This window comes from Cnephaeus nilssonii (genome assembly GCF_951640355.1).
Source record: "Cnephaeus nilssonii genome assembly, chromosome: 1".
Taxonomy (NCBI): Eukaryota; Metazoa; Chordata; class Mammalia; order Chiroptera; family Vespertilionidae; genus Cnephaeus; species Cnephaeus nilssonii.
In genome coordinates, this window is record NC_137072.1 from 113,928,543 (window position 1) to 114,190,798 (window position 262,256).

Consider the following 262,256-nt stretch of genomic DNA (forward strand, 5'->3'; position numbering starts at 1 on the left):
CATTTCATGCTCATTCTTCCATTCCCCCAGTGCTTAGTACCACACCTCATATACGATAATTACAGTCGGTCTCAATCATTACTGTTTGAATGCGAGATAAGATAGACAAGTGAATGAAATGTTTATAAAGGAATGAACATATGAGCATATAAATGAGTGGATGAATTGACTGCAGGGATGAATAAATAAATAAACAAATGTGTCTATTTCCACCCTATCGATGCCTTTTCCTTCAGGGAATGCAGACTTTTACTGCACTTACCATATTCTCTCTACATTTCTTTCAGCCTCTTTCCCCCATAACACAATCCAGAAGTAGGCCATATTCCTGGGGAGAGGAGTATGTCAATGTGTTCTTTTTATTTTTTAATTAAATTTTTTAATTTGAGATTACTGTAGAATCACATGCAGTTCTAAAAACAAGAAACAAAACAAAACAAAAAAAAGATCTATAGTGTGTCCTCTACTCAGTTTCTGCCAGTGCTAATATCTGTGAAAACTATAGTAAAACCTCACAATGAGGACATGGACATTGACAGAGTCAAGACAGAGAACATTCCCATCACTGCGGGGATCCTTCCTGTTGCCCTTTTATAGAGAAACCCCCTCCCTCTAGCCCCACCCTCCTCACCCCGGCAATCACCTCCAGGTTCTCCCTTTCTATTTTTTTGTCATTTCAAAAATGTTAAGTAACTGGAATCATACAGTAAGTAAACTTTTGGAATTGTTTTTCTTACTAAACATTATTCTCTGGCGATTCCTCCAACTTGCTGTGCATATCAATAATGGGTTCCTTTTCCTTGCTGAGTAGTGTTTGCATGGAGGTACTACAGATGGTTTCATCAGTCAGCTATCGAAGGACATTGGAGTTGTTTCCAGTTTGTTTTTTTTAACTTTTACAAATAATAACCTGTATTTGTGTATACATTTTTATGTAAACAGTTTTTATTTCTCTGGGATAAATGCCCAGGAGTGCAATTGTTAGATGTTAGTGTTTTAAGAAACTGAAAAACTGTTTGCCAAACACCAGTACCATTTACGTTCTCATGCATGAGTGCCGGAAATAATATGGAGAAGCCGATCACTCACACATTGCGGTGGGAATGTAGAATCTCACAGGTCCATGTACTGTCGCTACGTTGTAAGTTAGCCTTGCCAATAGGTGTGTAGTGATATACTGAGGTGTGTTTTTTTCTTTCTTGATTAATTAAGGTATTACATATGTGTCCTTATCCCCCCATTGCCCACTCCCACTCATGCCCTCACCCCTTTGGTTAGGCTTATATGCCTGCATACAAGTCCTTTGGTTGATCTCTTCCCTGTAACGCCCCCCCCCCCCCCGTCTCCCCTACCTTCCCTTTGAGGTTTGAGCATGTGATCGATGCTTCTCTGTCTCTGGATCTATTTTTGTCCATCACTTTATGTTGTTCATTATATTCCACAAATGAGTGAGATCATGTGATATTTATCTTTCTCTGACTGGCTTATTTTGCTTAGCATAATGCTCTCCAGGACCATCCATGCTGTTGCAAATGGTAGGAGTTCCTTCCTTTTTACTGCAGCGTAGTATTCCATTGTGTAGATGTACCACAGTTTTTTAATCCATTCATCTGCTGATGGGTACTTAAGCTGTTTCCAAATCTTAGCTATGGTGAATTGTGCTGCTATGAACATAGGGGTGCATATATCCTTTCTGACTGGTGTTTCTAGTTTCTTGGGATATATTCCTAGAAGTGGGATCACTGGGTCAAATGGGAGCTCCATTTTTAGTTTTTTGAGGAAACTCCACACTGTTCTCCACAGTGGCTGCACCAGTCTGCATTCCCACCAGCAGTGCACGAGGGTTGCTTTTTCTCCGCATCCTCGCCAGCACTTGTTGTTTGTTGATTTGTTCATGATAGAATTGACATCTTCACTAACATTCTGACAGGTGTGTGATGGTACCTCATTGTCATTTTGATTTGCATCTCTCGGATGATTAGTGACTTTGAGCATGTTTTCATATGTCTCTTGGCCTTCCTTATGTCGTATTGAGGTTTTGACTTGCATTTTCCCACCAGCTAATGTTACTGAACATCTTTCTACACACTTACTTGCCATCTGTGTATCCTCATCTGTGAAATGCCTGTTCCTGTTGTTTGCCTATTTTCTACTTGAATTTCTTTTCCTGTTGAGATTTGTGAGTCCTTTAAATAGTTTAGATATTAGTGCTTTGTCAGATATGTGGTTTGGTTTGCAAGTATTTCCGCCCAGTCTATAGTTTGTCTTTCATCCTCTTCATAGTCCTCACAGAGCAAAGGTTTTCATTGTGATGAAGTCCAATTTATCAATTTCCTCCTCATTAATTATTTTTTTGTTTTGTTTTGTCTTTTAAATGTTTTTCAATTACAATTTACATTTAATATTATTTTGTAATAGTTTCAAGTATACAACATAGTGTTTAGACACCATATACCTTACAGAGTGTTCCCCCAGATATTTCTAGTACCCACCTGGTACCATACATAGTTATGACAATTTTATTGACAATATTACAGTAAATAGTATTTCCTATGCTGTACTTTATATCCCCATGACTATTTTGTAACTGCCAATTTGTATTTCTTAATCCCTTCACCTTTTTCACCCAGTCCCCCAAGCACCCCTACTCTGGTAACCATCAGTCTATTCTCTGTATCGATGAGTCTTTCTGTTTCATTTGTTCATTTATATGTTCTTTAGATTCCACATATAAGTGAAATTATATGGTATCTGTCTTTCTCTGACTGACTTATTTCACTTAGCATAATACCTTCTAGTCCATCCATGCTGTTCCAAATGGTTAAGATTTTGTTCCTTTTATGGCTGAGTTATATTCTATTATATATATTTTCCCATAGTTTTTTAATCCACTCCTCTATTTATGGACACTTGAGTTGCTTCCATAGCTTGACTACTACAAGTGACCCTTTGGTGTAAATCTAAGAAAGTGTGTACAGAATGTGTATACTAAAAGCCACAAAATGCTGATGAAAAAAAAATCAAAGACTATCAAAATAAATGTAGAGACATATTTTGTCCATGGATTGGGAGACTCAATGTAGTGAAGATGTCAATTCTCTTCCATTTCCTTAATATTTACAGGGCAATTCAAATGATCTATGTTACATTGGGTGAGTGGTGGTGTTTTGTACTTTTAGAGAAAATGGTCCATTTTATCTAGCTTGTCAAATCTATGTGTGTACAATACTATGTACAACTCTACAAATACTATGTAGAGTTGTACATAGTATTGCCTAATTATCCTTTTGATGTCTTCAGGGTCTGTATAATATTCCCTCTCTCCTTCTTGGTAATTTACTACTTCTCTCTTTCTTTGTCAGTCTTTCTAGAAGTTTGTAAATTTTATTGAATCTTCTAAAAGAAACAGTTCTTTATATCATTGATTATTGCTAATATGTCTATTTTTTATTTCATTGATTTCTGCTTTTCTCTATTATTTCTTTCCTTCTGCTTCCATTGGGCTTATTTTGTTCTTTTTTAGGTCCTTAAGGTTGGTGCTTAGGGTATTGATTTGAAATGTTCCTTTCTAATACGTGTAGTTAGTGCTGTCAATTTCTCTCTCCGCACTGTTTTAGCAATGTCCCACAAAGTTTAGATAGCATGTTGTCATTTTCATTCAATTCAATGCATTTCTTTTATTTCCCCTGAGACATTTTTTTTATGCATGGATTATTTAGAAGTATGCTGTTGAGTTTTTCAAGTGTTTGGTGATACTCCTATTATCTTGTTAGTAATTTCCAGTTGACTTCAAAAAGGTCAGAGAACACATGATACATGATTAAAACTCTTAAACATGTTGCGGTTCGTTTTAAGGCCCAGGAAGTGGTCTGTTTTGATATATGTTTCATGGGCACTTGAAAAGAATGTACATTCTGCTACTGCTGAGTGGAGTATTTTATAAATGTTGATTCAGTCCTTTTAATTGATGGTGTTTTCAAGTTCTTCTATATCCTTGATGATTTCCTGTCTTGTTGCTGTTTTAGCTGTCAAGAGAGGATGTTGAAGTTTCCAACTATAATTATGGACTTCCCTTGTCTCCTCCCTCCGTTCTATCACTGCGGCTCACATAGTTGGCAGCTCTGATTTTTTGTACATACACATTTGGTTCATCACTATGTCTTCTTGGTGGGTTGGCCCTCTTATCTATGTTCCTTTCTGCCTGGCAATATTCTTTATCTGATAGTACTACAGTCACATCTGGTCTTCTTTGATTAATATTTGCAAATTAATTAAAACTTTAAAATTAATATTTTCTCCATCATTTTACTTTCAACTTGCCTATCTTGTTATATTTGAAGTGAGTTTCTTGTGGACAGCATGTAGTTGAGCCATATTTATGAAATGAGCTTTGCCATCTGCCCTGCGAATGTCTGTCTATATTAAATGTAAATTTGACCAAAGAGCTTTATGCATATATGCACAACCCATAGACACAGACAACAGTGTGGTGAAGGCCTGGGGTGGGGAGTGGGGCAGACTAGAAGAAGTCAATGAGGGGGAGAAGGGGACATCTGTAATACTTTCAACAATAAAGATAATTTTTCAAAATGTAAATTTGACCATTTCTATAATGCAATAATTTGTACATTAGGGTTTTTATTTTTGTTTTCTGTTTGTTCTATTTGCATTTGTTTTCTCTTTCCTACCTTCTTGTGTGTTATTTGAACATTTTTCTTAGAATTACATTTTGGTTTATCTAGAGTGTATTTGAGTGATCTTTCGAATAGCTTTTTTAGTGGTTGCTCTGGTATTAACATTATGTCTAAAAAACTCACTATAGTTCACTGGTGTCATTTTACCAGTTCAAGGAAATTGTAGAAACCGTTCCTCCTTTTTCATTTCTCAAACCAACCTCATTTATAACTTTCTTTAATATTTCCCCCACATACATGTAGAACACAGAGTGCTACCATTTTTGCTACAACGATCAAACATAATTTAGAAAAGTTAAGAGGAAAAGGGAAGTCTATTTTGCTTAGGTGCATTTTAGCTTATTGTCCTTCATGGTGTTCCAAGGTTACTTCTTTTAACATTTCCTTTCTGTTAAAAAAAAAAAAAAGATTGTTTTAGTCATTTGTTACAGGAGGTATACTAATGAAAAATCTGTTTTTCTTCCCCTTAAGATGTCTTAATTTCCCCTGCATTCCTAAAGGGTATTTTTACTATATATAATATTTTGGTTTTATAGTTCTTTTTAATTCTTTTTCAGCAATTGAAAAATATGCCAATTTCTTCGTGGTTGGCATATTTTCTGATGAGTAATCCACTACCATTCAAATTATCTTTCCCCCATAAGTAAACTAATAAGTAATTTCTTTCTTACTACTTTCTATATATTTTCTTTACTTTTAGTTTTCAGAAGTTTGAACATGTTGTGTCTTGGTGTGTCTTTCTTTGGGCTTACCCTGTTTGGGATTCACTCAGCTTCTTGAGTATGTAGGTTTATGTTTTTTACATAATTGAGAAGTTGTCAGAAAAAAAATTTTTTTACTATTTTTTTCAGCCCTGTCCTCTTTTTCCTCTCTTTCTGGTGGCTCTGACCTGAGAGTTGGATCTTTTGTTACAGTCTCCCAGGTCTCTGAGACACCCTTTGTTTGTTTTTTGCTTGCTTGTGTTTTAGTTTATTTTTTTTCGTGTTGTTCAGATTGGATAATTTCCATTATCTGCTCCCAGTTCATTGATTCTTCCCTCTTCCCCTTCTACTCTGCTGTTGAGCCCACCCACTCAGGTTTTTGTTACAGTTATTGTATTTTCAGTTCTAAAATTTCCATTTGGTTCTTCTTCTTTAACATTGTCCATTTCTTTGTTAAAACTTTGCATTTCTTTGCTAAGATTCACATCATTTTCCTTTGTTTCAAGCATCTTCTTAATTGCTCACTGAAGCATTTTTGTGATGGCTCTTTAAATTCTTTGTCAGGTGATTCTAATATCTCTGTTATCTTGCTGTTGGCATTCATTGATTGTCTTTTCCTCATTGACAAGAACTTCCTGCTTCCTGGTATGATGAGTGATTTTTAAATTTAAAATTTACATTCTGGGAATTAGAATGCTCTGGATCTTACGTAAAACTGGTGTTTTAACTGGCTTCCTCTGACACCATCTGACAAGGGTGAGGGAGATGCTACCTCAGCACTCCCAGGGTAGTGGGTGTAGGTGACTACATTCCTTACTCGGCCTCCGTGGTACTCAGTGTGGGGTGCTTCTTGTTATTGTAGGCAGGGATGGGAATTCTCCTCCCCACTGAGCCTCACTCACACTTCTCTGATTGGGAGAGGGTAGGAGTGTCTCTTTACAGCTCCCCAATAAGCCTCCTGTCACAGGACCCCTAAACCCCTATGTGGGGTGGGGAGAAACACCTCATTACTGTCCAATAGAGTTGGAAGTCTGTGAGGGAAGGAGCTCATTACTGCCTGGCATGGATAAAAGTTCCAACTTAATGCTCCACCTCCTCTGACCCAATCCAGCAGGGGTTTGGGGACCCTTATTATACCTGGGAGGGTGAAAGTGTAGGCTCTCCACTCAGCCTTTGCTGGCGTGGGTGGGCCACAGCTTCTTCTGTGGTGTTCAGCTTCAATAAAGCATTTCTTTTCTAGAAATTTCTGTCCTGCTAGACTTTCCCTCCCTGTTCCTCTAGGCCGAGAGGGCGGGCGTTTGTAGGGGCATTTTTATTGGTGCCTGTTGGCATTTCTGTGTGGCTGGCTTCTTCAGCTCCAAGTTTGGGACATATGAAGCAGAACAAGTAAACTCAGGGAATGCATTACCTTATTGTTCCTTGGGTCTGCCATCTTCTTTCCACATTGCAGTTTCCTTATGTTTTCTCGATGTAATGTCTAGGGTGTTGAGTTGGACATAGTGGAAAAAAATAGATTACAGTGAATCTCCATTTTTCCCTGAAGCAGAAGTCTCAAGGTGTTCTGTGTGATTCTCCTGTGGAAATAGTAAATTGCTCGCACTCTAAACCTCAACTGAGATATTGCAGTGTTTTTATTAACCTATTTACTTAACTTCACCAGAATTCTAAACCTCAAAGCCAAAAAAAAAGTGGGGCAAAAAACAAAAATCATAAAAATTTACCTGAGCCAGAGAGTGTTAATGCTGCCAACCGATAAAGACTAAATCTCCTGAGAATGAATTCAGATAGAAACTGCTTATTTTTAATGTTGCTGAAACCTCGATTCTACAGCACTCACTCAAAATTCCCATTTTAAAAATAATCTTGCATGCTCAACTTTCAGTTGGACACCATTAAAAACCGCCCCACCTTTTCAAACAGTAAGTAGAGACTCAGAAAAAGGATTCACTTCTTCTTGATGACTCAGGCCCTAATGCTAAGCTGCTGGGGCAGCTCTCTGTCTGCCAGGCAACTTCGGGTTCTTCACCCACTTTTCCACGCCGCCTCTCCCCATCCCCTATTCCTGCTCCTCCTGTCTGGAGGTTGGAAAAGAGATAGATCAGCATGCCTAGCCCAGCGGTGGTAGAGTGAGCAGATGCTCGTGCTGAGGACACGGCGGGGCGGGGGGGGGGGGGTGGGTGGCCTACCATGCAACAGGCAGGAAATTTGACCCACAGTGGTCTTGACAATAATTTTAGTGCCAGTAAAGTAACGTAAACTTAATGTAGTATTCTTAGTTACACTCTGGGTGGCTGACATTGCCAAACAAGTAGAAGTTAAAGAAAAAGAAAAAAAAAAAAGATGGATGAAGAAAAGAAAAAAGAAAGAGGAATTAAATGCTACTTGGCAATGGTGGGTATACTGTTACCTTGTTGGAAATCAATTTGTGAAGCATTGGTATGAACCCGACCGTGCACTGGATTCATTATAAATAACATCATTTTGAATGTGTCCTACTTTGCAGAGTCGGAGTAAAGAATATGATCCACAGTTTTAAAATGAGAGGCCTGAGCTGGGAAGCCAAGTGTATTGCCTGAGGCCACACACACTGCAAGCCCTGTCGTTGGACTCCACTTGGTCTGCTCTTCTTTGCATTCAGATGCTGTGGGCACGCAGGGCCACACGGTTAGGGAAGCATACAGATAAGAAACCCCATGCTGATGTGGCATGGCCATCTAAGAGCACTCCTCAAATCCTGCTGGGCACACAGCTGCCAATTCAGCAGGTCTGAGAATGGGCTGTGGTTCTGTATTTCTAACCAGGCCCCTCATTTTTCTGATATTACTGGTCCATCGACTACATTAACTGATGAACAAAAATAGACCCAGAGACATAGAAGAATGGTACAGACTGTAGACCCTCAGAGGGAAGGCAGAGGGGGATGGGTGGGAAGAGATCAACCAATGAACTTGTGTGCATATATGCATACCTGTGGACAGAGACAATGGGGTGGTGAGGGTCTGAGTGATAGGAGCGGGGGCAAGCTGGAAGAGGTCAAGTATTACTAATGTAATACTTTAAACAATAAATATTTTTAAAAAAAATCTAAAAGATTCATTTTGATAATATGCACAGGGAGAAATATGAACTTGATCTTCCATTGAAGGTATTTCAGACAACTTGTTATTTTTTTCTTTTAAAAAATGTAATATAGTCATAAAAGTTACTTGGCTGCTTCATCACTGATAATGAAACCAAATGGAAATGTTGCTTTAAGGAGGGGGGAGGGTGGGTAGATAATTTAATTCATAAATATATCAAAAGGAAGATGTCTGAATATAAAAAGAAAAACTACTTATAACTAGTAGTTTTAATATTATTTAGCTGCATTGACCATATTTCCTATATCAAAAGTCAGAATATAAGATTTGATGGTTTGACAAAGGATTAAAAAAAATAAAATTAGGCTTTTGTTAATTTGGGTGACTTTTCCATTGAGATCTGGAATATCTCACTGTTAAAATCATGGAATAAATATTGTAATAAACCCCACACATGCTCAACTGTGAACATGTTATCTAAACTACTTCAGAGTGAAAGAGATCTAAGGACCCACGGATGTTTATTTATATACCCGCTGCTGTCCTGATTTCTGAATCTATAATTTGTATAAACAGTAGTCCTCTGCATAGTGATCTAAAAGAAAATATTTAGCTGTTTGAACAACACATACATAAGTGTGCTCCAAGTGATTCTATTTTCCTTGATCCTGCCTCTAGTCTCTCTTAACCAAAAATGTATCAGTCAATTTAACTCACAATCCTTTTTTTTTTTTTTTAAGGGAAAGCAAAGTTTATTGAGAGTTAACAGACTTCCTCTAGCAGGGAGGGCACCCAAGTAGGTTTCCGAGGAATCTGTCTATGGGTAGATATATGTCCTGCTGGCTTCTGATTGGCTCTTTCAAAAAATGTTGCTTTAGGATAATCCTTGGGTTTGGTTATTTCATACACCTCACTGCCTTGTGATTGGTTATGTGCAAGCTGCCTGCCCTAGCAACATCCATACATTTTAAAGCTCAAGTTCCCTCTGGCAGGGTGGACCTGATTGAGGACTGCCATGTCAGGTCCGAAGTGACCTCACTGTCTTTTCCTGCTCAACTGGGTTCGTATCTAGGTCACTTTGTGTCTGTGGTTGGGTTTGGCTCTAGGTCACTTTGTTTGTTTCTGGGGCTGAGCTCAGCTCTTTATTCTACTTTCCCTCCCATGGTCCCATCCCTAACTACCTAGCCCTCTTCAACCATTTGTCTCAGTTTTTCTCATTCTTAACTCATGATCTTGCTTTATTATTTAAAAAGTGTGTGTTTATTTAAAAAGCAAATTTTCTACCCTGATTCTGAGTCTCGGCTCCTCCTCTCTCATAGTCTGTGGACCCCAATCCAGGACAGGCTCTAGTGGCCTTTGCCCTTTATCCTCCCTGGCACTAGTGCCCACCACACCCCAGGTCTAGAGCAGGTGAGGGAAAAAGAAAAGGAGAGGGGGCAGGAAAGTTCTTGTTCGGCCTATGATATGTGAGCTGGGGGTCTAGGTCTGATGTCATAAAAAGGGCCATGAAATATCCAAAAGAGGGTCAACTGCAGAGACCCCGCCTCCCCCTGCCCCATTGTTGGGGTCTCTTCCTGCAGCTCTCTGATGTGGGAGATGCCCTCCTCCTTCAGCCCTTCTCCACCTTGTCTTTACCCTGATGGGTGCTATGATGATCCCCATCAGCTCTCTCTTGCCCATGGCACTCATTTTCCATGGGAAACACTCACTCATCCACCTTTCTCTTGGAGTTCAGGACATCCAACCCAGCTAACACCCTCTCTCGCCCCTTCACCCAGCAGCTGATTGGTGCATCCATACTCTTTCCATCTGTCAAAGACTCGGGTTTCAGAATGCTGGGACCACCCAGACCCAACACGATGGGCGGTGGGAGGCAGGCTCCTCCTCTCCTCCCTCTTTGGGAGGTGTAAGGGTCTCACAGCCCAGCAATATATTTTCCAAAAATACATGTTCAAAAAAATTCTCCTCTCGCTCTACTCTGCTGACCCTTTTGATACTCAGACTGCAGGCAAGACATCTAACTAGCTTTTATCACCTACTTTGAACTTTCTGCATGTGATCCAGCAGCTCCTTTAAAGCTGGACGCCCATTGTCTCCTGGTGCCTGGGCCAGCGTGCTGTTAAATATGCTCATGGACCTCCCGGGATCCCCCAGAGAGTTTCTGAAATTTCATACAACTTCAGATCTTCCTTTCATGGATCACAGGACTAGTTTGGAATGCACCTTGTAAACACAGAAAGTTGGCATGGAAGGGGCTTCAGAAATAGGCCATTTCCATTTTTTCTCTTAGTAAAGGAGATAATCTGGGCCCAGAAAGTCTCATCTGAGTCAAGGAGCTGGCCCGAAGCCAGTGGCCTGACTGGCAGGCTCCTCGACTGTTCAAGGGCCAGGACAGAGACAAAGGTTTCAATATTTAAATTTTTTTTAAAGTCTAATGAAAATAAAAAATATCTTTTCTTTTCTAAGTGAAACTAAACCAGTCTTTCAAACAAAAAGACTTGCTGACGAAAATCCAAGCAGTATGTGTTTCCCAAGTCCCTCTGTTCCAATATTCTCTGCAACGTTGTGTTTTATGGGTTAATATATACTTTTTATATTTCAAATGCTTTGGCAGCTCTTCTTTGGGAAAGAATGCCCTGGGGCTCAGCAGTCTTAGGCTGAAAGGTCTGTGAGATTTCAGGCTCGAGTCAGAGAGCACTTGTTTTTGCCAAGAGAAACCGATGGGTCATGCTTGTGTTGGATGCCAAGTTCTGCAGTGTCGTAAAGAAGCAGCTCAGTGCCCTCTATGACCCTAAGGCCCTCATCCATGCCACAAAGCAGTTAATAGCAGGGATGCTTTAGTGTTCAAGATACAGGTTTGAACACTAGTTCACACCTTTAGAGAAAGAAGGGTATGTTGCCCAAAGTTTTGAACTTTCTCTTTGATTAAAGCCTAAGACCTTGAGTGGGAAAACCATCCTTGAGGCCAAGTCAGACCGTTGAGCTATAAGCATCAGTCATCCTATACTCAGGGTCAAAGACCTCAAGCCCAGGGGAGACATTCTCACATAATCTGGCTTCACATTCAAAGCAATAGGCTCTCCTACCTATCTATTCTCTGCTGCTCTCTCATTGACTCATTCATTTGGCTTTGATAGAGAAGGGACTACATGAAGAGACCACACACAAAGTTAATAAGGCAGGTTTTGAGTTTATCGTGTGACACAGACATAACCAAGAGTAGCAGCAGGCCCCTCTCACTGTAATTATCCTAAGTGTCCGGGAGGCACCAAGGAGGTTCAGGAGAGAGACAAGGACTCTAACTTTGGGAGTGAACACATTACAAAGAGGCTGTGACCTTGCAATGGGGACAAGGACAGCAAGGGCCTCCAGTTAGTCCTTCAGATTAGCTAGAACAGTGCCAGACACACAGTTAGTGCCAGGCATAGTCAGTGCCTGACAAACATTAGCTCTTATTATTAGAAAGGACTATGATAGGAAACATGTGCCAAAGAATAAATCCACAGAAAAGGCTGGTGCCCATTCATTCCTTTATGATTGTTTCCTTAGCTTACTCTATTCCCTCTACATTTTCATTGTGATCAGCCTCACATGCACCCTCCTCCTAGGAAGCTGGATGACCACCCCAGCTCTGGCCAGTCTCTCTGACTCCTGTCCCTCGTGGTCACTCATCACCTCAGATGGGTGAGCACAGAGAACCAACCAGTCCACAGGCCATATTACTGCCTAGAGCCTAGATCCGTGCACTTTCCTGAGCTATAATTCCCAGATGGAGGGAGACCTGAGGTAGCTCTTCTTTGCTTATTTGCTTGTTGTACTTATTAATAGAGCCCCCTTCCCTTTCAGAACTCTCCAGTGTAAATAACAAGTCAAATGGTTATTACATTGGTTATCAGTTACTAAAACTGTGTAGGTTACTAAAACTATACTCAGTGCTGCTTTGTATGGTCATTCAAATTCATGTGTTAGGCCAGGCTTTTCAATAGCCCTGTACATTTTTTATTTTTTTAATCCTCACCCGAGGATATTTTTTCCATTGATTTTTAGAGAGAGTGAAGGGAGAGGGAGAGGGAAAGAGAAACAACAATGTGAGAGAAATGCATCGATTGGTTGCCAGGGCCAAGAGCCTGCAATGGAGGTACGTACCCTGGACCAGAATCAAACCCGGGACCCTTCAGTCCGCAGGCCAACATTCTAGCCATTGAGCCAAACCAGCTAGGGCAGCACTGTCCATTTTATAGAGAAGCCCTATAAAAACAGTTCTATTACATAATCATAGAGGTAATCTCAATGGCATTGGTGAAGTTCCAAGTGGAATCTTGCTCTATCTTCCTTCACAACCTGATCTCTTTCCGTGACAGTGTAAAAACTAAGAAGGAAGTCTCTTGCATCTCTTTCAACAAACTTAAAAGGTCCTCCAATATCCTAAAAAGACACCACTGCTTATCTCTTATCCCACTCCAGGCCTTCCTGCACAGGGCCACCAGAGAAATCATCCTAAAATGAACATCCGACCATGTCATGCCCAACCTTCCTGGGCTCTCTATGGCCTGTGGGATAATAGACAAGCAGAGGCCTTCACACTCAGGCCTCTTCCCAAGTCTACTGCCCAACACATCCGCCCCCACAGTGCTCATCGTGTGTGGGTGCCCCGTATACACTACTTACACACACTGGTTAAGAATATGACAGGGTCTGAATTCAAACTCTGATACTATTAGATTGTGACCTGGGAAAGCTACTTGTTTTTCTGTGTTTAGAATATGGGTAGTGTCTAACACAAAGACTTGAGAAGATTAAACATTAACAGCATAAAGCACTTAGTGTTTGGAAATAATGAATATTATGTTAGCTATCTTACTATTAGCCAATGTAGCCATCATAAAATGATGTAGAATCATATTTCCACTTGCAGATGTAAAAGCTTGGTGCACAGAAAGGTTAAATAGTGGCAGTAAGTGACACAGATGGGATTTGAGCCCTGGTCTCTCTGACATCAGCATTGAATGTTGTCCACTGTGCCTCCTGCTACCCCTCCCCTCCGAGGGACTCACCTTCTCTTCTCTGAACATGCCAGGCTTCTCTCTACTCTGTCCTATCACCTAGAAACCCTGGGTCCCATCTTGAAACAATGAAGGCCTACTTTGCCTCCAGCATTTAGCACAAGCATCATTTTCTCCCTGGAAAACTTCTAACCCTCTTGGCTCAGGTGACTTCGTTGAGTATCAAAATACCCTGAACTTTTCTCCATCTTGAACCATGTTGAACTGTATTCTCATCCCTTCCCTATCTCTATGCTGTGCGATGCTTGAGGGTGGCATCCACGTCTTATTTACTTTCTGCCCCAAGAATGAGTGAATGAATGGATGAACCTTAGTTGTGTCCTAAGGAAGCCTCTGATCCCAGGCACTAAAGAGGTAGCTCAGAGTCCTCATGTAGGGAAAGGAGATGCATGATGCCTGGGCCAGTCAATGGCCATCTGGTTAATGTGGGCTTCACTTGCTTGACCTGTGCAAGATGAGAAGAAAACCACTCCTGTGTAAAGGTTGGGAGGAGGGACTGAATGACTCTAGTGAGTGGAATAGCCCATAACATCCATAGGATATGTACACAAATGACATATATTCTCTTGTCCTCCTAATGTCGGCATCAGACTCTGAACATTTTCAGAGCTGCCTCAAGGAAGATTGAAATGAAGTCTGTGCCTTGCCCAATGAAACCCTGGTATTTCTGTTGGCATCTCTACCCATACACCAGGGAACCCTGGCACGTGGTCCTTGGCTGAGTACTTTTATATAGTCAGTTCAACACAGAAGCAAATCCTGGGACTGTCCCTAAGTTTCCCTCCAAATGGGCCCCTTTAGCTTTGAATGGCAAGGGGTTCAGACCTTACATGAAGAGATGGGAGTGATTTGTCCAAAGATACACTTGGCCTGGAACTCTAAGGTTCAGAGACAGTGGGCTTTCCACTATACCTGCCTCCTAACATCTGTAGTATAACGTCTGAAACATATTTGTAAATGTGCAAGCATGTTACCCCAGCTAGAGACAGAGCAAGGCAGTTCCAGACCCACCCATTCCTACTTCGTCCTCTTCCCATGGTCACTCTGTCTCCAGACAGGGCTGCCGGTCCACAGGGAACCATTGAATAAAACATCCAATCATCCAGCTCATGACCAATGACGCTAGAACCAGAGCCGTGGCTTCTGAAACTCATCCAGGGCCTTATACTTAAAACAGCACATTGGATGCTGTGTGATGGTGCCAACAGAGGGCAGAAAAACAGCCCCGAGATGTTTACATCCCAATTCTGGAGCCCATAAATGTGTTAGAGTCTTGGCAAGGGACAGTGAGGTTGCAGATGGAATGAAAGCAGAAAGTGGTTGACCTTAAAAGAGGGAGATTATCTGGGGGCCCAACGTCCTTATAGGGGTCCCTACATGTGGAAGAGGGAGGCAGGAGAGAGGTCAGAGGGATTCAGCATTGCTGAATGTGAAGGTGGAGGAAGGGGCCATGAGTCAGGAAGTGTGGGCAACCTCTAGGAAAGGCAAGGAAATTAATTTTCCCCCAGAGCCTCGATGGGAATGCAGCTCTGCCCACACTTAAACTTGAGCCCGTGAAACTCATTTTGGACTTCTGGCCACAGAAATCTAAGATAAAAAAATGGTACTGTTTAAGCCACAGATTTTTCTGGCAGTTTGTTATAACAGCAAAGAGAAAGTAATGTGGGGGTCTAAGTGTAACTAGTATTTCCCAAGGTCACGCCAACTGAGGAAGGACAAATGGGTCCTAACAGTGGAAACGTGTGTCTTGTTCATTCTTTCTCTCCACCTCCAGACTCCATTCCTTCCGCCGCGTAACTACTGGGGTTCCAGGGAGTGTTTGCCATAGCTGATATGGAAATGCTTATCACAAGACCCAGCCAAATCCTTCTTACTGTCTTCTTCCCTTTACTCATGTCTACGCCAAGGCCGCTCTGACTTCTTTGCTCCATGATGGCACTTCCCTTGTGCCCACTCGCTGCACCTGGGCCAAACCGCCCTGCTCTCTGTGCACATAGATGCCACACGGGCCTCGTTGGTCCCACTGGGGCACTGGAGCCTGTAGTGCACCCAAGAGGAAGGTTGTCCTCCCTAAGCTACTCCCCCAGCCTGCAAGGGACTCAAGTCGCTCTGCTTCCTGAAGAAACATGTCCATAGATGAAGCCTGGCCCCCGCTTCCATCTGGAGGAGTTTGCTAGAAGTGCCTGCCATTCTGCATGGGTCTCAGAGGGTCTCAGGTGTAGAGGGAAACATTTAGAGCTAAATTGAAGAAAAGTAAGAGACAAAGCCGGCATGGACCAGGTCGGCTCTGATTTATATGAGCTGCAGACCTACTGTGTGCCAGGCATTGTACCAGACACTTTTAGATCACTGTACCATTTATTTTTCCCAGTTCAAGGCTCTGAGCTTCAGGGAGTTACATCCTCCCAATCGTACAGCCAAGAAGCAGCGTGCCTGGGCCATTAGGCACAGGGAGGCTCGATCCCATAGGCCCAGAGGCTCCTCCTGACCAGCTGCCCTGGGCAAAGATGCCACGTCGTAGAGGCAGGGGCCAGTGTGCTGTCCTAGCAGGACCCCTGGCCCCACCTGGGAGGGGGCACGTCCCTCCTCCTGCATATGGTTGATGAAGGGGGAGGGAGGGAGAGGAATGAAGGCAGCACCACCCCCAGGGGCTCAGGGTAGGCAGCTGACATCAGCCAGCAAGAAAAATTCACTTTTAAAATGGCCTAAGAAAAAGTAAACTTGCAGTTCTATCATCTCACATAAAAAAATCAAGCATGAAAATAAAAATGATTCCAAGTTATTTTATTCTGAATTTATTTTTAGTGGCAATAAAAACAAAATAGGCCTTTTATGTAAGTCATTTTACATAGTTGAAACAGGACTTCCTGAAATGGCATGCTACAGAAGCTTAAAGGAAACCGCTGTCTGACGTGAGAAAGACGGTGCAGCTAAGTTGGGGTCTCCCCGCCACCCCAGAACTTCCTCCCTCCCTTTCCTCTAGCTAACCCCCTGTCCTTCCCGCAAATCTTATTCAAACTGTTCCTTCCTCAGAGAGGTTTTTCTCTGGCCATTCCCTCATATTTTGTATTGATTTTGGGGAGAGAAAGAGAGAAAGAAAGAGAAAAACATCAATTTTTTGTTCCAATTATTTATGCATTCATTACTTCCTGTATGCATCCTGACCAGGGATTGAACCCGCAATCTTGGTGTATTGAGACAAATCTCTAACCAACTGAGCTACCTGGCCACGGCATCCCTCGTTTGAAATGAGATCCCCTATTATACATTCTCCAAGAATATTGTACTGTTTCTTCATTGCACTTCCTAAAACTGTACTAATTATTCTATATGTGTTCATGTACCAAGCACTTAGGACACAATGAAGTGTAGACCCTCCTCACTGGGAACTAACTGTCTAACGGGGGGAGTCAGATAGTTTCTGTGTGACTCTCTCAACCCATTTTACTCAGAAATGAAGAGTTCCAGAAAGCGAACAACCTTAAGGCAGGAACCGTGGGCGCACACAGCAGGGGATGCAAGCAAATTGTGCTTGGACGTTAAACAAACACCTGAGCACACCTATCTCCCACCGGTCATCATTTGTTTTGTTCACCCTATTTTCACTCTATGTATGTCCCCATTCGTTGACCCAGTGTTGGGTACAGAGTAGGTGCTCAATAAATTATCATTGAAACACTTACTACAACGAAAAGTAGCCACTTCTGGCATGTGAACTAATGGTGCAGTTAATGTCTGTGGCTACTGGTACAAAGCTAAATGCAACAGATCGCAGGAGATAAACAATTGGACGCTATCACTAATAATCCTGCAGAACATAGGCCACTATCATCCTTGAGATGGGCTCCAAATATAATGGGTCATTTTCTATCTTTTACATCAAGCATGTCAAACCCAAAGGCTAACACGGGCCAAATAAACAAGGTTTAAGTTTATGTGACTGCAAAAAAACAAAAGCTTCAATTTTCATAGAAACGTAGGTTTATTTTGATAGAGACATTCTAATTACAAAGGGCTGAAATAAATGAGTAATCATTAACATAAAATAATAGAACATTTTAATAAAAATTAATATTTTTTCTTGAACATTAACTTACCAGACACTGAATAACTGCACAAATTAATAAGCAGAACACAAGTAAACCTATTTTTCTTGTTCTCCGAAAGCGAAATATTTCCTGTTGCACACACCAAACAAGTCAGTGCAAGACTAATGACATGGCAATCGGCTGCTAAAATATTCGCTGCTAGTATTAGTGGAGAGAAATGGTGCGCCTGTGCATAAAGCGTGTAAGGGAAATGAATGCAACATGATTATAGTAATCAGTCATTAGCGTACTTTGTAGTTTGTTGTTAATAACTAGACAACCGGTGCACAGATTCGTGCACTGGTGGGGGTGTGGCCTGCAGGGATAAGCCCACTGTGGGAGCACTGCTCATCCCAGTCAGCCAAGTGTCTGTGGACCTGCCCTGTGAGTGGCTGCTGAATGAGGAAATTAGTCTGAGCTGATATTTCAGGGTAATGTCTTGGGTAAAGGCGTGTTCTGTGCCCTGGAGGAACCTGGCAGAGAGCTTTGCACCCCAAAGCCACTCAGTGAATGTCCTTGATGTGTGATGCCAGGTTGGTGACACCATCGGGGATGTTCAGGGCAGCCATGCTCCAGGATCCTCAGCCATCAGGACAGCCTCCCTGGGGGGTCCACAGTCACATCCCTTCTTACCATCCGCCTATGCCAGATCCCTGCACTCTTTCTAGAACACACCTTAGAGGGCCTGCATCAGCTGGTGGGGTCAGGCCAGAGCCTGGATTGTCTCAGGTATTTGATAGGTACAGAGACTCAGCCTCACCCTGGACCTGCTAGCGGCTGCTCCCGCTGTAGGATCAACTGCTCATCCTTGTCAGCCGAGTGGTGCTCCCACTGTGGGAGCATACTGACCACCAGGGGACAACTCCTACATTGAGCGTCATAGTGACTGGTAGACTGGTCGTTCTGGTCGTTCTGCCATTCAGTAGCTGGGCTTATATATATATAGATTATGTATAACAGGATATTGTAAAAATTAAGTTATGAAATTTTTATTGAAACGTTTCTTACCATTATATTGGCTGGGCTGGAAAAATATTCATTGTGGGCCACATGCAGCCCACAGGCGGCGAGTTTGACATGCTTGTTTAAAGTCATTGTTCTCTGGACTGGATTGGGTCCTGTTGGCACTACTTCTGTGTGAAGTGTGCTTCCCTCTTCCTCTAGCTGGTTAACCACTCCCCATCCCACTGACCACTAGCAAAGATGGTGCAGAACAGCTAAGGGTATGTACTGGAGAGCCAAGCTCCCTGAATTCAAGTCTCAGGTCAACTTATAGGGTGACCTCATGCTACTCACCTCTATGTGCCTCAGTTTCCTCACCTATAAAACAGGGATGAGCCCTAACCAGTCTTGCTCAGTGGATAGAGCGTTAGCTTGAGGACTGAAGGGTCCCAGGTTCGATTCCCGTCAAGGGAATGTACCTTGGTTGCGGGCACCTCCCAGTATGGGGTGTGTAGGAGGCAGCTGATTGATGTTTCTCTCTCATCAATGTTTCTAACTCTCTATCCCTCTCCCTTCTTCTCTGTAAAAAAATCAATAAAATATATTTAACAAAAAAACAAAACAGGGATGATAGTGACCTCGCACTTGCAGAGCTGCTGAAAGAATCAAATGAGCTAATACATGTGAAGCCTTCATTACAATGGCCCTTGGCAAGCAGCATGTGAATTTTTATTATGGTCAACTCCTGAAATTACTAAGTGCATCCTCAAACCCTTCCATATACTATCTCCACTTTTCACTCACCAAGCAACCTGTCTATGTGTTGGTCTCCCACCTCCCAGAAAGCTCCTGGAGAGGAGGGTTTTGTTTGTCCTCCTGGCACTGACCACAGGCATGGCACAAACCAGATGTTCAGTGAAGGTTTTCAGTAGCGGCAAAATATGCTGGTTTTCAGCTATGACTCACCTCCTGGTCCCAGGGGACCAGGACATACATGCTTAATGCAGGACTTCAACCACACTGGTAGGAGAGAGGTGGGCTAGGAGTCATTTTAAGGAGATTTTGGGTTCTATCCACAGGCAATACATGCAACTGAGCCTGACATATACAAGGTCTGCTTGCAACATTTCTGGCATGTGTTAAGCACTTCCTTGTCAAAGTATTGACAAAGAAATGAAACAAATATATCTTACTCATGGCCAGGAAAATTAGACAGTGATAGCCCTATGGATGTCTTTATAGAAGGAATGAAATGGAGGGCTTGGAGGAATTTTGACAAGGCAAAGTTCAGAGCTGGTGAAACCTTTTACAGAAGCAGAAGGTGATCACCATTTTCTAGCAAGTGGAAACCATCCACATTTGCTGAAGTGTTTGAAGCAGTAACACAGTTGAAAGATTTAATTTCCAAATACAAAGCATGTAGTTATACATACATCATCATACACCGTCTGCAATGGCACCTGAATATTCCTATTTGCCATCGTTTACACAAAGCACTGTTTCTTTTACTTTAAGAACACCAGAGATTTTTTTGTAGGTAATTTTCCTCATCCATGTTTGGTGCCTTCCCAGCTCATGTAAGAACCTAAACTCCGTTAAGAGCCAACGCCACTGAGTGAAGGACAGGACCCATGCCTCGGCGTCAGGAGGCCCAAGCTCCAGCATGCGCACTGCACTCAAGCCTCATGATTAACACCCCTCTTCACCTCTCTGAGTCTCCAGCTTCCTTACTTGTAAAATTAAAAATAGTACCTCCATCACAAGGCAGACTCCAAGGTTTGAATGAGGTAATGAGTGCTAAATTTTTATAGACTCTGAAGCACTATGGGAACCCATCTAAGTCTCTAGTGCAAAATAATGGAAAATGCCAGGTCTCTGTAAAGTCACCATGGACATCTATTTGGCTTTGGAGTTAGACAGGCTTAGAGTGAGACAGGCTTGGAGTGAGACAGGTGTGGTCCTATTCAGGCTCCTCACGTTAGAAATCCTGTTTAACCACAACAACCTCAGTTTCCTGCAGCAGCATCACATCACTATCACAGCATTTACTGAATAGTTGTGATGTCGAATGCATCACATAGACCATCCCATTTAATCATTATTGCGATTCTCATTTTTCCTCCCCCAAAGGTAGTACCTTTGCCTCCTTCTCATGCCTTAAATTTCATAACTAGACACCTTCTCTTTGCCAAACCTATTTCTTCTCTAATCCCTATTGCAATTCAAATACTTTCTACATGAGTATATTAGTCAAGGTTCTTCCAAGATAGATAGATGACACATGGAAGGAAGGAAGGAAGGAAGGAAGGAAGGAAAGAAGGAAGGAAGGAAGGAAGGAAGGAAGGAAGGAAGGAAGGAAGGAAGGAAGGAAGGAAGGAAGGAAGGGAGGGAGGGAGGAAGGAAGGAAGGGAGGGAGGGAGGAAGGAAGATAATGAATTAGCTCACATGATTAGGAAGGCTAAGAAAAACCCCAAAGTCATCTGTCAGGTAGAAGGAGACCCAGAGAGTCAATGTTTCATTCCAAATGAGTCTAAAGGCCTGGGGAACAGGAGAGCATTTGAAGGATAAAGAACCAATTGGCCAGGACAGGTGCCTGAAGAGTAGAGATCCAAGTGTGTTCTTGCTCAGTGATCCATCAGCTGCGGATCAGACAAGACCTGAAACTTGACTTGTATGAGTCTCAACAATTATGCTGAGAGGTTGGTACATTACAGACTCAGAGCAAATGAAGAAAAATAAAGATCAGGAAAAGAGTCTGAAAATTAAGTGGCTCTACCTATACTATTATTATTCCTATTTGCCTTAAAGGGGGTGAAAATCATTTTGGTTCCTTCTTCCTCCTTGAAAATAAAAAATTAAAAAGAGAAAGAGAAAGAGAGAATGAAAGAGAGAAGTTTAAAGGCAAGGCCCTGTTCCATTTTAGGTGCTAAACTTGGTTTCCCTCCTCTCTCTTCTGTTCTGAGTCCTGCCTGTCCCACTCTCTCCCTCCCTGATTACTTGTTAATCAGGGAATCCTTAGTGCTGTTGGTGCTGGATGTGTTTTTCCTTGATCTGATTTTCACTTCAAGACCTACATTCCACCCACGTGAGGACAGATGATGTGGGGTCCTTTGCCCTGCCAATTTAGCGACCCTGGCAAGGATTCAGCCCTTGCATTGAGAGGGAGTGATTTTGTCCGCATGGTTTAAAAATATTACACAGTGTTCTTAACCTCCGGGAAAAATGGTTGGCAAACAACTGATAGCAGATTTGTGTGTGTGTGTGTGTGTGCGCGCGTGTGTGTGTGTGTGTGTGTGTGTGTGTGTGTGTGTGTGTGTGTGTGATGTCACATTTCTGGCCAGATTTGTCTAAACAAGGCTCTGCTCAAGAGAAATGGCTAACGACAGCTGCCATTTAAACGCAGAATCCAGAGATGTAGCCATGCTGGTCTGAAAGAGGTCTGGCTAAGAGCCTGGAACTTGGGCCACAGACTTGGTTCTTCCCTCAACTCAGCATGGTGGTCGCTCACTTCACTTTAGGCTGCAGCCAATGCAGCCTACCTATTGTTGGGTGCTGCACCATGTATTCTTGTGATCGCAATGAATTCCAAATTGAGAAATAACTCCAGCCACCCTCAAGGAATCTGTACTTTATTAAGGTCTATATGCCCCCAAAGTCCATCCCTTCCTCAGGACCCTCTCATGAGATTACCACTACCCAGCATCCTCTTCCTCCAGACATGCACCTGGCTGGGTCCTTCTCATCTATCACCAGTGTGGTGAGAGCCTGGTGACCCTGAGACTCTGCTTTCTCCAATGGGCAATAGTAATAATGACACCAGCTTGGAAGCCTATGTGGTGATTAGATCATGCACTCACGCAAAGTGCCTAGAATAATGTCTAGCATACACTGAGAATTTAATTTATGTTAATCTCCAAGCCCCTTCTGGGGAAAAAGTGTGAGCAAAGCAGTAAACTCATGTTTAAGGGATATGCATTCATTGGTAAACCAGCTATCATTTCTGTGAATAAAGAATTAAAGGAGTCCAAGCATGCTGAGCAGAAATCGTAGGGGAAAACTCTGCCTGCATTTACCTATCACCTCCACCTCTGTGATTCCCAAAGAACTTAGCAGGAATGCAACAAAGCTCGGCCAGGACATATGCCCACAATCAGGAGCCATGCTAGGCTCAGGATGGCACCTTACCTCTGCCCTATGAGCTGTACACTGAGTCCTGGGCTAACCCATGTTGGGGTCGGGCTTGCTGTAGGGTGTATTAGGGGAGTTGGGTCAGGAAGTGAGAGGCCCTTGAAGATCCTTCCTGGAGAGAATGGACCTCTATGGGAACAGCCCCACCTGCTATCGTTCCCCATATATGACCAGGTGTGTTTGAATGTCCATCTTTTCTGTATGAATGTTACTCAGCAACATATGTTAGATTTGTCCAGGAGGCTACTTCTCAGCAGGCATGAATGTGTCCAAGGCACAGCAGGCACCCAGCTGAAATTGAGCACATCTGAAACCCAGCAGAGGATACAACTTCAACTCATGCCAAGATTCCCCTTTCAGAAGGAAAAGTGCTGGCATGATGCAGGAGACCACAGCTGACTGGGGAGGCTCAGATGTGTTTCCTGAAGGAGATGTGAGACAAAAGGAGAAGGAAAAGGCAATTAGTGTAAGGTGAGCCCCTCTCAGGGGGCTGGAACCACCCTGCCCTGGGCACCAATAGGAACAGGTGCTAAACTATAATAAATCAGAAAGGCTAGTGCTAAAACAGACAACTGGGATGTGGACAGTATTGCTTGTTTTGGGGGGGGTGAACATGTGTACGTTGACCAGTGCAACCCCAGGTCTTGACACCGTTCCAAGACCAGCTGTGTGATGGGAGCCTGAACTTGGTCATCACCACCCACTGAAAGGATGAATCCAAACACCACACCCTGTCACAATGCTTCCTAAGAGCGGCAATTTTATTACCTGCATTTGTTTTGTTTTAAAAATTGCAAAAGAAAACTGAAGCAAGAGCAAGAATAGCAGGAAAGTGGTGAAGTTGGGTCAGGCTTTGCCATCTCTCTTTCTCTCTCTCTCTCTCTCTCTCTCTCTCTCTCTCTCTCTCTATCCTCCAACACATTGTCTCAGTTTTAGAGAGAGGAGTTGAATTAAAAAATAAATCTGTTTCTGCCTAGAAAGTTTATTCATGAGACATCAGTTTCTCTGGGGGACCTCTCTAGACTGTTTTGGCCATTTCTTGTGAGTCTATAATTATTTCAAAATAAAATGTTTAAAAATAAGAAGATAATTTTTAAAGGATGGATAAAAACTTCAGTTTCTCCTTCTGTGCATTAAATTCATGGAAGTTGAAAAAATATTTGAAGATCTGTTTGAGTGGGTTCCAGGTAGTTAACCTGTGGTTACACCCATATCTTCTTACCTATCTGTGTTTGCAAGACCATTTTAGCATTTCATGCACTGAAAAATGCTATGAGGTTAGCGGCATCACCCTCTTTAGTGAAGGTGAAAAATGAATCGGTTAAGTTGGGGTGTATTACGGAATTCAAGATCAATTTATGTAAAACTAGAGTGGCGAGGACCAGAGAGGACAGCAAGCACCTGCAAGAACTTGTGCCAGCTTAAATGAACCAGGGTGAAGGCGGAGAGAAATTAAAATGCACTGAGCACCTAATACACGCCCCAAACATTGCAACATGTCTTTATTTACAGTATGTTGTTCATTTCTTGGACTATATCTAAAATATAAATATGACTATCCCTTGATCACAGAATGGAAACAAGTTGAAAAAGAAATCAAAACTTGCCCAAGGTCACATAACTAAGAATTAATACAACAGGAACCCCAGGTCCTCCTCATAACACCTGATGGATCTGGTCCATGTGTCTTGGGGCGAGGGGGACCCCAGGAAACCACTGGCAACATCAAGTCCCAAGATGTTAGCATTATGTGTGCATGTGAAATGAGTCTAGCGAAACCCACCTTTTTTGTATGAATGTTACTCAGCAATCTGTTCTAGTGTGTTCTAGAAATTGTGAAGTGCCCCATAAGGACACTGTGTGTCTTTAAGGACACCCCTTGAATAGGGAGCCCTCGGCCTCCTACGGCTTCATTTACTGCCTTTCAACTCGAGAAGAGGAAGTCCCACCGAGCATAGGTCACACCGCTGAAGGTCTGTGGCTGAATTTCACAGGAAACCAAGCCTAAAACAGGCCAGGGAGGAGCCTCCTGCTGAAGGACACGGCTTAGCATTGAGAATAATTCCACCCACGGCCTCACGGATCACCAGCTCCTGCAGCCTCCGAGATGTCCCCTCAGCCCCCCACACAGGAGACCGACATCTCAGCCTGGAGCCTTTCACACTCCCCGCGCTGCTCAGGTAAACGAAGTAGGCCAGCTCCATCCGAGTGGTCACCTCCTGTCGTATGCGATCATTAGGAAAGAGCTGACACCAAGCAAAGGGGTTTTTCTAGCGGGGAACGCTGTGCCTTCTATAAAGCATCGAACAGCATTAAAAAGGCCAGCTCTCTTTACTCAGTGTTTAGAAATGCCTTCATTCTGTTGGAAGACTCAAGGTATCTCCCCATAAAACATTAAAAGAATAAATGTTTTCAACCTTCTCCTTCTGGAGCTGGGACCCCTGACTGTTTGCTACAAAAGCCTGAAGGCCAGGCTGGTGGCTGACTTTCTCGGCTGACCTCTATTAGGACAGCCCCCTAGAAAGGCAGCCTCAACTCAAAGTAGGTCATTGAAAGTAGATGTTGACTCAAGGAGCTCCTGTGGATATATGGGGATTTTTTTTTTAACTTTTCTAAATTGAAATAGCTTTCTTTCTGCCTCGGTGTGACTTTAGAATGGGGCAGAGCATGCTTCCACCCACAGGGATGAGAGCCCGAGTGTGAGTAAAGTTGGGGTAACATGCCCACCTCCAAGGGTGCCAAGAGGCATCTCCGCCAGGTGTTTCTTGGAGATGGTAAACTAGAGTGAGATAGAAAAGAGAAGGCGTGTCATCAAAGTATCTATACTTTATATGCCCATACTCTGCATGGAATTTATTAATACAGGTAAGTGTATGAATATTTTCTTTTCATAATCTCATTAGAGAGTAGTCATAATCCACAGTTATGCAGCCAGGTAGAATCTACAGAGCCTTTGGACACAGTTTCTTATTTGATGATCTTAACAACTTAAATGAAGTTGGCAGGGCACTATCAGGTCATTTAGAAGATGTTGAAACTGAGGCTCAGACAAGTTCAGGATGGACAGACAGCATGGAGAAATGGAAAGAGAGGAGGCTTTGAGACCAGTCAAAACTGAGTAGGGATGTAGTGTGTGACTTAATTGTGTGTCTGTCCAAGTGGCTGAAACCTCTCTGAGCTTTGGCTGGTGCTGGGGGAATGGGAAGGGGGCGGGCTGGTGCTGTAACTTGGAACTGGGTAGAATGACCCATTTGGTGGGTTGAGAGTGAATACAGTGTCTGTATGCACAGGGAGTGTCTGACAAGGAGGAGACCCTGAGGAAATGGATGAATGGTAGCCGTGCAGTGTTGTTGCCAAGGTCACACTGTAAGCAGCTAAGCTGGATCTGGAAGGATCTCTTTGGGAACATTGCCACATAAAGCAATCATACCCACCAGCACTGGCACTCGCCAAGGTCTGCCGCAACCTGAGTTCTGGAGAGCTGCTCCAGGCTATGCCTACCCCTCCTGGCATCGAAGAGACAGAATGGTCAGAGGGGTTAAGTTATTAAGCAGAGATAAGTATTTGAATCTAAATTGGATTTAAGATTTTTTTAACAGATTGAGCCAAAATCTAGTGATCTTACAAAGTAAGTTATCAATAAGACTGAGACACATCAGGTTATATTGGTCAAGTATAAGTACTTAATAATAATTTAAAAAAACATTTTGGACAGCAACCATCATAGGAATATTTTTATGGGTTTGGGGTTCTTTTGTTTGTTTGTTTGTAGTTCTGTGGACAGAATACATTGAGAATCATCACCATGATGACTCGGCTTTTTTTTAAATATATTTTATTGATTTTTACAGAGAGGAAGGGAGAGGGATAGAGAGTTAGAAACATCGATGAGAGAGAAACATTGATCAGCTGCTTCCTGCACACCCCCTACTGGGAATGTGCCCACAACCAAGGTACATGCCTTTGACTGGAATCGAACCTGAGACCCTTCAGTCCACAGGCCGATGCTCTACCCACTGAGCCAAACCAGTTAGGGCGACTCAACTTAATTTTAATCAAGTCCTCCAAATAGCAATGACGGATAGGTTGTCATTTGAGTGCCTGATATGTGCTAGACAATGAATACTCATTGCCTCTCATTTTTTAAGTAGGCATGCTTGTTCTTACTCTATAGAAGAGGATACTGAGGGTCAGAGAGACTCCATGCATTGTCCATTTCACAGTGAACGAGAGGGAAAGCCAGAAAGGAGAGCTACGTCTACAAAATTCAAGTTTTTGCTCTTTCTTTTAAACTAACCAGCATTCTAGGACTCCCAGATACACCATAAACAATATGTCTGTGAGTTTGGATTTTGTAGTTCACTGGTGATGTGAATTAAAACACAGTTTCCCAAACACCTAAGCATGAGAAATGATCCATCCTTAAGGGGCACTTTATATAAACATTTGCCATAAAAATAAGATGAACCAAAAGGTCTGGAAACAATATGGAAATTGAATATCCATGTGTTTGAGGGCACAGCCCTCCTTGTGGTGGGTCTCAGTTAAATTTGGTGTCAGATAAAGATGAAAAGTAGCAAATAACCTGGCTCAACCTCAGCCTCTGAGGGGCTCTTGCCTTTGTGGAGTCCTCAAGGACCCACATTCAGTCATCAGCTTTGCAGACTCAGAAGGCTGATTTCATCCCAGGCACTCAGAGTGGATGGGACCCTGGGGTACTGTCTCATTCTGGCATTCTGACCCATATACCCATGTTCTGTGACTCTGCTTAAGTATTAAATGCATATACTCAATGTTCCCTCCCAGGGGGCAAATCAATGCAGGAAAACAAATATAGCGTGGTGAGCACTGTCAGAGCTGTGTGGTTACAATAGCTGAATTTGCCAAGCTGTCCATGGTCTGATGTCTTGATAAGCACCTGGGAACCAGTCTGCCCCATGACTACTTATGGATGGACATTCCTACATCATGTCCCCCTGACTCCTGGGCAAGTCTAGGGGTGTGCTGGCTGACCAGCTCCAGTTCCCTGGGCATTCCCAGAGAGCACCTCCACACTCTCCTTACCCCAAACTCTACTTCCTTTCCCAAGCTCTTTCTCCTACACCTTTACACCCGGTCTGAGAAATAGATACCTGGGTTGGAATTCAGACTGTTGGATAATTTTAGGAAAGTTGTTTAACTTTTCAGAACCTCAAGCTATCCTTTATAAAATGGACTTGCAATACTTACTTTCTGGATCTGTGGTGAGAAATCAGGTGCCTATTATACTGCATAGTCTAGTGTCTGGCAATTGTTAAGTGCAATGTAAATGTTAAGGGCAATGTATCATTTTTAGCTCAATTATCATGAGTTTATTTTACCGTCAGACAAACCATCATTAGTTTCTTTGGTCTTTTGTCCCTTTCTAAGAATGTTGACCTTGCCGAAACCGGTTTGGCTCAGTGGATAGAGCGTTGGCCTGCGGACTGAAGGGTCCCAGGTTCGATTCCCGTCAAGGGCATGTATCTTGGTTGTGGGCACATCCCCAGTAGGGGGTGTGCAGGAGGCAGCTGATCGGTGTTTCTCTCTCATCAATGTTTCTAGCTCTCTATCTCTCTCCCTTCCTCTCTGTAAAAAATCAATATAATATATTTTTTTTTAAAATGTTGACCTCAAGTAGTCCTATTTTGAGGTGGTTCTACAGAAATCGAATTTCATCTTTTTTGTATTTATTTTAATCATTTATCCATCAAAGCCTTAGTAGTATCTCACAACTCCCCTATTGTACCAATCTCTGAAAATATTCAAATTTAATAAAAAATGATAAAGAAATTTTTTTATAATGCTTTCCTCACCAATTTTATATCCTCAGTGTCCTTCGTGGTACTGACACGTAGGAATTGTTCAATAACTACCTATTAAACTATACTTGCATAACAGTTTGGTCTTCAAGGGAAGATGCCTGTGTCCCCATTTTCAGACGAGAGATACTCGAGTTGTACCATGCAGCAGCCTTCCTGGGCCTAAAGTTCTGTCTCCCGCACATCTAGGGGAGTGTTAAAAGAATAATAGAAAGGGCAAAGAAAGAGTTAATTATTAGGGGGAATTTAAATTCAGAAATTAAATTCTAAATGCACTTGAAGCTACAAATTAGGTGATGATCTCATCTGAATCCATACTGTGCGTTTGTTCACCAGACAGACTTGGCTCAAGGGACTCTCACTGAACAAAATGAGGAAATTGTTTAATACTGAAAAATCTGAGTCACTTGGATTGTTGCCTTACAGTGAAATAAAATTAAACAGGATGTCCTACATAGCTTCTGGCGTTCAGTAAATGGCATCATCATTATTATTATTATTATTATTATTATTATCATTAAGTATTGCTCTTAGCCCAGTCTTAGTCTATTCTTGGTTAGATTACCTGACTTCTCATCTGCTGTCTTTGGATTTTAAGTATCTCTCAGACTTCTTTGAGACCTTTCTTATCATGAAATAGCTCCTTAGAAAATGACTAGAATACAGCAGGTGCTTAGTAAATGTTTGAAGAATGATAGTGCATTCACAATTGAGCCTGTGGTGTTTGAGAGGTAGGGCTGGCCTGTAAGTTGTGGCATGCATATGTGTGTGTGGATATATATATATATATATATATATATATATATATATATATATATCCCTGAATCTCAGTTTGTTTGCTTATATCTTTATACTAGAGGCCCGGTGTACGAGATTCATGCACTGGTGGGGGGCGGCGTCCTTCAGCCCAGCCTGTGCACTCTCGCAGCCTGGGAGCCCTTGGGGGATGTCCAACTGATGGCTTAGGCTGCCGCAGAGGCAGGAGAGGCTACAGCCACCGCCTCTGCACTCGCCAGCCATGAGCCATGAGCCCAGGTTCTGGCTGAGCAGCGCTCCCCCTGTGGGAGCACACTGACCACCAGGGGGCAGCTCCTGAGTTGAGCATCGCCCCCTTGTGGTCAGTGTGCATCATAGTGACTAGTCGACTGGTCGTCTGGTCATTCTGCCATTGGGTCACTGGGCTTTTATTATATAGGATCTTTCTTTTCCCAAATTGTGCCTTAGTATTGCCCCAAGGCATGAGTCAGTCAATGGAGACAGAGGCCATCACAGTTGGGGATGCTATGCCTCTAGACCTGTCAGTGCCCAGCCCCCAAATGAAACAAGGGGCAAGATAAAGAGCTAAACTTAAAATTTTTTTTAATTAAAAAAAAAAAAACAAGGAAATGTCTAATGAGGCTCTTGATAATCTCTCTTTTTTTGTTAAGGTCTCATTTTATTTGAACATTAAAGCAACTTTAATGATAAGAGAACAGAAAGAAGGGAGAAAGGAAAGAGCAAGAGGAAAATTAAGGAAAAAAAGGAGGGAGGGCAGAGTGGAGGAAGGAAGATGAGAAAATAAAGAGTGAATGAGAAAAATAGGATAAAGAGACTATTTACTACAAAATGGAATTAGAGGGGAGAGGGGAAAAAAAATCTTACCACAGAAGGAAGGGAACCCTGTCTGTGAAAGAGAAACCGAGAGGCTTTTGGAAACAAAAAGCCCAGGAGAAATCAATTCCAAAACTAGATTTGTCGGTTCATGAGGGTTCTTCAAAATAAAAAGTGAATGTGCTTTGCCCTGAGATACTTAAGGGAACTTGTTACCAAGACAGTTGCAAAATCTTTTTTTATTTTAAAAAAAAAATGCTGATACACAAGAGCAGGAAAGTGAGGGGAGCAGTCTCTCTTATTCCTCAAAAAAAAAAAAATCTATAGCAATCCATTTGACTTTAAATGCCTCCATTCATTGGAAATCCAATAAAATTAAATGTTACATTTAATTCAATTTAGCTGATTGCCCTGACCACGGTATAGAATTAGAAATCCAATCAGCATATATCTTTTTCTAAGTAGGGGCATCTCTAAAATGTAACTTTCTCATTTTTGAAATGAAAATGGAAGAAAATTTCCCTAAGATTGTGAGCCAATTAATAAACAGCTGCATCTGAGAAATCTTGGTTTAGTCAAAGTTCATACATGGGTTTCTCTCTCTCTCTCTCTCTCTCTCTCTCTCTCTCTCTCTCTCTCTCTCTCTCTCTCCCTCCCTCCCTCCCTCCCCACACATCCCTCCCCAACCCTCATCCCCAAATATGCACACATTACTCCCTCAACTCCAAATAACACCCATCACTTTCAGAATACTGGATGTGATTGAGCAGAGATAATCAGATGCACGCTGGATGTATTTTATATTCAGCTTTTTCCTTGTTTTCCTGTTTTAATGAGGAGAAGCACCAGCCCTCATTCAGGCCTTTTCCTCCAGCCTTGACCCAGTTTAAACAGCACAGCTGCCCCTGACCTTCTGGGCTGACTTTCATACTCTCTCCAGCAACCAATAGTTTGCTCCCAGTGATTCCCCATCTCTATTCCATTTCGTCATCAAAATTGGAAGGATGGTGCCTAAACTCTGACATAGACAGAGGCTAGCATTTTTATAAGCTTTATCTTCAAGGAATATGTGAGAAATGTTTGAGAGCCAAAACATTTCTTTGCTGTAAAAGCATTGTTTTTCCTTCATGAAATGTCAATTTTGGATCAGGTGGAATGCAGGAGAAATGTCTATGAACAAATCTCTCTTTGTACACTCACTTAGAGTGCCAGGGATCTCCCAGGGGAGAACAGGACTTCCCCAGGACAAGGAAGAAACCACCGAATCCATTGCTTTATGTAGTCCCACTTGTTTAGTGAGCTTATGATACTACTAGAGACCCGATGCATGAAGATTTGTGCAAGAATGGGCCTTCCTTCACCTGGCTGCTGGCACCACCTTCGCTCTGGTCGGAGCCACCTTTCCGCTCCTGCCTGGAGCTGCCTTTCCATCCTGCCCAACCCCCGGCCGCTTGGCACCTGTGTATGCAAATTAACCCACTTAGTTGAGTTAATTTGCATACTCACTCCTGATTGGCTGGTGGATGTTGTGAAGGTACAGTCAATTAGCATGTTACTCTTTTATTAGGTAGATAAGGGTATAATTAGTCCCGGATTAAGACCCACGCCCAAATCCAATCTATTGATAAAACACATCTTTTTCTCCTGACACAAGCACTAAGTCCCCAGGCGGGTTCACGCTCTTTGGAAATTGTAAGGATGTTCCTCATCTGTAGCACCTGTTTCTTTTATTTTAGTTTTCTGAAATATTTGTTTTAACCATCAAATTCATTGTCTTTCCAAAATGCCTTTCAATCCCAAAGAACTTCGTTAGCTAATCAAACATAATCAGTTATCTGGCATTGATGATTGGGGCAGGAACCCCTTTACTGCCAGGCCCCCAGCAGTGCTGTGCACCTCGTTCACAGGGCCCCCTTTCTACTTAGAGGGCAATGCCTGAGCCTTCTAGGGAGGCAACCGAAGACAGAGCAGTGTTTCTCCAACTGGGGTTCATTTTGGAAGCCCAACAAACTGCAGCTTCTTTGGAGACTGTAAGTCCCATGGGAATTCTATTATTTAAATGAAAGCATGGATTTCTAAGTCAAACAAAATGAATTATGAACATATCCTGCCTCTGCTGCCCATACTATAGAACCTGGTATACAGTTCGGCAATTTTTACGCCCAGGTTGGCATTTATGATTCAACGTGCATTTGGTGTCTAAGTTGCAATACAGTTGGCATTGTCCCTTGCTGGAGAAATAAACAGGTATCATGACAAGGGGTGGCCTCACCCTGTGGATTCCCAGGGGTTCCTCTGGCACAGCCTCTCCCTGACCATTGGCACCTACAGGCAGGCTTTGTCTCTTTGTGAGGCCCTGAGAACTGTACCAGTGTCCCCACACAGAGCCATGCTGGACAGATCAGTCCCATTTCTACCAAGTGCCCTGCTGTGACTGACAGATGGCACCTGAACGTCCCGTCCACAGCAAAAGCCAAGCTTAGGCTTCAGGGCCGCGGGTAATTAGGAAGGGAAGCTGGGACAATGCCCCGGTTCCTCTAGAAAGCGAATGTGAAAACACGATGAGATTCCCCCATGAGGGGGCTCTGTAGCCTCACCAGTCCCTGAGTCAAGGCAACCACAGCAAGCTCCCGACAGTGCCCTTTGACCTCAGACAGTCTCCAGATCCAGAAGCCCTTGGAGAAAGATCTACAGGCCTGGGGGCTCCTCAGCCTGGAGTCCCACCCCCTTCCATGATCAGAGCCCAGCTAGCGGTCAGGGTTACTTCTAACACACTTGGTAGAGGAGCTGAGAGGAACCTCCTCTACTGATCCCACAAGAAGATGCCTGGGTCCCCTCTGGGGGTGGTTGGGGCAGGAACCTTTCTGTAAGACTCCATGCCTGTAACACCTTTAGTTCCACTATTATGTGCAGTTACGTGGTTAGTCTAACTCATTGGTCGGCAAACTCATTAGTCAACAGAGCCAAATATCAACAGTACAACGATTGAAATTTCTTTTGAGAGCCGAAAACCGACTTCTGTGCATGGGCCACGAAGTTTCAATCGCACTGTACGTGCGTGCCCGCACGTGGTATTTTGTGGAAGAGCCACACTCAAGGGGCCAAAGAGCCGCAGTGGCTCGCGAGCCGCGGTTTGCCGACCACTGGTCTAACTCATTACAATCATTTACAGCGCTATGGGGAAAACACTCAAGGCCCATGAAGGCAGAGCATTGCTCTGTGGTCGCTGCATCCCAATATCTGGGCAGTGCCTGGCACGTAGTAGATCCTCAATAAATGTTTGCAGAATACATGAACAAATTCCACCTTGAGGACAGGCGCAGGAGCCTGGGTCTTCCTCACTGGTGGCCTATAGACGAAATTGACAGAATTGGCTGTTTGGTGAGATTAGATGTTCCTACCATCATCTTGGTCATAAATGTTTGGAAGAGGTACATTTTCTTAAAACATTTCATTTAAAATTTGCTCAGAAATAACTCTAAATGTGCGGAGGATTCTTTATGAACAATGGCAGTTCCTGAATTTCTTAGGGTGAGCTTGGAACCCAAAGGCAAATGGAAATGTGGTTATTTGGTACTTTCCCCAAGAATGAGAAGATGTCAGCGAGTGGAACTGGATAGACAGATGGACAGGACTGACGCTCTCATGTCCGCTTCTGTCTGCCCCACTGCCCGTTAGAATACCTGGGACATTAGAAAAGTATCAATACCTGGGCTCCTCCCCAGAACAACAGAGTCAAACTTCCTGGGATGCCAGTACTTTGTAAAGCTCCGCAGGTCACTCCAAAGGGCAGACAGATGTGAGAACCCGTGCTTACCCACCGGTGGTTCTGAACAGCAAATTAGGGCTTATCATTTCCTGAGACTGAAACCTGAAAGTGATATAGGGCACTTCACTCATCTTAAAGTTCAAGTGAATGTTAATCACAATTGCTCTGTATCTCGGATAATTTATGTTCTCATGTCCTCCTCAGGTTAGCTGTTGTATTGCGCCCATTTTACAGATAAGCAAACTGAGGCTCAGAGTGGGTAGAGAGTTGTCCAAACACATAACAAAATCACGTCCGGGCCAATGGTTTGCAGCACCAGCTTATTCTACACGAGATGCAGAGCAGGTTCCTTAAGGTCACTTTGGTTTTGTATGAAGAATGACAGCAGGGATTCTATGGGGTTCCTGTGGCAGGGGCGGGGGACGCATGACAGGCATTCAGGTTCATTCCATTTTCTGTGTTAATAACACACGTCAGCAAGAGAAGGGCCTTGTCTTTTCGGTGGTCTGTTACCTCCATGAAACCTATGGACCTGAAACCCTGCCTGACCACGCACATCTCAGTCTCGCCGCCTCCTTTACTAAGGGGCTCAGATCAGGTGAGACGGGCTGCGGGGCTCTCGGACGGGTCTTAGTCTGTCCTGAGCAGAGCCGCTTGCCTCGGACAGTGCCACTCATTCTGTCCGGCTGGGGACACCCCCTGGCTGCTCACACTCTATGCGGGTCACTAAGACCCCAAGTTCTGCTCTGTAAATGCCAGAAAAGCTTGGCTCTCTCTGTGAGATTTTAAAATTATTTTTATATGGTAAGATATCCGTTTTGAGCTTGTATTAAAATTTCAAAACACAAGCCTCATAAGCACTGAGGTTCCAGGTCAAACGGTTCCCAAAGATTTCCGTTCAGGACGCCTGCCGTCGCCCCCCCTCACCCCCCCCCACCCCCACCCCAGTCCTGTGTGCCCTCCTTGGGCAGACTCTCCGCAGTTGTGCTCTGTAAGTAAATGAGAGAAGACAGGAAAATGTAAGAAACGGAATAGCATATTTCCAAGTTTTTAAAACCATTTTTTTGTCGCCAAGTATGAAAGGACTGCAGTTTCTTAAATGAAGTTTTTTATGGAAACTTTGAGCTGGAAGAGACCTAGTGGGACCAACCGGCTCATTTTCCAGGTGAAAAAAAAAAGACCCAAGAGTCCCAATGCCTCGTTCAAGGCTGCACGGTGGATGGCAGGGCAGGCAGAAAACGGCTCCCCTGGCCACCTGCCCAGGCCCCTGGTCCAAGGCGGTAAGCCTCGGAGGGGACCGGTCCACCCCTGTGGACCCTCCACTCTGAGCCACTCGCGAGGGGAGCCGTCCATGAGCACAGACATACATCCCCATTCCGATGCCACCTCAACACCAGCTCCTGCTGAGTTTGGCCCAGGGGAGGCAGTAGCAGGGAATTCGGGGGGCGAGGGGGGGGGTATGAGATGGGGATTCTTGTTCCACCCACCGCAGCTCCTTCCCTGCGAGTCCCTGGGCTGAAGCCACCCCCTTCTCCTTCCATCAGCCCTGTCTCTGGGTCCCACTGGCTCCCCTCCCCGCCGCGGGGTGCAGGGGTGGTGACAGCAGGTCTTTGTGTAAATGACATAAAGCTCTTTTGGCTCCTCCCAGGGAGGGTCGCTGCTGCTGACTTGTAGGGTGAACGGGCTCATGATGTCTCCTCTGTGGGCGGACACCAGCCCCCAATAAAATGCAGTGTCCCGTGTGAAACAGTGTGAATGTAACTCCGATAAACATTTCATGGCAAAGTTACACAGTCAGAGGAAATGCATGCCTTCCCTACACGCGCACAGAGCCAGCAGGGCAGGGCTGACGGACCTGCATGCCCGGGGGAGGCGCACAATTGCCCGCCAGGGACACCCAGGCTGGGGTGGGTCTCCCCGCTCCCCGCTCCCCGGGGCAGAAGCGATGCTCGCTGACAGAAAGAGGACAGCCTGTCAGGGAGGAAGGCCCCGCCCCCACCCGCTCCAGAAATAAACCAATTTTCAACCTGGCTGGATTCGCTCTCTGTCTCCTCTGAGCAGGCACCTTATCCCATTTTAACAAGAAGCGACAGGCGCATGTTCGCCAGAATTAGAACATGACGTGTGAGGCCCACTAACGGTTTGCCGTTCTTTCCACAGGCTGAGCTGAGGGTCCCTCTCCTTCGCCCGGTGCCACGAGCTATGAACAGGCAGTAAGTACCTCGGTATCGCTGTGCACCCCAACCTCCTAGTGGGGACAGGAGTCAGATCCTGGACTCAAACTAAGGAAGGATGCTAATGCACCCCCCCAACCATGGGAAGGGCATTTCCAAGGTCAAGGCCGAGCCTGAGAGGCCAGGGTCAAGGATGCGCATGTGGGAGTCAGTGATACCTTGTCCTGTCTCAGCGTGCTTTTTGCGGGCAGGCCACTTGTCCCCAGCACAAGTGTGTGGTTGGGGCAGGGACGAGGTTCCCAGCACCAGCATGCCCCAAGGGTGCCAGAAATATCACCCATCACTTCCCACCCCGTGTGAGGGTAGAACTAAAGGAACAGAGGTCGGCACACAGCAGAGAACCTGGATGCGGCCGCCTCGGGGGCAACCCTCAGAGGAAACCCTCAGAGTGGGTGTGCACTCAGTATAGGATTTCCAATGTGTGCCTGACCTGGCCAAAATCCATCAGCTCCTGTTGTGTATAAATGCCATATGGTAAAACAAACAAACAAAAATCATAGGCCTCCAAGTTGTAAGAAATATTGACAATGTGGGGGGGGGGGGGGACTTTAAATGGAGAAAATCTCGTGTCCTGATTTTAAACTCCATCTGTGGTCTATGCATTTGCTTTGTTTTGCCAACGGAAGGGTAGCGCTGTCACTCTCTGTGCGGAAGGAGAAGCAGAGGGTGCAGGGGAGCATCTAAGCTCCACGCCTCCTCTTAGAGCGGATGGTGCTGGGAAGGCAGCTACCGCTCCGGGTATCGGAGAGTTGCTTTACCCTCCCTCTGGGAAGCAGGGTCTGACCTGGGGAGGAAGGCTGCCAGTTTCTGGGTGGATTCCCAGGCCCAGAAGGACCCTGGTTACGGGGTAACTAGGCAATGCCTGGGTCTCCCGGGTGGACACTGGGCACAGGGTTGATGTCCAGGATGACAGGGAGGCAGCAGCCCCAGCATCAGGCTCAGCACTGAGCTTGGCGCCTCCGCTATAAAGAGGAATGAGAGCTGGCAGGTGTGGCTCAGTGATTTGGATAAAGAAGGGTGGACCTGCCTTTTATCCGGTGGTTCATTTTATCTTGCTTGACCTTGGCGTTGGACATTTCCGTTTGTGACCTATAAAGTTTTATGAGGCGGTTTTACTGCCAAGATTAAACTTAATACTCTGTGCCCTGGAAGTGGTGGAGTGGGCTATGGCACTATGGTCCCTACATGTGATGGCGATGCTGTGTGTCCCGTCACATGTGACACAATTACACTGTGAGAGTCTGTTATTACCTGGGAACGCGGGTTCAGTCAAAGTCTCTGACAGGAACCTGGTATTTCTTTTCTTGCACCAGGGAGCTGATCTTCTCTGTTTGTTTATTTTGCAAAGAGTTTTGATGGTAAAGAAAACATAATAGAGTGTGGACGCCAGGAAAGCCTCAGAGGTGTGGAGTTCACGACCCCGCACATGGTTTTAACAGCTTTATGAGGTAGAAAATTTTCAAGATAACCTGTCTTGAAAACCTGACAAAGGGCTGGCGACCTTCTGACACAGTGAGTTAGGAGAGTGTAAGTTCCTCTCTGTGTTGACATCCGGAAAGCCAGCCTCGAGGCAGTGTTAACATTGACCCCATGCATTTTGCTCAGCAAACAATAACAACACTTCCCAGCAACACTACCCCACGTGACTGCTGTGTCTAGTTGTGAGAATGAACGCGGGGAGAGGACACAGTATCCCCCAGGCCAGGCACTCTGCAGGACGATTCGCCTTCTCACCACTCAGCGCCCACACCCCTCCCAGGTCACCACATCAGACCCCCGCCTCGGGATAACACTGTCCCCAACTCAGAGCCACTTCTCTCTGACTCCCAAAGCCATGGTCTTGTGCCCCGTGGAATTGCTTCGCGATGATTAGGAACATCACCCTGGTCTATCGCTCATCAGTGAAGCATCCCCAAACTGAATGGCTGTTTTGCTTTGAGAGGCCTATTTCTTCTTTGAAACCTTGCACAACCAAAGTCACTCAGTCGCTGCGTGGGGATGGGTGTCAGTTCTTCTCAAAAATGTCCAGCTCTTCAACAATAAAGATAGTTTTTTAAAGGGCCCAGCTCAATGTCCAACTCAATGCCCAATAAATAAACACTCCCCTCACTATATCTGCAGGGCAAGACTCCTCATAAACTCAGGTCATTATTTCCCTTCATGATGAATGTGAACAACCCCTGCCTTTGACCTCAGGGAGTGACTGCATTTTGATTTACAGCAATTAATAAGTGTAAACCCCACAGAATCTTGGGGAAACGAGGCGCCCCGATTTCGGCATCCTGAGATCAGAGGCTGGCCCCCAGCAGAGTAGTCAGTGTGGCCACCTTGCTAGTTACCCAGAGGTCATTATGAACCATCTCTCAGTCCAACCAGGCCCGTGCTCTGCTGCTATCAAAGCACATTCCTAGGATTCAGCTCTGTGGTTGGCTGGCAATTAAAAAGCACCAAGCTGAGAGAAAGCAGAGCCGAGACACAGGTGAGAGTCTGCCAGGGGCTGCAGACAGGGTCGGGGGACCTTTGCAGGAGCAGCAGGTGTGTTCAGCCCTGGACCTCAGGAAGAGGGGCAGTGATGAGGGGGTGGAGGATTGGAAGATACCCTCCTTCTCTCTCAACAGCAAAACTGCCCACTGGGGCGGAAACGAGCTGGCTTCACTCTCCCCGCTACTTGGAAAACTTCCCGCTGAAAACACGTGTCTCCTGCCGACCGTCCACGACGTTGGCCTTCTCCTAATTACGGCCTTTCAAAATGTCACAAAGAATAAAAAAACTGTGACTTACTTCCATATTTGAGTTTGTTATCATACAAGTAATGCAATTCACTGTAGAAATTTAAAATATACATATATACAAAGAAAAGCTGCCACTACTCAAAGTGCTGAAAGCCGTCAGCATCGTGGGATGCTTCCTCTGAGACTTTCTCATACAACTATGCATCCTATTTGGTCTCAGACCTTTAATATATCATCACTATCTTCCACTGTTACTCAAGTCATTTTTATAGCCATGCAATCTCCCATCATTTAGGCGTCTCGTGTTTTATGTTCTTCCACTGCTAGGATACAACACAACTCATGGAATAATTTGACAAGTTCTATTAATATAATCATGTCTAAATGTTAGGATGCTGTTTTATTACCTGCTAAGAAGCAAAACCAACCACCCCAGGGACTCTTTCTTATAAGCCAGACCAGCGTTTAGAGAACCCGACCCATAATGACAGTTTATAAGGATCACGTAGTATTTGAAGATGTACATGTGCAGAGAAATTGCAAATGCGGTCCAGCATGTATGGTTGGGGACTCCATGGAGGCCATTCTACCTTCCATGCAACCCAGTCTCCCCCACAGATAAGAGAAGAAAAGCGCAAAGTTGATGTCATGAAAACCTTTGGTCGTGTCCAAATGCACCTGATACCGAAAGGTGAAAAGGTTTCCAAAACTTTTGGGATGAATGTGATTTGAAGCCAGAGTCAGGCAGTCCTGGAAAATGTATTCATCAGAAAGAGAAAAGGGGATTTCCTGGAGGCCTATCTGCCTGGAATTTCAGAATTCCTGGTGAAGGGAGACAAGGTCACAATCAAGAGCCTAGGAGATGTGATCACAGGCTAAATATTAAGCAGCAAACTGAAGAGTGTCTCCTGTCTGGTTCTCTGTTCTTGCCTTCCACCTTCTCCATTATTTGGGAGGAGGGGATGTTTTTGAAGACACATATTTTAAAATCTTAAAAAGGATTGTGTTGAGTTAACCCAAGTAAGGGGATATTTCAGTTGAACATTTATTTAGCTCCCTTGGTGAGGAGGCCAGACGTTCAGTGATGAAGACTGTGAGCTCCGGGGTGATCTAATCAGAATACCAGCTCTGCCACTCACCAGCGGTGATGTTTTAGGCACTTATTTAGCCTCTCTGGGCTTCATTCTCTGTAACTACAAAATGGAAATAGTAATAGTAATTGTTGCAAAGACTTGATGAGAAGATTAGGGACAATGACAGCAGTTTCTTTAGCTCTGTGTCCAGCACAGAGGTAGCTCTACACAGATGTTGCCACAGAGCACACTCTCTAAGAATGGTACAATATCCCACCCCACAGGCTCAGTGTCATGGGACCTGGATGCTCCCATTTGGGGTGGATCTATGTCTCCACCTCTTTTACCTTGCATGGGCCTGTGACGGTACTGAGTGATGGAACAGGACAGAAGGGACACTGTGCTGTGTCTTGATGGAGGCTTCAGCACCCAGGCAGCTCTGCTCCCTGCCCTCAGAAGCCAGTTTCCCCCATCTTAGGCTGTGACTGCCATGTTGTGAGAAGCCCAGGCCATGTGCAGGCCCAGGTCATGTGCAGAAGCCCAGGAAACCATCTACCGGTGGAGAGACAGGGAAGCCGAGGGGCACTGGGCACCAGACGTAAGAATCGAGAGCCAGCTGGGCCTTCAGCCCGGTCCAGCTTGGAGATAACCACCTGAACACAATAGCAGGAGAGAACCTGAGAGGGACCTGTCCAGCTGAGGACCAGGAGAGACCAACATAAATGGTGTTCCTAAGCCACTGCTTTGGATGGGGTGTGTGTTTCAGCAAGAGATGACGGGGACAGATACTGTCCGCCGTTTTCATCATCATCTCAGTTATTAGTTCCTGCAGGACTTTTGCTGCTAAATCGTCAGGATGCGCGTTAGAGACTCATACGACTTGATATTCCACCTTGAGGAACATTCATTCTAGGTGATAATGGCAATGAATAAATAAAGAAGTAATAGTGGGCAAGTAGGGTGCTGATAAGGGGGTCTGTGTTCCAAGTGTGTGCTAAGTGCTAAGGGGACACAGAGGAGTGAGTGGTTAGTCTCTTTGAGGACAAATCTTGGGGAACGGCGTAGTGATCTTAGAAGAGACAGCGTCACAGGAGGTGACAGCTGAGCTGAGCCTGGTGTAGATGTTACCAATGAGATGTTACCCAGCAACAAACAAAGGAGAGAGCAGGGATAGACTTTCTTACATAATTATTGCAGCTGGAAAGACTCCATCAGGACTTACAGTATATAAAAGGTAACATCAAATTGACTGATAACTTAGATTTTGTTGCTTAAAAACTGTTTCTAAGTCATTGAAGACATCACTTCTTGACAACTTACTGTGAGTGGGGGGTTTATTGCCCATATCTCTTCATGGACAGGGAAGAGAAGGAGCTGCAATTCATAACCAGAAAGAGTACGAGGCCTGAATTTGGGCTGCGATGTTTCAAATCTTGTGTTGACAGGATGGCTTTGGCTGCCCTGTTGGATAGGCGGCAATTAGAGGCATTTGTTGCCACTGTTGTTTGAACAAAAGTTCCCTGAATTCTACACCTAGGTCAGCTTCTGTGGAGTTTTCTAAGGGTTCTATCAGCAAAGATTCAAGAAGTGTTATGAGGGGGGGAAAAAACACATGAAGTCTCTCTCTGCCATCTCTGTTTTATTTTCCCTTTATTTTCTTCAATTGCTTTAAATATTGATTCGAAATAAAAGAATCATTATAAAATATGCATAAGGTATAAAGAACAACAAAACCATTTGGATATGTGGGCTCATTGTTGGGTTTTCAGAATGACCTTTACTTTTGAAGTTCTCATCCATCCTTCTGTGCGCAAAGCTTCTCACCCCCATAGGGAGCAACTGTCCTAAATCCTGTTAATCATTTGCCCACTTTTATTTTTTATTTTACCACATATTTTGGTATCATTTAAAATAATATGTTTGGTTTTGCTTGTTTCTGAACTTTAGGCCAAAAAAGTCATCCTGAGGGATATAGTTTGTGCCCAGACAACATAGGTTTTGACAACTGGTTCTACCAGGTATGAGCTGGGAGATCTTCACAAGTTAGTTAGTGCCACTGTGCCTGTCTTCTTAACTGCAGAGCAGAAATCATAACAATGCCTACTTTATGGTGTTCTTGTGAAGACTCAGTGAGCTCATAAGACATTTAGAACAGTTCCTCAAATGTAGTGTGGGCTCTGAGTATAGCCATTAACATTCTACTATCTGTTTAATGACTGCCCCAATGTACCTCCCAAAGATAACCCATGATATTGTGGATTGCCATCATTCATTCCATTTCATAGCTAAGTAATATAGCCGTAGGTGCATATAATATACTATTTATTTCTCCACTGTCAGTCAACAGACATTTGGGTTGTTTTCCAGATTGTGTTTAGCCCAGTGCTGGTGGGAGAATTCTAGTTTGTATCTTGGAGCTTATATTCAAGAGCATCTGTGTAGACAGGTATATTCTCTGGATTGACCTTCCTGGGGCACCGAGTGTGTCCAACTCCAACTGTACTAGGCAATGTCACAGTTTCCAGAGCCACCAGGTCCTTTCACGTTTCCACATGTGTGTGTAAGTGACCCAGTTGCTTCATGACCTCGTCAACCCTCAGTGCTGGCAGCTTTAATCTTTACCAAACTGATAGGTGGTTTTAATTTACTTTTTGTTGATTCTGGATGTGCTTAAGCATCTTTGCAGATATTTATCAGACATTACATTTTTTTTCATCTGCACACAGTGCTTGTTTAAATCTTTTGCCCCCTTTTCTGTCAGGTTTTTTTGTGTTTTTCACATTGATGTGCATGAGTTATATATTTATTCTGGACACTTTTCTCAGTTTGTGACTTGGGTTTTCATTCTCTTTTGATGTTTTCTTGGGTGATCACAATTTTGAGGCAGTTGAGCATATCCAACTTTTCTTTATGATTTGTTGATTTTGTGTATTGTTGAAAGAAGCCTTCCTTCGTAGCCTGAGATTGTTAAGATAGCTTCCTCTATTAAATTCCAGACAGCATAAAATTTGCCTTTGACTATTAGGCCTTTAATCAGTCTGCTGTTGATTAATTTGTGTATGATATGAAGTAAGGAGGATCAATTATTTTATACAGATAAACAATTTACTCAGTGCCATAAATCAAAAAGTCTATCCCTTCTCCACTGATCTGCAGGGTCAGCTCAGTCACAAACTGAGTTTTCCTACCCAGGAGGACCATGCTCTGGGCTTTCTCTTCTGCGCCATGATTACAGTATCTACCCCAAGTTAATTACACAAGCCCTAATTAGTATAACTTCATAGTAATTCATGATATACAAAAAGTTACACTCCTCAGCTTGTACTTCATCAATGAATTGGCTCTTAAATATTTAGTCTCTAATGTAAATATTAGGATCACACACACACACAAACACACACACACACACACACACACACACACACCACCTTTTGGGATTTTATTGAAATTACTTTAAATCTATAGATAACTTTGTAGAGAAATGACATCTTTATATTAAGTTTTCCAGTTCCTGAAAATATTCTATATCAAGAGAGAGAAAGAAAGAGAGGAAAAAAAAAAACTTCAACATAATCCCATAATGTTTTGTCATTTTTCTCCCCAAAGGACTGGACTTTAACATACTTTGAGAGATTTGTTTCTAAGCACTTTACATATTTTAAGGACATTGTCAATGTTAAAATATCAAAGTTTTATTTTTTCATGTTTGCTGTTGGTGTAGATGATTTTAAGCATGATGTATACAGCAAATCTGTTAAATGCTTTACCAGTTCTCATGAGTTGTCTGTTTATTCTTTTGGGTTTACTCTGCAGATAATAATGCCATCTGTAAATAATTGAATTTTATTTCTTACTTTCCATTTTGTATATTTTTTCCTTGCCTTTTGCCACTAGTTAGGACCCTGAAAACACTGATGAATTGGGGTGGTGATAGCAAGCAGCCTTGTTCCTCATTTTTCGGTGTGTCAGCAGGGAACTTGAGACTTGTTTTCTGATTTTTGGTAGGCTGAGACCCTAGGCTACCAAGAGTCTTTTTTTAATTATTAAAAGCACACATTAAATGTAATCAATATTTTTTTCTGTATTGAGATGATTATATATATATATATATATATATATATATATATATATATATATTTCCTTCCCCTTCTAATGAAATGACATATCAATGGATTTTCTAACAGTAAGCAAAAGTTGAATTTCTGGGATAAATATTATTTGGTCATGACATATTAATTTTTAGTATATTGATACAATGAGTCATGAAGTAATATTAGTGAGAAGGCCCTATAATGTTTTTTCTCCTGCTCTCCTTGTGGGATATTGGCATCAGGAATGCATTAGCCTCATCAAATGAGTTAGAAAGTATTTCCCAATTTTCTATTCTCAATAAGAGATTGTGTAATTGGGGAATAATCTGTTCCTTTACCAATAATACTGTCTTGTACTGGTATTTCCTTAGGGGAAGGTTTGCAATTATTGATTCAGTATCATTGTTGGTTATAGAAAGATACTCGTTTTTACTATTCCTACATGAGTAATTCTTGTTGTATATTTTTTTTCTAAGTATTTGTTTACTCACTAATATTCTCTTATTATTATAACCTCTCTTGTGATATATACTTCCAGGTTGAGCATTATTTTCTCTCTGAACAATAGAATTATCTTTCTACACTCTTTTGCCAACCCCTGCTGTTGAAAAATCAATGATCAATCTGATTGACATTCTTTTGAAGGTCATAGTCCTTTTCCTTCTGCATGTTTATAGCATCTTCTCTTTGTCTCTGGTTTTCTGCAGTTTCACTATGATGTGCCGAGGTGTGAATTTCTTTGTATTTATCCGGCATCGGACATCCTCATCCTCTGTTTTGATGTTTTAACTGTTTCTGAAAACTTTTTATCTTAAAGCCTCCTTTTTTGTTAATTCTTTATTGTTGAAAGTATTACATATGTCCCTTTTCCCCCCATTGACCTCTCCCAGCCTATCCTCACCCCCCAACCCTAGGCCCTCACTCCACTATTGTCTGTGTTCATTGGTTATGTTTATATACATACCAGTTCTTTCATTGATTTCTTACCCCCCTCCCCATAACTTCCCTCTGAGGTTTGACAACCTGGTCTGTTCAATGCTTTTCTGTCTCTGGATCTGTTTTTGTTCATCAGTTTATGTTGTTCATTATATTCTACAAATGAGTGAGATCATGTGATACTTATCTTTCTCTAACTGGCTTATTTTGCTTAGCATAATGCTCTCCAGGTGCATCCATGCTGCTGCAAATGGTAAGAGTTCTTTCTTTTTTACAGCAGTGTAGTATTCCTGTACCACAGTTTTCTAATCCACTCATCTGCTGGTGGGAAGCCTCCTTTTTCAAATTTAAAGATATATAAATGTCTTTAAAGATAAATATATAAACACTTGGTTTATATATTTTACCTGATAAATTTATCATCTAAAGACTGAACAGCTGATTCTGTTGTCTACTGTTTCTTTCATTTCTTACTTTGATGCTTTGTTATTTTAATGATTTTCTGATTTTATGGGTATGCTCATTTTTCATAGAAATTAATCTGTGGGAATTCTTGAGGCCTAGGTTGAAGGTGAGCTCCTCCAGACAGGATTGTGTTTGCTTCTCTCAGGAACTTGAATGGAAAAGAGGACTCACTGGCCTATTACTGAGCCGGTGTGGCTCAGTTGGTTGGGCGTCACCCTGTGCTCCAAAAGGTTGTTGATTCAATTCTCGGTCAGGGCACATGCAGAGGTTGTGGGTTCCATCCCCAGTAGGGGGTGTGCAGAAGGAAGCCGGTTGATTAATGATTCGCTCTCACATAGTTGTTTCTCTCTCTCTCTCCATCTCACTTCCTCCCTTCCTAAAACTTAATTTTAAAAAAATCTTTTAAAAAAAGAAAAAGAAAAATATGATTCATTTACTCTAAATTCTCAAGATAAAAGCTTTTAGACAACCTAGACTGAGAACCCACATGTATTTATAAATTCTCAGAGAAAAAATTGTCCCCTTTTCTTCACCAGAGCTTGAGTGGGGAAGGCAGGCTGAGCTCCAGTTCACTCTTACACTATAGCACTTAGAGCCCAGTTTTATACAGGGCGGGGTCTCCCACTAGACTCCAGACTTTAGAATATTTGAGCTCTTTTTCAAGTCCACTGTGTTCTCTAAAGCCAGGAAAAGCAAAGACCACTTTTCCCTGTGTGACCAGTGCCACCAAGGGGAAAGCAAACTTCAGTGATTGACTTTTGTCCCTGGGTTCTCGCCTTTATTTAAATTTGGGGCTCCCTGAGCAGTCCTTACTCTCACCAGCAATTATGGCAAAATCTTTAAACTGTTTCCTATGAAAGTTTCAGCCAGGATATCTAGTTTATCAGCTGCAAGAAATAAAAGACATTCTCCCTATGGAATGAATTTTTTAAATAGTACTTTGAGGAAATTTTAATGAGAAATAAGATAAAAAATTTTCCAGGTTGTCAGTTTCATGAGTGATGTTCTTATTTTTTCATAAAGAAAATTAACGCATCCCTATGATTGGTGTGTTCTTTACTTAATGTGACTCATCAAAGTTTTGCAAAGGCTCATTCAATGAATATGAATTAAGCTCTTACTATATGCCAGACTTTGTGCTATTCATATTTATATACATTACTTTATTAGATTTAATCTTCAGAGATAAAGGATTCAAGGGCCAACCTATACATTAAAATGAAAAAAAGTATCATTCAGCAGTCTGTGAAGAGCTATTACTGCTCGTCATGTGCCCAGCAATATTAATAGATCCATACATGTACTGCCAATTAATCTTTATATGCATGAATGAGCAGTAACATAAATAAACCCGTCGATGAATAAATCTAAAATACATGAACAGCCTCATGTGCTGCTATGGGATGACAGGGGCTCCCAAATGAGATTAGAAGAATGTCATCTCTCTGTGCCACTGTTTCTCGGATCAGGAGAAAATAAAACTCCACCTCATGGAATAAGACATTAAGTGAGATAATGTATGTAAAAATCATCCATGTAGACCTCTTAGTCAGTCAATTTGCTAGATAAGGGTTCCATGATATAATGTGTGTAAAATGGGTGGGAAATGCCTGGTGTCAAGTGCCCCTTCAGTGTTAGTTCTTTGAACTTGGAGACATAAGACAGTAAGGGCTTTAGCATCTAGTAACATTTGAGACTCATACAAATCGCTCAGGGTCCTCATCTGTAAAGCAGAGATGTCTCACAAGATTGTGGTCCCATGATGTCCCTGGAAGTAATATGTAGGAGAAGTTTTCATCAGTTTAATGAGACCAAAAGGATGCGGCATCTCATTACATAGTAATTTGTACGATGAGATGTATTGCTGAGAAGATGAGTGACAAGGTGAGGAGCAAGTGAGATATAGAACATGACAGCATCAGAGAGGGATCACAGCAGAACAAGTGGACTCGGCACAACTGGATGCAGCGAACTGAGCGCTGCCTTAGAATCTGGAACCCCGGGTTTGCATTTGGAATCTGACCATGCTGGCCTTCTGAGGATCACAGCAGGAGCACCTGTGGGCTTCAGGGCAGTTAGCGTGTCTGTTCATAATGTATCTGTGCTGCATTGCTGCCAGCTATAATGTGTCTCCTGTGCATCAGCTGAAGGCATATATGAAGTACTTTTTTACAGCTAACCACCTGCTCTGTGACATGGTGATTATAACTATCCTTCAGAATTACTGGTAAGACATCGCCTAGGACATTGTGGGTTCTTGATATAGAGTACTTCTCTCCCTACACTGCTGATAAGAGCCTCACCTCTGTATTGTAGGTGAATTTAACATGGCCTTTCCTAGGAGTCCCACCATAAACTAAGTGGCCTTCCAACTTCCAAAAGGCTCTGTCTTAAATTGCCCTCTCCTCTTCCTCCTCCTCCTCTTCCATCTCTTCCTCCTCTTCCTCCTCCTCTGTCTCAACCTCCCCTCTTTCCCCCCTCCTTCTCTTTGTCTTTCTCCTCCTCCACCTTCACCTTCCTCTCTCCCTCCTCCTCCTCCTTTTCTTCCTCTCCCTCCTCCTCCACCTCCCCTTTTTCCTCACTGAAATTAATAATCACAAACAAAGGATAAAACAAACAGTTTCTGCTAATAATACTCAAGTTACAAAAGGGACAGGTGTCTAGTGATTTCCCAGCCCTAAAAAAATTTCAAATTCATAATCTACCAGCTCAGGTGCCATATATAAAATAGTCAGATAGGCGAAAGGAATGGAAGACTTTGAAGATTCTTCCACCAGCCTGAGAGTATAACTATAGTTTACGCTAAGTTTCCATGTTTTACCAAAGAGTCGTAGAGAAAAGTGGTTGAGAAAAGAAATGATCTCTTGATGGACAGAAAATGTTTGGTGGTAAATTCAAGGCCAGCCTAGGATAAGCCATGCCTCCTGTGCATCACGCATAACTTGGATCCAACCAGTAGGTGCCGATAAAGCAAAACTCAGTCGGCCTCTCCCCAAAGTGCCGATGCTATACAGCAAACCTGTGAGGTGCACAAATGACAATTCCACATGAGAAATGCTGGAATTGACAGGTATACAATGTTCAGTGATGATAACAAAATTATTGTAGAAAACTCTGCCTGAGGATAGGGAAAAAAAAGTCCAGGAAAGCTACCTTGGGGACATTTTTCTTCAGTGTAGTCTTGACAACAAGATTCTTACATGGCCACCACCCATGTAACCAGACCCATGGCCTTAAAAATAATGCTGGGATTGACCCAGTCCCTCTAGAAACATCTGCATGAAGTTGATCCTAGCGGGCAATAAATAGAAATCGTGGTTTGAACGTTGGCTGCTTGGGCTCCTATGAGTCATAGAGAGTTTCATTTGTCCATGAAAATACTCGACATTTTATGCACAGGAAATAGGAAGAAGCAGGTGAGGGGAGGCAATCTTCTCCAGCACTAGCATGGCTCGGAGGAGACAGGCCCTCTCCGTCTTGATTATTGCATGTGCATGGGAATCATGCTCCTGCCCAGAAGCACACAGCCTGGCTCTGCCTCCTCCACTCTGTCTTCTACCATCACGGTTCATTGGCAGTGAACAACTTCTTGACCAAATAATTTGCTTGGGCACATCTGCTCTACAGCGGATGACGTGTCCCAGAAACCCATCATTGGACCATTGCACTTTGCACCTCAAGTCTTGGGTCTATTTGCCGAGCTGACACATAAGTGCACAGACTGTCTCTTCTTCTAAAGCTCTCTGGTTTTAAAAGTAAACCTTAACCTTGCAGAGTTCAACCTCAAATTTGCTTTGAGTTGTGTTCTGCTTTAAGAAAGTATTTGCCCAGCAGGTATGGCTCAGTGGTTGAGCATCGCCCTATGAACTAGGAGGTCACGGTTTGATTCCCAGTTGGGTCACGTGCCCAGGTTGCAGGCTTGATCCCCAGTGTGGGATGTGCAGGAGGTGACTGATCAGTGATTCTTTCTCATCATTGATGCTTTTCTCTCTCTCTCTCTCTCTCTCTCTTTCTCTCTCTCTCTCTCTCTTTCTGAAATCAATAAAAATCTATTTTCAAAAAAAAAGAAAGAAAGCACTCACATCTGTAATATTTTCAAAAATAAAGATAAAATTTTTAAAAAGAATTAACCATCAAATAAAAGTTAATTTCTATCAGAAAAAAAAGCATTCAAGTTAACAGAAATGCAATGAGAATGTAAAATTTTCAAAACGGACATCTATACATAGAACCATAATATGTGGGGGCTATGCATGGGCATGTGTGAGTGTCCACCTGTATGCCATTTTTAAAGTGCCCAATATGTCCTGCTACCACCATTCTGTGATAAGATCATCCTAAGGATTAAATGAGGCTTAAAGATAGTGTTGTCTCCAAAGTTAGGCTGTTAAGTATGTAAACTCAATTACATCTGACTTCCACACTTGTGTCGCTTGCACTTAACCTTGCTGATTTATGAGGTTCCATGCTCAGAAAGGAGAGGAATTGGCATTTAAAGAGGCATGCAGAATGAGAACAATGGAGTTAAAGTCCCTGGTGGCACATTATTCATCTGCATAATTCATCTGGTGAGCTCTATTACAGGCCGGGCCCCAGCTAGACACTGGAGTCGGTGACATGAACACACTGTCCCTCATCCCTCCCATGTGTCTTCATGCCCATTGTTAGCTGTTAGGTGCCATGACAGGGGACAGCACAGGGTGCCTGGATGGGGGAGGAGACGCCTCCCTGGGGCTGGAGCAGAGGAGAGGAGGAGAGCAGGGGGTATGTTTGGAGAGTTTTGTTTCACCATTCACCCACTCCCCTTCATGACCCAGGGCTTGCAGCACTAGTCACAATAGTGATGATGTGGAAACCACCTCAATGTCCATTGATGGGTGAATGGATAAAGGAAATGTGGTAACAGAATATTATTCACATACAAGAGAATGTTATTCATCACACACCTTCCACAACCGTGGCAGGGTTTGGACCCTGTCCCAAGGGCCCTGGGGATCCACTGGAGCCAGGATGATCTCTGCAGGAAGTTCACCTTCCATCCACGGAACTCTTGTTTCTGCTGACGTCATGCTGAGCCCTCAGTGCAGACGCAGATTGAGTCAGTGATCTTGACGTCAGGACCCATCAAGTTGTCTGTGCCTCCCCCGAGTCTTCCGCTCCGACTAGCATGACGTCAGTAATGTCACTGCAGCTGCTCATGTCCCCATGCCTGACCACCACCTCCGGGAGCCTGTGAACCCCTACTGTGAGCTTCGCCACAAGCCCCCAGCAAAGCTGCCAGCTTCCCACCCAGCCAGGAGGCCAATTCCTCTCTACTTAGGAGTCTAAAGCAGGTTTGAACGTGCAATCTTATTCCCCTGGAGCTTAAGACACCCAAGGCAAAAACATGCATTTTGATCTACTACTTGACTTCATTTTCCACATGAAAAGTAGCCCCGACATGCTCAGAGTTGGAGGATTGGGTTGGCACGCTTCCAGGGGCAGCTGCCGTGCCCTCCACCCCCAACCCACCCCTCGCTGTAGCAAAGGTCTGCCTCTGAAGCTGGAATCACAGGCTCCCAGGCGAGCGCTTCCTGCTGGCTTCAAGCATCTGCTTTTCATCTGCCTGTAAGTGGGTTTTGCGTTGCTGTTTCTAGTTCTTGCTACAAGGACCGTTCTGGGAAAGCAGGAGCCCGCCGCGCCGGGGAAGGGCAGCGCCTGAGGAGGGAGAACAGGAACAATAGTAACAGCTCCTGCTGGGGCCGCTGTGGAGTCTCCTGACATGAACTGACCGCCCCCACCGAGCAATAGGGTTCCTATTGGATGAGGGAGTGGAAGCAGGGGATGTTTATGCCGCTTGTTTAAGGGTGCACAGCAGTTGGCGGTAGGGGAGGAATTGTGATGCATGAGGGGGTGAGTGTGTGTGTAACAGAAAGATGGAGACTGAGAGACCTTGCAGACTCCTCTAAGAGTTCTAGTCCTGCCTCTACCCATGCCCGTGCCTGGGCCCTGGACAACCACGTGGCAGAGCTTCCAGAAGCCAAGAGCTTCCTCATCGCCCTGTCGATGCCAGTGCTGCGGACTCTGACGACTGAAGAAAATAACCCATTAGGCTGTGAATGGGAGGTCATATGTGTAGGGAAACAGAACCTGGGTTTCAGAAATTGGGCGGTTCTGGAGTTGGGTCTCAGTTATCCCACTTTATATGGGACGTGGGAGAAGTAGCTTGTCATCGCTGCACCCCACATGCTGCACCTGGGAAGTGATAACAGCGTCCTTCATGAGAGGAGACAGGGGAGCCCCGGGGCCCATCCAGGAGGACCTCTGTGATGGAGGAAATGCTCTCGACCTGGACCATCCAGGATGGCAGCCCTCCGCCCCGTGCGGATACTGAAACCTTCACATGTGACCAGGCCCACTGAGAAACCGAATCTTCTGTTTTTAATTCATTTTCATTTAAGCCACCCCAGGAGTCTGCGGCTGCTGTGTTGGACAGAGAGGCTCCAGAACCTACACATTCATGGTCTCATGTGTTCTCCATGACAACGTTGGGGTACATGATGCAAAACGTCTTTTCTCGTTTCATTGATGAGTACACTGAGTCTCGGAGGGGATCTCGCTGCATCTCCCAGGGGCACGTACAGGGTCAGCTGGCTCCCGAGCCGGGGAGCTGCACATAGGGAGTGAGAGGCAGCCCCACCCACCCGGCCGGCAGAGCCCATGCACACCTGAAGGCAAGGCGGGCATGGGCTGAGCAGGGGAAGTGCTCTGCACAATGAGCCAAAGCCACCGACCAAGTGTGATTCATTGTGTCAGCGCTGGGGCACCTGTCCAAGCCGCTTCCCGTCACCGGCAGGAGAGGGCTGGCGGTCAGGCTCCAAGCCATCCAGTCCTTTTCGAGCAGCCTCACTTGGCAGCGCAAAAAAGAGCCTGGGTTCTGTGTGTAAGCGTGGCTCACTGGTGCTCAGGAAATGCCTCTTTTCAAAAAACTGTTTACTTTCCAATTACAGTTGACATACAGTGTGATATCCGCTTCAGACATACAGCTGCGTGACTGGCGTGGGAATCTGCTGCTGGACTGTTTTGCATTGGCCAGAACTGAGTGTAACTCACCAGAGCAAGAGCATTCTATAAATTTCTTCAGTGCAACAGGGTTTGGCCTTGAAATACACCAGCATTCCTGTGGGTGGGGAAAGCATCTATTATGGTCTGAACTGTGTCACCACTACCCCAAAATTCATATGTTGGAGTGCTAACCCCCAACACCTCAAAATGTCACCGTATTTAGGGAGAAGGTCTTTAAAGAGGTGAGTAAAGTAAAATGAGGTCATGAGAGTGAGCCCTACTCCAACATGACTGGTGTCCTCATATAAAGGGTAACGTGGACACGGATGGACAGAGGGGAGACCATATGGAGACAGAGAGGAAGATGGCCATCTATCAGCCAAGGAAAGGGGTCTTAGAAGAAAGAACCCTGCCAACACCTTGATCTCAAGCATCCAAAACTCTGAAAAAAAATAAATTTCTGTTGTTTTGGCCACTCAGTTTGTGGTTCTCTATCATAGCAGTTCCCATAAACTAATCCAGCATTTATTTACTAAATCTTCCCAGATGATTCTAGCAAGCAGACAGGTAGGGAACCCCAACTGTAATTCACCAGGAACGCCCATCAATACCAACACCAATGTCAACAGCAAGGATGATAACAATGAAGTAAGCATGATAGCTTCTTACGGTCCATATGCCACTTTCACGTACATTTTCACAAAGTCGTGTGAGGAGTAATCATGCTTCCCAATTTACAGATGAGCAGCGGGAACCTCAGGAAGTGAAGGGGTTTGTTCACCTTCACGGAGTCGATAGTTAATAGAGCCAGACCACAGACACTAGCTCCTGGACTCCTCAACCCCCAACTTCATCCCATCATATCACCCGCTTTGCACCAAAACCACCTCTGAGCTGGGTCACCACGTGTCTCAGTTTGCCTAAAACAATCCAAGTGTGCACTGTTTTCCCAGAGCAGTGGTCGGCAAACCATGGCTCGCGAGCCACATGTGGCTCTTTGGCCCCTTGAGTGTGGCTCTTCCACAAAATACCATGGCCTGGGCGAGTCTATTTTGAAGAAGTGGCGTTAGAAGAAGTTTAAGTTTAAAAAATTTGGCTCTCAAAAGAAATTTCAATCGTTGTACTGTTGATATTTGGCTCTGTTGACTAATGAGTTTGCCGACCACTGTCCCAGAGCAATGATGAGTAGTGCCCCCTGTCACTCTAAAATGTACTACCTATTACATGGTCACCTACATCTAAGCCGCAATAGATAGTGAAAGCTTGCCCAGTGGGTTCACATCCTCGGGAGAGCACAGCAGCTGTGGATGTGGTAAGGAAACGTCTTTGTGTAATCGGAGGTCTCGGGTAGTACAGGAGGAATGACCGACGTGTTCCAGGGTCTTTCAGAGAGGTGGGACCTACATGGAATTCTGATGCTGTGCCCCCCAAACATCTGGAATATGTATTTGCTAGTCTGTTACAGCAACAGAAAGGTCAGTTGCTACCACCTACAGGGTCATTATTTTGTTCGCACCAAGTGTGTTGTAAGTGAGCCCTTCTCCAGGGCAGATCCCTTTCACCCCCGTGGTCCAGGGACCCAGCCTCACACCTGGAGCAGGTGTCTGAGACATGGAGAGAGAGCTAGGGGATGAGGACACCCTTCCCTTCTGCTCACATCCCATTGTCCAGAACAATTGCACAGCCCCGTCTAGCTGCAAGCTTACCTGACAAACCCCACCCTTCAAAATTCAATCCCAATCTAGCACATTGATCTCATGGTCTACAGTCACCTGCCTGCACACCCAATGCATGATAGGGAAGCTGTCTCCATGCCTTTGAGTGCTGTAGTCTCTCCTGCCACACCTCATGCTCCAAGGTGGTATCTGCTTATACTGCCTCCTAGGGCTGCTGTGACAAATTACCACAAGTTTGGGAGGCTTAACACACAGAAATTTATTCTCTCACAGTTCTGGAGGCTGGAAGTCCGAAATCAAGGTTGTCAGCAATTCTTGGCAATCCTTGACTTGTGGCTACATCACCTCAATGTCCTCTCTGTGGGCCTGTCCCTGTGCTTCTTCTCTTCTTGTAAGGTCACTACTCAAATTGGATCAAGGGCCAATCCTCTTTCAGTATCTACTCAACTTACACCTTCATTACATCTGCAAAGACTCAACAGATCTTCTTGGAGGACACAATTCAACCCAGATTCCTGCTTGAGAAGTCTCCCCAGGTGCCCTCTGTGTTCCCCTGGGCCACATGCCCTGTACCATGGGTATGGTCTTTGGCGCAGTGTGGGCGCTAGTGGTTTGCACATATCTTTTTCCACCTTGTGAGCAGGCACAATGTCAAATGTCCCCTTTGCAACCCCCCTGCCCTGCCCCCAGCAGCATCTCATGATTCCTGATGCTCCTCAGAGCAGGCTAGTCTGAAAAAAGAACTTGAGCTTCAGAAACAGATCGTCCTTTGAACTACAATCCTGCCACCTCCTAGCCATGTGCCTTTGGGCAAGATATTTAACCTCTAAGATTTCCAGTTTCTTCATCGTTAAGATGGTTATGATAACCCAGCCAAACCATCTGCAAGCCACAAAAGGAATGTTTTCTCCTCAGAAGAATGCCCGGTCTAACTGCGCCTTTTAGCACAGTCCCTTCCAGCCAGTGTGTTCTCAGAGCCTTCATTAACTCTAATGACCTCCACTAATCTGAATGAACCTGAAGGGAAACATCACATTGTTCCCTGGAGCTCTGGATGGGAGCAAAAAAAGCTTCAGAAGGCTGAGCAGTGACAGGTATTTCACAAAACCTAAGTTTGATTGGAAAGCTGGAAATGCAGAAGTGCCTCTGAGAAGCAGTGAGGCAACTGAAAGTACTGAAAGTAATTAACACTAAAAAATGCACAGTGATTTGCAGAGCGGCAGAGCCCAGTAGGCAGAATCCGGGCCATGCGCTGTTTTCTCTTCCATGAGATCAAATGTGGACAGGTAGAAAGCGTCAAGCTTGACTTGCCGGCGAAATGACAGGCAAATGCAGTAAATAGAACTAATTAACTTCAGCTTCATTCCCCAGGTTACAAAGAGCCTGGTGTACATAGGGAGCTGGTGGGGAAACCCTGGGGTCTCTAGACCTGTCCACTGACCCGGAGACAATGTGTAAGACACCTCCCCACGTGACTTCCCCGGCATTTCTTTCTATATCCGCAGTCTCCTGTGGGCCACTCTTTCAGGGAAAATATTCAGCCTTCCTCCTTTGGTCTCTTCTCGGTGTCCCCTCTTTTCTTAGAGGCCTTCCCTGGAGGTTCTAGTGGCCTCCAGCTCCCTTCTATGAAATCTGGCGTCTTCAAGAAACAAGTGTGGCCAAGGAGAGGGAGCACCACCCAACAATGAAGGCAGGGCTCAGGATGAGATCACCAGTCGGGAATCAGACCTGCCCATGTGATCTGGGAAGGGGATTGCACTGCTCTGGGTCTCATTTTCCTTGTCTGTAGAATGGGAATTCTGATTCTGATCTCACCCATTGTCTGAAGTATTGATGGGAATATGTAAACACCGCCCATAGCCATCACCCTTATGGGAAAGAGCACCCAACAGTGCTTAAGCTGTCCCATTGCTACCAATAGCGGAGAGTTGACACAGGGCCAATACAACATGTGAAACATGACACTGTCTAGCACTTCTTATGGTGACACTGCTGCTCCCATTACCATCGTGTGGGGTGGATTCTCTCTGCTTCTTGTCGATGCATCTTCCACCCAATCACATTCCCACGGCTCGGTGTGGTGTGAAGCAGTTGTAAAATCAGAGTAGGAAGATGACAGAATCTTGGTCCTCAGGGCCTTGCAGACATCACTGTGGTCCAGAGGAAAGAGAATTAGTTGTAGAGTCAGGTATTCCTGGATTGGTCACGCCATCTCCACCAAATTGCTGATCTCATTTCCCTGTGATGACAGTCAAACTTCCCATTTAGGGAAGGAGAATTAAAGGGTGAAGTGTTAACATGTCTCCCTGCACATAAGCCCTCAGGAAATGCCAGTTTTCATCAGATCCTCTGAGGAGACCACAACCTGCTAAGAAGGATGTGCTAACCAAAATAGCACAAACAATGATGCTCTCAACCTAAGAGAACGCCCATGCCTCAGCGTAAGAACTGTTAACTTAGCTTTAATTCTGTAAATGAAAAGACTTCCCAGATTGCAGGTGCTTCTGCTGTGAGTGGCCTCGCTGTACTTGCTTATCTGCATCTAAGTTAGAGGTATTTTAAATATGATTTAGTTCATGATGTGTGATGAATGCAAAAATAGTGAGAGCGCCGAAAGTGGTGGAAATAAAAATGGATAGTTGTTTTATGTGAAAGGGGAATAAAAATGACGAATGTCGCATGGCTTCTGTGCCATGACTTTTTCAATTGTAGTGGTGTGCCAGCAGACAAACAGAGGATCTGTTGTGTTTGAAAAGTGTGGCCAATGTGAATCAATAGCCTTTATCAACAGGAGAAGAAAGTGATTGTCAGACTCTAGGCTGGACCTACGGGGACAGGACACACAGGGAGCCAACAAATATTCCACAATAGTCCTACAAAGGTCAGCTGTGCTAAATTAAAGCTGCACGCTATGATATGCATGCAATGCTATGTAGATTGCCAGGGCAAAATCAGAAGGCCCAATCTTCCTTATGTGCCTTCACAGGGAGCCCTGGTAAGGTTTAGGATATCACCTGTACCCTTCATGGACTTGGCACAGGTGATGGAGGGTGTGGCAGGGGTCAGATGGAGAGAAGTAGACAGATCCAAGAGGTAGTCTGGAGGGAAAACCTCCAAGATTGGTGATGGCTTTGTCTGGGGGTAATGGGTGGTGAAGGATGGCTCCTGGACTCCTCTATTGCACAACTAGGTGAAAGAAGGTGCCATGTATACAACCAAGGACACCTGGGGAGATGGAGGTTTGAATATTTTAATATTTATATGCTGCTCAGGCATTCAGGAAGCAATGTCAGGTAGCTAGGCTATACAAGGACTGCCCATGCCTTCAACCACGGTTATTATCGCAACTCAACCTGTGAATGGGTGGCATGCATCCTTAGTCCTCTGTTCATAAAAAATAAGCCAAGCGTTCAAATAAAAAGACTTCGGACGCTGCTGACTCCTGGCTCTAGTGTCCACTGGCCGTGTGACATCTGAAGGACAGCTGGAAAAACCCTTTTGTGGTTTGAGCTTCATTAAAAAGTAGAAATAATTTCTCTGTCACCGAGTGGCTTTGAGGAGAATGAAAGAGACAGAAAACTTTCTAATTGCTAGACCTGAGCCTTCAACTATTCCCCTTTCACTCTTCCAGGTCCCCCTCTCTCCTCGGACAGGGTGGGCTGGTGGCCCAGAAGCACCAGGCGGGGTTACTGTTATTTACAAAGTCCTGGGGGAATATTGCTGAAGCTTTGGGGGAAAATGGGTTCGGGTCCTCCCTCGTGGGGGCTTTAATCCTAAAGTCTCCAGAGAGCTTGGAACAATTAATAAAAAACCCTCCCAGTGAGCAGCCAGGATGGGAACAATGTCCCCCTCACTGCATACTGCCCTATTCCCCCATAAGCTCTGCACTTTGGGAGATGTTGCCCCAAAACCTACTTGGGCTTGGGAGACACTGGCCTGGTCGGGGAGCAGGGGAAGTGCCTCTTGCACGGTAAAGGGGAAAGGGGAAAACCCCTGAAGTTGGCTGAAACACTGAGGTTTTCCAGGGCTGGGTGTTAGGGCACCACACCCCTGCTGTTCTGTGTTCACTTCCGGTTCCTGGAACATGTAACTGTCAGAGCTTCCTGGGTGGACACTGTTGCCTCAGAGCCAGGATTGCTGTCATGGGAAGGTGAGCCCACCTCCCCCCTCTTCCTGAAAGCCCAGGCCAGGCTAGCACTACCGAAAACCACTGGCTATGGGGCAAGGACCTCCGCCCAAGCCTGTGAGGGCGGCAGGCACTGCTGCTTTCATGAGGATGAGACATAGGCCAAGACCATGCCATTTGTCCTGGGAGCAAGGGATTGGGTCCTCCCCGCTGCCTCCAAAGCCTCCCCACGCCTCAGGGTTCCGTCCACGCTGACTCTGCAGCTCTAGGCCTGTCCTATCCTGGTGAGCCACTGAGAAACAGACCCTGTCTTTTAGGAACTTAACATTAATTCAGAGAGAAAAAAGGTAAATAAATAATCTCCCAAATATATATTTGCCAACTGTGATAAATCCCGAATATCTATGTTGATGTCGTGGTAGTTCGAATGTAAACTTGAGTTGAAATCTGAAGAGCAATTGCAAAACTAAGCAGAGAAAGAAAAATATAAAACTTCTGAGAGAACCACAGGGAGAAAGAAAGACCTCGAATTTGAAGGGCAAATGGCCTTGCCCTCGGAGAGGTCCTCTTTGTATGAGGTGTGAGCCTGGGGCTCTGAGGCCACTTCCCCGAGACCAGGCTGAGCTGGCCCTGGGGCCCGTGGCTGCACAGGGGAGCTGTGGGCTTCGGGGAGAAAAGCCTGGGTTTGAAGGTGGCACCCCTACCTACCAGCCGAATGCGCAAACAGGTCAATGATGCCTCCTCCCCTCCCCGCCCCTAGTTGGAAGATGAGGGTCACCACCCTTACACTCTTTCTAAAAATCAATGGTAAACATATCCTCAGGTGAGGATTAACAAACAAAAAAAAATGAGATGGCTTGGTTTTGGAGCCTCTCATAAAACACAGACACACACATACCCTTAGTACAATCCCTATGGGCACTCTTCATTTCCAAAGTTCATAAGTGATCTCTGGAATGAGCACTCTCTATATATAGATTTTTAAGTAATATTTTAACAGTTTTATTGAGGTATAATGTATATAATAAAAAATCATTGAATTGTACACTTAACATAGGTCAACTTCATAGCATCGATTTTTTGATGCATTTGTACTACGGTTTCTTCTACCAAACTGTGACAAGGGCTTTTGATACCAAAGCCATGCTGTTTCTCAATTAAGAGCTGGTGAAAACCTCCAGCCGAGTAGGGAGATGTCCTGTCTGTGGTGTGAAGGCCCCTTTCTCCCCATATTATTTTGAGCAAGGGTCATACCTGAGCCTCTTCCGTTGGGTCAGGGCCCTTATGCTGGTGTCACAGTTAGTCATGAGCCTTTGCAGCCCGTCCATCACATCAGGTGACCCACATTGACTTTCCAGCAACACCTCTTTCAAGCTGGGTGATCCCAAGCCTTAGTTTCCCCAACTGTAAAATGGGAATATCTATTGCAAGCCTGGGTTCCAGACTGGCTGTGCCCCTAATGAGCTATATGGCATTAAATAAAGGGGTGGAGCTCAAAGACATTTAAGTATTTTCTACTCCTTGGAATCTTTCAATGCCTGGAATGTAAGGACTCCAATTTCCAAACAAAAACTTTCTGTTTCTTTATCTCTAAGCAGCTATTGTCCCCAAACCACTTGCTTTTTGACCTAGACTCCAAAGTCCAAGTCCCATTTTGCCCCAGGAAAGAGAGATTTGAGAACTGTTTGAGGGTGTAAATTTTCTCAGTATCACAATCACAGAAATACCTGGGATAAATGGCTCAGTGCTGATCCACTGTGAAAATGTGTGGCGTTCAATTATCTTTAGCATTGTTCCCCTCTCCCCAGTGGAGCCTCAGCTTCTAATCCTGGGACAATAGGCTGACCTGGGGAAGTTTTGCTGCACACAAAGAAAGTTCACCAAGAAGCCACAGGCCCGGCCCCCAGGGGAGAGCGACTTTTCCTTTACTTTTCAGTACATACAGCATCTTTCTCTTGACATTTCCTTCTTCACATCTCCCTGGAAAGGACCGAATAATGACAGCTCAGCTGACATTGGTGTAGAGAATCTGAGGATAGAATGATTTCAGAGCCAGAGACTCCAGTGGTCAGTGTTCATGGTCTTCACTGGGTGTGCCTCACTTCCAACATATGGTCCATTTCTGGGAGCAACTCTATGGTAGTGACTCTAACTGTTAGAGTCTACAAGGAACACACCTGCTCACCCTCTGTCCTGTCCACCTCTCTCCTTGCAGCCCAGGATTCAAAACAAAAACTAAAGCTGGCCTTTATCTTCGGTTGCCCACATATGGAAGAGACGCACAGGATTCAAACCACAAAGCGAGCCTGTGGAGAAGTAGCCAAGTCTTTCTACCTCTCTTTTTCTCCTTTCTGGCTCTATGGTTCCAGGGAAACAAAAATCACAGAGGTGGAGTTCCTGGGAATCAAACCATAAGCCTCAGACGGTTGGCTTAGCTCATGAATCATTAGTTCAAGTCTATTTTTATTTTTACAGCTCTGAGCAATAAAAGGCTAATATGCAAATTGTCCCCTCGACCAGGAGTTCAACCAGGAGTTCGACCATGGGGTGGGGCCAACCAGCCAACCGTTTGCAGCCCCGCCTCCCAGGCGGCCCAGCCTGATCACCATGATCAGGGCAGGCAGGCTGGACCCCACCCGTGCACAAATTCATGCACCAGGTCTCTAGTGTAATTATAATTTAAATTTCAGGAGAGTTCTGGGCACCTACTAAGTGACTCCCACAGAAGAAAGCAAACGTAGAAAGGTCATTTTGAATGAGCAGCTGACAGTCCCTGTGATGAAAGGCCCAGACCTTACACCGCCTTTCAGTTCAGAGAGGATGGTGGGTCTTTTCCTCTTGCTCACGTTAATCCTACTGGCAAACATTTTTTAGGGGGACAAAAGAAAAGAGTATTTGAATGTGGATCTGCCTCCAGTGATAAACAATAGGAGCTGGGAGTTGGTCTTGGAGAACAGCGAACAGGAAGCGTATGGAAGTCATTAGGATATTGGGGGGAGGGTCAGGAAGCATGGGAGGCAGCTCAGGGAGTTTCTTCCCTTTGCCTTCCTATATGTGAAGGTGAATAGAATTAGCTTTTACTGGGTATCTGGCCTCATATCTACAAGACATTATTATTGCTCCCATTTAGAGATGAGAACCATGGGACTCAGGCAGTAAAGTCATTGTCCTGGGCCTGAAACCTAGGGTCTGAACACAGGGAAGAAAGTAAACGTAGACATGTCATATGCCAGCTCTTTCTGACACCTAAGCTGAGCTCATTCTGCCACAGGACACCATGAATGGCAAAGTTCAGCGTGGTTTAGCCAGAGGCATTTTGGTTAATTTTATAAAAGTTGGGCAAACAGCTCTCTGGGGAAAAAATAGATATAGATATAGATATAGATATAGATATAGATATAGATATAGATATAGATATAGATATACTTTTATATATTTGTACTCAACTTTGTTATAAATTTCACAGCTATAAAGGACATATCATATTTATAAATAATGCAATATACCATATTTTGTTTTGTAAATTTCCATATAGCTTGTTGATCCTAGCAAAATGATTTCATTGATTTTTGCTGAACTCTTACATCCCTAGCCAACCTATGGTAGCAATTGACAAATGAATACAGTCCCTGACATCAATAGTGATTGATATTTTCCTGTACATTCATGAGTAAAACAACTAAGAGGTGTGGCAGAACCTCACTGGCGTGTCAGGATGTGAGCAACTTCTTTGCTGAATCAGAAAATACTTTGAATACTGGAAAAAAAATGTTTCCCATGTTTGTGCTATGCACATTACTGCTACAGACAACACAATTTTAAATTAAATCTGCTTTATTAACATTCCCTCCATCATTTTCTTAAGTTAGTCTATCAACAAAGCAAAAAAATCACACCTTGATTCAGAGCATGTGCCAATTCCTTGGTGTAAATGTTCCCACGATGGCCACACTCAACACCAGTAAGAAGTCACTGGGTGTGTAATTGGGAAGAATACACAGTCACTCACATATTTCTGTCATACAGATACCGTAGACATAAACAGCACCCAGACTGCAGATGAAATAGCAAAGTGCAATAAAATAATTAGGAAGCAATGCAGTTTGAGAGTTTATTGCCTTTGTTTGTAATATAATTTATTCAATTGTAATTTTATATAATTTAATTTTTAACAACAGCTGTGTTTAATTAACAACTGGCTTTCAAAATGAACCGTCAGCTCTACTGCACAGCCTGAGCCGCTCCAGCTCACCAGTGACCCGGGGTCGACCTTTCCCTTCCCCTCCCAGGTGCGATACTGAAGACCCCCGTCATTACCCACTCTCTGTTAAAAACCCCCAAGCTTTTCTGAACACTGTACTAGTACCAGTTGACCTTGGAAAAGGTATTTGACCCCAAGATTCATTTCCTTCTTTGTAAAGCCGAGATGGTCATACCTTCATCATAGTGTTGCTATGAGGACTGGCAGAGTGACAAGCATTGTGACTAGAGGGTACACCTGCCTGGTAACTGTGAGCTCACACCCTAGTCCTCCCCGTCATACCTTCTGGGGCTCCACACCTGGGGCAGGTGCACCGAGAACAGCTCCAGCCCTGTTCACTCTTTCTGCCATTACCTCACCCAGAGCCAACAGTGACCGATGGCCTCTGGTGAGCAGAGTGGGCACCAGGCTCCGCAGTAGTAAGTCCCAGGCTCTTCAGGTGTGAACTCCTTTGATGCTCAGAGCAGTCCTGAGAAGGGAATGTTATTGGCTTCACTTGGCCAATCGGGACAATAAAGCCCAAAGGCACTGAGTCACTTCCCCGAGACCACATGAAACCTGCCCCACTTGACCTGCACACAAATCCCAGGTCCTCTTGCTAATGCAGATTACGGGCCTGCAGGGCTGAGGAGGCGCCTTGGAACCTGCATTTCTAATCAGCTCACAGGTGATGTGCTGGTTCAGGGACCACACCTTAATGAGGTGCTGGACTGCCTGGCAACTGTTAGTCTCATCTCTGTATCGATGAGTCTGTCTCTGTTTTGTTTGTTCATTCGTTTTATTTTTTGGATTCAAGACATAAGTGAAATCATACGGTATTTGTCTTTTTCTGACTTATTTTACTGAGCATATTACCCTCTAGGTCCATCCATATTGTGGCAAATGACAAGATTTCAGCCTTTTTAGGGTTGAGTAATATCCCATTGCTTACATGCACCACATCTTCTTTAGCTTTTAATGATTTCCACATTAAGCAGAGATTGATTCGGTGAGCGGGGCTGGGAGAGGAAACTGCCACAGGCTCAGCCACTGTTACTAGGATAATAACACCTCCCCTGGCCTCCCTCACTCTCCACCCCGAGGTCCCAGGTCCCAGCAAGCATCCATGCCTGCCTGGGTTACTACAAAACTTCCCCAAAGGCCTCCCTGCTCCTGCCTTGTCCCCCAAGGTCCCCCTGTTCTCCACCCAGCAGTCAGAGAGCCTACGGGAATATCACCATTGTCAGGGTGTCTCCCTATCCGGGACTTGCCCTGGCTTCAGGTTTCTGTGGAGTCCAAGACCTCCGGTGACTGCAGGACTCACCAGCTCTTCTCTCTCTCCCAGAAGTTCATGAATCACCTTCCCAATCCGTGCCGGCACTCACTGCTGATCAGCCATGTGGCCTCCCTGACTCAACCCCCAGATGAGCTCCTACTTACCAGCTTCATCCACCCCCAGCCCCTTAACCCCCACCAACCAGCCACCCCCCAACCCCCACAGTCCCTGGGCCTGGGTGTTGTTGCTGCAGATGCCCCACAGCTGGCCCCACAGTGCCCTCTCCCAGCTGTCACCTGCTCAGCAAGGCCCCAGACCACCCCATGGAACAGCCTCCCTGCCCACATGCCTTTCTGTTGATCGTGATTGCCAGCCTTCCCCTCCCCAAGGACCGAGATCCTCTTCTGTCTTATTCTGGGCAAGAATCTCTGTTTTGTTCCCTGATGCACCCCAACCACCAAGAACAACTCCTGGCCCATGCTATGAACTCAGAGGGGGGAAATGTATTGTTGTATTAATCGTGATTAAGATGTCCAGCCCAGATATTTATTGAGAACTTAGTACATTCCAAGCGCGGTTCTTAGCATTTTGCACACATTATCTCATTTAATTCTCACAATGCCCTCAAAATATAGCACAATCTCAACACCCCAGGGTCTAGTGATGCTGCTACTGAGTCCCTGGGAGCACAAAGGAGGAGTGTGTTAAAATGATTAGCTCTCCGGGTTGGATTATTTTTTTGGTAACTGCTTTGCAAACCAGTGTCAACAAACAACACGTTAAGATAGTTCTGCTATGACTCAGAACTCATCACAGTGGGAAAGTAGCTGGGTACCAAGGACAGCACATAAGCCCTGGGGTAAGCCTGGGATCCTGGCCACTCTCCGTTTCCATGACACCCAGCATGATGCAGTAAAAAGATGGGCCTGATATTGGATCCTGGCTCCTGCACTTGGCTGTGTGGCCACAGGTAATGTACCTGGCCTCTCTGGGCTCCGTTTTCTCCATCTGTAAAGCATAATGTAAGCACAGGAATAACTGAGAAGTGTCAACACCTAGTGGGATCTTAGGTTGCTTTGTCCATGACCCCTAGTTCTAGAGACTGATTTCAAACTCACGCTTCTTCCTCAGACCATGATGTTGGACAGATCTGGTGTGCAATTTCTGCTCTATCTCGTCACATCTGTATGGAACCCTTCCTGTGGGCAGGCCCCTGCACTAGGAGCTGGAAGTACAGAAATATATTAGTGTATTTTTTCAATGAGGGACACAGGCAGGATTCTTGGGCCCTCTCAGTACTCCATTGCTGAGAGGCAAAAACAAGATGATCTGGAATGAAAATGCTTATGTAGGTGCTAATCTGTGGACTTCTTCATCGTAGAAATTCTGGGACGTGGGGGCTAATACTATGCTGCCTTCTCTACTTACAGACACAGATCTGAGGGACCAGGTCCTCCCAAGGCCAGGCCATTTGCTCCCGATGGCTGCCATTGAAGTGCAAAGTAGGGGCCGTAAAGAAGGGACCGGGGAGGCAGGGAGGAGAGGGACCAGACCATGGACAGCCTGTGGTCCATGTGTGGGACATGGACTATAGCTGCAAGCTGTAGAAACACCGGATTTTAGAATGAGGGCCCAGCTGGTATAGCTCAGTGGTTGAGCATTGACCCACAAACCAGGAGGTCACGGTTTGATTCCCAGTCAGAGCACATGCCTGGGGTTGTGGGCTCGATCCCCTGTAGGGAATGTGCGGGGTACAGCCAATTAATGATTCTCTCTCACTGATGTTTCTATATCTCTCTCCCTCTCCCTTTCTCTCTCTGAAATCAATAAGAAACATAGTTTTAAAAAATAAAATAATAGAATGAGGATGGTGGCTGCAACATGGCAGACAGGTGGGAGGAAGTGAATGGAAGTAAACAGACTCCTGCTGACGGTGCTAGACATTCCCAGGGAAGAAATGGTACAGCTGAACCCAGTGGCTGGCCCATTGCAGGCCTATCTCTCCTCTCATCTCCCTGCCCTGCCTTGATTCCCTTCCTTTCCTTGGACCTTCTGGAGGCAGAAAGTATGGGACCTGGAGATGGAGAAAAGGATATTGTCTTGGGGCTCATGCTCTGGAAGCCCCCCTGCATATACACATGAGGCCCCCCCGCCTGGGTCCCTGAAGACCACAGAGAAGACCCACTGTACCTTCATGCCTGGGTTTTTCCTGGGTGTGCACCAACCAAGCACAAACCAAGCTTTTGTTTTGAGAGTGGTCTTAAAAATACATATATTGCTTTTTTTCATGTCGTTTTCTGTCAGGCTTCCAGAATCTTTCAGGCGTGACCATCTATAAATTAAATTCCACTACGAGCCCATCAATGGGCCCATTAACTGGGTGATTCACTGTGGGTATTGTGTTTGCTCATTATGTGCATTGATGGTCTCTTAGAAGCTGCATTCCCCTGAGAGCCAAGACAGAGAAAAGAAAGCAGAAAGCATTTGAAAAGATCAAATGTGAGGCTTCTATTTTTGGGGGGGGAGGGGGAGGAGGGTTTCATTTGTTTTCTTTTGCTGAATGAAATTTTAAACAAAAACAAAAAAAGACAAAGAGGAAAGCATGGTGGTGGAGAATAACTGGGCTTTTGGGGGCGATCACTTTGTAGTGTATATAGATGTCAAATTAGGATGTGGTCTACCTGAAACATGTAATAAAGAAGGAATATAAAAAGAGGAAAGAAGCTTTATGGGGTTTCTTGAAACTTAAAGGACTCAGGATTACTCTCTTGCTTCTTAAATTAGATTATCTTTTTCTTTCTCTCCTCAAGAAGATTAAAAAGAAACAGGAGAATTTATTTAGAAGGTGCATAAAAAGGCTGAATTCAAAGACTAGCTCTGGGGAAGCCAAGGCTGAGTGGCAGGACCTCAAGTCCCACGCACGGAGTCAGAGCTCAGTGTGGCCCGTCAGTCCTCCCACTTCCCTGGGCCGCGGTTTTCTCATCTATAAAATGAACAGGTTCTGGCAGATGACGTCGAACTTTCTACTGAGCTCCAAGCTCTGAGGATCTTTAAAGCTCCAACTCTGGCAAAGGAAGAAGCTAAATCCAGACTCCACCCTCCACTCTGCATCTGCAACCCGTGGGCAGAGCCTGTCTATTCTGGCGTGTTCTGGATCCATTTTCTGCCTTCATAAACCAGAATGAGCCATCCCCCCGTGGGTTCCTGACTCAGCCTTCTCCTGCACAAACCTTTCCTCGGCTACCCTTCCATTGAGAGAGAGACAGGAACCCAGAGCTAGTGGGACATGTGCGCACCATGGGTGACTGTGCAGGTGGCAGCCCCTGGATCCATTTCTAGAGAGGAGCTGGGCCTCTCTCTGAGTCTGGAAAAGCTGGAGGAGGGACCTGAGGGACCCCGGGGAGAGGGGGTCACTGAGAGGCTACCTCCCGGCCAAGTGTAGATCCAACAGGCAGCCATCAGAGCTATGCCCACAGGAACATCAGGTTCGGGCCAGGTGGACGGGCCTGAAACTGGGCAGCCATTCAAATCGGGAGTAAACAAAGGTAGGACACTGAGGAAAGAAGATGTGACAAGGTGCCCACCCAGCGTGGCTCAGTGATTGAGTGTTGACCTATGAACCAGGCGGTCACGGTTCCATTCCCGGTCAGGGCACATGCCTGGGTTGTGGGCTCAATCCCCAGTAGGGAGCATGCAGGAGGCAGCCGGTCAATGATTCTCTCTCACCATTGATGTTTCTATCTCTCTCTCCCTCTCCCTTCCTCTCTGAAATCAATAAAAATATTTTTAAAAAGAAGAAGAAGAAGGAGCTGTGACAGAGGGGATCCACCCCTTTCTTAGTGGCTTGGTTCCCTCTCACCTGGCTGCCACCTTCTCTGTCTTTTCCTCCTGTGTCTCTAGTCCTAATACGATATCCAGCACATGGCAGCTACTCACTGGCTGTTTGATTTGAGGCTGGCACCAGGGTCTGCCTCCCAATTTCAACTCAGGTCAGTAAGGGACTCCAGTCGAAGGGCTTTGTCCCCATGACCAGAGACAGCCTTTCAGGGGCTTTGAAGAGGATACAGAAGGGAAGGGGTCCAGGATGGGGCTAGGGGCTTAGGAAACAGGCTGTCACCCAAAACCCCTGGACACCACAGCCTCGCCAAGGTGACACATAGAGTTAACCATCACAAAGGTGTGAATGGGTGAGGGGTGGTAATGAAAACATCTCATTGTGGCCCACTCAGTACTGAGTTCCTCGGGAAAGAATCACCAGCTCAAACCTTCAGGGGCTGATTAGCTAATGTAAAAATGTAAGACAGTAGGGAGTGAATGATTGGGTTTTAGGAGCTTGAGAGAAAAAACCATATGTGAATATATTCAAATTCAAACTTTTAAAAAAAAAAATCTGTGAGGCAAGAAGGCCGTGTATGTCCTTCCATTTTTCTGGGTTCCGCAGGGCAAACACATAAAAGGTGTCCGGTTTCCAGGCTATTACGCGTCAAATCCCCAAGAAATTGAGCTTTGCTCAGGTGTGCAGGGAGAGTGCTAAGCATTTCCTGTGTTTAAAAAAAGCTGTGTACAGGAATATAACCACCCTTACCGCTTAGGGACCAAATGAAATGAACAAAATAGGTGTCAATCACTTGGAGAAGTTGTTTGTGACAACTGATGTGGTGACTATTTTAAGGGAGTTAGAGGTACAGCATTCAACTGCAGAAATGATTATAATGGCCTCTCCCGGGCAAGAGTTGGAGAACCAGTTTATTCTGGTATTTGCTGGAGTCTTCCAGAATTAGCTGGAAAACTTTCGAAAATTGGCCTGACATTTCCAGGAGTCATAGAAGTTTAAAAAGTAGGCTGCAGAAAGATTCTAGCTGATTTGGTTTGTAAATTTGCAAAAAAAAATACCTTCTGGATGTTACAAAAGAGTCATCTCTACTCATACTTCCACAGTGAGTGTGTGACAATATGTGTGGCCCCCAATTCTCCCATCTCCTGGTGCTCATGTGCCTCCCTGTGTAATTGCCTCCTCTAGTTGTAAGCAAGCCTGAGACTGCTTCTAAACAACAGGATATGGCAAAATTGATGGGATGTCACCTCCTTCATTGCATTCCGTAAGATTGTAACTTTCCCCTTGTCTCCTTGCTGTGAACATTTTGTTGAAGCAAGTGACCATGTTAGGGAGGCCCAAGTGACAAGGAACACAGGGCAGCCTCCAGCCAACAGACAGCAAAGAACTGAAGCTCTCAGTTCAACAAGCCCCAAGAATATGAAACCTATCCATAGGCAAGTATCCTTAGAATCAGTCCTTCCCCTGGTGAGCTTTCAGATGGGACCCCAACCTTGGCCGAAACCTTGATTACAGCCTCAACAGAAATTCTAAAATAGAGGACCCAGAGCCAGGCTGGAAAAAATGAGGACAGAACTAATAGTGAGCAATGCTCACAGGAGCGAAGAGGGAGGGACAGAATGAGAGACATGCGGGGATCTATTGTTAGGGTCTGGCAGTGATGTGGGGGCAAGATGCCCAGGTTGCTGGTTTGGAAACTAAGTGGGCAATGGAGCCACTCACTGGTGAAAGGGCCTGGTTCCACTGGAGGGTAACCAATTAGAAAGGCCCAGAAGATAGTTGGATGCTCATGTCTAGAACTTAGAGGAGAAATCAGAGTGTAGCTATAGATTTATGAATCAAATTTTATCTGGATAAGAAAATGAAATAATACAATGATTAAATAATTTTGAAATCATGAAATAATTAAAAAGTGAAATGAGAAATAATGAAATGACACCATCATCTTTCCAGATGGTCAGTTTACAATGACAAAATATATCACAACAACTCACTCAATTTTTTCTTCATCCCATTGCAGTCCACAGTCTACACACAAATCCTGGATGGAGAGTCTTAGGCTATCACTAGGCAGTTCCTGGGGCCCTTTATTCAGATGAATAATCACACACGTCCACTGAGGGCCCACTGTGGGCCAGGCACTGACCCGGGCCCTGGGAAGGCCAAGCCCTGCAAATCTCTGCCCTCATCGAGATGATAGGTCAGAAGGCTTCTCAGACATGATTATAGCTACAAGTTGAACAAAAGTGAAATTTCCATTCAGAGGAGTGCTGAGTGGACCTGGTCTCCCACTCGGGGAAGGTTTCTCTGAGGATGTGACACTTGGCTGAGCTCAGAGCAGGAGTCAGGGGGGAAGGAAAAGAGGACCATGGGTATTTGAGAAAGAGAAAACAGTGCCTGAAGGAGCCTGGGGGAGGAAGTAGAGATAGTCCGAGGTCCGAGAGGAGGCAAGTTTGGCCCAAGTGGAGAAAGTTGGTAGGACAATTAGTCAGAGGCACTGACCAGGTCAAGGGGCCCTGGGGAGGACAGTATCATCAGTAAAAAGCTCATGAAACACCTGTAAAAGAACAGGAAATACATTCTGCTTGGCTCATTAGATAAGGTGCATAATAGTGATGGTCTGTGATAATGCATGCCCTAATGAATTTCAACAAATCAATTGGACTTAAAATAATTTAATCTCTTCATAGAAAATGCCACAGCAAAGTATCTACATTATATAGGAGTTCAATAAATATTGTTTGAATCCAAGTTGCTATTGTTAAATAGTCTGCCTTCCTACACCGATGATGTTTGCTAGCCTGGGGTCAAATTCAGCTAACATAAGAAAGCATCTAGAACATTCTTTGGCCCACAGACACTGTCCTTGTTTGACCATGTGGTGAAGGTAAGATGATCTTCATTTCACAGAGCAACATCACAGAGACTCATAGAGGTCAGGGGGCATCCCCACAGTGACCCTGCTGATATGGGGCGCAGGCCACGTCCTCATCTTGACTGGAGCACCTCTTCTATCTCATGCTGCTGCCCCTTGAAAAATAAAGCTCATACATTAAAAAAATAATAGTAATTCAAAGTAATTGAATTCCTTAAAACACAGATTTTTTTTTAACCCTAATGGAAATGCAAAGACAAATTTGGAAATATGTGTGAGATGTGAAATACTAAAATCTGACTGGGTGGTTGTTTCTGTGAATGAAAGCACTTAATTTGTTTATTCCAGCTTCTTACTATTTCCTGACTATGACCTATTTTCTTTCATCCCAGGGGCAATAGAAGGGCAATGACAGAAGGATCCAGTGATCTGAAATTCCAGAACTTCGCTGGGCTAAAAAATAGGTGAGAATATTTTCTTGTTGATTAATAGAGGAGTGAAGAATTTGATTCTGTGGCAATGAAGCTGACCATCTCTATCTCTATTTCTCTCTTTCTCTTTTACACACACACACACACACACACACACACACACACACACACACACACAGTCAATGTGATAGGACAGCATTGCTGGCATGAAGGGAAAGGAACTTGATGTGGCTGGCCTGCCGGCACGTGTGTGATGATGTGTAGGTTGTGTGTGAGATGCAGGTGTAGGCTGAGAAGACCCCCAGGGCTATTTCCATCACCCACCTGGGGTTCCAAACAGTCCAAGAGACGCCACTGAGAGGGAGCCTTCCATTTCCCAGCGGATGGATGATTTAGATGATGGCTCGTGGGTGGGTCAGGCCCAAGTCTACTGCCAGGTCTCATGAGCAAGGAGACTAGAGAGAGCCACCTGCCTCTATTGTTTCTGTTACTGAGCAATTCTGACATCAAGACTTGCACAGGCTACTGAGAATACAGAGATGAAAGAACGTCCTGGCTTCAAGGGGCTCACAGCCAAGTTCCAGCTCAGAATGGGGACAAACGTGATGAAACCACTGACAGGAGACAGATCCTGAAGTCAGGTCCAGCTCTGTTGTAGACCAGCATCTGGGCAACACCCACTGCTCAGAGGGGGTGCAGGTCTCCCTGAGCCGGACAGAACTTCCTCGCGCTGGACAGAACTCCCTCACCATGGCCTGCAAGAGTAGTCTCCATGCCCAAAGGTGCCTAGGGGTCTCCATGTGCTAGACCAGTCCTTGAATCCTAATCTACTTCAACTCAAATCAATCGCCAGACACGCTTTCAGTTCCTACTATGTGCCGGGCACAAGGAGCCTTCCCGGGGCCCTAGGATTTACTTGGAGAAGTTGCTCTCCTAGGCAGAGGGAGTGAATGTCTGCAAGACGAAGCACGTGAAATATTTTCAGACCACATTAAGCCAAGGAAAATTTGTGGCTGTTCTCAGACTTCTTCAATGTTTACATTAAATCCATTTAAATAATGCATTTTACGTCCATTTTTCTTATTTCTTGACAATAGTGAGCGATGGGAGATGGAAGGGCTTGAAGCCTTCCTTCAGATGGAGATGGTTGTGGCAATTACAGACATCAAAGTAATATTTACACTCACATTTGGGAGGAAAAAGAGAGAGCGGCGCTTTTTTTTTTTTTTCCTGAAGGAAATTATTTCGGGATGTGTCACAGCACACTCAAGATATATTAAAAAGAGCAGCAGACGATGTTTCTGCAACCTGTTCCAAACCATTTATAAACTCAAGCTAGAAAAAAATCCCCCACATCCATACAAATCTCTACACCACGGCATATTTTATAATGAAAGTATCGTATGAATATAAATTAGTTTTCAGGTAGATAAATCAAATCAAAATGTCTGAAAACTATATATTTGGGTCTATGGTCTTACTTGAATAACTGTGGAGCCGATGTTCTCGTTCTCCATACAAATGGTAATTATCCGCGTGTGATGGTGGTGAAGGTCGGGCAGGGGTGCTGCCAGTAGGCAGAGCTGTGGGTCCATGGGAGCTGGACTGAAATGCCCGCCGACCCGCACCCTGGCTGGGCAACCTCCCCCACACAAGCCCGTTTCCATCACAGCAGCGCGTGTATTTTAGAGGAGATATTTGAAAAATAATAAGCAGGCCCAGCCAGCGTGGCGCAGTGGTTGAGCTTCAACTTATGAACCAGGAGGTCACAGTTTGATTCCCAGTCAGGGCACAGGCCCAGGTTGCAGGCTCGATCCCCAGTGTGGGACGTGTGGGAGGCAGAAGATCAATGATTCTCTCTCATCGTTGATGTTTCTCTCTCTCACTCCTTCTCCCTTCCTCTCTGAAATCAATAAAAGAATTTTAAAAACAGTTGAATGAAGGCCTAAGGTGCACCAGTCACCATGAAAGGACCGTTGGCGTTTAATCCTCATGACAGTGCCATGGAGTAGGTTTAAAACAATGAGATTTCAATAAGAAGCGGATAAGTATACACTCCTTCTAACTAAACTGAGTATGTCCTTAGAGCAAGAAGTGCTGTAGGGGCTCCAGGGAGGGACAGTCCAGGGCCCAGCAGGGCAGGATCCTGAGGACGTGGGAGGGACCTCCCCCAGCCAAAGGGGCCTGGGGGAGAGGGAGGGAGCTTTTTATAGTTCTGGATGCTACCAGACACTTCCAGCATTTTCCCCAGGACCCCTTCAGAGGATTGTATGCACTGAATTGTTTTTAATTCTCACGGGAGGCTGTGTTTTTATTGGTTTGAGAGAGAGGAAGGAAGAGAGAGAGAGAGAGAAACATCAAGGTGAGAGGGAAACATCTATCCGGTTGCCTCCTGTATGCCCCTGATCAGGGATAAAACCCCCAACCTAGGTATGTGTCCTGACTGGGAATTGAACCTGCAACCTTTTGGTGAATGGGACAACGCTCCAACCAACTGAGCCACCCGGCCAGGGCCAAATATTTATTGAATTAAATAGAATTTTAAAAAGGAGGTTGTTGAAACGAGGAAGGCTTCTTCTTACAAAGCATGAACCCAGTTTTCACTTATGAAAAAGGAGACTTGACCCGACTCTACCGCCATGTGAATTTCATCTGCCTCAAAGGAGTACAGCAAGCATGTCAAACTCGTGGCCCACGGGCCACACGCCTTGTTTATTTGGCCCGTGTTAGCCTTTCAATTTGACATGCTTGGAGTACATGCTTGGGAGACACTCTCCAATCTTGTGTCTGTCACAAAAGACAAGAGAACCGATTTCAGGGGTGTCTACATGGGATGTGGAGCGGGTTCCCACCGTGTATGGACTGCAGGCCGTGTTGGGATAGGACGGGCCTGGGTTGGACCCAGGCCAGTGGTCAGCAAACTCATTAATCAACAGAGCGGCAAACTGCAGCTCGCGAGCCGCATGTGGCTCACGAGCTGCGGTTTGCCGACCACTGACTGAGAGGGTCTTACTCTTTTTTTTTTTTTTTAATATATTTTTTATTGATTTTTTACAGAGAGGAAGAGAGAGGGATAGAGAGTTAGAAACATCGATGAGAGAAACATCGATCAGCTGCCTCTTGCACACCCCCTACTGGGGATGTGCCCGCAACCAAGGTACATGCCCTTGACCGGAATCGACCCTGGGACCCTTGAGTCCGCAGGCCGACGCTCTATCCACTGAGCCACACCGGTTTCGGCATGCGGTCTTACTCTTGAGGTGCCCCTCTTATCTACGCTTCCCTGGACATGTGTGCCTTCATTCACTCACTCATTCACGCTCATCCACCATGCTTTCGTGTACGGGCCATGTTCCAGGCACTGTATTAGGCACCTGGTCTCCCTTTTAGGAGCAGGGCCCTGGGCAGGAAGTCTGAGAAATTGCGCTGTACTCTGTTCTGGTTGTGTGAGCGTGGGTTCCATTGCCCAGATGCCAGGTGGTCAGGGCGGGCTCTGGTGGTCTCACTCTCTGTCCCCGTGGAGACATCACTGCTTCTTGCTGAGACTGTTCTACCCCAGCCTGCCCTCTTCAGGGCATCGCAGCGGCTCCCATGTGCCTTTCTGAGCCGCAGCTCTGAGCGTCCCTGTCCACCACCTGGCGAATGTGCACACTGCCCGCAGCCGGCACAGCCCTCCGAGATTACCCCTCCCACTCTCTCCTCCCCGGCACCACCATTTCCCAGCTTGAGCTCCCACAGCCCCTGCTGCAAACCCCACTCCCTCCCGGTGGGTGATGGAGAGGAAGGAGGTGGACTCTGCCCTCAGACAGGCCAGGTGTGAAGAGACACCATGGAGAACTCAGGGGCGCACCTGGGCCTCCACCTACCCTGCAAAGCGAAAGGTGTCATATATATATATATATAGACATCTTATGTATTTCTTTTATTGATTTCAGAGAGGAAGGGAGAGGGAGAGATAGAAACATCAATGTTGGAGAGAATCAGTGATCGGCTGCCTCCTGCCCACCCCCCTACTAGGGGTCGAGCCCGAAACCCGGGCATGTGCCCTCAACCTGGGACCCTTCAGTCCACAGGCTGACGCCCTATCCACTGAGCCAACGCAGCTAGGGCAAAGCGAAAGGTTTAATTCCTGGTCCCATTGGGTGCCATCATCCCATGATGCCCTAAAATCCATATGCCGATACTGCCCACCGGGAATCGCCAGGAGGGTTGGGTGAAGTGACTTACGGAGCAGAAATTCAACGACAGAGAAGAAGGGAATGGACTTACATTAAAACTGAATTTAGCAACTCTCAAAAATGCCAACTGTCTTCCACACATTTGAGACTTTTATTCTAAAGTGGTCTTCTCATGTCAGGGCAGGATGGATGAATATTCTATCAGGTGAGCAGTGAGCCGGAAACCCCCCTACTCTCCCCCCGCCACCTCCCCACTTCCCCCCATCCCCGTTCACCTGGGAGGCCCCAAGAGGGGAGAGGGAGGGAGCAACTGGTGAAGTCACCCTGGCCGTTTCCTGGGGGCGTTGCTGGCGCTTGCTGGGCCTGCATGGGACCTGGGGAGACCCAGAGGGGCCCATGTGCAGCAGCGTCAGGTGGCGAGGAGGAATTAGTCCCGGTGCCGGGAGCACGACCCTGGAGACAGGACAAATCCCGTCTCTATGGAGCTAGGACAACACACCTTCCAGACTCCGCTCCTGGATAAGCAAAACCCTGTGCCCGCCTCTTCCTCAGAGCCAGTTCCCCTGGGCAGCAAGGGGAGGGAGGGCAGGGGGCTCCATTTAGGACCCTTTAAAAACGGGAAATGATTAAGCATATTAAATTCCTAAGAAATAGTAAAAATTTTAAATAATTCAGAAATTAAAAATCTTTATTTGTAAGGAGCCCTAACTATTGAAAGCCACCAACCTCAGAGGTCTGCTTTATTATCTTACATCCCGTGACCTCCCCGCCAACAGGCGGACGCCCGGGACACAGAGGAAGACCTGCCTCCCTCAGGCCCCCAAGGGGAGGCAGCAGGTGGGGGGAGAGCTTTAACTCGGTCGGGTCCAGCGTGGCCTGGCACATGGCTCGTTATGGATGCTGCTGAGGACAGAAGCCAGGGTGCGTCCCTGCCATTCCCGGGCTCGGGCAGCTGCTAACACGTGGGCTCGCTTGAGCCCAGAGAAAACACAGCCCATCTTCATGAGGTTTGCTAGCAGCGTCTTTCATGAATCGCCCCGGCCTGCCAGGCTGCAAAGTGTGTGAACACAGGAGTCTTTTCAGAGAGCTTGTCAGCTGCCCTCCAGCCAGACAGGACTGGAGTCCAGGAGGCCTCCCCAGGCCATCCTCCCCAGACCGTCCTCCCCAGACCCCGGGCGGCACTTCAGCCCCTCCTTGCTCCCCTTTGCGGGCTCAGCGGAATCACACCGCCTTCCCTGCCTTTGCTGCCTCTGCTAGTTCACTGAGCTTGCATGACGCACGGAGAGCCCTGGGGTGCGGGTCCCGGAGGACTCCCCTGTGCGTGAGCCCTGTGGCTGTGGGACCCGGGGAGCGGGTGGCAGAGTGGGTCAGATGAGCCGCTTCCAGGCGCCCTGACAATCGGAATCTCCCAGACGCAGAGCCTGTGGTCGAAGTTGCTGCTTGCTCGAGGCTTGTCAATAACAAGGGATTTAGAGTCGGACAAATCCCGTTCTGCCTGGCGCTCACTGCCCTGCTTTGGGGAAGGCGCTTCATTCTCTGAGCGTCAACTGCCTCTGCATTGTGGGGAGCCCAGCCCGGCCTCCTGTGGACCCGTGCCCCCCTGAGCCACTCCATTTAGGGGGCAAAAGACCTCACTTCTGCCTCCAAGAGCCTAAAACCTAGAACAGCGAATGGGGCCACATTATCTGCAAGGTGCTTTGGAACATAATGGTCTTGGATTCCAAACACCAGGTGAGGTCAAGATAAGAAACAAGACGGGATCCTGATTTAAAGCCGAAGTTCCCTGGGAGCCTGGGGAGACAGGCGGGGCGTCCCAGACCCCGGTGCAGGCTCGCAGGCCGCTCGGCCAGGGTCACATTAAGCTCACTGCACAGCGGGAAACACACGCCTTCCGTTTCTCGTGAGTGAGTTGCAAGTCCCGGGAGCCTCTGAGGCCTTCATCAAAGACCCGATGTCACGAAACAGGCCGTGTGTTGAAAGTGTCAGAGAGCTCCCGGGCCCCAGATGAATGGTCGGCGCCTGGCTGGCTGGTTTACTGTTAATTTCTGCAGAATCAGGCAACTTGGAAGGATGCCAAGAGCTAATAACCACAAGGGTTCGGAGCCCGCAGCTGCAGGGCTCCTGCGAAGCCTGACTGGCCACTGCCTACAGGCCAGGGCCCGGAGAGGGGCGAGGGCCAGGATTCCAGGGATGGTGTCCAATCCCCCACTCTCTGTAGGACGGGGGCAGGTGAGGGGGGCCCTCTGAGCCCCCTCTTTCCTTGTCTGGGAACTTGGAACAGTAGCAGCTACCCCGCAGGGCCATTTTAAGTTTAAAATGGTGAGCAGAGGCAACAGCGAGAGCTGGAAGTGGGGCTCAGACTGAGGTCTCCTGGTTACCAGCATCTCCAGGCCTCGCTGTTCTGTGCCCAGTGTCCCCGCCGCCAACCAGGCCTCATAAATATTTACACCCGCGTGTGTTGCGATGCTCAGCTAATTGCTCCAGTGACGCACTCCGGGAGCCTCGGAGGAAAGGCGCGATGCCAGGGCCGACGCCAGGGCCGGGTCGTTAGAGGCACAGAGGCGCTCACAGAGGCGAAGTCCTCCGGAGCTGCGCATGTCCCCAGGGCGGTTCCAATCTTCGCTGACGTCAGGGAAAGGTGCTTCCACAGCACGGGCCAGGGGCAGGCAAAGAGCCCCTTGGGAAACAGCAAAGACCTGTACATACAACTCACCACAGAGGAAAGGCGAATGGCCCAGGACCATTTAAAACTTATTATAATAACAATAACAATTCAACCTCACTGGTCATCAAGGAAACCAGACAGGAACAAAGTGCCAATAGGCAACGCTGTTTGAAAGGATGGATGTCACGGTGGTGAGATGCCGGGAGATGGTCCCTTCTCACCTGTGGACTGGACTAGGCCCTGATGCAGCCTGCAAGGAAGGCCCTGGAGATGGATGCGAACAAGGGGTGAGAGAGCCCTTGTCACGGTCCCCTTGGTTGCCCCGGATGGAGGGTCTCCATGGAAACATGCAGCCATGAGGTTAAAAATGCAGGCACGGATGCACATTGCAACCTCGCTCACAATAGTGAAAACTAGCCAGACCCTACCTGCCCCTCCAGAAATTACACAGCCCGGAAACATGTTTGTGAATAACAGTTAAAGACACCCAACCCATTGTTAACATCAGGATCCTGCGCCATCTTGTATGCTATGCTCATACATCTGTGTATTTGAGTGTGTGCACACAGCCTCACACACACGGGCACCTGTGAAGAGGAGGTTTGCACAAACACTGCCTGTGCAGCTGGTTGTTTTCTGCCGCGTGCATTTTTCTATTTTCTATATTCTCTGTCCTGAGCTGTTTCTTTGGGTCTAGGACAGTGGTCAGCAAACTCATTAGTCAACAGAGCCAAATATCAACAGCACAACAATTGAAATTTCTTTTGAGAGCCAAATTTTTTAAACTTAAACTTCTTCTAATGCCACTTCTTCAAAATAGACTCGCCCAGGCCGTGGTATTTTGTGGAAGAGCCACACTCAAGGGGCCAAAGAGCCGCATGTGGCTCGCGAGCTGCGGTTTGCCGACCACTGGTCTAGGACAACACAAATGTTGAGAAATCGTTCCGTAGGTTGACCTGTGAAACGGCCCTGGATGACCGCCCTCCCCCCACTTCAGGAAGGTCTGTGACCCATGCGCCGACTGACACTGACCTGGTTTCTCTGTTCTGCCCTAGGTCATGGCCTCGAGTCAGCAGCGCGGCAGGTGAGTCAGCACGGGCCTGTCAGACTCTTCCTTTCCTCCTGGTCTTTCTGTTCTTCAGTAACACCGTTGGCCTGTTCAAACGACAGGATCCTTATGGCCTTTCCCTGTTCTCGCTCCCCGGGGCCAGCCTGGCCTGTGGTGTCCACGGCTCTGGGACCAGGCTGAGCAGGTGGGAACTTGTCTCTCCACCTGGCAGCTGTGTGGCCTGGGGTGGGGCACAGATTGCTCCGGCCTGAGTTCCTTCGTCTGTAGCGCGGGTAGGAGTCTGCCTAAGACAGTCTTGTGGCTACTCATGAGTGTTCCCTCAACTGGACTTGGTGTGATGGGTTCTCCCCAAAATATGCACCAGGCGAATGGGTCAGAAACCATACTCTGGTTCTCTGTGTGTCTTCTCGGAGCCCAGCCCTTGGTACTTGGTGCTTATAGGACCCCCTTCCAGTGTGACTAAGAGGATGTACTGTTCCTGTTGGAGCATCCTAATTTCAAGGAACCCGGCCCAAGTGGCTCGGTTGGATGAGCACCGTCCTGTGCACTCTGAGGTTGCCGGTTCAGTTCCCAGTCAGGGCACACACCTGGGTAGCAGTGAGGAGAACAGGAAGAAGGAAACTAAAAATCGCAAGTATGAATCTACATGAAAAAACGAGCACCCAGCTCTAAGCCCTCCCAGAGAACATGTGACCAAGTTTCCCAGTCAGGTCCTAACAGAGGACCTTGTGTTCTCTCAAGGTCAATGCTTCCAAATTATACTAGAGTTTTGGTCTCAAATGTACCCCATCCCACCATCCACTCAGAGTCCTGGGGAGACTGTAGAAAATGTTAAAGGGGGCGGTGCCTGGGCATGAAGTTGCTCATTTGATGCTGTGGCTGGTGAATTATAAACCCCAGGACCTGCATCCTTCCCTTCTATCCTGCTGTTCACCTGCAATAAGGGAGACAGAAACTGGCAGGTGGGTATCCCAGTCCATCAACAATATTCTAGAGACTCGAGCAGGGAAAAGAAAACAAATCTAAACCCCCAGAATGGCCAGTGAGATACAGCTGCACAGGCCCGCCCACGCGCACTAGAGTGCATGCCCTGCCCACAATTCTCAGCGGCAAAGCACCCCACCCCCACACGCTGGCAAACCACTCCAGGTGTCTGTTCAACTCTAACAGAACCCATACAACTGGGAAGCACATGGCGATTGACATGAGAGATGGCTTGTCACAGGGGCATGTATTACATTCCCAGGTGCTTTTAAATTGTCTGTGATTTTCTTTACCGGGGGATTAGTTAAAAATAATGGTGGGGCATCCATATGAGAGAATGCTGTGTAGCCATTAGAAATGATGATGCTGAAGCGGGTTCCCTGACATGTCTGTGACAGCATGCAGTTCTATGAGAGAGCAGGCAGGAAAAGAGCGTGCACGCAACGTGACCATATATGCATAGACTGTAATGTGTGTGTGCGTGTGTTTAGGATGATTGTCTTGGTATGAGGAATTATGGTGATTTTCATTCTTTTTTACTTATTTGTATCTTAATTCTTCTATAGTAGTATATATTTTTAATATATTTTTATTGACTTCAGAGAAGAAGGGAGAGGGAGAGATAGAAACATCAATGATGAGAATCATTGATCAGCGGCCTCCTACCCCCCTATCCTCCCCCACACACACACACACACACACACTGGGGATTGAGCCCACAACCCAGGCATGTACCCTGACTGGGAATGGAACTCTGACCTCCTAGTTCATAGGTCAATGCTCAACCACTCGGCTATTCTGGCTGGACAGTAGTTTAGATTTTTATATACTAAAAACTATCCAAAACTGAAGAGGATTCCAGGGCTGGAGAAGACAGGCATGTATTCAAACATGACACTCTGTCAATACCAATACCCCTGGTGAGGCTGATATACAGGGAACAGCGCCATGCGTTTCCGTAAAATAAACTGAGCTTTTCTCCTGCCCCTGAATAGAGAATGAAATGGGAGAAGATAGCCCTACTTAGAAAGTGGGTCATTCTGTCTTAAGTCACCATCCACCGTAAAAACCCTGATCGTGTTGAGTCCATTAATCAGAGGAGAAATTTCATTTTGTCCAGAAACACTTGTTTTGTTTTGCTTTTAGTTTTCTAACGAAAGCAGTCTGGAAGGTTGTTTTTGCTGTTGTTTCTCCACTTTTAAAAGAAAATCGGATGATTTTAGAACTGGAGGAAGAAAAGGCAGGTGTGGAATATGTGAGCAGCTGGTGCCGCCTGCTGGCCCTTTCTGGATCTTGCAACACTTGCATCAATTTAGCAGAGGCCTGGTGGACAAAAAGAAATGCAAAAGTTGACAGTTTACTTACTGGGAAAAGGTGTTTGCCGATTTCTGGTAAGCCCAGGCAAAGATTTCAAATCACCCAAGATTGCTAAACCCCAGGATTAAGAATTTTCTTCCAAATTCCGTGTGTATCAGAGTCACAACACTGAGAAGTACTTGTTCTCAAGCCCACCCCATGGTTTATGCTTTGGCGGGTTTATACCGAGACCAGGAATCTTTCATTTTAACAAAATAATTCCAATTCAGGTAGTTCTAGGGTGGTTTCTTAAGAATCACTGTGAGAAGCAAAAAGAATCTTTCAAGATTGTCCCCACCAAGAAGCTGCCGTCAATTCTCTGGACAACAACTGTCTTGGAAAATCTCGTTTGAATTTCTGGGAATCTCCCAAGAAAGAGAATGACAAGCAACTGCCTGGCCTCTCACCACTTCTGCATTCATCTACCAGCTCATTTAAGCCATCGGTGGTTCTTCATCTAACAGATACTAGAACCAGTCTTGGGGACAAGCACTCTTTAAAAATATAAAGATAAAATGTCCCAAGGACTCAGCAAGTCTGAGATTCTAAGTCCATGCTTTCAGGTGAGGAGATTAAGAACTAGAGAAGGGAACTGGATTTCCAAGGGCCACCCAGTGAGAACATTAATACTGTTCTCTCAACTCACCAACAAATGTAGCTATTTCTGCGGGTTTGGACTCTTTGTGCTTGACATTTACACTCACAATCTTCAGATAAGGAGACTGTGTTTCAGTAAATAAAACTGAAATGCCCAAAAGAGCTAAATGACTGAGCTGGTAGATGGATAGATAGATAGATGATAGAGATAGATAGATAGATATAGATAGATAGATAGATAGATAGATAGATAGATAGATAGATAGAGATAGATAGATAGATAGATAGATAGATAGATAGATAGATAGAGATGATAGATAAATGACAGATATAAATATATACAGTACATGCATATATAATAGATATATAGAACAGTCATATTATACATATACTAGAGGCCCAGCGCACAATTAAATCGTGCACGTGTAGGGTCCCCTAGGCCTAACCTGCCATCAGGGCCATGTCCGTGGCCCCGCAACGCCTCATACGCAGCCCCTCGATGCCTCATACGCTCCGTGGATGCTGCCTGCGCCCTGTGATGCTCCCAGCTCGCACCCTTCCCCTGTGCGCCAGCCCCCCCTCAACCCCCCAACCCCCTGCAGTGGGACCACCTCCACTCACCACCTGGGGACCCACACTGCGCTCCCTGCTCCTGCCTGCCAGTGCCCATCCACTGCGCCCTCTTCGCCACGCAGCCCCCCCCCCCCCCCCCCGCCACCAGCCCCGCGCAAGCCCCACGTGAGCCCCGTCTTGCCGCACAAGCTGCAAGTCCTGGCCCGCAAGAGGTGCTCCATGCACCTCCTGGTGACCGGTTGTTTGGTCATGATGCCATTATGGCATGACAACCACAGGCCTTTTATGATAATAGATGTGCAATCTGTATCCATCTCTATTTCTATCTCTTTCTCTTTCCCTTCTTCCTTCTTTTGCTCATTCTTCTTCTCTTCTTCACAAGTATTACTCATACCACCAGGGCTCATTGGACATTATAATCCTCCACTCAGAGAGAGTGAAAATGGATATAAAGGAGTTCATTCCTGCTTTTACCTATAGCCATAGACCAATGGTCTAAAGTTTGGGACCTGCCAGAGTACAGGGTGTGGACGATCCTCTTTCTCATCATGGTGAGAGGAAGACTGGGTTGATGCCTCTGTCCCCAAATACCTTGGAGTTCCTACAAGATGAGACGTGAGAAAGGCAGCACGGCGTGTAGGGAAGAACCCAAGGCTGTGCGTCTGGAGCCCGGAATTTGAACGCTGGTTCTCTCAGGACATCAGCAAGTCCTAGGATCTGAAAGTGAGAGAAAATGGAAAGAAACTAACATCTATGGAGTCAGGTGTGGGCCACGTTTGATACACGGGTGTCATTTAGCTGTAGGGGGTGATTCTATTATGCTCACTGCACAGATTAGGGAAACAGAGCCGAGAACCCAGAAATCAGGAGAGGAGAGCCCCGATCCATCACCGTACATTTGGCCTCAGTTCTTTTCATCTTTAAAATGAGAAGGTCAACCAGATGGTGACGGTCCCCAACTCTCCGAGCTGCACAGCTGGAAGGGGAACCCCAGCTGGAAGAGCCCATGTGAGGAAGCGACAGGTGCATGGCAACAAATTTGTATGTTGAAAAAGATGCGTGTTTTGTTTTAAAAGGAGCATTAAATCACAGATAGTTTCCTACCACAGATCCGAAAGCAGAGAGTGGTAAGGATCTGGGTTGAGTGAAAAAGACTTGGTCATGAACTTGACCTTGAAAAGACGTGGAACACAGAACACAGGCGTTCCTTAGACAGGGCACTGAGCCAGGGAGGTCCGTTTCTAAACTTCCCCACAGCTGTTTGGGGTCGAGACTCTGATTCCCATTCCACAAGTTAGTATTAGTTGGCCAAGGCTCATGCACTTGCCCAATTTCCCGTGGCCACAAAGGGCCACGGCCAGGATCGGAACCCAGAGCTCCTCACTCGGCTTCCCTGCTCGTGCCTGTGAGCAGAGGCCCTGCTACGTTATTGGTGGAGTGCAAAGCTGGTACAACATGAAAGGCTGTGCGACGCTTTAAAAAGGAAACCATGAGGCTTCACCATGATGGGTGTTTATTGTTTTCTTATGTGAGTCACGTCTAGAGGTAAGCAGTCCCGGGCTGTTGGGCAGTCCCGCTCCTCGAGGTCCTCAGACCTCCCGCTCCTCCTGTCCCCCTCCCTCCCTTGCAGTGTCCTCAAATGGGATTTTGTCCCATCGCCTAAAGTAGTGATACCTGTGAACTGGACAGCAGGAGTGACAGAGGGGAGGAAAAGAGGGAATAAACAGCAAGCAACACTTTCCCTTTCCTGGAAGTTGCAAGTTGACTTCCCACCTCTTCCATCAACCAAAACCTGGATCCATGGCCGGATTTGGGACCGGAACAGTTTGGACGTGTCATAAGTACTTACTCTAGGTGGCCATGTGCCCAGCTGACCTCGGGGGTTCTAGTGCTGAGAAGAAAGGGGAAGTGGGGGGTGGCTGAGGCTGTCTCTGCGATGGAGTCCTCAGTGATGGATTGGATCCCTGGCCTCTTGTGTTCTACCACCTATTTGAGTAGGTCCTGCTGGTAGTGTCTGGAGTTGAAGGCAACCTGGACCCTCCCCCTCTCCTCTCCCCATCCCCTCCCTCTGAAAACTTGTGAAGAAATAAAAATGAAAGTTGGTTCTGCTTGGGGAATTTTTCCCAAGTATAACCATGGCAACAGCACTTGGGGCCCGGCCAGCTCCCCTGTCCCTATAAGGGTAGTGAATGGGGCGTAGACAGGCGCCAGTCTTGTGCTTCCAGGTGCTCAAGCAAACAGTCTGAGAGGATCCATCTTCACGGCCATCTTCCATGGAAGGGAGCTGGAGCTTCCAAGTTGGGAGTTCTCCCACCGCAGTGTGCGTGTCAGCGTGGGAGCGTGGGTGCAAGCACTCGGTTCATGCTGGGGACCCGCTTTTTCTTATTTCCTTTTTTTTTTAAGCACCCGAGATGAAAATGGTCAGGGGACCTCCTAATTTGATGGGCATTGGCCATACGCCTGTGTCATCCCTCCGTGGGCGTGAGAAGAGGTGTCCAAGTCCAGGGCTAATTGCTCTCTGCCCGTCAGTCAGGAAAGCCCTGCGCTTCTACCGGACACACATTCATCTTCATGTCCCTCTTAACAATAACGTCCAAGCGGGGCTGCCTTTTGTGGAGAGACGTTTCCCCGGGGGCCGCGCAGAAGAGCCGCCTGGTGTCGGCAGGTGATGAATGGGCCTCCACAGACAGAACCTGAGCATAACTCTTCCAGGACGGCGACGTGGGAAGCAGCTCCATTCATCTTGTTAGAAAACGGTGCTCTCTGAGGAGCCAACCTGTCCTTCAGTTCCTGGAAGGCTCAGAGACTGGGGAGCACTTGGGGGTGTCCGTTCGGTGGGGAACTGGGACCCGGCAAGAGGAAGGCTCAAGCTCCAGCTCACTCGGCGAGGGAGGAGGTCAGGTGGTGGCTCAAGTTTTGCCTCTGCTTCCCAGTTCTGGGGTGTATCCACTGCACCCCTCACTACCCCTCACAGCCGACTGTTCATTTATCGTGCGCTTAACGATGCATGGGAGTGATCGGGAGCCTGAAATCTCACCGCTGACTCGGGGAGGAGGCACCCCTCGGAGATGACATATTTATTGGCTTGCTTTGTTCCTTCAGAGAAACTGAAAAGACCAGATTAACCAGGGCAGGCTACCATCCATCACGCATGAACTACAAATGTTAGTCGTTTGAATAAAATAGAGGCCTCTGCTCCCCACATCACAGTCCGATGTGGGTCAAAGGAGGTCTTTTTCCAAACGCTCCCCTTTTGCCCAGTGGCATCTATTGCTCCTCAGGGCTTCGGGGCCCTCTGCCTCTGGCCAGCCCCGAGGCAGGAACCAGAGTGTGGAGTGGCCAGCGGGCCAGCCTGTCTCCACTCATGAGACCCTACAAATTGCTACCAGAAGGGCCTGAGCAACCTGTGGGTTTCTCTTCCAGGGACCTACAGGGGATGTAATCCTGCCAGACAGAAGGTATTATTAGTGCCTCAGGGTGGTGACAGCTGCTAGTCCCACCACCAGGGGGCGCTGGCACTGGTGGCAGGCAGGATTCAGCCCCTCCTATCTCAGATCTCCTGGAGATTAGCTTTGACTAATTAACACACACACACACACACACACACACACACACACACACAGGCCCTAGGCAACTTCCAGAAAGCTGTGTTTCCACCCAGCCTAACTTTCATTCATTTACACATCCCACCCACAGAAGACTGGGGACCGGGGACACATGCACAGCTATGAATTTTGTATTTTGGCATGGCAAGAGAATTCAGGGTAAAAGAACAACGTTTTAAAAAACGATGAAGTCAGACCCAGATGTAGAATACATGTCAGACCACACTCCCTGGACACAGCCAGACATTTGCCCTGAGGTTCTTAACAGCCAGGGAGGAGGGGAAATATAGTCTCTCCTGGGATTGGTGTTTTCCATTAAATCAAAGCAAACCAATTGCTAAGAAGCACACCGCTTTGGGTGCAGAGACCTGCTGGGAACTTCTCACGTATGTGCTAATATAAGGAATGTGATAAGAACATTTCCTGCGTATAATGTTCCTCATGCAGACTAACAGCATGACACTGGGGTGCAATTTAAGGAAATTAAGTCTAGGAGGAAGGAAAAAAAAAACCTGCAGGCCACGTGATCATCCTTCCTGGGTGGGTTTGCACAGTCTGAGGGTAAAATGTCAGCCATAGAACACTGAGCGCCCTACATGACCTTCAGGCAACCTTCACAACACAAGCCCAGGTGAGGGAGTGGAGTGCTGAGAAGCTTCCACTGAACAATATTTATTCAACAAACGCCTATCAAGAATTCACCTGATTGCCTGGCCAGTGTGGCTCAGTGGTTGAGCAGCGACCCATGAACCAGGAGGTCACGGTTCAATTCCGGTTCAAGGCATATGCCCAGGTTGTGGGCTCAGTCCTCAGTAGGGGGTGTGCAGGAGGCAGCCGATCAATGATTCTCTCTCATCATTAATGTTTCTATCCCTCTCTCCCTCTCCCTGAAATCAATTTTTTTTTTAAAAAGTCTCCTGGTCATATTGAGCCTTCTGCCTGGAACTGGAGATAGATGAATGAATAGATATGACCCGCTCTCAAAATACTGGGGTACAGTCTGTTTAAGGAGACAGAGGTATGGACAGAGAAGTGCAAAGGTAACGTGTGCCCTCGGGGGAGAGGGAAGAGGAAACCAGCCTCTCCTTGAGCTGAGTCGTGGTTTGGGGGCACTTGATGGGGGTGGGGGGTGTCTGCCTCTTTCCCTGAGGGTGTTAACCTGCTGTGGAAACTGTGAGGCTTCTTGGTTTGGATTTGATTCCTTCCCTTCCTTTCCATCGCCCCCATTTTGCAAGAGCAGCAGAAAGAGTGAGAAGGACAGAAATATGCACTTCATTGGGAGCAATTACCGTCCAGAAAACTTAATTGAAATAAGCACAGGATTTCTGGAGAAAACCCAGACGCATTAACCTTGGGTCTGTTTTTGTTGGCAGGCCAGCACCAGCCCATCCCTGAGCCTCCCCTGGACTGCGTAAGTCAGCCACTCCCCTCTCCTCTTTCTCCATCTTTGATATTTACAAAGTAACTGGCTTTTTCCAAGTCACATGGTGGATTAAAAACAAAGAGAAAAGAATGTTAAATGTATAATTTATTGGCAGTGAAAATTGTATTTCCATTGTTGGGTATAAAACTGTGTGCCAGTTTCTCAGCTATAAAAGGGAGATGAAAATTAATTTACACGGCCACTGCGAACACTGGATGAGTTGAAAATACCAACACGCACAGTGCTGGCAAGTGTGTGATGAGGGAGGCACTTCCTCCCACTCGTGGCGAAATGTTCAAGTGGAATGAACATTCTGGAAAGCAATTTCATAATATTAACCAGACAACAGAAAAGTGTCCATTTCCTTTGGCCCAATAATTCTATGGTTGGGAATTTAAACTAAGAAACTAAGCCAAAATTTGGATTAATATTTAAATACACTCATTTATATTTTATAATAATATATCTTAAATGGCAGCACATTGGAATCATGCTAAGTATTCAGTAATATAAGCATAGTTAAATATATTATATTCCCAGTATGAAGCCATTAATAATATTTGCAAAGAATTCTAATGACTAGAGAAATTTATAACATAACTCAGATAGCTAATATTTATAAGTAATTTTGTTGTTAAATTGTATATGTATAAAGGTATTATTTAATAGTTTCAACCTCCATATCTGTATATGATAGATGGAATAGATTGGATGAATGGATGAATGGATGGATGGATACAAAGGTAGTTAGGTAGGTAGGTAGATAGATAGATAGATAGATAGATAGATAGATAGAATCTGCCTGTAAAATCATTGGTTCTTTCCTATGTAAAAAAAAACTTTTTTTAATCTACTTAAAGTTATGGAACTTCACTCCAGGACACACACACAATCAATCAGTCAGTCACAAACGATTTACCTCTGAGATGGGACAGTAGATAATAAATAGGTTAATAGGTAAAATAGATGTAACTTCTTATAATTAAAACAAAGCTGTCTCCCTTCCCAGAAAGATATAAACCAGACTATTTCTATCCAGTTCTGTGGGCAAGACTCTCAGGGTCTAGGGCAGATTCTCCCCAGACAGGGGGAGGGGGTGGTGGCTACTGTCCCCCCCACCCCCACCCCATGTCCCCACATACCCTGCCCCCATGATCCAGCAAGGCAACTGGTCAGAAATGGACTCCGCTCTCACCTCCCCAGTTCACCCAGCAGGTCAAGGACTCCCCCAAAGTGGCTGCTCTCTGTGGGTGTCTAGGTGTTGGCCACACAGCATGGAGTATAAATGGCGCCCTTGCACAAATGCTCATCTGTCAAGTCCCCAAAGGAGCTGCATGCCTGTGCCCCAGCCCAGACCTCACTTCCGCGTGCGGTTCCTGAGAACAGCCCGCTCAGCTTTCCCCTTCACCGGGTCACCTGGGAAACCTCCGGCAAGCCTGCTTCCCCCTGGCGCTCTGCTGTACCTACACTCAGCACATCCACGGGAGGGGAGGGACCTAGCGGTTGTGGGCAGGTGCAAAGTAGAACCTTTACATGCACTGGGCTCAGCTGGATACAACCAAATAGGGCAGCTTCGCCACCTCCAATCTACAGATGGAGTGTCTGAGCCAGGGAGGAACCTGACCTCCTGGGTTCCTTAGTATAAGATCATGGCCCCTGCAAATAGATTCCCTTTCTGCGTTTAAGGGCTTAGGTAACCCAAGATGATCTCTCTATTTCAAAGACAGCCTATTAGTCATCTTTTTTTTCTTTTCTTTTTTTGGCGGCACGGGGGGGGGGGGGGGGGGGGGGGCGGGGCGCGGAATCATCACTTGAGGATATTTTCCCATTGATTTTTTTAGAGAGAGTGGGAGAGAGAGGAGAAGACAGAGAGAAACATCAATGTGAGAGAAACACATCAATTAGTTGCCTCCTGCATGCACCCTGATCAGGGCTCAGACTGGAGAGGAGCCTGCAACCCAACCGGAAACGTGCCCCTGACCAGAATGGAATCTGGAACCCTTCGCTCCACAGCCCGACACTCTGTCCACTGAGCCAAGCCCGCTAGAGCCCATGTGTCATCTTAATCACATCTGCACACCCGGATATTTGTTTGACTGAATAACAGGGATAGGAATACTGCGGGACATCATCAGAATGCTGCCTACCCTAGAATGTCCCTGCCCCAGAGCCCAGACGCTTAGCTCCCACCTCAGAGAACCTATCCCGCTCCCCTCGCCAGCCCTGCAGCCTGCCATCTTTATCACTGTTGTGCTTTTCCTGACTCACTCGAATGTTCCCTCCTGCTCAGGAGAGGAACTTCCCCGCAGACCCGGATGGAGCAGAGGGCCACGGGGATGACGACTATGAAGACCCCAATGTTCACGTGGCAGAGGCTTGGCAATGGATGAAAATCCTGCCCGCCCGGCCCATCAAGGAATCTGAATATGCAGGTAACGGTCGGGTCTGAAACCTGAAAATGCACGTGCTGCGATGTCACACAGAGGTTACAGCTGTGGGCTCTGCATTGAGTAACCGCGGGTTCAAATCCTGCCTCCGTGGCCTTCTAGAGGTGGGACCTTGAGCAAGTCTCTCAAACTCTTCTTCCCTGTTTGAATGGGGGTCATCATCGTAGAACTTATTCCAGAGAGTTCTGCAGAGGATGCCACGTACAATGTATGTGGAGTTCCCATGAGAGGACTTGGCAGAAGCAGAGCTCTGTAACTCCTGGGGGTTTTGTTGTTGTTGTTGTTGTTGTTGTTGTTTTAGTATATTCTTATTGATTTCAGAGAGGGAGAGAGAAATAGAAACATCAATGATGAGAGAGAATCATGGACTGGCTGCCTCCTGCACGCCCCCCACTGGGGATCAAGCCTGCAACCCAGGCATGTGCCCTGACTGGGAATCAAACCAGTGACCTCCTGGTTCATAGGTGGATGCTCACCCACTGAGCCACACTGGCTGGCTGTAACTACTGGCTTTTATCATCATAGCGCTCTTCCTGAGCCCTAGAGCCACTGGGGAGCATGGCAGGGGGCGGGCAGCCAGAGATGCCTGCACGGAGGGGCGGGCAGAGAGTGACAGGAAGAATTTTCACTGGGCGGATCCATTTGGCAGGTAGCCCGCATAGGAGCAGCACCAGAGCATGGCAGAAAAGCCCACCTTCCTCAGAGTGAGGAAGACCTAACTTCACACCCACGTTGCCTCTCTCTAACTGGGGCACACCGGGCAGCTCCAGCAAGTTCTCTGAACCTTCGGTGTGGCACACTTCTGGGAGGGAACGAGGACGGGTTGGGATGTCTGAGGGCCAGACCCACTGAAAGGATTCTACGGGAAGTTCTTTTGAAGAGAATCACCTTGTAAATAAGGATGCTATTCCTTGGTTCACTCTCTCAACAGGCATTTACTGAGTACCTACTGTGTGCCAGTTACCATGTTGGGACTGACCAAGGGGCACAAAGATACACAAAGCATAATCCATGTCCTCAGGGAGGTCACAATCTAGTGGCAGAAACTGAAAGATCAACAGATAAATCCGATAGGATATGTTAAGTGTATAAAATAGAAGGAGAGCGTGGGAGCTAGAAAGATCTTCAAAGGGTGTGATACAGCCCAGGCCTGAAAGGATGAGAAGAATTCCCAGGGGGTGAGAATGAGGGTGTTCTAGTCCAGACTTTGGCGTTTACGTGTATGGACCAAGCAGAGGAATTTCTCCTCTCCCTGCCTCCGTCTCCTTTGTCTGTGAAGGGGGAGTGCAATTGCTTTCCTCACGCTTTTGTTCTGGTGACTCAATGAGTTTGCAGATGCGCAAAAGTTTTATAAATTGTGCTGAGTGATGGAACGGATGAGTAATTTTTACTCTTTTCACAGATACACGCTATTTCAAGGGTGTGGTGGACACTCCCCTTTCCTTAGGTGCCAAGATTTCTATCCCTGCCGAGGGGCAAACCTGGACCACACAGGAAGAAGTGAGTAAAGGTCAACTGTGTGACCACATGAACCAAACACGTGTGGGGCACTTCCTAGCAGCCAGGAGCTCATCTCCTATTCCCGAGGCATCTTGTGAGGAATGAGCCGGTCAGGCTCCTAGGACTGGTGGGACCGTGGGAGGGAGGAGAGAAGACATTTGCTGAGGGTATTCTGTGAGCCGGGCATCAGGCTTCCACATGCATTCTCCAAAGTTCACCCCATTCTCCAGAAGCAGAATTTGAACTAGGATCATTTAGGTAATAACATACCATTTTGCCCAGATTCTTGGCCCAAAACAGAAATAAAAATCCCTGCCATGCTTACTTCAAAGGCTGTTCAGAAACTACAAAGATAATCTTGTGAAAATATTTTGTAAATGCAAATGCTCTAAACACATATATAGAACGTTATTTTTAATAACACTTTTGCTAATGTTTCATTTTCTTAATGCATAAAACACAAATTAATCGCCCCTGGGGTTGCAGGGCTCTCGGTCCTAATGTGTGGGTGTATTTCCTATCAGTATTTTCTATGCAGACATTTTATGCAAGGGAGTTCTTGTTGTATAATATACACATGATTTCCTTCTTTTTACCTTATATTCTGGCCTGCGGGGATCGAGCTGAAACCGGCTCTCCGACATCCCCCGAGAGGTCCCAGATTGCAAGAGGGTGCAGGCCAGGCCAAGGGACCCTACTGGTGCACAACTGGGGCTTGGGAGAGACTATAAGAGGGCTCCAGGGTGTGTCCGGCCCATCTTGTTTTAACCAGTCTTAATCAGGGCCAATCGGGGCTGGCCGGCCCGGGAGGGACCATGGGAGGGCTCCAGATGTACCCTGCCCATCTAGCCCGGTCCCGATGGGCCAGACCCCAGTAGCAAGCTAACCTCCTGGTCAAATAGTCGAAGAAACAGTCAGACACTTAGCATATTAGGCTTTTATTATATAAGATTGCCCATGTGCTGAACATTAATAAGCATAATCTTTATAGATATATCCCATTATGGAATTTTTAATTATTTTCCTTAACCATGGAGGGAAAACATTTTAAAAGCTTTTGGTACCTATTGTGAAATTTCTTATCTCAAAACATACTTAATTTACCCACCCAGCAGCTCTATATGGGAACGGCATAGAACCAAGACTGGCTATTACTTTTTAAATTATCTTTAAGTGATTTCACTGTTCTTTTTTTTTTATTATTGTGTCACATTTATTGGTGAGTGTGAACATGCTTTTGAATATAGCACATTCTTCCTTGTGTATTATTTTTTCACATTGTTCATCTATTTCACTTGAGGGCTTCTGCTAATATTGACAAGAAAAGGAAGTCACAAATTTTACCAATGTCATTTACACAGAACATATCCAGGAGAGATTGGGAGAGCAAGATGAGGGGTAAAATACTGAACATTTCCTCTTCACACAGGCACCATGCTCAACACTTTAATCACTCACTCAACAAATTCACTCAAGAAATATGTGTTGAGTGCCTGCCACGTACCAGACACAATTATAGGCTCTGGTATGCGAGTCCCTGTGCTCATGAAACTTACATGCTAGTGGAGGGAATCATTCATAAATGAATAAGCATTAGACCGTCAAACAATATGTCAAGCGATAAGTGTTTAAAAAAATAATTAAAGCCCAGCCAGTGTGGCTCAGTGGTTGAGCATCGACCTATGAACAAGGAGGTCATGATTTGATTCCCCATCAGGGCACATGCCCGGGTTGCGGGCTCAGTCCCCAGTGTAGGGTGTGCAGGAGGCAGCTGATCAATGACTCTCTCTCATCATTAATGTTTCTATCTTTCTCTCCCTTTCCATTCCTCTCTGAAAGCAATAAAAACATATTTTAAAAAATAAAAATAATTAAAGACAAGTATGGAGAGTTATGGAAGGTCTTTCTGAGTATAAGTTGGAATGAATAGTGACATTTAATCCTCAAAATAACTTTGCAAGGTGAGCATTATAATCCCTGTTAACAGCTCCGACTTTTATGAGCTCTGTCAGTTTGGGCCAGTTACCCTCTCTGAGGCTTTATAGCTCAGCTCAAGATCTCATGACTGTTAGGCTAATACATACAGAACACAGGAAAGGCTGCAAGCTAAGGGTGCAAGAAGAACATTGAAATAAGCCTCCAGCACCCCAGCCTCCACAGGGTAACCTGGGAGGAATTAGAAGCTGATGGTGCAATGAAAGAAGCCATAGCTACAACAAAACCCAAACCACGCTCAACTCCCAACTAGGCTGGCCAGCTGAAGAGCCACGCCCTTTCCAAGCATAAATATGGCAGTTCAATGTTCCACAGAGGGCAGAGGTGGACATTGAACATCCAAGATAAGAGGTAACAGGGGACCAATGACCCCTCCTTCCCATCCACTTTGGCCACCCCAACTTGATGCCAATAAAGAGGAACACTAAGACCCTGTGTTAGTCAGGGTTGTCTAGAAACATAGGAGAGAGAGAGAGAGAGAGAGAGAGAGAGAGAGAGAGAGAGAGAGAGAGAGAAGAGAGAGAGAGGTACACATACACATCTAAATAAAATAGCGGCTATCGAGGCTAACTCCAGGCTCTGCCGTCTACACGCTGGAGGGAGACCCAGGACAGCCAGTGGTGGAAGTTGCCGTCTAAGTCCAAAGGTCTGAGAACCGAGAGAGTGGATGGTATCAATCCCAGTTGAGGGCAGGAGGAAACCAGTGTCCCAGCTCAAACAGTCAGGCTGAGATCAAATTATCCTTTCCTCTGCCTCTTAGTTCTATCCAGCCCCTGGACTGGCGGAGGCCCGCCTGCACCGGGAAGGGCCCTCTGCTTTAGTCAGTCTACTGATTTGATTCAAGTGCTCATCTCCTCTGCCAACAGCCTCACAGACACACCCAGAAGTAACAGTTAATCAAATAAATGAGGCCCTGTCGAGTTAACATAAAAGTAATCATCATAGACCCCAATATTGACAGGCTTAAAGGCTTTCAAAGGCACTGGGCACTATTATGACGTATTCGTCATCTTCTTCACCCTCAGGTCTAGCAATTGTACAGCCCTACTACTGTAGTTCATTAATGTCTTTCATGATATTAATAATGACAACTAACAATTATTACACTTACATGGGGCCAACCCACTCCCTTCTCTAGGCACTTTGCATGATGTGTCACATGTAATCCTCCCTCTCTCTGGAGGTATCAGTACTTTTGTTGCCTCCATTTCACAGATGAGGAAACTGAGGCACAGAAGGTTCAGTGACTTGCCATGAATCATAGCTAGCACATAGTGATGGAGGTGAAATCCCAACCCAGGCTTTCAAGAGAGGCCACACACTGATCTGCCTAACTCAATTGCTTTCAGTGTCCTTGATCCTATAGGTTGGTCTTCATAATGGCTCAATGACTTGAATTGACTAAGTATTGTCCCTATTATAAAATTGAAAAATCTAAGGCTTATAACATGCTGAATACCTTTCCAAAGGTTCACAGCAATTAGAGACAGGCTTGGATCTCAAATCCAAGTATTTTTATGACAAACTAGAGGCCCGATGCACGAAGATTCGTGCAAGAATGGGCCTTCCTTCCCCTGGCTGCCGGCACCGCCTTTGCTCTGGCCGGAGCCACCTTTCTGCCTTCCCAGGCTGCCCAGAGGCCTGGAGCTGCTGGGGCGGTGTGGAATGCCTGCATCATCACCATGGTGACGACGTAAGCATCCTGCCCCCGGCCTCTCGACACCTGCATATGCAAATTAACCTTCCATCTTTGTTGGATTAATTTGTAGACTCACTCCTGATTGGCTGGTGGGTGTTGCGAAGGTACAGTCAATTTGCATCTTTCTCTTTTATTAGTGTAGATACCACCCAAGGCCACTACACTCTTCACTGGCACATGGGGACAAATATTGACATGTATTGACTGCCTGCCAACCATACACACATGGTGATCTCCAAGAACAATGAGTCCAGAGACCTATGCCTTTATCCTTGGGACTCTAACCAGATAGAGTAGTAGGACATTATATGGTATCATAGTCACAATTAGTAGGACATTATAAGATATCATAGTCACAATGTAAGAGATAATGGTGCCCATTGTCTTCTACAGGTGGACAAACCCACTATCAAGGACATCAGGAGCCAACATGCTAAAGGTAAAGTCAAGTCACAACGTTTGACAGAGAAGTAGAGTTCTTTGCTTCCAAAATCTTCTTGCATTTTTGTTTGTGGCCACAGATTTTCTTAAATCAGTGAGCTCTATTGAACTTTCATCCTTCATGAAATATCTACTTTTTCAAAGATTCTCATACATCTTGTGCTTTTTATCACCTTATTTTATTGATGAAGTAATCGATTGTGAAAACTCATATTCTGGGTTGTGCAATTTCAGAAAGAAATCGTTTTAAACCGTATGGATTTCATTTAACTTCTAAGTTGTTTTTCTAAGCATACCCCCAATAAAATCACAAGATAGAAATTTAATCTTAAAATGTTGATTAATTAATATAAAAACAGATATTAAAGCTTTAGGCAAATCAGCTCAATTTGGAGATGAAAATATGGGTAGGAGGCAGAAGGGAACTAATCAATGTCAGTGGTGCTCAAAGCACAAATAGAGGACAAAGAAATGTAATAGGATCATATCCACCATAATTTCTCTCATTATTTTCCCTTATGTCCCCATCCTCTCTCACAGTGCCCAACTGGAAAATATGACAGTCCCATGATTTATATTTCCCAATAACTGAAACATATCAAATTCAACTTTTATATGTCTACTGCTATGTTTTAGAACATATGACTAATCCCACACTTTCTTTAATGGGAAAGTTAGGGTCCTAACAGGAAATGGCATGCCCAAATTAGGGTAATGTCAGGTAGTTTCTTTGCTAAGGAGCAGTTTGCTGAGGGGTGTGGGTATAGGGGAAGAACCAGGGATGGTGCCAGAACTAGGGCTAAAGCAGTGGCCACTGTCACAACCACCCAGGCCCAGAGCGATGAGGGGACAGTGGCTGAAGACCAGAAGGGGCACATGCCTTCAGAGGAGCAGTGACCACTGGTTGAGGGACACCACCAGCCCAAGTGCACCGCACAAGGTGGAAGCCAAGGAAACATATTGCCTGGCCTCCCTCTTATCTCCTGGGGCTTCCCAAAGGCTGAGCCCACCCAGAAACCAGAGCACAGGACAGCCCATAAATGAGCCATTCTAGTGGGTCCCCAGGGCGGAGAGTGGGGTAGAGAAGGTGGAGGGTGGACCTGGAGGAGCAGAGAGATGACCTCAGCACCAGGAAGCATGGCAGAAGGAACAATGAGAGTAGCCAAAACCCAAGCTCTGCCACTCCCCGGCTGTGTGGCCTTAAGTAAGTCACCTAACCCAGCTGAGTCTTACTTTCCTCTTTAAAACGTAAAGGAAGCAGAGCTTGTATGACTATTTAATTCAGTCGCTTTCGTGGAGGCAGGAAGGATGCTGCAATGGTGGAAACAATAGTTGCTCCTGGTACATCTCTGTCTCCATCCTGCATAGCCTCCTAGATCCCCTTCTTCCTCCTATCCCATTCCTAATCCCCCAAAAATGGGGACTTCCATATCAGTCCTCTTCAGTCCTTAAAAGTGGCAACAGCTTCAATGTACACAGCACTCGTGATGGCTCTTCTCCATTAACTGATGCATTTTGCTCCTTAGAAACACCAAGTACATCAGTATGGAAAGTATTGTCATGTTTCTTTTTATATATATACTAGAGGCCCAGTGCACGAAATTGGTGCATGGTGGAGGGGGGTGTCCCTCAGCCCAGCCTGCGCCCTCTCCAATCTGGGACCCCTAGAGGGATGTCCAACCGCCCATTTAGGTCCAATCCAGGACTGCTGGCTCCCAACCGCTTGCCTGCCTACCTGCCTGATCACCCCTAACTGCTTCTGCCTGCCAGCCTGATCAACATCTAACTGCTCCCTTGCTGGCCCGATTGCCCCTAACTGTCCTCCCCTGTAGGCCTGGTCACCCCCAACTGCCCTCCCCTGCCAGCCTGGTCACTCCTAACTGCCCTCCCCTGCCAGCCTGGTCACTCCTAACTGCCCTCCCCTGCAGGCCTGGCCACTCCCAACTGCGCTCCCTTGCCAGCCTGGTCACCCCTAACTGCCCTCCCCTGCCACCTGGTTGCCCCTAACTGTCCTCCCCTGCAAGCCTGGTCATCCCCAACTGCCCTCCCCTGCCAGCCATCTTGCAGCAGCCATCTTGTGTGTTGGAGGGATGGTCAATTTGCAATTAGGCTTGTATTATATAGGATATTTTATTGATTTCAGAGAGGAAGGGAGAGGGATAGAGAGATAGAAACATCAGTGATGAGAGAATCACGGATCAGCTGCCTCCTGAAAGCCCACACTGGGGATCAAACCCGCAACCCGGGCATGTGCCCTGACCAGGAATCGAACCGTGACCTCCTGGTTCATAGGTTGATGCTCAACCACTGAGCCATGCTGGCCAGGCAGTGTTGTCGTGCTTCTTGACACAGAGGGAGACCAGATGCAGAGATCCCAGACCAGGCCATGAGCATTTAATATACAAACGTTCCAGGTCACAATTTGACCTTCGTAGATGTTCATTGAGAAATGAGTCCTGGGGAGAAACCAGACAAGAGCAGGACTTCTCAATGCCTCTCTCTCTCTTTTTTTTCTTTTTTTTTTTCTTTTTTACAGTTTGCTATAGATGTCCACCTTTACTTCTTTAATTACAGAAGCTTCTTTAGGGCATTATTTTACCTGTCAATATCTATGTTTAACTATTAAAATAGTTCTGATCCCAACTTCAACGGGTGGTTGGGGGCTTTTTTACCCCACACCACTGAGCTATTCTCAGACACCAACTGGTGCCCTACATTTCAATTCAATTCTGTCTCTATCTACCCCCACATATGTAACCTGAGATTCCACTGGTGGAGGGCTCAGTCCGCCCCTGCAGACACCAGTCTCAGTCCCAATTGTCACCTGCTTCTGACCGACAGACTCGCCATAGATTGGATGTTCCCACCACCCCTCCTTGGGTTTGGTAAATTTACTAGAATGGCTCACAGAACCCAAAGGAATATTTTACTCACTAGATTATTGATTTAGTATGAAAGGTTATAACTCAGGAACAGCCAGATGGAAAAGATGCACAGGGCAAGGCATGAGGGGAGGGTGAGGAGATTCCATGCTTCCTGAATCTCCAGGTGTTCACCAACCCGGAAGCTTCATTACATGGATAAGAGTAATTAGCTTAGTGGCCATTGGTGACTGAACCCTATCTCCAGCCCCCTCCCCTTCCCAACTTCCAGTTAGACTGAAAGTTCCAGCCCCTTGATTCCATGAATGGTTCCACAGGCAACAGCCCCCACCCTTAGGTGTGGCCTAAAAATTGCCTTATTAACATAACAAAAGATGCCTTTACAGTTCTCACCACTTAGGAAATTCTAAGGGATTTGGGAGCTCTGTGCCAGACACAGGGACAAAGACCAAATATATATTTCTTATTATAAATCACAATATCACAATTATCCTTTCATTTCTTTATCTACACTTTGCCTCTTCTCACAAAGAGATTGGAGTCATTAACAAAAATGTGCTTAATAAAATAGAAGAAAATGAAAATAAAAATCATAGAAAAACCTAGGTAGCCCATATGACAAAGATAAAATTCAGGGTCCTCAGGCACACATCACTACATTGTATTAAGATGAAGATATTAATTGGTCTCTGAGCTTCCTGGTAGTCTAAGCAAAAAGGGGATCATGTTGCTTTATGGATATTAATTGCCCATAACACAGAAAGCAAACCAAGTCTTCTGAGAGAGCAACAAGGACATACCTTTCAGAGATAAGTTAGTGCTGTCAATTTTACAGGGGATGTTGGCTGGAATATGGGTACCATGGCTACAAAAATAGGACTGGTTTTTTTAAAACAGACCCCAGTGTCAACGGAGGCCAAAACTACAGAAAGGACCTCAGTGAAAGCCAGGCATACAGAAGTTTGGGCTTGTAGGGAGAGGGGGAGGTGGTGTGGAAAACTTCAGTAGGAATTATTTTCTTTACATCCTCCCACACGTCCATAATTGATGGTTCTCCATTACCACCCAGAGCTCGAAGGTACTACACAGAGGAGGAAGCTGGAAGGGGGAGAATTGATATGAATGCCCCGTTTTTAAGATTAGGCATCTTGCTAGAAAATGCTTCAATGATTTATGTGTTTATTACAAACTTCTATGTTTTTGATGCAAACACATTCTCAGATAATTTATTCATTCTCACAAAAAAACATACCGGGTGGTTCAGTAATGGCAGGATTTTATGGTGATATTTTTCATCAAGTTGAGCAGTTATAGATTTATGTTAATGTACATCTCGTGTCATTTTTCTTACAATCATCTTCTGACATTATCTGGAAGCCGTCAGATTTTAAGAACTTATCTTCCCTGAAGCTTGACTTTATTTTCATTCCTGAAAATGGATAAAAGTTTTACTTGAAGGCAAAGTACATATATATAGTGTAAGTTGTCTGTGATGAACCATTAGCATTAACCACAGATTCAGAGGAAATCATCTTTCCCAATGGGGATGGCTGTAATATTCGAATGTGGTGTGGCTTAGCTTCCTAACGCTGAGAATAAAGGAGGCTAAAATGAATTTCTCTTTGCCTTGGGTGTACTAGTAAATGAAACACAAACTCTAAACCAATTTCCTTTGAAGTGACAAGCATACCCTACACAAGAAATAATTTATAACAAAATACAATAAACTACACAAGAAAAGAGAGAATTACACAGAGGTGACTGAACATGCAAATCCAGAAACATGAACTTGTTTGAAAAGAAGCCAAATAGAATTCCACATGATGCCATCGAAAGACCTTTCTACTGGTTGGCTTTCAAATGGATTGAGATGCCAAAGGAATCAGAATCAGAGATGACGACGTTGATTTTAATCTGGTTCAACTCCCTGGTGTTATACAAGGGGGTCTGGCGGGAGAAGTGGCTTGCTCAAGGTCACCAAGCAAGTATTCACAGCCCAGACCAGAACCCAGTGTTTTGTCAACTATGGCAATGGTCCCAGAGTTCCACTGTTTGTGCTAGTATCTAAAATTTATTCTGCAAAGCCCCCCTTCTGTTCCCTAACCCATAGCCTACTCATCCACCTTGTGGAGAAAGACAAGAATTGATAGATGGTGCTGCCGCCTAGTGGCGGTACACTGCAACACAAAATATCACAAAAATGATGGAAGTTAGCATCCTATATATTATATCCTTAACAGATTTAAATTTATTTCAGACACAACCCCTGGCTCAAAAGCAACAGAGGCATTAATACAATATTCAGTTCAAAGTGAACGTTACAAACTTTTAAAAAACTTTAAAAAACCAATCATTGAGACGACAGGGCGGTATTTTGACTCACCACCACTGAAAGTAAGGCTCAGCCCTAACTGGTTTGGCTCAGTGGATAGAGTATTGGCCTGCGGACTGAAGGGTCCCAGGTTTGATTCCGGTCAAGGGCATGTACCTTGGTTGCAGGCACATCCCCAGTAGGGGGTGTGCAGGAGGCAGCTGATCGATGTTTCTCTCTCGTCAATGTTTCTAACTCTCTATTCTTCTCCTTTTCTCTCTGTGGATAGTCAATAAAATATATTTTTTAAAAGAAAGAAAGTAGGCTCAGAGAAGAGGAAAGGCATCTGATAACTGCTTGACAGAGCAAATGTGTTTTCTGATAGAGACACATAAAGTAGCCACAAGTAGGAGACTTTAAAAAACAGGCAGCTGCAGTCCCCTGTGATAATGGCCAGGGGAGAAGGTCACTTTGTTTAAAATTGCTTTGTGCCAGGGCCACGAGGAGCCCAAGTCTGGCCAGTTCTCTGTTAAGTATTTTGGGAACTCAGGAAGGCTTCGCAGAACAAGGGACATTGGGGTGAGGTGTGAGACGGTAACTTCAGGAGGCATCAAGTACTATTTCTGATGCTCGGGAGCAGCTAAGATGTGGTTGTGTGAGTGTTGGAATTGGGGACAAGGCGCCTTGGGTTCAAACCCCAGCTAGAATGCTTTCCAAGCATGGAATCTATAAGTATCTTCCCTCTCCAAGGTTAGGTGTCTATAAAATGGATAAAATAGCACTACATCATAAGGTATTTGTGTGTTTTAAAGGTGGTAACCTGTGCAAAATCCACAGCACAGTCACTGGGACCTGGTAGACCCCAACAAAGGGACACTGAGCTAGCGATTCCCAGAGTTCCTTCCACCCCCGTTCCCTCTGCCGTTCACCCAGCACTCGGGTGTCGGCCTGACTCTCTGTAGACTGAGCGTCTTTCTAGCTGGTGCTCAGCATACAGAGGAAATCTGATCTAGGTAAATGTTGGAATAAGCTAGACTCCTCGATCCCAGAGACCACTGCCATTGACATTGTTGTCCCTATAGTCATGCACAGCACCATGTCAGGCACATGGTGGATACACAGTAAATATTTATTAAATCAACTCTAAAATTTAGCCCCTGTCAATCAGGTATGAAATAAGCATTGCCGGGGTCTTAGGACCACTGAGAGATAAGCCTGGGGCCCTCCATCACACAGTCCTATGAGGTGGGTGCCTCCGGAAGGCAAGGCAAGTAGCCTGGGTTGCTTCTGGCCCCATCTCGGCTCCAATTTTTTTTCTTCAGAGAGGAAGGGAGAGGGAGAGAGAGCTAGAAACATCAATGATGATAGAGAATCATTGATAGGCTGCCTCCTGTATGCCCCACACTGGGGATTGAGCCCACAACTTGGGCATGTGCCCTGACTGGAATCGAAACCGGGACCCTTCAGTCTGTAGGCCTATGCTGTATCCACTGTGCCAAACCAGCTAGGGCTCGGCTCCAATTTTAAACATAGGCAAATCATATCCCCTCACTGGGCCCTAATAAGCCCTCCTATAGAAATATAGTGGGCTCAGGGTCTCTAGGATTGTGTGAATCCATGGCTCTGGTTCATGCTCACAAAGCCACCCATCCTGTATCCCAGGCCCACCCCCTTCAGTCCTAGCCCCTCACTTCACCCTGACTGCCCAGCCTTCCTCCGTTTCCCAGGACACCACGTCAGCAGGAGAGACGGCTCCCCTGGCTAGTTTTGGAAAGATCTTTTTATCCCACATTCCTCTATAACCCCAGCATAAAGCTGTTTATGTACATGATCCTAACACATTGTACTTTATGACTTCTTTGAGGCATTGTCAAAGCAAGTAGGTCCCTCCCACATCCTTGACTTTGCCTTAATTCCTCCCCCCACTCGACCCAAAGACTGGTTTCAGCAATTTATTGCTGGAATACACTTCTGAAAGACCAACACGTGGAGAGCTTTCTCAAATGGGCCTTGTCAAATACACCTGAACTACTTGGATCATAAGTTGCTTCGTATCACACTTCCATCATCAGTCATCAGGACTCCAAAGCCTCGTGGTTCCCTTTCATACATCATGAAACTCTTAGTCATGGCAGTACCATGACTGAGGCCAGTATTTTGTCCTGAGTCTATTTCTCTACTTATACTGATGGTCTCTTTCTAAAGGTGTTGATTTTCATGATCATATTTCGTAGATAAAGGGTATTACCTATGTTTAACACAAATTGAATGGTAGCTAAGTGTAAAACAAGTATTATTTTATTTAATCCTAACCATCCAAGGAACTACACTTTGTCATCTGCCTTTTATGGACATAGAAACAGAAATCCAGAGCATTTCAATAACTTGTCCAAAGTTACTCAGAAGTGGGATCAGAACCCACTTGAGTGACGTCAGAGTCCTATTTGTGACCATTCTATTGTGCCATTGTCCCTTCTATCCAGAAACAAATTCTTGGGTTTTATATGTCTTCTTTCCCAACTGTTTAAATCACAGTGAAGGGTGCCAAAGCTCAGAGAGGCCAAGCAATTTGTACTAAGTCACACAGCTCATTAGTAGTAGCACCAAAACCAGGTCACAAGCAGTGGAAAATGCTTAGAGACTGGATCTCTAAAAATACTAGTAATGTAAGAGCAAAGTTGGAAAATGGACACTACTCAACTTCAAGCCTTACTGTAAAGTTGTAGTAATCAAAACAGTGACAGTGAAAGAACAAATAAATCAATGAAACAGAATAGAGATCAGAAATAGGCCCACATAAGTATAGTGAGGTCATCTTTGACCAAGAAGCAAAGACAATACAATGCATCAAAGGTATTTGTTCAACAAATAGTGCTTGGAACAACTGGATAATCACATGGAAAAAAAAATTGTAGACACAGACCTTACACCTGTTACAAAAATTAACTCAAATGGGAATATACCCTTAAATGAAAAGTCAAAACTATAAAACTCCTGGAAGATAACATAGGAGGAACCCGAGATGACTTTGGGTATGGTGATGACTTCTTAGATACAACCCCAAAGACACGATCCATGAAAGAAATGATTGATAAGCTGGACTTCATTAAAATAAAAACTGTTTGTGAAAGGCAATGTCAAGAGAATTAGAAGACAAGCCTCAGACTGGGAGAAAATAGTTTCAAAAGACACATCTGATAAAGGACTATTATCCGAAATACACAAAGGACTCTTAAAACTCAACAGTAAGAAAGCATGCATCCTGCTAAAAAATGAGTCCAAGATCTTAACAGACACCTTAGCAAAGAAGGCGTGCAGATGGCAAAGAAGCGTCTGAAAAGAGGCCCCACGTTGTGTCATCAGGGAAATGCAAATTAAAACAGTGAGACACCACTCCACACCTATTCCAATGGCCTCAATCCAGATGCTGACAACACCAAGTGCTGACAGTATGTGAAGCCACAGGAACTCTCAGTTGCCCAATTTTCCTCTCTTCACAATGGATATAGATGCAACACAATTTTAAATTTAATTTGCTTTATTAGCATTTTCTCCATCACTTTCTTAAGCCCAGACAAGCAGCAAAAGAGGAAATCAAACCCTGATTTGTATCATTGGCCAGTGTTCGTGATGTAAATAAATACTCCCGCTATGGCAAACTTCCAGCTACCAACATGACCCGCAGACATGGCGCTGGGGGAAGAGATGCCATTTCATGGTATTCCCACCATAGACACAATAGAGGGACATAACTTCAACAGCAAAGATGCTAGTAAAATGTAGAGGGAAAATTAGAAAGTCGTGAGTTTTGAGCATGTGTTACCTTTGTCTTGACTGTAACTCCAGTGTACATTTATATAATTTACTAGAGGCCCAGTGCACGAATTCATGCACGGGTGGGATCCTTCGAGGTGGCCTGTGGGGATTGGGCCGAAACCCGCAGTCCAACGCCACCTGCAGCTCCTACCTGCCACTCCCGCTCATCCCAGCCCCACTATGCCTGCCACGGGCTCTTGCCCAATCAGTCCAGATCAGGAGAGGCTCGCACCACCACAGCAGTGTTTGCCAGCTGTGAGCCCTGCATCTGGCGTCTGTCCCAAGGGGAGCCGCCTGCGGGATCGGGCCAAAACCAGCTCTCCAACATCCCCAAGAGGTCCTGGATTGCAAGAGGCACAGGCCAGGCCGAGGGGCCCCACCAGTGCACTATCAGGGCCGGGGAGGGGCCGTAGGAGGGCTCCAGGGCATGTCTGGCTCCATCTCACCCAGTCCCGATCAGCTGGACTCCAGCAGCAAGCTAACCTACCAGTAGGAGCGTCTGCCCCCTGGTGGTCAGTATGTGTCATAGTGAGCAGTTGTGTGGCCTTAGCATATCATTAGTATATTACACTTTGATTGGTTGAACAGTCGACCAGTCACCGGATGACTGGACACTTAGCATATTAGCCTTTTATTATATAGGATTTTTAAATTATGGCTGTGTTTAATGACTGCATTGCAAAACCCCTGAAAATGGAACAACCAGCTCTTATAAATTGTTACAAGCTACTCGGACACACCACAAAAACGTCTGGCGATACTTTATTCTTCTCCAGGAGGTTTTGCTTTAACTTCACAGACCCCTGTGAGGCTGAAACATTCTTCATGGTTTCACCCCAATAAGTTATAGAGGTCAGACTGGGACCAACGGATTGCACAGCCATGCGGTGCTCACCTCACTACATTACCTCCAAGAAGCTGTCAACTTTGCAGCTGAAAGGAGATCTGTCTTGTCTCAGACGGGAGAGCCCATGACGACCCAGGTCGGAGGGTGCTAGTTGCACTTGTGGCCGCCAGATGGCGATCGTGCCAGCCGCGTTCCCGTGAACCTGCTTTATTCCATTTCACGATGGGAAAGACCTAGAAGAAGAAATATTTGGGTCTTCCTGTGTGATAGGCATAAAACTTTTCAGAGTTTGAGAATATTTATGTACTTCACTGGGAAGCACATACTTTTCCATTACACAATAATCCTAGTAACAGTGGGTATCCATGAAAAGCCATGGACTGGAAGTTCTCAAATCATTTATTCCCCCCACGAATTCCCATGAAGTGTAACATTCCTCACTCTTCCCGATGCGAAAACTCAGCCATTCCTCAATCCATTTGTTGATTTCATGAGTATTTATTGAGCACTGCTATGATTCTGCCTATAGTAAGTAGCAGAATTAAGATTCAAATTCAAGAAATTCAGCTCCAATCGTATCTTCTTCCATTAGCCCAAATACCTGAGGCATTATCACTTTATGAAACAACACTCCCCCCCACCCCCACCCCAAAAAAACAACCTGGTTGGATTTTATCTGGGTTATCTTCAAAGCTAAAGGCTGAGTTTTCGCATATGACAACATGACACGTTGCTTCCTTTATGTCCGGTTTTCTTATTCATGCACTACCTGATGTTCATCTCTAACTCTTAGTTTGTTGGATTTCAATTCTGTAAGCCAGCGATTTTCAACCGGTGTGCCACAAAGATTTTTAAAACATGCAATACCTGACTTCTTTTCCCTTAGATTGTCAAATTAAAAAATGACAACAGCCAACACAACAATCGCCAACCAGTGTGAATGAATGAAAATTATACTTTTTTTGAAAGATCAGCAAAAAATACAGAGTGGCCAGATTATTATGATCTCTGAATGCATAATAATCTGGCCACTCAGTGTATATCCTATATAATAAAAGGCAAATATGCAAATTGTCCCCTCGACCAGGAGTTTGACCAGCAGGCAGGCTGGCAAACCTCCCATGTACCCTCATATATATATATATATATATATATATATATATATATATATATATGTATGTATGTATACACACACACACACACACACTGAGTGGCCAGATTATTATGCGTTCAGAGATCATAATAATCTGGCCACTCAGTGTATATATTTTGGTATGCTGCAGAATTGTAGTAATTAGTTTATGTGTGCCATGAGATAAAAATGGTTGAGCCCTAGCCAGATACCTCAGTTGGTTAGAGCATCGTCCCAATACACCAAGGTTTTGGGTTTAATGCATGATCAGGGCACATACAAGAATCAACCAATGAATGCATAGATAGGTGGAAAAACAAATTGATGTTTCACTCTTTCACTCACTCTCCCTCCTTCTCCCTCCCTTCCTCTCTCCCTCTAAAAATAAATAAATTTTTTAAAAAAAGGTTGACACTGCTAGCATGGCTCAGTGGTTGAGCCTCGACCTATGAACCAGCAGGTCATGGTTCGAGTCCCAGTCAGGGTATATGCCCAGGTTGTGGACTCGATTCCCAGAGTGGGGCATACAGGAGGCAGCTGATCATGATTCTCTCTCATCACTAATGTTTCTATCTCTCTCTCCCTCTCCCTTCTTCTCTGAAATCACTTTAAAAAAAAAAAAGGTTGAAAATCACTGATCTAGGTGATGAATGGGAGAAGCATGATGGCATAAATTACCACGAGTAGGCATGTTTGATGTAGCTGAAACCCTTGGGGATTTTTGTCATTGCTGCTGATAATAGCATACCCAGATTATTCAAGTGAGGGAACTACTAAGTGATGCCAGAGAAAACCCAACATTACAATGAGGACACAGATCCCTTGGGCTGTGTATAAAAAAGATGCACCATGGCTGAGGCAGAGTTCTTACCACAGCCCACGAGACCCCTGTGACCTGGGCACCCCCACCTCCACAACCAACCCTCCCCCATCTCGCCCCAGGGCCTTTGCACTTGCTGTTCCCTCTCCCAAATATTCACATGCCGTGCTCCCTCACCTTCCTCGGCCTCCGTTCCCATCACCTATCCAGGAGGCCTTCAGGAGTCTGCCAAAAACACAGCAACCCCATCCCCCATCTCTCCCTCTCCATGCCCGGCTGTCCCTCACCCTGCTTCATTTTTCTTGTGGCACCTGTCACCACCTGTCATCATAGACTTTGTTTTCTATCTCCTGCCACTGAAATGTAAGATATTTGGGAATAGCTGCGTTCTAGTGGTTTTGTTTTTTGGTTTGTTTGTTGTTTTTTTTTGATATTACATTCCCCAACAACTACATCAATACATATATTGAAAAGGAATCCATGCCTGACCCATGCTATGTGCGCAATAATGTCAGTGAATAAAAGGAAGATGGATGTCCCCTTCTGAACTCCCGGTCACTGAAGCAGATGAGATAGATGTCTCTGGAACAATAAATGGAATATTCCTATTGAATTCGGACACTCGGTCACTTTATTGAATTGTGTTTCCAGTGAATTGAATTGATCCCCCATAGGTGAGTGGTGGCTATGAAAGAAGACTGCTAGGAAGGCCAGCGTCTAGCTTCACGGGGAAAGTCATCAGTACCAGCAGATGGCTCCTCAGGGAGCATGGGAGGTGAAGTCAATACTCAATAAAATGAGGGCAGGTTCGTTTTCTGTTTTTCTAACTCTGTGCATTAAGAAAGCAGCATGGGATCTAAACTTTTTGGTCATATCATCACAATAGCCAGAGATACAACATGAACTATATTGCTGCTGGTGGTGAAATACGCCCTGGTTCATATTTTGTGTTTTTCCAATGACACCCATGATTCCCGTTTGCCATCAGTGCTTGAACTCATGCCGGGAGGCCTACCCTAGCTATTTAAAGAGTATTTTCCAAAACAGAAACAAAATAGGGAGAATGGTAATTCTATTCAATGAGTTAGTTACTGTAGATCTGGGAGACCCCTGAAATCATCTAGACAAGTACGTGTTGTGTGGTGTGGTGTGGTGTGGTGTGGTGTGGTGTGGTGTGGTGTGGTGTGGTGTGGTGTGGTGTGGTGGTGTGGTGTGGTGTGTGGTGTGTGGTGTGGTGTGGTGGTGTGGTGTGGTGTGGTGTGGTGTGGTGTGGTGTGGTGGTGTGGTGTGGTATGTGGTGTGTGGTGTGGTGGTGTGGTGTGGTGTGGTGTGGTGTGGTGTGGTGTGGTGTGGTGTGGTGTGGTGTGGTGTTGTAGTGTATTGTGCTCTTTTTGGCAGCTGGATTTTACCCAAAAGAAATCTTAAGAGGAGATCCAATGGGAAGCAGATGAAGTGGAGATTTCCTCCTCTCCCCCTCCCCCCAATGACATGGGTATGAGCCAGAACTAGCCCCCAACCCTCAGGCTTCTTAGGAATCCCTGAAGAGAGCCTGGGAGTTCTTCAGAGCATATTTAAACCTTCAGAGCATTTAGTCCAACCTTATCTCACAAATAAGGAACTTGAATTAGTGAGATTGCTATAGGTAAAAGAATGTTCATTCTAATCAAGAATTAGTGGTTAAGAGGGGACCTGGAATCTTATTCTAGCATTTGCTAACTTCAGGGTGGCTGGAAGCAAGATACTTAACTTCCCCATGCCTCAGTTTCTTTATTTCCAGCACAAAGGAGAGGATTATATGAAATTATATAACTAAAGTATTTACCTTGGTGCTGGGCACCTAATTTGGTATCAATAAATGTTGCCCTGGCTGGTGTGGCTCAGTTGGTTGGAGTGTTGTCCATACACTGAAAGGTTGTGGGTTCAATTCCCAGTCAGGGCACATACAGGAGATATAGGAGGCAACCAATTGAAGTTTCTCTCTCACATCAATGTTTCTCTCTCATATCAATGTTTCTCTCTCTCTCTTTATCTCTATTTCTATCTCCCTCCCTCCCCCTCTCTAAATTCAATAAACATATCCTGGGGTGAGGATTAATTTTTTTAAGGTTAATTGACATTATATCAAGATTATTCACACAGGAATGATTTCCACTTAAATATGCATTTTAAAAAAATGGCGTGATGACATTTTCTGTAAACTCACTGCTGTTCCCTCGCATGTTTTAGGAGACAAGCCCTCCACGAGAAACAAGGTAAGAAGAATCATGAAAATGCATGCATTCCCCACTCCTTACTTTAGCAGCATAGGAATGTGGACGCTGTGAAGGCTGAGATATCACTTGAAAACTATATCCTGGAAGTGTAGTTGGGATTCGTAGTTTCTGTTTGTAAATCAAAAAATTCTTAACCATTAGCTTGGCTCATACAACAATAAATTTAACTTCTGATTCTCTTTTCTTTTGCAGACTCCCTTACCACCTCCTCGGTAAGACACTTAGATTGGTGCTTTGCTCTGCTATATGCTTAGATAATAAGTTCCAGAATTTGAAAAGTTCCAAAATTTAAAAAAGGAAAACACAAAAAGTTGACATTGAAAAGTGTTCATGAGTTAGCCAACAAACTAGATTAAATAAGCCTTCATTCATCCACTCAATCATTCATTCATTCATTCATTCACAGTTGTCCACTCAATATACCCTCCCTCATCATTGCTTCCCCTATTCCTTCCTGTTTCTCTCCCTTCTAGTCCAGAAATCTGCCAGATCGGACTGGCTCTGGGAAATGCCTTCAACGGACTTGTAGCAGTTTACATTTACATAAGTACATACATAAGTACAAAGAGTATTGCATGTGAGTACATAGACACGGAGGCGAGAGAAACAGACTTGAATCATTGGGCTTTGCTGAGGCAGCCACTCCGGTTCTCCTGGGAGTACTTCAGTCATTCCCTCCCGGGAACCTTCTCACAGCCGCTCTCTGCCCTCCCGGGGGGAAGTACCTGAGCCAGCGGCTGAGTCATTTCCTCTCTGCGTTCCCAGCGTCTGTCAATAGTGCCCCATACCCCTCACAGTGAGCGAGTGGATGGTGAATACGTGGGTGAGTGAGGCAGCCCCTGACGTTCAAGCATGTCCCCATTTCTTTGGGAATTTAAACAGCGCGGATATCCCAGTCTGGGATAATTGGAAAGCTATTGTGATATTTTGTCCCCGGGCCTCCTAAAACGCAAACAGGTGGCATATGGAAGAACCAAAGACACCCTGTAGAAAGTCACATCAGAGCCCGGCCGGTGTGGCTCAGTGGTTGAGCATTGGCCCATGACCCAGGAGGTCACGGTTCAATTCCTGGTCAGGGTACATGCCTGGGCTGCAGGCTCGATCCCCAGTGTGGGGTGTGCAGGAGGCAGCCGATCAGTTATCTCTCCCTCCCTCTCCCCTCCTCTATGAAATCAATAAAAATATATTTTTTTAAGTATATTTTATTGATTTTTTACAGAGAGGAAGGGAGAGGGATAGAGAGTTAGAAACATCGATGAGAGAGAGACATCAATCTGCTGCCTCCTGCACACCCCCACTGGGGATGTGCCCGCAACCAAGGTACATGCCCTTGACCGGAATCGAACCTGGGACCTTTCAGTCCGCAGGCTGACGCTCTATCCACTGAGCCAAACCGGTTTTTTTTAAAAAAAAAAAAAGCAAGTCACATCAGAAAGCAGAACCAAACCACAGAGCACGTGGCAGGGAGGGGGGCGTGGGCTCCTTAGGTGCCTACATGCCGCCTGGGCGATCGCAGACCTGAAATGGACCGGGCGGAGCTGTAAGCGTCGGCCCCAGACACTGAGGCGCACCACCCAGGCGGGGGCCACTGCGGGCAGGCGTGTGGGGAGCCACCTGCTCCACCAGCTTCTCACTTTCCCCTGTGACTCTTCCCACAGGCTGCCTGTTGTCACTCTTCCGAAGAAGTACCAGCCCCTGCCCCCCGAGCCCGAGGGCGACGTGTCCCCCTCCCCGCAGAGGCACCCCTTCCCCGAAGTCCAGAGGGGGCCCAGGTGAGAGCCTGGCCATGGCTGCTGGTGAAATGGCCGGGGGGGGGGGGGGGCACTCTGAGGGGGTGACAGGGACAACCCACCAGTCCCCTCTCAGATCAGGCTGCCTAAGGGGTGGGGAGGGGCCGGTTATACCTGGAGGGGAAATAGTCTTAGAAACTTGTGGCTGGATTCTTTAACCGAAAACACAGCTTTTTGGTAATGAAGGGAGTTGTTGAAAGAATGGCTCACTTGAGACATGAATTAGTTATTCAAGAAAATGTTAAATGCCAGCACAGAATCGGGACTTTTTATGTAAAAACGACCAAAAGGTGGTTGTTCAGGCTATTGGGGGACAGTATGGGTCCCCAGCTTCCCGTCACCGTGAAATGTATGTGTATTTCATCCGAATACAGCCATGTGCGGAAGCCCATAGGTCAGAAACGTTACAAATAAACATCACTAAACCAGCTCTCAGGCACGAGGAGCTGAAGACAGACCTCGCTCCCAAAGGCAGGGGGCGTGGGCAGGCAGCTCTGATCTCAAAGTGTGACAAACCAGATGGGCGTATTTCCCCCAGCATTTGAATGCCCAGAATCACCTTGTTTGAGAAGTCAGAGCATGGCTCAGTGGTTGAGCGTCAACTCATGAACCAGGAGGTCACAGTTTGATTCCCTGTCAGGACACATGCCCAGGTTCCGGGCTCGATCCCCAGTAGGGGGCATGCAGGAGGCAGCCGATCAATGATTCTCTCTCATCATTAATGTTTCTCTCTCTCTCTCTCCCTCTCCCTTCCTCTCTGAAATCAATAAAAACATATTTTTAAAAAGAGAAATCTGGGCAGAGATTAGCGCTGCCCTCGTGTCCTGCACAGAATGAGGTGCACTGTCTCCCTGCGGGCTTGACCCACAGGCGGGGCACCAGGGTTTTTAGAGTGAGCCTTTCTCTCTGATACAGAAGTTTAAAATATTAGGCACGCTTACAGCTTCTATGGAAAACCCATTTATCGCTGACGAGGGCCAGTGGAGAGCCTAGAATGTCATCTCCCCTCTTCATTTGTGGTGAATGTCTCTTCATCTGTTCATCCTTCCCAGCTTCACACACACATACAGCTTCCAGGCACACCCCCTTCACTCCCCGACGCCAGTTCCTGCCTCCTCTGTGCCCTCCTCTGTCCCCTAGCGTGTAGGAAGGGACAGGAGTTCTCACGTCGGGATTCAGACAGCCCAGGTTGAAGTCTATGAACCCGGACAATCAATGGGTCTGTGCTGCCTGTCACTACTTGAGCCAATTCAGCAGAGACAGGGTTGAATCATATACTAGTATGAGCATTTATTCCAGTACTGCTGGCAGCTGGGAGAGCAGCAGGTCATCCACAAAAATCTGCTCTGCCCCCCATAAGCCAGCTGCTTATACTGAGTAGGAGGACACAGATTACATGGGGAAGTAGGCAAAGGGCCAAAGGGCAGTTAACAGGTAAAGCGGACTGGAGATTTGCAAAGGCCTGTGGGTGTGCAAAGGCTGGGCATCTTCAAAGGGCTGGTGATATGCAAAGGTCTGGCGCCTCTGTTCTCTGCAGCAAGGTTGATAATCTTCCCATGATAACAGGCAGCTCCCGATGGGGAGGATGGGCCGCATTTCCAGGGGAGCTCCCAGGGCCCGCATGCAACTCCCAGCAGGTTAGAATGTGCCTTCTGTAATCAGAACAACCCAATCACAGAGCGTGATTCATATTTCTTACAGTTATAGTTGGTCCCCAATATTCTGTTTCTGCCCCTGTCATTTAGGCTCTCCCTGAAAACAGAAGGACGCTGGAGGGCTGAGCCTCTCCTACTGAAGCAGGAGCACTAGCCAGCTCCCTCCAATAGCGGCTCCAGCCCTGGGAGGTGAATGCTCTCCCCACCCGCCCCCCAGGCTGTGATTTACATCTGGCAAGGGGGGCGGCGGGTAGGAGGGCGTGTCCCGGAAGGAGGCAGCTGGGCCTGCACAGTGGCTGCTCCCCTGGAGGGAGGTGGCTGCAGCCATTGTGTTTTCGCCCATTTGTCTGCACCCGCCTGCCATCCTCCCCTTTAAAGCTGAGTCCTGGCTTCCCAGGACAAGTGCTGAATGGAAGCCCATCAGACAAGGAAAATGCCACTTACACGCTCATTAGCACTTACTCCAGAGGGAACTTTGAAGTGGGGGGATGGCTGGTTAAACATTCGCAACCATCATAGGCCATCATCGTGGCTTTTACAAGAGCCATGTACTGAATAGGTTTTGCTCAGCTCATTTTATGTAATTCACTGACTGAGAGAGAGAGAGAGAGAGAGAGAGAGAGAGAGAGAGAGAGATTAAGGGTTTGTTGTTCCAAGTTCATTGTTTGCTACTGGTGTGTGCCCTGACTTGGGATTGAACCCCCAACCCTGGTGCATCAGGATGATGCTCCAACCAACTGAGCTACCCGGCCAGGGCTTCTCTTTCTTTCTTCGTTCATTCTTAACTAAAGTAAATTGGTGTAATAGGGAAACATACCACCCAAACACAAACAGTTTCAGACCAAAACTTTGAGCCTGGGTGTTTTCTCTCTGCTCAAAGGGAAGTGCATGTTGGGTGGGTGAGGGCAGGGGGGACTGGATACACTAACGCCCCACCAAGACTCTCCTGAGCATAATTAGAAAGAGATTTGACGGGCATGGCTGTCTAGCTATGTATCCATCGTCATCTCAACACCATGGCACATGCCCAGATAAAGCCGTCCTGGGTAGTCATGGGAGTAACACCCCAGCTGGGCGCTAGCTGCACCCGGGGCTGGCTTCGGAGTCCTGGGGTGCATTACTCGGGCCCACAGTGCTACCATCCCCGGGGCACTGATGAGGACACAGAAATGCAGAGCGGTCACTGAGCCACGGTGTCTCCTTTCTGGTCAACAAACTCAGTGGCCCGCAATGCAGGCTTCAGCCAAAATGTAATTTAAATCAAGGGCCTGGTTTTAACAAACAGAACACACATTTCCTCAACCAAGGTGTTCCCTTTCAACCCAGCCATGCTGACACACATCAGTTCAAGCAATTTCAATGGCGGAAAGGAAAGGAAAGGGAAGGGAAGGGAAGGGAAGGGAAGGGAAGGGAAGGGAAGGGAAGGGAAGAAAAGAAAAGGAAAGGAAAGGAAAGGAAAGAAAAGAAAAGAAAAGAAAAGAAAAGAAAAGAAAAGAAAAGAAAAGAAAAGAAAAGAAAAGAAAAGAAAAGAAAAGAAAAGAAAAGAAAAGAAAGAAAAGTGTATTTTGATGATTTGGGAAGAGAAAAAAGAATATAGGTATTGGGAAACCGTGGTCCTTTAAAAGAGAGAATGTATGGATTATGAAGAAGATAAACGAATTCTCGTTTATGAGTGGGCACTGTTGACCCTACAGTGTAAACTTGATTTATCACCATAATTTTGCACGATGTTGCCATCGGGGAAAACAGGGTGAAGGCCACGCCTCTGATCCGTCATTTCTTACAACTGCCTGAGACCTGCACTTACCCCAGAATAACAAGTTTCATTTAAAAGGAAGTGCTAAACGTGATCTGCAGAGATGAGGTGTTCTTTTATCCAAGAAGCTTCCACGTGTAGTATTATTTCATGAGAACCGTAATCAACCCTCTTTTTTTGCTGTTTGGATTTACCCATTTTACAGGAGGGAAAACTAAGCCTCAGAGAGGAAATTTCACTTGTCCAAGGTGACCGAGCTCATGGACCATCGAACGAGGATTTAAAACTGAACTGAAAACTAAGGGAGGCTCAAAAAGGGCTATTTTTATAGTAAACGGTATTATCTTCAGACACACACTGAGCACCTATTAAGCACTGGAAAGGATGTGGCAAAGCTTTGCTAGGTGGTCACTGACCACATTCTGTTAGCCATGTCCAGGCACAAAACGTGGGCAAGCGTGAGGCCAAAGATGCACTCGGAGAGGCAACCTGGTGCTGTGAGGAGGAGACCAGGAGACCCACCTTGCTCTGCCCTTCTGTGACTTTGTGAGGTCCCCCTGCCTTCACAAATCCCCTTTAAGAGAACCCCACACACCCCAAAGCCGGGTGCCTCCATTTCACAGGGGAGGGGAGCAGCTCACGTGGGGTCTTACCCACGTGACATTTCAATGTTCAACAACAACGGCAGGGATTTCTCACAAGTCCTTGGGTTCTTCCTTTAAAAATCCAACATTTAAGGTGACCAGTTCCAAAGCCTCGCTTTCCTCAAGCCTCCAGTTCCATCTGCAAAGTGTATAAATCCAGTGATTTCACCAAAACAGAATGACAATCGCTCTTCCTGTCACCGGAGAGAGGTCAAGAGATCTTAAACAACAAGACTCGTTTACAAGTGAAAAGTGAAATCTCCTTAGCCATTTGAACTATCTTGATACATTTCACTCGCTTGATGTTGAAGTACTTCTAATGCCGACCAGCAACGCTTTCTTTAGCAATTAGTTTTTGCAAATCTAATAAAGTAAATGTATAAATAAAGAAAATTGTAGGTTCTCATAAACTGTTCAAGTGCTATACACATGGAGTCAAACATGGGTTGACCCTTGAAACTTAAAAATCACAAGACGAAAATCAATGACACACTTTAAACGGAAGCCGTTATGCTGTAAATCAGCGAGCTGAACGTAGGATGCTTTAATAAGCCAAATTAATTTGGAGTCTTTTATTACGCCGGCGGGCTCAGAGGAATAATGCTTCCAGAGTCTGAGCAAAGCAATCTGACCAAGAGGTCAGAGTTCGATTCCTGGTCAGGGCACATACCCAGGTTGCGGGCTCAATCCCTAGTGTGGGGCATGCAGAAGGCAGCCAATCAATGATTCTCTTTCATCATCTCTCCCTCTCCTTTCCTCTCTCTGAAATCAATCTATAATAATAAAAGTGCAATATACTAATGAGACCAGACGTCCTTCCAGATGACCTTCCAGATGAAGCCACTTTGGCAGGGGCTGAGGCAGAGCGGGCAGGGGCTGAGCCCCTTGCACAAATTTTGTGCATCGGGCCTCTAGTGGAAATTAAAATAAAATAAAATAAAAAAGAACATGGGACCTCAGTACTGGTGCCTGTTGTTTGAGATCTGAGGCCAGGATGTAGCACCTGAGCACCAGATGCTTCTGAAATTATCTAATCAGATACATGCAAGCGTTGTAACTCCAGGTCAACAGCCTTCGCCTGAGATTGGGTTGCAACCTTAAACCCCTGGCATTTCTTTATCCCAGTCTCTCACCAGCAGACCCATGTAGACAGAATGTACACGCCTCCATTCCCCAATCTCCTCATCCGACTTGGAGCACTTTCAGACACAGAGCCCACTGAACACGCAGCCATTTCACCTCTGCAGGTGAATACGCTTGTGGCCATTTTGCTGATGGGGAAAAAATGAGGGTTAGAGACGCTCATTGGCTTACCTGTCAATATAAATGAAAGACTTGGAGTTTCTCCTGAGACTTGTCCTGTGTCCACATAGCGATCTCAGCGTGCATTCCTCCCCTCTCGCTCAGCTCCCGGGGATTTCTGCCTCAGGTCTCCATCATTCTCAGCACCCTTCCTCCCACACACGCCTTCCTGGGATCCCGCTGTACCTGACACTCTCCTAGTTAGAGCCCTTTACACTTCCTCGGAGCAAGAAAACCAAGAGCTTTAAAATCAAGGGAATAATAGCAGGTCTGGCTGAGGCAATGAAACTTGACAAGGAAAACCAAATGTCAGGAGGAGTGATGATGTTATTTAAATTCTCCTAAAGCGAGAAGCAAGTTTATTCATGCCCTTTCTGCCACCACTTTTCACATGGGCTCATCACTTCTTCTTGTGCTTAGAAAATTATGAGAAAAATAACCTGGCTTTAGTTTTATAGGAGGGTGATAAATATCACACTGGACTATGGGTTGTTGATTTAGCAATAAAAAAGGTAATCAATGGTTTTAAGGGCTCAGAATGGTTTTATGTTGACCATTATGAACTGTATTTTATGTGACACTGTATTTCTTTTCCCTGCAGACAGATAACCTTAAAGAACTTAAATGAGGTGAGTGGCAACTTCGTCCCCAGAAACAGAGAAGGGGAATTTTTGTGCGTGAAGGGTCTGGGATGGGCAAGATACTATCTGCTTTAAATACTCAGTTACACTTCATTATCATAGCAGCCAGGCTTAGGGTGTATTTGCATCCCTATCTTAAAGATGGGAAAGCTACCCTAGCCGCTTTGACTCAGTGGATAGAGCATCGGCCTGTGGGCTGAAAGGTCCCAGGTTTGATTCCGGTCAAGGGCACATGCCCAGGTTGTGGGCTCGATCCCCAGTAGGGGGCATGCAGGAGACAGCCAATCAATGATTCTCTCTCTCATCATTGATATTTCTATCTCCCTCTCCCTTCCTCTCTGAAATCAATAAAAATATATTTTAAAATAATAATAATAATTAAAAATAAAGGTGGGAAAGCTAAAGGCAAAACAAGTTAAGATCCAGATTTTAAACCCAGATCATACTGGCCAGCATATTCCATGTTTATGGGGCCAATGACGACAACATGCCTAGTTCCCCTGGAAGACTGAGTCTCCACCATGGCTTCCAGTATCCAGTGTTTCAGACATGAAATGTGGGGAACTGTAGTCCGGCTTGCTAGGTGTTCTTCACAGGAAAGTCAGGACTGTGAAGTAGGAGAAACACAAGATACAGAGTCACACAGACCTGGGTTTGCATCCTACTTCCCTGAACTCTGGAAAATCTCCCCGCCCCCACTCCATCCCCGGTTCTGTTTTCCTGGCCATGAAAGAGGGATAAGTGCTCTATCCACTGAACCAAACCAGCTAGGGCTGGAAATTCGACCTTTGATTTACACAATTCGACCTTTGACTTTAGCACAACCTTTACAAAGTTGTGCTAAAGTCAAAAACAGGCGTCCTCAAACTACGGCCCGCGGGCCACATGCGGGTGTTTTTGCCGTTTTGTTTTTTTTTACTTCAGTATAAGATATTTGCAGTGTGCATAGGAATTGGTTCATAGTTTTTTTTAAACTATAGTCCGGCCCTCCAACGGTCTGAGGGACAGTGAATCGGCCCCCTGTTTAAAAAGTCTGAGGACCCCTGGTCAAAAAAGTGACCGCATATATGACCAGGTGAGCGGTAGAGGTTCAATCAATGGCATGACAGTCAGGTAAGATGGAGGTATCTTAGGGCCTCCTTGGATGTTTACGTCCTTATGCCCCCAGAGGAAGGTCCTTAAGAAGAGGGTGGTGAGTCCACCGTGACTGGTGGAAGGTCTCTGTCCAACAATATGAGTGTCCTCACTTCACGCCCACGGGCCTCCTAAGGGACTTGGTGCTTGTCTCATTATGAGCCAGTGCAGGGGTTGGCTTTCCTTCCTTCCTCCCTCTTTCTTCCTTCCTTTCTTCTTTCTTTATTGGCATTATGAGAATGTAAAAATCAAAGGTCGAATTTCCAGCCCTAGCTGGTTTGGTTCAGTGGATAGAGCATCCGCCTTCAGACTGAAGAGTCCCATGTTCAATTCTGATCAAGGGCACATGCCCAGGTTTCGGGCTCGATCCCCAGTGTGGGGCATGCAGGAGACAGACAATCAATGATTCTCTCTCATCATTGATGTTTCTATCTCTCTCTCCCTCGCCCTTCCTCTCTGAAATCAATTTAAAAAAATTTTTTAAGTCACATTAGCATCTAATCCATAAGGCAATCGTGTCCAGGAGAAAGCATAGAACTGAAGGAGAGGCCAGCCCTGGCTCATTCAGTACTTCACCAGCTCACCCTCTCCTGGGAGTTAACTTCCAGGCGCCACCAGGAAGGAGAAAGTTGGGGGTGGTACCCACACACCCAAAGGGATCCACCCCTTTCTTCCTGTGAGTGAGATTCATGTGTCCCAAGTAGCAGATGGCTGCCACCCACGGTGACCTACAGTCCACAACTCAGTGGTCAGTGTGAAAGGACAAGAGGCCCCAGTCACTAACGAACAAAGACAAGAGAAGGTCAGGCCTGGAGGGCAGGGACCAGGCAGGCCAGTTCGTTCTCCTTGCAGCTTTGGTTGGCATTTTTTTTTTTTTTTTTTTTGCTAGAAGTTGATATCATCTAAAAAATCATGCGGCTAGTGGAAAAACGTGTTCTTCCCTCTTATCTTTTGCCAAGATGTTTCCCCGTTGTTTGTCTGGAGCCAGCACCAAGGCCATTTCTTGGTCACAAAAGCTTATCTCATAAGACAAATGTCACACTTTTGTGTGGCCAGAGTCTTGGAGATCAGATATGACGAACTACTCACCCCAACTCAAGTTCATGTAGCACTTGATAGTTTTCAAACACAGTAGAGACTCGTGGTCTCATTTAATTCTCACAAAACCCTAAGAGAAAGAAGCCTTGGAGAGGCCAGAGCCCCCCCAGCTGGCAGGGCCCCTGAGAGCCCCAAGTCCAGTGTGCCCCGACCTAGTACCCTCTGCGTTAGGAAACATAGAGACACCTCTGAGCTCAAACAGAGGGGGGGGGGGGAGGAAGGAGGACAGAGGGAGGAAGGGACTTATGGAAAACATTATTTAGCTTGCATATATTTATGTTCAAAAAACAACCCAAAAAGTTAAAGTAGAGAAACTAGAGACGTTTCACTCCACTCTCCTGATCTCATTAAATTTAAATGCAGTGCCCTCAAGCGAAAAGTGGACTGGGTCTCAATTAGATAAAACATCTGTCCCCCCAGCCGGTCGGCTTCTCTGCTGCACTGACAGCTCAGGCACCTCCCCTTTGACCAGCCCGAGAACCACAGCTGCATCCGATTGAGGCTTTGAACTGCCAGGTTCAAAGTCCTGGGGAAGACCCGGTGGGGAGACTTCCAAACCACTTATTAGGACGGCTTCATTACCCTTTTCACTTCGCCTGTAGGCTTGCCTGCATTTGCTGTCCATGATGAAGTGCATGTCCCCTTTCCAGACCCCCTTCCCAGGGCCACCATGGTCTTTGAGACAAAAGAGCTTGTCTGTAGACCAGCTTCAGACAAGACTTCTGGAGCCTCTCTAAGCTCTTGTTGCTAAACGTTTCTTGTCGGTGAAGCAAATGTGAGTCGGGAGACCTGGCCTCCCTGGTCAGCTCAGCCGCAAGGTAACTGTGGGAATCTGGGTGAATGGCTCCCCCTCTCTGTTTTTGTTTATTTTTTTAAAATATATTTTCCTTGATTACAGAGAAAGAGAGGGAAAGAGAAACATCATTGATGAGAGAGAATCATTAATCAGCTGCCTCCTGCACTCCCCCTACTGGGAATTGAGCCCACAACCCGGACACTTGCCCTGTGAATCAAACTGTGATGCTCAACCACTGAGCCATGCCAGTCAGGTGGCACCCCATCTTTGTTCCGTATCTGCATGCTGCTGGCTTAAACTTTTCATGGACCTCAGACCCTTTTGAAAATTTCATGAAAGGTATATATAATAAACCTTCCTTTAAAATATGCACAGGTTTATGATGGGAAAAAAAATGTAGCTTTTCATTTCAGAAGGTTCATGGGCCCCCTCGGCCATCGAGGACTTCTTCTGTGCCTCAAATTAAGAAGCTGCTGTCTAAATGATGCCTGAGCTGCTCCCCAGCTGCATGAAGTGCACTTTAGAAAAGTATTCACAATTGCCCAGCCAGTGTTGCTCAGTGGTTGAGCATTGACCTATGAACCAGAAGGTCACGGTTCAATTCCTGGTCAGAGCACATGCCCCGGTTGTAGGCTTGATCCCCAGTAAGGGGGAGGGTGTGCAGGAGGCAGCCGATCCATCGATCCATGATTTTCTCTCATCATCGATGTTTCTGTCTGTCTGTCTCTCTCTCTCTCTCTCTCTCTCTCTCTCTCCCCCGTCCTCTCTGAAATCAATAAAAATATACTTTTTTAAAATTTAATAAAGAAAATTATTCACAATTAAGGAGACACTTCAGCAAATACTGTACCTCTTGTGAGGCTCTTTTACTTCTTTCAGAGTAGAACAGGGCCCAAGGATGCAAGTCCAATAACATAGATTTTTATAATGAAAGATGGTCAGGAATTCTACCATTATTATTAAGGAAAGAAAGAAAAAGGAACTGTTTGGGAATGGCTTCCTTGAAAAAGAATAATGTGACTATTTTCATGCTCATTTTTTCAAATATGAAGAAAATTAACGATAGCCTCATCTCTTAAACACAACCTCTGTTATTATTTTGTCATATCTCTTCAAATCCCTCTTTACACACACACACACACACACACCCCTACATGGAAATTTTGTCACGAGTCCAGTTTTTATTCTGGACTTTTTATGTAATATTGAGGCATAGTTAGAGTATAATCTTATTCCACACTCTGCGTCAATACTTGCGATACATGGATAATAGCCCAGGAAGTGAATAAGCACCAAAACGTGCTTAATGGTGCCCGCTTAGATGGGCATGTAGATTGCTTCCAGGATTTTTTTGTATCTTTATTGTTGAAAGTATTAGATATGATTCCCCTCTTTCCCCCATTGACCTCTTCTCGCCCGCCCCCGCACATGATCTCACTCACATGCGAAATCTAATGAACAAAATACACTGATGAACAACACTAGATCCAGAGACATGGAAGCTGGAACAGACTGTTCCCAGGTTTTGACGGTGTAACTGAGGACATGCTGAACAGCTTCGTACATGGAACTCGGTACAGATTTTAGGTCCTTTTCTTAGAAAAAGAGTCTCATCCGTGGAATTGCTGGGGTGAGAATAATAGTCTCTCTAAGGCCCTTGAGAGCTATGGTTACATTGCTTTCCAAAGAGCCAACGTGATTTTTACTCCCGTCGGCAGCCTGGGTATCTGCCTGCTACATCCCGCGAAGAGGGTACGCTTGGTTTGTGCTCAGTCTTTTGGAGTGTTATTTGTAGATTTAAAAAATCTCAATACTAACAAAAATGTTGCCCAATTCTACTAACCAATTGCTCTAAAAATACATATTATGACGTTTTCTATCACCAAGAATCATTCAACATTTTTTTTTTTCATTTAACACAGGTCCTTGGAGCAGAGAAAGGTAAACTGTTTATGTTTGTTTTCATTCCCTCATCCTGTTAGGCTAAGTGCTGTTTCCATATTTACAGTGTTAGTCATTTGCTGAAAGGACTGATTGCTTCAGAGCCTGGGATGGATGAGCACGTCGAGGGGGACGGGGCAGAGAGCAGGAAACATGACCCCAATGGACCCAGGACTTCCTATCTGTCTGCTCAGGAATGCTCTGGTCTAATCGGGGTGATTTAAATTGGGGCTGGGCTCGTGGTCTTTCTTCAGCCGCAGGCTGCTGATAAGGAGGCACAGGTCACCCCCAGGCAATTTGGGAAGACATTGCCGACCCCCTGCTCTTGGTCTCTCCCTCTTTGATGTCACCCGTGCACACACACCTACACCCTCATTTGAGCGCATGCACACACACACACACACACACACACACACACACACACACACACACACCATTGGGGTCACTGCTATGGAAGCAGGCAATCCAACACTCGCTCGCCAGCTGGCAGGATGCGAAGTAGGTAGTAACCTCATGTCCACCTGTGAAGTGCTGCTCACCATTCACTCAGAATGAAGAATTATGCCCACAGCCAAGGGCTGAGCCTCGCCCAAAGAGTTCACGCAGGAAGCGTGGTCACAAAGCAACAGGGGCCTCCACCAATCGGCTGTGGCTCTGGACGGGCCGCCGGCCTCCGTGGCTCTCCAGTGTGCTGTTCCTTATACTGAAGACATTAGGCTTGAGTGAGGCCATATCTGGGTTTGCAGATTCCCAAGGCCTCTGATGGAGGAGTGGGGGGTCTGTTGGTGATCTAAAAAAATTCAAACCCGAAAGGAAATTGAGCCCTTTCCCACACTGAAGCTCAGCATCCTCAGGGGTTGTTGCCGTGGGTTCCATTGATGATGAATGCAACAGTGCGACTGTGTTCAGCTCACCAGGGGCAGGCGCTCTGGGTGGCTGCTGATGACACAAAGCACTTTTATAGGATGTGCAGCTAGTGGGCCAGCCACTGACTCCAATCACATTCCAAGTAATCACTGTCTCTCAATCAAAAGTGTCCATTCGGTGATCAACCTTGGACAGAGCACAGAGTCACACCCCAGTGAAGACCCGGAGGTGTCTGTACACTTCCTTAGCTTTATGACTGCAGCCGAAATTGAGAGCGTTTTATGGGGTTTCATACCAGGGTGGTATTGTGTGCCCTTGGTGCTTCTGATGGCTGATTAAAATCTATTCACAATGAGAAGGAAATAAAAAGTGATATAGCAATGGCCTATGTGATTACTAAATAACTCCAGTTCATCTGGTTGGCAGAACTATTCAAAACTTGACGATTAAGGGGACATTCTGAGAAAAGGCGTGCCTACCCAGCAGGCTAGGAACTACTGGTCTACCCCAGACTCCTGGGGCTTGCCTGCCCTGGCACAGGGGCATGAGAATTTGGGGGTGTGGGCCAGCACTGAGCATCCCCGTGCCCTACATTGCTCAAAACAGTTCTTGAATTTAATCTTTTTTAAAAAATATGTTTTTGTTGATTTTCAAGAGAGAGGGAGAGAGGATAGAAACACTGATGAGAGAGAAACATCATCAATCGGCTGCCTCTGGCCCACACCCCACCGGGTATTAGGCCCACAACCCAGGCATGAGCCCTGACTGGGAATCGAATCAGCAACCTTTTGGTACATGGGTCAACACTCAACCACTGAGCCACACCGGCTGGGCTCTTGGATTTCACCTTCTCATTTATGTTTCTATGTAAGTCTTCATTTGAATCAGAATTCTACTTCAGTTCTCTTCCACACCAAACGCCTCCCAGCGTAACGTTTTATGTTTTGGGAAGTTCAATGATGAGTTCCAGATTCAGTGTTCTCCATAACAGTATCGAAGATTCAGTATTTCCATGTTATAATATAGCCTCAAGGTGAAGCCACTCCCAGGAGCCAGGGTCAGTGTGGAATACATGGGTTGCAGTTTTGAGGTTAGAAATTGGATCACCCGAGATTACTGGATGAAATTATAGCAGTTCCAATGGGCCTCAGTTGGTCTCGAGTCATTTTGCTTTTGCATCCTGAAATTATGTGACTCCTCTCTACAGCTCCTCATCACCCGACGAAGCCGGAATCCTCTCACGGGACCCAAAACCAAAGTGCTCCAGAAGTCCCTCTTGCTGTCGCCAGGTAAGGAGCCAGGAACGCCTGGTTGGGTCCCGGCTTGGGGGTCAGGCCATGTGTTGCGTAGGATAATGACTCGCCAAGACTTCCTTAGAAACGGGAAGACCTGGGCCTTTGATAAGGAAGTCCAGAGCCACAGCTGTTATTGAAGCTAACAGCGACATCCTTCCCGTGCTTTGTACTTCTCCAGGTGAGGCTAGAGAAGTGTGGCGGACTCAGAGACCTGAGCATTAACTAGATCAGATTAACTGGGACAGATGCTACTAATCCGGGGAGAAAAGTGGGCTTTTCTAACTAGACTCCGTTACTTTTGAATTTCACTTTACAGATGGCCAGGACTTAAAAAGACAATTTTCTGATTAAATATTTTCCTGATCAGGTTATTATAACAACTGGCATCCCAACTAAACAGTTGAGGAAGCAAGGGCTCAAGCTGGAAGACACTGTAAATTAGTGGTGGCTTCCTTAAAACGAAACCCAGGGCCTCCAAAATGTGCTAGAAGGCCCTGCCACTCTCCACGGTCACCTACCGCAGGACATCAGCACACACTATTTCTCTGCCTGGACCCCTTCCCTCCATAGCGCCCCCGCTCCACTCTCTCCAGACTTGGAAAACTTCTCTCTATTCATCAGACCCCAGCTTAAAGCCACTGAATCCAGGCGACAGTTCTGACCCATTTCCCAGAGGGAATAAATGAGGCCCAGAGAATCTGAGGCCCTTTCCCATTGAAGTCAAGTCCAGCTTCACGTTCAGCAGCCCATGACGTCTATACTGACGATCCTAAAACTGCAGCCCATGTATCCTGACTTCCCCAGGGGCCTGTCCAGGGGGAAGATGCTGTCATTATACCTAGTAGATATTTACAGGGAGTCACCCTGTTTGTGGTGGGGTAGAGCAGTGGTTAGGAGGAGGAATTCACTGGGATCGGGCTGCCTCGCTCCACCACCAGCAAACCACGTGATGCTGGGCAACATCATTCCCCTCGCAGGCGAAGCTGAGAGCAGAGCCAGGCCTGTTGCAAGTGCGTGGTACGTGTGCACTCTCATTGCCATGGCCAGGCCCTGTCCATCAGGGTGACCGCCACCCCCATATCCTCCCCTCCCTCACTTTCCTGCCTTGTCCTATCTCACACCTTCAGTAGCTTTGTTCTCGGTCTCTGGCCTGTGGGTGTTAGAACTCTGGCTTCCTAATTCTTGTTAGGCTGTTGTCTGTTTAAGGCCCAACCTGGCACAAAATTCTGCCCATAGCACAATATAAATACCCTCTCTTAATGTAATTTTCTAAAAGGAAAATAAAATCCTCATGTTGTCGTGAAAAGATAATGAGCTCTCATTGGCACCCAAATCTGTAGCAGCTGTTTGGTGTGGTTTGGCTTCTTTTGTTTCTTTGTTTAATTAGTTGAACAAAGTCTCCTGATTTTTCTTCCACTATTAACTGGCTTCTTCTGAGCCCCCTTCTCAGACGTTTTCCCAAGCTGACCTCCAAGTGCCGGGATCCCTCAGGGTCCATCTGAGGGCCTGGCTTTCCTCACTAAGAGCCTGAGCAGTGTCAGCCACCCCACAGCGTTGCTGTCAACCCTATGCTGGTAATTCCTAAATCTCTATCTTCGGCCACAATCACCCTTCTTAGCTCCAGACCCAACAGGCAGTTTTCCTTAAAAGGTGACAGGCATCTCAAACTCATGATGTTGAAATGATCTCTTTGTTTCTACTTTCATTCCCAAACCAACTGTATCTTCCCACAAACTTCCTCTCCCCGGCAAATGATGCATCCTCTTCCCCATCTTCATTCGCCCATTTCCACCTCCCCAAATTCTATCTCCAAAACATGTCTTAAATCTATCCATGTCTCCCCATTTTCCCAGCTCCCAACATGGGCCAGCCACCTTCCATCTCACCTGGACTCATGCAGTAGCCACTTAATGATACTTATCATCCCCATGCCTCACCTTCTATCCAGAAGGAACTGCTTTCCGGTCTGTTGCAGAATAAGCCATGTTTCCTTGCCTCCGAGCCTTTGCACCTGCTGTTCCCTCTGCCTGGAACAACACCCTCCCTCCTCACCATCTCCTATTCATCTTTCAGAAGTCAGCTTGGTTAGCACGTCTCCCAGGAAGGTTTTCCTGAGACCCAAAGTGACTTTGTCTGGGTTAAGGCTACCGCAAGGACTCCTGCAGTGCACATACCTGTCCCAGCACTTAGCCCACTTGTGATTATGATACAGTGTCTTCCCTCCACAAATGGAGCGGCTTTAGGGGCTTTAGGGCAGAGGCCACGTCCTACTCATGTTACATTCCTCGAAACATGCCATGTGCCCAGTAGGTACTCAACACACCTTTTTTTTTTCTTCTTTCTTTTTTTTTAACTTTTTTTTTTTAAATCCTCACCAGAGGATATTTTTCTACTGGTTTTTAGAGAGAGTGGAAGAGAGAGGGAAAGACAGAAACTTCAATGTGAGAACAACACATCGATTGGTTGCCTCGTGCACGAGCCCTGACCAGGGCCCAGGTCAGGGAAGAGCCTGCAACTGAGATACCTGCCCTTGACCAGAATCAAACCCGGAACCCTTCGGTCCACAGGCTGATGCTCTATTCACTGAGCCAAACCGGCTAGGGCTCAACACACCTTTTAAAAGTGAAAGAATAATTATTTGTATTTTATTTTTGTTTGCTTGTTTTGGTATGTTTGTTTGTTTTTGCTTCAGTCATTATAAACTCAGTACTTGAGACCTAAAATATCCTCAGAGGATGTCCCTAGTCTCTCAACATTTCTTTTTAAAAATCCTATGAAGTTAGGGCAGACATTTTGCTACAGATGACTTTTCCCCCAGACATTTATTAAGGTCGTACACTGGCTCCTGGTAAAGGAATCTGTGTTAACAGAGTCCAAGTCTTGGATGTCAGGAGAAGTCTGACCGGGGACTGCAACACAGCGTGGTGGTTAAATTATCTGCGAGCATTTTTATCCACAAAGCAAGGCTCCCCTAGGATGGCAAAAACCAGGTGTGCCCTCGGTTGATTTCAGGGGTGCTAGGAAAGGGCTAGATTTCATTTAATTGGCCCGGAGGCTTTATAAATAGCGTTCTTTTGGTATGGAGCATGCCCCATGTAATTAGATTTAACTGTGGTAGCACCTAGCGCTTATAATGATGGCGCTGGCCACAATACAAAGTGAACCAGAAAATTGAGCTAAGTGTTAAGTAAAGCTAAACATTAAGTAAAGTGCTAACTAGAGCCATTGGTGAACAGCCTTGGTAACATCGTTATTATTGTGTTTATTGGTTTCTCCATTGTCTTTTATTACATATTTTTAAAATCCCTTTTTCTTTATGGACTTTCTTACAATAATCCACACAGTTTTCTCAGCTAGCTCACATTTCAAGGAAGACTAAATTGCTTTCTGTACTCTCCCTCCATTGGGAAATAATTACTATGGAACAGGAGCCCGGCCAGCCACATGCCATTCTCTGTAGTGGCTGTGGTCAGAAGGCAAGTCTAAGTTCATGTCTTCAAAAAATAAAGAATCATAATTGTGCTCATTGAAGTGACATGAAAAGAACTCATATGGGTCTATTTGCTCCATATCTAATGTTTCTAACATTTTCTTCAGCTCTTCGTTCATGATGAGCAACCACAGTATGCAAAGCAGAGGTAAGAGCACTTGACCTAGGAATCATAAAACAGATGGGTAAGTCCTCTCACGACAATATTCCTGCTCCGTGACTTTGCTCTGTGGCCCTCAGACTTGCTGAGCGGATGTAGATCAAGGGCATTAGGTTGTTTTCATTGACAGGTAGCATTCCATTGAGTGAATATAACAATTTTCATCTATAATTAAATAAGATCACTTAGGTTGTTTGCATTTTCCTCTCTTATGAGCATTATGATGTTATAAACAATATTGTGGGTGTCTTCCCACATACATAATATGTACATTTTCCCCATGTCCATACTCTAAGTTCTCTCTCTAAGCGTAAAATGTGTAGGTCTTAGGATATGCCTTTCTTCACTTGTACATGGTGGATTTTTCAAAGTAGGTGTATCCTGCAGTCTCACCAACAGCTTATGAGTCCCTGGTGTGTCCCATCCTCTCTAACAGTTGTTTTTGAGTTTTTGCCAATCCATTGGGTGTAAAACAGATTTCTCTTTAGAGAATCTGAGAAATGGAGAAAATAACACTGACCTCACTTACTTATTGATTGTAAAGATAAAAATCGAAAGGATAACATTTCTGTGGTGAGATCTGAAGTAGCATCCTATATAATAAAAGCATAGTATGCAAATTGTCCCCTCAGCCGGGAGTTTGTGTGGGAGTTTGACCAGGGGGCGGGGCCAGCAGGGAGAGAGAGGGAGCCCCTGGCCAGCGGCAGTGGTGGTGGCAGGTGACCAGGGGAAGGGAGGGAGGCCCCGGCCAGCAGCCACTAGGGACCCTACCAGTGCACGAATTTCGTGCATTGGGCCTCTAGTATTTAATGATTACTGAGGGTGATGGGTTTTGACATTAATATTATTTTGCCCAAACTAGATGTCATGTTTTTTTTTTTCTTCTCCCTAAATGCCTGGGAGATGTGTGTTTAGGTGTAATCTTGCAGTCTCGCTCTCTGTTGAACCATAAAAAAGAGCTTAGGGCTGGAGGAAGCAGACACCATGCAATACCATGGGAAGGCTAAGCACTGTACTGACCATGGTCCTAATTCTTCCTCTCTCCCTACAGTAGGGTCAGTTTCAGCAAGTTCATGCTTGGAACTTCACCCTCCCCGACCCATAAAATTTAAATAATAGTGTTAACTCACAGTGTTAATACACACACACACAGCCCTCTGCTAGACACATTTTAATATTTCTCCTTTTTTTTTTTCTGTATTCCATTTCCTTCTCCAGGGATTCCCTACCCAATTGATTCCATTAGACCAAGAGTTTCCTCCCTAGCCTCCATCATGTCCTTCTCTCTCTTCTGCCCTCTGTCATCTGGGTCTTATATTGGAAAGCCAGTCTGGAAACTCATTCCTCCTGATGTACACACGGCTAATAAGAGTTTCCCAAGAGAGGACTATTTTTTAAAGGAAGGTGGCTAAAGGGGGCAGCGATTTACCGCATGGGCTCAACCCCTTGGAACCAAATGACAGTGGTGCTGGAGGCCAGATGGCGGTGTAAGAAGATGATAAGGCTGGGTATCCGGGTGGAAGGTCCAGGGGCTGAACAGGCCCAGAAAGGGCATTACTTATAAGGTTGTGAGAGTATGTTGCAAGGTTGGGGGTGGGGGGCAGAATCATAGCTTAAAGAGGAATCCAGAGTCTTAAGTTGAAAGGCAAAATCTTGCCCAAATAACAACAGGGGGTGGGGGCATGTGTGGGGAGGGGTGTGGGATGGGAATGGGGGGACGAGGACAAATATGTGATACCTTAATCAATAAAGAAATTTAAAAAAAAAATCTTGCCCAAATAAAAAATAGAGAAAGTTGAAGAATGGAACAGTAGTTAGTGGAGTGGGTGGCCTTCGCAGACATGAGTCCAGTCAAGCACCCCAGGGTTGAACATAGATCATTTGTACTGGGCTCTTTTTTTTTAATTTTTATTGATTTTTTACAGAGAGGAAGAGAGAGGGATAGAGAGTTAGAAACATCGATGAGAGAGAAACATCGATCAGCTGCCTCTTGCACACCCCCTACTTTGGATGTGCCCGAAACCAAGGTACATGCCCTTGACCGGAATCGAACCTGGGACCTTTCAGTCCGCAGGCCAACGCTCTATCCACTGAGCCAAACCGGTTTCGGCTGTACTGGGCTCTTGTAGCTTGTTCTCCATGCCTCTCATGGGAAACAAGGTTGTTTAAAGAAACAGCCTGGCATGAACAGGGGAAATGTTTTGGCCTCCAGCACCTTCAAACACTATTAATTCCTCTTTCAGTTAACAAATATCCACCAAGCATATGATTGATACCCAACATTGGGCTGGGCCCTAAACATACAAGAGAGAGACAGCCCGATCCTTTAACTAACCAGTGTTTAAGCAGCTGCCATGCCCCTCCATCAACTTACTGAGCCATGGTCGTTCTACTGGGTAAAAGTTCGCCTCTGAATCACAGTGCTGGTAGAAATTAGGTGCACAGAGAACAGCACGCAATCCTGGCTCTACCAGAGTTCTCAGTCCCGTGGGCTCTCTACAGCTCATGGGTTTAATTTGAGTGCCTCAGGTGAGGGGGGCAGTCCTCTTCCTGCAGAATGGTGAAATCTACATCTGTATCCATGGAGACACTGTCATCTTTATTTCACAAGTGAGAAAAGATTGTAGAAATGTTCAGTTATTCTTGATAGCTCAGTTGCTACTTCATAAACAGCCTTGGCTCAATTCTCTGGTACATGAATTCAAGCCAAGCTATTAGAAGCCCACGCAGATGAATCTCAGGACAAAAAAATAATAGTAATAATTTTGCTATTAGAAGAGTATCAATTGGTTTGGTTATATTCCAAAATAATAGTTACTCTCTGAGTTTGGGATCGTGGGTGACTTGCTTTCTTTTTGTTTTTAGTTTTTGTCCATTAACATTTTCTTTTTTTAATATATTTTTATTGATTTCAGAGAGGAAGGGAGAGGGAGAGGGAGATAGAAACATCAATGATGAGAGAGAATCATTGATGGGATGCCTCCTGCACAACCCCACACTGGGGATCAAGCCCACAACCTGGGCCTGTAGGTCAATGCTCAACCACTGAGCCACACTGGCTGAGCAACATTTTCTTTTTCTGTCTGCATTTTTTAATCTTTAAACTATGCAGCTTTTTCCTTCTAAGATGCTTTTAAATTGTATGTAAATTTGCTAATAAATATGTATGGACACTAGGTTAAAATAAAATGCTTTTATTATAAGTTACAAAAGAAAGGTCTAGAGCTGTGTGCTCCCAATCATGTTAACATTAGCAGTAGCATTTATTGAGTTACTAATATGGGTCAGGCACAGTGCTAAGAGCTTCATATACATAAGAATTTTGAAATATTAGTGTTTATTGATAACAGTATGAATTTGCAACCCATATCATTTTTATTCAAACTCCATTGATCACCTATACAGTGTCCTCCCCAATGTTCTTCAACTTACCCTGACTCAACCTCTATTTCTGTGACCCTCCATTCCCCAAGTGGGAGAGTCCTATGCCATGGGGGTATAAAACACAAATGCAGTGTTTTAGGTAAAGAAAATTTTTCAGAGATTAGGTATATGATTTTAGAGCAAAACCAATTAAACAGTTATAGTGGATTATACGCTCCAAATTTTATTTATTCATTAAGCAAAGACCCCACCTTCAGGGAGAAATTGCACGGCCAAGTGGTTTTCTTGCTTGTTTTATTTTGTTTAACTCATGCTCTGAATAGACTACAAATGCATTTAGCTGCTTTCCAACATTGTTCTTAAAGTAGGATTTTTTAAATATTCAAGCAAAGCACTCAGAGTTGAAATATAATAAATCAGTTGCCACAATATAATGAAAAATTCATAATCACAGAAGACTATTGTGTATGCTACACAACTGATAGGAAATGCTGATGATTGTTATTTTCTTCTCTCAAGTATGTTCTTATTGTTTCAATCCATGTTGAAAGGATAGTTGTGGCTAGTCCAGTAATAAGCCTCTATTCTTGCTTCTCTACATTTTAAATACATTTTTAAAGTCTTTTTTTAATGTTATAGCTCTTTTAGCTTTCTCTTTCTGCTTAGGATTCGGCTTGCATATAATTCTCCATCCTCTCATTAGTGAGCTCTCTGTGTCATTACATTTTAAATGTGAAATTAGCCCATAACTGGAATGTTTAAACCAATCTGCATCAAATTTTGTTTTCTGGGGATTTTTTTAAACAATTTTAAATGTTTTTCTATTACAGTTTACATTTAATATTATTTTGTATAGTGTCAGGTGCACCACATAAAGTTTTGCATCTGATTTTTAAATGCTAAGTTTATACCTTTGATATTTATTGTGATTATTAATATTTTAAAATTTGTTTTTATATTATTTTGTGCCTCCTATTTGCCCTCTTTTCACTGGCTTTTCATTTCTTTTCCTGCCAGATATTGGATTCATCTCTTCCTTATGCCCCTCTCTCTTTCTTGGAAGTTATACTATTCTTCCATTGGTTTTAACAACTATATATATATATATATATATATATATATATATATATATAAAAGCCTAAGTGACCGTTATGTCGGAATGACTGGAATGACTGGTCAACCAGTTGCTATGATCCACATTGACCACCAGGGGGAAAACGCTTAATGCAGGAGCTGCCCCCTGGTGGTCAGTGTGCTCCCACAGGGGGAGCGCAGCTCAGCCAGAAGCCGGGCTCACGGCTGGCGAGCGCAGCTGCCGCAGTATCAGGAGCCTCTCCCCATTCTGGGCTAGGATGAGCGTGAGTGGTGCAGTGCCCCAACCCGGCTCAGGCTCAGGCTCCTCCCTGGCTGCCTGTAGCTTGGTGCACTGCTACACCCTGGCCTGTGGAGATCCGGGCCTAAACCAGCAGTCGGACATCCCCCGAGGGCCCCAGATTGCGAGAGAGTGCAGGCCAGGCTGAGGGACCCCCCTCCCGCCATGCACGAATCTGTGCACTGGGCCTCTAGTTTTAAATAAAAGCATGACTGGATTTTAAAACTCTGAAATTTACATCCTCTTTCCAAATAATACAGAAAATTTTTTAAATAAAATGTTAAAAGGAGAAATATCTTTAGCATTATTCCTATTTTTAAGGCCTTAAACTGAGGGTAAAATTAACGTACTGTGATGAATGTAATTTAAACTTTAAGTGGTCAAACAGTCCCTTACAACAAACAGTTTAATGCACACAATTCCCTATAACAAACATTCTTAGGCTCAATGTAAAAAGCCACAATCCTTGCAACCATAAACTAGAACACCCAATGTCTCAGGCATACTCTTTGTTCTAAATAATCCCAGAGAGAATTCAGCTCTTTGATGAGCAGAAGCAGACTAAATGCACATGAAACTTAACTTTCAGTAACTGGCATATAAATATTCCCTAATGTTTGAGTTAGTATTTTGCCTCAAAAATTTGCTGTGTCAAAAGTATCCTATTCTTAAATGGTGATGGAAGGAGACTTAACTTGGGGTAGTGAACACACAATTCAATATACAGATGATGTATTATGAATTGTACACCTGAAACCTATATAATTTTATTAACCAGTCATCCCAATAAATTCAATTAAAATTTTAATTTAAAAAAGTATTCTATTCTTTCAAAGTTCTTGTCAAGCTACTAACCAAGACTGTAACTTTGGTTATATTTTCTAGACTGGATTAAGACTATATTAGCTTATAACTCTGCCTTCACACTAATTACCACTCCTCCATTTTATTTTCTTCTAGAGGCCCAGTGCACAGATTCATGCTCCAGTGGGGTCCCTTGGCCTGGCCTGCGCCCTCTCGCAATCCAGGACCCCTCAGGGAATCTTGGATAGCCAGTTTCGGCCCTATCCCCGCAGGCAGGATTCAGACAGGAGGGAGCCCGATCCTGTGTGTTAAGCATCTTTCCTAACAGTCATAGTGACCAGTTGATGTCATAGTGCACATCATAGTGACCAGTTGACGGGTCGTTCAGTGTTTAGGCTTTTATATATATAGATTATTGTCCAGTATTTTATTTGCATATTGTTTTTCTACTCTCAAGGCTTTATGAATTTTTTAGTTATTTCTTGCTTGAAATTACTAAATTATTTATAAATCTTGTATTTAATATTCCTCATAACACCTCACTCCTTGCTTATAGCCTTAATTTCCTCATATTTTATTATTATTTACTGAAATGAAATGATAAGCTGTGAAAATATGTTATTTTCATCCAAGAATATAGAGAAAATACCACATCAAAACTTGTTAAGTGCCCTGGCTGGGTGGCTCAGTTGATTGGAGCATTGTCCCACACACTAAAAGGTGGTGGATTCAATTCTCAGTCAGGGCACATACCCAAGTTGTGGGCTCAATCCCCTGGTCAGGGCGAGTATGGGAGGCAACTGATTGATGTTTCTCTCTCCCTCTAAAAATCAATCAAATTAAAAAGAAAACTTGACCAGTGGTAGTCTTAAAGCTAAGGTACCAATTGAAAGCAAAACCCTTTCAAGGAATTTTTTAAATACTTTAAAATTGATTGTTCTGTCTTCTTTTAAAAAAATATATATTTACCTGGACATGATTTTATAGCTTCATACATTAGTCACTTGGAAAATAATGATTCATAGACCTGAGCAGAACTTTTCAATGTTAACATACTTCATTATGAAATAGTTTTAAATCACTACCTACTACCACCAATCTCAAGAGAAAAATCTTTTCAGATGCTGTTATGTCAAGATAGCAGCTGCAAGTTTTTCCAAATTCCAATCTGCATTTCAAAACTCTAAATTTATAGTTGGCAGCAAATACTGCCATTGTTTTCCATGAATTAACTGGCTCACCTTGTTAATTTCTAATAAAATATCTGCCAAATGCCCGAGTCTGAATAACCACAGTTTGTTATTCTTTCTTTCAGGTTAAAAAACTAAATAAAAGTGAGATTCCATTAAGACAAAATGTCATTCTTCAAGTTTAAAAAAAATAGTGTTGCCTGAGTTGAGAATAAGCTTGGCTTGTTTAAGAAACTGAACAAAGTTCATTATGGCCAGAAAAGAACAGATGATGGGGGATGGGTGGGTGGGTGGATGGATGGATGGATGGATGGATGGATGGATGGATGGAACAATGGATGGGGGAATGGATGGATGGATGGTGTACAGGTGGATGGATGGATGGATGGATGGATGGATGGATGGATGGATGGAACAATGGATGGGAGAATGGATGGATGGATGGTGTACGGGTGGATGGAAGGAAGTAAGGAAGGAACAATGGATGGGGGAATGGATGGATGGATGGTGTACGGGTGGATGGAAGGAAGGAAGGAACAATGGATGGGGGAATGGATGGATGGATGGTGTACGGGTGGATGGAAGGAAGGAAGGAAGGAACAATGGATGGGGGAATGGATGGATGGATGGTGTACGGGTGGATGGAAGGAAGGAAGGAAGGAACAATGGAAGGGGGCGTGGAGGAAGGGATGGGGGATGGAGAAATCAGAAGAAAAAGATTATTGAGTGTCTCACTGACAGATGTCAAACATCTGGGTGTTCTTCCATGTGTAACGGAAACCATGGAAGGATTTTTACCAGGGGGGGGTAGCAAAGTCAGAATCACATTTTTTAAAGGTTACTCTGACTGCCTTAGAGAGGAAGGGGCAAAAGCTGAAGCCAAAGAATCTAGGGAAGAGTGCCATCTAGAGTGAGGCCACGGTGGTGTAGACTAAGATTGCCCCAGAGTGAGATGATGGTGGTGTAGACCAAGGTTGCCCCAGAGTGAGATGATGGTGGTGTAGACCAAGGTTGCCCCAGAGTGAGATGATGGTGGTGTAGACCAAGGTTGCCCCAGTGTGAGATGATGGTGGTGTAGACCAAGGTTGCCCCAGACACAGAGAGGAGTGGCAGGCTCCATCCAGCTCCTTGTTGGAGGGAGGCAATATGACACTAACAAAATCGCACTTAAATGTGCATTTACTTTTCCCAGATCGTAAAGAAAGCACGCAGTCCCATCCTCCTCAGAGATGTCAGGCTCCAGCCAGCTGCGGCCCTCGGGAAGATGCTCTTCACTATAAAAACATGAGCTGGAGGAAACCTTTCCCCACAAGGTCTGATGAAGAGGTAGACGCCTCTCTGCATTGTTTCTCTAGATAAACTTGGTGTCTGAATAGAGCTCTACTGAACGTTGCCTCAGAGGGGTATCACGATGGACTTTAACTTTTTTTCAATATTATTGGTTTCTAACGTTTTAAAGAGTTTTGCTGTATAACATTCTATATTGCTCTTCCACCAGATTCTTTAATTTCTATACAGTCGTGCTCCCTATTCACGGGGGATGTGTTTCAAGCCCCCTGGTGGATGCCTGAAACCACAGCCAGTACTGAACCCTGTACTTACTATGTTGTTTCCCACACATACATATGGGCATACTTATGGTGAAGCTTAACTATAAATTAGGTAGTCAAGGATTAGCAACAACTAATAATAAAATAGAACAATTATAACAATATACTGCAATAAAAAGTAAAGGACTTTATTCCAAAGGACACTTGCAATAAGAGATGAGTTTGATCCCAGTCTTGCTGGAAGAGAATGACAGACCAAGTAGGAGGAGAGGTGAGGAGTAGGAGGGATTCCAGGCAGGAGGGCCAACTCATGCCAAGTCCTGAGGCCATGTGTCCACAGAATGGCAAGCACATCCGGCTGGCCAAACCCTGTGCCAGGCCTGGGATGGCAGGAAGCAAGGGCATGGCGTTAGGGGGGAGCTGGCTCACATATGCCCGTCATTGGGAAGATCCATCTGTGGGAGGACCAGAGACTCAGACTCAGACTGAGCGACCAAGTACTTGCCAACCAGGTGACAGGCATTGACTTCCTGAGCCCCTCCCCTGCCTGGCATGCCCACCTGTCAGGGTTGCTGCAGGGATGGATTGGGACAATGGATGAGGAGGGGTCTTCGATGTGCTGGATTCATGCAGGGGCTTGTTTAATATTAGATCCTTGAGAACTGCAGGTCCATGGAGCATCTCTCTGACTGCCCTGTCTTCTCTCTGTCATGGTGGATTTTATAATCCAAAGAAATCAGTTGGTATAAATAAGGGAACACAGCACAGGGGAAAAGCCAGGCAGACTAGGATTCAAAGTGCAGATCCAATGCATGTGGCTATAGGCAAGTGGCCTAAAGATGCTCCCTTCTACACCTGTCCTGCCCTCCCCTCCCATGATGACTAGGGCAGCATAGACTCCACAAACATTAGCCATCCCATCTCAGTAAGCTCCAGCGGGTAGAGAGCATGAGGGTTTAGTACCCATTCTGAGCCTGGTGCACAGGGCCTGTCATGTAGACGGAGTGGAATTGCAGGTTACTCCGTCACGCCAATTTCACAATGCCTAAGCGGCAGTTACTTCTTCTTCGTCCAGATTCAGAGACAGAACTTTTGTGCCACATCTCTACTGTCAATCAAACTGTGATTTGGCACTGGGGGAAACATTTTCATTAATTAACATTTTCATTAATTAACAATTAGGGCTTCCCCTTAACCCTAAGATAGTCATCATTTCACCTATCCTGCAGGAGGCCCAGCACAGCGAATGGTATGTTGGAGAGTACAGTCGCCAGGAGGTGGAAGAGGCCTTGATGAAGGAGAACAAGGTAAGTCCTCGATGGTCCCATGAACTTATGGTTTTCTGCCCACAGGTCAGGGGACATAGCAAGCAGTGGACTTCAGTGAAGTGGCTCTTGCCTCACCTTGCATTTCTCAGTGCTGGCAGTTACCACAAACTTAATAAACTAAGACAAATGTATTCTCTTACAGTTTTGGAGGTCGAATTCCTACATGGGTCTCCCTGGACTAAAATTAAGGTGTAGGGCTGTGTTCCTTCTGAAGTTCCTTCTGGAGTCCATTTCCTTGCCTTTTCCAGATTCCAGGGGCTGCCAGCCAGCCTTGACTTGTGCCCGCCCCCATGTCTGACTCTTACACCCCTGCTTCTCTCCTACAAGGATTCTTCTGATTACATTGAAACACACACCCCCCCCCGCCCAGATAATCCAGGATAATTTTCCATCTCAAGACCCTTAATCACATCTGAAAATCCCTTTTTCCATGTAAAGGTGACATATTCACAGGTCCTGGAAGTTAGGACATCTTGTGTGTAGGGGCATTATTCTGTTTTCCATAGCAACTTAATGTAAATTTATCTTATTTAATTTTATAATATCAATACCGAGAGAGCTGGTTTTATTAAAATTCATTGGGGTCCTGTCACTAATGAACTCACCCACTAATGAACACATTCATTTTTAAAAATATTATTGATTGATTGATTGATTGGTTTGAGAGAGAAGAAGAAGGATTCATTGTGACAAACTCATTGTACAGTTTAAGATAATAAACCCAGAAATTGGTCACACATCTTGGCCCCCTCTTCCTTTCTGATCTTTGGCCGTGTTCTGTGCTTGAGTCTTAAGACTTCAATTACAGCCAAATGTTTTAGGTAAAAGAAATTCCAGAAAATTTCTCAATGCCACTCGATGTTCTCAGAGGCTGGAATATTTAAAGAGCAAGTTTTCCATTGATGAGTTATGATGATTTAGGAGATTCACTTAACCCAGTGGTCGGCAAACCGTGGCTTGTGAGCCACATGAGGCTCTTTGGCCCCTTGAGTGTGGCTCTTCCACAAAATACCACAGCCTGGGTGAGTCTATTTTGAAGAAGTGGCATTAGAAGAAGTTTAAGTTTAACAAATTTGGCTCTCAAAAGAAATTTCAATTGTTGTACTGTTGATATTTGGCTCTGTTGACTAAGGAGTTTGCCGACCACTGACAAGCTATTGGATCCTAATTTCCTCACCTGTAAAATGGGGATAAAACACCTCCTCAAATTTTAAGTAAAGATCAAATAAAATAATGTGTGTAGAGTGCTTGATATCTTGAGAGAAATTCTCAATAAACCTCAGCTGTCAGCATCATTAGAATGTCACCATAGTTTTATTTATAAATTTAACATTTTTAAGTATTATTCTAGAGCAGCAATTTTTAACCCCGGTATGCCACAAGAATTGTTAAAACATGCAATACCTGACAATTGAGTCAGGGGCCCTGACCTCTTTTCCCTTAGTCAAATTTAAAAAATGACAACAGTCAGCAGAACAACAGCTGTCTGGTGTGAACGAATACTTTTTTTTTTGTCAGATCAGCCAAAAATATATATTTTTTGGTATGCCGCAGAATTGTAGCAATTAGTTTATGTGTGCTATGAGATGAAAATTGCTGTTATATCATAAGCATTATATAAATTTATATATTATAAATATTAATTACGTGTAACATATGCTATAATCACATGTAAATATACAGCTATTAGTCAAGAAAGATATAAATACATATAACAACTATTATAAATTATGCATAATACGTCATTGTATAGGTCATTTATAATAATCTATGAAATTACAGTCAGATTTCTCATCATGTAAGTGACGTCCCGTGACCACAGGACTGAGCGGTGTAGGCAGGAGTGATCACCTCCAGGAGGCCTGCTCCATTCCTTAGCCTCTCCGCCCGGCCCTTCCCCCCTGAGCCTTCCCCGAGGGAGCGCCTGATGATTGCTGACCCACGGCAGGTGCCCTTCTCAGCCCTCAGACCATCCCACACCGTGACCCTCGCTGTCTACAGCCTTGGCTTCTGCAACAAGCCCCTGGGCTTCCTTCCCCCTCTGGGACATTGTCTTAGAGCCCTTTCCTGCCCCCTCCTGCCCGCCCTGCTCTTGCCTTCCCCTCATGCCAGGCTACATTTTCTCCCCCTTCCTGCGGCCTCTACACTCATTCTGACCTCAATGACCTTGAAGCTCCACATCTCTTTTGGGGACCCTAGCCCTCCATTGACATCTCCCAGAGCCAACAGGGCCTTTGGGAGGTGGTGGCAGCCTGAGGAGTGACAGCAGGTAAGCCACAGGCAGGCTGCTGCGTCCACCCGCGAAAGGCAGCTGAGGATGGAGGCAGGTGCTGAGGAGGTGGGGGTGCTGGAAGGTCTGGGAGAAGGGGTGTCATCTGACTGGTTAACTTCTCAGAAAATAACAAGAACCCTAATACCTACTGTCACCCCATAACCACTGAGTTCAACTGGGTCAAGAGCTAGTTTACCCAAAACTAAAGCCGTCGGGGAATCTGGAGCCCAGGCATCGCCGTTTCCACGTGGCGAGGGTGGGACGCGGGCAGCCTGAGGGGTAATCGCTGCTCCTCTCCTTCAGGACGGCACGTTCCTGGTCCGAGACTGCTCGGCGAAGTCCCGCACAGAACCCTACGTGTTGGTGGTGTTTCATGGGAACAGAGTCTACAACGTGAAAATCCGCTTCCTGGAGAGGAATCGGCAGTTTGCTCTGGGGACGGGACTCCGAGGAGACGAAGTGGGTATAACTTAATGGATCCCCTTTTCTGCACTAAAGGAAAATGAGGGGAGAACGTGCAGGGCGCTGGCCAACGCCCCTCCACGTCCCCTGCCTGCAGGATGGGAGGAAAGAGCGCCGCCCTGGAGGTGGAGAGTGTAATTAATCCTTCCAGCCCCTTCCGCAAACGTCCGCGCACAAGGCTCACACTCACCCTCCGCCCTGCTTCGCCCACTAAAGAAAACTCATTCTGCCAGATGTCTCAATCAGGCCTCCCAGAGCCTCCACCGAGGCCACGTTAATGCCTCCTTAATGCCACAGGCCTTGCCTGCCCCAGCACTGAACTCCCGCTGCCGGCATTTCAGACAAGGTCTGTTAGCAATAGGAATCGGGAGGTTTGGTCCCCAAACTAAAGGTGGGCTTCCTCACAGCACCCAGTGCCCCGTCTCAGGGCAGATGGGCTGGCAGGTGGCCGGGTGAAGGGATGAATCAGTGACAGCATAACTATGTCAGTGAATCACAGGGAAAGGGAAAAGGGGATGGATTTTCACTGAATATGGTCATGATAGGCCTGGTCCGTCTGCATGATCTCATTTTACTTTTCAAAGATTCTTTGACATAATAATTGGTTCTACCTTAGATGGACGGAGACTGAAGCTCAGAAAATTAAGCGAATGCTAGAGACATCGAGGTAGTAAGGGGCCAGGAGGGGCTGGGCTGCCCTTTCAACTCTTCTTGGGAAGATGGGAGGGAGGGAGGGAGGGAGGGCCTTTTACACACCAAGGAGAGAGGCCTCAGGAGAAACCAGCCCCGCCCACCTGGACCTGGGCCTCCAGATTGTGAGAAAACAAATTTCTATTGCTGAAGTCCCCCACCTCCCCGATCTGTAGTAGGTGGTTATGGAGGCCCGAGCAAACTAACACCATCATAAACCAGGGGTGACTGTGAGTGAAAGGTGAGATGATGTGAGTAGAGTGCCGGACACAGAGGCAGGTGCGGAAGGGGTATCACATTCCATCGTAACTGAGCCCCGGGGGCCCTTCCGTTAGATCTGTGCACCGGGCACAGGCGAGGACCGGGGCCCTGAGAGTAGCCACTGCCCGGACGTGGCCCCCGGGGAAGGGACAGCACAGTGACACCTCGCACAAGCGCAGAAGACGAGCAACTCGCATATGCCTGCAAGGAATAAGGCTGGGAAGGTCCATTTGCCCACCGAAGGCATTTGGGTCATTCTGCTAGCCACGTGGCCAGCCACTGGCTTCAGATTCAGGGAGCATCCAGTGCCTTCCTTCCTGTGGCTGCTCCGCAAAGGACCACAAACTCCGCGGCTTAAAACAGCAGACACGTTCTCTCACAGCCCTGGAGGCCGCAAACAGGGGTCCCAGTGTGGGCAGGGCCCGCTCCTCTGGAGGCTCGGGAGGATCCCCCCTGCCTCCTCTGGCTGCCAGTCAGCTTCCTGGGCTGCGGCCCCTCACTCTAACCCCCGCCTTGTGGTCACACTGCCTCCTCCTCCTCCTCCTCCTCGGAATGGCTCTCCCTCCCTTCTGTGATTACTTTTAGGGGGGACCTAGGAGAGATACGCTCCTTTCCCCGAGATCCTCAACATGATCTTGACTTTTGCCCTGTGAAGCGACAGTCGCTCTTTGATATATAAGATTTCAGGGGTTAGGACATGGCCCATTTGGGGGACCACCAGTCAGCCCACTATATCCATTTGCTCAGTTACTGAGCCGGTTCAGTCCTCAGGCCTCACCTTGTCCTGCAAAGGTGTATGATCCATGGCTGAAAATTATGATAGATGTTCACTGGATAAATTCCACATTGAAGACTAGAAAACAAGTAACCCATGGGTTTATTTCTCACTTCCCCTGTCTGCTTCTCGCCTCTCTCTCTCTCTCTCTCTCTGCTTCTCTCTCTCCTTCTCTTTCTTTTCCTCTCTTCTGCTTTCACTCCCGTGTGTGTGCCCAAACAGACTGGCGTACCCTCCAGCAGTGAAATATAACCTACAGTGAACACATAGGGCCAACACAAAAGGCTTAAACAAACGTTAAGGTCCAATATTAGGATGGCATTTGCTGTCCTCCTGAAAAAAAAAAACATTTCATATCAAAACAAGAGCTTAATTATAATTTTTAAAAGTCTCTTTAGGGTAATATATCAGTTGCAGGCTTATCACTAGATGTCAATAAGGAGAATCGACAGTCTGATTTATGGCCCCTGCCTTGCCCGCTGCCTACTACGTGTTTCATATAAAATGTCATCCGTGTGGATTATTAAAACAATTAATGTTGAATCCATTATTCCGGGGCCCTTCTAAACAAGCAGGAATAAGAATAGGAAGCAAGCGTCTTCCCTCTGAAGATTCCCACCAGGAAAGAGCATTTCCGTCATGCCATGTGCGTGAACTAATGTTGTGCAAGAGTTCTATGTGAAACGTTGTTCTCATGAATCACTTTTTGTTTTGTCAAGCATGAAGAGAGAGAGAGGAAACGGTCTGGAAATGAAACGGGAAAACTTCCGTTCTTCCTTAAGGCTCACAGGGACAGTCTGCACACGTCTCGGGGGATTTCGTTGCTCCTTCGTGTTCTTGACAACCGTGGAGGGAGGAGCTCACAGCGACGACTGATGTGTGTTGCGCCCTCATTGTACACCGAGGTCTCTTCTAAAGGCTGTATAGTTAGTAAGTCAGCTAATCCTCACCATGGCCCTCAGAGGCAGGTCCTAACATCACCATCGCTGTTCATAGAGAAACTGAGGCAGAGCCTGTAAGAAACTTGCCCGGGGACACAGCTGGTGGGTGGGAGAGCCCTGCGTGGAACGCAGACATCCGGGCGCCACGGGCCCTTCCCTTAGGACAGCTTTCGCAGACCGAGTATTACCCCACTGGACAGCCAGGGAACCGCCTTACCTTAGCCCCAGGCAGGAACTAAGTAATATTTATCCAGTACCTGCCAAGGGTGGACAGACAGCTTATCTCATTGAAAACTCTGCTAATAGATCCAGTAACAGGGCCCAGACGTGCAAGTCATGTACAGTTTTAATCAGAACTCTAGAAAGACAGAACCCACTTAAAGGAGCTTAGGGGTAAGGGGGCATGTGTGTGGACTCAGTCGCCAGGAAGAACCAGAATGGCATGGCTCTGGGAACTGGCCACTGTCAGGAGACTCATCACACATGTCTTTCCTCAAGTCCCTCCTATCCACTCCCCTCCCCCATACCTTGACAAGGGACAGGAAGAGGAGACAGCCAGGGCAGTTACTGGTACCTTGCATTCCAACCTGGTACCCCCTCCCAATCTCCCCACAGCCAAATGCAGCCCCCAAGGGAAGGCCCCTGGGTGGCCTGGTGAGATTCCAGCCCAAAGTTGATTGTTCCACAGCACATTACCTAAAATGATCTATGTGTGTGGGAATTTATTTTGCCCCCATCAGGATGTCACCTCCGTGAAGACAGGGACCTTGACCATCTCGCTCCCTGCTGGCTATCCCTAAGGCCTGTGGACATTTCTGTGCCAGGATGGGGGCGCAGAGGGAGGAGTAGACAGAACCGAAGCAGAATCAGATCGTCCCCACCCTGACGCCCTTCCTTCGGGCTGTGTCATCTCTGCCCTGGTCTGTTGGGACATCAGGGTCACAGCCACAGGCAACATTGCATCAGGAAAGCACCGACAGGTGTCCAGCAAAACCAGATTCCATTCCTGGTCCTGGCCTTGCAGCTATGTGACCTCTGAGCTGGAGTGTCTTTAGCTCTTCAAGGTCATTGCTCACCTCACAAAATAGCCCAGGAGGCTCAATGTTGTGTTCAGAAGTTTAGAAGGCAGGTGGTGTGAGCTCTTCCTCATTACCTCCCAGCATTCCCTTCCAAGGACTCCTCCAAACTCAGCCCATCAGACCCGATGCCCACATTCTCTGAACCCCTGTCTTGCTTCTCCCTCTGCTTTTACTATCTTTAACCCTCCCTGTCCGTGTATCTGGAATCACCCAGAATGAATAACCCACGTCATGTCTGTATCTTCAACAAAGCATTTTCTGATTCCCCTAAACTTGACATAATCTTATCTGCACATCTCTAGAAACATAAAAGTGAAATGATCTGCTGTTTATTTCACAAGAAGCCCAGAGAAGGAAGCTAAATTGACAAAGAACTATCAGCAGCCCGTGGTCATCACAGACCTTCTGATCACACTAAGTTAGAACAGGAGGGGTTTTCAGGAGAGAGAGTTTTCTGCAGGCCTTTCCCACCAATTTACTAAGCGAAGGTCAAGTCTTGATTGTCTGCATTTGGGTTTGTCTCAGGTAGGGGGACGGTAAGGGAGGCACCAGGCATTCCCCTGGGCTGACTGCTGTGTAACTCACTCATCTAACTTATCTTAACTGCTTATAATAGGGACCTGTGATAAAGGTGAAGCTTGGCCAGGTGATCTGATATCTGGGTGTGGGAAGCTCGGCTGCCTTAGTTCATCTTTGGTCTCCCTAAGTGCCTTTTTTCTCCCTTATTATCTTACTTGTGGCCCCGTGTATGAAATTCATGCACATTAAAAGGGAGTTACTGTATTTTCTGGCGTGTAAGACGACTTTTTAACCCAGGAAAATCTTCTCAAAAGTCGGGGGGTCATCTTATACGCCGGGTGTCATCTTATAGGGCAGGTATATCCCAAACTCTATATTTTAACTGGAAAAGTTGGGGGTCGTCTTATACACCCAGTTGTCTTATACGCTGGAAAATATGGTAATTAGAGGAAATATTTTAATATTGCTCTTTGCCCTTTCTCTATAATAGAAGTGTCAGAGATGAAAGAAAATTAGTAAAATGTATATGAAAATCTCCCTCCTGTCAGAGTCTGGGGCCTACCGCAGGACCCAGAGTCAAATCCCCACCCACCCGCACGTACCTCGAAATCGCTCCCGGCCCCACCCGCATTGGGGGAGACCCAGACCCAGCTGGCCCCACCCCCATCAAGCCCCACCAGGCGGGGGACACAGCCTCAGGTCCCCCACCCTGGCCTGGACCCACGCAGCCTCAGGTCTCTGCTGATCAGTCGTTACGGCGTCACGGCGTTACGGCATCACGGCATTACAGCATCATGGCATGACGACCATTTGCATATTAGCCTTTTATTATTATGATTCTTGTCACTCATCCTTTAAGAGATTGCCACACCCCTTTTTTAAATGGCTTTCTGACACACCTTTACAAACCGCCCCCCCCGCCAAATGTTAATAAATTCCCTTTTCCAAGTAAAACTGAACATCTGTACTTTAACCTACAAGCACCAAAGGGATGTAAACTTCATTGACTTTCTTGTCTGTGTTTCAGAAGTTTGATTCGGTGGAAGAGATCATTGAACACTACAAGTATTTTCCTATTGTGCTGATTGACGGGAAAGATAAAACCCGGGCCCACAAGGAGCAATGCTACCTGACGAGGCCCCTCCCTCTCAACAGACTCTCCTCGCTTTGGTAGCCTGATCTGCTTATCTTCAGTTCACTGGATCCCGGGTCTCTATTATTTTTCACCTATTTCCAAAGATTCTTCTTCTGGGGTTTTAAGGGATCACATCTTAGATTTCGTAGAAAAAGAAAAACATTCTATAATGGAAATTGGAAACTCAACCATGGTTTTTGAAATCTCAAACCACAGAACAAATATGTATAAGATGCATAAATCAAACCTAGCTTTTTAAAACTATCTTCTAAAGGAAAAACTGTAAAGACGGTCATTGTGCTCGTGTTACAGATGAGCAACAGAGGTTACAAGAAACTATCACTGGGATGTTTGCAGCTGGCACATGGCAAATCTGGGGGAGACCCCCAAATCTATGCTCTTCCCAGGACCTCCTGCGACCTTGTTTATTTCAGAAATGTTTGGACTTGTGAATTTACAATGTTTTGGGGATCCCTTATGCTGAAGGTGTTAGTGAATGCCAGCTCTATTTTATTTGTCATCCTGGAAATTCAATTACAGAGAAGAAATATGGTAGGAAAACAAGAGCACTTGTGAATATCGCTTGAGAGACAGAAATCAGAAATGCGTTCCCTATGTTGTGAAATGGCCAGCTCCAGTATACTCTGCTTAGAGTTGCTTTAAGACAAATGGAATTAGCAGATTCCTAGTAAGGGAGTAAGCTTAAGCCTGAGGGAAGGTATAGTTATTCTTAAAAGTCCAATTGTGGACTTCCATTCAAAGGAAGAGCAGGCCTCACGTTAGCGTTACATTGTGGGAACATTGCACTGTCCCAGCTCAAGGCCAGGAGGATGTACTTTTATTCAACAGAAGAAGAGAGCCCGGATTTTTACACATTCTTGCCTGCCTCCCTCCAAGCACATCTTCTCAGGTACATTTCCTGCTCTGTGAAATTTTACAGAGAGAGAGAGAGAAACGATTTAAAAATACAGAGTTACCTACCTTAAAATATATCACTAAATAAACTCCTGTAGTGAAGTTTTAAAAAGTAAAAAAAGAGGCCTGGTTGAAATGAATAGTACACAATGACTTCAAATGTTACCAAAGCCTGCATGTGTGAAAGTTATAGACTATGTCATTGTAGCTTCCATGTAGAAGTAAAACCAAAATAGAATTAAAAGGCAAGGGATACCAAGGAAAATACTACACACAATGCCCAGGATTATCTCTTGTCCAAATTAGCAGACAACGAGCACTGGGAGCATTTACCAACCAGGTGCCTGGCTCTGACCTTTCACAAGGTCAATGTGAGGTAACACCTCTAGGACAGACCAGGAGCATTTGATGCAGAAGCTCCTTGTAAAGTTGGAACTTCTTTTATATATATTTTTATTGATTTAAGAGAGGAAGGAAGAGGGGAGATAGAAACATCAATGATGAGAGAGCATCATTAATTGGCTGCCTCCTGCACACCCCATACTAGGATCAAGCCTGCAACCGGGGCATGTGCCCTGACCGGGAATCGAACCGTAACCTCCTGGTTCATAGGTTGATGCTCAATCACTGAGCCTCACCAGCCGGGCAAGTTGGAACTCTTGATGCCCACCTGAGCCTGTCTTAGATGTGCCTGCACAGGGTAACATGGGAACCAAGAGACAAGAGTGTATACATTGGAGCCTGGCTACTAAGGAGCAGACTGGTGAGAGCTGAAGGCAGTATGGGGGCTGGTCACGCTCACCTGGGCTTCAGCAAACCCGGGCCAGTGTGTAAGCGGGCTCTGCAGAGAGTCCACAGGCTCATGTGTGGGAAGAATCTATGTCTCACTCTAAAAAGCTATTGGCAGATTTTACTGAGACCTCCGATTCACCTATCATGAGGCCATGCCATTCCGTGCTGTGTTCTCAAGAAATGTTTCTGAATCTCCTAAAGCACTGCTCTTGTTAAAACAAATGAACATCGCATGGTGGCTAGCATTTTTATGAAACTTATGGGTTTTTTTTAATGCTTTATCACCTCTTATTCATAAATGCATGATATGTTGCTATGAGGAAAAGGCAGTAGAAATCGACCATCTTAAAATAAAATGCTAATGTTACTTAACATGTGAAAAATCTTCGAAAAGAAATAGAAAACTCAAGATATTGGCAGGGCTGGCTTAGATGATTGGGATTTGAGGCATGTTAGCTGGGTCTTTCTGGAACTCAGAGGCCAAGGCAGGAGTTAGAAGTGCAAACATTTAGTGGAAGTAATGCCTGTGAAAGATAAAGGGGAGAAGGGACAGGAGGAGGCAGGGAGAGCCTTCAGGCTGTGACATAGGTCTGACATTCATGAGAGGAAAGAGGGGAGGAGGGAAGATGAGTAGGAAGAGCATCAGACTGAGACGCAGCACTGGGAGAGCCTTGGCCAGCCCAGTGGAAAGTTCCAGAGCAAAGATTGCCCATAGAGGAGAGAGTCCCACACTGGGCAGAAGTGGCCAGGTGTTCGTACACCACCCATGTTGACTCATTGCCAAGGGCTGTCCAGGAAAAACATGACCTTCAAATGCCACAGGATATCCAGAGGCACTGCAGCTGGAGGCTGTCGGAGAACTTGGCAATCAGCAGGTTCTTCTTGCAAGGAAGAGCCAGGTGGCCCATCCCCATGTCTGCCAAAGGGACCATCTTGTTCTCGGTGTTGATTGTAATGACATGTTGCTTATAAATAAATCACTAAAGGACAAAGATTTATAAACTTTAACTGTACTTGATTATTACAACAGTTCTATAAAGAGGGTAGGGTCAGGATTCTGAACCCATGCTATGACTGAGGAAGCTGTGCCTTCTTGGCCAAAATCTTACGGTGACCTAGTCACGGCTGGAACCAAGTTTTTCATACACAACACTCCATTCGGTGGGGCCAGCCAGGTCTGGGTCTTGCCCAGCGTCTCATTGATCTGTAATTAAAAGCGCAATGATTTGGGCGTGGCATGCCCAGATTCCAAAGGGATTTGATCCCTCTTTAACTATGATTTCATTTTCAGTTGAGAAGTGTCACTTTATACCTCACCTCAGTACAGCAGTGGGATTTTAGCTTTATCTGATTATAGCATTCATGAATATTTCTTTTTGACGAAATCATCCTCATTTAGATCCATTTATATCTTCCTCATCTTTAATAATACCTTGTTACAAGCACTAGTTTGTGTATGAGTATGTATATGTTGTGAGACAATCTTGTAGATGTTGGAATTACAGCTGTGAATTAAGTGGGAGAAACAGCAGCAAATAAGTATACAATAAATAAGATCATCTAAGTTGGTTTCCCATGACTTTGTTGTGTTTTTGTTTTAACACTTTATCACCGAGTGCTTGTAGTGAGGCCAATAATAGATATTTTGCTGGAGCCAATTTATGATGGCTTTAAAATGTTTTCAACCAGAAAAATGTTAAAATTTTCAAATTTACTTAATGGAAAACTTCTGCTCTTGGGTGTACTTGTGTGGGGGGTTGGGAGAGCTATTGATGAACCACGAGGCAGGATATTAAGATAATGTCTAGAAAAATCTCCAAATATTTGGAAATTAAGCAACACATTTCTAAATTACTCATGGTCAAAGAAAAAACACACAAAAGTTTAAAACTATTTCAAAATGAATGATAATGAAACATAACATAGCAAAATTTAAGGGGTACAGTTGCCATTTAACTATGATTTAATATAAGCATTGATAGCTTAAAAGGGCTTAAATGCTCATATTAAAGATAGTTCCATAATGAAGTACCTAAGTTTCCAGTTTAAGACATAAGGAAAACATAAATTAAGTAGAAAGAAGAAACTATTAAGGATAACAGCAGAAATCAATGATACAAGCAAAAGGAAATAAAAGAAAACCAACAAAGCCAAAAGTTGGTTCTTCGAACAATTAAAATTAATAAACAGCTAGCAAAAGTAATAAAAAACATAAGCAAAAGAAAACAAATTACTAAAGAATAAAAGGGAAAACAACAGATCCTATATACATTGATAGGCTATTGAAGACATATCATAAGCACCTTTCAGTGAGGTTGAAAAATATAATTCCATCGAGACAATACTAATACAAGTAACAGAAAATCTCAACAGCACTCCAATTTTTTAAAATATATTTTTATTGATTTCAGAGAGGAAAGGAGAGGGAGAGAGAGACAGAAACATCAATGATAAGAATCACTGAGTGGCTGCCTCCTGCATACCCCCTACTGGGGATTGAGCCTGCAACCCAGGCTGACGCTCTATCCACTGAGCCAAACCAGCTAGGGCCAGCACTCCATTTTTTAAAAGGAATTAGCAACTTTCCCACACAAAGAAAGCTCTAGATCAAGCATGTCAAACTCGCAGCCCACAGGCCACATGCCTCGTTTATTTGGCCTTTGTTAGCCTTTGAGTTTGACATGCTTGCTCTACATCATGAAGGATCCTATAAAAAACGTTAAAGTTATAACACAAAATTCACAAACTTTTTTAAGAAGATCGAGAAAGAACATTTCTGAACTCTTTATAAGGCTCACATAAACCCAATCATAAACAAATACACAAATAAGCACATAAACCTGACACAGACAATACAAAGAAAGGAAGTCCAGATTATGTGCCCTACGCATAGATACAAAAATCCTTAACAAAATGCAAATAACTAAATGGATGGTGGGTGGAGGAGTCAGGCTTCTCACAACTAGAATAAAAGATTACTGATAAGCAAAGATCAGGTCAGAATGAGCCATAACTCTGCATGAGATTTGGAGACATCAGTATGAATTCATGTTTTGCTTAATATAGATCTATAGGAATGAATATGGAAATCATTACACATGTTAGTATACACACATCCAGTTCTAAGCTCTGTGCACTTAGGGGGCCTAGAAGCAATGACAAAAAATGTAAGTTCAGTAATAAGATGGGGGAAGAGATGACTGTGCAACATGAAAAAGGTAGAAAAAAAATAGTGGGAGGAGGTGAGGAGGCAGGCAAACTTGCCTTACCAGATTTTTTTAAACATAAAGCTATTCTAACTGAAACTGGAAATTCACAAATAGGAAAGCGAAGATGTGATAAAGGTGGGCAAAGATTGGTTTATTTAAGGAAGTTTTGCTGGAAACACAATTGTCTGTCAAATGAAAAAATATACCTACATAAAAAAAATTCCATGGCTATTAATTATTTAACGATAAAAAATATAACAATAACTACTTAGAAGAAAATATTTGCATGCCTTTGCAATTCGTGGTCGTATTGTATGTATTTGGGGTACTTTTTTTTAAAGAATAGTTTATTGATCTTTAGAGAGAAAGGAAAGGAGAGGGAGTGAAAAACATCAGAGTGAGAGCAAAAACATCCATTGGCTGCCTCCCCACCAGGGATCGAGCCCACAACCCAGGCATGTGCCCTTGACCAGGAACCAGAATCAGCAACCTCCCGTTGTACAGGATAAAGCCCAGCCAACTGGCCAGGGCTGGGGTTACTTCGTAAGCAGCACAGGAAACAATAACAGAGGCAGGGAAATGAAGAAATATCTGACTGGGAGGCAAACGTTCAGAAGGACGTTACATCCAGCGCTAGTTGGGGAGGTAGGGGAGGGCAGGCCAGGTTTCTATAAATTATTAGTAACAGTGGCCACTGGAATCCCGCAACTCTTTGGAAATTAATCTGGCAAACTCTGTGAAAATGAAAAATATATGTATCCTTCCCAACACTTCTACTTCTGGAAGAATTAAAAGTATACTTCCTGAAGTAGGAAGTAGAAAGGAGGAAGGGTGCTTAATGAAGCATTGTCTGCCCAGTAACAAAGCAAAAAAAATGTAAGTTCAGTAATAAAAAGGTCTTAAATTAAGTGTACTCTCACTGTGGAATAGTGTGCAACTATTTAAAAGAATGCTTTAGCATTGCATGGATTTTCCTGTTGAAATAGTCATGATGGGCTATAACTGATAGAAGCACCTTGCTGAGAAATGTATATAAAATTGGTCTATGTTTATAAAAACAACTACTCCCCACCACACGTAGCCGGCTATTTTTTTATATTATCATTACATAAGAACATACTAGGTTATTAAAATTTGTTATGGTGGATAAGGACCTGTTTGAGAAAGGAGAGCTGGTTTGGAGACAGATGAGGGAAGAGATGACTGTGCAACATGAAAAACACTCCAGCATTGTATAAAGCAAGAGTAAACCAGAACATTGTTAACACACCAGCAAATGTGTGAAACCAAACATGTATGTGGGCATGATTAGAGGGCAGCAGGGGAAAATGAAAACTTCTTAATTGGATGCAAAAAAAGAAAAAATATAAACCATTCTTTGGTACCAAGCCTCATAATGCATCCCTATAAAATGATCCCATATAATAAAAGGCTAATATGCAAATAGAACTAACAATGGAACAACCGGAACAACCAAACAACCAGTCTCTATGATGTGCGCTGACCACCAAGGAGCATGTGCAGAACATGGTGGGCGTTGGCCAAGGCAGGATGGTAGAGCAGGTGAGTGGGGGCACCAGACCAAAGCTGGGTGCCGGTAGCTGTCATCGGGGCAAGCCTCTGGTGGTTACTGAAAATTCTTGGCTCCTGCGTGCCATGGTCCTGCCCAGTGCTCACACCCACAGCCAGCACCGGAGCCACCACTCACACCCACTGCTGGTGCCCGGTGCCCATCCAGATCACTCAGCACCATCAGCAGTGTGAACGGCGGCTGCCCACCCTGATCATCCCTGAAGGCTTCTCTACCTCCCCTTGCTCCTGAGGGGCTATCTGGGCAGCAGCCGCTGCTCACACCTGATGACGGTGCCAGCCCCACTCATACCTGCTGCTGGCACCAGCCCCAGTCGCTTCACCAACAGTGCTGGGGAGCAGCAGCAGTGCATGGGAGCTGTGGCAGCAGGAGTGAGGCTGCCAGCAGACAGGGGACTAGGGGGTGAGGCAGGAGGGGCCGGGTAGGGGCACGGAGGATGGGCTGAGACCCGTCCCTGTGCCTACCACAGCCTCGCAGCCCACCATTCCTTTCAAGGTGCACAAATTCGTGCACTGGGCCCCTAGTGTTACCTATAAAACACAATTTGCTAAGTCAACAGCTCTGGGCAATTTCTCATATTTGCAAGCAATCAGCACTCTTCACATCTTTTTTTTTTTTAATATATTTTATTGATTTTTTACAGAGAGGAAGGGAGAGGGATAGAGAGTTAGAAACATCGATGAGAGAGAAACATCGATCAGCTGCCTCCTGCACACCCCCTACTGGGGATGTGCCCACAACCAAGGTACATGCCCTTGACCAGAATCGAACCTGGGACCCTTCAGTCCGCAGGCCGACGCTCTATCCACTGAGCCAAACTGGTCAGGGCAACACTCTTCACATCTTGAGTCCCTTTCCAAATACATACACAACTCAAGTCCCCATTTTAACTTCTTTTTAAAAACTGGTCTTTTTCTCTAGGGAAAGGAGACCATGTCCATGGGAGAAGGGCAGAGGGGCCTGGAGAGTATCTGCCACGTTGATGTTTTGTTTCTGAGGAGGGAGACCCGAAGTAAATATACTCTGACATCAGGATGCTCTAAGGCTGGGTGGAGAGTATGTGGGTGTTTGCTAAATACTCTGGCAATAGTTTTAAATACCCCATCATCTAAAAGGAGGCAGGATGCCCCGAGAGGAAAGAAATCCACTTTCTGGCTTGAGGAGTCTCTATCATGAATAACAGCTCCTACCCAATCAACCCAAAGTCATCAGGCCCTGCCATGGGCCCTAATCTTCATACTGGATTCCCATTACTTCATTATCATAAATGGGGGACAAACAGGGATCCCCAGACATTTGAGGAAAACCTCTCATTGGAAGCAAGAGAATGGGCAGGGGGGAAGGGGGGGTGGGGGGACGTAGAAGCAGGTATAAGGGGGGATAAGTGGTGATGGGGGGAAATAATAAAGAAGAAGGAAAAAAGAGAATAAAATTGTCCCCAACAAAAGAATAAAAACCTTTTTAAAAATTCTAAGTAGTATAATCCCCAGAGAGATTAGAGAATACCCTGCATTCATAAAATTCCATAGGAAAAAAATTATACATATCTTGGAAGATAAAAATCAAGAAAATCTTCCAGAAAGTAAACAGAACAGGAAAAAAAAACTAGGAAATATGAGAGAAGAGGTTGAGAGGCACAAAAGATCAACCAAGAAGTTTCATTATCTGGATAATAATAATAATAATAATAATATGATGATGATGATGATGATGATGATAATGATAGAAACAGAGACTATAGAGAAAAAAAGTGTTTTTAAATCCAAAATTGAAGGACAATAGTTTATATATTTAAAGCTACATTAACTGACCAGAATGACAGGTGATGACAGATAGACAGATAGATAGATGATAGATAGATAGATAGATAGATAGATAGATAGATAGATAGATAGCAGGTAAATAGATAAACACATAATCACAAATGATACAGAGGAAACCTGAAGGCTCCAGGGAGACAGAAGGGGACACCTGACTAAGAAGAGAAGCAGGCGTCACACCAGAGTCTCACCAGCTGAAACCAGGAAGACAGCAGAGATCTGCATCCAAAGGTTTGAGGAAATGGTGCTTTCATCCATGTAAGGGTTGGAAAGGGTATTTTCAGAGATTCAAAGCTTCCGACAACTTACCCCTCACCCTCTTTCTCTGTAAGTTATTTGAGATAGTCTCTGGCAAATAACAAGCAAGCAACCAGCGGAAACCTAAGGGATTCCGTATCCGGGGCTTTACCACAGACCAGACGGAGGAGGTGCAGAAAGTCCAGTGGGGGCAGGTAGACGCCAGCACAGAGGAGAACTGGAGGTCCAAGCGCGTCAGGGAGGAGGTTTGGGAGTTGGAAAGGGGGAGGGGACCTTTTTAGAGCATCCCATTGAATAGAAAGGTTGGAGGAGTTTAAAGCTACAGCCATCGCTGGGGATCTGCTGGGGGTTGTTTCTAGGACCCTCTCAGACACCAAAATCCGTGGGTGCTCAACTCCCTATATACATGTGTATAACCTCTGCACATCCTCCGCACACTTTAAATCATCTCTACATTACTTATGCTACCCAATACAGTGTGTGTGCTGTGTAAATAGCTGTTATGCTGTGTTGTTTAGGGAATAACGATAAAAAGTTTGGTGTAGCCCTAATCGGTTGGACTCAGTAGATAGAGCATCGGCCTGCGGACTGAGGGGTCCCAGGTTCAATTCCGCAGGCACATCCCCAGTAGGGGGTGTGCAAGAGGCAGCTAATCGATGTTTCTCTCTCATCGATGTTTCTAACTTTCTATCCTTCTCCCTTCCTCTCTGTAAAAAAATAAATAAATAAATAAATAAATAATTTTTTTTAAAGTTTGGTGTAATATCGATAAATCTGGGTCACATATACCTGCAACTCAGGTCACTAGGGAAGCTCATCATGAGGCTTGAAAATGCTGAAAAATTATCCATTTTAGCTCCCATTTCCTAGCATTTCAACATCAGCCTTCTGTTTTGCCTTCTCATTACTCATGGTGGGTACTCATTAAGTAATACACAATTAGGAAGACGTGGCTCAAAACTTCACACTGAGCACCCTGCTGGGGGCTGTTCTCCGCTGAGGGAACGACGTGCCACAGGAGTGCCTGGTCCCGGCTGTGCTCAGCTGAGCATCCGGGACCAGGCTATGCACGTAGAGGTCCGCTTACTTCAAAGGGAGATGAAGGCGCACGGCCCTTTGCACCGAGATTCTAATAAAAGCGTGAGAGCCTCCCATGTGCACCCGAGGAGGTGCAGTGGCCCTGGCTTCACATGTGGGGACCTCTGCAGGGGGCGGGGTAGGAAGAGAAATAATACCTCTGTTTCTGCTGCAGCCTTCTCAGAGGCTGCTTCTGCTGAACTGTGCGAGTCTGTAAACCATTCACCATAAACCGTTCATTCTTCATATCATGTTGGCCCATGCTTTGCCCATTCCCACCCTTTCCTTTCCCTGCCGACACTGGGTCAGTTCCTACTGGGTTCTGCAGTGAGTGACAGGAAATCCAAAATATAGAAGCCTATCTACCTCTCAAGTAAATTAAGTCAGGGGGTAAGCAGTGGGTGTCGGTTATGGTGGGCCCGTGATTATCAGGGACTCAGGCTCCTACCTTATTGCTCCCCATCCTCAGCCAGCTCTATTCACTTCCCGGTCCCTGTGGCTGCTCCAGCTCCGGCCATTGCCTCCTCATCCCTGTCTTCAAGCCGGCAGAATGAGGAAAGTGGCAAAGACTCGCATGTCCCTTCCTTCAGGGACACTTCTGGGTGTTGTGGATACTCTGCTCCTACTTACTTCCCATTGATGATCACACACGTAGCTATACACAAGAAGTGTACATTCAGTCTTTTTTTCTAAGCAGCAAGAAATTGGAGGAGGGTTATTACCAAGAACAAAGGGAGAAACCGATTTGGGGAAGCAGCTAAGAAAAGTCCACTGCCATTGTAATCATGAACTGAGGGTAAGTGCTGGTGGGCCGGCCACCTATCAGGGGTCTTGGTGAAGGAGAAGCCTAGTGGTCAGCTGGGCAGAGGGGGGCCCGGTGTGGCAGCGGGCACAGGCTGAGGAGCAGCCATAGGAGATACTGTGGGAAGCAGTGTAGGGTAGGACATACTCTATGTTGAAGGACCAGGTCTTCCCTCATTCTTTTTTTTTTTAATATATTTTATTACAGAGAGGAAGGGAGAGGGATAGAAACATCGATGAGGGAGAAACATCGATCAGCTGCCTCCCGCACACCCCCACCTGGGGATGTGCCTGCAACCAAGGCACATGCCCTTGACCGGAATCAAACTCGGGACCCTTCAGTCGGCAGGCGGACGCTCTATCCACTGAGCCAAACCGGTTAGGGCTCTTCCCTCATTCCTATCCCCTTTGAACCTACCCGCGTCTATTGCTGGGGGCGAGGACGCTGCCTGAGCCATGAGTGACCAGCCCCAGTAAGTACACCCCACCCGTGTTCCTCTACTTTTTCTGCTGGCCCCACAGCCGTGTCCAGTTGCTATGAATGTTTCTAACCGCTCATCTCCCTTTCTGCACCCAACCCCTCCCTGGGGAACCACAGTGGGGACCGGCCCCTGTCCCCACCATGCTTTGCCTAGCCCAGGTCTGGGCAAGGGACGCTGATGGCTCCGACAAGCTTGGACTTGGAAGCCGGCCTCTTCTGCGCCCGGCATTGTGTGATCCTCGGGGCGATAATTGCACTTGATTGAATGCAAGCGTTGCAGACATAGGTCAGGATTGCGCAAGGGGAGGCCAGGGGGCGGCGCACAGCGCTGCGTGGAGTCCTTGGCTATCGCGCCGGCGCTGCGAGTCCAGCCCCACCGCTCCTGCTCCAGCTCCGGTCCGCAAAACAAGCGAAACAAAAGCAAAGACGCCCATCGAGATTCTCACAGGGCAGATCGGCGGGCCCTGGGCTGGGGGCGCCCAGTATGCAGCCCTGACAGCCCGGCGAGCGCAGAGCCGGCAGCAGGCAGCTCAGGCGGACGCCTGGTAGAATTCTACGGGAGCCAGCAGGGCAGCTGCGCAGCGACGCCACAGGCGGTGGGTGGTACTGCAGCGCACTACGCCTGCGGGCGGGGCCAGCGTCCTGGCGGCCTCCCGGGTTCTACTGGCTACGCATGCCCAGTGCGCTGCTCAAAGCTCCCGTCCAGCAGGCCGGTGGGTGGTGAAGCAAGGCGTGAGCAACCGGGAGCTCCAGGGAAGGAGGCAGGGCGGCTGGGATCTGAGCCTAGCCGCAGGCGCTGTCCTCTGCCCGGACAACCCGCATGGAAGGTTGCTCCACTTACTCCTTTTTACTGTTGAGAAAAGCGTCTCAGAGACTGGCAGTAACTTGCCCTAGGTCACACAGCTGGTACAGATGAGTAATGGGATGAGAATTGGACCCTGCAGCCTCCACTCCCTGCGCTCTAGGACTGGGAGAAGAACTGAACTGAGCTGGGGGACTGGGGCAAAGAGGCATTTATCCCTCTTTCACAGATGAGCAAACTGAGGCCAAAGAAAGTACTAGAAATTTGTGAAGTTTTAAACAATAACAAAAAAAGCCATGGATGTCCTGTTTATGCATTGTCTTGAAGCGCCCGAGATTTACCTGTCCTTGCCTCCCCTCCCCCAATGTAGCCCCAAGTTCCCAATCCCGCTGTTAGAGACCTGGCCCTTTTCCAAGGCACAGTGGGGTCAAGTGCCTCCCTCTGAGCCACCGTCCTCCCTGGCAGACGGAGGAAATGACTCCTTAAGGTCGCAGTTTGTAAGTGGCTGGGATGATCCAAATCCGCACTGCGCTTCCTGCTCTTCCTCAAACATGCCCAGTGTGTGCCCACGTCAGGGCCTCGGCACACGCTCTCCCGTTTATGGAAAGCTCCTCCGCCTTCCTGCACTGGCTCCTACTCCTGACTTAGAGCTCATCCTCTAACCCTCGCTTCACGGAACCATGCAGATCCTTTCTCTTGCTTTGCACCCCCTTTCACATCACACGCCCCAGTTTTATTTCCTCCCCAGCCGGCCTCTAGCACTCCCCAATTATTTATCCCATTAATTGTCCGAGCTCTACAACCCCCTGCTAAAGGAATGCTCCCAAAGAGCAGAGCCTTATCTTGCTCTTCATCCTATCCTCAGCATCTGACCTGTGCCTGCAAGGAACAGGCATTCAGATGTTTGTTGAATGAATAAGTGAGCAAACATCAGCTCCCGGCCATTACACTCAGTGGCTGGTTTTGTTCGTATGCCTTTCCTCTTTCCTCCTGTATGTTAGGCAATCATCTCTGGGAGTTTCTTAGGGTTGCTGTAACAAACACATTTATTATCTTACAGTTCTAGAGGCTAGAAGTCTGAAATCGAGGTGCATGCAGCAGATCCTTGCTCCCTCCAAAACCTAAAGGGGAATAGTCTTTCTTGCCTTTCCCTGCTTCCGATGGCCCCCAGGCGTTCCTGGCTTGTGGCAGCATCACTCCAACTTTGACCTTAGTCTTCATGTGGCCTTTCTCCCTGGGTCTCTGTGTCTTCACAGAGCAGTCTCCTCTGTTTCTTCTCTAAGGATGCCAACCATGGGACCAGGGCTCACCTGATGACCTCATCTAAACTATGTCTGCAGAGACCCTCAGTTCCAAATAAGCGCACATTCACAGGTGTGAGTTTGCATCCGCACCCACTGGCCATTTAGGGCTCTCACATATCTTTTGAAGGGGATAGAACTCAACTTGTAACAGAGGTGATCCATGGAACACTAGGAAGAGATTTAGACAAACTAAGCTGGAAGACGGGGAAAGAAGACTGAAGGGCTGTCCTACGTGTGGGACAGGCGCACTGGGTGAATGTCCAGAAATAACATTTCTGGGTGAACTCTCCCTGCATCGGGACTTTGAGGGAACAACCCTTCACCTTTAGGGGTTTCCATCCCTGCTTGGCCCCTTTGCAGGCTGTAAACACCTCATTTCCCAACCCTTCACGGAGTATTTTTGTCACTGAATTTGGGCTCCTGAGAAATATAAAAAAAGAACAGCTACCGGGCACTTCTCATGCGCCAGGGACTGTGTGAGCCCTGACCTGCTCCCTCCTGCGTAATGCTGAGGACTCATTGTGCGATGGGTCCTATTATTTATTCACTGACCTTTTTACATCAGTGCTGAGATTCAGACAGGCTCGGGAGCAGGCTCACAGCTTCGTGCCAGTTGGGGTTTATAACCAGTTCTGCCTGCAGGGGAACCTCCAGGAAACCCAGAGGGACTTCCATTCATTCTACTTGACTCAAGAGGGCCCAGCTGTCTGCGATGCATGGGTGCAAGTTACAAGGAGATGAAACAAATTAGACTAAATTTTAGGGGGAAAATCTCTACTACCCGGACTTGGGATTCTCCAATACTTAAAATTAACAGTTTTCCCCGATTTGGCTTCTTTCGTTGCTAAAAATTGCCAGGCAGTGGCCAGATTAGATTCTCGGTACCCTTCCCAAGCCCACCTCACTCTTAAGGGAGACTATGAACTCCTGTCCCATTCTCTGGGCTATGAACTGTTGGTACATAAGTGTGTGTTCTGAGAAGACATCCACGAGCGCCCAGAGCCCTCGGAGACAGAGCGCCCTTTGCAGCGATGGGTCAAGTATGGCATCAGAGAGCCGATGTTGGTGATCCGCTCCGGGTTGGTCTTCTCTGCGTCCGGCTCTTGCTCGTTCAGTCTGGGGCAGTTTTATCCTGCTGCTGATCCTGTGGCTGACATTGTGTCTAGAACTCCATGTTGAAGAGTGGCCCCAGCCCTGCCTCTCCTCCTGCTTCTGGCCCATACCCATGCCTGACCTCTGGCCTCCACAGGAAGGCGCCAGAAGCCAGCCTTGCGCCTTCCGGGGCTTTGAAACAGACTTTCGGCTGTGATCCCTGGAGAAGCAATCTGCCCTGATGAGGGAGCGATTTTATTTGCTAGGGGAACGCAACTGTGTCCCTGATTGTGGGGACTCTAGCGACATGGCCCCACTCTTTCCTCTGGGAGGGTCTCTTCTAAATACTTCTTCCTCCCAGAAGGACAGAAGTGAGCGGGTACCCAGGTGGGGGTGCAGGGGGGGTGGTCCCAGAAATGGTGCTGGAGTCGAAGAAGCAGGAAAAACCGCTGGCATTGCATGAGCTCACTCCATCTGCAGACTCTCCCACAATCCTTGTCTTGTCTGACCCTCACACCCACCTACGTAACCGACACCAACGAGGCTTCGGGGCTGAGACTCAGGGAGGCCAGGGGACTTCCTTGGCCAAGGCTCCGGAGCTGGGGCGTGGGGGAGTCGGGATTCGAACCCGGCCTTCTAGACCGTCTCGGGCACTGCTGCTCTCAAGAGAGGACTCGGGAGAATGAAGACCTGACTCCTTTTCTCTCGTCGTCGCTCGCCCGGCTGCTGGACTTCAAGCTCCACGCGGGCAGGGGTGGGCGCAGCAGGGCACAGAGAGGGTGCCCGCGAGTGGGCACTGGGCCCAGACTGGAAGCAGGCAGCCCTGCGGGCACGGAGGCGCCTGGAGCGGGTGGGCATCCAGGCTGAGCCCGGCCCCTGCACCAGCGGGTGTGGGTGCGCTGGGCTGAGCTCTCAGCCTGGCCCCGGGCTGTCGGGTCTTCGGCTTTGCTCTTGGGCTCTGCATGGCGCGGGGACCAGGCGGGACCACAGCTCCGTTAGGTACGGGCCCGGGAGCCTGCGCACTGCGCACGCGCGGCGCGGCTCCGCCCCCGAGTAGGGACCTACAGCGGCGGGTGTGGGGCGCGGCGCCGCGGCGGCGGCACGGCCTGGCCCGGGGTCTGGGCGCCCCTCCGTGCACCGGGACTGGCTGGTGAGTGGCTGGGCAGGAGGGCCAAGGCTCCGGGTTCGAATGCGCGGGGCAGGTGGGGTCTGGGCGAGGAGGGGGCGAGCGCGGGGGCCGCCGAGTCGGGGCGGGACTGGTGGTGCGGGCCGGGTCCTGCGCGCCCACCCCGGTCTCCCGGCTTCCTGGCCAGGTGGCCCCGCACCGGCGGGTGCGGGCCGGGTGCCGGGCCGGGGGCGAGCGGCGGGGGGATTGGTGCAAAGCGGGGACAGGGGGGTGGGGGTAGGGAGCGGGCCGGGAGGTGCGGGAGCGCACAGACCCCAGCGGCCCCGGCGGCGTGGAGTGCGGTGCGGCGCCCCCTGCCTGCCCGCCCGCCTTTGTGCCGGCGAGACCCGCAGGGTCGCCCCAGAGGCGCCGGGCCGACCCCCGGTGGCCGCGGGTCCGGGCTGCGGGCGCTGGTGCGGCGCCGCCGGTGCCTCCGGGCCGCCCCGTGTTTTAAATGATGCCTCTCCTGGGAGCCTTCTACCGGTCGGGGGAGCAGGAAGTGTCGTCAGGAGGCCATTTTTAAAGCCTCCTCCGGCCTCGGAGGTGAGCGCTGACGTGTTCTGACTCGGTAGTCAGAGGCTCCCCCTCCATCCCTCGAGGAGGCCCGGCCGGCCGGCCCCACAGACCACGGGGTGCCCCTTGCACCGCGCTGCCCTCCAGCTCCCACGCCGTTTGCTGTGGCCTCGCCTCGAATCCTGTACCGTCGGTGTGAGCGTGCCAACAATAAACTTGAAAACCGACTGGCATTGTCTTTTCTTGTTTTGCTGGGGAAGGAGAAGAGAGGACTTCCCCGCACCACCACCCCCATTCCTGCCTGCCTGTTTATCTTAGGGTTGCTGGACAGTTTCAGGCCAGGGAAACAACGCCGGATGCAAAAGAACGAGCATTTCTTCATGGGAAGGGGGAAGCCAAGGGAGGGAATGAAAAACACTTCCGTTCCTCACGTATGTTGGGTAGTTAACAAACCCCCGACTTTAAAAACACCATGTAGTGACCCGCCTTTATAAAACGAAATGCGAAATGCTGAGCATTGTTTAAAAAAGTCTATAAACGGCTAAACGGTGATGAGTTCGAACCCTTCAACACTGTCCCCTAAGTGTAGAATGAGAGTCACCAGGAGGGGGAAGGACGCCTAGAGGAGCAGACACTACCAGTGTGTATCTGTCTCTGAGGCACACACGCACGGCTCAGCCAGCCCCATGCTGGGCGCACACAGCAGACAGTACTGGCCACGGGCTCTTGAGAAACACGGTTCTTTAGAAACCAGCATCCTATAGGCTCTGTGAGTGCTGGAATGCAAGTAGACTGTCGGGCTTTTTATATTGCATGAGATCGATGTTTTCTGGGATGCATTTTTTTTTAAATACATTTTATTGATTTTTTACAGAGGGGAAGGAAGAGGGATAGAGAGTTAGAAACATCAATGAGAGAGAAACATTGATCAGCTGCCTCCTGCACACCTCCTACTGGGGATGTGCCCACAACCAAGGTACATGCCCTTGACCGGAATCGAACCCTGGACCCTTTAGTCCGCAGGCCAAGGCTCTATCCACTGAGCCAAACCGGTTAGGGCTGGGATGCATTTTTTAAAAATTACTTTTTATTTGGGTTCTAACGTAGCCTTGAAAAGTAACACGTGTGTGTGTCCAGTTTTGTTGTGCTGATGGCGTTCACTGCAAGTGCGTTTTGAAAACAGACCAAGGAGGAGGGCATGATTCTGACTGTTAGGCCTCCTCCCTGGTGCGTTATGCCAGACGAATGTCAATTTTAAAAACCCAGGAATAGCCATTAAAAAATGAAAACATGTCTACTTGCTCTTAAGTAAGTAAGGGGATCTTGGCCAGTTTTTGTGCAAGAGGAAGAAAAAGAACATTATTGTCACCATAAAGGCTGGCATTTCTTTCATTCACTCATTCATTCATTCATCCGGCATGTATTAAGTGTAATGGCCACGCCCTATGCTGTTGACTATGACGAACAAGGTCCTTCCTTGCCAGTGAGGTTTTCCGGCCTCAGTTGTTCTCTAGCTGCCTAGCATAGAAGGCATTTTCTTTGTTCACAAACTCAGCCAACTGCCATTTCCAGGATCCATCCTCCAGCTGAAAGCGGCTAGAGATCCTTTAAACCAGACACTCATCCTGGGGTGAGGGGTGGGGAGGCAGCAGCGTCACCTGGGAAGAATTTTAAACCACAGGCTTGAGCCACCCCAGGCAAAGGGTCATCGGAGTCCTGGGAGGCCTTGTTTTCCACTCTAAGCTCCCTCTGTGACTTTGCCCAACACCCCTGCTTGAGAAGCACTTTGGGGGCTCATCCCCCTTTTTCTGGAAGAAAAGTATCTGGAGAAACCGAGGCTGCACAGGCCTGGGACTTCAACCCAAGTGTCTGGCTTCTGTTGCAGGGCTGTTCGCGCAGGGTTCTGAGTGTAGACGCCTGTGCCAGGGCCTGGAGTACAGACCGGATGGGCCCGGGTGCCTGAGAAGACCAGCCAGAGCCGCTGCCACCTGCCCTGCTTTGGACTCGCATCCACAGCTTGCCGGCTCCGGGCCAGAAGGCGGAACCGTGCCCAGCACAGCAGATGCTGTGACCTCGGCGCACAGCCTCACCCAGCGGGTAGCAGGAAGCGAAGGATTCCCATTAGTCACCAGCTGACCAGCTCCTTGACCTTAGAAAAGCCACACGGCTTCTCCAGGCCTGTTCTCTCCCAGGAAGCAGGTAACTGGAGGTGTGCTTTGAGGAGGTAATGTATGAGTCTGCTCCTGCAGGCACCCTTCTGCCTGGCCTGGGCCAAGGGGCTCTGAGATTGACGGATGCAGCCGGCCACGGAGCGTCCGGATCCGATCACGGGGGTAGCTTTTACTTCTCGCCACCTCCTGTTAAAGACAGCAGCCCCTGGCAGGTGTGGGGGTCAGGCAGTCCCGGTGCAGGCGCAGTGGGCTCACCGTGCCAGCCACTGTGCCGGGAACGTTGAAGTTCCTGAGAGTCTGTTAAGTGGTGACTGTCATTACGTACTTCACAGACAGCCTCAGTGATGATATTGCCAAGGTCACGTGGCTAAGCAAGGTATGACCCAGAGTCCACTTGCCTAATCACCTCATTGCAGTCTAAGGCAGAGGCCTTGTCCTGCCTCCGGGCACCCGCAGGTGGGTCCGGGTCTAAAAGGCTGCACAGGATGTTGGTATTCTTGCCACTCCTGCACGCTCCCCTGCACCTGTCCTGCCAGGTGCTTGTTCTCAGCCTTGGCTGCCCCCCAGAACCACACCTGGGCCCAGGCAGCATTAGTTTGGAGGCTCCCGGGTAATTTGGCACACAGTAGGGTGACCGACCATCCCAGGGACCTCTTCAAAAAATAAGTTTCACCTCCTGCACCTATTATGAAACGTGGGCACCCAGATGCAGGCAAGGTTTAAGCATCACTGGTTTTCGGGGAGGTATTTCTACTGTGTTTGATTATACTTTTTATTAAACTCTTACTTCATTTCCTTTATGAAATTTGATTTTTCCTAAAGGCAAAAAAAAAAAAGATGACAGAAATACAAAAATGTATTACCTTAGAGACCTGAAGTCACTAGCTGTTTAATAACAGAATTTTGTAATATTCCTTGTAAAGACTACCTTGGTTTATATCTTGTATTTTTTAATGCCAACAAGAGCATACTTGCTTCTTAGCATTGATGTTTCCACATATAGAACTCTAAGTTGTAGACTTGAACTCTAGCATTAGTCACAGCCTTTCTTTCGAAAGGTTTCCTGTTAAACTGTTTTTCTTTTTAAACTATCAGAACCGTTTTCTGAAGTAGTCTCAGCTGATGTGCTCAACGGTGTCAGGTCCAGCCCAAAGTAACTCCTTGATAGGCTTCGGGGGTGAGGTTGGGGGTGGATCCTCACCTCCAGCTATGGAACTGCCTCAAGACCTTTCTCTCTTCGGGCGCCTTTGTTAAGCGGACTTTCTGCTTCTCTGCAGATCACTGGACTCTTCTGTGTTCCAAGGAGTCTTACAAAAATGTAGATTTCTTTCTTGACAAAACATGTACTGACTGCCACGTATAAGGTTACCTGCTGTTTGCATAGATACCTGTCCCTCACATCAGCCATGTAAATTAGGCATTCTTTATCCCCATCTTACGAACGGGAAAACTCGGGCTCAGAGAGGCTAACAAGTCCGGCATCACACAGCTATCGAGTCAGAAGCCTAGGTTTTGGCCCTTGTTCCTGCCATCCAGGGTCGTTGCTGTCCCTGCTGTTAGTTACACTCTCACCTGGAAGGCGGGGGCATCTGAACGGGCTCTCTTGTCCGGCCTCCAGCCTCTTGCCCGGTTCTGAGCCCCAAGCAAACCGCATGGTTTCAGATGGAAAGCTAGGGTCCCCAGGGGGGACATTTGTCAGCAGCATTTGGAAAAAATTTTTGTCATCAGAATGGCCACCAATTTGTAGTTCAGAATGGCCACCAGTTTGTAGTTCAGTCATTTCTAAGTGTAAAGAAGTTTGGCAAAAAGTCCGATAACCTAATTGCTGAATTTCCTTCTTTAGATCCACTTACCATTCAGTTCAATTCTGAATCTTTGTACTGGTCTGAAAAAGATTTTACTGAGTGAGGCAAGTTTCTTCCTGAATGCCGTCCTACTAGGGAAGTATTACGTTTACACACTTCACGTTGGATCCCTAATGTTGGACTCTCTCCACCCCCTCCCCCAATCAGGATTACCTGTCTACATGCTCTGGACACTGTAGGGTAGGACAGCTGTCACCAACCCGTGGTGGTCCGGGAGGTCCGAAGGTTGGCGGCCGCTGGGGTGGGAAGGTTTAAAGACAGACCAGCCTGTGCAAAGGCCCAGCGCACAAGAGGAACAGGTGCCGTTTTGAGCACCTCTGCTACCAGGCTGCATGCTCTGCCTGCGTTACCTAGTTTGTTTCTCTTCATTACCCTTGAAGATTGATGCCCTTGAAGCCGGTTTCCTTGCCTGGCGATGCACAGAGGGAAGTCACTCGCCTAAGGACCCAGCAAAGGGACAGATTCGGGGTTGGGCCTGCAGACCTTCACCTCCATTCCCGTTGCTCTTCATGGGCACACAGCTGCAGCCCCGCCCCCGGGACAGGGAGGCAGGAGCCACAGTGAAAGGCTTTCTGGAAAGGGCTTCCTAAATTTGCTTCTCCATCCAAAAAGGAAGCAGTTGGCCAACTAATACTGATTCTGGCGGGCATCTCTCACGAGCAGAAATGTCTGTGATGATATAATTGACGCAGTTGGCCAGCTGCTTTTCTTACTTTTCACGTGAACATCCCGCATGGAAACCCATTCGTTTGCTACAGGGACATGGCACAGCTCACTGGGCTTGGAGAAGACAAGGCAGTTGTACAAGTTGTAGTTAGAGCATCTTCTCTGCAGTACATCTAAGCACCTGCCCGCCTCTGCCAGTCAGGCTGCAGGGATGGTGCTGCCCCAGAGGTAAATTCTCTCTTAGGCTGTACAACCAAGCAAATGTCATTAAAATTATAAAGTGAGGTTCAGTATATATTCTGGAGAGAACAATTGCCTGACAGCTAAGAAGCCTGTTAGTTAGCCCCCTTGACTAGTTTTGTGATAGGCATAATTTCATAAAAACTGGAAAATAATATTTTAAGCAGTGTTTGATGTGTGAGGAACTTATCTAAGCCCTTGTAGTCGCATGAGCACAGTTCCTTCTCACGGCGGTCCTGCGGTGGAGGTACTATTACTCTGTCTGACGGGCAATCGACAGTTCGCCCAGGTCACCTAGGAGGCCACCGGGCTGGGAGTCAAAGCCTGTAATCTAATTCCTGAACCTGTAGCTTCAAGAGCCGTCTCGCTAGTATTCCTCTAATTCTGAATATTGGATGTTTCCAGTATTGAGAAGTCAAATGCTTCCTTTTTAATAAGAAATGTTATGTACAGTGCTTTATGGTTTTCATAGCCCCCAGTGTCACTGAAGCGGTTCTTACAGTCAGTATCGGTTTTTCATGTGTCCCCACAATAAATCTCTGAGAAACCAGGACACGGGAGCTCACAGTCAAAAGGAAGACCCACCAGCAGCAAGTGCTGTACGTGGGCCTTTCCAGGAAGGGTGGGGCCGTGGGGGGCAGTGCATTGGTGACACTGTGTGGCAGGGTCTGGCTGACACACAGGTGATGCCACGTTACAAAGCTCGCTCTGTGCTGTTCAGAAACAGGCAACTTAGTAATGTAAAGGCCATCTTATTTATTGTGTCAAAAGTTAATTAACACTGCCCTAGCTGGTTTGGCTCAGTGGATAGAGCATCGGCCCCTTGGAATGAAGGGTCCCAGGTTCTATTCCGGTCAAGGACATGTACTCCTGGCCGGGGTGCGTGCAGGAGGCAACCAGTCCATGTCTCTCTCTCACATCGATGTTTCTGTCTCTCCCTTCCACTCTCTCTAAAATTCAATGGAAAAATATCCTTGGGTGAGGATTAACAACAACAACAAAAGTTAATACTAAGTAGTTTCCATGTTTTGAGAGCCTCCCTAAATTCTCTCAAAGAAGGTTTGTGGTCAGTTTGGAAGGCAGGTGAACACCGACAGTGAGGGTGATAGTCATGTATTGGGTGCCTTCTCAGTGTCAGGCACACGCGCACACACGGCCCTTTAGCTACTGGATTCAGTGTGGTCCTCGGCCGGCTGGGCAGTGAGCTGCCAGGAGGACCCAGCCTAGAGTGCTTGCCCGTGAACCCGATAGAGCAGGTTGCTGGAGGGGACGGGGAGGAGGAGCCCATTGCTCAGGTGCGCCTGCTGCTGTCCACGAGGAAGTTCCATGGTCAAAGCCGTCCCGGTTCTCCCACTTGGTCCATTCATCTGACTTGGGGTGTTACAGCTGAGGGCCTTTCCCCTGGACTAGCCACACAAGTTGCAAAGGCCACAGAGAACGTCTGCTTGCTTTAAGGAAGCCTGACCTCTTCCTCACCGGGACTAAGGGAAATGCCAGTGGAAACATTGCATTGTTCTGAGAATGCTGTAGTCACCAAGCAGATGGCTTCTCCCATAAACCGCACTTGCCAATCACAGCCTGTGCTTCATATTAGCACTTGCTCCTGGGGATTTTTCACTTAAAATCAGTGCTGGGACGGTTTTGCATAATCACCTCCAAAGGGACCCTGTGTTCCCCAGGCTCTGCGGTGGTCTGGCTCATTCTCTGGGACCTTCCTGTCAGGACCTGCTCCACTCCTTGCTGATGTACGTGATCTCACCGTCCAGTATCTTGGGGTGGCCGGTCTTTAGTGTTAGGAGGCCTGACATCCCTGCGTTTTAAAAGGACCTGAGAGAATAGGGCCTTCCGTGGCTTTTGAAGCCTCTTGGAGGCTGGGAAACTGGAAAGGTGCAAACGGAATCCTGGTTTGGATGATGCCTCAAACAGAGGCACCTGGTCACACAATTTCTTTGGGAACGTCTTGGGGTCAGCGTGTCAGGGGTTCCGCGGGAAGAGTTGGGGAGCAAGCTGTGCCGGGCAGGCCTGTTCGTTTCCTCTCCTCTCTGCTGTTGTCCCCGTCCCTTCTCTCTGGAAAGAGTAGGATCATGAGGCTGGCAGATGAGAGACGGGCAGATATTTGAACAGGGCTGGGAGCTAAGGGCTGGATGAGAGATGTGCAGGGTCACAGCCAGGCTATGAAGGGGGCTAAGTTGTTGGCAGCTCCAGCATCGGGATATAGGAAAGTTACCAGGGAGCTGGTTTCAGTCTCGTTGAAGGGTCAGTTCTTGACAACGAGAACGACGCAATGATAAAATTAGCCGCCTGGACAGGAAAGGAGTTTCGTGGCACCATCAGAGCATCAGGCGCATGGTCAGCTGGTGAAGATGTTTTGAAGCTTGGTATCAAGCGCTGATGTCCTTATGACGCTTTTCCAGACTGCTTGTGCGGGCAGGTTCTAGGCTCGATCTGAACATGCTGGAGGTGTTCCTCTTGACCCTGCAGAGCCTTCCAGGCCTTGTATGGCTCCTGGCCTGGCAGTGCCCCAGAAGGCGGCTGCCAACCCTCCGCAGCGCTGCCCATCACAGAGTGGACACTGCGTGCCCTGAGTGCCGCCCACACTGAGAGGCCCCCCACACAGAGAGGCCCCCCACACTGTGAGAGGCGCCCCACAAACTGAGAGAGGCCCCCCCACACTGAGAGAGGCCCCCCACACTGTGAGAGGCGCCAGACTTCAGCAGTTCTCCCACGGAGACCTGTCCTTAATTCCAGTTGCCACTGAAAAAATTGAAGCCCAAAGGTTTAAGTGGGGTTTTTGTTTAAGGTCATAAAAGAAAGGCTTTTAAGAGACCCCAAAACAGACTGGTTTTTGCTTAGTCCTAATTGTGAATTCGGAAGGGGGGGTGTATTTAAACATAACCAACTTTTTATATAAAAGTGGTCACCGTGTTACATGCACTGTGGCACTTGCTGTGGGAAATGTCTGCCTGCACGGCCGCAGCCTGGTCCCCCTCCGTGTCCCAGCTGGGCCCTCTGCCCCATCCCTTCACCCTCAGCAGCTGGAGGCTGGAGCTGAAATTGCTATACAGACCACGTCCCATCCCCACTCCCGTCTCTCCCTGGCTCTTTCCCACGCGAAGGAGAGGCCACATCCTAGGAGGCTGTGCTGTAGACCCTGCCTTGGCTAGTCTCCACTCCCCTGCTTGTCTCCAGTTTTTCCTTTGCTTCCCCTCCCGGCACGTTCTCTCCCTGCTCAGCCCCTTCCTGTCCCTCACATGCTCCAGGCCCACTTCCCACAGACCGTTGCTTCTCTGCTTGAGATGCCTTCTCCCAAACAGCCACATGTTCACTGCCTGGCTGCTCTGGGGTCTATGCTCAGAAGTCAGCTTATTGGGTGGGGGGCTTTGCCAACTCTCTTCACCTCCACGCCAGCCCTAAACTTTATCACACAGTTACTCCCTCTCCCTCTGCCTGCCTTTGTGGTATTTTGTTCCCAATTACTGTCTGACGAATACATAACCTGCCTCCCCACCCCTGCCCTCAGGAGGAAGGGACTCATTTGCTTTTGCTCACTGCCCTGCAGCACTTAGGGTAGTGCCTGGCCCTGTTCACGATAGAGGCTCAGGAAGATGTGGGAGGAATGAATATCTGTCTACCTAATACTGTCAGTATTGACTTAGCACTTGTGAAAGCAAGTGGGGTGTGCGTGAGAGACTTGGGTCCACGCGGGTCATTAGCTGTAATGCAGAAACGAACAGGTACCCGATCCAAAGCCCCGGCGGCACCACTTGAAGACGCGCATGTCTAAGAGCTGAATGACAGCGCACTGTCCCAGCTGTTAGAGAGGCCAGTGAGAGTATACCTGTGACATGGCTAGGATGCCCTCCGCGACATTGAAAAATGACTGTCACTGACGAAAGGCTCTTCTGAAGGACCTCTGTGCTTTCCTTACTCCTTGTTTATGTTCACAGTTGGTCTAAGCCAGTGGTCGGCAAACTCATTAGCCCACAGAGCCAAATATCAACAGCACAACGATTGAAATTTCTTTTGAGAGCCAAATTTTTTAAACTTAAACTTCTTCTAACACCCCTTCTTCAAAATAGACTCGCCCAGGCCGTGGTATTTTGTGGAAGAGCCACACTCAAGGGGCCAAGGAGCCGCATGTGGCTCACGAGCCGCGGTTTGCCGACCACTGGTCTAAGTGATGAGTGTTAGAGACTGATTTGAAAATATTTTCAGTTTACATTCCTTATTTGCTTGCTTGGTTGTATTATGTGTTACCATCAATGTGTCTAAGGTCCTATGTTGAGATTGAGCATGAATTCCCACGGTCATTGAGATATAGGGTAAGTTGGGAAATAGCTCAGCTAACTCTTAAGTTCATGTGTTCATCATGGTCTGTGATTTCTCTTTTCCCCTTTAGTGTTGCCTGGAATAGCAGAGAATTGGAAACAGTCATATCGGAGGACCGTGCATCTATGTTGTGGCATTTTAAAAAGATAACTCAGTATGCTCCCCAGAAGGAACCACGTGTCTGCCAATGAGAGTTCGTTGAAGGCTGCCCCCGAAGGATTCAGTCATGTGAAGGCTGCCTGGATCCCAGTGGACTGTGTTTGGAAATGCAGCTAAGAAGATGAAGGACATTGGACAGCAGTTATTCAGTTCACAAGTACTTGATGGACATAACTCTTTGACCATGTCGCCTAGACAACCTCATGCTAATAGAGCCACTCGGCCAGACAGACAAGAAGCTCAGGCGGCTTTGTATCAAGGCTCAGAGGCCGAGGCCGCCGTGATGACCACGGCCACGTGTGTGAAGTGCAAGGCTGTTCACCAGATCCCTCTTCAGGATTTGAAAAAGGGGCCGGGGCAGAGCCACAAGGAGGACAGATACGTGTGCTTCCAGTGCAGCCTTGGCGTGGCTCCTCCCCACTTCCCTTTCGGGAACAGTGATCCCAGCGCGACTCGCGTAGGAAATAAAGCCGACGCCGTCGCCAGTCCTGGCAATAACAAATTCAAGGTAAGGAACTTTAAACCAGGCAAATACTATTGTGATAAGTGTCGCTTTTCCACGAAGGACCCTCTGCAGTACAGGAAGCACATGCTTCAGCACGAAGAGATCAAGTTCATTTGTTCTCACTGCAGCCACATTTCCTACACGAAGGGGGAGTTTCAGAGACACTTGGTGAAACACACAGGCATCTTCCCTTACCGATGCGAGTACTGCGACTATGGTGCTATTAGGAACGACTACATTGTCAAACACAGGAAGAGAGTTCACGAGAGGGCTGGCGGAAAGCGGCAGCCCAAAGTCCTGGCCAAGCTGGAGCCGAAAAGGACCAGCGCATCAAAACAAAACGCGGAGCTTTCCAAAGCCTCCGATCCAGGCACCGCACTGCAGAGCAAGTTGTCCGATCAGCTCTCCAGGTTCTCCCTCCAGACAAACAAAGACCGAGTGCGCAGCATCACACTCGTACCCGAGCCGAAGGAACACCAAAAAGACGTGGTGTGTATTCCAAACAAAGGGACCCCGTTGGAGCCCAATGAAGTCAGTGTGTTGGAGAACAAGAGCGTGGAGGTGGAAGTGTTATCCCCGGCCACAGAGCCCGTTCAGCCCGGAATGCCGTTGACCGTGGTGGCGCCTGCAGAGCTCGTGGTCCCGGCCAACTGTTTGGCCCAGCTGATAGATGTGAAGGTTGTCAATGGAACACAGCAGCTTGTTCTGAAGCTGTTTCCTTTGGAAGAAAATAATGGCCTAGAAGCTGGCGGGGGTGATGGAGGTCATTCTGAACGGAGGACTAACGAGAAGGGTTCAGATGATCAAGGGAAAACGCTCCCTGCAGAACACACCAAGTCCCTGACAACGGAAGGGGGTGTTGGAGAACCTGGAGGCCTTGATAGCCTTCAGTCCGTTCAGAAACAAGTTAAAAATGTGAAATGGGTACGGTCTTACGATGTGTTCATGTCAGATTCTAGTGTGTACCCCTGTGGAGAATCCCTTCTCAAGTCTGCCAGAGTTGAGGATTTGCAGAAAAAAAGTCATACGTATCCACATAGAACTGCTCTTCCTCCCGTTGCCTTACAAGGTCACTCCCCATCATCTCTAGCGAAAAACAGTGTTTTGTGTGGCCTTGGCACTGCCCCAAACCCTTTTCCATATAAAGCTGCTGTGTCCTTTACTGAAGATGGGAGGCATTTGCACAGGGACCCCCAGAAGTTTCTTCCTCTGGCTGCATCACCTGCAGCCATTTCCTTCTCGGGAGAAAAGGGCTTTTTGCCCGTCAGTAAAAATGACTTGGAATCTAGAAGTGAGATCAGTATTCCTGTGAGAATGGTTGCATCCACTAGGAAGCTGAAAGACAACCAGACAGAGGAATATAAGGCAGTTTCAAATACAGGCCAGATTTCCTCTCATCGAAAAAGTGAATATTTACACATAAACATAACAGGAGACGACAGAATCAGAGCTCAGCCGCCTGGGGATAAACTTTTGGAGTTAAAGAATTCCGAAAGGACTCGTGACTCTTTCAATGGCCCAGTCATTTCATCCGTATTTTCTCTGAGCTCCGGATCTGAAGACGTCCCTGAGGGCGTTAAGTGGAATAGCTCAACATCCAAAATAAAGTCAATTGAACTCCTGCGCAGAAAGATCGCTCAGTTAATTGAATCCTGTGGCAAGCCTCCCTCCCTGGCTGCCAATAATGCACATCGTCGTTCCGGAGGGCAAGCAGCAAAGGTAACTTCAAAAGCTAGCCCTGAAGGTGTTCCAGAAATTAATGTGGCCTTTACTGGCACCGGCTATTCCACACACTCTCTCTCAAAACCTCAGGATGACGGTGGTATCAGTAGACAGCTTACCCGTCAGCACATACACCCACAGTTTGTAGAAGGCAGCCATGGGAAAACCGAAAGCCAAGTAACCAGGAAGGCCCATGTTGCGACTCCAGTGTTGATCCCCAAAGGAGCCGTGTTGAGGGTTCTTAATTCCTCTGAGGATGCCCACATCATAGAGGCTACATGTGAAGCGCCCGTCAGCATCCCTTACAGTGAGACACAGTTAATAAAACCCATTCCGCTCTGCCCCGCGAAGCAGACAGATTCAGACTTACAGCCTTCAGCAAGTGAAAGTGGGCCAATAGACATGTCCCATAACCTCGACACATCTCTTCGGCCTAAACCGAGAAAAGAGAGTGCTGTTGGTAGCGCCATCCTGAAAAAAACTGGCCCTCCGCATGGTCAGCAAGGAAGCGGTGAATTGAGTAAGCAAGGGAAAGTGCCCTCCAGAAGTCTTCCCATAAATAAAAACAAAACCAAGCAAGTAAATTCATCCAAGAAGAAAAGCAAAAGTCAGGCTGACCCTGGCCTCTGTCTCAAGGATCCTTCAATTTTTCAGGTTGCAAGACAGCTTCGACTGATAGCAGTTAAACCGGACCAGTTGATTAAATGCCCCCGTCGGAACCAGCCCGTCATTGTGTTAAACCATCCTGATGTTGATTCACCGGAAGTGACCAATGTGATGAAGGTAATAAACAAGTACAAAGGCAATGTCCTCAAAGTCGTCTTATCGGAGAGGACCAGGTGTCAATTAGGCATCAAACGGCATCATGTTCGGCTGACCTACCAGAACGTGGAAGAAGCCAATCAAATAAAAAGGCAAATGATGTTGAAAATGAAACTTAAAAAAGTCCACAAAAACAACTACCAGGTGGTGGATTCCTTGCCTGATGATTCACCGTGTACATTTAAGTGCTGGTTTTGCGGACGGCTGTACGAAGACCAGGAAGAGTGGATGAGTCATGGCCAACGGCATTTGATAGAAGCAACTAGGGATTGGGATGTTCTTTCTTCCAAGGGCAAATAAGTGAAAAATTGGTGTTTGAAGCAAATTGGGTTTTTTTACTTTTAGTTTATTCTGGTTAGAGTTGGATTTGTTGTTTTTTTCCCATCCCTAACTCAGTAGGAGAAATAGAGATTGTAGGAATGGGAGGACCGTTAATTGTTCAGATCCCTTGTAGGAATGTTGAGAACCAGGCGTCTGGTTTCACCTGATATCTGACTGGAACTCGGAAGGTATTTGAAGCCCCTGAAAGAGTACGCACAATTTTATGTACATGCATTTTTCTGGAGAGAAGTGAGACTTACAACAAATTTTCAGTGGGATCTGAGATCTTTCTGTTTAGCAGCCCGGTTTCTGAGTGGATACAAACCTCTTGTCATCCAGTGAGAGGGTGAGTTTAGAGTATCTTACACATGCTCATATCCCAGAATGCTACTGATCAGTTAAACCCATGGTTGGTGTGCTCATCCACTTTTTCTTTGCATTAACTCGTCTCCTGAATATTTGGTACATAATGGAAATTATATTTTCTACTGTTATCTTAAATTTGGGTACGGAAAAGTGGCCATTCTTTTAAATCCCTCACCCCCTCTATCATCCTCATTAAGTGTTCTTTACAGCACAGAACTGTGCTTTTTGGGACTGTTTGAAAGAATGATTGTCAAGTTTTGCCTGAATTTGCTCCTTCCACAGTGTGTGTTAGGGGAGAAAGAAAACATTTTCAAGCTTTTGCATTCTTTCTTGAACATCTTAATTTATGACAATTGGGGAAGGAATGTGCCTTTTTGCAAATAAAAAAGAAATGGTCACAAAGGGAAAATATCTCAAATTAAGTCTTTTGTTTGTCCTTACCCCTCTCATAATCAAAGTAGCCAGTTTAAAATGTGGATATGCGGGCCTCTTACAACATAGATCAAACCTGGGAAGATAATGCAAGGTCAGATTGTGGAGACAGCTGTGACTTTAAGGTGGCTGAGTTTTCATTTGGGAACTAACTCTCCATCCATCACGCAGGGCTCACAGACACTGCCCTCCATCCCAGGTTGCAGCCTTCTCTCCTTTGCCACTTACCTTATTCCACAGGGGGGCCTGTTCAGACAACTCCCCACTCACCTCCTGTCCCTTTGCTTTTGTGCCTTTGAGGCCCCTTAAAAGTTGCCCCTCGTGAAAATACTAAAAATGGGCATGAATCAACAAAATGCAAACGTCCCACCATCTTTGTTAAGATTATAGGAACACTATCCCGGGTCTTCATTGATAGTAACAATGTGCTTCTAATTGACCTTTGCCACAGTCATGCTTTCCCCACTGCTCGCTTTGCTAGGAAGCAACTCAGAACATTCCTGCTCCCCTCTCCATCATCAGGTGTCAAGACCGATGCTGAGCTGAACAGCACCTTCGTGTGCATCAGAAAACAGCCCGCCCTCTTGGGCAGTACTCAGTTGGCAGATGGAGCTTGGACTGCGTCTTAGTCCTTCCTTGCCCACTCAGCTGGGCCCCAACCGTCCTGCAGAAGGCGAATGGCTCAGACACACGGCAGCCCGGCCCTTGAGTGCTCCTTGCTGTGGCATTCAGGCCTGTGCTGGGGCAGGGAATGCCGCTGGGGTTGTCAGAGCTGAGGAAGACGCAAGAGAGATTCCTGTTGCATTGGGTAGTCAGAGAGGGATATTTTTTCCCCACAGGGAAAGTCTTAGATTACCCTCTGATGGGGGTGGGGGGGTGTTGCAGTTCTTCTGTGTCATTGTTTCTCATTACAGTAGTTAACATGTCTTATGTGTAATTTGGGACATGACCACTGAGTTGGTTAATTTTTGTTGAAATGTGGATTTTTTATGTGTATATATGTGTATGTACACATATCAGTATTTTTTACCATATGAAAACTAATACCTAATTTTCTGATTTCCTATTTTATAATGAAATTAGGTGGTTTGGAAAATATAAAATGTTTTATATTCTAGAAATAACTTATTTTGGAAGTACCTTTTTATAATGGTCTGATCTCACTTTGAGCAAATGAAAGCACAGTCGAGAGTGGGTCGGATTTGTATGAACAAACTGAGTGGCCACCCCGGCGATCATTTCATCACAGGCCTCGGTCCCGCACATTTCCCGTCGGGGCGTTCTGGGCAGTGGAGCGCACCTGCCTCGCTGCATACAGGAGACCATGCGCAGGTTTGCCCGTGTGTAGGTCTGTGCCCCTCCAACGTGAAAGGAGCCTCCTGAGACATTCCGAGAAGAGAAGGCTGTGATTTTCTTTCTCCTCCTATACCTCACTACATAGTCACAACTTTCCTGAAAGCTTAGACTGGCCTTTCGGGAGAGAGCCATGAATCGGGTCAGTGTTAAGTGTCAACATGAAGTATTTACACTTTGCAGCATCAACCCTTTTGCAAGTATTACCTAAAGCAGCTTACGTCCTTGTACAGAGCTCACGTTCATGAGGGGGTTCAGAATGACAGTACTTGTTCAGGAATCAGGAAGGCTCCTGGGAGTCGTAAAAAGTGAGGACGCAAAGACTGGCTGTCTTCCTTCCCTATGTGAAGAGCGTTAGGAAATAGCTTGTTAGCATGTAGGTAAGTGTGAAATGCGCTGTAGCGTCATTTCTAACAAGATTGGAGAAGGGAGCAGAACTGGGTTGAGTATTTATGTGCTCTTTCTTGCCATGATTTTGAAGGACCTCCTTTCACTAAACTTTACTAATAGTACTTACTAATGACATCATTTTACGCTTATTTTTAACAGATTTTCTTTTGGGGAGCAGAAATGAGATGATCTTATATTTATGGTATGACAAAGAGTGAAAGTTGTTTGTTTTTTCTAATGACAATAGATTATATTTTACTCAAATTTTTTCCCCAGCCCCAAACAATTTTGTGAGCCCCTGTTCTGGGCCAAGTGCTGTTGAACTAAATGGAACACAATGTATTAACCCTCCAAAGCCCCTGCCTCCTGCTCTGGGACCTCCCGTAGAAGCCGTCGCAGGAAGTGAAGGTGTGATGCTGCCCCGCCTTTCGAAGACGCTGTGAACCTGTCAGTGTCAACATGAGAAAAAAATAAAACCTTGCATAGCCCGTTTCAAGCACCCCTAGAGGTTCTGTGTTAACTGTGTGCTGCTGCGCTTTGGAAACATTTATATAGAGATTTAGAAGTTGGAGTAAATTTTGTTAAATAAAGCAACTGTCAACATTTCTCTGCCCTTTCATTTCAAATGTTAAGCAGTGTGGCTCGCTCTTGCACAGCCTACCTGCACGCGGTACATTCCTGACCCACGTACAGTCCAGGCAGCGTCAACGTACACAGTGCAGGGCCCGTGCTTCCCCGGGGGTCTGTTCTGAATTCCATGCCCCGCTGGTTAACTATGCACCCTGAGAGGAGGCCAGGTGACATTTTTTTATTAAATATATTTTTATTGATTTCAGAGAGGAAGGGAGAGGGAGGGAGAGAGAGAGAAACATCAGTGAGATTAGCCAAAGAACATATAAGCATAAGACCATGGACACACAATAGTGTGGTGAAGGCCTGGGTTGGGGCAGGGTACAGGGATCGCCTCTGATGTGTGTGTGTGGGGGGGGCGTCTTATAGCTGAGAGAGAATCATTGATTGGCTGCCTCCTGCACACCCCCTACTGGGGATTGAGCCTGCAACCCAGGCATGTGCCCTTGACCGGAATCGATCCTGGGACCCTTCAGTCTGCAGGCCGATGCTCTATCCACTGAGCCAAACCAGCTAGGGGCCAGGGTACATTTTTGTTTTGCTCTGGCTGAAATCTGCAAGGTGCTGGTGTGGGCAGCAGTGTCAATCTTTGCACCATGGTCAGTGGCCTCATGGGAGAATGTACGGGCACTTAACCTGCATAGCTCTCCACAGGGAGGGGTCCTGGGTGGGAGTGCTCAAGCCATTGAGAAGCCTCGGGACCACTCTTACATGGGGAGAAGGGGAGTGAGGATATTTGGAGAGGGCTTCATTCCCTCCTCTCACTCCCAGCACCCAAGCAGGTCAAAGGGAAAAGAGACTTGAAGGAGAACAAAGAGGAGATGGGAGTTGCTTCAGGGCAGCAGTTTGGCTGATTGTTATCCCAATTGCAGTGGGTTGTTGTCCTCTAACCCTACAGATGGAGGCTCCTAAATTGTTGCCCCTGGTTATTTAGGGGGCAGTAGACATCAATAGGCAGTGAAGGTCTGAAGGGGGTTGTGTAAGCCTGGACCACCAGGACGGCTAGGAACAGAAGCGGGGACTTGGGCAGAAACTGACTTCAAGGCCATGAAGTTAGGAAGTGGCAGTCATTCATCCACATTTCATCAGTAAGAACACTGACGCTCAGAAAGGTTGATGAGCGCAGGAAGTACCGGGAACCCCTCGGTCTGGAATGCTCTGTTTTGCAACAGGCAGTGCCTTCTGCGGCCTCAGGCTGAGCTCAGCGAGACTTGCCTTAAGGTTGCAGCTGGTATCAGGCACGCTGGTTGGGCTGAGACGCCTTGGTAAGGATTTTGGACTCCGTCTGGCACAGTGCTGTCCAATAGAGAAAGGATGTGAGCCGTGTCTGTCATCTTCACTTTTTCAGTAACGACATTTCAAAGCATAGAAAGAGATGAAATTAAATATATTTGACCCAAGACATGTACAGTGTTATTTACCCATTTTTGTGGGGAGGAATGGTGTCATTTATGTCCGTGTCTCTAAAACTGGGGTAGACTAGGTTTCACTAACTCTGGTTTAGGGAATGCCAGTTCTGCATTCATTCCCTCCCCTCATTCCCAGCAGTTCTAGGTCTAGGTCTGTCCCCTAGAGAGTGGTTACACCTGAGACTTTGAGACTATTTTGCAACAACCTTAGTTGGTCAGCCAAACAAATGTTTATTTCTCATTCACACGGCATGTGCACAGTCTGGCAGGGATCTCATCTGATTGGGGGGAGGGGGGTCTCATAGCTGAGCCATCTGAACACCTGGGCATCATCACCCCAGCAGAGAAGGAGCAAGAGGAGAGGACGCTGCACAGGCAGAGAAGCAACAGCGCTCCACTGACAACCCAGTGTCCGGAAGAGGCCACAGCCTCCCAAGGGGCTCTGCAGCCCGTCCGTGTGCAGAAGGAAAGGGCAGCAAATCGACCACTGATGATCGCTGGCCGCGGATCACGGGTGGTGCTGGGAGTGTAAATGGTAGTCGCCTGCGTGGAAAGCAACTTGCCAGCGTGGTAGCTGGGAAATAAGACTGTCTTCTGAGAGCCGGTGAAGACACGGAGAAATAGGAATGTCAACATACTATTTGGCAATAAATATTGAAACTGGATGAAGCACTGTATTATTTCCGTTTTCATTCCTCGATTCCTAGTGGGATAGTGTACTTTTGCACGTTGGACATTTTCATTTTCTGTGCACGGCTGCTGGTATTTTGTCCATTTACTATTGAACTACTTATTTTAAACTTTTAAAAGAAAATATAGACTTTTTTTTAAATCCATAAGGAAAAAAAATTCCTTTAGGTTTTGGGGCTTTTTTTTTTTTTGCAGAGAGGAAGGGAGAGGGATAGAGAGTCAGAAACATTGATGAGAAACATTGATCAGCTGCCTCCTGCACATCTCATACTGGGGATGTGCTCGCCACCAAGGTACATGCCCTTGACCGGGAATCGAACCCGGGACCCTTGAGTCCGCAGGCCGACACTCTATCCACTGAGCCACACCGGTTAGGGCAGGTTTTGGGGCTTTTTGTGCTTTATTTTAGAAATCCTTCCCTACGTTTAGGTCACAAAGATAGTCTTTTATATTAAATTTTTTATTAAAAATGAATTTCCATAAAATAGTGGGCACCATCATAAAACACAAGCTGTCAGTTATAGGCATTTCAAAAGGATTTCTGGGTCCAAAGTTTTTTAATATGAAAAATACCTAAATCACATTAGATGTATATCCTCACGAAAGTCAGCCCAGGTATTCACTCGGTTGTGCAAACACCCATTTTTGCAGAGTCTATGCTTTTCTCCCCGGTTCCAGCTTCCATGTGTGAGTAGACCTATGGCTGAGTCTCTGTGCTGCTGAGCTCGGCTGTTTATTACGATTCTTCTTCAAAGTTCATTCTTTTTTATTGTTGATGGTATTACACCCACTTTCTCCTCTTTACCGCCCCCCTGAACCCTCCCCCAACCAAGGCCTTCACCACACTATTGTCTGTGTACATGGTCTTATGCATATATGTTCTTTGGATAATCTCTTCCTGTCTCCCCTTCCCCCTTTCCTCTGAAGTCTGTCAATCTCTGGACCTATTTTGTTCAGTTTATTTTGTTCATTAGATTCCACATATAAGTGAGGTCATGTGATACCTGTCTTTCTCTGTTTGGTTTATTTCTCTTAACATAATACTCTCCAGGTCCATCCATGCTGTCACAAAGGGTAAGAGATCCTTCTTTTTTACAGCTGCATAGTATTACATTGTGTAAATGTATCACAGCTTTTTGTAGCCACCCATCTACCGATAGGCACTTAAGCTGTTTCCAGATCTTAGCTATTGTAAATTGTGCTGCTATAAGCATAGGGTTGCATCAATTCTTTCTGATTGGCGTTTTGGGATTTTTAGGATATATCCCCAGAAGTGGGATCACTAGGTCAGTGGTCAGCAAACTGCGGCTCGCGAGCCACATGCGACTCTTTGGCCCCTTGAGTGTGGCTCTTCCACAAAATACCACGGCCTGGGCGAGTCTATTTTGAAGAAGTGGCGTTAGAAGAAGTTTAAGTTTAAAAAATTTGGCTCTCAAAAGAAATTTCAATCGTTGTACTGTTGATATTTGGCTCTGTTGACTAATGAGTTTGCCGACCACTGCACTAGGTCAAAAGGCAGTTCTATTCTTAATTTTTTTTTTGAGGAAACTCCATACTGTTTTCCATAGTGGCTGCACCAATCTGCATTCCCACCAGCAGTGTCCTCAGATTCCCTTTTCTCCACATCCTCGCCAGCACTTGTCTGTTGACTTACTGATGGTAGCCATTCTGACAGGTGTGAGATGGTACCTCATTGTTTTAATTTGCATCTCTGATGATCAGTGACATTGAGCACTTTTTCATGTGTCTGTTGGCCATCTGTATGTCCACTTTGGAGAAGTGTCTATTCAGGTCCTTTGCCCATTTTTAAATTGGATTGTCTTGCTGGTGTTGGGTTGTATGAGTTCTTTGTATCTCCTGGAGTGACCAGACAATTACAAAACAGGCATTCCTTCAACCTATAGAATGCCCGCTTCAGACCAAAAACTTACCCATAGTTTTCTCTACACGCCAGACTGCCCATGCCATGGTTGGGCTGAGATTTGCTTTGTAAGTTGCATGCACAAATCCCTTTTCCCCTGAGAAGCAGCAGTTATGTTTAGAAGTCTTGCCAGAACATGCTCTGCAGCTCCAGGTGCTCCTGCCCTGCCCGGAGGGACCTGAAGGTGAACTCTTCCCACCCGAGATCTACAAACAAGCTGATTGAGCCACTTAGGCTGACAGAACCCCAGGTAGAGCCGTTAGCATCCAACCCATAAAAACCTAAAGGAAGGGGCATCGATCCCACAAAAGAAACAGTACCCCCATAAAAAGGAAGCTTTAGAGGGAATTCAACCAGTATTGCAGAAATTCTTAAAACCAGGATTAATTCGTGCATGCCAGTCTCCCTCTAACACTCCCATTTTGCCTGTCAAAAAGCTCTAATCGGATTAATACCGATTTGTACAGGTTCTCAGGGCCATAAATGATGTTGTGCAGGACATCCATCCTACGGCGCCCAACCCTTATAGTTTGTTGACCACGATGCCCAGGGACGGCAAATACTTTTCAGTCCTAGACATGAAGGATGTTTTTTTCTGTGTCCCAATAGATGAACAGGCTCAATTATTTGCCTTTGAATGGCAGGACCCAGAAACTAAAGCCACACTCCAATGCAGTTGGACTGTGTTGCACACGGCTTTAAGAATCCCCCCACCATATTTGGGGAAATATTAGCAGAATATTTAAGGGATATTCAATTGAAATCAGGAATCCTTGAATGGACAAGAGACTGCAAGGTAGCATTATGACACCTTGAGGGGAAAACTCATTTTTGCTCCCCAACTAGGATTGCCCAGTTTACAGAAATCTTTCAAATTATACATTCATGAAAGGCAAGGAATTGGATTTGGGATGCTAATCCAGACCCTGGGGAAATACCCCTCAAGGCATAGCCTATTTCTCAAAGAAACTAGATCACAGGACCAAAGAATGGCGCCTTGCCTCTGAGCAATAGCAGCTACCTGAGATTCCTTACAGGAAGCAGAGAAATGCACTCTGGGCAACCTGCTTCGGTATTCATACCACTCCAATTCCCAACCCTATTGGAACAGAAAGGAGGGCATCGGCTGACAGCGGGGCACATGGGAAAATATCAGGCCACTTTATTAGACAACCCAAATGTTACCTTACAAAACACCTCTATCTTAAACCCAGCCATCCTACTTCTGGACTCAGCGGGAAGCTCAGACCTTCAACACTTGCTCAGAAATCATTGGCCAAGTGTAGTCCAGCTACCAGATCTGTTAAACCAGCGCTGACAGAACCTGGCTGGAATTCCATCCGGACAGGAGCAGCTTCACGAGCCAGGGACGTGGCAGTCACCACAGACAAGGTAACAGGAGCCCAGGACCGCACTGTAGGAACTTCGGCACAAAAGGCTGAACTGACAGCCCTCACCAGAGCCTTAGAATGATCCCAGGGAAAGAATGTTAGCATCCATACTGACCCCAAATATCCCTTCCAGACAGTCCATGCCCCTGGGGCAATATGGAAAGAAAGAGGGCTCTTACCCTGGGGGAATAAGGGTATCAAACATGCAAAAGAGATTTTAAAATGCTTGAGGTAGTGAATTTACTGAACCAGATTGCCATAATGCCCTGCCCGGGACACGGGGACGGGTGCCAAACAAGCCAGGGAAACCAAACGGCCGACAAAGCAGCAAGACAAACCGCCTGAGGATCGTCACTTCTTGGGGCTTTAATTGCCCACCTGGACTTGTTGGAAATTAAACCCCATTGCACAGACCCAGAGGAGGAGTAGGCCCATGAACGGGGATTCTCTAACACTGACCCTCATTCTATATGGATCAACACTCAAGGTGTGACCTTGCTCCCTGAAGCTCTAGTATATTCCATTCTAGAACACCTACAGGAAGGGACCCATTATGAAAGAGATGCTTTAGTGGACCTCGTTAGACCACATTTGAAGGGCCCTCGTTTACAAAGGGCCATTCAGAAGATCCCAAGCCTGTCAGATATGCACCAAACAATCCTAACACAGAATGTGCCCCAACGGGAAAAGGGAGGACAATAGAAAGGGGGATGCCCGTTTGAGGCCTGGCAAGTTGACTACACAGATGCCTAAAACCACAGGAAACTTTAAATTTTTATTCGTTTTTGTAGACACCTTTTCTAGATGGGCAGAGACATATCCCACTAGAACCGAGAAGGCAAATGAGTGAGCAAACTTCCACTCAAAGAAATAATCCCTAGGATTGGACTTCCTTACAGCATTCAACTTGACAATGGACCACCATTCACTTCGGAAATCTCCCAGGAGATAGGTCAGGCACTACAGATTCAATGGAAACTACATGCATCTTGGAGACCCTGTTCTACATGGAAGTCTGAGAAAAGGAACCACTCAATAAAGACCCTAGCGAAATATGCCAGAGCAGAGGGAGGAGCCGTGGGACTGGAGGTTTAACCGATTTGAAATAATGGGTGAAGCCAGACTGAGCTTTGAACAAAGAAAACGTATCCACCAGACTTTTCATGGGGGCACGCAAGAGATGAAGTTCACACAAAACCGCAGGCGCCGAGGAGCTGCGGGCACAAGTGCAGCGCAATGACCCGACAGGCGCGGTTCCAGGGATTCGCGCTATCAGCAGGCGGGGACCAGGCCGTCACCAGTGTGACACAGGCTTTGCCAAAAAAGCACTCATTTCTGCAGATGCTTTTAAATCATGAAAATGAACTGTACGTTAATAAACATTTTGCGCATATTTGTGTGTGTGTGTGTGTATATATGTGTGTGTGTATATATATATATATATATATATATATATATATATATATAAAGAAATATGCCAGGAAACACATTTGAAATGTGACCAGACATTCCCTATTGCCCTGCTCTGGATTAGGGTAGCGCCCTGAAGTGGGCTGAAATTAAGCCCTTTTGGAATAATTTATGGGAGACCCTTCCAAGTTTCTGTTTCAGAAACACTCCCTTTAGATGTAGAACATGAGTCAAAAAAATCAAACAATACTAGTATATACAACATTGAGGGCAAACACTGACAACTTCACACAACTTTGCCCATTGCAGGCTCATCTGCCTCCCCACCACTGCAGGTCAGTCTCTGGCTGGAACAAGTCTTACTCAAGACCTGGAAGACTCAAGGTCCTGAACAGCAGTTAGCCAAGCAAAGGACCTGTCCCTATGCCATCCTGCTGACAACACACTTCCCTAAAGCTCAAATCTGGCTGCTGCCGTGGGTACCAGGAGGGGAAGCTGGACCTGCACTCCTGAATTATTTAAAACCCCTCTTTGGGAAAGGGACAGCACCTTCAGAAGCTAAGTGACAATGTTACTTATTTTTATTGTTGACATGACAGATGTCCCCATTCTCCCCCCTTTTGCCTGGCTCCACTCAGACCCTGCCCTCCCCTCTCTGTGACCCTCACAATATTAATTTTTATTTTTTTGACAATTGCAATACTTGATGCCCATGCTTGGACCGATAACTCCTTTGTCCACATTCCCCAGAGGAGTCACTCAGCAGGAACGTATCCCGCTGTAGAGTGTGCCCCACAAGGCCCCACTCAGGATTAGGTCATGGGGATTCGTTAGCCTCTGCAGTTTCTGATTTCACTACAATTCCCCCTGCACTAGGAGGCATGCCCCTCACTAGACAATTGATTGCTCGTCTACACAGCAGTTTTCACTTTGGAAGCCCATTGGCAATGGGCTTGAAATATGAAGCAGGGTATCAGCTTCGCTTGTTCAGCTATCACATCCTCTAGGCACCCCTCTGCTGCCTTCCGAAGACAGCAACCCTTCTCCCTCGTGTAAAGGCTTCCCTCCTTTCCTGACCCCCTTCTTCCTTGAATAGATAGCAAGAATCTCTGGACCTGGGGATCGGTGAGACTATGCCCCTTGACAGCTGAAAGTGTCTACAAATGAGACCTTCATCCATTTACCCTTACAAGGGGATCTTTATAACAATCATTCATGGGCCATACAAAATTATCAACTTAAATATTAACCTGCTATATTTGATCAAACATTTAATTCACTCGCCCCTAATGGCTTGGCAGGGCTAGACCAAATGATTTCCCGGGCCTTATATGGTGCGTGGGCCGGACATTCCCCACCCCTGTCATAGGCAGTCAGAGCACCAGGAGTCCCCCACATTGGCTAAAATGGTGCCTGGGGAGGTTCTATACTGAGTGCGCCGAAAATTGGAAAGATGAATGGACAGTACCCAAGAACACCAAAAGCTAGCAAGACTATTGGATAGGGGAGAAACCCTCCCCTCCCTCTCCCTATAAGAACGGGCTTGAGCAGGAAGGGGAGCTGGTCTTTGAGACAGGAGCTCACCATTCTCCCAGGTCATGCGGCACCTGAAGGAAACCTCTTTCCTTTTGCATCTGCCTCAGGAGTTTGGCTTTCCCTGCAGTAGGCAGCCGAACTGCGTTTTTCGGTGCAAGTCATACTAGTCAGAATAATCAGCTTACAAAACTCAAACTTGCAGTGGTTTAAATTCAGTGATAATTTCTGTGTCCTCATGTGTCGGGCCCTTCGGGTTGGGCAGCACTCCTGCTGATCTTACTTTGGGGGCCACATTTCAGATGATAGAGTACCCATGTGCCCTGCTGTCCACTGATGCCCTCCTTTCTGTTCCAACAGGGTTAGGAATCGGAGTGGTACAAAATAGAGAAGAGAGGGCTGGGGGGCAGGGAGGGCTGGCTCCTAATGGCCTCAGCTAGGAGGTGACATATGCCATGTCCCCAGCAGCCCATTGGCTGGAGTTAGTTGAACAGCTTCAACTGCAAGAGAGATTAGGACATGTAGGGGAAGCACCTGGGACATTGGGTAATCCAACACCTTGTCAAAATAACTATGACTCTGAGCAGGTACCTCCCTCTCTCTGTGCCCAAATGTATTAGCAGCCTCAGCGTTACAGCATCAGCATCACCGGATATTTTGTAAGAACTACAGTCTCTGGTCCCTTCGCTCACCTCCTGAATCAGAACCTGCACACCTCCGAGTGACTTGTATGCATATGACAACGTGAGGAGCACTGGCCTAAAACACGACTTCATCAGTCCCTTCCTCCGGCTCATTGTTTCCTTTCCCCAGAGCACCTGCTCTGACTCACCCCACCCCCACCTCCAGGTGAGGGCTTAGACGTTGCCAGGGCGCTGCTCTTACCCTTAGAAAACACGAGGGAGGAAAAGGACTCATGAGCAGTGGAGAAGAAGCACACTGTTATCAGAGAAGGCGCCAGATGCAGAGCCCAGGGCTATAATTAATGGTAACACGAAGCAGGGGAAGTGGTGGTGGGGGAGGGGGGGCACTCAGGAGGGACGGTGGTGGGGAACTGAAGGGGAGTGTCCTCAGGCTGGACCAGCTGTCCTGGTCAGAGAGAAATCAGTTTGGAAAGATACAAACCGACATGCTGTCGTGGCCCAGTCGGTAAAGAACTCAGCTCTCCTCTCCTGAAAGCTGAGACCTGGCGCTTCTCCTTCCCAAGGTGGCAGGGGCTAACTCACAGGGAGCTTGGATTTGTCTCCCTGCAATGTAGCCACACAGCTCAGCACTCGCCCCGTCGGGGTCCCAGACAGAAACCTCCCGGGAGACAGTCTGAAAAGCCCAGCTGTGCAGTCTCCCCCTTTCCACACCCCACTTTAGGGCACCCAGATCTCCCCTCAGCTGGTCTCAGCAGGTGGGGCCAAAAGTCCCAGCAGCAAGGGGGGGGTGGGAACTAGGCTCCAAACCCAGCAGTACAGGTGGGCAGAACAGCTCAACAGATACACACTGAATATTCTGGAAGAAATTGGAGATGGGCAAAAGGCCAATAATGACATTATTGTCAACCGGGTAAAGGAAACATCGCTAGTTCAAGGGCCCTGAGAGGAGTACGAGCTTCCCTGTTCTGGATCTCATCGCTGCCATTCAACCAGCTCCCATGAGCTCTGACCTCTGAAGACAGAAAGCCTGAACAAGGAAGAGAAACTCCGCAGTGCAAAGTACACCATCTCTATGGCCCGGGAAATTGGAGCAGGAGTGTATGCCCTTCTGGAAATCCTGGTTGAAGTGAACCCTAAAACGGTCCTGATGGTGTTTGCTTGCCTCATGGTGAAAGGAGTGAAGAGGGTGTAGGCCCAGGGGGCGGGGCCGGGGGCAGCACCCGGGGCTGCTCAGCACCCAGGGCTCCCAGGAAGCACAGAAACGGCTCTAGCCCTCCCAGCGCTTCCACTTGATGTCATTATACAAGATCCCAAAAAGCGTCTCTGTTCAGCCAGGTAGCCTCTCCTGTATTTAACAAAAAGTGTTGTGTTCCTTGCAAAAACCCAGTCTCTTACAAATACATGTTTTACCATTGAATGTATTGCTTCTTTGAAAATCTAGAGAAATAAAGAACTTATTTTCCAGGCACTGTTTCTGCTTCCTGCCTTTAGTCGAGTACAGATGCTACAGTGTTATTAAGTTTAACATAATCTTTCTAACCAGCTTCGTTCGGCTGTGTTTTTGTTCAAGGGGAGGACCAGCAGAGGGAGCCATCAAACCGGTTGTCAGCTGTCTCTGGAGGCCAGCATTTGATCTGTGACCAGCCTCTCCTTCTGTCCCCCTTCCCTCCCCTCTGTCTCCCAGTGACTTTGCTCTCCACCCTCTCAGAACTATGCTTTGTTTTAGGAGAAAAATGCATTTTTAAGATGTCTGATGTGGGGGTTGGACTAGACCATGATAATGCTATTTATCATCATCATCATCATCATCATCATCATCATCATCCGGTAGAGCTGGAAGGGGCCTTAATTCAGGACATCTGAACCAGGTTCTCAGGTGAGCTTCCTACCTTCCAGAAGAAAGAACCCCACCAGAAGCCAGGAAACCAAGGCAACTCAACACAGCACAAGCGGGAACCAAATTTGTGGCAGCTGGTGCAGGGCTAACTTCATGTGACTTCCATAAAGCCTACAGGAGTGCTCTCAGCCCCGCAGGAATTACAGCTGTCTTTTCAGCTTAAAGTTCTGGCCTGCAGATTTGGCTAAGAAACAGTAAAAACGGGGACATCCATCTATGTCTGGTCAGTTATGTAAGACAGATTTGCCTATTTGGGAGGGAGCCTTAACCAAAGCTCAAAGACACTTTTCCCATCACCTCTGCCTCAACCACGCTTCGCCAAGGGATGGCTGCTCATGCCCAGACAGGTAAGATCAGCCAGAGAGCATCACCGAGCTTCTGCTAAGTCCTCGTCAAGTACAAACAGCTCCTCACTTGTGAGCAGAGAAATAAACTCTCTGGTCCACCATCTGCTATTGAGTTAAAATCTGAGGTCTTAATCCCCTGGCTAAGCCCAAAGCCTTGATCCTGCATCTTATTTTTATTCCCAGCCAGCAGAATGTGCGTTTCAAAGTCCCTAGCCAATAGATCAAGATTAGTATTATCAACTGGCCTTTTTAATCTTCACCGGAGAATAGAGAGACAGGAAGGGAGAGAGAGAGGGAGAGAGAAAGAAACATCCATCGGCTACCTTTTGCATTCCCCCTACCAGGGATCAAGCCTGCAACCCAGGCATGTGCCCTGACCAGGAATCAAACTGGGACAATGCTCAACCAACTGAGCCAGTCTGGCCAGGTTCAATTGGCCTCCTTAAAACCCTTTAATCCACTCCCAAAGTTGGAATCAACCAGGAGATGACCACGAAGTCAGACAGATGGCATTAAACATGTCAACTTCATTGCTGACACAACTAGAGTGGAGAACGTCGTGAATATTTGTGGTCATGATGGGTCCCCTGATAGTTTGCATTCATGTAGAGAATGATGCCCAGCCACTGACCGGATGGAAGGACTTCCCTAAAAGTGCCCACAAGAGGAAACAGAGCATGCATCCTGTGGGCGAGGTGAATCCAGGAGAGAATAGGCAGCCAGGTGGCCCCCGAGGTGCTCAGATCACTAAACTGAACCTGACAGGACTGCCTCTTCCTCCTCTGCCCACCGTGAAGGTCACGGGGAAGAGGGCTGGAGCAGAAAATCCCCTCTACAGGTGAAAATGTGAGAGGTGTGGGGAGGGATGACAGGACATCCGGCATAGGAGACACAAAAACCTGGAAAGCGTACTATTGGGGACACTGGCTAGGTGTGCGAAGGTGGTGTGCTCCTGGGTGCCAGCACGCCGCTGGGCGTTACATGCATAGCTTTCTCCTCCCAACAGCGCTTGTGGAAAATAAATACTCACAGTTCCTAGCTGGGTGATGCTGGGGAGATTATTTAACCTGTCTGAGCCATGACTTCTTCACCTATACAAGGGATACATAGATGTAGGAAGCGGTTATAGGGTTAAGCCTCGGACTGACCTGCTGGCAAAGTCACAAACAAGTCCCAGTTTGCAGGGCACAGTCCTCTAAGCATAATTAAGCTTGATCTTGTGACTGCTCCCTAGATCTTTCCTGGGTAGCTAGTGGGCTGTGGGAGGGGCAGCAAGTGCTGCCAAAACAAGTGAAACTTACAACAACATTGTAGATTACCTTGTTTGTCCCTGATTATAAATAAAGCCTCAGCTTTGCAGTCTGGATCTGTTCTGTGGCCTCATCAAGGCACAGAAGATCCACCTAGACCCAGCTTTTTCTCTTTGTCTATCATTTCTCCATCCTTCACCACCTCCCTCAGGCTCACCGAACCCTTGGCTGTGCAGGCAAGGCCAAAGTGGCGCCCAACGCGGTGCTGAGTTCGGCCCAAGTGGCACTCAATGCGGACCTGAGTGTGAGGGAACTGCAAATTGTCAGGTGAAAGGATGCTCCAGTGAAGCACGTGCAAAAAGGAAGGTAAGGAGTGCAATTTAGTACTAGCTAGGTGTAAAAACATGGGAAATTCAGGATCGCAAGGAAAGAATGTATGCATATCCATGCTTAAGGCTATGCTCCAAGCAAGGGGCTGTTCTGTGAGGTCTGAACAGCTTTTCGATTTTTTGGAAAACCTGCCCATGGTTTTAAATATAGAGTCATGGGAGAAGGTAGGAAAACAACTTCGCGATCATTATATAGCTGAAGGTCCAGAGGAAATGCCTGCCTCTGCTTTCAGTCTGTGGTCCCTGATTCAGGACTGCCTAGAGCCCACTCCAGAAGGGGAGTAGAGGAATGTGGCAGGGAAATGCAAATCTTGGCCAAATTGGGTGATTAGTTATTACTTCAAAAAGCAAAAAAGAAAAAAAAATTTAAGATCTGTTGCTGAAACTTCCCCCGAAGTAAGCAGGATGTGGGGGAAGGGAAACACGTGGCTATCCAATATGGAAGCCCACTCAGTATGCTAATTTAAAGTTTCCTTTTTCGCCATGAAAAAGTCTTAAAAATTTAGAAATGTGTCTGGAATTTCTGTGCTGGTGGGGAGAGAACCGAGCTGTAAGACAGAATGCGCGCATAGTCCGATTTTGGACATTTAGATTGTCTTAAGCTGGAATCTCTCTGCAAAAGCTATAGAAAATGAAAAACCCAGAACTGTTTTTTTTCTTTTCTAAGAAAAATGGGGAAAAAGTGTTCTCCAAAAAAATTCAAGCAAATTCCAGCAACAGGATTCGCATTTCCATAATAAAGAGTAGTTTTCAAAATATTAATGAACCTTGTTAAAAAGTTAACTTTAAGAAAACCAGTAAATTGTTATAGAATTTATCCAAAGTAAATGCCTTAAAATAATTGGAATTGGATTTGAATCTCAAAAAAAAATTGTTGAAATATAGATAATGTATTAATTATAAAGATCTAAATAGCCCAGGTAACTGGCTACGCCCTTGGTTAATGGAGGAGGAAGGGTAGTTGCCCTTCCCCCAGCATACAGGTAGACCAGTTTCCTGCCAGCAGCTATCTTTGAAGAGTGTGTTCATTTGAATGGCTACAGTTTTGCTTCTTGACTTCCCCAGCAGAAAAATCTTGGTCGTTTTGAAGAGTCAAGCGGCTGGGGCCAAAAAACCTGTTTCAGTAGCCTAAAAGTTTTTTTTCCCCTGTTGGGGTGGCAAACTCTTAAAGAATCTTTGAAATCAGTTTCCCACCAGTAACCATTCTTTAAGGACAATCTTTGCATTTGAATACTTGCAGGCTTGCTACTGCTTATTCTTAAAAATATAAAGTGTTATTAATCTAGGAAATGCTAAATATATTTGACTTGCCAGCTTTAAAAGTTCCAAGTGCAAATTAAATTGGGAGAAATTATATAGTTGTGGTAATTAAATGCCTAAAGTATAAGAATTTATTTTTGAGAAAAGAAAACGTTGTGTTTTCTCTAATAATTAGGAATTCAAAATAAGTTGCTTATTATTGGTCTAATTAAAAAAGAGGATTCATTCTGTGATCCCAACCAAAATTTTTCTATGCAAAAACTAGTTTAAAATCTAATTAATATCTTAAGATAATTATAAAGGTATTATAATATTTAAATCATATATAGATATTTGTTTGATGGTTTTTTTTTCATGTTAAAATGTCAAGGCTTTAACAGAGATGATTCTTGGAAAGCTCCAAGGGCCCGGAGTAATACAAGAAATTTATTCTCTCTTCTTAAAGAAAATCTTTTTAAATTTAACAGAATCTGATACACTTGAAATTTCATGGAAAGCCTTATCAAGTAAAAATTAATAAATATATTTTAAATGTTTTGGCCTGTAAGAAGGGAAAAATGAAGTAACTAAATATCTCTTATAATACAGGATTCCCTGCATTGTGCTGGGTTATGCATAGCACCTGAAAAGGTTCAAAGGACATTTCCTTTTTCTTATCTTGGCAGCATTATTGAGGGAAAACAATAAAACCTCAGAAAATTCAAATTCGGACTGACACTTTACTTACATTAAATGATTTCCAAAAATTATTAGGAGATATTAACTGGGTTTGACCTGCTTTAAAATTAACCACTGCTGACTTAAGTCCTTTATTTCATATACTAAGGGGAAATGCATCTCCGTCATCCCCACGCTGCTTGACAGAGAAAGCCAAGACAGCCTTACATAAAGTTGAGGATGCCTTAAGTTCAGCACAACTTACTAGAATTGATTACTCCCTTCCCTTACAGGTTTTAATTTTCCTTATGACACATACACCCACTGGGGTCATTTGGCAAGCTCCTGGAATTGTTGAATGGCTATATTTGGCTCATTCTCCAACTAAAGTATTACTAAAACAGAAAGGGGGAGATGGATGTTATGTGTCACTTCAAAACAAACTCAGTCATGTTTTTTATACTTTAAATTTTTTGAACTGCGATGCAGAGGGTTGTACAGCAGCCGAAAGGCATCGGGCCTCCTGTACAATAGCATCCGCGGGGTTAGCCTGATGGAAGGATGCACAAACTGGACAGTGGTTTGGACCAGATCCAGTAATGATGTGGGGAAGAGGTTGTGTTTGTAATCTTTCCAGAAGGAGCAGCGCAGCCAATTTGGGTGCCAGAGCATTACGTGCATCACCACCATGGACCCAGAGAAGCTCCTTGTCCCATCGTTCAAAAGACTGAAAGTTGCCCCGATGACTGAAAGTTGCCCCATGACAGCAAAGCGGAAAAGGAAGATGACGAAGGCTACGCAAGAAACCGAGGTGCCAACATGGGGTCAGCTGAAGAAGTTAACAACTGAGGCCCAGCAGATGGCAGAAAGCAAGAAGTGGAGGCGACTCCCTCGACCATGTTTCTGGCCATGCTAGCATTGGTTAGCTGCCAGTCTTCTGCAAACTCTTTCACAGCCAAGTCCGAGGACTCTTGAGTAAATCAGCAAAAGAAACTTTCATTTAGTAGGAAAATGTTACTATAGTTTGATTTCTTTATTGTTGTGTTGCATTAGCATTATTGTTGTGTTGCATTGGCATTATTGTTGTGTTGCATTGGCATTATTGTTGTGTTGCATTGGCATTGTTTTATTAATAGCCATGTCTAGATTTTGCATTGGCATTGTTTTGTTAATGTTTTAATAGTCAGAAATTTGTTCTTGATGTTTAAATTTTACTTCCATTATTAGTAGCTTAAATTTAAAAGAAAGGGTGAGATGTAGTAAGCAGTTATAGGGTTAAGCCTCGGACTGACCTGCTGGCAAAGTCACAAACAAGTCCCAGCTTGGAGGGCACAGTCCTCTAAGCATAGTTAAGCTTGATCTTGTGACTGCTCCCTAGATCTTTCCTGGGTAGCTAGTGGGCTGTGGGAGGGGCAGCAAGTGCTGCCAAAACAAGTGAAACTTACAACAACATTGTAGATTACCTTATTTGTCCCTGATTATAAATAAAGCCTCAGCTTTGCAGTCTGGATCTGTTCTGTGGCCTCATCAAAGCACAGAAGATCCACCTAGACCCAGCTTTTTCTCTTTGTCTATCATTTCTCCATCCTTCGTCGCCCCCGCTCAGGCTCCCTGAACCCTTGGCTGTGCTGGCGTGGCACACATAGACATGCAAACTCATTTCCAAATTCATTACAAACATCGAGCAGCATCCATAGGGGTCTGATTCATAAAACAGACTAAGCTCACAAGCCTTTTGCCCTGGCCATCCAAGTTCTCACTCTAACTCCTAGATGCCGTGATGACCTGGGAACTGTGTGTGGACCATCCAGTCACTGAGGGTTAGGGTGGGGGGGTGAAGGGCAAGGGGCTGGTAGAAACCAGTCTTCAATATCCCTCTAGACTCGCTTTCCTTGCAGAAGGCGTTGGGGTCCTCAGCTGGACCTAGATAATGTGCTGTAATAAAAGGAGTTGATTCCATTTTTGAAATCCATCATTCCAAGGCCGATGAACAATGGGAAAAGGGCTGCTTTTTTTTTCTCTCTTTTTTTTTTTTTTTTTTTGGTAGGGAAAAGAGAATGTTTGCCAATTCCTCTCCATTCATATTCATTAGCCCTGTCTCTCCCAATGTGTCACCTGTCGAGCCCGACAGGATAGAAACAGACAGGAATAATAGACCTCAATTATGTGGACTTGGAAAATAAATGAAAAGTAGCAAGCGAGAGGATCCAAGGAAACGAGTGTGGTTAATGCTGGGTCCTCGTGCTCCCTGTCAGAGGCTGAGGAGGAAGATAACATTTCTATTCAACTCAGCCCCCAGATTGTGAGGAGCTGGAGATGCAGAGATGAAAACACTGTCTCATCCCCCAAGGAGCTCAGATGAGCTGAGTCTGATCAGCTCAGTGAGAGCAAGGATGGAGGTGGTCCCAGCCCCGGGGGCTGGGAAGGGCCTTCTGAAAGAGATACCAGAGCTGAGGCAAAGGTTAAGAAGGAGCGAGCCAAGCAGAGGGAGCAGGGTAAATTCAGTGATGAGAGAGCTCTAGACAGAGGAAATGATGTCTAACACCCGCCAAATCTCACTGCCTTCCAGTGTGCTACCTGCTTCCCATGAAGCCCCTGTGGCATTGTGATTTATAATGAGAAATATGTATTTGATCTTCGGCCATTTCTGGCAGAGTCCTGAATCTTAGAATTTCCTAAGCAACTACTGACCTCACCTAAGGATGGAGACTGGTGGAACCAACCACTGCTCAGTCCCACCAAAACCTCCGGGAAGGCAGAGGGGCTACAGGTTGAGTTCAGTTGCCAATGGGCAATGATTTAATGCAACATGCCTAGGCAACAAAGCCCTCCTAAAACCCCAAAAAGGACTGAGTTCGGAGAGCTACTTGATTTATGAACATGTAGGTGCTGGAAGAGAGGCTCACCTGGAGAGGGCGAGGAACCTCCACACCATTTCCATTCCTTGTCCCATGCATCCCATCTGGCTGTTCCTAGTTATATCCTTTTGTAATAAACCAGTGACCTAGTGAGTAACATGTTTCTGAGCTCTGTGAGCCACGCCAGCAAACTGAACACAAAGAGGGGGTGTTGGAATCTCCAATCTATAACCATTGAGTCAGAAGCAGGCGGCGACCTAGGCTGGTGAGTACATCTGGGGGTGGAGGGAGGACAGTTTTGTAGAACTAAGCCCATAACTTACGGAGTTGGATGTTATCTTTCGGTATCTAGCGTGAAGATTGAATTGAATTGTAGGGGACCCAGCTGGTGTCATAACTGTTGTTGGTGTGGAAACACCCGCCGTCACACACACACACACACACACACACACACACACACACACACACACACACTGGAATTTGATCCAGGTTTTTAAATTCCTGTGGCAACATGCTCATGAAACAGCTATTGTTAGCACCCCTATTTTTCAAATGAGACAACTGAGGCTAGACAACTGGCTTGCCCAAGAAGCCGTCAGCACACACCCGAACAAGGATTCAAACCTAGGACAGTATCATTCCAGAGCCTACGTTTTAACAGAGACAAACCATGCTGCCTTCCGAACGTGATGAGCAAGGCCCCGAAGTGGGCTCCAGCGTCCTGTCCGTGGGTAACTACAGAGAGGGCTGTTTCTGGACAGTAATGTGGGAAGCAGAGAAGAGCTGAACACTGTTTGAAAGACTTCATGTACCATGGGGAGAGGCAGGCTGTTACCCTGGGGTACGATGATCTCAAAGGGTTTTAAGCAGAGGAATGTCATGGGTAGATGGGTTTTAAATAAATCCATTTTCTTTGGTCCCACCAAAGGAACATGAAATAAGACCAGAGACCAAAAGGCTAGTGAGGACACTCTTGTGGTAGGTAATCCAGAGGGAAAGTGGTGGGAGCCAAGATGGTGAAAAGCAGACTGGACCAAGAGGAGAGAGAAAAGACCAGCAGGACTGGCTGGTCTAAGGGACAGAGGGAGGATGGAGAGTAAGGGTGATTCCGGGCTTTAGACGGAATGACCAAAAGGTGCAGGTTGTCTCCCACTGAAACAAGAACATAGGGAGAACTGTTTGGGAGGATTGCACTTTTAAACACTTTCTTCTTGGCAGTAAATAACATCTTTGCTCCAAAAAAAAAAATTTAACAGCAGTTGTGACCACTCTGGCTTCAAAAGAATGTATATTTCTTCAGACACAATCTGCGCTTGATTATGTGGGTCTGTTATGGCCTTGAAAAAAGTTAGAAAGATATGTCAATTAATAAGGTTTTTTTTTTAATGTTTTATTGATTTTTAGAGAGAAGAAGGGAGAGGGACAGAAAGATAGAAGAAACATCCATGAGAGAATCATCATTGATTGGCTGCCTCCTGCACACTGCCCTTCTGGGGATTGGGGCCACAACCCAGGAATGTTCCCTGACCGGGAATCAAACCGGTGGTCTCTTGGTTCATGGGTCAATGCCCAATCACTGAGCCACACTGGCTGGGCAATAAGATAATTAGAAATCATCCTGTAAGGGAGCCAGTGATGCACTTTCATGGAATCAGAAACACTTGAACTTGGCAACAACATTATGTTTGGACCGAGCAGGCTTCTCTTCTGGGAAGAGGATCCATAACTTTCCCGCACAATGGGGACAGGACAGCCTCTTCCATAAATGGTGCTGGGAAAACTGGGCAGCCCCCTCAAGAGAATGGAATTGGACCACTCTCTTACACCGCACACAAACATCAACCTGACAAGGATTCAAGATGTAAGCGCGAGACCTGAAACTCCCAGAAGAAAACACTGGGGGAGCTCCTTGACATTGGTCCTGGCAATCATGGTTTTTGGATCTGACACCAAGAGCACAGACAAAACAACACAAAAGCAAACATTTTTTAAAAAATGGGACTACAAACTAAAAAGTGTCAGTACAGCAAAGGAATCAACAACAAAATGAAAAGGCAACTGACAGAAAGGGAGAAAATATTTGCAAACATATATCTGATCAGGGTTGATATTCAGAATATATACCTCAATAGCAAAAATAATAAACAGAAAAATAATCCAATTTTAAAAGGAGCAAAGGACCAGAAGAGACATTTTCCCAAAGGAGACACCAATGAGCAAGTGTCCATGAAAAAGTGTTCGCCATCACTAATCCCCAGGGGAATGCACATCAAAGCCACAGCGAGGCCTCCCCTCACACCTGCTGGGGTGACTTTTTCTCAGAAAGACAACTAACAAGTGTTATCCAGGGTGTGGGGGAAAGGGACCCTGTGCACACCCTCGGTGGGAATGTAAATTGGTGCAGCCATAACTTTTGTTGTTTTTTGTTGCTTCCATTTCCTCCTGGGAATTGAATCTCTGCTAGTTCCTCCTCTGACACACCAGATGGCAGTGTTCAATGAGTCCAGAGAAAACTCCTAGGCTATGGGCTACAGCACAGGATAAAGGCATTTCATTCTACTAGTAAATGGCTCTTAACCCCTCAGAGCTTCGTGGAGGTACAGTCGTCCCCACATATCTGCAGGGGATACGCCTGAGATATTCCCCGTGGATGCCTGAAACCACGAAGAGTCTGAACCCTATGTTTTTTCTTATATGTCCACTTTAGGGCTTCTCTTTGGTGTGCCCGGATTGCCCGCATCACTACTCTTGCACTATGGGGCCATTATGAGTAGAATAAGGGCTCAACAGAATCAATGCAACACAGGACAGCAGATGCAATGACAGCTAAGACAGCCTGGATGCACCGGACAAAGAGTGCTCCCTGTCCCGAGTGGGGCAGAGGACTGTGCGGGATCTCATCACGCTGCTCCACTTGGCCCATCAGCACGTGTCTAAACCACCATGCCCGGGGGGAAGTAAAGGCAGGACAAGGGTTTTAAACACACCTCACCTTTGTTTTGGGGTTAGTCCTGGGAATTTCAAAAGAGAAAGTACTTCCCAAGTCAAACTTCGCTAGACATGGTGGGACTACATGAAGAGAAAAGTCAGAGATTGGAATTTAAACTCTTCCCCCCCCACCCCCCACCGCAGGAAAAGCATACATGGCTCACAGTCAAGACAGAAGGAAACAGTTGTTAGAAGCTCAAGCACTGACAAGAAAAATGTAGCAAGCTAGAACATAAGCAGCAAGCATTTAAGTCACATTAGCCCCCAAATGGCAGGAATATAAAGAACGGTGTGCCGAGAGGCACCAGGGCTGACAATGAAGCCCCACAGCAGCTCAGCTCTGGGCCAGGATTATGGGGTTTGAACAGCCGTCTTCATGAGAACTGCAGCACTTAGTCGTTTACCAGTTAGCATTGAAACAGATCCCCAGAGAAACAACCCAGCAGAGAGTGCATTCCCGAAGTTGACTCTTTCTGAAAATCTGTGTTAAGAATGGCTTTGGGTCTCAAAATCTCATCTCAAGGTGAACCATCCAAGAATGGTCCTGGGTCAGAAAACCTAGAGCTTAGATCTCGCCGAGGACCTGCCCACCAGGAGGGAGAGGAGGGAGAGGAGGGAGAGGAGGGAGAGGAGGGAGAGGAGGGAGAGGAGGGAGAGGAGGGAGAGGAGGGAGAGGAGGGAGAGGAGGGAGAGGAGGGAGAGGAGGGAGAGGAGGTCAGCTTTCCAGCACTGGGCTCAACTCATTTACAAACGGGTGTGTGAGGCAGGAGCTGCAAAGTCTCTATCAGTCATTTCACTCATGGCTGCAGCCAGAAAGACACAACAAGGACAAGATGATTTCCCATCCGGGGCTGGAGCAGTTCATGCTCAGCAGGCACCGCAGCAACAGGGCCTCATTGGAGGAGAAGTGGGAGTCGAGTGGCAGAGATCTGGAGGCATTCATGAAGGACCGGAGTGATGAGAGCATGAAGCCCCTGGCTTGGTCCACAACCACAGACAGGGACAGGAAGCCCTCTTTTCTGAGAACATGCCCTTAAGTCATTGCCCACTTCAAGGAGCAGCGGTCAACAGCAAACTCAACGGTGGTCAACACAAGGACACTCCCGGACTCCCCAAGATACATCCCTGCAAACAGGACCAGGAGATGAAGATAAAGAAAATGGTGGCAGCCCGTCTAGTCAAGGCAATCAAACACCTTCCCTACTCATTATCCAGGGAGAGGACTGTCCTGGGTCTGAAGAGGGAGGGCTTTCCCTGGAGAATCCACTCAGCTCCAGAACAGCAAGTCGGGGCGCCTCCACATCCCAGGAAGGGCCTCACCAAGATGTGCCCATGGAGGTGGGAGACAGAAGCCACCGTGCCCAGAAGTCCTACCAATGTGAGAAGTGTCCCCAGCCCTTCGGGTATTTCTCTCGGTTCAAACTGCATCAGAGAAGACACAATGAGAGGACCTTGGTTTGCGCCCGTGTGGCAAAGGCTTCTTCCAGGCCTCGGACCTCCATGTGCATCAGCGGATTCACGCGCCAAGAGAAGCTTTTCAGGTGCTACCAGTGCGCCAGGGCCTTCAGCCACAGAACCAGCTGCTGGCTCAGAAGAGGATCCACGGGGCGAGAAGCCCTATGTGTGCGCTCAGGGCGAGAGAAGAGACCACCAGTCATGCACCTACCACCGGCCCCTGAGGCTGCACCAGAGAACTGCCCACACCTGGGGCCTCCACACCAGAAGCTTCCTCCATGTAATGTGTGTATATTTTGAGGAGAACCCTAATGAGACAACAGTGATGTCACCCAGCTACTTTCAACACTAAAGGGCAGATAAGGGGGGGAAAGGAGGAGCAGCTACATCGATGTGACAAGGAAAGGATGGGAATTATCTGTCTCCAATGCTGACCTGTCACTGCACAGTGAAGTGCTATAATAGAGTAGAACTATGGAAATATATATACCCATGCAGTTACAGTAACAGCCCTGAGGGCGGCGCCACCTAACTCCTTCTGCATCAACAGCTCTACAAACCCTGGAGTAGGTCAGGTGGGGAGAGGCTTCAGAAAGGTTATTGTATTCTCTAGCTCTAGAGCAAATGACCACTAACAGAGTGGCTAAAACAATGTCCATTTGTTATCTCCTGGTGACTGTGGGTCAGAAGTCTGCAAGGTGACAGCTGGGCTGCATTCCCATCTGGAGGCTTGACTGGGACAGAATCTACTTCCAAGATCACTCAGTTATTGGCAGGATTCAATTCCTTGTGACTGGCACATTATCAAAGCCAAAGGGGAGGAAGAGTCTCTGCAGATACTGGAGTCCCACCGTCAGGGCAAACCCAAGATCTCATTAAACTATCTGAATCAGGACAAACCAGAGTGATCTCCCTCTTGAGTTACAGCCACCTGATATGAGGTCCTAAGCACAACTGGAAAATCCCTCAACCCCTGCCCTCCAAGGCAGTCTATTTATGGTCATGACACCAGCGGGTAGAGGTCCTGGGGCCATCTTAGAATTCTGCATCGAGCACAAGTTTCTGCTAATCCCATCTTTAGGTAACCAATGACAGTGGTAAAAAACCACACTTCCTGCTACTTAAGGGGAAGAAACTGGGATAAGATGTGTGATACAAAAAGGTGGTGCAAACATGGGACATCTGTGACAACGTCAACAATAAAAATAATTTTTTTTTAAAAAAGGCCAATACCTTAGAAAATTGTAAGGCTAAAAGCAAGACACCCATGAAAAACACACAAGGTGACAAAACAAGCCAGAGGAAAATCATTTGGGCAAAAATTGAAAAAGGATCCCCAGTCAAATTTATAGAAAATATTCCTTTATTAACCTTTGGTCGAGAATATGTTTGTATATTTTCAGAAAACAACTCTGAGACCATGTGGATTCCAGCAAGAGAGGAATCGACAGGACTACTCCAGCCATGAAGACAGAAGAGAAGCAGTCCAGAGACGGAAGACGCTGATGTGGCCTTCCCATACTAGCAGTTAGCAGCTGTGCATCACTGCAGATTGCCCAGGACCAAACCGGACAGAGTCGGACCTGCATTACCACCATTTGTCCACCATCCAGAACTGAAATGTCAGTGCTGACATGTACACATAAGGAACTGTTGGACATTGAAATTGGGTCTCAAAAGAACTGTTGGCCCAGAAAGAAACTCACTACAGACTGATTCATTTGCCTGTCACCATAACCATTATTGCTTGTCTCATTTTCGGTTCTTATAAGTGTATTTCTAATAGCACATGATCTCACTCATCTAGGGGAAATAATGAACAACATAGACTGATGAACAAGAACAGACCCAGAAACAAGGAGGCATGAATCAGACTGTCGGGCCTCGGGGGGAGGGTAGGGAAGGGTGGGGGTAAAGGGGGAGATCAACCAAAGGACTTGTGTGCAGGCATAAGAGCCTAAACAGCAGTTAAGGACAACAGGGGGGTGGGGGCATGTGTGGGGAGGGGTGTGGGATGGGAATGGGGGGACGAGACAAATATGTGATACCTTAATCAATAAAGAAATTTTTTTAAAAAAGGCCAAATGAGACAATAAATTAAGGCAGAGGAACTTAGAAGTGACCCAGCTGATTGGACTATTGTACTCCCCCAAAGAGTCTTTGACAGCAGAGTCAAAGTGTGCCCATTGGGCTACAGGGAATTTACAGGGGAAGAGTATTGTTAGATGTGTTCAGCCATCTCACACACCCAGGTTACCTAGAGAACTGATTCAACTCTCAGCCTGGATGAGCCAGTAGCTCAAGCACTTTTGCCTCAAATGGAGGAAACAGCACAAAATTCAGCAATTGCCGTCATCAGAAGCACAAACAGACTCTTCATTGCAGGAGGAGGAGGGGGCAAGGGCTCATTAGAACCCCTGCAAACATTCTCCCATAGATCCTGGCATTTTCATGCCTATGACACTGATACACCTGACTCTCCTGGTACCCCATGGGGATAATGCCTCCATTTAAAATTCATCATGAGCTGTTTGAGGAACATCCTCGCGGACTGCTCTAGTATGAACTTGTCCTTACCACCAAGAAATTCGTGAGACAGGTTTGGAGATTGAGAGCAGTTGGCTTCTGGAGGTGGCATCCCACTATTATAAGGCCAAGAACTAGAAGATGCTCGTGCTAAGAAAATGTCCCCAAAAAACAGGCAAGTATCATGAAGAGCTTGTGTAAACAAAAGAAGTGTAAACAAGACCCAGAATCAGCTTCTCCTCCACGTTATTTAATATCCTATATAATAGAAGGCTAATATGCAAATTGTCCCCTCTACCAAGAGTTCGACCAGAGGGCAGGGCCGGCCGGCCAACCTTCCGCATCCCCTCCCCCCACACACACCGGCCAGCTGCCAATCGGCCTCGATCGGGGTAGGCCAGACCCCACCTGTGCACAAATTCGTGCACCGAGTCTCTAGTCCATTAATAAAAATGGTTTACCTGCTCATCCAGTGTGGCTCTGTGGTTGAGTGGAGACCTATGAACCAGGAGGTCAGGGTTCAATTCCTGGTCAGGGCACATGCCCGGGTTGCAGGTTCGATCCCTAGTGTGGGGCATGCAGGAGGCAGCCGATCAGTGGTTCTCTCTCATCATTGATGTCTCTCCCTCTCTCTCCCTCTCCCTTTCTCTCTGAAAGCAAACTTCAAACTTCTATTTTGTACAACCCCTTGAGAGCACTCTGAGGTAGTTCGTAGACGGGATGCTTTCTATTCAGGAATTACTTAATAAACCCCATTAGATCTTCAGAAATAAAATAAAATTCATCAGGATGGCCAGCAGACATGGCTGGGGATCTCTGGACCTTGTTGGGTCTCCATTTTCTGAAACAAAGGTAAATTTGTGCAACCCTGCACCTTCTCCAGAAAGATGATTTCAGCATCCTAGCTAATCTCTCTTCCTCAGTGTCCTACCTGTAGAAGCTGGCACCAATTTTCAGTATGGCTCACACACAGAATGCAAATTCTGACCAATGACTGCTCAACAAAATGATACTTCCAAACACCTTTAATTGGTACACTTGATTTTAAATAGGCCAGAGCTCAAGGAATTCAGCTTCGGAATCATGGTAGCCTTACTCTAGTAAACACTGAGCCCTTATCCCTCTTCTTCTAAGAAGAGAACCCAGGAGGTTTGTCATTCTTCTGGGCTAGTGTGGCAGAGGCTAGGCATGGTTCCATGGTACATTCTTTGTGCTTACTGGTTTTGGGCACAGCTGTGGAAGACAATCACACTCCTGTTGCCTGCATCCCATTACAAGCTCCTTCAATCTGTTTCTCAGCCCTTGGGTTTTCACCAAAATCTCGGATGGTTGCTCAACCTCAGGCACAAAGCACAACCCTCTGAAGCAGCCTTGATAGAACCCACTGACAGGAGCTGCAAACAAGTCATGCCTGCCATTAAGAGTCTGTAGCTCTGATTTCTGAGGAAGAAAAGAAATTCAGAATCAACATGAAGAGCCAAATTCAAGCTCAGAAATGTCATTCCATGGTGCTAAGCAGCAACCTAAGACTCCTTGGGATGAAAACGGTCCTTCTGTGAGGGCAGTCAGGACAGAGCACCCCAGAAGTACCATGACCTCATCCCTGAGGATCAAGAGGACGTCCTGCAGCCACTGGTGACATCCTCAATGGGAGTAGTTCCAGCTCACTGAACCGAGGTGAGCTCAGTGGTGGGTTACCATGTGACTGAGATGGGTTCAGCATTCTCTGCCTGTGCCTTTCAGATCAGGCCCCCATCTTCTCAGAGAAAGTGCAGATGTTGACTATGGGCATTGTCCCCAGCATGTACTGATTTTCCCCATAATATCCTCAGTGTCTATCACTGAGATCTGCCCTGCCTTTAGAGATAATTGAGGCTGAACCATGGTCCAAAATATTAAATGGAAAACTCCAGAAATAAAAAATAAGCTTAGGTTGCATGCTGTTTTGAGCAGCATGATGAAATCATCCCTTTGTCCAGCATACCCATGCTGTGTCAATTCCCTTCCTGTAGGGCATTCAGTAGCTGTCTTGGTTGTTAGACCAACAAATCACCCTTATTTTACTGCAGAATAGCCCTAAAGTGCAGGAGTAGTGATGCTGCCACTACTTCACACTTGTGTTAGGAAATTTAGTTTTTATCAGGGAGAAGAGGAAGAGGCGCTGAAGACAATAGCAGCTGCCTCTGGTCCTTGTCTCTCCACACTTCCTCCAAAACTAATACAGAATAAGAACACATGGAACTACACCCTGAAAATAACTTGAGGAAAGACAGTGCCCAACCTTAAGTTCTTTTAAAGACATCAAATGAGGATATATTAGACCTTTAAACACAGTAGGAACACAGACAAAATTCAGGAACTCAGAAGCATTCTACTACTTGCAAAAGGCATTATGACCGAAAAGCCAAGGTCTGCTCGCCGATACCACACAAGCTTTAGTCCAGAACACCTGGGAATTACTGAAAGATACATTTTAAAAGACCATGTACCCACATTGGAATACGATGGCAGAGCTTACTCCAGCCATGCAACTTGATGAGCTAGTAATCAAGACTTGGTTCAAGAACCAGCGGGTCAAAAGGAGGAAAACAGCTGCTATAAAGTCAGCCAAGTCTGGCACTAGAAGCACCAAACCAAACCATTTCAGCAAAGGAGGGGACTCCTTTACCTGTACCTTCTACAAACACTCGTCCCCTGCGTCCCAGCATTGTGAATGCTTACAACCATGAAACACCTAAGACTTCTAGTACCCAGCAACCTGGAGGGACTGGTGCCTGTGTGGAATGCATCATGGGGTTTCAGACTCATGACCTACAACAGATACGTCTGGGGGTCTCTTATCCTCGTGGGCCTCCAATCCCTATGACATAGATCGGTTTATACAACTATAAGCCATACCTGGGAAGGATCGCCCCAGCAGTCTAGATCAGTACCTCTTCCCCAAGTGACCTGATTGAGGGGATATGGTTGGGATTGATCATCAGTGTGATGGCTGATTCATCCACAGATCTTAAGGTTTATGATCCAAAATCTTGTCAAAGAGACGTTCCCAAATACTTTAATGGATCAACTCCAGTCTAAACAGACCCGTTATTTCTTTTTCTATAAGAAGAAATCCCTCTTCCTTTTTTATTTTTTTTTAATCCTCACCCGAGGATATTTTTCCAGTGACTTTTAGAGAAAGTAGAAGGAAAGGAGACAGACATACAGATAGAGGAACATCGATGTAAGAGAGACATCAATTGGCTGCTTCGTGCATGTGCCCTGGATCAAACTTGCAACCCATGCATGTGCCCTTGACCGGGCTCCTTCAGTTCACAGGCGGATGCTCTATCCACTGAACCAAACAGGATAAGGTAGAAATCTACCTTTCATCGCTGCCTAAAATTTCTGTCCTCTGAATGTCCTGAGCCAAATGTCAGTATGAAGGACAGTCATCGGTGCCTTTGGAGGAAGCAGAATCAGCTAGTTTTCCTTGGATCCTCGCCTCTCCCAGTTAGCTTAGCACCATGAAAGCACCCCAGCTAAAGTCAATACCATTTAAAAATTCCTGTTCCCCAGCGACAATCATTATTTCTTAAACAAAAGAAAGAGACAAACATTTTGATGCATATCATCAGCAAGATTGGTGGACTAGGAGGTCCTAGCATTTGTATCTTCTAGAAAAACAATGATTACCCCTGCTTACTGATAAAAATAGCTCAGGGAGCTCTGGAGTACAATGCAGGAGCTACTGTAACCCAGTGGAACACAGATATCAAAGATGGTCACCTAGAAAATCATAGGCAACATTTCCCTGTGTCAGCCCACCCCCAGTCCCATATGGCTTGTGATCCACAGGGATCCCCTCAGCTGTAACCTCCCATTTTGGAAGAAAAGGAGGACTGAAGACCCTAGCTAACTTCACCATCAACAAGCCAAGCAGGCCTCCTGGCTGTTAGGAACCCCAAAGCTATTGCCACTAAGGACTCTCTGTCTTTGCTTATGCTAATCTCAGCTGATGAACCTGCCCAGAATTTATGCCACTGAACCACCCAGAGAAGGAGCCCATGCTCAGACCCCAACCACAGTGGCCATCAATGGTTAGATATGAATAAAATGGACAATGATGGGGTTCAAGCAAAGGTTTGAATACAGTACTACCCAAGGTGGTGCAGGGCAAAAGGACCCCCGACTGAACCCCCATACAAATCTGCTCTATTTGTCCTTGTTCAAAGATATGAGAAATCTAACCTGGGATTGCTTTGAGCAATGTCTAGGGCAGTGGTCGGCAAGCTCATTAGTCAACAGAGCCAAATATCAACAGTATAACGATTGAAATTTCTTTTGAGAGCCAAATTTTTTAAACTTAAACTTCTTCTAACACCACTTCTTCAAAATAGACTTGCCCAGGCCATGGTATTTTGTGGAAGAGCCACACTCAAGGGCCAAAGAGCCGAATGTGGTTTGCGAGCCGCAGTTTGCCGACCACTGGTCTAGGGAGATGAATCAAGATGAAGGCTGACAAAAACAAAACAAAAAAACAGAGTCCCTTGACTCAACCCCTCACTGGGGATCCTAAGCCTTTGCACCAGAGTGGGTAAAATGGTCAGGAGGTAGAGAAGTTTCTGGACTCCTTGACATGGGAGCCTCACAAACTGTGGTACCAAAACCCATTTGTGAAGCCCTGATTTGGGCCAGAATTAGACTGAGAGAACATAAAGGTTGCTCACCTGATAAAAGGTTTGATGGGATTATGAATGTGGGGATGTTTAAGCAGGTTTATGCAAATAATTTGTCTTTTTTATCTGAATGTTTTATGGGAATGGATAGTCTGTCAGTCAGGAGAATGCTTACCTTACCAAATGTTGTAAAACCAAAAACTGTTAATAAAGTCAGAATGGAGGCTGGGCGGCCGGGGGCGGGGGGGGGGGGGGAGCCCCTTCCACGTCCCGCATGGTTCAGAGTTCCTGTTCAGGGTTCCGTGTTCTGGAGAAGGCCGCACACAAATGAAGAGACTGGAAAATAGTTAATTTGGGAAATGGGGGAGGACTACATAGAGTCAACATAGTTCTCCAAGATGTGGGGTCTCATCCAGATCCCATCTGGGGCTGTGTGTGGAAACCCCATCCAAGTCCACATGGCAGCCCAGGGGAAGGGCACTGTGCTGGCTCCAGCCGGTAGAGGTCTCTACGGGATGGGTGGGGTTTCCCGTTCCAGAGCAGTTGTGTATTCAGGCTGTTGAAGACCTGGTTCCAGGTATGTTTTCTTGCTCCTTCTGTTAAGAGTATTCTCTCAATTTCAGTCTCCAAGCTCTGTCCTGAGCTGTTTCCTTTGCAGGGTGTGCCCCGCTCTATCAGGTGAGGTCCTGCCCTCCTGCACATTACCTCCCTCTCACATGGAACCGCTTCCTTTCTCTGGATGGAGAGGGGGGAGAAGGGGTTAGAGTGACCAGCCTTGGTCCCTAAGCCTCAAGAAAGGCCCTCCCCATCTCCACCTTTTCTTACCCTAAAAGCAATCACAGTCCTGTCTAAATAAAACATTTGCATAAAATCCTAATATGCAAATAGACCAAACGGCGGAACAACCGAACTGGTCGCTATGACTTGTGCTGACCACCAGGGGGCACGCATGAAACATGGTGGGAGTCAGCAGCAGAGCGTGGGATATGGCAGGCATCAGCTGTGGTGGGATGGTGGAGCAGGTGAGCAGGGGCGCCAGACCAAGGCAGGGCACTGGTCACTGTCATTGGGGCAAGCCTCTGGTGGTTACTGAAAACTCTTTGCTCTCACGTGCCACAGAACCGCTGGGCACTTGCACCTGCTGCCGGTGCCCAGAGCCAGTCCCGATCACTCAGCCTTGTCAGCAGGTGCGAGTGGTGGCTGCTGGCCCTGGTCACCCCTGAGCACTTCTTCACCTCCCCCAGCTCCTGCGGGGTGATCGGGGCAGCAGTTGCCGCTTGCACCCACTGATGGCGCCAGCCCCACTCGCACCCACTGCTGCTGCTGGCCCCAATGGCTGCACGCCATGTGAGCAGGGCTGGTGCCATCAGCTCATCAGAGCAGCAGTGGCAGGAACGGAGCTGCCAGCAGACAGGGGACCGGGGGCCGAGGCGGGAGGGGGGTACGGAGGATGGGCTGAGACCCGCCCCTGTGCCCACTGCAGCCTCGCAGTCCACAGTTCCTTTTAAGGTGCACAAATTCATGCACTGGGCCCCTAGTATGTCTATAGAAAGGTAGATGCTGCCACCTAGATGGGGGGAGTCATTCCCGGAGGAGAGGGGACAGGACACTCCCCGTCTTTTGGCAACGCCCCTTTTCTTCTTTTGCTATTGCCTTTCCCCCCTACCCTTGGTTTTGTCCTACGCTACCCTTCAAATGTCTGTTTTGTGTTGAATTTGCTCTTTTTCATATTGACATTGCCCCAAGAGCCAAAAATAAATGGGAATTAGAAAAAAAAAAGAAAACCTGTCACCAGATCAAAGCAGCAGCGAAGCGGAGTGTGGAACGGGAGGGAGGGAACCTTCTTAGAGCCACAAATGAGTTTTAAGCATCCTATAAAGACACTATTTGAACGCCTTTTTGCTTGTCTGTATGACCTTTGGTCCTTATTCTGTCCTTACCTGGTTCACATGTGTATTTGGGGTGCCCTCTGGCACCACCTGGTGGCCGTGGCGCATCACAGCAGCAGACTGTGGATGTTGAACCTTCCAGTCCTGACCCCACCCGGGAGACCCTGGCACCCTGACCCTCAGACCTTAATCTCCACAGCTGAACGAATCCTTCCAGGAAAGGCACACGACCTCCCCCCATTCGCAGGGAAAAGGAACTGAAGGTGAGTTGTGAGAACGAGGCAGTGTGGTCACACAGGGGCAGCACGGAGAGGCAGGCTCTGGCTGTGGCTGCTCATGATGTAAGGGGCACACTTCCCATACCCTGGTCACGTCAGGGGCGCCTCTGTCCTGATTGGTGAAGGAGATACTAAAACACCTACAATGAGGGGCCGGGGAGGCTGATGCTCCAGGGTGGAGCCTTGCGCTCCCGATCTGCCCTCTGGCTCCAGCTCACTAAGAAGGCGCTGGGAGGCAGCCAGCCCTGCCTCGTTGAGCAGGTTTCTCTGGGTAAATTCCATGCTCAGAGGTCACTGAGTCTCTCAGTGGGGTCAACCTCTGCAGGGCTCTGCACACGCACGGGCCGCATGGCCGGCAGCTCTCTGCTCCCCTCCCGTGCCCTCGGGTATCTTAACGTGTCTGAGTTTTCCCACTGAGCATGGCCCCAGCAAGAGGAGGCCGGCCAAAGGCACCTCGAGACCTGGGCCAGGGCAAGTGAGCAGCTGGGCTCCCCTCTGGGCCCCACACGCCAGTGTGGTGTCCCGGCTTCCAAACCCCACCCCACCCCAAGCCCCTTCAGAGCCCGGGAAAGAAGCTGGTCAGACCCTGACGTCTGCTGAGACTGAGGGTGCAGACAAGTGGCTTCATGCATGGAGATGAGCTGCTTCAAACCCAGCTGGGCCTGTGCTCACCCAGGCTCCTCTGTTAGAGGTTCCCGCCCTTTACCTCCCAACCCCTCCAAGTAACCCAACTTCCCTCGCCTGGGCAGTCAGTCTCCAGCACTAGGCCCCTAGTGGTCCCCACACCGCCTAAGAGCTACGAACAAGGACTGGGCCATCGGACAGTGCTGGGCCAATAACACAGATAATGACTGGTAAGACCAAGCCTACCTCAATTCAACGAGTCACGTGTGCATGGATGACTTAAAGCAGCAGCTGGCTATCAAGAAGTGCTGCCTCACTTGGGTGGCTAGTATGTAGCACGTCAAAGTAATGTGCGTCTCAGTAGTGATTTCATGGGCCACGTCTATGTTTTTACAGACAGATATCCCCGTATGTCTCCAGCTAACTTCCCAGCACGGAAGTTTATGTCCTTTCCCAGCACGATTAGCTCAGCCAACCCCCATTACACGAAGCCTAACTCAGCTCATTAGTGTCGCTAACCGGCTAGTCACAGAGGGAACTGGCTGATTCCCGACGCAGTCAGATAGAGCTTTAGGGGATGTGCCCTGGGGACTCCAAGTCCTCTTCAGCTTTAACTAGGGCTCAAGGCAGTTCTTTCTGCCCAGGTCGGGAGGGTTAGAGAGGCAGCTGTGCATTCTACATGCAGATGTTTGCATTGAGTGGGGACAACGCCAAGACAGAGGGTGCTTGAGAGACTGCTCCATAAAGGTGATGGCGGCCGGCCCGGGCCAGAGCAGAGATCGCTTCCCGTGAGCCCTCGTGGGGACCGATCTTCAGCAACGTTCATCCTGACCCGTCAGCACCCGCTCCCAGCCTCCCACTGAGCGCCGGTTCCCCATCTGCTCAGCACGTGTGATTCACCCCGGGACTATCTCCCCTCCACCCTGTGTCATTCGTTGGTGTCTGGAAGTGGTGCGGGGATCCCTCTCATCCTGCAGTCACAGGAAGCTGCAAGCTTCCTGTCATAAACTGCCCATGGCCAGACTGGAGGGCCTGCGCTTCCTCGGGTCTCTCTCTGCCCTCCCCTTACCGAGGTAGGATTTCAGGCCCGGCCCTTCCCTCGGGTCTGCGAATATGAGCACTTTGCAAGCCAGCCAGGGGACAGAAGCCATGGGCCTTGGAAGAGAGGCATCCGCAGGGGGAGTCCAGGGTTGGCCACCTGCATTTATGTGGGGAGGGGTGGCCCGGATGCTGGATCCAGTGGGCTGCCGCGTGAGTATGGGGAGACCCTGAGAATGCTAGACAGCCTCGTACACTTGAGGAACTGTGCATTGCACGCCGCAACGAGGAGGAAGTTCACGAGCTGGCCCCTCTGGTGGGTGATTCAGGTGGCCACCCTCAGCCCTCCGGTGCTAGGCAGAAGCCAGGGGCAGAGAACATAAGAACTGAAACTCCAAGAAATGATGCTGAGATGTCTATAGCTCTGTTAGCATCGGGACTGGCTGATAGAGTGGGGAAGCAAGACTAGCTGGAAATCGTAGCTTATCACTCTGCCAAACTGGGAGGGCGCAAGCCGCCACCACCTAAGGTCTGGACACTCGGGACTAAGCCAGGCTGGGACACAAAGCAACAGAACACACAGAGAGTGAAGACAGCGAGGAAGAGGAAGGACATCGCCCTGAGCCATCCAACCTTGGATTCAGAAAAGGCAGCAACCGCCCCAGGAAGGGCAGGGCAGCCTCCACCCGGCACAGGAGACTTACATACCCAACTAGTCGACATAGGGGCCACTGACATACCTTTGGGAACAGCTGGCATCTATTTTAGTTTCCATCAAGGTTTGGAGTCTCATTCTGGGCATGTCTGTCCCATTGAAACCTTAAATATCTCTGCTGTAGCTTAGTTCTAAGGAAGCTAGTTTGTCTGTGTGACCTAGCGAGGGATTCCCCAAACTGGGGGATGGTGCAGCGCGGGCCACAGCAGGTTTACTGCTGTGGGAGCGTGGGTCCTCAGGGGAGGCCACCCTGCAGGGTAGAGATGACGAAGGCTGGGCGGCACCATTTGTGCACATTGGCCACACTCCCGGTTCCTGCCCGGCGTGTGCTGATTGTTGAACAAATGATTCTTAGTCACTGCACCACAAGGAATCAACGGGAGGAGGTTAATTCCAAGAGTTGTGGAGTATTGGACACACAAAAAAAACTTTTTAAATTGTTTTTATTGGTTTCAGAGAGGAAGGGAGAGGGAAAGAGATAGAAACAGCAATGATGAGAAAGAATCATTGATCGGCTGCCTCCTGCACACCTCACACTAGGGATCAAGCTCACACTTTAGGGATCGGGCCCGAAACCTAGAAATGTGCCCTGACTGGGAATTGAACCTGTGACCTCCTGGTTCATAGGTTGAGGCTCAACCACTGAGCCATGCTGGCCAGGCCATAAATACTTCTTGACCATCACACACACACTCCCTCAGGCTTTCACTCCAGTCATTTCTCCTATACAACAGTGCCGGGGTTCTTGTTCCAGCATTAAGAAGGGTTCAGCAATCTGGAGAAAGGCTGTGTGTAGATTAAGTAGGAGTCCAAAGACAAAAGATAATTTTGAAAGGCATTGGGGGTCAGAGGAGCTTTAGCTAAAGGAGCTAAGTTCTCCTTGTCTCAGGACCCCTTGCTTTTATTAACACAAATTGTCCTAAGGCAAGGTGGAGATACACTTCAAAGGGTAGGGTTAGGTACAGAAGCATTGTCAGATTGGGAATAGCCTACAGCTGTTCAGGTGTTTCTCCAGTAGGAGGCAATAACCTGTAGATTAAGATGCCCTGAGCTGTCTGGCAGTAAACAATCAACCTTTTCAGGTTTGGGGGAAATGCCTTTAGCCATTCCAACAGGTGATTACATATGTGACTCGGCCCTTGTTGAGTCCCCAAGTTCCATCAACTTTTTGATGAAACTCTTGCAATTATGACATGCTGGAATTGGCTCCCGGCAAAACAGGCCCCGACCTCCTTACAGAAATGAGGGAACACGTCCCCTCTTCCACAGCCCTGCCACCCCGGCCTGTACCCGGCACATACAAGGCACTGCTCCATCTGCAGAAACCATTTCCCATCCAGCCAGGTCCCAGCAAGACTGAGTTTGGGACACTGAGCTCCAGAACGCCTTCCATTTGCGCCTGCCCTCTCAGCGTGTGTGTCATGCATGCAGTGGGTATATGCAGCCTCTTCCTCCAACATGTAAGCCTGGGTCCATGAATGACAGTCCATGAAACTGAATTCCCTGATGTGCTGGCTTCATTTCTCTAAGGTCACGGATGATAGTGTTTTGGTAGAAGGTAGTGGAGTACTTGGAGGGGCACACAGAGGAGGGTTTTGTGAACCAATACTGAAATGTTTTGTTATTGCTTTCAGAGAGGAAGGGAGAGGGAGATAGAAACGTCAATGATGAGAGGGAAATCATGGATCGACTGCCTCCTGCATGCCCCACACTGGGGATCGAGCCCACAACCCAGGCATGTGCCCTGATTGGGAATTGACCTCCTGGTTCATAGGTCCACGCTCAACCACTGAGCCACACTGGCTGGGCCAATCCTGAAGTATTATAATAAATAAGCTGACATCCATTGAACAGCCGAGTCCATGTCAGCTCTGCCCAGGATTAAACCTTTGTGGTTTCTAAGCTTTAGAACAGGGGTCCTCACACTTTTTAAACAGGGGGCCAGTTCACTGTCCCTCAGACCGTTGGAGGGCCGGACTATAGTTTAAAAAATCTATGAACAAATTCCTATGCACACTGCACATATTTTATTTTGAAGTAAAAAAACAAAACGGCAAAAGCACCCGCATGTGGCCCGCGGGCCGTAGTTTGAGGACGCCTGCTTTAGATGGTGCCAAGAACACCAGTGAGAACGTTAGTCTTCACTCCACCACTCTTGGATTAGCCTCCTCCCGTTGATTCCTTGTGGTGCAGTGACTAAGAGTCATTTGTTCAACAATCAGCACACGCCGGGCAGGAACCGGGAGCGTGGCCGATGTGCACAAATGGTGCCGCCCAGCCTTCGTCATCTCTACCCTGCAGGGCGGCCTCCCCTGAGGACCCACACGGCCACGGCGGTAAACCTGCTGTGGCCCGCGCTGCACCATCCCCCAGTTTGGGGAATCCCTCGCTAGGTCACACAGACGTACCAGCCTCCTGAGAACTAAGCTACAGCAGAGATATTTAGGGTTTCAATGGTGCAGACATGCCCAGAATGAGACTCCAAACCTTGTTGGAAACTAAAACCAGATGCCAGCTGTTCCCAAAGGTGTGTCAGTGGTGCTGCTTGATCCATCATGTTGGCAGCAGCGGCTGAGCTCGCTCACCCCAACCGCACCTCTGCCATCTCCCTTCGGGCTATCGACTTGAAAATGAACATCGCACAGGGCTCCAGTGGCCTGCAGACAGAGGTCCTTCCTGTGCAGTCCCAGCAACGCCCTGGGAGGGCCTGGAGCCCAGCCCGTCAGGGACGAGGAGCCTGTGGCTCCTCTGGGCCCAGATGCCAGCTGGGGGCACCGAGGCAGAGCGGGTCCTGGCCTCTGTGGCTGCGCCTGGACGCGAAGTGTTTCACGCCAGCTGGGCTGAGGCATTGTGCCCACAGCCCCACGGGCACCACCAGAGCCAAGCAGCCCCCAGACATAACACAACTGCCCCAGTGGCTATTTAAAGGCATTTGAGTGATTTAGAATAGAAGCCAGATCTGGAGGCGGGGCGTGGAGTGTCAGGGTCGCTGAAGGAGGAACGCACAAGGTCAAAAGGGGTCAAGAATATCAAGTTTATGATTACATTTGCTAGCAGAGGGGCCGAGGCCTAGATGGCATCAGCGGGGCCGAGTAGGGGGAGCGGGGTATTTACGCCCATTGTAATGGTCAGAGAAAATGGTCAGACCAGGCACAGGTGGGGCCAGGTGTAGGCGGACCCCTGGAAACGGCGAGGCGGTTCATCGTGAGACCTACAATGAGAATAGCAGGACAATCGCCAGGAGGGCCGAGTCCCAAGCAGAGCCTAAGGGAGCTTAGGAATGTGTCTAACAGGGAGTCGCTGCTCCATCATCACCCTCTTGGGGAGTCTTTGGTGGGACGCCTGCCTGTACTCTCACTCTGTGCCCTGGTTGGGCTTTTCCCAGAGCAGGTGCCCAGAAGGGGTGGCAGACCTACAGGGCAAGCGCCTCTGCCAGAGCGGGTGGCCGCCAACTGCAATGTCGGTGTCCTTCCCTCCAGGGGCTCGGGCCAGGGCTGGGGCTCCGGGTGGAGGGTGACGGAGGTAAAACAGGCAAGCTCCTCTCACCGGCTGTTACGGGTTGAGTTGTGTCCCCCACAATGGCACAGTCAAGTCCCAGTACACAAGACCTCAGAGTGGGGCCTTATGCAGAACAGGGCTACTGCCGGTGTCATTAGTTAAGCAGAGGTCGTACTGGATAGGGTGGGCTTATTCCAACATGGCTGGTGTTATAAAAGCGGGGGTGGTGGTTCACAGACTCACTCAAGGAGAACATCATGTGAACATGGACCGAGATCGGGGTGATGCCCCCGGAGCTGGGGACACGGAGCCCACTCTTCCTCGCAGCCTGCAGAAGGCGCCGATGCAGCTGAGGCCTTGACCCGATGGCCAGCCTCCAGCCGGAGACGGTCTGTCGTTCCGGCCCCTCAGCTGTGGTCCTCAGTTACGGCAGCCCCAGCAAAGACACCTCTCCAGCCACGCGCAGGTCTGGGCAACAACAGGCTCCCGCTTTCAGGGAAACATGTGACCCCTTGGAGGGGGCAGACTCCGTGGAGGCTCAACTATGCCTAGCCCATTCCCTGGGCTGATCTACCGGTCAGATCACCTCTCCCCCACTGAGCGGAGGAAAAACCAGTGTGTCCAGATCATCACTGTCCCCGCCTCCAGGGAAGCAAACCGGCCAGAGCCCTCCTAGGCCAACATACCTCGCCTTGTGTCTTCTGCTCTTGCGGCAAGGCCCTGGGCCCTCGTTCACCTTTTTTAAAAATCATTTTTTATTGACTTCAGAGAGGAAGGGAGGGAGAGAGATAGAAACATCAATGATGAGAGAACCATGGATCGGCTGCCTCCTGCACACCCCACACTGGGGATGGAGCCTGCCACCCGGGCATGGGCCCTGACCGGGAATCGAACTGTGACCTCCTGGTTCGTAGGTCGATGCTCAACCACTGAGCCACACCAGCAGAGCAGAGAAGACCAGGAGTGTGAAAGGCGTTTGGAAACAGGAGGCAGCGGTCAGGAGGAGCTGGGTGGATTTCTGGAATGCTGCGACACTCCCCGAGTGTCTGGGCAACAACAGGCTCCCGCTTATAGGGAAACATGTGACCCCTTGGGAGGGGGATTGGAGCCAGGTCCGCAGGATCGCGGCTGGAACACACCCTGTCCTCAGTGCGCAAGATGTCGTGCCTGCAGCAGCCACAAGAACCGCCCGCTGACCAGACAGCAGGGGCAGGCCTGGGGTTGTACGGGGCTGCTTTCTGCAGAGAGCAAAGCACCTTGACCCAAGTCTCAGGTCATCTGCAAGGGCACCAGCATGGCCCTCAGACCTGCCCCCGCCACACAGCTCTGCAGGATGCCCAGGGTCACGTGGCCCACGCGCCTGCTTCCTGGGTGCACCCGGGACACGTCAGTGCCAGGGTCGAGCAGTCACACAGCGAGCAGAACTGGCCAGGTAAAAACAAACAACACTGGCCAGAACATTTTCTGAGATCTCGTCAGGAGAGTAGACAGAAGGACTGTATTCTGAGTGTCTGTCCAAAAGGGACACAGCTCTTCAGCTGGAGGGTGGCCACCATCATCCTTGAGCTGAACTGGACCAGTCACTAGGACATGACAGAGGAAGTCACCCACTCAAGAACACGACACCTCGCAAAGGTCCGGCCCTTTCTCACAGAAGAACAGCTTGGGCTCTACTTCTGAACTTGAGCCGGTGGTAACCTCTGACCCGAGGGAGAGCATCCTCACAGAGTGTCCCTGGTAGAAGAGCAGGGTCTGATGTTCCAGAAAGGTCCCTCAGGGAGGCCGAGGGCAAGACCCCTCACCTGTCCTCGGCCACCACCTGTGCCTCGTTAAGATGAGCTCATACTGGAGGGTGGCCCTTAACCCGATGCAGCTGTGTCTTTATAAACAGGGGGTTTGGCTCAGACACTCAGGGTCTCAGGCAGCAGGAGAGGGAGAAGAATGTGTCCATTTCACAGTTCATGGGAGGCGTTTTGTGTGTGTTTTTTTTAATAAAAGTTTCAATTTTAAAAATTCAGTGAGGTAACTGGTTAACAACAAAGTCTAGTCTCTTTCTATTACCATACATCTGACCCCCTTTCCCCAACCACCCTCTCCCTTCTACTCCCTTCCCCTCTGGTACCCACTATTTTGTCGTCTGTATTTAGGGATCTGTTTTGTTCATTTGTTATTTGCAACAACATGGGTGGGTCCTGAGGCTGCTATGCTAAGTGGAATAAATCAGGTGGAAAAGGACAAAACGCGCCTAATTTCACTCACTGGAGTGCTTTGTGCAAAATGAAAAGAGGGGCAGAGAGTGGCAGTGACTGGGCCAGACCCTTGCTGCTCGGTGGGGATGGGGTGGGGGAGGGCGGGGTGCAGCGCAGAATACGGGCCGAGGGCCAAGTCTGAGGCAGGTTTGCTGGTGACAGCAGTTAACTCTCACCCGGACCTGAGAGGGATCAGATAGCGCAGGTTTAGCTGATGATGACATGATGGTTTAAAGAAACAAGTCAGGAACTTAAGGATGTATTTCCCTGAACTGTTCAAACTAGCCTGAGGCTACTAGGTGTACCAGTTAATACATATTTTTTTTCAATAGAAGGAGTTACACATATGTTGATATATATGCGATTTGATATGTATGCAATGCTGTTGTATTGACAGCAAGCTTCAAAACTTCATATGTCAAATTTTCTGAAGGTGTTAACATCAGATATTTTACGCTTAAAAATGTTGAATTTCATGCCAAAAGAAGCATTTGCGGGAAGTTTTAATTCATTATTTTGAAGAAAAGTGCTGCTGAAAGTTAGCGTATACTTCGGGAAGCTTATGCTGCATCTCAAGATACTAGTGAACGCTGGTTTAAACGCTTTAAAAGTGATGATTTTGATGTGAAAGAACGTCCAGGTCAACCGAAAAAGTTTGAAGACCAACTATTACAAGCATTATTGGATGAAGATGCATGTCAAACTCAAAAACAACTTGAAGATTAAACGTTGCTCAGCAAACAATTTCTGGTCATTTACAAGCAATGGGAAAGATTTTAAAGGAAGGAAAATGGGTGCCACATCAACTGAATGAAAGACACATGGAAAACCAAAAAGTCATCAGTAAAATGTTGTTTCAACGGCACGAAAGAAAATCTTTTTTGGATCAAATTGTGACTGGCAATGAAAAGTGGATTTATTTTGAGAATCCCAAATGCACAAAATCATGGGTTGATCCAGGTCAACCATCAACATCGACTGCAAGGCCAAATCGCTTCGGAAAGAAACAATGCTCTGCATTTGGTGGGATCAGGAAGGTGTGGTGTACTATGAGCTTCTAAAACCAGGTGAAACCATTAATACTGACTGCTACCAACAGCAAATAATCAATTTGAACCATGCTCTGATTGTGAAACGACCAGAATGGGCCAGAAGACACGGCAAAGGAATTTTGCTTCATGATGATGCACCAACACACACTTCAAAACCAGTTAAATTCACGTTAAAAGATCTTGCCTGGGAAGTATTAACCCACCCGCTGTATTCCTCAGACCTTGCTCCTTCAGATGACCACTTGTTCCGATCGATGGCACACGCACTTTCTGAGCAGCACTTCAAAATGTATGAAGTGGAAAATTGGGCCTCTGAATGGTTTGCCTCAAAACAAGTTCTATTGGGACGGTATCCACATTACCTGAAAGAGGGGGGAAATGTGTAGCTAGCGATGGACATTACTTTGAATAAAGCACTTTTGATGTTTCTCTTGAAATTACTGTGTTTTCTCTGATTACAAAATCCGCATTATTAGCCGGTACGCCTAGTACGCATTGGTAGCGTCCTCCTGGAGGTCCAGCTTCTGGAGACAACCTCGAATGGGAACGGAACTCAGGCACAGGGTCCACAGCTTGCAGGGAGGGAGCTGAAGACCCTCACAGCGCTGGTTACACCTGCCACACATTTGCCTCTTTACAAAGCACAGCGCCCTCTTGTGGGACCTTGTTAAATACCATGTGTTTTCAATTGAGCAGCCCAAGGAGGGACCCAGCCCCAAGTCTGCACCCAGGGTTGGAGAGAGCCAATGGTTCTCACGTTGGAAGAATTGTTCTCACGTTAACCAGAGGTTAACGCTTTTGTTTGGTTTATTTTTATATTGTTATTGATTTCAGAGAGGAAGAGAGAAGGAGAGATAGAAACATCAATGATGAGAGAGAATCATTGATTGGTTGCTTCCTGCACGCCCCAAACTGGGGATCAAGCCCCCAACCCAGGCATATGCTCTGACTGGAAATCTGAACTGTGACCTCCTGGTTCATAGGTCAACGCTCAACCACGGAGCCACGTCAGCTGGGCTTTTTGTATAGATTTATATAGTCAGGCCAGGGTTTTGTTTCATTAATCCTCTGACAGAAGCATGGAGGACAAAAGCAATAGAGCGCTCTTGGGGTGATGGCCCAGCCCTAAATGTCTCCCTTCTAGTAGGAAAGCCCAAAGCCCCACCCCAGCTTTTCAGAATCAGCAGGCGGTACCTTGGAGCTAAGTTAGCACCACGTGACATCACACCACCCCACTTCATGGCTGAGTGGACTAGGAGCGGAGCCTAGATCCAACCTGGGACCGCTTCTGGGAACTGGGAAGTGAGGGGCCACTCCCGGTGAGAACTGGAGGTGATGGATGTGAGGTGGGTATAAGGAAGTAAAGGTGGAGGGGATCTATTCCAGGGACACTTTGCAGGTGGTCCTTAGTGTGGCTTATCTAAGCTTGTTTACAAACTCCGGGGAAGGACCCAGGAGAGAGACTAAGATTCCTAGAGGGGGAAGGGGCCTGTCCTTCCAGGACATGGACTAGTCCAGACGGGAGCTGCCCGAGGAAGAAGCTCACCCGCCATGCTTCCTGCTGCTCCTGGCAGAGTCCTTTGCCCAACACTCTTAAACAACAGGAAGGAGGAGGTCAAACCAACAGGAAGCCCGCACATGAGAACGTGAGGGTTGCAAGTGAGCAAGTAGGTTTAAGTTCAGAACTCCTGTCCCATCCCTCCTTTCTCTTCGTTCCTCCCCGAAGCTGCTGAGAGCAGGAGCCGCACAGGCCTCCGGTATATCCCCGTTTAAGGAAGAGGAAACAGGGCTGAGGCTACGCATGCTCAGGGCGAGGTGGATTCCCAGAGAGTCGCGTCCCCAGCCCTCATTTCACTGCAAAGCATCAGCAGAATTGACCAGAACCCACCTCCCTCTGCAAGGGGAGGCTGTAAGGCCGCCTACACACCTAAAACCAATCCTAAGGGTTTCGTCCACGTTATCCAATCTGAAACCCCTGTATCCAAGGCCAGCCTCCGACTTCTCAAGAAGAGCTGTTTCAGCTGTTGCCTGAACAGTATGTTTTGAAGCCACATTAATTTACGCTTTGGAATTTAATGCAAATTCTGGCGATGCTCTTTTTGGTCGTTCCCTCTAGGACACATATCAGCAAAGTCATTCTGCTCACTGGGTGGGCCCTTCGCTAAGTTTTGAAAAACACGTGGTCCCTGTTCCCATTGCTGTTTCCCAGGCGGTAGACAGGGAGGCTGATCAATCCAGCAGGCCTAGGAGCGCATGTGGAACAAATACTACTTGAGAATTCAATTGAAGAGATTGGCTTTCAACACTCCCACCAAGATGCAGGGAGGCAGTTGGTTATAGAAGTGTACAGGCTTACATGGGCAGGTCAGGGTTTTAACAAAAGCATGGAGGATAGACGTAGAGAAGTGCCTGTGCTGACATGTAGAGCAGTGAATCGCTGGGATAGAGACCTTTCAGGGTCCACACTGAAGTCTGAGGGCACCCTCTGTTAGGGATCTATATATATAAAAGGCTAATATGGCAAGTGTCCCCTCGGGAGTTCGATTGGCAGCTGGAAGGCCCCAATCGGCTCTGATCACCAGCCAGGCCTAGGGACCCTACCCATGCACGAATTTCATGCACTGGGCCTCTAGTTCTATTATAATGAAGGTGCATGTGGGGAATAGGAAAACCCAAGAAAAAAAAGTGCTGGAACCACAGCCAGGCAGCACAGCTGACACCAGTCAGGTGTTACTGAGCCCTTACAGCTGAGAGATCACCCGGCAGAGGAACCAGGGAATAACCCCTGCCCTCTCCTTTCAACCCCGGCAGCTGCCTGCCAATCTTTTTGCAGACATACTTATTTTTATCACCATCATCCCAATCCTACCCCGAGCTTCTTAAGCCCCAGACCAACATACAACTTACACAGAGCCTAGCATGCGCCCAGGGGTTTGGTTTAGAGTCTCATTTTGAACAGCGTTAAGTCCAACAAGGCTTTGCACACCTGCATACGGGTTACCAGCTTGCAAGAGCTGGGCGGGGGCGGGGGGTGCCTTAGTTTTACATCCCAGTCGGTCTGTCCATCACATAAATGCTCTAGGGGTGAACTTCAGTTGTCACACCTGCTTTAACCCCAGTCCCATTAAGGCCTGGTCATTAAAACCCCGTTTCTCAGAACAGTCACAGCCCCACTTGTTTTGCATTTCTGCTTTCGAAATCACACCGCTTTGCACAAAGTCAACATTTCTAGGGTCCTTTTAGTTCACAAAACTGCCTTCACACCCATTGCTTTTTGATTGAAGGTTGCATTTGGGGTGCTGGGTCATCCATGGGAGCCATCTACCATGTGCCAGGAATAGTCGTACTCCAGACAGAAGCCAGGGAAGGGAGTATCAGAAGTGTTTGTAAGGGCTGGAAGGTTGCCATTTAAAAATAAGGTAGTCAGGGTAGGTGACGTTCATCAAGAAACTGTTGACACTTAAGCCTAAGTAATTTTGGACAAAATTCCAGGTAGAGAACAAATGTCAGAGGCCCTGGGACGCCAAGGTCACCTTGCAAGAGAAAAGCAGGCAGGGAGGGTACTGCTGAGGGTAGAGGGCTGATGTAGATGAGAATCCCCAAGACCTCTCAAAGGGCCAGGTAGGCCATCTCAAGGACTTTAAGCTTCTCCTTTGAGGTTTGGGAGTTCCTGTAGTTTTTAAACTAAGAGTGAGATTTAAATTTTCAATTACACACCCAGGCTGCAATCTGGAAAACAGACTGAGATTGGGGGGTGAGGGGAGAGAGACAGGAGCACAAGCCAAGCAATCAAATTGGACACGCCTGCAATGAATAACCCAGCAATAGCCGAGGGAGGCCAGGAATGATTAACCTGGATACATTTTGAAACGGAATTTCCCGTCAGATTAGAAAGTCAAGGATTTAAGCCCAAGCTAGAAAACAGTTAAGTAGAGAGAGAGGTACTTTTATATGCTCTCACATTTACCCTGTCCCCCAACTCCGAGAGATATAGGACCCCCTCACCCACCCCAAGGCGAGGCTCCAAGGAACACACCTCAGAGCCCTTGATTTTCCCCTATGGGCCACTGCCTCCATCTTATAAGATGAAATCCCCCTTTTCCTTCCGCTTTCTCGATGAGGAAATAAACCCTGGGCTTCTTAGAACCGACACCCTTCCCCCTCCCAGCCCCCACCTCTTGCTTTTCTTGGCTTCTTCGCTTTCTAAAATAAACTTTTTGAGAAAAGTTCCTTCCACCAGCAGCCCTTTTCGGGGGAGGGCGACTCCCAATGACTCATGCTTTTTTTAGAAAAAGAGAAAGAAAGAAAGCACTATGTTTGCAAACCCCCCAGCGGGCGCCTCACAGCTTCTGCAAACACAAGGCGCCCGCAGGGCCGGAAGCTAACGGCTGGGGAACGCCAGCGACACAAACACGGCCATGAAAAAGACTTCCCGAGCCCCCCCAAAACCACGCGCTGGTGCTTTCGGCGCCCCCAAAGCTCCAGCACAGAACACCCTGCCTTCGCCCCGCAGCTGCAGAGCCCGGCCCGCCCGCTCCCGGGAAAATTCGGACGCAGGACGGAGCCCGCGCCGCTTTTTCAAGGGGCCGCGCGGTGACGTGTTTCCGGGGGCGGGGCGTCAGGGCGGGGCCGGCGCGCGGGTGGTGGTGGTGGGGGGGAGGGCCGTCCGCGCATGCTCGCGGGGCCGCCGCGCCGAGCCGAGCGCTTGACTATATATGGTCAAAGCTGGGGGCGAGCCGCGCGCGGGGCCGCGCTTCCGGGTTCGGCGCGTCCGCTGCGGCAGCGCGCAGGGCAGGGCGCGAGCGGACCTTGGAGCCGCGGCCTCGGACCGCCCCCTCCGCGTCCGGCACGCCCGGCGCCGCCTTTCGCTCCTCTCCCCGGCTCGGCCTCGGCCAGGTCTGATTCACGGCGCGGGCGGTCCCCGAGGGTCTCGGCGAGCGCGGCGCGGTAACAAGTGGGCGAGGATGCCGTACGAGATCAGTAAGTGCCGGGCCGGGGGCCCCCGGGTGGGCGCCCGCGCTGCCTGCCCCCTCGGCCAGCGGCCATCGCGGGGCGTGGGCGGCTCGGCGGGGGTCCACGGGCGCGGGGGAGGGGCGCGGGCGCGGGCCCACGAGCGCCCCGCCGCCCTCGGGGGCGGCCCCGGCCCGGGAACCCCCAAAGTTGGAGGTGCGGGCCGGGCCTGTGGAGCCCCCCTGGCCCCGGACGGGGCTGGCGAGGGGATCGTGGACCAGGAAGTCGCACGGTCCCCGGCGCTCCTTCCAAGTGGCGGCCGGCCCTCCGGGTGGAGGCAACAGGTGACCGGCTGAGACCGGTCCCGAGCCCCCGCTCGCCTCCCCTCTGCCCTCGGCCGGGCGGGGCGCCCCTAACGTGCGCCGCTGCGTTTGTGTCTCTGCAGAGAAGGTGTTCGCCAGCCTCCCCCAGGTGGAGAGGGGCGTCTCCAAAATCATCGGCGGCGACCCCAAGGGCAATAATTTCCTTTACACCAATGGGAAGTGCGTCATTCTAAGGAACATCGATGTGAGTACCCCTGCCCCCTGCCCCCCGCCAGCCGCCCGTCCCGTCCCCACGCAGCGCAGCTCCGGGGTGAATTCCCCTTCCCCTCCCGCCGGTTCCTCTCCGGCCCTGTGGCCTGGGAGGAGGACGCCACGCCCCCTCAGCGCTGGGACCACACCTCAGAAGCCCGGGAAGACGGTTTCAAGTTTATCCAGGCCGGGTTCTCTCTCTTCTTGTGGAAACTGAGGCTCCGATTAGTTCAGTCCATAAGCATGAGGGCTCTGGACTTGGGGGGTCACAGGCCGATCCCTGCTCCTTGACCTGGGGGGGGGGGGCGGTTGCTGACTCAGGCCTCCCTGAGCCCCAGTTTCCTCCTCGGCAAAGTGGAGATGATGAGATGAGGCTCCCCCCACTTCCCCTGGCTGCCCTGCCCACTGAATGAGACGAGGCCTCCCTGCAGCCCCGCATGCCTGGCACACACCCAGCGCTTGGTAAATGGCACTTACGTTTAATCACCATTAACACCCAGGGTCTCCCAGTGTCCCTGAGCTGGGCAACTGCACTCCAGCCTCATCTTCCTCCTGCGGATTTCAGCCCCAGGGCAAAATCAGACACCCCTTAATTCCCATGAGTCACTGGCACAGGCTGGCATCCTGTCCCCAGGCTGAGAATGCTTCCAGAGCCAAATCCCAGGGAAATCCTCGCACATTCCTGCTGCTCCTCTGTGATGATTGAAATGACCAGGATGGCACACTGAAATGCTGCTTCTCCCTGACTCCGCTGGGGAGGGGCGGGGGGGAGACCCAGAATGGGGGAGGGAAGCCAGAGGTGCCAATAGGACCATCGGGGTGGGGGGTTCTCCTGAGCTGGGCTTGGGCCTTTTGCACAGTATGCAGGTGGGTGGTTTTGCCTGGCGATGCTCCCCAGGGTGTCAACTTCAATTCACACACATCGTGGTGAGCGATTACGCTCTGTGGGTTGGGATTGTCACTGGTCAGACGTGCTTACCTTCAGGAACCTCACAACCGGCTGAGGGAATGAGGGGCCCTGGGCCTCGGCTTCCGGGTCAGGTGCTGCTGGCTGCCCCCGCCTCTGGTGAAGCCAGCCGCTGCTGTTGCTCTGCTGCAAGACGGAGCTCCGCTGGCAGTGTCTGCCCAGGGCTGCTGGGCACCTCGAGTGAGGGGGTGGGTGGTTGTGAATGTGCTTTGAAGGTGCTAACAGCTACTCTGCTAGTCACACGGATTCCTAGAAAGCTGATCCTGTCTCGCTCAGACCGAGGGGAAACATTGCCAAGGGCTTAGATCGTGCTGATCCCGAGGTCCCCAGGGTGAGGGCCTCACGTTTGGAGAAAAGTGGAGATGGCCTGAGTGGATACTTGAGGTTTGGCAAACAGACCGTGCACCCCCTGGACTTGCCCCTGACAAGGCAGGCGCATCATGGCCGGTGTATTCAGTCCAGATGCAGGCCTCACATGAGGTGTACCTACTGTGTCTGGTACCATGAACGATTCTTACACTGCAGCAACTCCAACCCCAGCATGGGCCCCTCGCTCTGAAGGGTGTCAGACTCAGTAAGGTGAAGGAGCTGGTTCCGATGGAGAAGCTGGTCACAGCCATGGACAAGCCACAGAGGCGTCCCCTGGCCTGGGAATGCACACTCTTTCTTCTGAGGTCTTCACTTTTACACTACATCCTCTCTTGAGGATGCCTTTGCTTTCACTTCCCATCTCTGGAAGGTTCTGCAGGACCAGGGCAGCACGGGCTGCTGCTGCTGTGGCTGTCCCTGCTCTGGGTGTGGATGGGGCACGTGGCCGTGTTTGATTGGTGGGCCATCGGTTGTGCAGTAAAGTGGTACGGTGGTTATTAGGGCAGAATTACTCCTGTGAAAAAGAAGTCCTCATCCGCCTGCACGGACCAGGAGGGAAGGCGGCGGTTAGAGTACAGGCTCGGAGTAGAGAAGAGATGGGAAAGAAGGCGTGGACCAGACCATGGAAGTCTGATTGGCATCTCACCCGTAACACGCCTGAAACCATGTTAGGGTTTCCCATGTGTCCCTCCTCCAGAAGAGCAATACAGTTCCCCAGCCGTTCAGGCCTCACACCTTGCACTTGACTCCCCCTTCCCTCCCACACCGTATTTAATTCCTCTCGGAACCCTATGGAGGCTATTCAGAGCAACTTCAGAATCTGACAAGTTTTCAGGGCTTCCTCTGCTGCCCCCCTCATCCAGGCCACCATCTTCTCTCCTGGGGTACAGAAACACAGCCCGGCCTGGGCTCCCTGCCGGCGCCTGGCTCCTCCGGGCTGCTCTCAGCACCGCACTGGACTGGCTGCCTGAGAGCCAGCGCTCCTGCGCTCTCCCGCCCTGTGGCTGAGAGGCGTGGGAAGAGGCTGGATGGTGAGGCCCTCACACTGCCCCAAAGGCCCTAAGCCTGTCCTCAGTGCTCAGTCTCGCCGGGAGAACCAACTCGGGAACTTCAAGTTCAGACTGACAAGGAAGAAGCAGAGGCGCTGTGGGCCACTCAGCATAGGAGGCTCCGAGCACCTACGGGCTCCGGAAGACACCTGGAGGATCCGTGGTGCCAGTCAGGAGGATTGTGGGTGGTGAGAGGGTCCCGCAGTTTCGGGGCCTGGAGAGACAGTTTGGCTGGAGCACTGGGTGTGAGGAGAACATGCAGGACAGGTGTGCAGGGCTTTGGTGGTAGATGTCAGGCAGCCCTCCAGAGCCCGGCTGTGGTCCAGAGGGTACAGAAGGTTCTGCAGTAGACGGATTATCCTGTGTCTGAGATTTGAGGCAGGGTGACCAATGAGGAGGCTGCTCACAGATTAATGCATCCCTCAGCAAGTGCTCGTCAGCTGGCACAGTCAGCCCTTGCTTCCTGATGGTTCCCACACACGTTCAGCCCCTGGCTTGCTGAGCCCTGCCCGTGGCCACGGCGCCCAAGATTGAAATCGGTGGTTCTCGGGCAGTTTTGCCCCCACCCCCCTGGTGGATATTTGGCAGGGTCTGAGGCATTTTTGTGCTACTGGTATCTAGTGGGGTAGAGTCAAGGGATGTTGCCAAACATCCTACAACAAAGACTACTCTTGGCCCAAAGTGTCAGCAGTGGCCATTGAAGAACCCTGATAGAGAACATTCTAATGCATTAGGTTAAGCACTTGGAAAGAACAGTGTCCATACCGATTTGGGAACAAGAGGGAAGAACCATCTGTGTCCCAGCAGCAATGAAGTCTTCCGGAACAAGGGCATATTTGAGTTGGGTTTTGGAGGATGAGTAAGAGTTCTCCAGGAAGATTGAGACAGCAGAGATGGGGAGAATCTGGATAGGACTACATTTACACCGAGGTTGGAAGAAGCTTGACTGCGTCCTCTTGGCACCATTGTGGGCTCCTGCAGGGTGGTTTCGAACGTTGCTTACTCTGCTGATGGAGGTGTGGAGAGATGCATCAAAGCCCTTTGAGATAAAAAGAAAGGTTGCAGCCACGCGCTTGAGGCCAGTGGAGAGCTGTCGTATTTCTGGCTGTGTTGTGGAAGTTGACTCTGCCTGGGAATGGTTGGAGATGCTCACTCAAATCCCCATCCAGTCCCAGCCCTTGGAAAATGCCCTTCCCCGCCACCCAGCTGCCCCCACGCCCTTCCCCATGCAGGGCCTTCTTACAGATGGCGTGCGTGAAGTGCAAAGGGCCCTTTTTACTCGCAAGGTCTCAGTGGTGGAGTCTCCCGGCTTCATGGTGGGGCAGCCCTTAGGAAGAGCTGGATTTCACGCTTTGGTTACTGGCTTGTGGCGGCTTCTTCTGCTTTCCAGAGCCTCACCCAGAAAAGGGCCGTCCCTCTACCATAGCCTGGATGTGAGTGTCACGCATTCTGGCCCGTTCTCCGGGAGCTCTGGCTGATTCCAGTCCAGCACAGCCCCGTGCACCACCTCTGGCATCGAGCTGGATTTTGATGGGCACATTTTGTGCCCGGCAGTGGCCAAGCAGTGCCTTCTTAGAACAGTTTCCATATCAGTAAGAATCATCTATAATAAAAAAAAGCATAATATGCTAATTAGACCGACAGCCGAACAACCTTCTGGATGACCTTCCAGATGAAACCGGGGCTGCAACCCCTTGCACGTATTTTGTGCATCGGGCCTCTAGTGTTATAGCATTAGTGAGATTTAAAACCCTTTGCACTCGCTTGCTTTTCTCGATTCCTTTATTCTACTGCTAACCGTGTCGAGTTACACTCGACATCCGAGTGCAAAGGGTTAACTGAGCTAAATCACAAGCATCTCTGGAAGGTTGCCTGGGCTGTGATGGTGCATGGTCTGCCTTCGTCTTCACAACCCCCGATTGGGTGACTGCTGTCTTCTTAGAGACAGGCACTGAGGCCCAGGAGGTGTTGGGATTTGAACCAGAGCAGCCGCTCCTAGTTTTCCGCCCAGACTCACAAGGCCCAGGGCAGGCAGAGGGATGGGAAGACAGGTGGGGAGATAACTGTCTTGTGTCCAGTGGGTCATGCCCAGGGTCATGCCTAAGGCTTGGTTTGCTTCATTGGGAGGGGACTGAGCTGGGAGGCAGGAAGGAGAAGGCTTTCAGGGGTGGGAGGGCAGTGCTCACCAGGTCCCCAGTGCCAGCCCAGACTTGATCTGGGGAGGGAAGGAATCCATTCTTGTTGTCCTTTGAGGTCACGTGGTAGGAGGGGCTTAGCCTCTGGGTTCAGGCCTGCGGGTCTAGAAGCACAGGTTTGTGTGTAGCTGCTTTGGAGCTGGGTATTGGGCGGTAATTTGAACTTGGCCTTAGTCACCCGTGGACAGAGAGAGGGCCCTGCGGATTGTTAACTCGCAGGTCCAGCTACCCGAAACTGCTCTCAGGAGCTGGAGTGTTTAGAAAGCCAGGACTCTGGGAACTCAGCCCTCCTGGACTCATGCTCACCTTGCCTGGCCAGAGTGGAGGGCGCCCAGGCTTTCTCTAGCTGCTCCAGGGAACCTTCCGCAGCTGCAGGAGCTCAGACACCCTTCGTGAGCTGTGTCGTGTCAGACCGCTTCTGCAGCGGGTGGTCCATCGGCCTTTCCCACCTCACAGCCCATCTGGTTCACCGGCCACGAGCTGAGGGAAAGGCTGCCATGCCCTGTGACCCGGCTGTCACTCAGCCGTTCCTGTAAAATGCTCTGGTGCCTCTGTCCCCTAGCTCAGCACCAGACAGAAATGTGAAAGGGGTGCAGGGGTGGCTCAGGACGCGGCGTAGCCACTCTCCTGGGCAGGGCAGAGTTTGCGTGGGGTGCTGCTCCTGGGAAGGCCCCTGCACAGGTTCAAGGCAGGGACAGGCTCTGAGGCGAGAGCCTGAACCTGCCCTCCAACCGCATGGTGGGAGCACCCTCACCTTGTTCGTGAGATGGGGTGGACCAGGGGCGGCCCGTGGTCCTGCGTCTCGGCACAGTAGTGACTGCTCTGGCAGCCTTCAGCATCGAGGCTCCAGCCCAGGGATTTAGGGAAGTGGCTGAGCGTCAGGCAGGCCTGAGCTGGGCCCTGAGTTCAGCAGGGGGAAACCTGTGGGATGTGGGGCGGGGTGTGGGGCCAGGACGGCTCCTGTTCCAGCCCTGAGGTGGGCCCTGGGCAGGAAGGGACCTCGGGGGGTCTGAGAAGAGTGGGCTCAGGTCCTGCAGCCCCTGAAGGAGGGATTCTAAGGAGGGAATGAGGTGATCAGAGTTGGGACCCAGAGACCACGGTGGATTGACGGAAGGAAAGATGGGTTTAAAATATATTTTCATGGTTCCAGGGGGAATGGGAAGAAATAGACAGAATCTGGGTCGGGTACAAAGAGGAGGTGGGCTTGGGAGCTGTTAGAAGACTGGGCAGGGCTGCGGAGTGAGGGGCAGGGCTGGGGTAGCAGGCAAGGCAACGGCTTCTAGTGGCTCCGTCAGCCTCTGCCCACATCCACGTGGCACCCGCAGAGCCTCTAGTGCCAGGGCTTCTGACTGCGAGAGCACAGGAAGGAAGTCCCAGGGGAGTGTGCCCAGCCTCCGCACCCCTTGGTGGACACTAGAGCCCTGATCTGGAGGTCTCCTGAGGATGGGAGAGGGAGCCTGGCCCCAGCGGAGGGCTCCAGATGCTCCCAGACTGGGCTTCCCTCCCCCCGACTCATTTTCTGTGGTTCAGAGCTCATCCTCAAATCACTACTCATCCCAAATCCTGCTTTTGTTCCTCCAGACAGCAGGAGATGAGGGGGAGGGGGAGGGAGGCTGCCCCTGGAAGGCTTGAGTGGGCACTGCTGATGTGGAATGAGCCTGCCCTGCGGCAGGACACGTTGGGGACAGGGGGGTGTCATTTCTGCCTCCGGTGGCCAGCTTCCCTGTGGCAGAGCAGTGGCCGCTGACTCAGGCAGCCATATTCAGCCTGGTGACTCCTGTGTCCCACTCCCCACCCCCACTGGCCGGTGTTACTTGGAAGAGGGATGTCTCGTCCAGCCCAGGATTCCGGTGCGGAGCCTGCCCGGGACAACCTTGGGAGTTTCACACGCCCTGTGCTCGCAGATGCCCTGCCCATTTAGGGGAAGGAATTCTTAGGACAGAGCCTCCTCCCAGGGGCGTCCCTCCCTCCCCAGAGGCCTCTGCGGAGCCCACCCTTTTTAAAGGCAGAGCGGGTGGTGGCCAGGTCTCCGGGCTGTGGGTGCCAGCGTGGGTGGGTAGGTGCCCACTGTGTGGGTGTAAGACCTGGTCATCCTAGCAGCTGACCTGAAGGAGGCCCTCGGTGGTGGTGGTGGTGGTGGTGGCTGTGCACACAGCGTGGCGGCTTCTTTGTGAGGGAGCCTGTCGGTGTCGGGGCGTGAGTGAGGGCTGCTCTGGCAGGAAATAGGCAGACATCTAATGGATACCAGGCATGTTAGTTTTGTTGAGGGGTGATTTAGATGCGAGAGACATCCCTCCATTTTAAGTATGTACAACTTGAGTTCCGTCAACTATACATAGTTAGTGATCGCCCCCAGAATCCATAATCATAACATGGAACATTCCAGTCATTCTACAAAGCCCCTTCTGCCCCGTGCAGTCAGTCGGCTCCCTCCGCCCCCAGCCCCTAGCAGGGACCGGCCTGCTTCCTGTCGCTTTAGGTTTCCTTTTCTAGGATTTCCCAGAAAGCAGTCCTGGTTGTGTTTGGGGTGCATCCTCGCAGTTGGGAGAGGTGGTAGCTGTTCCTCTTGATGGCCAATCAGTTTGTTTCTCCGGGAGACCTTTGAGGGCTTTCTAGTTTCCACCTCTGACTTCATGCACAGGACTTTTTGTGGACGTGTGCGTCTCTTTCTCTTGGAAGTGGATTGCTGGGTTTTTGTGGGTGAGTCTATGTTTAGCTATAAGTAACCAGCCAGGCTATTTTAAATTCCCACCAGCAATAATTCCAGTGCGCCCCTCCCCCGCCCCCTCATGCTTGCTAACATCTTTTAACTTCATTGGTTCTAGTGGGTACATAGTAGTATCTCATTGTGGTTTTGATTTGCATTTCCTAACGGACTAGTATGATGCTGAGCGCCTTTTTATTTGCTTTTCTGCCATTCATGATATCCTTATTGGATACCTGCTATCTTCTAATTTCATTAGCAAATGTTTATTCCAAGGCTAATTAACTTATGAGCCACATATATCAAGTGCCTACTTCATCACATAATAATAAGTATTAAGTCTTAGGGGCAGACATGGGATCTGAGGGAGGGCTGCTCAGAGTTCCTTTCCTTCAGAAAGCATTGATTGAGTGCCAGCTGTTTGCTGACTGCTGTGATGGCTAAAGAGATAAATGCACGTGGACGTGAGGGACCGTTGTGCATGTCATAGCTGCCTCTGGACATATGGAATGCTTGGGAAGCACAGAAGAGAGGGCAGGGCATCACAGGAGGCTTCATGGAGGAGGCGGCTCTTCAATTAGGTCTGATGCATAAGTAGTGTTAGCAGCCAGGGAGAAATGTTGCTGGTCGAGGGAACAGCATTTACAGAGACTTGGGGCTGCCAAGATTGGTGGAAGGTGGCCAGTGGTTGATGGGGCTAGAATTTAGGGTGTTCTTCTCTGGCCTCTGGTTGGGTGGGGTGGGGTGTGTAGGGATCCTGTGGCCAGGAGGCTGAGCAGAATGCAGGCCTCTGATCTTGCAAAGAGATGAGGGAAGGGAGATTACCAGGTGGTCGGAGCAGGTGGGGGGACAGTTGTGGGGGGGCCAAGTTAGTAGCACCTGCAGCAGCTGCTTCAGGGTATGTGTCCATACCCTGGTCTGTGGGAAGCTGCCTCTTTTCAAAGAGCATGTGGTTCATAGAAAGCTGACCGCGGGTGTCAGGGACTCAGTGACCGAGTCTTTATTCCTCCTGAAAGCAAACACAGCTGTGGGGACAAATTGGGAGCATCTCAGCGTGGTCCAGGTTTGCTGAGGCCTGGGTGTGTGTGTGTGTGTGTGTGTGTGTGTGTGTGTGTGTGTGTGTGTTGGGGTTGAGGGGGATCTACTTTCCGTAAATCATATGTTAAGACCTCACTGTTGAGTAGTCCAGCTGCTCCTAGTCCCAGGTGCTGGCCATCTTGCTGCAGAGCCCAGCCAGCCTTCACTCCGTGCTACACAAAGGGGTGGGGATCCGCGTTTCCCACCCGAGGGCTTTGACAGGAGAGCCTCCAGCCATGTGCCCTGCTCTGTTCTCCTTCCTCAAAGCCAGAGGCCCTGTTTGGGTCCTGCCCTGCGTGGCAGCTGGGGCAGGGCTGGCTCTGAGCAGGCGGGACCAGCTTGACTTGAAGAATGCAGCTGCAGCCTGCATAAATAGGGGACAATTAGGATCCGATTTTTTAAAAATGAAACTTCTGTTTCATGTGCATATTTCACAGATGCATAGGAGCGAACATTACCTTGACTTCTATAACCATAGACAAAAGAGAAAGAGGTAAAATGACCTAGAATTCTGTCACCCAGCGAGAGGCAGGCAGTGGGTGTGTACACTTCTGGGATTTTCTTTGTGGTGCTTTTGACTTACTAGTAAGTTTTGTGGGTGTGTCATTTCCCCCACATCCATCCATTGGGAGAGCGGAAAGTAGTTTGACTGCTTCTACCTGCCTCGTGTTCACTCGGGTCTCCTCCCTGCAGAACCCAGCCCTTGCTGACATCTACACCGAGCATGCCCATCAGGTGGTGGTGGCCAAGTACGCGCCCAGCGGATTCTACATCGCCTCTGGAGGTACCTGTGTGCGTGTGGCTGGTGGTGGCCCTGGGGCCAGGCTGGGCTCCTGCCTTGGGAGGGTGGTGGGGAGGGTGTGGAGGAATGTGGGGTGGTAGGGGGGACCCATGTGATCAGTTTCTGAGGGCTGACAAGAAAAGTAGAAGCCACTGAAGAGCCCACTCCGCTGCTTTCTAGCTTGCAGCCTGCCTGCTGGTTCCAGCCTCGGAGGTCAGCAGCAGTGCTTTTGTGAGGCTGGCCAGGGCCTTTGCGGTGGCTGCGTCGTGATCACTGGAGCCTGCGTGTGTGTGTGCGTGTGTGTGTGTGTGTGTGAGTGTGTGTGTGTGTGTGTGTGTTTCTGAACTTAGCTTTGTCTGTGTTCCCTTTCCTGCTGCTCCTTTCCTGGGACCGAGCGCAATGCCGGCCTCCGCCTCCGCCAAAGCTCCTCTCATTCTCTCACCCTTTGCTCTCCAGCTGGGCACCGGCTCAGGGAGCAGCTGGGCACGCAGATCCGTACCTTCTCGGGTGCTGTCTTTATTCACCTAATCCTTTGAGGTAGACCTCTTACCATTTGCAGATGAGAAAGGGAGGCACAGAAATTACAGTGAGTTACCCTGACCCCACACATCATTCATTCACACACTCAGCAGCTATTTACTCTCTGCCTGGCCCGTGCCTGGCCTGTCTCAGGCCCCAGGGAGAGCCAGGTGAAGGAGCTGATGTGGGCCGCCTCCCGTCCCCAGAGAGGGACAGGCAGAACCAAAGTGCTGAAGGAACTGATGGGCGAGTAGGGAAGGGCCAGGATTCAAACACGCTGGTGGCTGTTTTGTCTACACTGCCCTTGCTCTGGGCATGGCAGGCCAGGCATGGCCCTGTCCCTGACGGGACCACCCTCCCTGGCTGCGCAGCCTTCCTGGGCCTTAGTGTTCTCTTCTTTGAACGGGGCTGCAAGAACCCACCAGGCCGGTTGGGAAGGGTCCAGTGTGCAATGTATGTAAAATGCTAGGACAGCTCTTGCGTAGTGGGCACCTGACAGCAGTCTGTCACCGAAACCGGTGCGCACCAGTGCCGGCCGGCCGGGGTTGTATGTGGAGGGCTTGGTCAGGAGTCTGGCATGTACTGGGCTCTGAATGATTTCTGTGTTTTGACCTACTCTAACTCCATCTGTAAAACTTGCTCTAATTTCTATCCTGTGATTTATTTTAGCCCTGGGAGGTTTTTTATTCTGGCCTAGCTTGCCAGCAACGTGTCTCTTCGTTAAAATCCCAAGATTTGGCCCTGGTACCTTTAAAAGCGTGTCTTCTCAGGAGAGAGATGTGGTTGGAGGGCCCCCACTGCCTGCTTGGCACAGCGTTCCTCCCTGGTGCCTGGAGCCTGGAGCCTGGCTGCTGAATCACTGGCGAGGCCAGGCCTGCCCTGCCCCGCCCCGTGTCCCCAGGCGTGGTGCTCAGACAGTAATCAGTGGCCTCAGATGCTAATGCCGAGTCAGCGAGGACAGTCGACACAAGAGAAGGGTCAGCTGGACACTTTCTTACAAACGCCCTCATTGAATGGAGGACCCAGGGGCTGCCCGCGGGTGCAGGTGCTCTTGGGCGGAGATCACATTTACTCTGCAGCGCGCTGGTCCTCTGCCCAGCTTGGAGACAGGACTCGCTTCCTGCAGAGAGGAAAGGAGCGTCCTGGGCTGAATTAAACCGGGTGGGGGTGGGGGTGCAGTGTGGAGGAGGAGGAAGCTGGGGGAGCGCTGTGCTCTGGCTAACTAACGTTCCTGGTACCTGCTGTGCCTGTGTGGGGCGGGGGGCCAGGGCCTGGGGAAACCTGCCGCTCACTCCCAGACGGGGTGCCAGCCCTCTGCTGGATCCTAGGTTCCTGTAAGTCTGGCTGGTCCCCATTTGCTGAATGTTTGAACCCTCCAGGAGGCCTGTTGTGTGAGGAAGCCCACTCCAGGGCCCAGGGTCCCAGGCATGGGCAAGGCGGTCCATGTCTGCCTTCAGGGAGCACAGTGCCACGCGGTGCTCCTCAGTGTGGCGCCGTCTTCAGGGCAGCTCCAGTGCCCTCCTGGAGGTGGCGGTCTGTGCCCGTGCTCAGTCCCCGGGCACCCAGGCAGTGATTCCCAGGTGACCTAGGCTGCATGGGGCAGGCTTTCGGGAGTGGGGCCCCGAGCCCAGAGAAGGATGTGAGCGTTGCTCGGGAGGGACGTGGAGACCAGGCTGCAGAGCCATGGTGAGCAGAGGATTCGGGGGCAGCCCATACATGGTGGCCGTGTATTTGTTGTCTCTCCCCCTTGAGACCCCAGGCAGGTGCTTGTCCACTGTGCTCCCTGGCTAATGTTCCTGATACCTGCTGTGCACGTAGTATGAGGCTTGGCACCCATGGCACTCTGTCATCCTCTGGTGACCGCACCAGGGCTGCCCTCGTCAGACGGGGCCCGGGTGCCTGGTCTCCAGCCCGATGTGTTTTTCTGGCTGCAGTTGCTTCTGAAAAGAACTTTATGAGCAAGCAGGGCTGATGGAGGAGGCTGCTGGTCTGGCCGGGGAGGCGGTGGGGAGAGGACTGCATGCTTGGAGTGGAGCCTGGGCTGTGGAGCACAGGCCGGCCATGTGCGGAGCCCAGGGAGGTGGGGGAGCAGGATGCAGCCTGTGCGCAGGTGGGTGCCGGGGTCTGTGCTGTGGCTGTGTTCTCCGTGGCTCAGCACAGGCGCTGGACGGCCTGCTGTGTGCCCAGGGTGCATGCGAACCCCTCCCTGACACTGTCGGCCAGTTTGTTCAGCAAAGGGACCTAAAGAGTCCAGGTCCTTTGGAACTCCCCTCAGGTGACATGCCAGGTCATCTTTCTAGATTTGGGCCCAGAGCAGACCAGGGCCCATGGGAGCCCCTCAGTGAGTGATGTGCCTGAGGCGGCAGTGTGTCTCCTCTCTGTCCCACAGCTGGACCAGATGCCAGATGTTTGCTCTCAAGTGTGGGGCTGCTGTGGAGCCTTAGCCAACTCACTGACTGGTTGTGACTATCCCCTAACAGGAGTCTGGTGTCCCGAGGGCTGGTTTGATGAGACTTTACTCCTGTCCACTCGTTCCTCTTCGGGACAGCCCTCCCCTGGCACGTCCCCCCGTGGTGGCAAGGTTATGGGTGCCTGAGGGCCGCAGAGTCGCACAGGGCAGGGCTGCATGTGGAGTGTGGGGCTCTCTCCCCAGGGCCCCACCTGGACAGGACAAAAGCTGTCTCCCGGAACCGCTGTCCAGTTAGTTAGGTGCTGAAATGTGTCCTGGGAGCACAGCGCCTGCTCACCTGCTGGGAGGGCTTCCCAGACCCCTCCGGGCTGAGGAGTTAAGCCTCCAGAATTCGCATCAAGTCCTCCATTTTTCCTGTGAATGTGGGAATTGTGCTCATGCGGGAGGGGCGTGAGGGGGTTGGTGCTTGGAATGTGGTGGTTGGCTCGTGGCAGGGAGGGAGGGACTGCTACTCTATCACTGATCTGAGGCAGAAGCTCCGAGGCCTGGCACCCCGTTCTGTCTGTAGTACCCCTCTTTCCCGCACCTCCCTGTGCGTCTCCCATAAGGCTTACTCACACTGCAGCAGAGTCGTGGGGTTGGGCTGTGCTGTGATGAGTGAGGCTGCTGACTGCCTGAGGTGCAGTGGGGCTTCGAGGGAGTGGGGTCGACAGATCCCCATGGGGGCCACCACGCACGCCTGGCATGCACCGGGCTGCCCAGCTGCGCACTTTGATTCTGTTAGTAATGCCGCGGCCATGTAGGAGAGAGGCAGATGTCACTGGTATACTCACCTTGTGCACTGGAAGAACTTCCAGTCCCCGTGTTGAGGAAGTTAGTTACCGAGGCTCGTGTGCCATTTAGGTCCCCTACAAGGAAAGAGATGGTCATAAAGCGAGACTGCGTCTGGTGCCTGGGGTTTGCCACCTGTGTCCCTGGGCTTCCAATTGCCTGTGCACATCTTGGAATCTGGTGATCACGGAATCTGGTGAGGGGCACACACCCAGTAGCGGGCCTCGTGGAGGCAGCAGGTGCTGGTCAGCGAGTGGCTGGGGATTGGTGACCTACACCACACCCCTCCTCCCAGGCGGCCTTGGCCAACTGCCGGAGGCCCGTGCCCCAGGCTGCACAGCTCTGCAGCCCTGGACCCGTGGTGACCGGGGCTCCCGCCACCCGCTATGTCCGCAGATGTGTCTGGGAAGCTGCGGATCTGGGACACCACGCAGAAGGAGCACCTTCTGAAGTACGAGTACCAGCCTTTCGCTGGGAAGATCAAGGACATTGCGTGGACAGAAGACAGTAAGAGGATCGCCGTGGTCGGGGAAGGCAGGGAGAAGTGAGTCTGGCCTTGGCCCTCCCCTCCATGTCCCCTGATCTTCTTTCTGGGTGTCCCTGGTGGGAGGGGTGCAGTGACTTCAGTGTGCCAGCTGGGACGAGTGTGTGTTCGGTCCCCATAGGTGCCAGGCTCAGCCTCCTCACAGAGGTGTGAGCGGCCCGGGCCACGGGCTCCTTCAGGGTGGGCTTCAGTGACATGTAACTGGGGGCGCTCCTCGGGGTTGTCTCAGGGCCCGGCACCTCTGCCTGCCTCTGGAGTCCTGGAACTCCGCCATCATCATGCCACCTGCCAGCAGCAGGAAGCAGCAAAGGGAGGAAGTGAACGAGCTGCAGCTCTTACCGAGCAGGAGTGGGTCCCTCCCTCCCAGCAGCTGCAAGGGAGACTGACATTTCCCCAGCTGGGCACATCACCCCAGGGCCCCTCACTAAGGAAGACGGGGTGAGTGGACCCTGAGTAGGTGGCCCTCAGTGGCTGCTGCACTCCAGGTCTAGTGACCAGAGAGGAACCCTGGTTTTCTTATTCCCAGTGCAGTCAGGGTTTCCTCTAGGGTACCATGGCTGCCCTCCAGGACTTGAACTTGGCAGGCATATGCCTGTCTCCCTTATTGGGAACCTCTTTTTAATGCGTATTGTGGTAGGTATCAGTTCTTCCGTAGAGTTTCAGGTAATTCTTTTTTTTTTTTATGTATTTATTGATTTGAGGGAGAGGAGAGAGCGGTAGAAATATCAATGAGAGAGAATCATCGATCAGCTGCTTCCTGCACGCCCGTATGCAATTCGGGCATGTGCCCGACCAGGAATTGAACTGGCAACCTCTTGGTGCGTGGGTCGATGCTCGACCACTGAGCCACACCAGCTGGGCATTCTTGTTGGTCTTAACAATTCTTTTTCATTAGATTGCAAATAGTAACCAAAACAATACATTTTCACAGAATGCCAGCCGAAAGCGAGGCATCGTCTCCTCTCAGAGGGGATGGCAGGTGTATTTCGTGTCCTGCCCAGTAAGGAAACTAACCATAAAACCGGTCCCCTGGCGGATGCTTTCTTAGGGAGGCTTGCTGGCCCTGGGCCACACAAACACGGACCTCCAGCCCCTTCCGCAGACATGTGGTCTCGATGCTTTTGACAGATACTGCGTTGAGCCAAAACCGCAGTATCATCAGTGTGTGATTTGGATGAGAGTGTGAAGTACGGTCATGAGCCGGGGCTGAATTGGACACTCAGCTGCCCGTGTCTCATCCAGCTTCTCGGGACTGATTCTTTGTCCTGTGACTCCTCTCGTTGGATAAAGGTTTGGAGCCGTCTTCCTGTGGGACAGCGGCTCTTCTGTGGGCGAGATCACGGGACACAACAAAGTCATCAACAGCGTGGACATCAAGCAGAGCAGGCCATACCGGCTGGTGACGGGCAGTGACGATAACTGTGCCGCCTTCTTCGAGGGGCCACCATTCAAGTTCAAGTTTACCATTGGCGTAAGTGGGCTTCTCTCTGGAGGGGGGCTTTGAAGCCCGTGGAGCCTAAACCTGTTAGATGCGGATGGCAGAGGTCACGGGCGCACACCATTGGTGTGTAGACGGAAAGCAGGGTTTGTGAGGGGACGCCACACGGTCCCCAGTCCTCCTAATCCTGCACTAGGACGGTGTGGATGTTCCAGTTCCAGCAGGAGGGGCCCTGCACAGGGCCGGGCTTCGTCTGGGATGCAGTGTGCATTCTGGGGTGGGAGTCCCGAGCACCTACGAGCCATGTGACTAGACCAGCATCCTGGTCTGCAGTTGCTGTGTTAGCAAGGGAGCCCAGGGCTGGTGTCAGCCTGCTCTCTGGTTGTGCCATCTTGAGACCAGCTGAGCCACCAAGGTGACAGGAGGTGGGCCTCCAGAGACACGCAGGTTTGTCTCCAGCGCCTTCCCGGGAAAGGTGAGGGGCAGGGACACGCCTGTAAAGGGGCACAGGAGAGGAATTAGATGCTGTAAATGCCCTGGTGAAATGTCCCAGGTTGTGGGGTCTCAGTCCCAGCTTTCCACGTGCTCCTGGCTGACACAAAGGCTTGACCTTGGCTGACAGCAGGTGCCTGGCTGGACAGCGAGTGGCCCAAGGAAGATTAGAACAAGCCTTTGTCCCTTTGGTGCCAGGAGAGGCAGGTGGAGGGCGGTCTCCTTTGTTCTCGGTGCAGCTGAGGCAGGTGAAGGGCGCGGGGCTGCCTCTCCAGGTGCCCTACAGGGGGGACCTGGCAGAGTGAGGGGAAGCCAGGTGTGGGAGGGGCAGCGGCTGAGGGAGGGCCAGGCGGCATTCCCAGGTCAGGGAGGAGCCGCGTCTCGGAGCCCCGAAGGGAGGAGGTGATGGTGGGCACAGGTGTCGGAGCCTGTTTGTCCCCAGGCGCTCCGGACCAGGGCACAAGGCAGGTGGGACCAGGGAGGGCTCCCAGCGGGGACACCTGAGCTGGGGCTAGTCCACCTGTGCACACTGGAATCAGGCTGTGGAGCCCGGGGTCTGTCCTGTCAATGACATGGACTTGGGTGCATGACTTCATCATCACCTAATTTGCTTTACGCCTCCGCTTTCTCCGTGGTGAGAGGGCGGAGATGGGGGCCGGAGGCAATGACAAGGGAGGATTTGGGGAGCTTCAGTAAGTGCTGCTGTGACTAAAGGTCAGCAGGCGGGGACCAGCCACCCAGTACCTTCCCCATCGGGACCGCGGAGGCTGAGCCAGCCCACAGGCCCATGCTGTGACCCAGCGGGCTGATGGGGTGGGACAGGGCCACAAGCCCCAGTGCGGTAGGTGGCGGCCAGGTTGGGCAGCTGTGAGATGCTCAAGTTTGGAACCCGCCCCAGATGCTGCCCAGCCCGTTCCTCCTCTGTCCCGGCCCCTCCCGTGGGAAGGGCTATTTTTAGCCCCCCTCTTTGGTTAATGGGCTGTGGGGCTCCCTCCCTCTTTAGGTTAATGGGCTATTTCAGGAGCAGACAGCAGTCTCCTGCTCTTCTGGACTCTTGGCTCCAATCGCAGGGAAAGCTGAGAGGAGACTTTAAAGCCACCCAGCACCGGGGCTTGGAGTGGGAGTGGCACTGGTCTGTGGCCCGCCCCCCCCCCCCCCCCCCCCGGGAGCCCGCATCGTTCCCGGGCCTGCAGGGGCACATAGGCACCTTCCCTGGACCGTGTCCCGCCGCGTCGGGGCCCGCTGAGTGCTGTGACTGAGGAGACGGGACCGGTGCTGGGGGACAGCCTTTCGAAGGAGAGGCGGTGGCACCCTAATGGGACCACCAAGGGCGTGTGGAATCAGGAGGGGAGGACAAGGGCCTAGTCGCCCGGTACTGCCTTTCAGGAGGGCGTCCTGACTTCAGTGAGCCAGGTTGTATGGGGGGCGCTTCGTTCTCGGGGAACCAGTGAAAGTGCAGTTTGTGACAACCCATAGGTGGCTCAGTGCCTCTAGTCCACAGCCTGTTCCTGCGCCCAGGGCAGAGGGGCAGTGCCCACGGTGGCACCCCGAGGCCCCGAGGCCCGCTCCGCTGTGGCCAGCTCCCCGTTCTTAGTGAGGGAGCCCTGTCCCCTCTTCCCCGCCTGCCAAGCCTCTTAGTCACAAGGTCCCGAGCCCCCCTGACCCAGCCCCCCTGCCTTGTCCACTCTGTGGAGGAAACCTGGAGCAGCAGGGACGAGAGAACTGGCCGTCTGGCCAGATGTCCAGGGTTTGAGCCGTGGTTTGTTTTCAGAGCTTTCCTTTCACCTCGGGGCTGCCCTGAGGACTGGGGGTTACGAGGAGGCGGTGTCTCAGACCCTCCTGCCCCTGGCTTCGCGCATCGCTGGTCCCGAGGCAGGGCGGGTGGACCCTGCTGTGTGGCTGGCTTCCTTCCAGCCTGGAGTGGACAGCAGAGTAGTTGCAGGTGGCCTGAGTAGTTAAGAATCTGACCTCAGGTGGCTCCCCGCCAGGGGCCCCTGCCTGCCAGCCTCCTGCTCGGGGCCCGGAGCTGGCTCAGCCAAGAGCTCTGGAGGGGAAACTGGAGACCGGCTCCGCACAGCCTGGCCTCGGGTCTGGTGTCTCCTGTAACAGGTGCCTGGAGGCCCCGAGGCCCTCGCAGTGGTAGGATGGTGGGTGTGGCAGTGAAGGCAGGGCAGTCAAGGCCTGAGAGCCCGGGTTGGAACTTGGACTCAATTTCACTTTGGTTCAGTGGGTGGGTGCCCCACTGGGAAGCCCTGTCCTCCCGCTCCGCGTGCCTAGGACTGAAGGGAACAGCACACACCCTTAGAGCGGGGGTCAGCGGACACAGGAGCCAGGAGTACAAACCCCACAGCTGAGCTGGGCCTGGGCCAGGCCTGGGGCCTCGGGCAGGAGGCCTCACCATCACAGCAGCACGGGCTTGGGCTGGAGCTTGCTCCGGGGGAGAGGGAAGAGGGTGCTTCTGCCCCAAGATGAGGGAACACGGCGTAGCAGACGGAGCCTTGGCCGGGGTGTTCAGGGGCCCTCCAGGCAGAGAGATGGGCCAGGGCGAGGCAGGAGCTGAGCCAGCCCTCGCTGACAGGAGCTGCGGGGTCCTCCTGTGGCTGTGGGCTCGGTTAGCAGCAGTAGCGGTGAGGCAGGCTGTGTGCTTCCCAGAGAGCTTTCCTGGACCCCCATCCGCGGGTGGATAACGGTCCCCTTTCCACAGGACCACAGCCGCTTCGTCAACTGCGTGCGCTTCTCCCCCGACGGGAACAGATTTGCTACGGCCAGCGCTGACGGCCAGGTGAGGGCCGGGCCGGGCTGGGGCCGTGGAGGGGGGCTCCTCTGATCGTCCTCGGTGACTGTTCAGAACAAACTCACTAAAGCCGGTCTCGGCGTGGGAACGTAGGAATCTCCCTCTTTCCCACCTGGAACGGGGCTGTCACCAAAGCACTGGAGACACGGCTCTGTCTCCCCTTCAATGGAGCAGAGCTTTAGGGTAATTCTCTGAGTGTCGGTCGGGAACTGACAGAACAGTGATCAGGAAGAGCACTCAGCGTGCACACAGTAACCCACAGCCTCCCTCTGTTGAAAGATACACATCTACGACGGGAAGACGGGAGAGAACGTGTGCGCCCTGGGCGGGAGCAAGGCTCACGACGGAGGCATTTATGCTGTGAGTATGGGCTTGTGTTCCGTGGCTTCGTCTGTGGTCGTGGTCGGGCCGGTTTGCATTCGCCGAACAGATTTGCAGTTAGAAGCTACAGAGTCGGGGGATGGTCCAGAGCTTCGGGGTCACGTCCATCGGATGACATGGCCTGGACACTCGTCCCGTCCGTGCCCCGACTTGCCCCCCACTCTGGTTTTGCTTCTCCCTGCTCGGAAGTGGGGGCTGTGGCCGGGCTGCTTTCTGAGGCCACTTCCCACTGAAATCTGACGCGTGCACACCGTCTTGTTTGAGTAGATTAGTTGGAGTCCTGATAGCACTCATTTGCTTTCTGCTTCCGGAGACAAAACCTCGAAAATTTGGGACGTCAATGTGAACTCGGTCGTCACCACGTTCCCCATGGGCTCCAACGTTCTGGACCAGCAGCTGGGCTGCTTGTGGCAGAAGGACCACCTGCTCAGCATCTCCCTGTCTGGGTACATCAATTACCTGGACAAGAACAATCCCAGCAAACCCCTGCGGGTCATCAAGGTGAGGCTGCCCGAGGCACCTGCTGTGTAAGGCAGAAAGGGAGAGGCTAGGGGGGCTGACGGGAGGCGGGCCCGGGGCTCTGGTAAAGTGGCAGGATGCTGGTTGTTTGGGGGGAATTTGTGTTTAGCAAGGTGGGAGGCCAGGGGCCCTCACCCCTCCTCCTGTCCTGAGGGGTTCAGCCTCCCTCAGTTAGGGGCTCACGGGCTATGACCCCCAGAGCCCAGACAGGGTAAGTGGAGCACCGTCACAGACCTGGGGAGCCACGAGAACCTCGAGGAGGAGGACCAGGTGGCCTAAGGCGGGCCTGGACTTCATGCGGGATTTGAACATGGGACTGCACACGGGGAGCCCCCTGGGCATGAGGGGCTGGAGGCGAGTGAGGAGGTGAACTCGGAAGTGATGGAGCCTGAGGTGTGGAGGCCTCAAGTGCCTGGCCAGGGGTCAGGGCAGCAGGGAGGAGCAGAGGGGCGGGAAGACCCCACCCGGATCTTGTCCCTGCTCCCCAGGGCCTGCCCTCTGCCCTCTCCCGCTGTCAGCCCCAGTGGTTTTGTCATCTCGGGAAACTTGCAGCCCGACCAGGAGCTCGGGCTGACCTGCTGCCACCGCTGCAGACCCGCCTCTGCTGGGACACTCGGGGCATCGTCTGGGAGCTCGGGGTCGGGCGGAGTTGGTAGGGAGCAGTTGGAAGTCGCAGAGGCCGGCTGGCATGTCCTCAGCTCCCCGCCCTGCCTCCTCCACAGGGTCACAGCAAGTCAATCCAGTGCCTGACGGTGCATAAAAACGGCGGCAAGTCCTACATCTACTCCGGGAGCCACGACGGACACATCAATATCCTTTGACTCGGAGCTGGCTCGGGGCCGTTGGCGGGCGAGGTGGAGCTTCCTGCTCGGGTGGTGCCAGAGGCAAGGCCAGCCAGCTGTCAGCAGCCACTCGAGTGCCATGGCCGTGACCTGGCGGGTCACCTCTCACTCTGTAGCCTTGAGTGGTGCTCCCCTGTCTGTGACTAGTCCTGGCCCGTCCCTCTCCCAGCAATCCACTTGGTGAGTCTCAGGTTCTAAAGGACCTGGGACCTCTTAGTAGAGCCCTCTAGTTTAGAAATGGGAAAACCAGCTTAGATTGCTGAAGCGCCTTACCCAAGGCCAACAGCCCCTTGGGCAGCGGGGCTGGAACCAGAACCGAGCCGCCCTTCTCCAGTCAGCACTGAGATAGACGCGTGTGTGACCGCCCTTGCCTCCCCTCCCACCCCACCCGGTGCTCTTGGCCGGGGCTGGGAATCCCTCCTCCCAGGACCGTCCTGAACATTGGAGCAGGTGTCTGTCGGGTGCCCCCCACAGGTGCCCATACCCAGGCCTGGCTCCCAGTTGGGGACATCATTGAGCTGCCCTCGTGTAGACAGTTTCCCAGTCTCTGTGCTGCAGCTGGAAGGGGCTGACCGGGACTCCCCGTTTCTCACGCCTCCACAGACCCATCTACAGACCTTCGTCATTTTCATGAGATCCAGGGAGTCTCCCCACGGTCCCAAGAGAGGGAGGCAGATAAGTCGCCCTCAGCCCCTTTACATGTAAAGAGATGCAGGGGAAAGGGGGCATATGTCCAGGGGGGAGAGAAGGTGCTAGAACCTGCCTCTCCTGGTGGGGTGTGCAGCCACTGCCTTCAGATGGCCTGGGTTCTCCCCTCCCGGCACCCACGCATCCCCACCCTGTGTCAGTGCACACACGTTACCCTCGATCCTGACGTTTCCTGCCGGGTCCCAGGCTGGAGTCCCCATCACAGGAGGGTCAGCGCGGAGCGCACACCAGCTTCCCAGCGGGAACTGGAACTGCATTGGGAATGGGAGGCTCACTCGCTGATGTGAAAGAAGAATCTCGTCATTTAAACCATCTCACACCCAAGCACCTGGCGCTCACAGGGCACGAACATGGCCCCCTGTGATGGGTCGGCCCAGGCTTTACCTGGGGCAGCTTGGTGTCCATCTGCTGAGCAGCGGGCACGGCCAGCCTCCTGCTGGTGGACATGGGCTCCACAGCAGGTTCCAGAAGGAGCAGAGCACAGCGCTGGCTGTTACACAGCAACGGCCTCCGTAGTTGGGTTGTGATCTGTCTACGCTCTTAACTACTCGCTCGGCGCAGTTCTGTGACCTCAGCTCCGCTGGCCTGTGCACCGCTACCGCAGGAGGCTTTGACCCGGCACGTTGGGTTATGAATGCCCTGCATCGGGTCGGCAGCCTTGCTGGTTTACTTGGACGGCTCTGAGATTGAGGCGTGGATGAGCACGGGGAGCTCGCCTCAGGCCCAGTGCTTACTGTCCTGTCCCTCACTGGCTGCCTGGGACAGGGATTGGCTGTGGGCACCCCCGCCCCCCATTCTGGAGGTCCGACTTTCCCTTAACCGCCCCCCACATTACTGGGATTCCGAGACCGGGGAGAACGACTCCTTCACTGGGAAGGGCCACACGAACCAGGTGTCCAGGATGACCGTGGACGAGTCCGGGCAGCTGGTGAGCTGCAGCATGGACGACACGGTGCGGTACACCAACCTCACGCTGCGGGACTACAGGTGAGCTGCCCGCGGCTCCGGGACTCACCTCCGCCCCGAGAGGGCGCTGTGCCTGCCGCAGTCACCACTCTCACCGTCTCCTCCCTCTTCGCTTCGTGTCCTGGGCACTCACTCTGTTGCTGGGCTCTTGGCCAGGAGCTGGGTTAGAGGCCAGGTGCGCGCAGACCGTGACCAGGTGTAGCCTGGGAGGCCCGGGCACAGGTCTCACCGCGCCCCCTCCTCGGCTGTTCCTCACCAGTAAGGTGAGGTGACTGGCGCCAGTGAGGCCAGAGAGTGCCTGGCGTATGGCAGGTGCCCCACGGACAGACGGGCACTGGGAGATGTGAGTGAGAAGCAGTGTCGCATTCGGTTTGCCCTGGGGTTTGATTGGCAGTCCAGGGAGCGGGCTGGTTGCTCTAACAATCACTCTGCAGTTTCCCGGGCCGGGCGAGGAGGAAGGGGGGTCCTGTCCCTACCCGCAGGCAGCCTCCACCTCCAGCACCCTCTCCCCAGACCTCACTCTGCGGTTAGTTGTATAGACGCCACCGTCCTCCCAGAGGCGGCAGGCTCCTGGGGGTCGTCTTGGTGACCCTCACTGGGCACGGCACCCATCGTAGCGGACATGCGTGCTGTGGCTCGCTTGCCTTTCGGGACTGGTCAGTTAGGCCTCAGGATGAGCGCAGGAACCACCCCAGAACCTGGACCTCCGGCCCCAGTCCTCTTCCCGCTGTCCAGTGACCCCAGCATTGCCTTCCCCCGGAGCCGCACTGCCCCTGAGCCTCGGTGGGTGAGAGAACCCTCGGTGGGCAGAGCCACAGCCTGGCCGCCTTCTCACGGGCCTGTTCCCTGAGCCTTTGGGACCCCACGCTTGGCCCAGTTACGTGGAACTTGCCTCGGTTTATTATTTTCAAGGAAGTTCTTGTGTGTGCAAATTTTTCTAGAATGTGTTTTCATAGTATCAGCTGAAAGTAAGAACACAATTTTTACCCATTAAAAACAACGGATTATACAGGGTGTCCAAAAAAATGTATACACCCTTGAGCAGCTGACAGCTCAGTTTTGAAAATGAAATGAATTTTAATAATCACGGCCTTCATAATTATTCAGAGCGCGTGTATGCATTTCTGGGGACACCATGTATTTTAAAGTGAGTTGCTGAGTAGACTGGTCACGGCCTGGGATGAGGAGGGCAGAGCTCAGTACTGTCTGCACCCAGGAAACGGTCTTTGGACAGGAAGCCAGAGCAGTGACACGGTGCAGTGGGGGGGTGGGTACTTAACCGCTTTAAATAGCAGCAGCAATTACTCCCTTTGTTCCTCTCGTCACCCTTCCCCAGGCCCCCACCCTCCACCCCGCCGTGATTTCCAGCTTTCTCCCAGACTGAGTCATTCCCCCGGGTTTAGCCGACCCCCCGCCCCCACCCCGTGGGTTACAGCAGCACGTCCTCCGGAGCAGCCGGAGCTGCCGCGGGTTCATAGTCGGTGTGTGCGCACCTACCTGAGCCCCCGGCATGGCCGTCATGTGCTCTCCTTCTCTCCGACAGCGGACAGGGGGTGGTGAAGCTGGACGTTCAACCCAAGTGCGTGGCGGTTGGCCCTGGAGGATACACGGTGGTTGTGTGCATCGGGCAGGTATGGCCCCGTGGTGTTGGCTGGCAGGGTGGGCAGCTGGGCAGCGTCCCATCTCTGAATCCTATCCCATCCCGTCCCGTCCCGTCCCATCCCATGGCTCAGTGGCTCGAACAGACCTTTTCATTGAGCTCTTTGCCCTCGCTGGCCTTCAGCATGTTCACTCAGCAGTCCTGTCAGTTACGTGTGGGGTCATCCGCTTCTTCCAGATGAGCACACGGAGGCACAGAGGGGAAGTTGTTGCCCAAAGTGTGCACCTGGCAAAGGGCAGGGCTGGGATTTGAGCCCAGGCAGCCGGTCAGATCCTGCACTCGAGCGTCAGGCCCTGTGTGTCCATTGCTGTGAGGCCTCCGAGAGGCAGAGCAGGGCTGAGGCTTCACTCATGTTCGTGATCCCAGCCCTCCAGGGGCGGCGCTGTGTGACCTCAGGCATTTCCCTCACCCCCTCTGGGCTCCGTTTCCTCCTCTCTGACAGCTCACAGGAGGGTTATGGCCCCTGCACCTCTGTAAGCCCCTTTCTTAAGGAGGAGGCTGAAGCCTGGGTGATCTGGTGACTTCCCAAGGCCACCTGATGGCAGGGGCTCGAGCCAGGGAGGAGTTTGCGGCTCTAGCTCCCCAGCCTGGTCCTCATTCATTCTGGTTGAGGTCCCTACATACTGTCTCTCTTGGAATTTCTGGAATGAAACGCCCTTGCCTGAGACCCAGGCCTGACCCACTTTGTACAGCATTCTGCTCTGTGGCAGACACCATCTCCCGGCAGACCTGGGCATCCCAGCGTGGGGGTCAGGAAGGCAGGTGTGACTGGGCCCCAGCTGGCAGGAGTGGCCAGGCCCGTGCTGGCAGGAGTGGCGAACCCTGCTAAAGAAGCTGCCATTCAGCATCCACAGCCCCTCCCCGTTCTGTGAGCTTAATTGCTTCGGGGAGAATGGATTCTGTGTCCTAGATAACCCGACTTCCTGCCAGGCAATTACTGCCACGGCCGGTGGTCAGTGGCGGGCAGAGGAGTAATGCCTTGGAGCGCCTGAGCCGCGTCGGGGAGGGACTGGAAGGCGAGGTTCTTGGATGGGCGGGTGGATGCTTCCTCGAGAGGGCGCTTTCCAGGCCTCTGAACCCCTGGCCTTTGCAAGAGGGAGTGGGCTGTGGGCCTGTGGCAGGTGCTCTGTGTGCACGGGCGATGATCCGCCTCCTCCCAGGGACTCAGGCCTGCAGCTCTCAGCCAGGTAGTGGCTCACTCCGTGGGCATGGCTGCTGGTTGGTTGGCTTTGTTAGGCATTCACCTGTGCCCTGGATCCTGTCTTACCCCAAGGGGGCTGAGACTCAGGCTTCGGGAGCTGCCCCGCCCTCTGTCGGGGGAAATAGGTGCTGTGGTGGTGATGGCGGCAGTAGGGGTGATGGCGTGGCGTCACGGCCAGTGTTCCCTGCAGTCCTGTGACTAGGACCCGTCGCTGTCCCATTGACTGACGAGGCAGGAAGCATCATCGGGGTCCCAGGCCTGAGGCTGGCCCGCACGGTCCGCCCGCAGCAAGGCCGGAAAGGGAGCCCCGACCGGAGCTGAGCCGCGTGCCGGCTCCCGCTCTGACCGCTGCCTGTGTCTCCAGATCGTCCTGCTGAAGGACCAGAAGAAGTGCTTCAGCATCGACAGCCCCGGCTACGAGCCCGAGGTGGTGGCCGTGCACCCCGGCGGGGACATGGTGGCTGTCGGGGCCACGGTAAGGCCCTCTGCCCTGGGTGCCTGGGCTGTGAGTGTGGGGGGAGTGGCACTGGGCCCCTGGGAACCAGCCAGGACACCTCCATGGTGACCCTCAGTCCCCAAGGTCTGCCCAGCCCCTGGCGAGTCCTGTCCTGGTTCTGTGCACGGCACCAAGGAAGGGACGTTTCAGACCCACCCGGGGACCTAGAACCGCCTCTGGGACACGGGCAGCTCAGCGGCCTGAGTGCAGGCTGGGCCCTGGCTTGTCCCGGGCGGCCTCAGGCGGTTGCAGGGACACCACCTGCCCCGGTTACGCCCTTTCCTTCTAGCTCCGTCCCGTGTGCTCACCCTTGCCACCCTCGCCAACTCAGTCCAGTGAGTGTTGCACTTCTCAGTGCCAGGCCCCAGGGGCATAAAATTGAGGGCTCCCTGCCCCGAAGGGGAGGCACCTGAGGTGCATCCACCCTGGTCAGGCTCCCAAGTGCAGGCAGAACCACCCACAGATGCCCAGGCCCCTCGGAGGCTCCGGCTGTTGGGAGCTGGGCAGCGGTCGGCCATGGGCATCCCTGACCAAGGACCCCTGGGGCTTAGGGGCAGCGAGTGGGCTGCATGGCAGGCACAAGCCCTTTGGAAGAGCTGGGCAGAGGGAGGTTTGCCAGGGAGCAGGTGCTGGAAGGCGCTGCTGAGTGCTGGGAGCACAGAGAGCTGACGAGTGTCGATGTTCTCAGAGCCTGGCCTGGGAGCCCTCGCTGGAACTTTCTGGAGTGTTTGTAAAATAGACTCCCGAGCACCCAGACACAGAATCAGAATCGGGGTGCCTAGGGCCCCTCCCTGGAGCACCTCCCCGAGTCACTGCCCCGTCCCTGACCCCTGCAGGACGGGAATGTCCGCCTGTACTCCATCCTGGGCACCTCGCTGAAGGACGAGGGCAAGCTCCTGGAGGCCAAGGGTCCCGTGACAGACCTGGCCTACTCCCACGACGGCGCCTTCCTCGCCGTGTGCGACGCCAGCAAGGTGGTCACGGTCTTCAGCGTTGCCGACGGCTACGCGGTGAGTGGCAGGCTGTCCTGTGTCCCCGTGGCGGGCCGTGCGGGTGGCGGGTGGGAGCCACGGCCTTTCCCTCCTGTCACCAACCAGGTAGGTGCACGGGAGCAGGCAACTTTGCTCTTAGAGCGTGACCGACGTGGGGCAGATCCTGCCGTGGGAGCTGTGTTCTTGGCAAGATAGATTACAGTTCCGAGGAAGCGAGGGAGCTGGGCGGCGGCGGCTGTGAAGGTGCCGAGGGCTTAGCCGGGCCTGGCTAGGTGCCCGCCTCGCCCTGAGGCCTGTTCTCTCTGTCAGAGGGCCTGGGCTCGGTTTTTCTCTCGGCTCATCGCTGTCTGGGTCCAGGAAAGACGCGCGCTGGTTGTCCCAGCACTGCGTGCACTTGCGGGACACTGGGAGGTGGTGGGGAGGAGGACCCAGTCGCCAGGGCACCTGGCAGCTCATCTGCTCCCAGCAATAGGGCGCAGGGAGCAGCCGAGGGCGCTTTGCACGTGGGAGTGAGTTCCTGTTTCACAGCACCGCTGCCCTGGGCGGCGCCCGTCCTGCTCACAAACGGGGTCGTGCTTTGGAGAGACCTGGTCCCTGGCGGGGTGAGAGGCAGGGGGCAGCACAGGACGGGGGCGGGTCCCCAGTCCCTGGGCCTCCCCACCGCCAGCGACCCCCCACCCCCAACACGGACAGTTCTGAAAGCTACAGCAGAGTTAAAAGAATTCACCAGCTAGACTCTCCCATTAACATTTTATCCCGCTGTAAAATGTTCGCATAACAAGAGACACACGTGAACAAGAGTACATGTTTGCTGGCATTCACCTGTCAAGATAAACACCACCCTATGGTGTGTTCCGCCTGGTGCCACGAGATCACGTGTTCAGTGGTCTGGTTTGCCTGTTAGGAGCCTTGAGACCCCTGAGTAACTCACGGGAGCAGAATCCACAGAGGCCGCCAGAGGCAAACGAGAAAGACAATCCGGGCCATTTCTGGGGGTTGGCAAGATGGGATGTGCTGCTAGCAACCCCGTAGCGAGAGGGCTTCGGGCCGGGGCACGCTCTGGAAGTGGCCGCGGGCAGAGCCTCCTCCTCTGCCCAGGCGGCCCGGCCCCGCGGAGGGGGGGCGGGGGCTCATGCCTTCCATCCCCGCAGTTCCCTGGCCAGGCCCTTCCGTGTCCCCTCGCTGGGCTGAGGGGTCGGACGGTGCCGGTGCTTGATGCGGGGCTGCATCTTCAAGCAGCAGGGACTTCGTGGGGTTCTGACAAGGAGGCCGAGAGCGGGAGGCGTCGCCTGGCTTCCTGGTCTCTGGGAGGGTTGGTGAGGATCCATCCCTGGCCTGACCCCTGACCTCTGCTGCCTCTGTTTTTATCCCGCAACTAGGAGAACAATGTGTTTTACGGGCACCATGCGAAGATCGTCTGCCTGGCCTGGTCACCAGACAACGAGCATTTTGCCTCCGGGGGCATGGACATGATGGTGTACGTCTGGACCCTGAGTGACCCCGAGACCAGAGTCAAGATCCAAGGTGACTCTCACCCCCATCGGCTCCCAGGCAGCTGGCCCCGGGCTCCAGTGTCCCCTTTGTCCTTCCGGGGAGGCCACCGGTGAAGGCGTGTCTCCTCCTTCCCCATCCAGCCAGGCTCTGCCGGCTGAGCTGGGCCCTCGGACTGACAGCAGGAGTGGTAGCTGGGGGTCTCCATCCACAGGCCCCGTGCTGAGTCGGGCCTCTGACATCTCTGTCGGAGTCCATTCGGCTGCTGAGTCAGTCCACACGGGCTTACCCGTAACAGAAACTAGTCGCTCACAGCTCTGGAGGGGAAGCCCGAAGTCAGGGTACCGGCGTGGTCCGTGGGGCCTCGTCCAGGTCGGGACTTCTCGCTGTGCCCGCGGCGGCAGGGCTCTGTGACATCTTGTAAGAGCACTCCCGTCCGTGGCCTGATCTTCTCATACCGTCACCTTGAGCCAGATTAGCTTTTCACCTTAGAAATGTTGAGGACAAGCATTCGGGCCATCTCCTCCTCCCTTCCCCTCCCACCCCACCCCCCTCAGCCCCGCACTCTCCGACAGCAGCCTCAGGACAGCCATCCTGGGGGCTTTACATTTTTCTAGCAGCCACGTTAAAAAAGAAACAGGAAGTTATTTTTAATGGTTAATTTTATTTACTCCAACACGTCATTTCCACATGAGGCAGCAGCCCACGTCACAGGCGCTGTCGTCCCTCGTGGCTCACGTCCCGGGCGGGGTCGTCCTGTGTAGGTCAGTGTCCTGAGTGTCAGCGCCAGCGGAGGGGACGCCCGCTTCTCCTCCCTCCCAGCCCCTGATCCTTCTGCAGCGAGGGGAAGGGGATTCCTAACAATCGAGTCCGGGCCCCCACAGGCTGCTTCGTCCTCCCCGTCCACGGTGTGCGGAGGAGCCGAGCAGCTGGGCTCTCCTTCAAGGGTGTCTTTCTCCTCAGATGCACACCGGCTCCACCACGTCAGCAGCCTGGCCTGGCTGGACGAGCACACGCTGGTCACCACCTCCCACGATGCCTCCGTCAAAGAGTGGACAATCAGCTACTGAGGACCCGCCTCCGCACGGCCGAATCAGGGACTAGAGTTCAAGCGCAGCAGAACACGGCCTTTCTCCAAATCTCTGTACCGCCCCAGCCCGCCCGGAGCAGGGGCCCGGCTCCCGATGACCCTTGTCTCTGCAGGGTGTTCGTATCTATACACGTCCTTCTGAAAGCTTTAGACAGTGACAGTTTGCACATGAGAAATAAAGTGAGCACTTAAACAGTGTGTGGAGCGTAACTCAACCCCCCCCAGCCAGCCCGTGGCACATTCCAGAGGCAGCGCCTCCAAAGCACACAGCCTGCTCCCGGGCTGCGGGGCTGCCGCTTTCGGGGAGGCGTGTCCCAGCCCACCTGCAGGCGGGGCTGCGCCGGGAGAGGGCGCACCTGCGGCTCCGCGGGGCCGGGGTGCTGTGGCCCCGGTGTCACGCAGTCACTGCGTGAGCCACGCTGTGCAGTCGCCCCCAGAAGGCCTCGAAGCAGACGGGCACGCAGGACCTCGTATCCACTATCGGTTTTTGTGCTTGATTTTAAGAATGAACCGTGATGGGTTTTTGTTTTTCTTTTTTTAGTTTTTCTTTTTTTTAGTTTTTTTAATGTGTCTGAACTGTTGCCTGTCTTGTTGACTAGCTCATGGGTTGAGGGCGATGTCTCCAGGAACCCTTGTTAGCAGACCGAGGTGTCCTGGTCCCCATGTCACTGTCACCCTTCCATGTTTTCCTTTCTCCCCCTCCCGCCCCCAAAGCGAAGGTTAATTTAAAGGTTAAGATGCGTCACTGTAAGCTGTCATCGGTGCACCGTCTCTTTTCAGTGCGGAAATTAAAGTGAGCATCAACACGGTGACTGGGCGTTTTCTTGCGTGTGTCGGAATCACTGGTAAATGCTGCTGAGAGCAATCCCTCCCCGCACTTGTGAAAACACGGCGCTTTGTGAGATTAGAGCGAGAGATGATTAAATATCTTTTCTCTTCACTGTGGATGCTGACTCTGTGTGGCGGGCCCCTGGGGCTGGGGGAGGCGCTCAGGCTCAGGCTCAGGCACTGGGACTGTGAGGTGCGCCAGCCGATGGGCGAGAGGCCCTGGGGAAGGGGCTGACACTGGGTCCTGTTCCTGTCCGACCACCACGTCACTGTGACCTGGGCCCCCTCACCTCCCTGGTCTCTGAGCCTCAGTGTCCTCTGTGAGCTGGAAGCACTGGGCCTGTCCCATCCGTGCACTGAGCTGTTTTAGCCTTTCCTAAGCTGACGGACAGAAAGGGGTGGGGCGCACCTGGGGCACTGGCAGAGTCTACGACTCCATCGTTCCCGCATCTGTAAAGTGGGGTGATGGTGGCACATCTCGGCTGCACAGGGACTGCGTGAGATGCCCAGGAATCCCACCGTGAATGCAGGAAGTGTGAGGCAGTATCGCTACAGGTGTAAAAGGCAATTAGCAAGCGCACATGGTAATTACACCGTGAAAGTAGGACGCGGTTATTACCCAGCTAATGACACTATACAACAAATAGTGCCCTGTCCCGGGGGTAAGCAGGGTAGGCCTTCTGGAGCAGGTGGTCCCTCAGGTCGGGGCGGATGCTCAGAAAGCCAAACAGGACTGGGACGTGACCGTCCTGGGAACCAGCTAGGCAGGGTTCAATGCCACCCAGCGTTCCTGCTTGAACCCCTCCCCTGTCTCTGGAGATGAACAGCTACAACCTCACACTCTTGATGTATATTGAGCCCTAGATTTCTAGGAGTCTGCTTTTCTGGTCAGCGTCCCTTCTAGGAATGGTTGGCACTGCGTGGCGGGCGACTGTACCTTGCAGGAGGCTGGGCGGTGTCCCTGTCCTCTGCACACTTAGGTGCCGCAGTGTGACAACCAGAAACATCTCCAGACGTTGCCAGTGCAGAGAAGAGGTCCCTGTGTCTGGAAGAGCTGGGTGGGGGTGGGGGTGGGGGTGCAGAAGTAGAAGAACTGTGATCCTAACAGCTTAGTTCTCTTCAAAAGTCCCTACATGAGCCACTCGCCTTCCTCACTTTATTCCAAGTCCACGCCAGTCACTTAGTCACTCATGTTCATGAGCTACTCACTGATTCTCTCTTAGGAGCCCGACACCACAGTCAGCTCTGGGGACTCACTCAGCTGCGAGATGAGGTGTTGATGGTGAGCTAAAGGATTTAAACACGTGATTCTGTTAGGAAGCTGTGGGAGGAACCCGAACCATGCACAGGAGACCAGCCTGGGGTGGGTCGGGGCTCAGGATGTAGTACGGCCTCCACTCCCTCTCCGCCTGCCTCCACGTGAGGGCCTCCCATCCCTGGAGGCCTGCCTGCTGTTGGGTTGCGCAGGCCCCTGGCTGTAGTGCTCAGCGACAAACAGCAGAGAGCAGCGTGCGACCAGGCTGGGCAGAGGCTGAGGCAGGGCCCACAGCCAGCGTGGCCAGCACAGAGCAGGCTTCCCCGCCCCCGCCAGCGGAGTCCTGTTTCCCTGGCCTGGCCTCGGAGAAGCCCTGCATCTGTGTTAAAGTGGCCAGTGGACCAAGGAAGACAGTGTCCCCACCACTGGCCTCCGCTGTCACCCTGCCAAAGAGGCGCCCTGGGATAGTAACGTCTCATTCTCTGCGGCCCCCACGTCCCCCGCCAGCATCTCAGATAAGCGAGCCCTTCCCTGCCGGTGGCCCGAGAAAGGGCGAACTGAAGGGACTGTGTTTGCTCACATGATCGGGTTTTTAGCTTTGCGGTGTTTCTCAAAGTGCAGTCCAAGACCACCTGCACCAGAAACTCATAAAAATACAGATTTTTATACGTGGCCGTGTCCACTAGAATTAAACACATCGTGTCCTGGTGCTCCACGGATGGACGAGAGAACAAAGGGTGTCTGTCCAGCACGACATTCGATAGAACATCTGAGCAGCACGGTGCGAAGAGCCTCAGCCAGGGGTCAGCCCAGGTGCCCACTGACGGGAGGACGGAGGAATGTGGGCTCATCCCCACTCGGCCGCCCAGACAGACTACACCGAGGGATGCAGCTCGTGAACAGAACCTGGACACAAAGGAGTGGTTCCCTTTACACCAGGGGCGGGGAACCGTTTTTCTGCCAAGGGCCATTTGGGTAGTTATGACATCACTCACTAGCCATGCCAATTATCAACTTAAAAACTAGCCTGCTATCATTTTGAATTGAAGGTCAGAGAAGGAGCTTCACAGACAAGAAAAAGCTAAAGGAGTTCATCACCACCAAACCAGTATTACATGAAATGTTGAAGGGTATTCTTTCAGAAGAGGAAGAAGAGGAAGAAAAAAAGAGAAAAAATATGAACAATAAAATGGCAATAAATACATATCTACCAACAACTGAATCTAAAAATCAAAGCAAATAAACAAGGAATCTAATGAATAAAATAAACTGATGAATAAAATAGAACCAGAGGCATGGAAACATGAAACCGACTAACAAATCTCAGAGGGAAGCGGGGAGGGAGGGCAGAGAGAGATTAACCAAAGAGCTTATATACATACTAGCAGCCCTGCACACGAATCCGTGCACCAGTAGCTCACCAGTAGCTCACTGCCGCCCTCCAGTTGCCCTCTGCCCGCTGCTCCACCCTCCTGTAGCTCCCCCACTTACCCTCATAGCTTGCTGCCCTGCCCCCTCCTGTAGCTCTCCACCGCCCACTTGTAGCTCGCTGCCCCACCCTCCTGCTGATCTGTGATCCGGTCATTACGCCGTCGGTCATTACGCTTCACGGCATAATGACCATTTGCATATTACATCTTTATTATACAGGATATGCATTACCTATGACACAGACAATAAGGTGATGAAATCCTGGGTGGGGTGGGAACTGGATGGGGGCTGTGGGGGGAGAAAAAGACATCTGTAATACTCTCAACAATAAAGATTTTTTAAAAAAATCAGCCTGCTGTATTTGGTCAAGCATTTAATTAACTCACCCCTAATGCCTTGGCAGGGCCAGACCACATGATTAAGGCCCTAGAGCGGGACGTTCCCACCCCTGCCTTATCCAAAGTTTACGAACAGACTCAGCTAATCTGTGTGACAGAATAATGGTTACCTGGCCTGGGGGTAGGGGTTCTGGCTTAAGGAGGGGCCGTCGGGGTGTTGGAACTGTTCTATATCCTGGTTTACTGGGATGATGCTCTAACCAACTGAGCTACCCGGCCAGGGCCAGACTGTCCTATGTGTTCATCTGAATGGTTGCTACACAGGTATGTACACACGTGAAAAATTACTCATATCTACACTAATAAAAGGGTAATATGTTAATTAGACCGGATAGACCAGACATCATTCTGGACGTCCTTCTTGACAAAGCCGGGTGCCTGTGGCCGGCCAGAGGGAGGGAAGCTCGGGTCCCGGGTGTGGGGGCCGAGGCAGAGGCGGTTAGGGGCAATCAGGCAGGCAGGCAAGTGGTTAAAGGTGATCAGGCAGGCAGGCAGGCGAGCAGTTAGGAGCCAGTGGTCCCGGATTGCGAGAGGGATGTCCGACTGCCAGTTTAGGCCCGATCCTGCAGGGATCCCTGCAGTCGGACATCCCCTGAGGTGTCCCAGATGAGAGAGGGTGCAGGCCGGGCTGAGGGACACCCCCCCCGCCCCCATGCACAAATTTCTTACATCGTGCCTCTAGTACAGATAGATATATATCTAGGTATATTCCTACACATTAGTATACCATATGGTAGGCATACCATATATGCACGGATATATACATTGAGTTCTGTATTTATTAACTTGCTTTTTTTTAAGTATTTTTTTTTTAAAGGAAGGTCCCCTGGTTATAACACCTGGGGCACATTACTTTTATTTTTTTTATTCTTTCTTTTTGTTTTTTTTAGTGAGAGAGAGTGGAAGAGAGAGGGAAAGACAGAGAGAAATATCAATGTGAGAGAAATACATTGATTGGTTGCCTCCTGCACGCACCCAGACCAGGGCCCGGGGCCGGGGAGGAGCCTGCAACCAAGGTACGTGCCCTTGACTGGAATCCAACCCGCACCCCTTCAGTCAGCAGGTTGATGCTCTATCCACTGAGCCAAACCGGCGAGGGCTATCTTTATTAGCTCCCCTACGTTTCACACACCACACGTTTCCCAGCTTCACTGCGGAGCCTCTCAGCCTGGGGCCTGAGAATCTGCAGGCGCTCCGTGATGGCGATGGTGCGAGTGAAGGCCAGTGTGGCAGGCTGTGTACACTGGGGGAGGTGCTTTTGTCATCTCCCAACCTCCCCTCTGTAGTCACACCAGACCCGCTGCCCACCTGGGTAGAAGTATTACTAGGTGTCCGTCACTAGGGGACAAGATTGGGGTGAGATTTCTCCCCTTTCAGCTGAGGCGGGACCTGGGAACAAGACTGTCACCCCTGAGACGGAAGCCCTCGCGGGAACACAGGCACCTCTTTCCTGCTTGTCTTTAAAAATTGAAAAGGAAAACCAACTGTTTGCATCCTTTTAGGTCTTAGTGGAGAAAGACATATTTTTATTCTTTAATTTATTTTTCATACATTCTATTTTATTTTTTTCCACCACCATTCATCCCCTCTCGGCCCGCTTCCACCTCCCCCCCCCCCCCGTCCCCCACAATCACCACGCTATTGTCCATGCCACGAGTTCTCTCTTTTTTTCTTTTTTGCTCAATGCCTCCACCTCCCTCAACCCTGTCCCGCCACCTGAGCATGTTTCAAGCTTACAGTCAGTCTGCAGGTGATTTTTTACTCTGTCCCCTCCTCTCCACGTGCTCCCTGACCCCCACCGCACTCAGCGTAATGAACCGAAGGAAGAGGCAGGTGGCGTTCCTCAAGTGTCCGGAATGCACAGGCTGCTGTGCTTGTGTGATCGCATTGGACCCTGAAAACAGAACTGTGAGCGGAACCGAGGCTCGGAAGGACTCAGCAACTTCCCAAACACCCACGGCGTCCAGGTGGGGTCGCTGGGACTTGACCCCAACCTGCCCAACGGCACTAAAGAGCTGCTGTCGGTGGGAAGCGTCCGCTACAGGGCTGCCGGCTTGTTTTTGTTTAATTTACAGCCACAGAACTTATGGCTGGCATTCAAAGCCGTAGCAAACATCCCCTTAACGATCAGCCTTGACCCAACAAGTGGATTCGTTTATTTAAGCATCCTCCTAATATTTACTCGGTGTCCGTCTTTGCCAGTGCAAATGTCTTGCTGAACGTGTTTTAAATCCACCATTGCATTTAGGATTATTATTTGAGATAAACTATTATAAACGGGGTAACTAGAACAAATGTACATTTTTAAGATGTCGGACGTTTTGCCAAACTGTCCAAAAAAATCCTGTTGATTTGCTTTCCTCTTAATGAGTTACACCTCTCCAACACGGGGTGTCCTGACTTGAAAACCAATTCTGCCCTGCAGGACATCCCAATTCAATCTGCGTGAGTGAGGGGATCATTTTAGTGAATTTATTCTTTTTTTTTAAGTATATATATTTTTTGCTTTCAAAGAGGAAAGGAGAGGGAGAGAGAGAGATAGAAACATCAATGATGAGAGTCATTGACCGGCTGCCTCCTGCATGCCCTCTACCAGGAACTTAGCCCACAACCCAGGCATGTGTCCTTGACTGGAATCAAACCTGGGACCCTTTGGCTCTATCCACTGAGCCAAACTGGCTAGGGCAGTGTATTTATTATTTTCACTTCTTCTTGTATGAATTTCTTAAGTCTTTGGCATGTGGTGGGAGCCCTGATCTACATCTCAGCAAGCTGACAGCACCTCACGTTGGTTTAAGTATGTTTCACCGGCTTTTCTTAGTCTTCTCATTTTGGATCCACAATCAATGTCCTTCTCCCACATTGATGCTTCTCTCTCTCTCTCTCTCTCTCTCCCTCCCTTCTGAGTTTGTCTATCATGCCCTGACCAGGTAGCTTCTTTCCTCTCTAAAAATCAATTTTAAAAATCTATATCCTTGGGTGAGGATTTAAAAAAAAGTTTGTCTGCCAAGGTAGTTACACAGGTGCTTATACAATCATTTGTTAAATTGTATATGTATATACGTATATAAAAAAGATATAAAGATTATATATCAGGTTATATATAAATTATGTATAATACATATATAAATATATTTTTTGTAAAATATGATATATTTATATAAGTATATAACATTGTATAATATATCCTTGTAATATATAATAAATATATAAATATACTAGAGGCCCGGTGCATGAAAATTCATGCACTGGAGGGGAGTCTCTCAGCCCGGCCTGCCCCCTCTCACAGTCTGGAAGCCCTCAGGGGCGGGAGGTGACCTGGCAATCAGGGGAAGGTGACGCCCCCACTTCTGCTGTCGCCACTGCCGGCAGCGCAAGCCTCAGCTGGCCCTGGTTACCTGAGCCTTGGGCGGCCCTGGGCGGCTGGGCAGCTGCCATCTGAGGCTTGACTGCGCCTCTGGCTGGCCCTGAGAAGCTGGGGGGCTGGGGAGACTGGGCACTACCATCCTGTGGCTGTGGGCGCCGCCATCTTTGAGGGTGTGACAGTCAATTAGCATATTCCCTCCTTATTGGCTGTGGGCGCCCACTATCTTTGTGATGATGTGAGGGTCAATTTGCATATTCCCTCTTTATTATATAGGACATTTACATATTTTATTGCTATTTTAAAACCTACAGTATGTTTCACAATTTAAATTTTTTTAAAGTGTGAGCCCATGTGAATGAGTCTGGAAATGAACGTGCCGGGGACAGCGAGCAGAAGGCGCCTCATGCCCTCGGGGCGGAGTCTAGAGTGAGCCTGCGGGGACTCGGTGCCCAGGCAGACGGACGCCTACGTCTCAGATGCTGGCAGTTGCCAGGAACCCAGAGTCACTCGATGTGTTACACTCTGAAATCTTTGAAACCATTTAGAGATGACTTCAATGCCTAATTTTGACTTGAAAGAAGAAAGGAATTGTGTTACCTGTCACTGCTTTGCAGAGTGGACGTTTGGGCGCTGTCTGCCCTGTGCACAGGCCCGCTCCAAGGCCACGCCTCCTTCCACCCCCTGGGGATGCCGGCCGGGCAGGTGCACCGCGGGCCTCGCCTTTCCTGTGAAGGGGGGTTGCATGGCTGCTTCCTGTGGTGAAGGAGCCCTTTCTTTTAAAGCACGGTCCCCACTGACGGCTGCTCTTTTCCGGGAACGTGCTGGCTTTGGACATGCACCAGGTCTCGGGGAACCGCACACTCCTTCTGAAAGAGGTATTGTTATTTCTCAGGCGTCCTCGGCACACGGTGTGACATCTGCAAACCATGCGGCATTTGGAGCTTCCTCCTTCCCAGGGGCCATCGCTCGGACTTCCGTCTTCTGGATGCAAGATACTCAAAGGCTTTAACCTTGAGCGTCAGGCAAATCCCGGACTGTCGGCACCTGCCTCGGGCAGGTCCCCTAACCTCTCTGAGCCTCCAGTTCCTTCCAGAGCCTGGGTCTGCCATCGAGTCTTCCTCGCCGGGTCGCTGTGAAGATGAGACAGCGCCTGTCTTTAGCAGTGTCCTCTCCCAGCTCAATCCAGGTGAGAGAAAGCGGGAGTGTTACTAGAGTTCAACAGGAACTTCACACGACAGGCAGGGACGCCAGGCTGTTTGTGCCAAGTGGGAGATGGGAACAGGTACCTATTGGCATGGGACACACGTCCCCTCCCTCCGGGGATTGTGCTGGGTGCTTTCCAAGCATTTTCTTCTCACCCCCGCTCCCAGGCTGAGGCAGGCACAATGGCCATCCCAACACCCCATACTCCCCTGAAGGGAAGGGGGCCTCAAGCCCAGTCCGCCTCCTGCAAAGTCTGTGCTCATCTCTGCTGGTCCGTCCTGGGGCAGGACGGGTCATGCAGTCATTCATTCAGCCCAGCGGCTCTCCACCCTGGCCGCAGGCTGGGACCACCTGAGGATCTCCCACGATGCATCACTGCCTGAGCTCTGCCTCACACCAAATGCACCTGCCTCTCCAAGGGCGGCTCTGGCACCCGGATGTTTTCAAGGCTCCCCAAGTGACTGTTCTGACCAGGCCGAAGAGCCGCTGGTGGCCCCGGTGTGGCATCTGTAGCATTGACATTTCAGACAGTAATCACCGCCCCTTTTCATAAAGTAATTCGTCATCACTGCCCGTGATGATTAGTTGTTTGTGTCAGCTTGGCTGGGCCACGGTGCCTAGATATTTGGTCAAACATTATTCTGGCCCTAACTGGTTTGGCTCAGTGGATAGAGCGTCGGCCTGCAGACTGAAGGGTCCCAGGTTCGATTCCGCCAAGGGCACGTACCTTGGTTGCGGGCACATCCCCAGTAGGGGGAGTGCAGGAGGCAGCTGATGGATGTTTCTCTCTCGTTGATGTTTCTGACTTTCTATCCCTCTCCCTTCCTCTCTGTAAAAAAATCAATAAAATATGTATTTTTTAAAAAACACCTTATTCTGGATGTTTTGGTGAAGGTTTTTTGGGGGGTGACATCAACATTTACTAGTAAATCTGCGGACTTTGAGGAATGCAGATTACCCTCCCTAATATGGGTGGGCCTCATCCGATCAGTTGATGGCCTGGATAGAGAAACGACTGACTTTCCCTGATCTAGAAGGAATTTCTCAGCAGGCAGCCTTTGGGCTCAGAGCAACTCTGCCCTGGGTCTTAGGCCTGCTGGCCCACCCTGCAGATTTTGGACTTGTAATCTCCATGAATTGCATGAGCCAGTTCCTTAAAATAAATTTCTTTTTATACACACACACATCCTGTTCGTTCTGGTTTTCTGGAGAACCCTGACTCATACAGTGCCACGAGCAACACTGGCTTCTTGTTGAACATGGTCATGCATAAACATCCAACTCACATTCCTCTATGGACACCACGCCTGGAGAAGGAGGGACTAGAAGCACAGGGTTCCCGGTCCAGGGCAGATGGCTACCCGGCACTTGGTCTCGCTGACA

General features: G+C 48.4%; 3 protein-coding genes and 1 pseudogene across 7 annotated transcripts; all 4 read left to right on the top strand.

Moving 5' to 3' along the window:
• Positions 1-23,135: 23,135 nt before the first annotated feature.
• CLNK (cytokine dependent hematopoietic cell linker) lies at positions 23,136-145,972 on the top strand (the record flags this gene model as incomplete). Its single annotated transcript, XM_079765249.1, has 18 exons — positions 23,136-23,227; positions 70,951-71,022; positions 78,888-78,916; positions 87,390-87,427; positions 89,730-89,871; positions 91,289-91,386; positions 95,474-95,519; positions 109,556-109,581; positions 109,795-109,814; positions 111,261-111,374; positions 117,351-117,378; positions 122,341-122,359; positions 124,434-124,515; positions 128,119-128,159; positions 136,114-136,247; positions 137,701-137,778; positions 140,375-140,530; positions 145,826-145,972. 18 exons carry the CDS (start codon positions 23,136-23,138, stop codon positions 145,970-145,972), a joined length of 1,362 nt encoding a protein of 453 aa, XP_079621375.1.
• A 15,158-nt stretch (positions 145,973-161,130) lies between these two features.
• ZNF518B (zinc finger protein 518B) lies at positions 161,131-177,699 on the top strand. Of its 4 annotated transcripts, XR_013814953.1 has the most exons (4): positions 161,131-161,225; positions 163,639-163,952; positions 171,095-174,899; positions 177,371-177,699. XR_013814953.1 is itself a non-coding variant. In XM_079796424.1 (3 exons), exon 3 carries the CDS (start codon positions 171,305-171,307, stop codon positions 174,530-174,532), a length of 3,228 nt encoding a protein of 1,075 aa, XP_079652550.1. In that variant the 5' UTR covers positions 161,131-161,225; positions 163,639-163,977; positions 171,095-171,304; the 3' UTR covers positions 174,533-177,699. The 4 variants fall into 4 exon arrangements, 3 of the variants coding, with proteins under 3 accessions (XP_079652550.1, XP_079652549.1, XP_079652551.1); XM_079796424.1 differs by having other exon boundaries at positions 163,639-163,977; positions 171,095-177,699; XM_079796423.1 differs by having other exon boundaries at positions 171,095-177,699.
• A 10,797-nt stretch (positions 177,700-188,496) lies between these two features.
• On the top strand, positions 188,497-200,175 carry LOC307095820 (zinc finger and SCAN domain-containing protein 4-like; annotated as a pseudogene). Its single transcript has 2 exons — positions 188,497-188,549; positions 199,096-200,175. The product of its transcript is annotated as a zinc finger and SCAN domain-containing protein 4-like (transcript).
• Positions 200,176-223,136: 22,961 nt separating this feature from the next.
• WDR1 (WD repeat domain 1) lies at positions 223,137-253,336 on the top strand. Its single transcript, XM_079771059.1, has 15 exons — positions 223,137-223,333; positions 223,749-223,870; positions 232,930-233,020; positions 237,174-237,321; positions 238,612-238,792; positions 241,956-242,033; positions 242,325-242,405; positions 242,694-242,927; positions 243,668-243,757; positions 245,298-245,482; positions 247,005-247,092; positions 248,687-248,797; positions 249,655-249,828; positions 251,190-251,334; positions 252,265-253,336. Exons 1-15 carry the CDS (start codon positions 223,318-223,320, stop codon positions 252,369-252,371), a joined length of 1,851 nt encoding a protein of 616 aa, XP_079627185.1. The 5' UTR covers positions 223,137-223,317; the 3' UTR covers positions 252,372-253,336.
• Positions 253,337-262,256: the final 8,920 nt, after the last annotated feature.

Bases quoted from the DNA above. Each gene is read 5' to 3' on its own strand.
- ZNF518B (XM_079796424.1), top strand. From the start codon at position 171,305: ATGAAGGACATTGGACAGCAGTTATTCAGTTCACAAGTACTTGATGGA.
- WDR1 (XM_079771059.1), top strand. The intron at 233,021-237,173 runs GTACCTGTGTGC...CTATGTCCGCAG, and splicing joins ATTCTACATCGCCTCTGGAG to ATGTGTCTGGGAAGCTGCGG. The intron at 243,758-245,297 runs ATCCTTTGACTC...CCCATTCTGGAG, and splicing joins GCCACGACGGACACATCAAT to GTCCGACTTTCCCTTAACCG.